This window comes from Bolinopsis microptera, chromosome 2, assembly GCF_026151205.1.
Source record: "Bolinopsis microptera isolate Bmic1 chromosome 2, MBARI_Bmic_1.0, whole genome shotgun sequence".
Lineage (NCBI taxonomy): Eukaryota > Metazoa > Ctenophora > Tentaculata > Lobata > Bolinopsidae > Bolinopsis > Bolinopsis microptera.
In genome coordinates this window covers 6,349,991-6,638,348 of record NC_087073.1, presented here as the reverse complement: position 1 = coordinate 6,638,348, position 288,358 = coordinate 6,349,991, and the positions used below count along the sequence as shown (strand labels likewise).

Genomic DNA, 288,358 nt, shown 5'->3' with positions numbered 1-288,358 from the left:
GTTCAGCATTGACGGGTCTGCTAGCTTCAGTTGCCGTTGTCATGCTAAAAGGAGTTCAATTTTGTTAAATATTTAAGAAACATTATTGCAATTGCAATTAATACAACGACATGGTCTCACCTAATGGACCTAATAAACTACAGTCAGATCTCTCTATACCAGGCCCCTTAAGAAAATGAAAAATGCGTGGAATACAAAGAAAAACCTTGCAAAAAGATGAAAGGCAATATGAGGTATGATAATCCATATTTTAAACGGGAAAAGTTCATTAAATCAAAAATTGCCATCAAATTGGCAGAGCATAATACAAAAGTAATGGAAATGGTTCATTGTTACCAATATTTTTTGAACTTTAAACAATCAAATATGATAATCGTGCTCAAAACAAGCTAATTAACTTAAAGTTTGCAGGAAAAGAAGAGGTCTGGTATAGCAAGGTAACCGGTGTAGAAAACAGCCCTACAATAACAAGTGCAGTCACATTATCGTAGGAGTTTCAGTTTTCACATACATCCCTGTCCAAAGATTCTGCGAAAGGTGAGATTCCCTCGACGAAACAAAAAAGGTCTATGTCTTTGAAACAGCAATAGTGTCTACAGCTAGAAAACAAACAGGACAAGAATAAGTTTTCAAACCATTACCCAAGGCACAGGAGAACTTTGAGGGGAACATATGTCATGTGGAGGGCCATGATACATGATCCCTTACCTCCACCACAGGATAACTCTCGAACTTAACTAGTATGCCATACCAGTACAGGACATAATAAGCAGCCTGTTAAAAGAAACATGACCTCTGAAATCCAAAGGTCAGTTGCTTTTTTAATTGATCTTGAGTTTGTACAACTAATTAAAATTCACAAAACTTCTATACTAAGCCATTCAACACAGTATTCATTGTGTTAAAAATCGCCTCCAGCTCCGGTTTGAGTTTCCTAATATAAGGTCAACCAGTGCTTTATATAGGTGCAGGGATGAGTGGTTGTAAGAGACTTCTGATAGATGAGTTTCATATTTTTGTCCTTTTTCCATAGCCTCGTAGTAGGTGATGCGACATTGTATCGACATTACTGGGCAGCGCTCAGCCTGTCATTCCGCCGAATCATTATTCGGCGGATTTATTATGTTTATGAACATAATAGCCTGGGGTCCCCAGGTAATATCGACAGTGAGCCGCGCGTGCCGACAGTAGGTAATTAAGGTTAGTTTTTTAGCGCTAACTTCGGCCAGCACAAAATTTTTGAAACAAATTTATATTTGGTAACCTTCCCTCAATCCGATCTTAACAAAAATTGGTAAGCTGATTTATAAAATTTTACGGATGTTACTCGTTTAAATTTTTTCGAAATAGCGCTTTTTTATTTTATTGCCCGAAACTTGACATACGTTGCACGCCACTTTTCGCGAGCGAAGCGCGCGCCGCCGAAGGCTTGAGAGTTAAGTAGTGAGCTAAGTAGTGAGCTAATTAGTGATTCACTCCCGACGCGAGAACAAAGCGCCAGGAAAATAAAACTATTTTTGCGCGAACTTCTAATTTTACTGACGCCGCGCAGAGATGATCCTGATATCTCTGATATTTGTGATACGTAACATGTATCAACCCGAGACAAGTGCTACGAATTAGCGCACGCCGGGCTAGTCAATTAACAATGGACAGTATAGACTTACAAAAAAAGTTGGCGCATACCCAACGCGAGCTGACTACTCAGAATGCGCGAGCACGTCAACATAAAATTTTTCGCGCCCTACAAACTTCGGTAGACCTTATAATTTGCAACTGAACGCTTGCGTATGTCGTAGTTCAAGCTGCGCGCGCGGTATGAGTATTTTCATTGCATCATACAACATAAATTATCGGATTATAAGTATAAGCTATTTGTACTGGGATTTTCTCATCGATACTTTAAATGACTAATCTTTAAAAACAAGGTCGATTCTTATACAATTACAATATATTTTGCATATGCGCGTTAAATCAATTCGTTATCATGTAATAATGTGTGTCATACTTAAAGCTAGGAATATTTGTGTAATATGGATTTTCATTCTAAAACATGGAAAGATTTCATCAATTAATGTAACTTGGTACCATATGGTTTATTTGATCTTATATGTTATCGATTTATATAGTTTTACGTTATCGTGTATCATGTATTGATAGTTATACATTATTATTATACAACGAGTCCAACCCAGCGCGCGTTTTGGTAGTTTATAAACCTACAAATAATTTTATCCCCTGATAAACTCCAAGATATTATACATCAACGGATTATAATCTCATTGTATAGTCACATAACATGATACCATGACCTAAATTTTGACAAATGGCTAAGCTCTTGACAAAAATTATAACCTGTAAAAGTCATAAAAATGATAACTTCACATAATCGGGTGGAAATCATGCTTTTTAAAATTTTTCACGAAAGTTTTTAACAGCATATTGTTTATCACATTTTTTTACACAAGATTTGAATCATGTTGTAATTTTGTTTTCCAATATTTTGATCAAAAATAATTTTTATTTGGATTTCAAAGTACGCACTACGCCGCGCAGTTAGAAATCGTAATTGTTCTGAACAAGTGAGATTTGAGATTTAATCATTATTTTCACAAGTGAGTCGATATATTGCAATCCCATCTCTTTTCGTTGCTGCTCACAGCATAGAGCTTCAATGCTCAAACCGTATATCTAGTTGATAGTAAAGTAGTATAGAAGTAGTAAAGTAGTATAGAAGCTGTTTCGTTGCACATTGAAATACAGATATTACTAAATGATCTTGAGAGGTTATTTAATGTAATCGATTTAGTGTTACTGCCTTTAAGCTGTGATGTGCTGGAGACTACTAAAACTTGTTCTAGTATAGAAAAGCACAGCGGATTTTGCTATCATGTTACACTTTTGTAGATCAGGATCGAATTTGAACGTATTACTCCTAAACAGATTATTTCAATCCTGCATTATATGGAAATATCGATAACCCATTCGAGCCTTTTTTAAATGTGTTTATGTTTTTGAAAAAGTATATTATTGTGATACTTCCATGTATTAAATCGTTTAAATGGTATGGTAAAGAACAGTACACAGATACTTATTCTTTGATGCCCCGAAACACATTCCTAGCTCTAGATCTGCCTTACATTTCAATAATGGCTCTTTCATCACATTTGCTTGACAACTGCTGATTTGTAATGCTTAAAATTGATCCCACTCAGTTTGACTATCTTAGGTTAGCTGTAATATCGAACTCGACAGTAGCTTCCTCTGTCATGTCGGAGATCTCAGGAGACGACTGGGTATTTTGTGTCAAGAAGAGGTTAACCTCCCACTTAACAAGATAAACATCAAATTCATAGGTTTGTCTCTATTTTGATGGTTACTGATACAGCAGTTCATGTGTTTAAAATGTATGGGTTAAATTCTAATTAAATTCGGTAATAAATATTACTGCAAATGTTGTAAACGGTAAAACCATTGTGTATAAGACAGTCAATTATCTCAGGAGTGCCAAAAAGGTACCGTTTAATCGAGAGGACTTCACTGATGACAGAGATGTGGAAAAGACTACGTCCTTCTCTGGAAAACTACAAGGATAAAATACCCACCTTCTTCGGGAAAAAGTCCATCATATGCGAAAGGTAAATCGTTTATTTTTGAAAACCCGATCACGATCAAAGCATATACAATTTGGGCATGTCCCAGCCAACTTAAGCCGAAAATCTGGCTTTGAAATCTTTAATTTGAAAACACCCAAAAATGTAGTTAATATACCCCTCCACCATACCAGATCGATTTTAAGTCAGCCAAGGCATAATTACTGCCCAAAAAGCCTGTTCCAAATTTGTCTCAATTCTGTTCCAGAATCCCAACTTCTCTGAAACCAAAATGGAACATTGCCCACAAAGCCTTTTCTGAGGATGCTAGGGCCACCAAACTTTTCAAGGACACTCCTGGTATCGATACCAATCGATTCTGATCGCCTTCAACTCAGTTTAGGCGATTTTAGGGTAAAGTTCATTTTTGTTCATTTCATGAACCAGGGGATCATTTTGCACTAAAAAGGTTTTTTAAAAGTTGAACAAAAAATGTCACAATTTGATGTGTGAAAATAGTGCTTTCGATGTGAAACTGGATGATTCTTGACGCACCCTATCCCTTCGGTGGAGTATTAAATTTCAAAGAAAAAAACTTCTGAGTTGCTGAACATGTTAGTAAACAATATGCCCCTCTACCATACCATATCGATTCCATGCCAGTCCAGGCATAATTACCGCTAAAAAGCATGTTTCTAAATTTGTGTCAATTGTTTCCACCATCTCAACTACTCTGAAACCAAAATAGAAACATTGCCCCAGAGCCCTTTTTGAACATGCTAGGCACACCAAACTTCTCAGGGACACTCCTGGTATCAATACCGACCGATTCCAATTGGTTTTAGCCCAATTCAGGGGATTCTAGGAAAATGTTCATTTTGTGTTCATTTCATTCATTCCATGAACCAGGGGAGTATTTTGCAAGTCTAAGTGGCTGGAAATGTTAGTACATGTGTCCTTCTACCATACCAGATAGATTCCAAGTGGACACGTTCAAAAAAAGGTGGCACTAGAGATTGATTTTTTTTAAATGAGTTTTAAAAATGGTCATTGCTCTTTGTTGGTTGATATATCTATCTATACCTTTAGAAATTCGATTAAATTTCGTGATCCTGAAATCACGGAGTCTGTAGTGCTTATATCACAGGAGTTATCGTTATTTGTGTGCCAATGATTCAAAAATCACACAATTAGAAATGCAAGATGAATCAACACTAGATAATCTGAAAAGTACTATTCACAAAGACGCCAAAATTGATATGGTGACTATAATGCATGTAAGGAATAAAATGTCTTATCTGAAATTGTTATTGGTGCCAAAATGATTCAAAAATCACAACTTAAACATTGGAAATGAGCCTATTTTGAGCAGTGATTATTGAATCATCTTACGTTTTTATTGGCTTTCTATCATTTGTTAGGGTACAAAATAGTATTAAATAGTATTAAAACCAGTTAATATGATTCAAAAATCACATTTTCGTTATTGGTGCGCTATTAAGTCTCACTATAGTAAGCCTTAAATTAAGTGCACAATATGACAACATATATCTATTCTATGGTTCTTATTATGTGATTTTTGAATCCATGTCTAAGCTTATACCATATTGAAGGCCTTTGAGCGATAATTTTTGATCTGGGTGGTTAAATGATTCAAAAATCACACAAATCTGGCTACCAACTATGTAATTTTCTTTAAAGTATGACAATTGAATCATATGTAATGTTCAAGTTGTAATGACATTTTGAAAAGAAAGGTAATGAATCGATAATCACATTTCAAAAATCCAATTAAGTATTATACGTAACTGATTGATTCATTTGTCACAGTATGGAGACAAAATTATCATGGCTTGAGTAGTAAAAGTACTTGCCTAGTTTAATCAGTTTAAAATCAGTGTTTTTTGATTATTGATTCCACTATTACTCTAATAACGAACTTCTCCATGACCATAAACAAGTGCAGTGTCACAACAAATTACTGCAGATTTACTATGAATACCAACCTGATATAGAGCCAAAAAGTGATGTTGTTGTTGTGAAACCAGTATTTCTGGTACCCATAGGGGATTTGAAATCAACTTATAAATCAAATGTCATTCCTCAAAGTATCATAATCAAACCCCGGGCGAGTCCAAAATTAGAAACCTGAGTATTGATTCATATGAAATATGAATATCTCTTAAACGATAAAATTTCCTGAACCAGATCTGACTCGCTATGCCTGTTCAGACATGTTTGTCTGCCAGATCGTGGTACCTGAGTCCCTTCATTGCCGTGCATTGAAATCACACAATAACACACAAAGCTAGAATCACGGCAAATCGACATTCATCGCTTTTTCATCGGAGTACTAATGGACAGTGTTCAAATGGACAGTGTACATTCCCCTGATACAGCATCATTTCAATACATGCTCATTTATGTGATTTTTGACTCATTATGGCACTTTTAACCATCTAAATTCTCTAAATATTAGTTAGCATGATATAATTGACATTGATAGAGTTCATTGTTACAATCATTCCGTTGATATTCATATCACATTCATCATTCTAAAATACTTAGTCAGAATTAACCCTGTATGTGATAATTGCATCGTAACTCTACATTTAACCGGTGATTCTTTGCACTTTTAACACTCAGCTATCTCAAAAAGGTTCAATAATCACATTGAGAAGCAGGACACACTCACAGAATGTAAATTCATGATTAGAGGTGCAAGAAATGAATATTTTGTGATTTCTGGCTCATATCTGCACAATTAACAGATATAAAGAGATGAATGACTTTATTATGTGACATTTGAATCTTTTTGGACCACATTAAAATTTTGTTAACTTTCATAGCATACTCCTTGAGATACAAGTATTTTAAAATGCTTCACACAATTTTGGCAGTGAAAAATCAATCTCTAGTGCCACCTTTTTATGAACATGTCCAAGTCAGTACAAGCATAAATACGGCTGTAAAAGCATGTTTCCAAAATTGTATCAAATGTTTCCACCATCTCAACTACTATTTTCATTTTTGTTCATTTTCCATACATTCCATGAACCTGGGTAATGTTATTTGAGTTTTGATGGCTCTTAGGCCTAGTTTTTACCTACATCCATCTTAGAAAACCGAATTGAGGCTTCCCAGCACTTAAATACAGCCAATACTTCGATGTGCCCATGTTCCAAAAATCTGGATTCTCAGGAGGATTATTGTGCCAAAATTGGGACATTTTGGAACATTGGTAACATAGGTTCTAGACATGTAATGATTCTCAAACTTGGTTTGAGTGGTCCTAGGACTAATATAAACACTTTCCGACCCATTTTAAACCATTCTGAGCACTTTGAGAAGAATGTTCATTTTCGTTCATTTCTGGTCATTCCATGGGTAGTTTTATACGACTTTTTATGGTTCCTAGGCCTAGCTTACGGCTATATCCATCTTAGAAATCCGAACTGAGCCTTCCCAGCACTCAAATACGGCCAATACTGTGATGATGGCGGCTGGCGCGAATTCGATTTTCGGTAAAAACCACATCAGTTTTCAAATTTGAGATATTTTTAGCGCGCACTGCGTGTTAAATTTTAAATTTACGCCAGCTAGCAGGTGTCAGATTTACTGGTTATAATTGTGGGAAGTCCATCTATGTTTAGTATTAATAATTTTTGGTTGACTATTTATTTTCCCCAGGAAACTTACTCACGTGCGAAAGACGAACTCTAAGAATTGGAGAATAACGGCAGTAGACAGCAGCTAACTTCCCCTGTACTCAACGACATTGAACAATAGACACGAAATGACTCGCTGACCCCCTACAAAGTACTTGTGCTCGGAGGCAGAATTTGGCATCGTTTGGGTCGAGAGATTTCCAAGGGTAATGATACAGTTAAACTGTATAAAAATACCTCTCAAAAACAACCTTCTCCTGGTCGGCCATGTCCCTCATCCTGCACTTGACCCCTGCAGAGGTCACAAGAACATCGGAGCACAAATGAGCGAGAAACGGGGAAGCCTTAGCTTCCGGGTCAAGGACTGCATCACTAGCACCTACCTATTGAACCTATTGATAGGTTTAAAAGTAGGCATCTTCACGCAATCTGCGGACCACCTCCTAGCAGCGAAATACGGATATACCCTCCCTATTACATGCGTTCAACCGGCACCCGAACCACACGCTGTTTCTTAGACACAACTTCCCACTTAAATCAGTGTCCTGTCGCATCAACTGGCATCGGCAAGTGGCGACACTGTGTAGACTCAACCCTGAGCTTGATCAGAATCTTCAGTCACAAACCTGACACCGTTTCGGGGCTTGCAATACGGTTTTCTGTCAGGCTCCCAGCAGTTTCTTTTGGACCACCATCTGATCTGACAATCACCCGAGGATACCTGCCAGAGCTCGCAATTTACGACGAGTTAGCTTATGGCACCTCTGGCTGTTAAGTGAAGTCATAAAGCTCAAACAGCTCTCATCTCCCATTCTCTCTTCCTAGACAGCAGACCTGGGAGAAACTCCTTCTAGCCGGACGTCACGCGTGATGTACGAGAAACTACGGACAGGTGTGTACCTATACTTTTTAAAATTACACATTTCGTCTGGATTGTGATTCACTGCAAAACAAGTCGCAGGTTCCAATTGTAGAACTATAAAATTTTAATAATTCATGGTTGATTATACGGCCTAAGCGGTATACAAATAAAGCGTTATTATTATTATTGCCTCTAATCCTCAGGGTACTCCTACTTGCGTGCGAAAGACAAAGGCAGCAAGAATCGAAGAACAGAACCCCGACCACACTGCTTGTGAGAAATGAGCAGCTCTTGATCTAGGACAAAAAACTTTCTTCTGTTTAATATCTAAAACGTGTTACGTGTGATATTACACCAACTTTTGATTAATAATACGAAACTTTATACCTTATAAAGTATGATATTTAAACACGAAAATTTACATTCTGAAATTGGTATAGTGTTCCTTTAACTGTTCCTTCAACTTTCATCGTAGCTTTTTTCAAAATATTCTTCAGTGCCATCAACAAACAGATTTTTTCATTTGACTGAACTGTGCCATATTTGATATTGCCTCTGTATTTTATAGGGAAAATTTTTTAAATCTTGCAAGTTGATGTAATTAAGTTTTAAGTTAACGTATTATAGATATGTTAACACTAGTTTATGTTTCAGTATTTAAATTGTTTCCATTTATAGTTTAACCGCTCCCTGTTGTAGAGTTATCAGATCTTTACTTAGGATAAACAATATAATATGAAGTTCGATAATAATATTAATAAACATTAATTGTATTCACTGTTTTCTAGTCATCAAACTTCAGATCAGGAGGTGACCGGGACATGATTTTAGGCCTGACCGGGACCGGGATACAAAATGTGACTTGACCGGGACCGGGACTGAGATTATCAATTTACCGTGACCGGGACCGGGACCAATAATTTCTGGGATTTCTATCTTACCGGGACCGGGACCAGGACCGGGACCAACAATACAATTTTTTCGGGATGACCGGGATTTTACCGGGATGACCGGGACCAAAACTGGTATTCTCATATTGAAAGCTGCAACTTTCATTTACATTATAATTGAACAATTTGAATAAGTAATAACTAGAATATTAAATTCAATATGGGGCATGGGCCTAATGTACTACACCAATAATGTTCATGTACTGATTACTCAAGTTCACCCTCATTCCTCAGTCAATGATCCCTCATTATTCAACAGTTTCATTCTCCAATTGACAATTGGGCGTAGCCCGAGTTGAAAACTTGATGTTAGTTTGCACTTATGAGTTATGTAACGATATTAGTTACCTAAACTTGTTTAGCAATTTTAAACATTGTTTTGTTTGGCTCAGAGGTTGTTTTAAGATGAAATTCACAATGAATGAAAGTAAAAACTTAAAATCACAGTGAATGAAATTATGTAAAAGATCCCGGTCAAAATCCCGGCAAATTTGAGTGATTGACCGGGACCGGGACCAAGAATCCTGAATTGACCGGGATCATAAATCAGCATTTGACCGCGACCGGGATGAAAAATGTGACTTGACCCGGTTGACCGGGACCGGGATAACTCAAAATTGCCAATCCCGGTCACCTCCTGCTTCAGATCGGGGTAATATATTTATAATGTACAAAATGATACGCTCTCGAATGCACGCTTCCTTTTCCTCACCTTCGCATCTTTGATCTTGTTAAGTAAAACACATAGTAAGGTTCCCCAGAAATGTCCTGTAAACTTGACTTTTTATTTAGGCCGGTAAAAACCCACAACTGACTGAGGTTTCGAAATACAGCCAAGAACTCAGATATGACACAATCAATTTTATGTGTATGAAACAAATTTTCAACTGTCTGGCGGCGATCAGCATGTCATACTGACTAAACTCTAATCGGTTTATGAAAATTACATCCCGGTTACAGGTTAATGAAAAGCGTAGCCTGGAGTTCCCGCTCCCAGGTAAAATACATACATAAATGAGGACCGCCAAGCAAGGAATGAAGAACGAAATTAAATATTATCTAATCGATTACAAATCTTGCAGATTCCTGAAATTAAATGTAAAATGCAGCTAAACTCGTGCATCTAATAATAATATGACAATATGATAGAATTGTAATAATGCTACATGCTACGCGCGCTAAAACGATGAATCTAATCTAAATCTAGTAACCATATCAACGCGCAGTAACCATAGTAACGCGCTCGATTCGATTCCAGTATATTGCGACGAGTGTTTACATCACTAAATTAGCTGTAACTTTGTGTGATTATGGACGATCGTGCTAAATTTAAGGCGCTGTGGCTAAAATCGTCCACTGAACCAACAGGTAAAATTTCAGAAAGATCGTCCCCAGCGCTCATTTTCACCTCGCGAATGATCAGCTCGCAGTGGGTATTACACTATTTTTAAGTTTAAGATATTATATTACAGCTTAAACTATAATACTCAAAGTTAAAATATAACCTTTAATTGTTCAATTTTCATTAATAAATCAATTTTGATATCCATTAACTTTTTCGAAAAGTTTCTGAAGTCCAATATCAATGAATAAAAAGTCCTTTTCAGAATGTATACCGGAACTGAAAATAAAACGGAATGCGCGGAATAGTACGAGAAAAATAAAAGAATTTCGTAAAATTACTTGACTTTAACGCTCCAAAAGCCGCGCGTCATTAAATATGGCACCAAGGCGAAACTCACTAATCATTTCAAAAAAGTATAACAAATTTGGTATGGTAAAAAAGCTCACATTCTCAAAAAAACAATGAAATGAAATGAAATGAGGTATTTATTGTTTATACCCCGCTCATATGATTAACCAACAACACAAGGAAGTTGGTTAACCATGTCAAAGAAGCTGACTGTGAGTGATGTGAGCAAATGTGTAAAAGTGAACAAAAGTATAACTCATCATAATGCAAAGACAAAATTAAAATATCTTTTATTGTGACCACTCTAAACTAAGCAGAAACCATGATACAATTATACATGTAGGTATAATGTTACGGGGCCGCGCTCAGCCTGTCATTCCGCCAAATCTTTATGTTAATGAACATAATAGCCTGGGGTCCTCAGGTAAGTATAATGAAGGTAAGTACAGTAACATATTCAATTAAGAATTTTATATATATTATTACAAAGGGTTTTATTTTTACCTCAGTTTTTAAATTTGTACTATTTTTACAGAATTTTTATATTATAGGGTCATTGCTATATTATGTGTATATTGTTTGAATAATTTCGTCTGTTTAGGGATCAAATGTTTTTTTTTTTAAATTAAGAAAGGAACAAAAAAAATGGAGTGCGGTAAGAGAAGTAAAACAAAATTTAGTAAAACAAAATTTTAATTTTATTGCCATTACAATGAATAATGATATCATAATAAATATAAGTAGACATCCGATGATAAACTTGTTAGGTCCAGTACAACCCAAGACATGTTGGCCGACTAACAAAATAAAAATAAAAAAGAAGCTTGCTTAGTTTCTCAAACGAGCATACTTATGTTATATCATTATTTATAACAATGCTCTTATTTAGGACAGGATGTCAAGTTTCGTTTCCACCTAGTGGTGAGTTTGTATGTTTTCGAGTACTATGTTTTAAAGTACTATTAGCCGTTTTATAAATCCCGTTTTATGATGTATTCTTGACTATTGAGCAATGAATATTGGATTATGTATTTCTAATACGTTTTCTATTTCAGATTGTTATAACTGTCATTTGGTCGTTTTATTGCATTAAACATTGGTAGCAGTGTGCAATATACGAAACGACAATGACGAGGAAAGCCAACACACCTAAGTTCTGTGGTGAGAACTACAAGCAATACAAGAAACTCGTCCAACTGTGGGAGAAAGTCACCGACATCGAAGAAGATGATAGAGGAGCCGCCCTTGTTCTTAACATGTCCGGAAGTGCCTTAGACATTGCATTGGCAATTGATAGCACCAAAACAAAGGTTAGCGACCTGATCGCCATTCTTGACGGAGTGTATGTTGAAGAGAACAATCTATCGTTGAAATTCGACGAATTTGATCAGATGAAGAGGGAAAAAGACAAGAATATAAAGGAATTCATCCATGTGTATGAGCAAAAGCTCAATGAGCTGAAGGCCGAGAAACTTGTACTCCCTGATCTCGTTGTGGCGAATAAGCTTTTAAGAGCAGCTAACCTATCCCCCAATCGGTATCTTCTGGCTAGATCGACATGTCAGACTATGACCCTTGCAGAAGCAAAAGCTGCCTTATTAAGAGTATCTGATAACGGACCAAGCCAAGCTCAAGCAACCAATAACCTCATCAAGGTAAAGCAAGAAGTTCTGGAAAGTGATGATGCAATTTTCTATAATGGAGAGAATAGTAGTTATGAAGAAGATGAGATTTATTTTCAAAGTGGGAACCGCTTTAGGCGCAATCCTTATAATACCAAAAACCAGGGAAATAAAAGACCTCAGTGTTATGGCTGCGGTGATACATCCCATTGGCTAAGAGACTGCCCAAAGAACAAACAAAGGTATCAGAACTCCAACAGAAATGATGTTAACAGACAGTGTTACGGGTGTGGAGACAGAACACACTGGATAAAAGATTGTCCATTTATCCGTGATATCCAAAGTCTTATCAGAAACCGCAACAAGGAATACAAGGAATACAAGGAATACAAGGAATACAAATTTAAAATCTTGAGCTACAATAGTAACTGTTAAGATAATAACAATATCATAAGATTTGAATTTATTATATTAATATAACTTAACTAAAGTGAAAAATAAAGATTTGACATAAAATATTTTGTTTTCAGTCGCCTTGGTAATGCTGTAATGCTTGAGCCAGGTCACTTTGCAGTTTGCACTCGTTGTTGCGCGAAAAGAAACAAAAGCGGGTACAGTGATTTTCAGTGTTCACTGTTCATGTACTGGCCAGAGAGTCAACAAATTTCTTGCGGTTGTTAAAACACGTAGTGGCAAACCTAGCAACGACTCTCGTGAGGTGGACTTGACTTTCGTTCGTGATAAGTTCAATGATTTCACTGTTGTTGCTGATGAATTTGAGGACGTTTGCTCCAGGGATGACATTGTGAACAGAATAAGATGTCGCAGACGGTTTGATTGGATTTGATATGAGTGACTGGATCTTGTCTAGGACTTTTCGCCTCGATGCAGCGTTAAGATCACAATGGTTAAGGAAGTGGTCTTCATTCTCAATAATACCAGAACCTAAGACTATATTGCACCAGGAGCATATTCGCTCGTCACGTGGAGTTTGATTATATCGGCCAAGTTCAATTTCGAGTCGATGTGCACTGATCCGCAGTTTTGTGATATTAGCACGGTCTGCATATTTAATGACACTATCTAGGTAATACTCTTTGTTAAATTTGGATTTTAGGTCACGATAGAATTCTAATTTCCGAGAAGTGTTGATACAGGACCCCCAATATTCTCTAAAGTTACATTTCAAAGTTTTAGTAATGACGTGTGGTGTGAATATTTTACTCCCGATGGGTTGTGTTGATTGAGGAGGAATTCGTTTCTTGAAACCGTTGTGAATAAGAAAGTCCTCTTTTGGTGGTTTTGCGATACTCGGGTTTCTTTCGAAAAGTAACTTGGAGTGATTGTTTTTGAGTGTGCGGTAGGCTGTGACATGATCGGTAGAGAAACATGGGTCTAGCGCGAGGACAGGCTCCAAACCCCTGTACCAGTCCAATTTCATGTTCATCTGTTCTTTGAAAGCTAAGGAGACAAGGGAGTTATCTTTGAGATTTTTCAAACGTTGGCTATATTTGAGAGTGAGGTTAATACATTCATAGATTAATGGGTAGCGGCCTGACTCACCCCAGACGCCTGCGTTGCTGGCTTTACGATTTACCCCCAGTGACCATTTAAGAAAGTGAAGGTGAACTTTTTCGCTGTTCAGAAGGCTAATTTTCTTGAGGATACTAGTTTGAAATTTTGTTTTTGTGTCGGCATCCATATTGAGATCGACTTGTTTTGTTATGTGTTTTATGATAGCCATGTTAGGTGTGTAAATAGGCGCTCCGTAAAGAACGATAGGTTTAATAAGACCATCAAAGAGTGTTGTTAGAGAGCGGAATGATAATTTGGATTTGTTTACTGAGCTTTTCATGGCATAAAGTGCACGCATGGCTTTCTTTTTGAGCTCAGTTCGGGCATTTGTGAATGTGCCGGATTTGTGTATTTCGATTCCTAGATAGCAGTATGACTCGACTTCTTCTAACAAGTGATCACCAATTTTGAGGGGAACCGGCTGATAAGTATCAAAACGGGCATTAAATTTCATGAGTTTAGTTTTATCTGCATTAATTTCGACGCCCCATTCCAAGCAGAAATTGTTCAAAGCATCGAGTTGCTTTTGGAGGGTTTTGGGGTCCAGTGCCAAGAGTATCAGATCATCTGCCCATAGTAAGTGACTGATAAGTTGGTTCATTAGTTTCGGACAGTTATCATATTCTAGTCGAGGGGAAAGATCTCTGATGTATATCTTAAATAGATCAGGGGAAAGTGGATGACCCTGTTCAGTTCCTTTATTGATATCAAATTTTTCGCTGACAAATCCAGATAGTTTTATTTGGCCAGTGGAATTTTTATACATATGTTTAAGAACATTAAATGTTTTGCCAGTGATACCTAGTTTAGCTAATTTTAAGAAAAGAACATGATCCCCAATCAGCAGGGTAGACAGACATACTTTTCAGAAGAAAATGATGAACAAGGATCGCATTTTAACGATTCAGACAAGCAAAATCATGACCTCCCTGAAAAACCCATATTTTTCCAATCTAATGTTGGCAATGAGCTAGAAGAAATATGGCTAGTTGGAGAAACGGTCAACAAGGCCGTCCTAGACTCAGGTGTTTGCAAAACTGTATGCGGAAAAGAATGGTTCACATGTTATGTTGATAGTCTAAATCAGAAAGTTCGTGATGAAATGAAAGAATTCCATTCACAGACTATATAATTCAAATTCGGAGTTGGAAAACTCAAGGCAATGAAAATGGTTCATCTGCCAGTAGAGATGTGCGGAGAAAAGATAATCCTTGAAGTTCATGTTGTTGACACCGATATTCCACTGCTTCTTTCATTGAAGACTATGAAAAACCTAGGACTAAGGATCAACTTTGAAAAAGATCAAGCAGAAATCAATGGTAAATTATTTGAACTTGAAATGACTTCTACAGGACACTATACACTACCACTGATTAAGAGTTTCACATTCTGCTCTGAAGCATGCGTTATCAATACTGTTGATTCATGTAACATGTCCCCACCAGAAGAAACTAAGAAGAAGGCCCTTAAACTACACAGGAGATTTGCCCATGCTAGAAGTGAGAGAATCATCAACTTGTTGGATCATGCTGGTAAAAGAGATACAGCTTTGGAAACTGAACTAAGGCTTCTTGATAAATCGTGTGAATTTTGCTTAAAACATAGGCGCGCTGCCCCAAAACCAGTGGTTTCTTTACCCCTTGCAACTGAATTCAATGAACTTGTCTCAATGGATCTTAAGCTGATTCGAGGTATTTGGGTTTTACACTGTGTTGATTACCTTACTAGATTTTCAGCAGTACACCCACTCAAATCAAAAACTGCAAAAGAAGTTATTGAAAAGTTCATGTTGATTTGGATCTCCGTTTTTGGACCACCAAAAAAGATACTGAGCGACAACGGAGGTGAGTTTAACAGCCATAGCTGGGATGCTTTCTGTGAGGCATTCAATGTGTTACACAAAACTACAGCTGCTGAAGCTCCATTCTCAAATGGTATTTGTGAGCGTCACAACGCACTAGTAGGAGAAATGACTGAAAAGATCATTGATGATGTTAAATGCTCGATTCATATTGCCTTGATGTGGGCAGTTCATGCAAAAAACTCTTTGATCAACATCTTCGGATTCTCACCATACCAACTCGTATTAGGTCGAAATCCTAATATACCAGGGAACTCTGCCAACAAACTTCCAGCCTTAACAGACCAATCAGCATCTCAACTTGTAGCTGATCATCTTAACAGCCTTCGAATTTCAAGACAGGCATATATTGAAGCAGAGTATTCTAATCGGGTTGCAAGAGCCCTGAGAGGCAAAGTTTTTACCGGAACCCACCAAAAGTTTTGTGTTGGGGACACAGTTTACTACAAACGCCTTGACCAAAAATCATGGCATGGTCCAGGTAAAGTGATCACCCAAGATGGAACTCAGGTTTTGATCAAAACTGGCTCAGGAACACTCATCAAAGTACACCCATGTAAGGTTATCCTTAAAGAAGACGGGGAAACCCAAATTAACTCTAAACCAATGACTCAAACGAAACCAGAAAGTCATGTTAGTAAAAGGAGTAATTTATCAGAATCAGAGAGTGATGATGACGATTCAGAGGAGGAAAGCAATGACCCTGTTGCTACCACACAATACAACAATGAAGCAGCAGACAATTCTACTGTAGGCTCAGAACTTCTAACAGTAGAAGAAAACGACAGAGAAGAGCATATTCCCCAACAAAAACCACAAGTTGTTCGACCTGGTGATAGGATCTATGTCTGCCAAGGATCAAATGTCGACCAAAACAAGTGGAATGCCATGACTGTTGTTAGCAGAGGAGGAAAATCAACCGGAAAGTTCTCTAATTACTGGAACATGGTAGATGTGAGTACTGGGGAAACAAAAGGTGTTGATCTCGATATGATGAATTGGATTAAAGAAGACAAAGCAGGAGCTGAATCACGGTGTTTTTCTGAGCAGATATATTATGAAGTGTATGTGCAGCACAATGAAACCAACTCAGATCTTTATTTAGATGCAAAAAGTGAAGAACTAGAGAAATGGAAGGAATTCAAAGTCTTTGATGAAGTAAGAAGAATAGACTTTCCTGAGGAAGATGTATTGTCCAGTCGTTGGGTCACGGAAACAAAAAACAAAAATGGCAATCAGATCTATAAAGCACGGCTTGTTATCCGCGGCTTTGAAGAACACAATGCACCCCCATCAGACTCACCAACCGCTCAAAAGAGTCTAGCCAGGATGTGTCTTTCTATATGCAACTGGAAGAAATGGGACATCCAATCAATTGATGTGCGAGCAGCGTTTCTTCAATCAAATGACTTAGAAAGAACAGTGCTAATGAAACCACCCAAGGAATTTAGGGTGAGTGATGACGTAGTATGGAAAATCAAAAAGCCTGTTTATGGACTGAACGATGGAGCTAGACAGTGGTTCATCACAATGAAGACTAAACTAGCAAGTTATGGTTGCAAATCCTTAAAACTTGATCCTTCTGTATATGTTTACCACCATAATAGAGAAATCAGTGGCTTCCTTGTGATTCATGTCGATGATATCCTAGTGGGAGGAAATGCAGATTTTCATCAGAATGTGGTAAAAGCCCTATGCTCTGACTTTCAACTTAGTACAAAGAAGAGCAAAGAGTTTAGATATATAGGTTGGGATATCAGTCAGAAAGAAGACCAAATACAAGTCGACCAAATATCATACCAAGAAGGTATTGTTCCTATCGAGTTAAACTCTGCCCGAAGAACTCAGTCGGATCATGAATTGAATGAATCAGAGAAGAAAAAATATCAAAAATTATTAGGGAAACTGCAATGGATTTCGTCTCAATCCAGACCTGATATCCGATATTTGGTATTGGAATGCAGCCTAATGGCAAGTAAACCCGTTGTCAGTGATGTTATCCAGTTAAACAATGTTGTAAAAAGACTAAAAAAGCACACTCTAAGAGTATCTTTTTCGATCCCACCCTGTAACGTTGAAGATCTCAGGATAGTAGCATTTTCAGATGCTGCATTAAGCAACCTTCCTGACAAAACTTCGAGTACACGGAGCTATATCATCTTTATCAACTGTGGTGATGCATATTCTCCGCTATCATGGTGTAGTAAAAACTGGAGAGAGTTGCAAAGACCATCATATACGCTGAGGGTATTGCCTTAGGAAAATGCCTGGATGAAGCTGTCAATCTAAGAGAAACTATGATGGATGTCTTAAATCTAAGGAATAACGAAAACAAGGACAATATGTTACCAATCATTGGAGTAACTGATAGCAAATCACTCTGGGATAATATTCAATCATCGTCTTTGGCTGCAGATCTCAAACTAAGACGAGAGGTAGCATCGATAAAAGAACAAATGACCCTTAGAGAAGTTTATGGAATTGTCTGGACACGCACAGAACTACAGCTAGCGGACTGCTTGACCAAAAAGACAGCTTCCCCCGAAACTTTACTGCACGTTCTAAGGACTGGATCTTACAGTTTTGACCTAAAAAGCAATTGCGTTGTGTCATCAGACCTCATTGGTTGTCAAAGCACAAGCAGATAGTGTGTTCATTTATTGTCTAGCCGGCTGAAGTGGTGGGGTTTATTCTTGTGCCCTAAGGACTGGACTGTTATGGGCAATGAAATACCTTTATTTCGACTTCTTATTGGTGTCATTACTCGAGGACTTGTTGTATTGAGGTGGGAAGAGTGATTAAGGCTATCTGAGGATGAGGTGTACCTGGTATGACATCAGTTTTCCCTTGAGATATAGTTGTTTATTGCTCTGAATATTCTGGTGTTTGGGCATATGTTTTAACCCCTTCCGATTTCACGTCTGTGTGAGCTATATCTATGTACCGTTTCTCTTTATCATTTTATACTTTTATACTTGAGTGTGCATGTCAGTTATATTTCACTTGATCTTATAACTTAAGATATTTGCCAGATGTTATGGGCTGGTTTTTATATACTTTTAAAGATTTTTAATTTTAACAATCACTAATCCTCTGGGTTAAACTTTTACATCCTTCTTAAATTATAAGTTTGTTTGGCGGGAGATTGTTATATCATTATTTATAACAATGCTCTTATTTAGGACAGGATGTCAAGTTTCGTTTCCACCTAGTGGTGAGTTTGTATGTTTTCGAGTACTATGTTTTAAAGTACTATTAGCCGTTTTATAAATCCCGTTTTATGATGTATTCTTGACTATTGAGCAATGAATATTGGATTATGTATTTCTAATACGTTTTCTATTTCAGATTGTTATAACTGTCATTTGGTCGTTTTATTGCATTAAACACTTAGGCTTAGGCTGTACGGAATTAGCTTTAATTCTACCTCATATTAAAAACTTAACATCATTTTTGAGATACAAAAATAAAGAATATCAAATTTAAAGAATATCAACAGTCAGAACTGATTGCCAGAACATGACAGAGTATGTTAAAAGAATTTATTTCTTGTAGGTTTATAATCTACCAGGACGCGCGCCGAGTTGGACTCGTCGACTGAACAAATATTTTACGAGTATCACCCGTTAAATTTATTTATAACTCTTTATTGCAATGTGTCTTGCAAAGTGAAGACAATGGGAAGAAAAAACATCAGAACTGATTATATAAATGATTCTTTAACATTCGCTTGAAACAGTTGTTATTAGTAATATATCTCAACATCAGTGAAAGAGAGTTCCATGTAACCGGTGCATGCAGCTTGAGAAACGTCTGTCATCAACTTTGGACTCTTTATTCTTTGGTATCTTGAGCATGAGAAGGTCATCCGGTCTCTTCGACCTGGTCATGGTATATGAGAGTTCTGTATCCACTACATCCACATCTAGTAATGCTTTGATGTAAGCAGGTGCAGTACCATGAACTGATTTTTGGGTTAATAGACAAACTTTGAAGAAGATTCGCTGGTCTATAGGGAGTATGTGAGCCTTCTTGTAGAAAATTCGACAACCATACTACACATTGAATTAGGATTCCTTTAAATATCAAATTGATTTATTGTAAACTTGTTTACTCTGTAATAAATTGCATGAAATTGAAATTTTTGTTTAACTGAAATTTATGTTTAACTGAAATCGTTGTTTGAATGTGGGACAATTTTGAAAAACTTAACTACGGTACTACCAAAACTGCGCGTTATGCTCTAGAAACACACTTTTTAGATATTTTACCGGCCTATCCTTTCAAATCATCTAATTTGTTCAATTTTAGGGAGGGGCGCCAAAAGAGGAGGGGGCGCCAACAGGGGCGCTCTTTCAGCGAATGGGGCGGCAATAGGCAACGTTAAACCACTGGACATGCCTCCAGAGTCCAGATGTCATCACATATTACTCCCTCTAAAATCATTTAGATTCTGTCTGAACAATCAATAATTTAATGATGTGTTATCCTTACAGTAACTTTGGCAAACTTCCTGAACTCAGGCAGCTTGAATGACTAAATTTGTAAAAAAAGTAAAACTTCTTGTCTGAATGAACTATTAGAACCACAAGAGGCTGATCCGCATGTCTTCGCTACTAAAATGTTTATTGAGCCCAATCACTCATCACTTAACAGTCTAATCTTCAAAGTGAGTTGTACAATCTAGGTTGTTTTACGTAGCTTAGGCATCATGTAGCCGGTGGGCCCGACATGATACGACATATCTTGACACGTCGGGGTTTGTCGGGATTTGTCAGGGTTTGTCGGGGTTTGTCGGGGTTTGTCGGGGTTTGTCAGGGTTTGACGGGGTTTGACGGGGTTTGACGGGGTTTCTGGTTTGTCGAGCCCCTGGAGGCTTTTTTTTTTTTTTTTTTTTTTTTTTTTTTTTTGAGTCTCCCAACAAAAAGCCGAGACGGAGTCATCAAGCTTTACGTGGAAAAACACTATGCAAGAAGGCCTCATGTAGCCGTCGGGCCCGAAGCAAAACCCCTCGGCAAACCCCGACAAACCCCGTTTGTCGGGGTTTGTCGGGATATGTCGGGGTTTGTCGGGGTTTGTCGAGCCTGGAGGCTACATGATGCCTTAGCTTTTGATAGTGTAAAACAGGAGAGACCTGATCGTTTGCATAACTTCGATTTACAACTTCTACCATAATAAAACTAGCACTGCCATGGGGTTCAAAAAGGTTCAAAAATTCAGCAAAGAAATGTGTATGTGTTAGCGACAACTACATTCATCATTCATTGATATTTAAACGGCGGGGAGGATATGTTTCACTTCACCACAGCACAAGTCTTTAAAAGATTTGCTAGCAAACCGCTGGTCGCAAAGATGTCTCCACTGAGCCTATTAGTCTTCCTGTCAACGGTACACAACATCCTGCAGGGGACAACAAAACGAATGCAGCTAAGTTAGATTGTAACTGCTAGGAGTATGATATATGAGATCCATGGAAAATGGTATTTTTAGATGTAAGAGTATATTGTTTATGCTGGGGGTAAGAGTCCATAGCACATGACGTGCTCTAACATTGATGTTACTGGTTTCCCCAATCATACAGTCAATTTCTGATTACTAGTCTGAGCATTTTTTCAGCCTACAAATTCTTTGTCACCATCTCTTTCGAGGCAAAATAAAAATGAGTACAACGAAAAGATTATTAAAGTTGGAGTGGAAAATTTGCACCAATAGTTCTATCAACGACAAGTGGAATGGGAATAGACGCCAACATTTTTAGGAAGCTAGCTGATAAGCTGTCTAGAAAATCAGGCCATCAATATAGTGAGACAATGACAGAAAAAGGTGAGGCTTGACCTCTTGAGAACCACAATCATCGCTCAGTGGCATAACTTGCATGTTGGCACCCGTGCCCAGAGTGCCCCCCTTGAAGCGCTCCCTCAAAAAAAGTTTGTTTCTAGATCAAAATGCAATATTTTGCTAGTACTTCAGTTAAGATTCTCAAAATTGTCTCACATTCAAACGACGATTTGGAAATCCCCCCCCTCAGTGGTGTCCTTCATTACGACAATGCCTTCTTGCCAGACAAACATCAGTCCACTTTAGCATTACTGGTATGCAATCCATGGGATAGGAACTGAATTCTTGTCCATACGATTAAATAACAAGTTTATTATTTTAGGGCTAGGGAAATGCAGAGTAAGAGGAAGCTGTTACACTTATCATAGCATATGTGATCAAAAAGGGATACACATGGTGCAGATGGTTTGATTCAGATGATAAAATGAGTCCAGTATCCACTCTTCTGCTATTTGCTCTCAGCAGTGTCTTTGGTAAGCTTATAAGACTTTTGGTTTCTTTTTGTGCTCAAGTTATAACTTCACTAATATTTTCTATTCCTTTCAGGGGCTATCATGGTCAAAGTGACCACTGAAAGATTGGAGCCCTAAGCTTACCCGGCTACAAATTGATATGTGGATCGAAATATTAGTATCTAGTGATCTTTTCCACAATTGTTGTTGGTTGTTTCGTGATGTTTAAGTAGCTGATGATTTTCACTTTTAACATCTGATGACACTAAGTGCAGGAAGGTTTTCGTACAATTCAAATATTTTTTGTCTAAATCATGCACTTTGTTCAGGCAATAAGTTAAATGACCGCATATCAGAATGGTGGCCAGTTAAGCAGACACTTAAAACTCATCTTTCTTCTGAAACTGTCTCTGTTACTCTTCTTGGAAATCTCAGGTTAGTTATTGGCGAGTTCTTTCATTATCGCTTATTTTTTGGTTTGGGTTTGGTTTATACAGCCGAAAAGGGAAATGCCTGAGACCACCTATTTAAGAACAATAGGAGTATCGATATCACATTTTACAGACATTCTGTACACACATAGTGCCCAAATTATTAAAATATCTAAAAGCGATTTTTTGTCACCTGCTAGGCTCTGACTATTTGATCCTCGTCCACCCATATAGATACATTTAAATATAATAGCCTTGTTTATAGATTTTCGATTTTTTTGTATGAAAAATCGAGAATATTATAATGAATGGTATTAATTGGCCAGTTTAATGGTATTAGCGCTATCTTATGTATAATAATGATCTATACAACTCTTGAGCGTTGTGATGAGCCATTTCCTGCTAAATATTTTACGGTTTTTAACTCAGAAATTACCAATTAATTATCCAAATCATTTTTGCTGTTGTGTTAAGACACCTCCGATTGTTATGTACTGTGTTGCAAACTAACAACTTTTGCGGTATTTTTGTTCTGACCTTAAAAGAGGAAATGAATAATGTATAGAGATTAAAATTGCGGCCGAGAAATACATAGGCCAGGAAATACATGATCGGGGACTATCAATATTTTTCAGTGTAAACTTTACAGTGGTGTTTAATTCATAGTTAATCGCATACCTAGAATTTTGTTTCAACTTTTAACATCCACTTTTACTAGTATATGGTTTGTTTCGTTCTGATGATCATCCAACACTAGTATAGAATAACATAAGATGGTTTTATTTTAGGCCTTTGAGTTCGTTTTAGTTTTCTGTAAGATTTCTAAATAATCACATTTGTATGGTACCAAATATTAAACTTAATCCTGAATACACACGAAGAAATGTTTCTTCCGGTAATGGTAGAAAACGCAGTGCCAGTAGATCCAGCTCGCATCCCGTATCCAGCTTTTAACAACGCAGCCGTAACTGAGACCACATTTGCTCCAGCGTATCAAGATAGCGTAGATATCAAGAAACAAAACGAGACGTATGTCCGGAAGATGTTAGGACAGACTGAAATATTGGATTTTATTCGTTTACCCTCGAAAGATGACAGTTTGCTCAAGAAAGCTACCGGTGAAGATTTTAATGTTGCCCATTTCCAAAGCTGTGTCCGCTGTCGATGTCTTCATATCAACGGAATATTTTCGTTGAAGGGCCTCGATGATTTTGACAGTTGCCCCAATGAAGTGGAGCAGGAGAAGGCCATTAATGTATCTAATCGGATACTGAGCGGCGAGAAATTAAAAGACATTCCGCAGTTGGATAACACTAACAGGATGTCACCTGAAGGTATGATATCAAATACCAGCTCTCCTGAAAGTTGGGCACGGCCTTTGTATACAAGTGATGTGTTTTCTCGCAAACAACGCCAAAACACTAAACTCAGATTTCATCAGGATCCTGCACCCTTGATCAGACCATCTAATCAGAATCCGTGGAAACCGGTCCATATCCGGAACAAGGAAAACCACCCAACCCTCTCTCTTCTTCTATACAACAAACTGCATCACGACAACCAACAGCACTACAAATGCCACATTTGTGGTCATGAGTTCAACCAAAGGGGCAATCTCTACACCCACATGAGGATCCACGAGGACAAACGTCCCTTTCAGTGTGGGGAATGTGGATATGCGGCCAAGCGGATGGTTCACCTGGAGAGACATGCCAAGCACCATAACTTCCGGTTCCAATTCAAGTGCCGGTTTTGCTCGTATTCTTCTAAGATGAAAAGCACGATCACGAAACATTGTATGCAAGTTCATGGTGACCTTTTAAAGGCGTTCAATTTGGAGGAATACGTTTGAACTATATAGGAAATACTACTAAATAACATAAATTCTAATACTAAATAATATGAACTATAGGAATGCATTCGAAATGAGCCGTTTAAACATGTTATTTCACAGGCAGGTTTTTTAGCTGACAGTTGTTAAGTGTTGATTGTTTTTTAGTCACGTGTTATCACTTATTAGTTAGTGAACAATTTGGGATTGATCTTTTAAAATATGCTTTTATTTTGGTTTTTGGGGATTTTTGATGACATATTGCTATTTTCAATTATTTTCGGGGATATTTTATTGCATTATATACAGCTGGTCCCAATATACTTTTAGTAATTTTCATGATTTAAATATAATCTTCAGCAAACTTTTTTCGTTGTTTTGAAATTCATGGCGCACAGCGTGCACTGTGCAATTTAAAAACTTTAAGATCTTGCCCCCCCCCCCCCCGACCCCTCCGATTTGGGCTGAAACTGGCACATTAACTGGATATACAGCAATCTGGCCAGGGATAACATGTTTCAGAGTTACACCGTATGTCTTGTTTCAGGCTAATAACCCTTGACCTCCATAATACAGCAGATGTTGGTTGGGGCGAAACGTTGCTATCTGGTCAGGTGAAAGGTTTGTTCAATCATACTCACTGATTGTTTTTACAGGTTCCTAATATTTGATTGGTATGCCAGGTAAAAAATGTTGCGCTTTCAACACTTTAAGCCAACTTTTTGATTGTGTTAAATTATCAAAAAATAAACCGAAACTTTCAGGGGATAAAACGTCTTCAGCTACAGGCTACCTTGACGAAGATGATAAGTTTGTTGGTCGAGTGCACCTGAAAGGGATATTGTATCACGTGGAGCCAGCACTGCGCCACAATTTACCAGGCTCTGAGTATGATAGTGTCATGTATAGAGGTAGCCAGGAGCCCATTCTACACTCACAGCTTGTTAGAACCCTGCAGCCGCCTCGCTCTGGAGGTATTATTATTATTATAATAATTCTACGTATAAACGCGTTAATCTGTAATGTATATCGCTCTCCAAATGGGGACTTGAATGGTTTCCTTGAACAATTGAAAATTTTCCTCCGTAACTTAGCAAGACATCGAAACAAAAATATCATACTGGCCGGTGATACTAACATAGACCTACTAGATTACGGGAGAATAGACTCTGTTACTATGTGGACACTTTAGCAGAGCACGGATTCGCTCCTGTGATATCAAGACCAACTAGAGTCACAGATCACAGTGCGACTATCATTGACCATATTTTTGTCAATAATTGCCACGCTGTTACAAAATCGGGAGTAATTTCTGAATCAATCTCTGACCACTTGGCAACTTTTGTCACAATTATGGTTGATCAGAATAGGCTCAGTTGTAAACTTCAAGAAGATACAACAGAAACATCTTCTCGAGTAATAAACGATGACAGCATCAAAAAGTTCGAGAACGACATTTCTGCCGTAGACTGGAACTTGGTTAATAACTATGATTCTGCAGATGAAAAATTTGAGGCTTTCGAGAAAAAATATAGTGAACTTTACGACCGAAATTTCCCAATGAAGGCAAAAAAGAGTAAACCAGGCCGCCGTAAAAACACAAAGCCGTGGATCCAAGAATGGTTACGGTGCGCATGTGATCGCAAAAATAAATTTTATGAAGATTTTGTCACAAACCCGACCACAGAAAATGATATTAGGTACAAGAAAATGAAGAAATTTGTGAATAAACACGTGGATAAGGCCAAAAACAAATATTACAACGCATACTTTACAAAATATTCTAGCGACAGCAGAAAACTATGGCAAATGGTTAATAACTTGTTAAACAGAAAGAAAAAAGGCAAAATCAAGATAAACAAAATTAACTATAATGGGAGCGAGATAACAGATTCTCAGCAAATTGCGAATAGCTTCAATGACTATTTCTGCAATATAGCTGAGACTCTTAAGAGAGAAAATGGTCTCGTATGCTCCGAGGGCCGGACTATCGTAACAGAAACTCAAGATAGCAAATGCCAGCGGAGCATGAATCTAGAAGATTCGTCCGCATCAGAAATAATTGAAATAGTTAAGGGTCTGAAGATTAAGTCGACTTCTGATATGAGTATACTTCCCCTGAAAAAAGTGAGCAATATACTTGCGCCAGTGCTTAGCTGCCTAGTCTCTGCGTCTCTACATCAGGGGAAGTTTCCACATCAATTGAAAATCGCGAAAGTAATTCCACTTCACAAAGGTGGGTCACGTGCTGAAGTTTCAAACTATCGACCTATCTCACTACTTTCGTGTTTCTCAAAAATTTTTGAAAAAATTATGCAAGCGCGACTATTAGATCACTTAAAGACAGAGAAAATCCTATTTGACTCTCAATACGGATTTCGAGCTGGGCATAGCTGTGAACATGCTTTACTAGAAGCCCAAAACCATATCCACAGGGCACTAGAAAAAAAGCAGGTCACAGCACTGCTTCTATTGGACTACAGCAAGGCCTTCGACATGGTTGACAGCAGTATTCTTCTGAGAAAACTTGAGCACTATGGAGTTCGGGGATTGGCTTTATCTTGGTTTCACTCATATCTTACCGATAGAGAGCAATACGTGAGCGTCAACAACTGCAAGTCCTCTCACCTCAAACTTAACTACGGAGTACCACAGGGCTCCATTCTCGGACCAATTCTTTTCATAATTTACATCAACGACCTTCCTCAGATTAGTAATTTAGCTAAACATATTTATTTCGCTGACGACGCAAACCTAATAATAAGTACAGATACATTTGAACAACTTAATGCAATGGTGAATGAGATTCTGACTTTGATAATTGATTGGGCTACTAATAACGGGCTTAAATTAAATGCTAGCAAAACTAAATATATGATCTTTACAAATAAGAAAACTGAGGATATAGAAATTTACATGGGAGGTGAACGATTAAAGCAAAGTGATCACGAAAGGTTTCTTGGCGTGATCATTGATACCAAGCTAAATTGGGCCCACCACATTAGACATTTAGCCACTAAAGTATCTAGAAATGCGGGCATACTCTACAAACTCAAAGGCTCTGTACCTAACAAAGCACTCAAGTTGATATACAACAGCTTTGTTCAGTCTCACTTGTACTACTGCTGCACAGTTTGGGGAACAAGATCGCTAAACTCCGTTAAAAGAGTCTCCTCGGCCCAGAAAAAGGGCATTCGCGCTGCAGATAACCAATACCACCGCTATTTTTATGACAAAGATCTGAACAGTACACCTTCACACACAAAGGAAATTTTCAATAAACTAGAAGTATTAGCTTTACCGAACGTGATAGCTAAATGTATATTATGCTTAATGCACAAAGTTTATTCTAACACTGCACCACCAAATATTATAAGAATGTTCACTGTTTTAAACTTAAACGCACCTAGAAGAGAACCTGAGTTCTTTGCAGTACCATTTAACCGTTTATGTAATTCAGACAAGAGCATTTCTTACATTGGGCCTAAGTTATATAACAAAACAGTCAACATTATTAACAAGGACATAAAATATGTCACGACTTGCCTACAAGACAAATTCCTAAATTCATTCAAGTCTACAGTCAGCAAGCATGTGCTTACTGCACAAGCACTTAACCCGGATGACAAGGACTGGAACAACTCAAATTTCGTACTTTTAGAAATTTAAATAATTTGGTACAACATACGTTGATAATAACGAGCAACAAAATTTTAACCTCATAACGAAATATGACTATCTTCGAGCATTTTCTACAATGCTATCGCTACCGCGCAATTTCACTGTCATTTTGATTTACAAGACAAAAATATCACCGCGCATTCTTCAGACCCTGTGTCGCTGTTCTAAATTTATGTCAAGAGATAAGAGTTATTTAGAAATTCTTAATAGTAGTACTATTCAAATTTGCTAATAGCGTAATCATATTTTAATTTGTATACATTATTCATATTTTATACATTGTGTGCATATTGATATATTTATATTTGATTGTAATTAAAGATTTTAAGGCGTTAGTGCCGAGTAATGCCTCTGGGTAGTGCTCCTCAATCAATCAAGTACCCAGTATAAAACTGTAGCTGTGTTAGTAGTGTAGTAGTGTAGTAGTGTTAGTAGCAGTGTCGTTAGTCTCGCCAGTAACACTCTTGGGTTTCTAGTTCGATGTTCTGCATATGTACTAATAATAAATTAAGGCCAACGTATGGGTACTGACTTTTGGCCCCCCTGTATAATACAGGAATTTCACTATGCGATTAGGAAACAAACCAAACTCACTTCGTCAACCTCGCTCGTTTAATTACATACGATAATCTCACGGTCTTATAGCGCGATTCAGTAAATAATAACACCGAAGTTGATATTAGTTACAAGGTTATAGAATCGCGCTACAAGGTTGTGAGATTATCGTATCAACAACACGTCCGTCTAGCTCTTGACGTTTTATTTCATCTCGCATTGTCGATCTTCTGACCAAATTCTGATATAACATCTTCATAATCTGTCTACCATATTTTATCGTCATTATAAAACAGGAGCCAATGAAATTTAAGAAAATACTGAGCACTGGTTATATAAACGTCACGACCATCATAACACAGCTCAAATAAAACACTCATCTTTAGACTTTTATAAGACAACCACAATGACCTGGTTGTTAATGACATTTTATAATTTCACGAGTGAATTTTACTCATGTAACATGTTCCTGGAACATGTTACATGAGTAAAATTCACATGATGTTCCTGTTATTATTCCTAATTTGGTTAACTTCGGTGACAGACCAGTCACCAAATGAATGCTATCAGGTTTTTAATTTTGGGTTTATAACTTGTGCTTGATTTTAAAATCTGAATTAATAGTCTGTTACTTTTTGCAACATAACTTATGCTGAGGTATTTTTGATTCACTGATTGTTTACTTAACCTCAATAGTCTAAATAAATAAATGAATGACCATGATTCAAGACTGAACTTCGTCTCAAGACGGGTCGGAAATTCTTTAACAATACCAGGTAGAGCCGGAAGGTTTCCAATACCACGTCAGCCGGTCAGCTGTAACTGATATTTAACTTATTGTGTAACCTGCCTACATAATTATGGTTTAACTTTATTAGTTCATACTGTTGTTAACGCTACTTCCAGTAGCATCTTAATGATACTTCCGCGTTCATCATTATTGTTAAGGTCCTCATTCAAATGTTAAAAGCCAGAATGTATGCTGAGTAGTGGGTTCCGAAGAATTAAGGCAATCTGATATTTAAGAAAAGAATGGGTGCTTAATAAAACTTCAAATACAAGGAGATTTCTTCCAAAGTTTTCACCAATAATTCGGAAGTGCGGAGACGACTTAGACCTCTCACTTCTCTTTTGAAAAGGTATTGAAGCTGTAAAACTATCTAACAGACGTATTTAGAACGTTAAGTCCCATTCTATATTTCTCTCTGAGGATCCCAATATCTGTGGTTAATTTCAAACACAACTAATTTCTTTGATACCCCCTCCTTGTAATTCTCTTTATTGGTCCTACTACGGTGGTTGGTGCAGATCTGCAATTACTAAGATTCAGAACCCGGCAACGGTAAATGTCCTCAATCTAATCAAACTCTAATGGGTTTCTTTACGTGCCCCCGAAAGGGAGCCGATGCACATTAACTCTGCACTGATGATAGAGATCTGTTGAGTTGGATAGAACACTAATTGTAGGTTTACAAGGTTGTGATATTGTCTAACTCGACTTCTTTTGTCTATTTCAACATTTCATCTTGCTATTGCAAGTATTAACTTATTCTACATATTTTCATGCAGGCTGGAGCTTCATAGTACCACGTAGCCTAAAGGCTAGATACATATTATTCGACCACGAAGATTTTTGCCATAAAATGTAGGTTATGAACAGCTCAAATATTTCTGCAAATACAGTAGTACCTCGCTATAAATATATCGCGCATCGAAGGAGGGAAGAATTTAGACCAAATAACCGCGTTATAACGAGGTCCGCTTTATAACGAAGTCCGCGTTACAGGACGGTTTGATCGTGAAAGTGCATTATCACATACCTCTTGTCCTGTAGAGGGGGGAGTATTTTTGAGAGTCCCGACGAAAATGCCAAATTCTCATTCTCAAAAATTATTTTTGAGTATTTTTGAGAAAGATTCCAGGAGAGGCGAAAAACTCATTCTCAAAAATTGATTTTGAGTATTTTTGGACCACATTTGCACTGATATGAAGAATAATTTGGTATATGTGAGTGGACAATTTTTGAGAAAATGAGAAATCCATGCTGAATTTCTCAGGTTAAAAAATGATGTTTGAGTGGACAATTTTTGCGAAAATGAGAAATCCATGCTGAATTTCTCAAATTCAAAAATAATTTTTATTTTTTATTTTTATTTTTCATTTGTAAAGTTACATTTTTTTCACTGTTAAAATGGATAGGTCTTTAAATAATCTGATCGTTTGATCTGATCATGGTTCTTTCTCGATGACTTCTTGGGCAGCTCTTTTAAGAGAATAAAGTCTAAAGAATACTGACCAACCTTAAGCTAGCTTTTTACCTAACTTTATGCTACGATTGCGTAAGTGATATTACCCGGCTGCCCTTACTGTCAATCTCCTGCAGTCTGCAGATGTTGGAGACCATGCAAAACTACAAGAATTAGGAGTAGCCACAACTATAATCAATGTTTGATGACTAGACACTAGACAGGGGTATTGTGACGAAAAACAATGAATAATGGTGTCTGAACTTGGGAACTTAGGAACAAGTCGCGGTACATCATAATAATTCCCTTTCAATAAACGATCAGGCTAGCTCAAATTATTTTTTTTGTGTGTACACAAAGATATTATCGTGCGACGTGACAAGTTCGGAAGGATTAATGACCTCCTTTGTAAAACGGTCAGCATTAACAGTAAGGCTTCGCTATAAGTGCACCTTCATGCACTATGATATTTGAGCTTATTAAGATTTATCCCGCTGATGGTATACGACTCGTTGTGGACCTTACTTCATCAAGTGGGGGTTGAAGTGAACTGTTGTTAGAATTACAGACGGTGTAGCTGAAGGACAATATTTTTTAAAGTAGTACAGACAGTGGAGGTTAAAATAAAGCGCACTAGAATAGACGGTGAAAGTTTGCAAGTGAACTATCGTCCAGAAAGGACTAGTGCAATACAACTGTATATTTAAAATGCTCGGAGTGAAAGAGGGAAAGTTAAGTGTAGTTCAGAGTGGAATTTGAAAGTGAAAGTGAAAGTGAAAGTGAAAGTGAACTGTATCCCAGACGCTGGCAGGGAAATGAAAGTGTTGTTATAATCGCACTGAGTGTGTTGTTAGTAGCTCTCAAAACAGTGAGATTATAAACTAATCACTAATCGCACTGTTTTGTTGAGAAATGAAATGACGTCATCCGCTGACTCTCTCTCGGGGTTGATTTGTACAATCTACCATCTCAACAGATAAGAAAGTCAAATACAGATAAGAAAAGTAAACATAGGATAACAGTCCGATGCTCCTGTTACGTGATTGGTCGGATCTGGATCACGTGACGTAACGATTGCTATTGGCCGCTAGGGAGGGACGGACAAGAATCGGCCCGCTCATAATATAATCCAGTAATTGTGATAACTGTTTGAACGTTTTGCTTGCCTGCTGTGTGTTCCCTTAATTGATTCTGTTTTCGTACTCCGGCCTGCAATTAAGGTTAGCACAATTGACGGAGCTTTGTTATAATCTACCGGGTTATATGATCTTATGATGAACCCTTTACAGTTGCACATCTCAGGTTTTAACTGTTTTTAAGGCTTTGCCTATTGATGTCCATTTGACCCAAAATTTAGGAATAATTGGGCTATGGGCATAGTTGGTTCGTGCGTTACTTTTCCAGGAAAAATGCATTTAGTTCGTGAAGATTTTTCGTGCGTTTAAGTGCGGTAAAGTGCGTTACCGCACAATTGACCCCCCGACAATTGACCCCTCGACAATACAATTTAATACAATTAACCCTGACCCTGACCCTGACCCTGACCCTGACGCTAACCCTTACACCTAACCCTAACCCTAACCCTAACCCTAACCCTAACCCTAACCCTAACCCTAACCCTAACCCTAACCCTAACCCTAACCCTAACCCTAACCCTAACCCTATCAATTGACCCTAGTGTAATTACATCAATTGTGGGGTGGTCAATTGTCGGGGGTCAATTGTCGGGGGGTCGATTGTCGTACTAATCCCTAGATATCGCGACAATTGACCCCAGTGTAAATACATAGGGGGTCAATTGTCGGGGGTCAATTGTCGCGGTACCCTTTTCAGATGCACTGATATTGCGCAGATTACCGTGGATATATACAAGTTTCTCCACTTTTTCCGTGCCCACGCACTGACTTGTTAAAAACAGATCTAAAAGTGCGTTTAAAAAAATTCGTGCGTAAAGTGCGTTCGGTTTTAAAAGTGCGTTTAGTGCGCACGAACCAACTATGGTTACATAGTCAAATTGACTACTCATTTAGCATTTAGCTTAACTTCCTATTGTACATTCTTGAGCCAATCTATTGTAATTTCGATATCAGTCAAAACAATTCAAACCCAATAATAAGACAACCGGAAATTAGCCCCAATTACTCAAACTTAGTTTTTAACTATTTTCACTCACGTTCAAGTCGTACTCAAGGTTGGGTATAGTCGGAGTATGAGTTGGGCGGCTCGACGTTTATGAATACTAAATCTGAGACTCAGGAAAACCTAAGTTCATTTATTAGTGAGTATTTACTCAACAACTCCTTAGTTTTTATGCATGACCCCTAATATAAGATTCATCACTCGGAGGAAGGTGCTAATGTCACTTCTAATAGCTGGATGTTTAAGTGAAACAAGATATCTCCGCTTCCCCACACGGCTCACCGTCCTAAACCAACAGCTAATATCATCAGAAATATCTTCGCACTTACTGACGAGATAGTTATCACTCTATAGTTATCACTCTCTTTGCTGACTAATGACATTCCAGGACCACAATTTCCACCCTGCACCTGCCCAAGATTGGGATCCGGGCACTTTCTTAAATCCTTCGGTAATAACTAATATATATATAATAACTAATAAGAGTCGTCTCGTGTCTTTATAATCCCTCTCGTCTCGTGTCTTTATAATCCCTCTCGACGGAGTTGGTTTTGCTGTCTGTTTTGCAACGTTCCGTTTCATTTGTGCGTTTTTATACAGACTAATTCTTCCAACTCTGTATCAACAAGAATCGTTTTAATTTCATACTCCTGCACTGCTTTTCAATTAAACACGCGGCTAAACGCATCCGTCAATGCTTATCTGTCAATGTTCGGGAAAATTAGTTATATTGCATCTCAACACGTTCAATATTTAACAAACTAATCCATGTTTGAAGTTAACTTGTTAAGTGTTAACTTGATACAGTTGGAAAGTATTAATTGGAATGTGGCTGTCTTGGTCTGACCAGCTCCTAACAGCATGCCGGACATATTTTAGTTTGATTTACATTAAAAATATAGTAGTTCATTTGTCACGTTATATTGAAGATTATCTCCTAGTTCTAGTCGAGGGAACATGTTGTTTCATTCAACAAATAAGTGGACATAAGGTGACCTAGAATTTATAGTTATCAAACATCCCTTGCTTCTTTCCGCCAACTCTGTAATATTTCACTCGATCTATTTAATTGCATATTTAAGTTAATTCTTGCAGACTTTGCCTTGTAAATTTCAGGTACACAATATGAACCGATATTTACCAAATTCAAATTACAGTACTTAGATTTAGCTAGCTAAGTGCGGGCAGGTGAGTGAAGTTTGATATAGGCCGACATGTTGTTTCATTCAACAAATAAGTGGACATAAGGTGACCTAGAATTTATAGTTATCAAACATCCCTTGCTTTTTTCCGCCAACTCTGTAACATTTCACTCGATCTATTTAATTGCATATTTAAGTTAATTCTTGCAGACTTTGCCTTGTAAATTTCAGGTACACAATATGAACCGATATTTACCAAATTCAAATTACAGTACTTAGATTTAGCTAGCTAAGTGCGGGCAGGTGAGTGAAGTTTGATATAGGCCGCGCTAATGTTCAAATGTTACGGGAACAGTATTTTACATAATGACCCTAAAATACAGCCCGGCAGCTGGGAAGGCGTATTTTAAAGTCTGGTACTGCCTAGTGTGTGCCCTTTATGTATCTGTGGTGGGATGTTGAGATGGTGCTTAACTAAAGTGTGCATAATCTGTCATCAGAGGGCAGTGAATTTGTTTCTTTAAATTGTAGACATTTTAAGTTCAACTGCTGTTAAATAAGAGTTGCGTCTGAGGGTTAAATCAAAATATTCTTGAATATTATTTTGCTACGTCTGAAACGTCCGTAGATAAACGTTTACTTGTTATGTTCGTACGAACCTACGTACGAACCTACGTAGGTTAATTTAAACGTTTCGAATTTATTAGCGTTGAAACATATCCATCACTCTCCAAATCTGTGAACTCAAAATTGTAAGTACCATGAGTCATGACGTTGTTAATTGTTTTAGGACTCCGCGGTTTCTGATATTGAATCTTCTCCTCTGTAGGGGCTGATAAGACTGCACGTGCTGATAAGTCTGCACGTGCTGATAAGACTGCACGTGCAAAGCGCGCAGTCTACAATTACAAGAGGAAGAGTCTGGACAGTTTGAAGAACAGAACGTGTGCTGTCCTGCTCGCTGCAGATCACCTCTTCTTCGAACATATAGGTATGTAATTCTTCTCCTCTTCTTGTAATTGTTTTTGCTTGATGATAAGTTTAAACCTTTTAATGTAAAGTCTACCATTTTCTATGCTGTTTCATTATTTAAAGTTATGGAAATATTGTTATCTATTTATTTTTGATTTGTCTTTTACTACTTAAACTACTACTAGTTGTCTTTAACTTCTACTTCAAATTTTGTTGCTTTTAATTTATTGGCGAGTAATAATGTAATACTAAGGAGAGAAACTCGGATAATTTATATTCTATACCTTAAATGGTGAGAATTGTTGATAAGAATTTACTTTTTTGTACATAGCATTAATTAATATGCACCTGAGATAAATGCAAGTATCAGCCGACATTAACAAAACCTCCTGCTCAAAGTCTTTAAATTAATTGCATTTATTGCAGACTTATTAACTATTAAATTAATTAAATTTGATATTTATATCGGTAACTCCTCTGTGAGCGGAGTGGAATCTTGCCATTGAATTTTTTATTGTTCTATTTGTTAACCCGAAGATTTTCATTTCAAGATCTGATCAAAATTCAAAATGAGATTTTGTTTAAATCCCCACAATATTCTTCTTCCTCCGCATAACGTAGCATAGGTAGGTACTGTAGCTGTTATCACGATAATATTATGGTCTCTGTGAATTACAGTACTTGCCACAATTCTTTTGAAGTGCTAATTTATACGTTGACATCTTCATACCGACAAAATGAACTAATGAAATTGCAACATTTGCTGTGAAAGTGAAAAGGATTATGTGAGAACAAAGAAAAGTGCATTATTGTAAAGTGTGAATTGTTATATAATGTGCTTGAAGAGGACACGTAATCAAATATCCAGAGAAGACGTATATAATTTATAGAATCTGTATTAAACCTAACTTAACTTACAAATACTCATGAATAATAATTTACAATAGTCTATAATTCACTGACTTCTGAATTCAATTTAAGGTATCCCAATTAAGCCCAAGTGCTTTATATATTCTTAATATTCCTAGTGTTTCCTAATACAGTAAAACCTAACTTAACAGATACAAATATTCATGAATGATAATTCACAATAATCTATAAATATAATTTACTAACTTTAAATAAAGGTATCCCAATTAAAGCTAGAGGGGGGGGGGGGGGGTGGGGTAAACACATATTTTCCAGTTTTCACATATTCGAGCTTTTATTTTAAAGAATTAAAGCAAGTCCTTCATATTATTATGGAGCCAGGGTGTGGACTGGCTACACCTGGTTAAAGAACTTCCATCCCAGGACCTGAGACTTGGCACAGGTGTTCCTTGGATGAATACCCAAATAACTTATGTAACAGAATTTTGAATTTTACCTTTGTTCTTGAAAGATGGGTGTGGCCAGTCTTTTCCAAAAGTTGGGGTTTACGCTATAATGTTCAGGAGAGCAATAATTATAAGTCTAAGTTTTACTAGTAATAACAGGTAAACCTCAAACTTTGGCGGGCTATTGAATGCAGTTTTTTTTCTACATGTTCTTTTCAATGCATTGGACTTTATTGACTTCTTTTTTTATCAAGTCAATAAAGTCCACTGCATTGACCGGAGTCAACCCATATCTTAACGTAAAAGAAGGGTGAGAAGCGGCTTCCCTCCTCTTCGGGTGCTAAACAATTTGGAATCTGAGGAATAACTGCTCGAGACATCTAGAAGAAATCACCAGACCTGGACAGAGTATGTCTTCAGGGCGAGCCTGCAATACCGATTCCGACGATTTTGATAGCATAAGACGTATCAACTTTAGGGGAGACGTGAAGACTGAGGAATCTGGTTTCATATCCTGAGAGTACAATTCATAGAATCTGTATTTTTCTTAGGACGACAAAAAACTAAAATTGTCGAAAAATATTCGAAAGATCTGTCAGGAAAAAAAAGAAAATTTTCGGGGAGAAAATTTAGTGAATTTCGGGAGAAAGGAATTACCCGCAGTAAATCGGGGTTTGCGGTAAATCGGGGTTTTACTGTATTCTTAGTGTTTCCTAATACTTAACCCTTATGTTTCCACTTCCAGGTAAAGGAAGTCGAGCAACCACAACTAAAGAGCTCCTGCTGCATCTTTACGAAGCGAACAAGATATACCGTTCTACTGACTTTGATTTTGACGGCCGAAGTGACAACATTGGCTTCGCAGTGGGAAATGTCACCATCTTCCAACACGAAAACATGGCTGAAAACAAATTCTTCGGTGAGTTTATAGTTTCTTAGCTTATAGTTTCTTAGCTTATAGTTTATAGTTTCTTAGTAGCGCTTTTCAGTTCGATGAACTGTTGGAATTTGTAGTGATGCGTCAGTTTCCCAGGGCACACTTTGCGAGTTCACATATTCCTATGCTATTCTAGAACGAATTAAAAAAATTCTTATATTATAGATATGTGACTTCTCAGTAATTATGAACCTACCTTATTACTGCTGAAAACAACATGTAACCCAACTTTTTAATATCGAACTTAACTTTATAGCTTTAAATTTCATCAGCTTTGTTCGGTTTATTTTCAACGTGACGAATGTCTAAAAAATGACAAATCAGTCGATTATTGGTGAAATACTATCATGCCGTCCTGGATAAATAGCCTAATGATATCTTGTCAACATTTGATAAGCTTACAGCTACAGTAATGTCAGGCTGTGCACTGAGCATCAAAGGACAGCTCCTAAATTCCTCAGACTGTCGCTCAATTCCTGCATTTATAATAACATGTCTTCACCGACTACACCTGTGGCAGATTCTTCCAGTGCATCTGTTCGAGAAAATTGTGAATATTATTGTTGATTATTTCGCTTGCCCAAAAATTGTCACGTGACTTGATTTTTTACGGTTTTGCAGCCGAACAAAACGGCTTTACATAAACCCTAACCCAAACCATGACCCTAACCATAACCCCGAAGCTAACTATAACCCTAACCACAACCCTAACCACAATCCTAACCCTAAATAATCGAATTTGCGTTTTATTAACCTGTCACGTGGCCAAAACAGTTTTTTGTCCATAACTCCTCAGGGAAGCGTTTTTACCATACGTCGTAGGTGTGATTTGGATCAGCGTCCAAAATACATCGAACTATGTTACTTTCGTACCCTTAGGGCTTTTTCACAACAATTTGGGTGATCGCGAGCGATTTAGTGGATCGGTTATATTATATTATTGTTAGTCAATAGTCACGTCCAACTCGCCACTATATTGACTTGGCAACGTCTCGATTTCCACGGATATTCTTATCCTCCATCTCCCAATGCTAAAGCTTCATTCCATATCTGGTATTTTCACAGTTTTATAATATTATCAGTCACATTTTTGTGTTAAGTTATTTATAAATGGTTGATATGAGTCATGTCTTCATGTATATGACCGAACTTGCAACTTTAATAGAGTACTAATGGAGTACATGATTAGTTCGTCGGGATTTTTCTCAATCCTTAGATGCGTTCAATTTAAAGTTGTACGCTAGGAATCTTTAAATCTTGAGTGAGAGCCGGTTCTTCAAGGCAAGTGAGTGAGAGCCGGTTCCTCAAGGCAAGTGAGTGAGAGCCGGTTCCAAACGAGTTTAACTGAAAATGAGTGATTCTTTGAGTCTTTGTTCTTTATGATGCAGAGTTTTGCTCTCTTGTCAAATTTGTCAGATGTTAGTAACTTTAAATTAAAGTTCACTATCACACTTCCTCTGCTACTCTGCATGTAATAGTCAGTACGACCAAACTTTCTGTCACAAAAAATGTTTAATAATTTAATGTTAGAGTGCAGACGTCCGTAGGATTTGACAAGTAAAGCCACTGCTGCGATTCTATCTTCTTTCAACCCAGAGTAAAAATATGTATAGAATTTCTTTAAATTTTCAAAAAAAGAAAAGATTTAAAGAATTTCTTAACATATTTTTACTTTGGGTTGGAAGAAGATAACATAGCAGCAGTGGCTTCTCAAATTCACTCTTAGTTACCATAGTAACTCAAACATTATACTTTAAGTAGTTTTCCGGATTACATGATTACGCTAGGAATCTCATCGTGAGAATCCTGTAAGACATACGTTATTTCCCATAAAATCTATCAAAGTTTCATCATCAGTACTTGTCCATCCAACTTACTGTATACAGTAAGTAAGATGGACAAGTACTGATTCGTCAAATTTTTGTTAGATTATTTCAAAGTCATAAAAATATAAATGTTCAAAGAGAAAAAGATAAAAGGCGTATTATATGGAATCGCAGCTAATGTTAAGCTGTCCTCAAACCCTGTGAATTCAAACCAAATTTTCATCACCTGGAATATAGTAAATATACAGTAAAACCCTGATTTATTGCGCCCCGATTTACCACGGCTTTTTCCTTTCTCCCAAACTCCGCGTTAAATCGGAGCAATACTGTACCACCTTGATGTATTAAACAGAGCTTCCGCACGATCTGCAGCAAATCGTTTCCTGCTTTGTCAGCTTTAACAGTTTTAGTTTCCCTGCCAGGACAAATCTACTGTCCCTCTTTAATGAGCGGACAAGCTGTTTAAAGATTGCAACAGTAGCACAATATTGTGGTTATATCACCCAAGGTGTTCCATTAAAAGGAAATCTTTAGATATAAATAACTTGTCTCCTTGGCCCCACCCTGACACTCCCACACAAGCTTGCTTTCTTCGCTGTTGTCTGTTACGGTAATTTCACATATTATCATCATATCATGTAAAGTTTCGATTCTGGGGAAAATGCTTTAAGGAATATGAGGATTGTTTGCACCTAATAAGGCCTAAGCTACTGCCTTAGTGCTTTGAAAGCAACGATCCTTAAAATCGAATTGATTCGAAATTAGTGCCGGGACAAATTTTCGCTCAATGCACTCCAGCTGCGATAAAATATTATATTTTGAAATTTTGTTTCCGGTTTGTCCTGATATTGCACCCACTATATATTCAATTGCACTCAAATTGCAAGAAAAGCAGTTTCAAGTGCATTTAGATTTAAATTATTTCATAAATCCGATCGAGCATCTTCATATTCTAGCGATCGTGAAGTAGAACTGAGCATCACTGACTGAGACGATATAGATTAACTAGGTGTAATTATTTGTAATCCACAGCTCATTTTAAAGCTGAGAACGAGAAATTAGAAACTATTTGCCGTGATATTACAAGAGCGCGTTTGTGATTGTAGAATGAAGTAGTAATATGCAGCGAAGAGAATGCACCTCACTGGTTAGTCTCACTAATAAATTGTAAACAAGATCTCATTTTATTTAATGTATTTACAAAATGCAACCTCTTACTAGGGGCCTCTTACAACCTCTTGCTAAGGGGGCCCTGGTTATGTTCAATATTGAATTAGACTGGTACTATGTTCTGTGTTGTGGGTTTGTGTGTTTGAGTGTTGCTGTTAGCCAAGGGTTTATTGACTTGAAATCAGGTGGGGCAGGAGAAAAAATAGTGGTTATCGAGTTGTGACTCCGACGTGATTCTCTGTTCGCCTCGTCTGTTTTCTGTTTCTCTACTTCTCTGTAAATTTGCTAGTATAATAGACGGGCCAATCTACACTAATTCTATAAATTACTATCTGCAGCTTTTCAACTCACCTTGCCTAATCGTCCGGTATTCGTAGAGTTACATCTTATCTTCACACCGCCTTTCATGCTGATTTATAGATTACTCCTTTGTCGTTTTTTAATTTAGAGGAATGAATGTTACGAAGGAAATTTATTTCTATAATAATTTGCAGCCAATCCCAGTTTTCCTCATGGCCAAGACCCAAGTGACACCAAGCTCATTAAGTATACCGATTCATAACGATACTGAAAACTTCTGGGGTTTCAAGTTATCATTAAGTATTGCCATTGGAAAATGAAGACCTTCAGTCTTCCGTAAGGGCTGCGATCACCTTCGGATTGCAGGTTGCATGCCTATGTTTTTCACCATTTCGAGCAAAGCAAGACACCGTTTCGGTTAATAGGTAAAAGAAGTCGGTGCTGACTACTGAGTCCAATGTGGTTTTTGCCCTTCCTTTGTAAAAATATTGTAATATCGCAAAGTTAAAAGAAGTACATGAAAATATTATTTCATGTGTGTGAAAGTTAGATTCAGCGCAGTGATTATTAATTACAACTCCAGATTACTGTACCAGATGTTGCCTGTAAAGCTGTGTTAACTGCGAACAGTGAAGCTTTTTATCCCAGCCCCCCATTTAGCAGTCTCCAATATCAGTAGACACTAGGGTACTTGTTTGTACCACTTTAGTCTTTAATGTTGTCGTTGTTTCTGTTATAGTTTCTAAACATTTATTAACATTTATTAACATTAATTATTAATTAACATTTTTTGATTTGCAATAATTTCGCATTTTTACGTTTAACAGTTCAGCAGTGTCGTAATATGCATAATCCCAGAACTGTTGATTGGTCTGTACCATCCATACAGCCCCACCCTCAACATCCTCAGTAGTTCGCTTCTAGAGTCGTGATTTTGAGCTAGGAGATGGATTACTGAGTAATATATTTAACGGAGGAATGAGTCCCAATATGTCACGTGACACGTCTTCCTTTGTCATCATGCCCTTCCTCGGGTTCATTTCATTACAATAACCAGCAGCCACATTGTGTAATACATAATATAATTAGTGATGGGGGAATACGACTAATATGGTTATGCCGTATTATAGTTTTTAATTAGGATTTGCTTGTCAGACATTATTTGTTCAAGAAGATGGTTTATCGGTAAAATATCCTTCTTACATTGCAACGCAGCATAAACTTGACCCAAGAATCTGCCTACGCCCTACATGCAACAGTTGTCGCTCATTTGAATGTTTGTGATTGCATTTGTTTAGTAGATACTTCTGGGTTGAAAAGACACTTCTTACGTCAATCGCTCGTGTGATTTATTATTGTTCGATCATTTTGCTAATGAATCATTGCTGTAACGTATTCGATCAAACCAGTATTCTTACTTAACGCTGATTGGTTGAAAGTATTTTCTGGAATTAAAGAGTTCTTCATTTTTTTAAACTTCCAATCAATGTTTTATCGATTTGAACCGACTAATACTGAGTTGGCACCCTTATATTACTCTCGCACACCATTGATATAAATTCACCATACTCTTTGACCTATTAAAATTCAATCACAGCTGTGATCACCTAAAACCAGAGACAGTTTATACAATTATTAAACCATTAAATCTTGCAGCTACATTAAATCTAGTAACTGCATTATGTCATTACACTCTCCTGTTTTTGTAATTGCTCTCTTCCCGAGTGGACCCCTCTCTACTTAGAAGATATGACACTATTCACTGACAAAGAAATATAATAACCTTTATCATTACTTTCTCTGGCACTACTATCTACTGAATCTTTCTAGTATTTACATCTTTGGCACTCTTTGGTGAGCCAACCCTTTTATGTACGTTCTGGAACACTCGAATATTAATTGCATGGCGGTGAACGGGTTTTAGAAATTCATCACAGTTCAGTTTTATCGTGCTCATTATATTGCACCAATCTTTAACCATTTACGATGGTATTCCTTTGATAACTCTCTTGATTTTCAGAGCACCATCGCTATAGAGCTCTATCTCTCTATTTTGTAGTTTTTAGTGGGCACCCAATTTATAGTCGTGATCAGGTGCGCAAACATCAAATGGTTTTGACTTTTGTTGTGGCGGTCCGAATTCCTATTGTTTAACCTAACAGTGACCCGTAACCACAAACTATAACCCTGATGTAATTAACTACTTTCATGTCAAAGACATGAAGACGTTATCATGGCTCACCTAGTATGTTAGTAATGGTTTTATAAGTACGAATCTGCACAATAATTTAGAAAAGTGGCTCTGGTATCTTTCCGTGGTATTGAATCAACTATTGTTACAGAATAAACAATAGTTTAAAAGTGCGCATAATCTGCATTAGTGTACAATTGAGCCTTGGAGGGGGCCGGGCGGCACTCGAATTAGGTTATAGAATATATCCTACCTCCGTATGCTCCGTAGTTCTTTCTCCTGAGTGTCAAACGGAGAGCTGGTTTTTATTTGGGATTATGTATTTTGTTGCATAATAGAAACTTAGCACAGACACCCAGATAATATTGCAATTTCTTGTTTCTACACCTTGTCACCAGTTTATTACGCTCAGCCCTCTAAATTACAACATATTATAAGATTATACGTTAATAACACTTGACATGTTGTTATCCTGAAGGTGAAATAAAGTCTAGCAGCGACTACCTTGTGCGGTGGAGCGAATACGACCACTCCTCGTACTGTCTGGCCCTGTGTTTCACTTATCGGGACTTTGAGTCTGGCGTCCTGGGCCTAGCTTACGTCGGGGCCAAAGGTGAGAGTTGTAGTTATCTTAAATACTTTACTTCTGTGATGAGAAGCCTTACACATTTCGCGGTCGTTTATAATTTTTTGATGATTATGTCAACCTGTTTAGAGAGAGCGGTAGTATCATATATCTCACGTCTTACTGATAACAAATTGGTCTGACAGAAAGATTAGTACGCAGATGGTATCATGGAACGCGCGAGAAAACATTTTTATTGTTAAAACTGTTTTATCGTTAGCGCGAAGCGGTTACTCTTCGCGCACGCGCCGTTAATGGAAATACCGAATTATAATTTGAGGAAAAAACTCGAGACCGGGAATTTTGAGTGATAAAATTCCACGAATTCTCTTCTTTATATTATTTAACGCAGATAGAACTGGAGGAATCTGTGATCAGCGATACTCCATGAACGGACACAAAGCTAGTTTTAACACTGGAATTGTTAGCATGATGAACTTTGGAGCGTACGTGGGACACGATGTATCCTTCATAATACTATCTCACGAACTAGGGCACAACTTTGGAGCTAGTGTAAGAGCTTGTTCAATGTTGTAACTTGTTTTAACTGAATTGACTAATTAACAGTTCTTCCGTTTTTAGAGTTTACTTTGCTCAAATGTTTCCACATATTCTATCACGCGATTTACTTTTGTACTCATCTTAATCTGTAAGTGATCGGAAAATTCGATCGTTTTAACCGATATTTAATAAATGTGTGTCTAACTTTTTGCATTGCTCCTTAAAGTTATCAACACAAGTAATAATTAATGTTTTTCAGCATGATTCAGACACAAAACTTTGTACTCCTGGGTCTGAACATGGTGGTAACTACATCATGTACGACAAGGTGAGGGCAAATTTATTTATCACAAAACTCATAACGTACTGCAATCAACTGTTTATGATTCATCAATTGTTTGTGATTGATATTTTAATTTAGTTAGAGACAAAAAGGCTCTAAAAAAAGGGAAAAAAGTTAGGGAATTATGAAACTTGTCTGGGAAAAAATTGCGACAATTAGTTCTCTGCAGGAAATTGTTATCCATAGTCTCAGTAACCACCCTAAAGAGTTGTAAAGCTGTTAATAGCCCTACAAAAGCTGCAACCTTGGTAGTGCTACCAGGTTGCAAAATTCTTGGAATGAATCGTCTTCAATAGCAGAGCATTTAGAGTTCAAACGAAGAAAATATCGTGAACACAAGCATATGTGCTTTGACACGCGAAATCTGCTCGTACGGCATATCTTATTGGTGGAAACTGTAACTTATTAATTTTACTGGTTAGTAAATGCTAAATTGCTGTCATGTTCTAAAACAGCTACTTAACCCACAAACAATCAATTATTATATGCAGTGCAGTAGTAGCATGTTTTCGTGGGTAAATTTCGATTGATCACGTTTGATGCGACAAGGTAAAAGGCTCTTATCAGGAAAGAAATTATTCGACGTTTCAATGTGACAACATCGTATTCATGATCTAAAAATATTTCTATCAAAAATTCAAAACGTAAAAAACACAAAAAACATAAATCTGAGGCAAAATTAGTGTATAATTATTTACTTTTAATTCAATCAACTTTATAAAAAAATGCGATAAAAAATTCATAACAAAAATTAGTTCATACGACGACAAACTTTTATAGCAAAAAAACATACAATCCTGAAACTACTAGAAGACTAAATATACTACACATGATTATACATAAACATGGAATGCTACAACGGTAAACAAGGTAAATGATGTGAAGTGTGTAGGTATGTATCTAGTGTGAAGCAAGGGCCAATAATTCGAAAAGGAAGTATTTTATGATTTTATTGCATGAGTTCCTTCATAACTTCCATATAAACATACTAGTTGCGGTCGCGTGGCGCTATTCCAGAAGTCTCTACCACCTTCCTATCAAAAGTTAGCAAAATCGGGTAAGCATGTCAATAATTTTGTAATTTTCCGAACAACTTTTAATATCTCGATTTGTGATGATCAGAGCACTCTGAAGCCCTCATTCGTCTGCCACAATGTGATCCTTGCGGCCACCTTGCACTTTATGCAATGCTCCTGAGTGTCTTTCTAACTAGACGGTGGTTACGAGTTTTCAAATGTGTTGGTTTGGCACATAGAGATAATCTGCTCTAACCAATTTCCCCCTCAGAACTTTCCAAACTATAATTTGTGATTTGTGGGTTAAATATCTGTTTTCAAAGATGCCAACAATTTGTTTACCAGTATATACGAGCGGATATCACGTGTCAAAGCACGTGTGTTTTTTGAGCTCTAAATGCTATTTTAAGATGATTCTTGAGCTATTTCCAAGAATTTTGCAAGAACCTGTCAGTACTACCAGAACTTTCAGCTTACGTAGAGTTATTGAAACCACTAAGAATTCGGTCATTACGAGACGTCTGGGACGGTGGTTAATAAAACCTTAAAGGTTATGATATTAAAAAAAATAAAACCTTATCCTCAATTTTCAATATTTCATGGCTCTTTAAAATTTTGAAAATACTTGAATCGCTATGGTAAACATGTGAGTTAATTTACAAGACTCTTTCTTTGAAGCCAATTTGCCCGGTAAATGGAGATTTCATCAAAACCGTTAGTTTAGTGTCCAGACAAAGCATCTGACGTGTCGAACATTTTGTTTTATTATTGCAAAGCAAATAGATTCCTAATCTACATGCTTTAAGTTATTTCGAAGATGAGTTACATTAGTAGATATTACAAATCTCAGTGCCATCACATTTACACACAATCCTGATATGCGCACAATTTCTTGTACGGATAACGAGGGCATGAGTTGATGTGTTCCCACACGTGCCATGGGTATTGTCCTGCTGATACCCGCCCGAGCTTCACCGGCACTCCTGCACGTTCGAGCACAGGCTTCTTGAGGTTTGAGTTTTTTTTTTCAGAGTTATTTTTAGAATAAATATGTTTAATGCCAAGTTGTAGTTGATAGAACATCCGTGATGTGATTAGGTACACACAGTTATCGTTCATTGTGTCAACATGAGTAGAAGAATTACAGTACGTTTGTGATTTGTTATAAGTCTGTGCGCATTTGCTGTCTTATATTTGATAGGTTCCACTTTATCAATACACTTTCCAAATTACATAATCATTAATTATGTCGTAGTCATTGTTCTTATTTACTTTATTTCAGATTTTAATCAATGCATACGGGTAATACGTGACTTTGAATTCTTGATCATCAGTATTCTGCTTAGTTCTTAGTCAGTATTCATCTTTACTTGCAAATATTTGCCATTATCTGCTTCGAGCTAAAAATTATCTGAACTGGAAATTATCAGAACATTTGTAATATTCAAATGTATCTCTTCAACATTTTAGAACGCAGTACTCCACCAGCCTATAACCATCCTGGTCATGGCCAGGTAGTTCACCCGTACTGTTACCAATATTGAATTGGTCTAATGAATGGCAGCACATTAATCATCGGACCTGTTTGCCCCAGTGCCCAGACTAATTTATAACCAGATTAGCTGATTAAGTTACGTCATTCGTCCCTTGATATATTTATATAAATAATATATTTTATAGGATGTTTTTATTGCACTTATTTGCACTAACTAAAATTCAGTTAAAACTAGTCCTGGGATAGAATTTCCGCTCTTTATTGTACAGAATCTACATACAGAATCTCTTTATCAGTCTGTTTATAGATCAGCCACGAATTTCTCAAGCTAATCTAGGCGAAACCGGTTTGGAAAAGCCAAGTATAATTTCTGCACAATTTCTATATGGAATATGGATCACAGAAGGGATCAGATGGGGTTAAAAGTGAGGTCTGAGATGGCTGAAATGTGGCTAAATTAATATGCGAATGATCCCATATCGTAATGTATCACAATTTATTACGTTATGATTTGCTGACCAGCCCTTTATCAATTCTTGACAATAATTTTCTTTCAAATATAACTACTTGACACCAAGATTCTTGTTTTGTGTGTTTTCTTCGTTCGAATTAATCAAACATCGTTTAGTGTTTACTATTTTTTGTGAGGGCGACTGTAGTTTGTTCTGACATTTCCTTTTTAATTTCAAGTAAGTGATTAGGGAAATTAATTAGCCTGATTGATTGTATCGCTGACAAGTACCAAAACTTTGTGCAACTTTCAAGTCTGCTCGTAAACTTTGATCTCGTTTTCAGTAATCTTAAGTCACTTAAAGCTCGTACAAGCCAGGGAGTTTTTACTTTGTTTCATCATTCGAAGCTTAATTAGGCTTTGAAATATGAAGTGCAGTAAAAAAGCAACAGCTTGAAAAAGTTTTACAACAAAAATTTTTATTTCGCTTAACAGATCTCAAACGCAAGGAAATATTTTTAAAATCATCGATAAATATACATTTTTCCTAATTGTGGAAAGTTCATCTGATCATTGCATTTACGGTCATAGACTACTTCAGGTTGTTGATTTAAATCTTTATTTAAATCAGTACCTCACAGTAGTAGAACAGTTGTTGATAGTGGGCTCCTTGTTCCTATGGGAATATCGGGCTCTCTCTGAGCAACTGATTGATATTTCATGCCCCCGGGTGAGAGCCAGTGCTCCCCATCGGGGCATGCAATATCAATTCTGCTTTCCTGCCAAATTTGGCTCGAAAGTGTGATAATAATATTTACCTGTTAACGGTATGTAAAATCAGCATTACTGCCAAATTGCCGCGTCTTGTGACTTGTGCACTCCGCAAAACTGCCAAATATTCCACAACTTTTAGAATCTGTCGAGACTGGCTGGAAGTAGCTAGCATACCCCTCAACTATTTCAACTATTTCATGGTTTCTCCTTTAAAATTCATGGCATCTAAATACTCCTAACTCCTAAGCTAATGGTAACAATTCTAAGAGGTTAACTCCCCTGCCACCCAAGAAGGCTGTCATGTTTCCCTTTAAAAGCAGATTTCCCCAGGCTACCAATGGAGATCTTCCTCACAACAACCTGCTCAGTTTGTGTTCCAGACAAGCCATCCTGGACGTGCTTCTTACCCGCTCTAAAACATCCTGTTTTCGAGGTTTCAGCCTCGACAAAAATGACAAAAATGACGATTCCCCTTAAAATTACATGCTTTAAGTTCGATTTCGAAAGTATGCACCTGTTACATTATTGTAGATATTACAAAATGACTAGTTACCACACACAACACAAACCTCAGAAGCAGACAGTTACTGTGGTAACGGGATAAAAGAATGGGACGAGGAGTGCGACTGTGGACACAACAGTACGTGCCAGGATATAGACCCCTGCTGTACCCCCGCCGACTCCACCACCGGCACTCCCTGCACTGTTCGGAGGCACCAGGGCTTCCTCTGCAGGTTTGAGTTTTTTTTTCAGAGTTACCCTTTTTAGAAAATTTATGTTTTAATGCCAAGTTTTGGTCAGTCTGAGTGACCACGAGGCCAGGGATTAGGTAGCAAACAAATATCGGGCATTGGGTCAATATGATCGTACCCCCGAACGACATACAGTAACGTTTGTGCGACTTGTTATAAGGTTCTGCTGCAGCATTTTGCTGTCAGATTCAATATTTTGATAGGATTCCACTGTATTGCGGGAAAAACTTTCAAAAATAATAATCTATTAAATTATTGTTCGTAGTCATTGTTTTTATTTACTTTGTTCTCAGCATTTCAAATTAATGCTACGGGAAATACGGGAATTCTGTTCTTGATCACTGCACTGCTGAGTTCCGAGACATCATGCCTGCATCGTAATCTGTTTTGAAAATTACTCAACTACACGTCTAGTTCTGTTTGGCAACAATATGTGTGATCTCTACTCGAAGTCTCGCGAAGCACTTAATAAGTATTTAAGCTAAGTTAAACTTCAAAATTTCAATTTCCCCGACAGCTTATTGTCGTTATTCGTTAAGTGTCTGGGCCTTAAATATCCAAAAAACTTACCGAATCTTCCAGATTGATCCTCAGTATTTAAACTAGTACTACTGCAGAGGGAGTGGTTAATTTTATATTCAATAAATAATGATGGTAAATTCGCGTTTGGTGTAATAACACAAAATTAAAATTAAATTGTGATTTATATTTTTCTTTCAAAAACTATCGATACGAGAGCTTATGATTATAAATATATTATTTCATTGCAAATGAAGGATAGACTCGTTTTAAAAACGGGGGGAAAAGTAGTACTAGTTATCATCGACGAATATTCGAGATTTTCGTCTTATTTGGCAATGAAATGCATATTTTTGTTCCTGAACAACATTTGATCCAGACTTCCAACTGGAACTGCGTGAAAATTTGATGTTTTTATTTAAAATCTCACTTTTTCGATTCTATTTTGTTGGTCGAACAAATTGTTTAACATTGTGCGTTATAGGTCATTGGGGTAAAAATTAAATCTTGATGCTGGGAAACAAATTACAAGTTAACAGCGAATCCATTTAATGCTGGTTAGTTTGCACTGGTCAGTATTCTTTGAACCCAACCACTTCTATATTAGCAACAAGAGAAACGCCATTGTCGGACGTGAGGAGAGTACAGAGGACTCCACAAACTACATTAAATATATTCCTTGTGTAACATCCTCAATAAATGTAATAGATTTGTAGTGTTGTAATTAGTTTAAATAACAGAGCCGTTTTAGTAGGTATCCTATACTGCTCTCGTGAAATTAACCAGCATGCGTCAGAGTCTAAGTGCCCTGAAGTGATTCGACAAAAATAGTGAGGTTAAATAGGTCAGGAAGTAAACTGAATGGTCCAATTCAGGTGAAATTTTAAGGTGATCTCTAGAAAAATATCACCTTAAAGTTAAATCACTACTGCTGCTAAATGGTATGCTGCAAGTCCGGCTAATAGTCGGGTTCCGGAGAGTGAATGGTGTATAATTATGTCTCGCAGGTATGCAATAACCGCTTTTATAATATTCTGCACAATGGGACTCTCCCACATAACTCTTCATCATTTCAGTCCAGTGGACGGGGATTGTTGCACGAGTAGCTGCAGTTTCTCCTCTAATAAAACTGTCTGCAAGGAGGATGGGGAGTGTTCGGAGCTAGTACTCTGTAGATATCCTTTTGATAACTGATATAATGTGTGACACTGATAGTGATGTTTGCAATTTGTTTAGGTTGTGATTTATGTAGGAAGGGAATTTAACGCAAGAGGGAAGAGCGTCTTCGTGAAAATTACCTCGAAATAAACTTTTTAATCGTTTCTAATAGAAGTCATATCTATCAGCTGCTTTTGGTCCCATCGTTTCAGGGTGAAATCGCTGAAAAGCTGTAGGAGAGGATCGATTTTTAGACTCGATTTTCAAATTCAATACGCGCGATCAAAATTCGCTAGCGCAATACAATTTTATACACAAGTACTGACCTTTGAGCAGCGATAATTTCGGCTAGGAACAATATTTGTTTAAATACCAGACACCCCAAAATCTAAGATATTTCATCGTCTCCGTAAATGTGGACTGGCAAGATTTGGTTTAAGTAACATAAACTAAGTACTATAATTACTAACGGTTAAAATTCACGTGCCACTTGTCAAATGTTTGACTCGGTAGTTCGATAACGTAAATGAAATTGACAAAATCTAGCAAGTGGCACGTGAATTTAACCGTTAGTGTTTTATAGTTTATACTTATGTTGAGCCCCACTAATCTTAATTTTACTATTTTTCTTTGAGACAAGCAATTCAGTTGAAATCGAATCTTTGGCGAATGATCGCTGCCTAACAGTTTTGTCAATCATTATTATCTTCGTATCAAGCAGCATAACTATCTCAGCGTTATAATTTCAGGACTCTTAACATTAACTTGTTCTACCACTACCATGCAGCTGCACGTGCTTGTCAGTCCACTTCTTCAATCATTTAGCCTATTTAATGGTAGTCGGTGCCTACTTAATCTGACCGTTTCTATGATTATTTTTAACGGGTGCCATATCTCAGGTTACTCTTACAGTACGTACAGTACTTAGACAACTACAATATTATAATATGCCCATGCTTACTATGCCGTTCGGAACCTTAATCTTAGCGTAGATTTAAACCTTAGAACACTGAGAGCTCGTTTCAATAACAGCGAATGATACTCCCTCGCCTCACCAGGTCATCTTTTCTAGTTTCTACGATTGAAGCTGATTAATCATACATGCGCCGGCGCCCTTACTTTAGCATCATGGCATGGTTCCCTAAAATTACGCTCACAAAGTACTGGCCAACCTTCCAATCTGCTCAGCACCATTTCTGGATCTAAGACATCATTTACAATTACCATTTTGCGTTTTTGGCTTCTACCCGTCCCAGCATACAGCACCCAGCGCCGTGATCCAATCATCAAGCTCCATCTGGAGCCGTAGCCAATAGGAAACCAGAACAGGATGACACGTGACATCCCTAAGAAGAGCAGAAGTTGGAGCAGGTGTGGTGTGTAAGCAACCTGCCAGATAAATGTTTCGCTCCACAAGACGCGCTCCTTCATCTGTACTTGATACACTTCTCCTCTCTCTCTCTCTCGCTCGTGAGATATTATCTAATTTGCAGGTTACTCAACTAAACGTATACTTCTTGCACCTCTTCAAATACCTTCTCCAAGTGGCCCCGAGTTAGCGAGTTTTATAATCCACCTCACCGTCTTTGTGGGTTGGTTTGCAGTTATTATAGGTTACAGCTGTTGTTGGGAAAGTTAAATGCTCCATCTTAAAGAATGCTATGTTACAGTTGTTGGGAAAGTTAAATGCTCCATCGTGAGGTTACCAGGTTACAGTTACCAGGTTACAGTTGCCAGGTTACAGTTTAATGTCCCATCTACAGGTTACAGTTATAATATGCTGGTCAATAGTTTCTCTCTCTCTCTCTCTCGTAGTTTAACATGCGTCATATTTGTAATTGTCGTGGTATGTTGAGATGCTGGCGCGGGAGTTCATGCTAATTGGCCCGGCTGGTGTCCCACTGTTAAAAACAGAGACTGCCTATCTTACTTCACCTCCGTCACAGTTTTAATGCTGCGTAGTTAACACCATGTTCTAGATTTGGTTACTAAGCAACAGTTGCTAGGTTACAGTCCAGCCTACTCAGCAATTAGTGGCTCAGCCTCAACATGTCCACACTCTAGTTAAACTGACACTCCGATGGTAACACCACTATAACAGGCACAGATAGCAGGTACTAGGTAGGTAACTTAGCAGGTTCTGCTATTTCCTAGATGAGGTACAATTAACCCCTGCTCGCTGCTCGTCTCCCGCGCCAACCTCCCCTTACCTCCGTCAGGCTTCCCTCATCTTATGAAGTTGGGTTCAAAATGTTGGTTCTGTCATCACGGTTCCTTTAGAATGCAAATACACGTTTTCTTAGGATAAATATGACTGTTTGGATGTAAATTTGCATGAAGGCGAACCCAAAATATTTCAAATATTTAGGTGCACCCAGAATATGTAGGATGGTTACCAGCTAACTATATAGTACCGGTGACGACCGTGGAGTTGTTCATCTCTTTCCGGGAATTTGTTGTTAAGGTTGTTAAGGATGCCTAATTCCTGGAAAGAAAAATTTGTTGTATATGTTGCTATTATATTTGTTACAGATTGGGTAGTAATTAGTGCCTGTATAGAACGTTCACCCCGCATCACTTTTTATTTGTCATATCCGCGAGTTATTCTTTTAATCGAAACATGTTTATTTGTCAGTAAATACTGACGTTCACTTTAAAGTTTAAAAGGGCTCCTAATATGTAAAGCTGCTTTAGGAAATAGGATCTCCAAATAAGCTGTCAAACTTTAAAGAGGCATACAAATTCAAGGGAATGGGGGTTACATATACCTAGGTTTTGTCCGACGTAAATTCTTATATATAAGATCAGACAAAATCTTCCAAATCTATTTTCCTTAACCGAAGCACACTGGTGAGAGTGGAGAATGTGGTGCCTCGCAAAGTAAAGGTCTGTTAACCCTGTGTAACCAGGACCAGAACACCTGTACACAGGACGGACGCTGCCAGGTTTGTCTCTTTGTTTGTTTGTTTATTAAATTAATAATCCTTGAGGTTGAGATATTTAACGTTAGGGTGCGCTATGATTATGAACTCTCCCTGAGGTTGAAATATTTAACGTTAGGGTGCGCTATGAACTCTCCCTGAAGTTGAGATATTTAACATTAGGGTGCACTATGAACTCTCCCTGAGGTTGAAATTTTATAAGAGGTCGTACAGCATGTGTTTTTAATATGTTTTCAACATACCCAAAGTCAAATTTATGGTTGATTTCGGGGAGAACCCCTCGCCCGGTTACACTGTTACAGGTCACTCCATTTCTTCAAACTAAGTCGCTTGCAATAAATAAAGTTACGACGGAGTTGTTTGAAACTAAATATTATACAATTAATGGCGTAATTACATTGTGACAGATGCAACCCTCCCTTGCGGGTTATTTAAATAAAAATTTAATACTTTCCAGAGAGCCGAAACCCATAAATTTCCGACCAGTGCAAGTGGGCGGTAAGATAGTGCCAAAGATATTTAACAAGGGTGATTTAACGAAAAATTTGAATTCATTTGAAACGTAAGTGGTCCGTACCGCTCTTTGTAGAACGATTTAAATTACGGCAATTGATTCATTTTAAGAAAGAGTTACAGGAGTACAGAGGAAAATTGTGCATTTAACGATTATAATTTGAATCATTTCAATCGTGCTCACTGCTCAATGAGAATTTCAATCAATAATTTTATCTGGCTAGCAAATTAAAAGATATAAAAACACCTGGCAGCACACGAATATAAAAGTAAGAAACAATGCCCATAAATCAGTTGCCAGAAAATATCGTTTTTCATCAAGTTGTGCACCAACTAATCTTTCCTCATCCTTTGATACCATCATGGCCACCAGCCAACTCCTAACCAGTAACCATATCAGGTAAACGTAAATTCATTATAAAGTCAAATGTTCGCAAAAAACCAACCCAAAATTTAGATTGTATCATGAACCTTTGCTATTGCTTAATTCTGACTTTATTTGTGCGATCTACGGGTATAGAGTAATGACTTGAGACGGGAATCTGACGCTGCCACGGAGCGTGGCAAAACCAACATGCGTCACCCTATTCATAGTCTCATGTTCAGTAGTAGTATGTCTACTTTTATTGCTGGTGATATTAGCAGAACGATTTTGGTCTGAATTGGGTGGATTTTAATATGATCTCTTTGATTAAAATTTCGACGAGATTCGATTTCCCTTGAATAGTAATGAACAAGTGTCGCGCAGGTTGAAACGCTATAACTATAAAACCGCTCCATCTGAAAGTCTGAAGTGTTAACTACTGAAATTCACGTGCCAGGCATTTAAACTTCTAGAGACAGTCTCATAATCTCATAGTGAACTCTGGCCGCTATCTCGTCCAATTTCAAGGTGTGGGAATATTAATGAGATCGTTCGGTAACCGGCGCTTCTGGCGCCTCTGAGCGCTACAACCAGGTCTAAAGTTTACGAATACAACAATTAATCAGAACATTATAGTGAGATGTGCTTTACTCCAGTTACCGTGATCTACCTGGCAACTTCCACATAGTTACCAACTGCTCGATACCTGATGAAATTGGAGTTGCTCTTAGTGGTTTTTAGTCGATTCATTTTCTCCCGAATAGAATTATCATAGCAATGAGTGCATGCTTAAAGAACATTATCATAATATTCAGCTCCAACCATCTCCAGCCTTTGGTTGGTTCTGGTGTGATTAAAATGTCAAATAATTGCAAGCGTTGTCATATTATGATAGTTCGAGATTATTTGTCAACTATCTTGGTGTTTATAAATACCATGTGACTGTGTTGCCATGTGACTGATTTGTGTTTCTATTTTTGGGTCTTGTACCTACTGCGGTTATAAATCTGTCAGCGTTTAGCGGTCAGTACCAATAAAGTTCCTTACTTAGGAGCACCTTTACGGCATGTTACCTTAAAGACAGTTTGACTTTGATGCTTAAGCTAAGCCTTTCAGCGGTTAAGTAGATTCCTCGAGAGATAGATTTATATTGGACATAACTCCCGGGAAATATGTCATAATATGTCATAAATATTAATAACTAACCACAAAAATGAATATAATATCATCGGTGTATAGCGTCCCATCCGTGCTACTATCTAGGGTTACCGAATAGTTTAGAAAATTCGGTACTTGGTGTTCGGCCGAATAGTATAAGTAAGCGATTCGGTTGACTGAATATATTCGCTATTCGGTGATTTGGTATTCGGTTTGATCGAATATTGGTTGATTCAGTATCCCTCGCACTGCTAACCCCCTCCTACTCCTACTCTTAACCCCTCTCCTCAGGGTAGCGTATGTCAGCTGGCAGGACTAGAAGGGTGTCAGTGTGAAGAGGAGGAACTCTCGTGTGATGTGTGCTGTGTTGTCATGGAGACGGGAGTGTGTACTTCTACCCGGTACCTTGACTACTTCAACCATACTCACCAGGTTCGTGACTTTACTGATTGGGCGTATTTAAAACAAGGCTGAACACTATATAACGGACTACGACCGAGAACTGTTCAGACCTGCATAACTCCTTAACGATCTTTATTATATCAATGCGACATCTTAAGTTAAGTTTCATAAGGAATTGATATTAAAATATAGTATTTTATTTTGATTTGACGGCAGTTCTTCTGTGATATGATAAATACCGTGCTAGCTTTGCACGAAATAAATTAAGTGTTCGAGTTGCAAGCCGCAAGGAGACTTTGGAGGGAATTCATAGTTTTGATCTTATTTCGACTTGAGCATTACTACTTCCCCTACTGGCGCCCACTCCCTAACTGACCGATACCCGCAGTTTCGCAGTTGTATTTTACCACCGATGGAATCTCCGGGACAGTTAACTTTGCAAGTTTGAATTGCCCATTACCACTCAATTTCACGGAATTAGCCCAGATTTGACAATATGGTGGCAGTTTAGTAACTTACCCATTAGCCACTGGACAACTTCTTGTCATTTAACGGCTGAACTCTCTAAAGGGACACGCCTTTTAAACGTCACTGTTCAGTAACCATTTTTTTCACTGGTTTAGCACTCCCTGGGAGGCGAACTTATATTTAGTAATAGTAAAAAATAGTCTATTTTTTATTAAATATAACTTCGCCTCCCGGTTTAGCGTCCTATCCCCTACCACTGCCCCCTTCCTCCTCCACTATTTGTAAGCATTTGTAAGCATAAATATCACCCTTCTCCCCCCTCAGGGAGCAGGACAAGCATGTCTAGAGTATTCGGGATATTGTAATGAGCAGCACAGGTGTGTCACCATCAACCTTAACGTGAGTATATCTTCTTTTTCTCCCAGTTTTGTATAGAACAGTCACTGTTCAGTGGAGTATTGAAGAGTTTTGCTTTTTGGATGTTTTATATCAAAAGAATTGGATCATTTTAGGGACACCTATAATTAAGAGCACTTTACACACTGCAGGCAGTTGTAGTCCACTAGGTTTTGAGTATAATAAAAGCAGGACATAGAGTTCCGACCTTGTTCCTTAGTTAACGTTTTAGCGGGGAAATAGTTGCCAGTATTACTACACTGATTTATATATAGCTACTAGATTGGAGCAGAGAGATCATGTCTGCTGTTTTTTGACAAAAGGGCCTAAGGACCACTCAAAAATCCGAGATTTTAAAGCACTTTTGACAAATTTTAGGTATTTTCAAAAAGTATTTCTGGGGGCCGGCGATTGGTTTTAATGGTTTCTGATGGTTTTCAGGGATAGTTCTTGGCCCAAAAAAGAAATTTGGGTTAAAGAATTCAGAATTTTAAAAATGGTCTTTAAGCACATTTGTCAGAAAACGGCAGATGTGCACGGCGCTGGTAATGTGTCGGGTAATGGGATTGGCAGTGTTTCGACGCGTGAACCCTGATTAACCACTTGTTCTACGGTTCATTGTCGAGATAGTTCGTGTTTGCGAACTCAATACCAACTCTATACTAGTTCTGGGATCATCCTTGTTCACTAATCTCAAGGATACCAATTGACAAGCGTTCGAGCTTATAGCTTATTATTAGTTGTAATCTAAGGCAATCCTTGCTAGCCCGACTGATAATCTATAGACTTCTTCGAGGGAGTCTATAATCGAGTCAAAAGGTTTTGCACAGAAAGTTTTATCTTTGTTGTAACTTTTTGTATTTCTTATTTCTTATTTCCATTTGATAATTTCTTCACCTTGGAACTCAGTTTTCTATAAGTATATAAGAGCTTTGTGTGATAATCGCCAGGCTACTAGTTGAAGTTACGTATTTCTTTTTAATGAGCCTCTTTTAATGGTACTATACTGAGTACCTATACTGAGTAACGCAATCTCGAGATTTGCAGTTTTAGAAAAAGGAACAATTAATTGCGTCTTTGTCAGTGTTAATACTGTGCAGTAAGTAGCTTTAACGTCAGAATAAACGCCAGCTCATTTGTCAACAAAACTTTCAATTTGTCGAAAAAATCAATCATTTCGAGTTTCGACTATTGATGTGTTAATTGTCAGAAATTCAACTAATACTCCTGTGAAGATTTGTAACTTTATACTTTTATACTTACTAGCAGGAACCCGTATAACCCTAAAATGGTGTCAAGACTCAAGAGACTAATATAATTATTACCTATTTAATTCGCGTTTTTGACACCACTTGGGGTACCAAATTTTGGGCTCTAAAACTACTATTTCTTGGCCAATTTTTTATTTTTTTATGCTGATTTGAAGGCCATTAAAGCATTTGACCCAGTCAAAAAAGTTTCAGTTGTATATCTTTTATGGTTTTTGCGGAAATTCGCGTTAAAGTTGATGCCGTGGTGTCAGTAAAATGGCACGGAAAACTATCGTCTCACTTTATATATAGTAAGATATACCGTCGTTTCTGCGTGGCACGTGCCACTTGAACGTGTGGGTTATAACTAAACTGTTTTGGTACCACTTCCAGTATTTTATTTACTGAATAATTTGGCATCTTTATGATACATATGATTATCAGTAACAGCAAGATGTTTGAGGTCTTCAGGCGAAGTAGGGAAACTGAGACGCCAATATTATTTGTTGTATTAGGTCGGTTTATCTTAAATAAAAATACTAAAACACGTGCGTGCAGAGACACGGTGCACTACTTTTACCATAATTATCCTGTCTCCGCGATCCATTTCAACTTTTCACAGCTTCGAATTTTTTTCTGGTTTGTTGTGCGGCTTTCTTAGCTCATAGGTAAAATACTGGCACTTTTATTCCATTTATATTTTTTGAGTCCCGATTGTTTGCCGGAACAGTGACGCTACAATCGCTACATTCAACATATAATAGTCAATTTTCGTCAATCTAATTGGTAGAATATTTTACGCGGAAATTTGCTCAATTTAGATTAAGTTAAGTAATGTGCTAGAATGTTAGTAAATTCTCTTCATTCCTGTTAGTAGTATGATAAAGTTACTTAGTTTCCTGCTCTTCGTTACTCAGTCTATTTTTTTCCTTCCCCGAGACGCCCTTAATAACGTGCTGATTTGTGTTCATTCTGATCTAACGGATTCATTTAGTTTTACTTCTATGATCTATTGTAAATATATTGTATGAGAAAACTCCACATCTTACTATATATAAAGCGAGACGATATATATATATATATGTGTATATATCCGTGCCATTTTACTGACACCACGGCATCAACTTTAACGCGACTTTCCGCAAAAACCGTAAAACATATACAACTGAAACTTTTTTGACTGGGTCAAATGCTTTAATGGCCTTCAAATCAGCATGAAAAAATAAAAAATTGGCCAAGGAATAATAATTTTAGTGCCCAAAATTTGGACTCTCAAGTGGTGTCAAAAACGCGAATTAAATAGGTAATAATTATTTTAGTCTCTCGAGTCTTGACACCACTTTAGGGTTAGACGGGTTCCTGCTAGTCTTAGGAATGCCTTAGATTCTTAATGCTTTAATGGACCATTAACTACCAACATTCTCGAATTTCACCATGGTGGAAATCAAATGGCGAAATTGAATTCGGTATTATCACCATTTCCTCCTACTCCAGTAGCAGGCAGGGGTTGAGTGTGCACTTCGCTGCATAGAGTTTTTTGCTACTGACTTAAATAGGTCATTGGTAACTTAAATCACCGAGGGGCACATTTTGTATCGCTAGTCCCAGTCCTACAGGGCGAAATTTCTAAATTGCCCTCAGTCGCAAATTTGGGATTTTTGTATCTCGGCTTCTAAAAGACTTAGAGACTTGAATATTGGCTTAAAATAACCGCAATAGCCTTATTTATATACAAGTTATGAAGCAATATAAGGTCTCAAGTGCCTAGTTTTAAAGATAGACGGGTTCCTGCTAGTCTTAGGAATGCCTTAGATTCTTAATGCTTTAATGGACCATTAACTACCAACATTCTCGAATTTCACCATGGTGGAAATCAAATGGCGAAATTGAATTCGGTATTATCACCATTTCCTCCTACTCCAGTAGCAGGCAGGGGTTGAGTGTGCACTTCGCTGCATAGAGTTTTTTGCTACTGACTTAAATAGGTCATTGGTAACTCAAATCACCGAGGGGCACATTTTGTATCGCTAGTCCCAGTCCTACAGGGCGAAATTTCTAAATTGCCCTCAGTCGCAAATTTGGGATTTTTGTATCTCGGCTTCTAAAAGACTTAGAGACTTGAATATTGGCTTAAAATAACCGCAATAGCCTTATTTATATACAAGTTATGAAGCAATATAAGGTCTCAAGTGCCTAGTTTTAAAGATATTCACGAAAAACTGTTTTTTGGCTCATCGCAGCCTGAATAACCGGATTATTTTTGTATCTCGAGCTATAAATGTCGTAGAAACTTCTCCGATACTGAAAAATATTCGCAATGAGCACATTTATATAAGACTTATGAATCATTATATTATGCTCTAAAATGCTTATTTGTAGAGATATTAGCAAAAATCGGTAATTTTGGCTACACCAATACAAATTTGGTAATTCGTTTTGTCTTTTTGTTGCAAATTTTCACGTTGCAATTTTCAAGATGCGGTTTCTGGCTATCGATAGGGCTTTATATGCTATTGTATGGTTTTGATACAATCCTTCAGCACCTGACATAGGCAATAGGGGTCACAAACCCTGAAATGGGGAAGACTGCTGAAAAAGGAACTTAAAAAAGAGCTATGTTATGCAAAGAATCAGCATTACCATATTGTGCAATGTGCATTACCAGTACTCCAGCATTATCAGTGATCTGGGGGCCAATATTTTGGGACAGTAGGACTGAAAACTTACAAACTTGCTTGCTGAACACCTTTACCTTAAAAGTAGCGAAACCAGATATTGCTAAATCTAGAGATATTGCTGGACTGTAGTCCCTTATTAAGCCTACAGTTAAACAGAAGCGAAATGACTGAACTTGAAGTAATAATGAATCTCAAAGAGACAGATGGACACTGAACAGGCAGATAATATAGAAGTTATAAACCTGATTGATGATACTAACGAAGAGCCAATTTAAGCCAAGAGTACGAATGCCCTTGTCTCTAAGGCCCAAAGTCATTGTGATTTGCGGCTTATGATCGATAAGGCCCACTGTCACTCAGGCGTGAGGTTCTGGGGCACATAACCTGAGCTACAAATGGATCAGAAGTTTTACTCAACGTTCAATACTGGTTTAAGATGTCCAACTAACCGTTAAAAAGATGTATGTGAGTCAAGAGTTCAAGTAATTATCAAATATTTATCTCGGCCACTGCACCCAGTTCCTGACATTTCAGGGTTTGTGACCCCTATTGCCTATGTCAGGTGCTGAAGGATTGTATCAAAACCATACAATAGAATATAAAGCCCTATCGATAGCCACAAACCGCATCTTGAAAATTGTAACGTGAAAATTTGCAACAAAAAGACAAAACGAATTACCAAATTTGTATTGGTGTAGCCAAAATTAAAAAACAGTTTTTCGTGAATATCTTTAAAACTAGGCACTTGAGACCTTATATTGCTTCATAACTTGTATATAAATAAGGCTATTGCGGTTATTTTAAGCCAATATTCAAGTCTCTAAGTCTTTTAGAAGCCGAGATACAAAAATCCCAAATTTGCGACTGAGGGCAATTTAGAAATTTCGCCCTGTAAGACTGGGACTAGCGATACAAAATGTGCCCCTCGGTGATTTGAGTTACCAATGACCTATTTAACCCGATTCAGTAGCAAAAAACTCTATGCAGCGAAGTGCACACTCAACCCCTGCCTGCTACTGGAGTATCCATTCAGGTGAGCGATTCTGATGATGCGAATTTTAGACATTTTACGTTTTGCTCTAAATTTCAATTTCACTTCGAATTTCTTTTCCACTTAAAACTAAATGTTCACATAAATTTGACTGTCACTTTATTGTGACCAGTTCACTCTCTCCCCAGGACCCTCTCTCCAGTCATTCACTGTCACTTTATTGTGACCAGTTCACTGTTACTTTATTGTGACCAGTTCACTGTCACTTTATTGTGACTAGTTTCCTCTCACTTAATTGTGACCAGTTCACTGTCACTTTATTGTGACCAGTTCACTGTCACTTTATTGTGACCAGTTCCCTCTCACTTTATTGTGACCAGTTCACTCTCTCCCCAGGACCCTCTCTCCAGTCTAGAAGAAGTGTTTAGTGAGAGGTCCCTCTCCAGCGCTATAAAGTGGATCAAGGAACACTGGTACTACAGTCTCAGTAGTCTAGCAGGGCTCATCGCTCTTATTGTCATGTTTAAGGTCAGTGTTTCATCAGGGATTTGATTAGTTAAAAGCTATTGAAAATTGAGTTGTTGGTTTGTTCATGTCCAGGTTTGACGACTGAATTTTCTCACAACATGCGTGGAATACTTTGTTAAGGTAGATGGATATAGATATGACGCACCGCTGGTTGATCGTATCGATAAGCCATGCTCACTTTAATAGCACAGACAATTCCTTTCCTCATAAGAGTCTTTTCCTTGTCGCATCAAACGGGATCAATAGAAATTTACCCAGAAAACATAGTCAAATTACGGTAAATTGAGATTTTAAATGACGTGATGTGAGATGTCGTAAAATCAAAGTTAAAGTTTTATTAACCCTTTAACTTAAATTGCATTGGATATTGTAAACGACAGCTCTAGACACATTTTAGCGCTATTAACACTTTAATATTTTCATGCAACAATTCTCAGTGGTTGTTTAAGAGTTTTGCTCGTAAAGAAATTTGATGGGTCGTCGAAAAATGTAACTTAAATTGCCTCGGATGTTGTAAACGACAGCTCTAGACACCTTTTAGCGCTATGAACAATTTAATATTGTCATATTGTAACAATTCTCAGTGGTTGTTTAAAAGTTATGCTCGTTAAAAAATTTGATGGGTCGTCGAAAAATGTCGCGCCTAACCAAAGCTCGGATTCTACTGGCCGGATATCGTAAACTCCACCCACATCAGTTGCAGGAACTACAAACCATTTAGTCCGAGGACCAATCTCAGGCAGGACAGTGACGGTATAAATACTTCCTCCTGTTTAGCGGTGCATCACTTTTCTCAACTCTGCTTCGACACTTATATCTCAATATTCTAGGAGAAGCGTGCCCGTGATTTGTTAGAATTGTTAGTAAATTGTAGATATGGAGTTGGGTACTTGCTTTCGAAGCCAGCTGATAATGTTATACCTAACTTTTACAGTATACATACGTCAGACGAGTGCCAATACGAAGAGCGTTAACAAGGGTAAAATCAACGTTCCTAAAGGAAGCTGATCAGATGGCATATGCCCAGTCAGATCTCCATATCAAACACCACAAACCCATACCTTTAGGTTTGTTATTAATATTTGTCAATGTTTTCATGGACATGATTCGTGGCCGGGATATAACTCCAATTAAACTTAAATAGGAATTTGAAAAACTTGTAAGATAGCAGAATCACAAGTTGTTATAACAAAAATGTAATTCTTACTTACAAAAACAAATGTATTTACCTTTTATCACTAATTCATCAATTAATATCATAATATTAATAAAACCCCTCTTACCAGTGTAATCATTGCAGATGTTGCGGTGCAGCGACTATCAATATTATTTCCTACTGCTGAGCTGAACGTCATCACAGACACGGCCTGCGTGGCTGCTACCGAGGAGGTCCGTGTTTTTTTGCTGTTGTTTTCAACTGAGATTTTAATTGGGCCACTGGCCATTGAATGAAAACTTCTTAATATTAATAGATGTTAGATTGCAACTGGTTTGCGAACTGTTTCTAATTCGTATGATGATCAGCGTTAGCTGACGTAGAGTATGAAATCGATAAATCAGTAATGATGGTAGTTTCACCAATTAGATAACTCAGTACTTATAATCCCTACTTCTGTGAGGAAGTAACAGGTTCCAGCATTGCTAGAGAATTTACCAGGTCTCAAAGCAGAATATATAATCATGCATTACAATATTTAATTATATATTACAACGGTTCTACTCCCTCATCTTTAAGATGTCTCAGAAATTTGAAGATTTGCTGATTCTGGTTACATAGTTAAAGCCATCCATCATTCACCAAGAAGTCAAATTAAATGGTTAATTGGACATGCGATTGCCTAATAAAAGTATTACCATGATCATAAGTAACGGCCACCACTTAAGAGTTCAGATTCTTAGCAGTCGAGCTGTCGAGCGGTGAAACTGAAAGATAAATGAGTTTTTACGTCAAATCTTTCATCGATACCAGAAGAATCACGCAAATATTTTCCTGATCTCAAAACAAAATACATAACTACCCCAATGGTTAAAATCACTCAAATTGGACATTGATTCGAATTCGGGTTAAAACGTTTAAGCCATCACCATGAAGAGGTCAAATTAAATGCTTAATGGGACATGAAATTGACGGTTATAATATCATTATACCTGTATTTTGACGCGACGCACGCGCGTGGCGGGCGTTGAAGGATTGCGTTACATAGTTCTGATATTGAATTTGGATATTCCGTCGCTTTAGATTGATTAAAAAGAGTCATGATTTCGCTGCTATTTCGGTGGAATGATATTTGAAAGTTTCAGTCAGGACGAGTAAGTACCAGTATCCAGCTCAGTAACTCTATGTCTTCCGAGAGATGTTTTAACAATCACATTCACACCAGTTTTCAGCCCTAATCTCCAGACCATGACATGATGACACGGCCACATTTCTAATGTATAATCTTTTGGGGGAAACTAGGCTTGTACTTCTTTTTGGGGAAACTAAGCTTGTACTTTTATACACTTAACTGCAAGTGCATGATAAAATGCAAAACTGTTATTTGAGAATTTAAGAGGCTCACTACAAGTTGGTTCCGTCTGCGAAAGTAATCCAGCTAATTCAATACTCCTTTCATTCTAATGACAGGACACTGGTAGTGCAATGCAACTGCTGATGGCTGGAAATTAGTAGTAGCATACTTCACTGTAGTTTGATTTCAGCTCTAAACTTCCCGTACCTGGCCGTTCTTAAGAGCACAATCATCAACTATCCAGTACTCGCCTGCCAGTAAGAGTTGCTACCAGCACATGTAGGAGAGGGGGGACCTCATTACGAATCACACTTTTACAATGTGAAACAATGTGTGGAAGAAACTTGTTGTTTTCAAAAGGATGAAATATCACAGGAGTGTCTGGATTGCTGGAACTGAGTGTCTGGATTGCTGGAACTGAGTTTTAACAGACTTTAAGAAAAGCTTTTTCTCCTGGTTTGAGTGTTTAGACAAATTTTGATCGAAAAATTTTGCAACCCCCTTCTCAGGAGTTCTCTTTCCAAGGTATGACAATTTTGATGACTGGTAGTGCACAGAAACCGACTGAACTTTGGTCGTGAAGCCCTGACCGCGACTCTGATGTTCGCTGTAAAGATCCCGTGCTTTGAACACGATCCTAGTATAGTCGTAGTAGCGGGTATACTGAAAGGGTTACTATAGTAACGACAGAGTTCCCTCATCTTCTTCTAAAGCTTCTTTACTCTCCCCCGAGTTCATGCGCCAGACATCGGGCATTTCTGACTGAGACTTTTGGGGCCACTGCTTTGGCTTCTTTTGTTTCTCTGTTATTGGATACAGAAGTACTGTCGTGTTATTATTGTCGCTTATTTATTTATTTGCAGAACTAGGGATTTGCTGTGAATGTTGTTGTGAGCGTGCGTTTATAGATCTCTCGCGTCTAGGGGTGTTATAGATCTTTGAACTTCATAATGACATTTGCTGACGACTGTCATTTGTGCTCAATATAACCATCGGTTAAATCATAAATATCTAAATGCTTACCTCAAACCTATTATCAGTGCTCAAATGTCTACATAACTCTCTGGTCTTATAATGATGTATGATTTTGCAGTGACTCAAGTATTAAACTCGACCCCTATTTCGCACTTATTGGGTCGTACCTATCTCACCTGCTTATCTAATCAAATGCGACCAGGTTACAAAGATTAGATTCTTCAAAATTTAAAAGACATGTTGTATGGTTACATATTCTTAAAATGGTGAAAGTCACGAAAGTCACGAATTTTCTCTAAATCTGCAACCGTTTAAAAGTTCACTCTAACTATGCTTTTAACAGTACTATTTAATTTCGTTGATTTTGAGTTTAGGGTCGAATCCAGGCGTTAGCTTGGTGACCATTCATCAAGCTGTACTGTTTCACGCGTTAGCGTGATTAGCACAGTCGAGTCGGGCTTTCAAAGATCATCTTAATGAGTGCCCAGGTAATGTGATAGATGGACCTAGAGCTTCTGAGTTCTGACAGAGAATGGAATATGATTCCTACCTTGTGAGGTGAACCCTTGGTTAAGTTCTGAGGTGCTAGCAGACAGACTGCAGTACGAAATGGAGTCATTGATCCTAGCTAGACGGCACGTAACGCATCTCGTAATCGATTACTCGACGCGTTACGTGCCGTCTAGTTAGGGTCATAAGGTTCACGTCCATAGTACGGTGCAGCACCACATGAAGTTTGATTCTGACAGTCACCTAACACCAGGACATCAGCACAGAGGATTGCAGCCACCCGAAGTTGTACCACTCAAACCGCTGCCCATATTGCATGGATGGGGCCTTTTGAACTTAGAGGCAAGTCAGTGAATGTGATAGTCAGATAAGCTGATAATCTAATAGGGTGATCAACAGCTTAAACTTAGCGCAGAGGTAAAGAAATAAAACCCGCGAATCAATCAGTGTCAACAGGAAAGCAAACATTTTAATATACCTTCTTGAGTCAGCTCAAACTTCGAGTTTAAGTTACGTCCGGCGCATAAATTAGGTTATTTTATGCCGTTGCGACTTATATAAAGCATATTTTAAAAAGGTTTTATAAAATCTTAGGTTAAATCCCTTTGATCAGTTAGATCATTTCACTACATCAAAGAATAAACTATAAGGGTTGGAACTATGTCGGCATACCATCATCGAGCAGCAATTTGGGTTAAGACTTAAGTGGCTCAGATTTAAAAGTCTCGAGTTAATCTGTTAAATAGTTGTCTTTACTTTCATGCTGTTCGTCACTTAGCTTCATAATTCTACGCACGGCATACCAAGGTTTTTATATAATCACAAAAGCTTTTTATTATTCAGGTTTTAATATACTGTAAAAGCATATCAAGAAACCATAAAATTTGTACTATTCTACTTAGCGCTGTACTACAAATATATAATATAACTATAATATTCCTCACTCTTTTAACTTCCTTTTTTTCCCCTGCAGATAGCAGTAAAAAGGTTGCTGGCGCTGGATTACCCTATGTCTAGACTTGCCGTTACTCTGCCCTCCGACCAAAACGGTCTCGAAGATTCTCAGGACGAATAACTGTGTAATTGTGTCGTGAAGCTAATTGGTGGCGTGTGATTTCAGGAGTCGCGGGACTTCTATATATAATAGTCTGTAGGAGACGATTCACAGATTGGGGGGTCACGGGAAGTAGGGATGTGATCTGTAAAATATGTTGCGAGGAGAACTCATTAATTAGTAATCATAGGGGAATGTAGGCATAACCAGGTTTGGAAATGTTGTGAGCGTTCTCTAGTTCGTGATTGTCCGTCTTATGGACAAAGAAAGAATGAATTGCTTGCCATTTTCAATATCGTCCGTGGCGATTATTGCAATGACATTATAGATTATAGACCCGAAGATTGTATTTTAATAATGCCTGTACCTACTTCTTTGGCCTTAGAGTTAAAGGATGCATTTTCACATTTTTTGCTGTCTCAATTTGGACAAAAAGGCCTCCACAAGTTTACAGTTGCACTCAAATTTAAACCCCCGATTCAACGTGGGAACTTAAATAAGCATGGGGTTCTTGCTTCCCTCAGTTCTGAGATTTGTTGTTTATCAAACCCGACTAACCAGGAAGCTTTGCTATTTTAAATCGTTTAACTTCAAGGCTTCCGGTAAATCATTGTCTACAATGTATAACTGTTTAAGTAAAATATAACTCTTAAATTACCAAACCCCTGCTTAAATTCCTGCCACAAAAAGAAAATCGTTATTCCTCACTACATATTCTGTCAGTTGCTATAGCATATTTTAGGTACTATCCCTCACCAATAATCTCCATAACACCTGACAGCCCCAACGTTCGATATCCACGTCATAATTACCAGCTACCTCTGAGGCGATATCCTCGTCACGACCACTGGTAATAATCACCAGGTACCTCTATTCCAGGGGCCCCATTCCGTAATGTCCTCATGACAACTGACATATTAATCTGGACATATGTAACCTAATATCAGTCAGCCCCCTTGCCCCACAAGTATAGGGGCCAAGTTTCAGTAAGTTGTAAAGACTAAGCACGTGAAAGGGCCGTATGATCTCGTCCTAACACGTGGTTAGTCACGTGATCAGCCCCTTATTGTACGTTCATATCAGTTCCCTTCGCTTTTAGTTTGAGTCCCGGTGTTCTGGGGCTCACTAGGGCACTTAGGATCTTGTGGGGAGGCGGCCCATATTTTCAAGTCATTACCAGCTGGCTAGGATCAGGGTCATGATCTGGGGTGATATCGTTTTGTGTGGATCCTTATCTTGTTTCTGTCATCTTGCCATGCTTTTACTGCTTCTTATAGTTGGGCTTTTAATCGGAAATGTTTCAGATTCTTACAATTTTTAAAAGTCGTCACGAAATTGCTTTTACTTAGCACGTTTCTGATGATTTAATTAATCTAACCGTTGTTTCATCTGCTAGATTGCACTACTTTCATTATTTTCTTTGACTATCTGAAATTACAAATCTTTACCAGCGTCATACGATAATCGTAGATATGACATGTATTTTATAATCAGTGGCTCTGAATTTTATAATTATTTGCTACATTTCAAATGTTTTACAATTTAATACCCCGGGGTTTTGTATTTGATTTGATCGTTTTTATTGTATGTTTGATGATTTTATTTGTTCTACTGATATTTTAATAGAGTTTCTTTTATTTTATTGCTTCTCAGGGCTCTGATAAGTTAAATTAACCCGATACGAAACTATAGCGTCTTATAAAGTTGATACTATATAGTTAAACCCGTATTCAAGAGAATAATACGTCATTCAATCAAGAAATGGTGCAGTCAGTGCTGATAATGAAGATTGAATTTCGCTTTGCATTGATTTCTAACATACATGACTTCCACCTAAAATCTACATTTATAATGCTCAGGTGGAAGCATTAAATGCTGGTGACAGTACAACTCATCTTCATTTAAACCTGTATGTATTTAATGAAATTGCTTGACTGTACTTTTAAACCTAATCGTGTTGGACTTCAAATGTTTCTATGTTAGACAAGATTGTGCGAATCTGCTCTTCAGTAAATTCCATCTACTTTTTAGTTACGTAATGTACTTGATTTTAAGTTTTAATATCGAATTTTTTGTTCAACTGTAACTGCAGTTAACACTTATTAACTTTCAATTTAGAATGTGACAAAAACATCGTATTAACGATTTACGACTGGAGTTCCTGGAATAGAAAAAGTAACATTACCAACGCCCTACTCACGCCTAATTACGCCTACTATTACAACCTACTTCTATAGATGGTGAGTCTCTAGAAAATAATATGTATAGAACGATATTTTTCGTTATTAATATTAAAAACATTTATAAAACTTCATAAAGAACAAGCTATAAAGTATATAAAACTGTCGAAGTGGTCATTAATAATTGTTTACATTCTAGCGAAAAAGATTAAATTTTAAAAATAAAGGTTTTAAAAATGGAGCTATTTCAAATTTTAAATTTGCATCTAATAATATGCCGAAATAATACCGAAAAACACTAAAGGTTTTCATCCTATGGCTGTAGTTAAACATTGACGATCTCGATATAAATCTTTGATGGAACTTTCTTTTTAGCGTGGAAACCCAAATAAAAATATAACCCAAATAAAAATATAATTTGAAGTTGGAACTCGTTCTCGGGTTTACGTTAAACGGAAAAAATTGTGATCTGTAGCCATAGTACATAAATTCTTCGATAAAAGCAGTGCCTATACAGCGGCACTAAAAAAGAAATCATTCATAATTTGATCGATTATCTAAGACATTTTCATACGTCCAGTATTTGAATTGCGCTCCTTCATATTATTCAGTCGCTCCTACATAAGAATTAGAAAGTGCAGACCATGCTTACTAAATTTTGATATAAGGACTGGGCAGTGGGCAGCCTGATATGCCATTTTAAGCACGGTGCAGGATAACTTAGTCAGTGTCCTAACTGGCACTATTATGAGCGCGCTATCAAGTACACCCAGTACCTATCCTATATTATAAACCCGCGCTAAAGTACCCCCAATATCGTCACTGCCACTAGATCTGAATAATAGTGGGGGTACTTATCACCTTCCTGCCAATAATCTGGACCTAATGGCCCCCAACAGGTGGTTCAGGATGCGAACTGTGCGCCAGGTGTGGTTCAGTACTACGGAGTACGGATAATAAAGAACATAATCCCTCTCCCGCGTGATGTTAAAGTACAAAAACCACAAAATAGCCACCCTAATCTTGTTTACGTACGTCTAGACGAGTAGTTGTGTTTAAGAACCGACCGGAAATCCGGTCCGGTCCGGTCCGGTCCGGTATCCGGCCGTTTTTGATCCGGTCCGGTCCGGTCCGGTTTTAATGCTGATTTTAGCCAGAACCGGATTTTAAACTCATTCCTATTTTTATCGAGTGAACTTATATTTTTTATAACTTAACTATTATCTTACTATCAAAATATCATCCCAGCTTAGCGATCCCCGGCTGACTGTCGCCCTACAGCAGTTTAGACGAGACACTAAGTCTCAGCAGATTAATTTAGATACTGGCGCAAAATGTTCACAAACGCCAGACAGTCTGAATCACTGTGCAGAGGTTGGAGACTCCAAGTCCGAGCTCATTGTATTGCTATATTTGTTGCACGTGCACGGCGCACAGGCGCCAGCTCGTCAGGGGGTATCTAGATACTATATTCGAAATTATCGTGCAGCAACTGTTTGAAATCCGGTAAAATCCGGCGAGCCTTTCAATAAGAGCCCGAATCCGGTATCCGGTCCGGTCCGGTCCGGCTTGCCGGATTTTTTATTGAGATCCGGTCCGGTCCGGTCCGGTCCGGCAGCAAAAAAGCCGTTCCGGTCGGTTCCTAGTTGTGTTCAAGCTAGCTCTGTGTGGTTCACTTTTACTTGACGACCATTAGTTTTGTTTTTGCTGTCTAGATTTTTTGCCCGAGATCTACCTCGAATCATACTTCCGAGGATTTGTTGTTCCAAGATAACGTATCAGTATTAATAGACACCATTTTAACAGATTGAATCAGGAGATGGGTTTGCAACAATGACCGCAATCTTTAACAGTTTCAAGATTTGTTGCAATTTTTAGAGTGTTTTCTCTTGGTGGCGGACAATTCGTCAATACTCTTCCCGATTTTATAATGATTGCACAACAATCTTCATCGTCTTCAGCTGTCGTCATTTAACCAGAGCCACTATTTTTATATCCGTCTCTTAATACGACATCGCATCCTCGGTGTTATATTATAGTACCTCTCTAAGAATTAGTACAGACTCCGAACTGCAATTTGATTGGAAAATGGGTACTACTAGGATTGCTATTCCCCAAAATAAATCAAACTTGTACTGCAGTCAGCAGTTTAGTACCCTTTAATGTCGAATAAAACCTCCTATCCCCACATGTAACCGCAGCCACGTGCTTCCTCTGGCTAGGTACTATTTTGGGAGTCTCCAACACCGTGAAATTATGCAGCACCGGGATCAGCTAACCTTGAAACTGGTATTGTAATTGCACGTGCAGTCGCAACAATTCGCAGCTGCAGAGACTTCATAGTTACTACCGCCCTATTTAGTAACTTGATGTCCTATTTTTACTTATCGTATAGAATATTGGTAGGTTGACGGTTCTCATCAGTTCCGCCTATTAACAAGTTAGATCTTGTTTTGGCCGTCTCTAACGAGCGCTGAATGTTTTTAAGACACTGTAACCCTACCCCTCATCAACCCATTTTACCACGTACTTCAAAGCCGGTGCTGGGTGCTGCACTTCAAAGCTTATTGTTAACCTCTCCACAATAAACAGTGCTCCCTCACGGATGAGTGGCTCCTTATAAATCTATCGTGTGCATCACTGCACCCATCCACCATGGCTAATGTGGTGACTTGTTATGTTAATCGGGGGTATTTATAATCCCATACCCCCTCGCTCCCTCGATCACTAATTTATATCCTATGACTATATTTTACCTGGTTAGGAACCTCCAGACTTCCTTTATTTTGCTGTCTGCTGTTGTGAATTTTAGTTTTCTCTCAACTCAGGGAGCATGTTTTCAGGCGATTCTCAAAAATTCGAGTTTCCATTTCTAAGAACCAAAGTTTTTGAGTCCTATGTAATTTTGTTAACATTCTTGTAGGAGTTATAGTTGCCACTATGCAGATTCTCATTAGAGAATAACCTGTGTGTTAAGAACATGATTCGGTGTTAATTACAAGTCATTAAAAACGTATTATACTCTAACATCTCGCACCTGTTTGTTATGATAATATCTGCTGTGGGCACTTAGAAAGATTATGGCTAATTTAAAAGCATACTACCTCCCCGCAAATCATAATCTGAGGTGCCAAGATTGAAGATAATAAAACAGTCCTTATAATTTTAACACTTCTTTACGTCTATATGCAAGGTAGAAACTCTCTTAAAAACTAGTCTTCTGAGTGAGTCGTACGTTTGCTGCTTCTTTCCGCAGCTTTAGATTCTCAGTAATAAATCCTGCAATTTTTATTTTGGGATTTATTGTGCCAGGAACAGTTCAATTTATATTTTGAACTGGGAATCCAATTTGCAAGAGGGTATCCAGACATTTAACATCATGGTTGTAATCACTTAAATAATATTTGAGCCATTTTCCAATTCTTTATGCTCATATAGCGATTTCATTGTCATATTGATAATGTAATTTGCCGATTCGACAAATGGATGCTCTGCCAATATTTTGAATTAAACCTAATTGTTCCCTCGAGATCCCACCATGGACAACTCCTATGACGAAGACAGAATCCTACCTGTGAGCGGATCTAGCGGAATCAACAACACACAAGATGGCTCAGGGTAAGTACGGTTTATACTGATATTTTCTACTAATTCAATCAGGTTAAGGTACTCATATCGGCTAGGAACGTCATGATTCCTTGGAAAGCTTCATTCTCACTCATCCCATAATTATCACTTCTCAATAAATCCTCAGTTTATATTATGGTGGCTGTATTATATGCGTTATTACGGTTGGCACGTTCCTCATGTTGGAATACAAATGCATTTTCCAACTTTTCATACTTTTTATTACTTACATTTTTAACCAACACCCAAAATGGGGTAGAGCGGACCGTCGTCAGTGTATCCTTTTTCCAAACAAAAGGAATTGATATCAATTCAAATTACTGTTACCGTACCCAAACGCAAAATACCGAGAATGAAATCGGTTGGTCGTTTTTTTTCCCATTCATTCACAGCCTGCAAATTTGAACGCATCGTTAGTGTAGTCGATTTGGTCAACGTCTAGACGCCCTGTAAAATTTCAGATCTCTAGTATAATTTTAACATGGTTTTCTTTATAGGCACCTGAATATGGCGATTTTGGGGTTTTTTACCGAATTTCGTATAGTAGTACTGGCATATATTTTGTGCAAATTTCTAATTTCGATTTTAAACCACTTTAATCAATTTCTGTCTGGTTTCCCTTGAAAATATTTGCTATTTCTATTAATATTCTACTCGATGATACTGATAGCAGTGTTGGACAATGGTACCTAGATCGATTCTGATAACTTCAATACTTCCATATAATTCTGGAGAAAGCTGATCTGCCTCATACGCGGCCTAAGTCACAACAATACTTTTGGCTTAAATCACAACTTTTGCATATTAATATTCTACTCGACAATTGTTGTGATAGCAGTGTTGGGCACTGTTAGATTAATGAAGAGAACAGAGTATGTTAGAATTCTTCATTCTACTACGTAATTCGTTCATCTAATTCTGGAGACAGCTGATCTGGTGATTACTTGACCTTAGTCCTGATTACTCGTCCCAATTATCCAGTGCAAGAAAAAACAGGTGGTTACTTCAACGATCAATCTGACTAGAATTATGAAGGATCTTAGTAAATGAGTACAGCTGCATTTTGATATATTAATGGAAAAATCTAATTTTGGTTGTGAGACAAATAAAACTCTTAACATCCTCGTATGATGAAGTCTTGGAGTATTTACTTATTTGCAGTTTGTAAGGAGCAGCAGTGTTTCTCTTCGTTCTGTAGCTCTGTTGTTCTCGTTGAAAATTCGCCGATATTTCCCAAGTGCAAGGCTCTTCAGAAGATTTCTGTTATTGTCATAACAGACACAAACCACGTACCAAGCTGTTCCTCCCCTAAACCTGGACCAGAAGTAACGAGACCATCTGGTTTACAATAGCTTTTACTTATTTAACTGTAACTTAACTTACATAATGATAAAGTAACTATTGCATTACACAAAGACACGGCTTACTACTCCTACTAGGACCCCCATAGAATGAACATGTGCTGGTGAGAGTAAGCGTGTATAGATTATTATATATAAGCCTCTTTAAAAACAGGACGGTCATCGTAGCCTACTCTCAACTATGCTTAGGACACTTTGTTATTTCACCTCATAGGAGTGGAACTGTTACGCTATTATACACGCTCGCTCAAAGAGATTAAGCGTAGTTAGAAATTAAGGGCTATTCATGGTTGATGAGTATTTGCTGATCAGGGGTTTGTATCGTGACATCGTCGGTTTGTTTGTCATAAATTAGTAGATGGTTAGATTGCTTATACTTTCTAGATTTATATCAGGAACCAACTACGAGGTCTTTTGTGATTCGTTACCTATTCAGATATTTCCATTATGATCGTAATCGTACGACGTACAATGTACATCAATAATATTCTTCTTAGAATTGAGACATTGAAGAATGAATGATCTGTGACACCGGACACTCTCTATTCTTCCAGATCCATTTATGCAAACAACTTGCCCCATTACATCATGCATGTCATAAGTAACCGTTTCTGACAATTATTACAGTTTCAGATTTTTAGCACATCGAAAATTTTCTATTTTCTACACTTTTGATAATGCTGGCACTTCAAACAACATGTATTACTATTAGTATAACCATAAAGTCTTATTCCCTCTTTTAAATTGTGCACTGTAAAAAGGTTAAATCGTACTCTGTAAGTGTAAAACTGGTAGGCCGTAGCTTAACGTCAGCGAAAACTCTCACGGTCAAAAACATAGAAATTTACTAAGGTTCGGTGATGATTGCCTCTGTCATGATTTGTTAGATATCTTCATTGCAAACGTTATTTGTAACGTTAGTGAATCAATATTGGTAAACTACTCTTTCTTTCTCGGTTACGGTCAACGGACGCTGGCCTCCTGCGGTGAGCGGGAAGCCTTCTCGCCGTACCCACAGAGTGCAACTCCTGCTAGCTACACTCCAGGACTCCCAAAGTATATACATAATCATAAAATATAAATATCACTGCAACAGACCTCTGGAGTCTTGCAGCTGTCATTACCTGGCTTATATAAACGGTAGTGAATAAATAATGGTAAATTACACTGCATGAACTACTGGTAACTACTTCCTTGAATTCGACTGCTCTGACACATGTTATTTAGTAGTATCGAACAGTGCCAAGTTTATGTGCCAAAAATTGTGTCAGCGTCACGATGCTTCATCAATACAATGTCTGATTTAGCTAATATTGCAACTCAAAAATATATGATCAACGTCTAGCATTGGCTATTAACATTGAACATTAAAACTATCATGAGTCGCAACTTTCAGACTAATGATGGTACTATTGCAGTAGACTTCACGTGTAGACTTGAATGAAGTTTCACCATCTGGTTCATGGCTGTGTCATCATGTAGTTTTAGTGATGCTTCTTCTTTATTCAACTGTAAGACAGTCTCCAACAACCGGCTGGAATTATAGACGTTTTACCACCTGATATTTACTGTGAACCCTTCTGATCCATCATAACAGCTAAACGGCCTGTTTAGAAATAAATTTTAAAGGTACAATGAAAATAAGAGTAAGTACATCTGTGACTTATGGGATGAAATTGTAACTTCAGATTCTTATAGTTTAATGGAATTTGGAACATTAATTATAATAATACAAAGTGTAAATACAAAAATAATAAACTTCATCAGTCTGATATCCGGCTTTAAGGGGGCCGGGGGGGTCTTCATCAAAATTCTCTCGAAATCGACTTTATAGTTGTTTCTGATAGAGGGGAGTGATATCTATCAGCTGCTTTTGGTCCCATGGAAAAATATTGTTCCTAGTCGAAATTATCGCCGGTCTAAGGTCAGCGCTTATGTGTAATTGTATTGCGCGAGCGATTTTCAATCGCAAATTCTGAAAATCGAGTCTAAAAATCTATCTTCTCCCACATTTTTTGAGCAATCACCCTGAAACGTTCAGGATATGTTCTAGGGACCATTTAAAAGAGATTGATCATACAAAATTTTGAGATAGGCCTTTAAACATTTTGTATTCAATTTTGAAAATCTTGGACCTCAAAAAATCGTAAAAAAACGAGGTCCAAGATTTTCAAAATTGAATAAAAAATTTTTAAAGGCCTATCTCAAAATTTTGTATGATCAATCTCTTCTAAATGGTCCTTAGAACATATCCTGAAAGTTTCAGGGTGATTGCTCAAAAAATGTGGGAGAAGATAGATTTTTAGACTCGATTTTCAGAATTTGCGATTGAAAATCGCTCGCGCAATACAATTACACATAAGCGCTGACCTTAGACCGGCGATAATTTCGGCTAGGAACAATATTTTTCCACGGGACCAAAAGCAGCTAATAGATATCACTCCCCTCTATCAGAAACAACTATAAAGTCGATTTCGAGAGAATTTTGATGAAGACCCCCCCGGCCCCCTTAATATCCGGTTCCGGGTCCGGTCCGGTTTCCAAGAATTTGGCCGGATATTCAACCGGAAATTTCTTTTTAAAATGTTCCTGAAATGTATATTTTTGTCTAAATTCTTGCTAAGGGGCATCCAGTCAGTGCTCTCAGTGACAAGTGAATTCACGGTAGCTTGTTATCTGTCAGCGTTCATGTGACATTTTATGTGACACAAGACCAATGACAAAACAATGCTTTATTCATGAGCATTGCAATCAGAGGGTTCCTTCTTAATTGTGGTAAGCAAAACCGTTGCTAACTCTCCTTATATTACCAAGGAATAAAACAAAGTCATTTTGCCATTTAAAAACTTTGGACATTATCTTCGGTTATATTGACGCCACGAACTTATGAGAGAGTGAGAGCTGGATTTTGGGCTTTTCTTCTAGAAACATTTCTACATTTGTGCTACGCAAAACGCAATGAATTCTTGCAATGTGCGTTTTGATTTTATTCTAAATCGTTTCTAGCTCTGCTCATACATCAGATCAATCAGTGACCTCTGCACTGCTCGCACAACATATCAACCAGTGACTGCTGCTCGCAGAGCAGAAAATTTGTTAAAATTTGAGATAGGGCATGAACACAGTTAGTCGGACTGTAAGTGTAAGCAATTTCTTATTGTGTCCACATGGCTTTTTATATTGTATTTGATAAAAAATCCACAATCAAGCATTAATCTCACTTTTCCGGCAATTTCCGGCAGCCTCAAATTTTCTCTTCTTATTACCCTGTTCCGGTCCGGCAAAATGCGGCAAACCGGTAAATAGATTGATATCCGGTCGTTTCCGGTCCGGCAGCCAAAAACCTAGACCGGTCGGTTCCTACTTCCTAGACTTTGAAACATCACTTGACATTAAATATTCAAAGTATCCAAAAACAGCATAAGAAATGGTTCTAATATTCAAATTTCAAAAGTTCAGATCCATCGGTTTTCTGAGATGCATGGCCGCTGGTAATCACAGTTTAATATTAACAGACAGTGGTGTTATAATTACGTCGACTCCTAAAAATTATTTGATTAGTGACATGCAGTTAAACATATTATTTAATTAGTGACATGCAGTTAAACATGTGTACGTGTTAAACACTAATTAATGTTTCAGTAAATCTTCCAACTCTTATTATAGCCGTGTTTCACAGTTAATTCACAGTCTAATGCGGGTTGTATTATATGTATATGTATAATATACGTATACATATAATACAACCCAACATTGTATATTTCTCGACCACTTCGGAGCTCCTACAAACATCACGAGGATGGAACATGAAGAAATTCGCACATCTTGTTTTTACATTTTTTTGTATTTTCTTGATGACGGAACTGAAGATTTTATCCAGTTTCAGTATTTTACAGTGTAACCTAGAATAAACGCGATGGTAAAAAGATGGTCTGGATTATTCTGGACGGATCACTTACTCACACTATAGTCTATATATAACAGTAGAACAGTGTTTGCTGAACATAACTACCTTGACTAATTTCGGGCCAACCTGCATTTATTCGTCTATATTCCATGGTATATGTACATAGAATAAAGATGATATGATTGTCAGCCTGTTGTGACTGGTCCAATCTTGACTTCATTAATATGCGATTATTATGAATCTTCTCTCACAAAACCACCACATGCCTTGGTAGGGTGGGTTCTGTAGATATCCCATTAGATTAGCCCCCATCGTCTTAGTAGACCATGTCTTAGAAGAAACCGTTACTGAATTAACTCTGTGTCCATTTCTAAAGGTGCGATTGTCCTGGGGCTCCCCGACTTCAGATCTCTGCTATTGTATATGTTTCAGGACTACCTGTTCATTGTTTAACTGTGCAGCAGACCACGGACTAAAGTACAGTTAAAACAGAACCAAGTGAGAATATACATGTGTAGACGGTAACTGTGCTACTTATTGCGCTGCTATAGACAACTTATTCATACCTTAGTGCGAGATAAACGTGGTATGACTGGACTTAATTATTGTTAAAGGACCAGTTAACTGAAAAAAAAGTTATCCTCATATTTTGACAGATTGTGACAAATAGCAAACTAAGCAACGAGTCGAAATTCCTAAATCTCTAACTGCTCTCTAACGCGTGTAAATAGCGTTTGTATTATTTTGGCGATGACGTCATAAAGTCCCTCTTGCGCGCAGAGTAGCTCGTGAGACTGTATTTTACAGGTAAAAAATGGACATAATACAATCTTTTCCCCCGAATAACTCGAAAAGTAAGTAATTTAGGGTACATGTTGCTTCATAAGTTGTATATAAACATGGCCATTCTGCACAATTTGCACACATTCAAAAACCTTTAGCGCCTTCATAGCCCCATTAACCAGATACCCATAGTTTTGCATGATTTCTGGAACCGAAAATCAGTTTTTCGCCAATAACTGAAAAAGTAAGCACTTTAAGGCATATGTTTGTTCGTAAGTCATATATTAATATGCTAATTGCGGTTCTTTTGCATCCTGTCTGAAGACTCCATCACGATCATATCGAAAATGGGCTTAGCACCACGCCCAAAATGGTTTTTGGCGAATTTATCGAAAAGTAAGGATTTTAGGCCATGTGTTGCTCAATAACTCCTATATAAACATGCATATGCGGCTTCGTTCAAGCCTATTTTGAAGTCTCTACGACCTTCAGAAGCAAGGGGTCGGTTACGTTATTGGGTCAATATGGGCGTGGCCCTCCTGGGTTTTCTCCACGGTCAAAAAATGTCTCCAAACGAAAATCGTTTAATCATAACTTCGGGAAGGTCTGTGCAAAGTTTCGTGAGTATTAGAACATTTGCAGGTTCATTTCCATAAATGTCCATAAATGACTGGACTACACAACTTTAGAGTTAACTTTAGAGAAACTCATAAGTCATTTATCTCAAATTAAGCTGTTAGTGTCCATGATCAACCTCTGGCGACAATGTTTTACGTGAAATGTAAAAATCAGGAGTAATATAAAAAAGGTATTTTAGATTAAAGTGCTAGCTCATAGTTTTAGAATTGTATAGATTAACGTTGGTCATTTAGCCATCTAACAATCGATCGTGCCGTAATACATCGCCAGAGAATAATAGGGTCTTGGAAATTCTATAGTTGTTCAGTGGGTCGATCGACTGAACACGTTTGCACTTGGTATTTAAACTTACCAGCAGTTTATTTATATTATGCACCGATGATAATGCAATTAGGATAACAACTAGGTAAGCCGGAAGTCTAATTCAAAACACACCTCACACCGTACACACCTCCAATCAGTAATTTTACTATTTGGTAGACCGGGTATTTTGGCGGGAATTCTGTTCCACGGCACTGTTCTGATAGAAGCTACTTCTACTAATGGTCCCAGAGGAACGGCCGTAAAGTAGCCAGACTTCTTGTCTCGTGTACTGGCAGACACTTGCAGATTAAAGTTAGAAATTTCGCTATGCTATAAATATAATTGCTCTCGGAATTGAACAAACTCCTACTTATCTGTATCCTTTCTAAATTCGTTAGAGTTTCATGGACTGGGGAAAAATAATCGGTACAGTCTCCCTGCTTGTGTAATTAAGCAATGAAAACAATCCAAAATTATCACATATGACATAAGTTGTAATAGCAGAAACTTTCTAACCGTACATTCACCCGCCACTGTTCAAGAACCTATATCACTGTTTAAAATCATGACGTGAGCACTGTACATCCAATCAGCTATTCCTTTAGTTAGGATGATAGCCAAAACTATAAGGATTTTGGAGAACTAGGGTTATAGTCACAATTCTAAAATTTGAGTGAGTTACACGTGTTTTATTGACGATGATAAACATTTGTAATGTTAATTACGCTATGCAAGCGCGCACTGAGGGACTTTATGACGTCACGAGGCCACAGCTTATTATTGCAATAACACGCGTTACACGTACGCTAGAGAGTTGGTTCTTTCGGCGATACGATTCTTTACCAGTTTGTCACAGCTGATTTAAATCTTAGCCAAATTGGAGACTACAAATTTTTCAGTTAACTGGTCCTTTAAGATAAAGAGTTTGGATTGTTTATACATGCATTCATTTATCTTTGACCATGTTATCAACTAGACAGGAATCACCGTATCAAACTATTGTTAGCTGTGATTCTACTGTTTCAGATCAAACTTTCAATTCCAGCAAAGTAGCTTATCTTCGTGGTCGCCATGCTTTAGAATGATCTTATTCCTAATGGATAGCTAAAGAGGGGTATGATCGTAATAACTTGACACGTTCTAATTAAAATGAACCGTAACTATTAAAGAGCTTGCCGGGCCGGTTAACATAGAACCTGAAATGGAGCAGAAGGGGACTTGATATCGACCGATCATGACGTCAAGCAGAGAAGATGAATTAAAGTTGCTGATCTGCTATCACATCTTGCCAGAAAATTGCTTGCTTCCATTATGGGTGTTATCATTAGGAGGTTAGGGGATGTTCAAATATGTGCTCATATCTTTTGACAATTTTCAAACTTTCTCTCTCACCCCTTTTGCCCAAATGTCAACTTAAGCAAACGCTGATTTTCGCTTTTTTTTAATGAGAAAATATTCATCGACGACATCGAGAGTGGAAAACTTTCTTATAAGATTTCTTTCTAAAAGCTTCTCTCTAAAAGCTTCTTTCTAAAAGCCTCTTTCTAAAAGAATTCTAATAAGTCAATCGCCGCCTAATTTCTTGTATTATCCATTATTGGTACCGTTATGGGGCATTTGATGAACAATGTCATTTTTGGATCCATTAGACATGAGACCACATAATTTCATGCCGCTCTCTCCGCTCCCGAGCTTACTCTCAGCTCGGAATTGCCCAATGACCGTAATCTAAAAGTTTCCAATTGGTCCTTAGTTTTTGCTCTTGCTTTTCCAGGACTTGCTATGAAATATATTCCCTCTTTGATTCCTCGGTGATATGTTTCAAATTCCTATCAAGTCACAATGATATAAGTTTCACAGACCCACGAATATATAGAGAAACAGTGACACCTTGGGACCTTGCAGAGTGACACCTTGGGACCCTGCAGAGTGACACCTTGGGACCCTGCTTTCCATTAAGTTCTGATATAAGGTTTTAAGTGATTCTGTCGACCTGGTTCATGATGGTGTGCACGACTGGTATACATGCCCAAAAAGGGATGTAGGCAGAATCTTGCGCTTTAGCTGTTTTTTTTTTTTCAATCAAGTGCTACAAGTGAACCCAGCAGATATTACTGATGGGGTCCACTTGTAGCACTTGATTGCTCCACTACTTCTTTCACAAAGGAACTTAAAATAGAGCCCTGATAAAATGGTGCAACTTCCTCACAGCTCCATATATTCAAAGGAACATGGCTTAAGCTTCAATTCTGTGGACTTTCTGTAAGCTTTGTGAGCAAACAAATTTCTCAGCCTGCTCAGTTGCCATCAACAGTCCATTAAAATAAAAACAAAGGAACTTAAAATAGTTGCCATCAACAGTCCATTAAAATAAAAACAAAGGAACTTAAAATAGAGCCCTGATAAAATGGTGCGACTTCCTCACAGCGCCATATTTACAAAGGAACATGGCTTCAGCTTCACTTCTGTGGACTTTCTGTAAGCTTTGTGAGCAAACAAATTTCTCAGCCTGCTCAGTTGCCATCAACAGTCCATTAAAATAAATATTTTTGCGATGTTATTTAATTCTAGAATAAGTTTACAATGGGTTGTGTGAGACTAAAATACCTAGAATACCTAATTTTCATCGGAGTTTGCTGCAATTTATGTCTGCCCCTTACAATTAATCTGCAATAAACCATAGAATAAAACTGATGCCGTTAATGAAATATGCAGTGAAATTGAACACGATGCGATTATGTTATATTTTAAAACTTCATTTTGAATGAAAATAAAGCCAAAATTCATTGGTATTACAGTTTATTATACAATAGTCACAACGTACGTGTACACGTGTAATACATTTCCCATAGAGGATTTCGATAGCGTTGTTTGTGATTATAAGATATCATGATGAAATGTCCCCATAGTTGCAAAATGCAAAGCAATTTATTCGATGAGATTGCGAGTCAATGCCATAGAATAAATGGAGTATTATGTCCTAGCGTGTTAGATATAGTTTGGAACTGTATGTCGTTGTATCCTTTTTTTACGTTGCTCTTTGGAGTTTGGATTGTAAACAGTGATTAATTACAAGGGAGAGCCCAATTTGAACTTCCATTTTTAATATAAACGTAGTAAATCCCCAGTGGAAACTGTGATCGGGAGATTGCAAATATATTATTGTTCAAATTAATTCGGTAGAACAAGGTTCCCAATATATTTGCATCCCATGTCCATGATGCAGGGATTGTACCGCAATCTCTGATCATACAGTGACTTTAGTCTACTTTAGATATAGCCAGTTGCTCCCACCCATCTGGCCCTCTCGGCATGTCAGCAGCCCAAACATACTTTGCACCACGATTATATTATGCTTCAATGTTGTTGTCGTTCATTATTTGATGAAAGTTTCAAATCAAATCAGTAAAGGAAATCCCAATATAGGCTCTGCCTTAGAACAATATAGGTCTACCTAACCTTCCTCCCAGTATGACCGATACTTCCCCCGCTGCTTTTTCACACATGCTGTGACATCATCACACGTGATGTGACATCATCACACGTGATGTGACGTCATCACACATGCTGTGACGTCATCACACATGCTGTGCCTCAGAGCACTAACCTTCCTCCCAGTACCGTGTGACTGATACTTGTCTGTTTACAACCCAATTAGCAGTTAAGGACAGAAAGTCATACACCAAATGAGCTTTATATTTTCATTGTTATAAATTTGTTGATTCTGTAAAATGTGATACAATTAAATTTCTTGTTTCATTGATACTTCCCCCGCAGCTTTTTCACTTTTAAGCCTAATTGAAGAAGTAAGTTATTCTGTATCATTATTCTTTCACCCCTGTGCTGTGCAACGTGTCATACTTACCATTTTCGCTACCTAATCAAGCAAAAACTTGTCTGCCGGGTAACAGAACATCTCCAATGATCTTGCTGAACAAGCCAGTCCAGGAAAATGATTAATTATAACCATTGAATCCTTGAGCCCAAGTCTCACTTACACCCTAATTCAAGCCCTACTCCCTAGCTGTAACCATAACCGTAAAAGTAATTACACTGATAGTCAAGCTCTTCACAGGTGCCGGTTGTTGTCTGCTTCACAGGTGAATGACACATGCCGGTTGGTGTCTGCATTGTTTGGCCTTGATTAATGTGTAACGTGAATATCTATATAAACCTCAGAACCATCAATTAATGAACATCATCCTTGTTAATGAACATCATGTACCATCGTTGATTGTACTGTTGTAATGCCCCCAAAGGATGGAGACCGTCGTAGTTCCTTTATACTTTAATGTTGGGACGACCACAACATCTCAATTTTCACCACTGGACAGAAACATTGTTGTAGCGTACTTGAAGGTTTGTTTTGGTGCACGAATTAGACTTTAGAGGCAGAATTATAATCATATAGTTATAGTAGTACTAGTAGAGTTAAGAGTAGTAGATATTATTTGGCTTAATTCTTGGTGTACCTGCGAATTTCTCGAAAACTCCAAATGTTTCTCCGAAAATGTTCTCCATGTTCAAATTTTTAAGTTAAATTAATAATATTCTTAAAAGGCTCCTTTCGACTATGATCATCTGGAATGATATCCAGGTTGTCAAATTCTTTGTCATCACCTTTTACCCCTGTAAAATACAGCATTCTGGCTGAACCTGCCATGTATCCATCACTTACAACCTGAACAATAGATATGAGGGCGCTTACAAGAATAGAACCAGGCTACAAGGACATTAGCATCTATTCTCTATCTCCTCAAGTGAGTGCTACTTGTCGACATCCAAGGCATTTCATTGGCTGCCATCTCTTAAAACCTTGCACATGAGTTAGAACCTTGTACATTGAACGACAGATTCTCATTGGTTAGATTTCCCAAGATACAAGATCTGGGTTGGTAATGGTACGTCATGTGTGATATGACCATTGCTCCTATGTAATAATTTCGGCAGGTCTCTGAGCGAGGATTTCGTGGGGTTACTATACTTGCTCACTAAACGATATTCTGAAGGGGGAGGGGCCATGGGGGGCGCAGGGCTAAAAGTCAGTATACATACGTTGGGGCTTATTTCTCAGTCACCGTGAGTGCCCGATTGAAATAATTCCTTCGAGTATGACTTATGACTTGCTATTTATATCACTCATTCGAGGAATATATCAATCAAAAAAGAGCGATGTTAATTTTTTCTGAATAAACGTTCATTTTCGCACTTATAAGATATTTGAATGATTGGATCTAGTAGAATTGTAATGCATCGTGTTTGGCCTTTGAAAATACACTTGTCTTGAAAAAATGTGAGCAATAGTCACTCAGATGACCGAGATATCGAGCATAAAGAACTAATTCACTACGTGGGATCAGGTGATTAGAGTGACACTGGCACGCTGTCACATCAATTTTGGTGACAGGATAAACAAATTGCTTGGTTACCTCGTCATTTAAAGTTGTCTTTTCAGATCATATTCCACATTCGATGACCTATTGCAATATTTAGAATCTTCGCAAACACGAGTATAAGGAACTCAATGTTGATTGGGTGTGGTCGTCTCAAATTTTGGGACGGAAACCTCGAATGAGTAGTTAAAGTATACCATCCCAACGTAGGTACACTGAATTTTGCTTTGCACCCCTCCCCCCCTCCCACCTCCCCTGTGTATTATATATGTCCGGTATTCACTTGAAACGACTGAGTCTCTGACGTATTCTCTGTTCTTTGTCAGCCAACCACTCCCTTAGTGTCCATTGTCCAATTGTATCCGATCCCATGCACCTCAAACTGTAAACCTCATGGAATCTGGTCTACTATTTCATTTTGTACACATAATGTCACGTTTCCTGAAATTCACAAGATTGGAGCCACTGTAGTTGTTCCCATAGCAACTGTAGTTGTTCCCATAACAACTGTAGTTGTTCCCATAGCAACTGTAGTTGTTCCCATAGCAACTGTAGTTGTTCCCATAGCAACTGTAGTTGTTCCCATGATATGATGTTTAGTTTTCGGATTGAAGTGGTCACCTGAACTGAATGTTCACTTGTCGTTCTTATTCCTCCATTGATAATTTGGCACCAGTTGTTCAGTGTTTAAAATTAATGGTTCTGTGCAAGTTTAGCCGAAAAATGGTGACCAAAACGGTCGACTAAATTTATAGGTCACAGCAAATTTGGGCCAGAGTGCCGCCCAAATATTTCGTCTTACAAATTTTCGGACATTGGGGAGCTCCAACATAGGAATATATCCCAAGTTCAACTATAAAGTTCAACTATAAAGTTCAACTATAAAGTTCAACTATAAAGTTCAACTATAAAGTTCAACTATAAAGTAATAAAGTTCAACTATAAAGTACAACTATAAAGTGCAACTATAAAGTTCAACTATAAAGTTCAACTATAAAGTTCAACTATAAAGTTCAACTATAAAGTTCAACTATAAAGTTCAGCTATAAAGTTCAACTATAAAGTTCAACTATAAAGTTCAACTATAAATTTCAACTATAAAGTTCAACTATAAAGTTCAACTATAAAGTTCAACTATAAAGTTCAACTATAAAGTTCAAGAATATGTGTTTTTTTTTCAATTGCACGTTAAAACAGTTTAACAACAGTTCTTTCTTTGTTCGACTTCATGTTTCTTTGAGGGATTGACTAAGCGATGAATCATTTTGAGGTGAAATTTCGATACAGTTTTGAAAATTTTAACGCTACTTTATAGTATACTACTAGTATATGCTACTTTATATAATACAAAACAATTTGAGATGATTATAGACAACAGACTAGACGTGTCATTCGGGAAATTGCTATATTAACGTTTAACCTAACAAAGAATCATCACTTAATTGAACCGACAAAGAAAATCATAGAACAGTTCATATATGCCGACATATACAGTTTTATTTTTAAATCATAGGATATACCGTCTTATCACACACTTTATATTCTTATTTCCGGGCAGATAGTTGCTTAATACATCATATTTATTATTCCCCGTCTCATGACGTCTGTATCCTTGTTAATTATCACAGAACTTTAATATTATGTAAGTTATACAAATAATATAATGCTGCGATTGGACGATTGTCTACGCTTAATAATAATAATATCGATCCTCTTTGGCTTCATGCTTTTATGCAGACGTTTATTGTTGTGCAATTCGTCTCGTGGCCACGTTTCGATCGACCAGTGTTTTATTGCCCCTTGTTGAATTATTAAGCTTGGATTATTGTAATGGGATATTAATCGATTGATTTATTGAGCTATTACAATTAAGCCTGGAGAATTATTGTATTTGTGGTGAGATATTTGTTAGTCTCCACCCATATCATTATCAAGGTGTTATTAGTTATATCTTAACGACAAGCGTGCATATCATGCATATCTAACGTAATTAACACCTATAAGGCAAATATTATTAGCATCAACATCAATACTAATTATCTCAAGATGTGTTTCTGTCTGTCTGTCTGTCTGTGGGTAATTTCCGAACGGCTTAATCAAGAAAACGGTAAGAGTTACGGGGCTGGTTTTTTCGGTATAGTGCCGACAAAACTCTGACCAAGCCAAATGATTAAGTTTTTTCACCCTCTCTCACACACTCTCTCTCTCACTCTCTCTCCCCATTGACAGCTCCCCTAATTACTGCTTTGTACATAATTAGGTTATTTGGCAGTGGGACCTATTACGTGTCACGTGATGGGCGCTCAGAATTAAATTTACTCTAATGCGGTTTCAACTGATATGAGCGAGTTTATACTTTTACACAATTTTAACTTTTGCAATTCAACTGCGATAGTGAAGTCCCGGCCGCAGGCACGGGTTACACTAGTAATTAATATTTTCATTGCATATTCCTTCTCATTAGGTTTATCATTACCCTTATTGCCCCATTGCAATTGGGTTGTTCGTCTGGCTGAGACCGTGTTGTGGTTATTTACCGTCTTGCTTTCAGCCACTTGGCTGTAACTCAAATACTATCTTAATCTTGTCCATATTCGGGTTTAAACACAAGACGTTAACCCTAAGGAAAATATTAGCTTAGATTACCGCTAACGCCAGGGACATAAATAAATCATGATTTTTCTCAATTTGTATCTGAATTGTGAGTATCCCAGTTTTCCGTGACGAATTGCAAATTGGCAGAGTCGGCCTTATTTATAGACTGCTCAGTGATATTTTTTTGAATGACTTATATCAAAATATTTATGCGATACGTATGATATCACCAAAATATTTCTTATCAATTCACTAGACATCAATTTTAATACTACACAATGTTCCCAAAATGTACCAACATTTTTCTTGAGTAGTTTCTCCCCTCAAGCAAGAATTAACATTCTAGAATAGGGAGCGGCCTCCGACGTAACTGAAACATGGATATAAAAGTGACCGATCTGCGTCGTTATTCATTATTGATATTCGCGGAAAACTCGGTCACATAAAACATCATCAGTGCTTTGCTTAATAGATAAGAATTCGCTTATTGCTGTACATTTATTTAGAATTAGATGGTTTGCTTGTCGAAGTGCCACGGGTTTTGGATAACGCTAAGCCGTACCTAAACTTCTTTTGATTGGTCGGCGTCGACAGTAAGCCTTCCTTACGGTGGCTTTCATGACGCGTCCCCATTCTCCAACTCCTGCTGCTAGAGAGAGACTAACTAAACATTGCGAACAGTTTGTCCTCCTCATAAATTTTCGCTTCTAGACGCTTCTGCAATTTGATATCACCAAGTAGACAACACATTTTAAAATTTTAAGCATCACATGGCCAAAATGAACAACTCTTTAGCATAATTATTTTCAAAAACGTTAACAATAAAACAGCAGGTAGTTTATTCTTCTAATTCCTTGCAGCAAAGTTTTGGGAATGGACAATTGTTCAATGATTAAGACTATGGTATTGAGCAATGCAGATTGCAGCTACATGTATAAGCTGTGGTAATATTATAAAACAAATATAGGATTTAACTAACGTAATTTAACGGGTGCTGACAATTACCGGAGACAACAGTTATTGTTCACATGATCAATATTGTCTTTGAAGTGTCCTCTCTTATCTACTATTTATAAGCAGTATAAGATCTTTGTCCACTTCTTTATCAATCATCGCCCATGTTCCTTTATTATTCATTTGTTAACCTATCTAGTGACTAACGCAGACTCAGTTGTTCAACTTTACAATCGCTCCACTTTCAATTATTTACCATCTAGCCGGGATGGTGCTGGTCAACTAGTGATATCTGTAATCTTCCGCGCCTACAAGGGTAGTGATGATCTTGAACCATTCATTTTGACGATGAGATTAGTTTCTCTCTGTATACAAATTTCATAGCTTCTTTAAGCTATACTCATTTTGGTTTTTTTTCCTTTTTATAGGTGATTGTCATCTTATTTAACGCAGAATGTAACGATTCCAATTTTCATTGAGATGTTCGTGGATTCGATTAAAAAGTTTAAGCAATCATCTTTATTATGGATATCAGTTTTTCTCTTGCAAAAAAAACAATCGCTTCGCTTGCGGTTCTGTACCATCAGGCATTAAGATGGGTTTGTTTTTATTTCTAATCTTCCCGCGCCCACAAGGGTAGTATAGATCTTGAACCTTTCATTTTGACAATGAGATTGGTTGGCTCCATTTGTGTTATTAGGTGTCTTCGCAACAACTTTTAGCAATACTCATTTGTGGTTTATTTCAGAGTCGTGGCCCTTGGCCAGACGATGTTTTCTGTATCTAAGAAAAATATAATCCACAGAGATAGAATCAGGGCAACATGTAGGCGCGGAGATATTTTGTAAATAGTGCGATTCCGCACCTGCCCAAGTATAACACCTTTTTGACAGAAACTTGGGAATAAAGAACACCGCAGTTAAGCGGAACAATTCTCCAAATTTGCAGCCCTTAAGAACTGTCAGGTTGAATTATTCAACTGCATAGTAGATAAAGTTGCATTACACGATTATTCGATTAACTTACATGGTGTCTTACGTAATGTCAAGATGTATAAACGTATTTTTTCATCGAATATTATAACTTTTTAATGTTACTATATTGCTGCCTTGCGCAAACGGTTTGAAATCTTTGTCGACAAGTATTTTAACATTTGGGGAAACTTTGGGATTAATCTTACTTCGGAATATGTATTTTAGCATGACGTGTCATTCTTTTTTTTAGTTCAGCTCGTTTTCAATTTTTAATCTTAATTTTAATTTTCAGTACGTTTTACCTAACAATATCATTTTTAGCTAGCAGAATGGTTTTCAGAGGGCATTAATGAAATGTACTATGAGCTGGTCCCAAGTCCAGACGCCATTTTATTCTTTGTAATTTTCAATAACCCTGTCTAGTCATTGACTACTGATATAATAATAACATTCCAACACATTGTGTGTATACTGTATACTGTATAGGCGACTAAAGTGCCTCCATTTCAATCTGTCGAGGGATTGTGATCCAGCTTGACAAGTTATTCATTTGCCAAGATTCACCCTCTTTTGTCCTTTATTAGATATTAGCAATAATCTTAAATTTGATCCTTCGAACAGCTGTTGAGCAATGAAACGCAAACATAATCTTAGCAAACATAATTATTAGCAATAATAGTATTAAAATTCGATGAATCGTCAACTTGCCATCTGATAATAATAATACAAATCTTTCTGGGAATTTGTTTAAGAATAAGGAATAAGGATTGTTCTATATATGTGCTATAATTCACACATAATCTTGAATCTTACGAGCACCTTCATGATATAAGAAGTAAGTTAGTGAGAGTGGTTGTCAGAATTGTTAGCATAATTCATTCATCGATTCCGTCCGTCCAACCAGATTTTGCAATTCTCATACAAATGAATACATGATTTAGGTCTCCCGAATAAAAGATGCCTTCCTTCTGACCAGTGGGCATTGAGCAGTGACTGAGTTTCCTTAGCTTTGTATGATCATGAATTATTTATTACTCATTTATGTTCTATATGCAGTTTAACTTCAGTTCAGAATTGCCTTTACTTGATATGGCGTGTTATACATCCATTTTTATGTTGCAACTTACACCTTGTTAATGTTTTACTCGAGTGTACTGTATTTAGCTGAGTTTCAGTAACCTTCTATTGAACCTCATTAATTCCACATCGATTGCTAAGTTTTGTATAATTGTGTACCATTAACCAAGTCACAACACACCTCATCATATCACTAATTCTATACAGTCAATTTAATCCTTGAAGATACAAAGATGATATTCCTGGACCCAGAGCACAGTGAGGAGACTCCAATATGGTAAGTTAATTAATATCGATATGGTTAATGGTAAGTTTTGTGAATACTTTTATACCTGCACTCATACCATGTTGCACACAGTCATCAGGAAGTTAATGATTAACTAAGAGGTAAGGTTTATTACAATTTCGAACCATGATATTTGGTCCCGACATGGAAACGAACGACGAACGCGGGAACTCATGTACTATAATAGACACTAGTGACTAGACAGGCGTGTCAATGTATTGACTCATCTGTACATTTTTGGATGAGGTGAAGCGTATCTCCAAGCTTCCAGCCTTACCTATCGGCTATCTTAGACTTCAGCAATACTCCCGCACAAAGAACCGTTACCAAGTGTTGTGGAACTTAATCCGCTACCAACGACCAATTAACCCTCCTGCGAGCAGTTTTCGACATGTCACCGGGCCAATGTCACTAATGACATGTCACTAATGTTCTGTACTTACAACAGCTGTTCTGGATGGTTATGGTGGGCTTTCTAGGAAAATACTTCGTTCAAGGTATCGTGTTTCGACCATGAACTTTCGTCTTACTTCATGCTTCATGTTTCTTAGTCCCCACCCTTCAACTCTTATTAAGTTTTCGCCCATCTCACGTACATAGTCTGATGAGTTAATTCGGGGAGCATATTCGCTTCCACCACTTGAACATGCTCTCAGAAGGATGCGGAGGAAAATAACGATTGATTTAATGCATTCAAGTGGGGTTGTAATTTGAATCATCGATTATTGTTCAAATCATTCATGACTCTTTGGTGTTTGGTTGAATGATTTTAAGAATAAATACTAATTACTAGCTAGTCAATAAACTCTAGCTAGCTTCCCAAAAATTAAGTGGTATCTACGTGTATGATGGCAATGCACAGATTGGAATTCTAGTTATGTTCATTAAAATTCCATTATCAAGACCTCATCCAAGTATTGCAACATCTAGTTTCCAGCATCAACCTTCACTAACATGTATTATGTTTCAATTGATTGTTCACAACAGCCTCAATTCCGTTATTGTTATCGTTTTATCGGATAATCACCATTGACGACTGGGCTCCATGCTGTGAAAATTAAAATTTACAAGGTATCGTTCATCGTGAGGCGGTGATTCACTGATTTCATATATTATTGTGAAGATCGCTACATCATTCAAACTCAGAAGTTTTCAAATGCTATTTTCTTAGATTTGCATCATTGATGTTTCGTTTTAATGACGTTTCCTATCAAATATTTCATAATATAAGTTATCTACCGGCCTTCCTAATCTACAAATATTTTGTTTCTTAAATGTTATCATATGATGACCATGACATCAGACTTGTTGATAATGATAAAATGTCTCAAGTCATACTATGACAAAGTGTGACAACTCTGCATAATCATGACCTCCCTTGAAGCCTGCCAGGGCCAAACCCAGCATTAGTCTGTAGATCAAGTTGCTACCAAGGCAGGTTGCGTTATTGGCACAATGCAGGACGCAGGTGGCATCTGGCATACTTATGACAAGAAAATTAACCTGCAAAACTTATTGGTGATTACACGAAATTGAATCTACGCGACAGTAAAACTACTTTTCGGGCTTGGTTGGTGGAAAGTTGCTGGTGGCGGTCATAATTCATCTAATGTGCTCTCAATTACAGATTTGGTTTATTAGCCCTTGCTGTATAACCGTGAGTCATCAGCCATGACCTAACAGGTTTCAAAATTCATTTATTTTCCGGGATCTGTTCTTATATTACCTCCACGCCTAATTTTGTTCCCCCTTATCGAACAGACGCATTCTTTTCTGTTAATGTTTCCACACTCCGGATGATTGGCTCTCAAATAATGATTCACCCCTTTCTAAAATGGTACGTTATATTTAAGTTATATCGTTACTTTTCTGGAACTGTCTGCTTCCTCTTAGAAGTATGATATAATTTCTTGGAACTGGGTCGGGAGTGATGTTCTTATCCCATTCATCCACTTTTTTCTATAGCATTCGACTTACATTTAATTGAATAACTGTGTCATCCAAAACAGACCTTGTCATCATTTGAATAGTATGAATTACTAAAGTTAAGAGTTGTGAGCCCAGTGGACTTATGTTAGGCCTTGCTTTACTGCGCAGTTCTGCTTATATAAGTCAATTATAGGCTTACTTTTATCTTTATTATTGCTGCATTTTATCAATGTCTTACCTCACAACTCTAGTTATTAAAATTATCATAAACCTGACTTATAAATCTGTTTTAATTTAGCCTAGTCCTAACTCTATTCTAACTCTGTTCTAACTCTATTCTAACTCTGTTCTAACTCTGTTCTAACTCTAATCTAACTCTGTTCTAACTCTGTTCTAACTCTGTTCTAACTCTGTTCTAACCCTGTTCTAACTCTGCTCTAACTCTGTTCTTACTCTGTTCTAACTCTGTTCTAAATCTGTTCTAAATCTGTTCTAACCCTGTTCTAACTCTATTCTAACTCTGTTCTAAATCTGTTCTAACCCTGTTCTAACTCTGTTCTAACTCTGTTCTAACTCTGTGCTAACTCTGTTCTAACCCTGTTCTAACTCTGCTCTAACTCTGTTCTAACTCTGTTCTAACTCTTTTCTAACCCTGTTCTAACTCTATTCTAACTCTGTTCTAACTCTGTTCTAACTCTGTTCTAACTCTGTTCTAACTCTGTTCTAACTCTGTTCTAACTCTGTGCTAACTCTGTTCTAACCCTGTTCTAACTCTGCTCTAACTCTGTTCTAACTCTGTTCTAACTCTTTTCTAACCCTGTTCTAACTCTATTCTAACTCTGTTCTAACTCTGTTCTAACTCTGTTCTAACTCTGTTCTAACCCTGTTCCAACTCTATTCTAACTCTGTTTTAACTCTGTTCTAACTCTGTTCTAACTCTGCTCTCTCAGGATGAGTACGACTAGTTACGCCCTCCTCGGTACCTTCTCCTTCGTCTCGATCGTTGGTAACGGGTTTGTGTTCTGGGCCATGACAGTGGATAAACGACTTCGAACCAACTCTAATCTCTTCATATTGTCTCTCGCCTTATCTGACTTTCTGATGGGCTGCATTTCGGTTAGTAAATAGACCTGATCGTAAGTTTACTTTTAGACAGTAAACCCGTAACTAAATTTGTTCGTTTCTTTTCGGTTCTAAGTCTTACCCCTGTTTTGAGTGTTTTGTATTATCGATTATTTTATTTTTACCTTATCTCATTTCAGATCCCAATATACCTGCTGTTACACATATCAGAAGAGAACGTGCTAGGAGATGTTATGTGCAGTATAACTGCATTCCTTGATAACACTCTAGTGATCGTCAGTATGTGGACTCTTCTGCTCACATCTCTTGATAGGTCCGCCCTAACTGTCACTTTGCTTTGTAAAATTGATTTTTAAACTGACTGTTCGGGTTGCTCTGCTTAGAATCCTCGTCTAGAAATCATGATTGATTTAACTGCTTTACAAAGCTACCTCCTCAGGTTTCTACTGATAGTGTACCAGAAGATTTACCACGACGTCCTTAACAGGAGGAACACCATCCTCATGATTTTAGCAGTGTGGAGTTACGCTGTTGTTATAGCAGGTCTACCTCTCGTTGGCTGGAACCGCTACGAATATACCGGGAACACCTGCTCAATTGCTGACCAGAATCATCCTTACTTCAGAACTTTCTTCTTTCTGGTTAGTAAATACTTAAGAACTTTCTTCTTCTGGTTAGTTTCAGAATCATTTTACAGCGATCCATTAAATAAATGATTAATTTATTCGCAACCTCATTATCTAACATTTCAGACATTCCCCATCCCCCTGATAATCACAGCTACCTGCTACATCTGGATAGCCGTGAAAACAAACAAAGTTCACCACAAAGCGCAGTCCCACAACAAGAAGAAATTCCAATTCTCCCAGTCCGCCAACCAACTCCGCAGGACTGGCACCACAGACAAGGTGGCCCGGGTCACTACCATGGTCCTGGTCCTGGTGCTAGCTCATGTTGTGCTCACTTTACCTGCTTTTACTATCAACCTCATCACTACATTTCAGATTGCCCACATCAACGAACACTTTGAAGGGGTTGCTAACGATGTTGTTATCCTCATGTTTTTTGCTAATGCAGCTGTGAACCCCATCCTCTACGGGGTCTTCAACACCAACTTTCAAGCGGCGTTTGAATTCTGTCCTTGTAAGAAACTCACTTCCCCTGGTATCACCCCTTCTCCTCACTCGATTAAAAACTCTTCCGTTCGCTCTCCTTCTCCCAACTCTGTTGTCATATCCCAAATAATGCCCTCTCCTTCTCCTAATGTCCAGAGGAAAGAGCTCACGGTGGAAACCAGCCTTAATACACATGAAAGATTATCAAGGAATTGTACAAAGTGTAATGATGCAGAGATCCACAGTAATAACCTTAATGTTCCTGTTGTTTAACAATTATTTGACATCTCAACCACGTAACCCACGGTGGAGCATGTTGAACATTTTGAACATGTTGATTGTTCAACATGTTGATTGTTGCCTGTGTTTTAATATCTTGGGAGTGTGATATTCCTTATTTGTGTATATTTTGTTATTTAAGTTTTGTCAGTTTTGTATAAATTGTGAATATGATTTGTTGATGGTGGAACATTTATATTAGTGATCCTTGAGTCTGCGTTTTCTTTCTTGAGAAAATTTTCAATTTTTGGTACAAATTTTGAATAGAGACTAATGTTTGCTAGACTGTTCAGTTGGACATGCATAATTAAATATAATTTAAATGTGGATTAATCGATGATTTAAAATCATAATTACTAATAATACTACTTGTGAATAGAAATACACCATTTACCAAGCAACTCCGTTACGGTAATGGCATTACCTAAGTCATGACATTGACTTAGGTCAAAATCAGAATATAGAAAAAGAACCTAGAAATAACCAAATAATAAAACTGTTTTGGATTGTACTCAGTCTATTATCAGACCTAGGAAATGCTATCTTTATCAACAGAAATTGAACCAAAATTGAACTTTAACTAAATTAAACTAAAGTTGAACTAAATTAGACTTAAGTTGAACTAAATTGAAACCTGTATTCACCACCAGAGTTCGCACATCCACCACACACTGGAAGAGCTAGTCCTGATCGTAGCGCTGGCTATTGTAGCCGTGGTGACGATATTCGCCAACCTCCTCGTCATCGCTGCCTTCTGTATCGACAAGAGACTGAGGAAAACTAACAACTATTTTGTCATATCCCTCACCATCGCAGGTTACTCTTTTTAATTGAACGCAAATTAAGTAGCAAGTCAATCCACTGACCTCTCAATTGTCAGACTAAAAGCTCATCTGATTTAGTTATTGCAGTATTCATAAGCATTTCGATTACAACTTTTCCACACAATGACAATGAAAGATTATCAATTCCCAATCAATTTTTAAGACCATATATTATTTAATTGTTCATCAGTTCATCACAGAAAACAACTACCCAGGTTTTCTAACGGGAGGGTACTCCATTCCATTGTACTGCATCACCAAGTGGACTAAAACCGAACCCCTCCCCTCCATCTGCCAGCTGTGCGGGTTCCTAGACAATGCTCTCGCTACAATCTCCGTGTGGACCCTCGCTATGACGTCACTAGATCGCTACTACATGGTCATCAACTACAAGAGGTGACATTTGTTGCCGTTTTGGCAGTGTTGAAGTATATGGTGACAGCTTTTTGCGGCGCTGCCATCAGACGATTTTTACATTTATTTACAGCCGCACATCGGTTCTATCGAATTTTTTCAAAAAAACAATGAACACCTCCCGACCGCTTGCTATTACGTAGCAATATATATCCTTGTGTTTAAATAGGGATATATCGCTAACCTGACCCCTCTTCAGGTACAAGCAAGTAGTGACGAGTGGTCGAGCTAAGTTAGTGCTGGTGTTAGTGTGGGTTTACGGAGGTTTGGTGTGTGCTCCTCCTCTACTCGGCTGGAACGAGTACCACTTCTCCAAGTAAGGGACTGTAGCTCCTCGTATTACTTGTTGTTTGTGCATTAATTGCGAATCTAAGTAATTGCCTATAAGTTGAAGTTCGATCAAGAGTTGGTCTGAGTCTGATTCAAAATAGAGCCAAATTACCTTCAATTTGAACAAAAGATGGATAATATCCGAATCTCAATTTTCAACAATAGACTTGAGTTCTTACTCCTCAAGTCTATGATAATGCTCACCGTGCTCTGACTAACACTGTTGCTCATTACAGTTCATCCACATGCGGTGTAAAGAACTTTGTAGGTAACGAGCCTGACAAAGAATACTTCCTATTCTACTTCTTCACCTCCTTCCCTTTTCCTCTTCTCATTGTCACTTTCTCCTACACTCGTATCTTCATCCAGGTTATTTTCTTTTAACTCTATTAGTATTCGGTTGATGATGGGTGGAATTTATTAAATGTTTGGTAGGTGAAATACAAAATTATCAACCAGTTATTAAACAGAAAGTTTATTGACATAATTGATTGAAATAACTATCACGTTCTTTTTATGTACTTATAGTTATAACGATGTTTGGAAATGATTTAAATAGATAAAAATAGAATAGTCTCGTGGGAAACTTACTCACAGGAAGATTGTTGTAAATATAAGCTGAACTAATAAGAATTGCGATACTGAGGCTACTATTTAAACAGTTTGTTCGTTATTATATTATATGTTATACTATTATAGGCATGGGGAGTGTACAGGAGAAGAGAACGGAGGTTGTCAGCCGCGCAGAACCGTTCTCTCCGGAACAAGAAACTCTCCTCCTCCAGCAACAACATATCTCCTCCCAAGAAGAACGGGTCTTTCCTCCTAGCTCACACCACCTGTAACGGTAATTACTAATTATTAATTACTAATTATTAATTATTAATTATTAATTATTAATTATTAATTATTAATTATTAATTATTAATTATTAATTATTAATTATTAATTATTAATTATTAATTATTAATTGTTAATTATTAATTATTAATTAATAATTATTAATTATTAATTACTAATTGTTCATTACTAATTATTAATTATTAATTATTAATTATTAATTATTAATTATTAATTATTAATTACTAATTAATAATTATTAATTATTAATTACTAATTGTTCATTACTAATTATTAATTATTAATTATTAATTACTACTTATTAATTACCAATTATTAATTACTAATTATTAATTATTAACTACTAATTGTTAATGAGATAATTATATGATAGTGTAATAAGGTTAGCGGATATATTGCAATATAATAGATTAAGTTGATATCGAAGGGTTGTGGAACCGAAGTAAAACAAAAATAAAGTAGTAATGTGCTGGCACTTCGAATTATTCTTTACAATACTTCCAGCAACTCGCGGAAACGTTTAATCCCTATCAATCCCTTGGTATTATGATCTTAATGTTCAGATCGCATATTAACTAATTTGTTGATAATTGTTCTTGATTTGTCGAATCGTCGAACCGTCGCTTTGAAAGTATTTCTTTTGTTAATTGGTACTAAAGCATCAATAAGTTGATTACACACATTCAACATGAGGCTGTGGTGGTTGGAATTCCCGGAGACAAAATGAAGTTATTTGTTCTGTTAATTGGCATATGTTTTACTCAAGTATGTTCTTTGTTTAACTTAACTTTCTTTGTTTAGCACTGCTGATAGCTTAGTGAGAGGTTGAATGTCGCGCTTTTAAAACTTACTTACTTTATTATTGTTATAATAGAAAAGACATGTTCAGAAAATCGTAACTTAATTGTTGAGGCACTACTGACTTTTTCAGTAGTTTTTCAGACTTGCTGCGCACATCCCAAACATATTTCAAATAATAGGCGATTTTATGATTATTTTCGTTCCATGAATAGATAAAACTACTCAGCTGCTTTTAAAAACCATCGCTTGTTATGCACTATATTCATTCCCAACTTTCTTGCAATAGCAGAAACTGCAGAGCCATGAATTCTCAAACCTAACGATAAATCTGAACCGGAAACTCAAATAGATCCGACAGAACCTGCTGTTCTCGGCCTAATTAAAACCTGGCGGTGGAGATCAGGGACGACTTGGTCGCCAGACCCTATCCTTCCTACCATTCCTCCTCTCGTCCTCCTCTTCAACTAGCAAGTAAACCTATTGCTAGGAAGTGGTCCTTGTCGAAATGGTCCTTACAAGAATCAAACTTGGGAGTTGCTGTAGACATCCAAGAACGTCTCAACACCAAGGACACGGGATGGAAGTATTCAGTTGGCCACTTCGTATTTGACCCTTTTTCTTATATATACTACTTTTGGTTGTCACACATCGCATTGGCGCTTATGTACAACTTTATAGCAATCCCTGCGAGGGTCTCTTTTAGTGATCTTGAAGAAGGGAGCTTCTTTTCAACCTGGATAGTTCTTGACATCTTGGCTGATGGCCTTTACGTGCTAGATTTCTTTGCTTCATTTCGAATTAGTTTTTGGCAGAGGGGAATTCAAGTGAAGGACACAACAAAACTTTCAGAGAAATATGTCAAGACCATGGCTTTCTACTTCGACTTATTCAGTATTATTCCTACGCAGATCGTATACGTCTTCTCAACAAGAAACATGGCACTGCTGGCCCGGTTTAGCAAGTTCTGTAAAGTTCACCGCCTGGTGAAGTGGCATGAACGAACCGAGTGCAGAACCAACTTTACGACCCTTTGGCGAGTGATAACACTTTTAACTATCATGCTATTGCTCATTCACTGGAACGCTTGCCTTTACTTCTACATCTCGACTAATGCCATCACACAAGATCCCCGGACCAATCGTTACCGCAGCAGCTTCTTATTTCCGATTGACACGGACATTAATGGAGCTAAGAACAAGTACGGGAGCACTGCAATGAAGTACGCTATGACACTCTACTGGTCCACTCAGACTATGACAACTATTGGTTCGGTGAACCCGCCTGAAGAATTCTGGGAGTACATTTATCTGACAGTTGTACTCCTGGTTGGGTTCCTGATTTTTGCTTCAATTGTTGGTAGCATTGGTAGTATTCTGGCCAACTTAAGAGCTAATCGAAAAGTCTTTCAAGATAAAGTTGATAGTCTCAAGGAATATATGGGGTACAGTAAAGTTGACAAGAAGTTTCAAAATAGAGTCATTCGGTTGTTTGACTTTTTATGGGCACAGAACCGCGCTTTTGAAGAGAAGGATGTATTGAAATATTTGCCAGATACGACCCAAGCTTTACTCGCTCTGGATGTACATTTAAAGATCCTACAGCAAGTGGAGCTGTTCAAAAATTGTGAGTTTGGCTTCCTTACCCAGCTGGTGAAGAAACTGAAACATCAAATGGTCTCACCCGGAGATTACATCTGTAGAAAGGGAGACATTGGCAGAGAAATGTACATAGTAAAACAAGGATTGCTTTATGTTTCCACAGATAACGGTCAGCTCTTAAGTGTACTCACAGGCGGCTCATACTTCGGAGAGATAAGTCTGATGAACGTGGGGGAAAACAACAACAGACGAACTGCCCACGTTCGGAGCGTTGGGTTTTCTGACCTGTTTTGTTTGAAAAAGGAGGATCTGTTGCACGTCCTAAATGACTACCCTGAGATGAAGGAGGTTCTCAAGAGTGCTGCAATAAAACGGCTGGCTCTGAACGATTATCCTGAAAGAAAACGCCTAACTCGGAACGGTTATCCACAGCAAAGCAAAGAGATCGAGGACCATGAAAAAAGGGTCACTTTTAAGGATACTGTTGAACAGACAGACACCTGGAATCGGAAGAAGAAGTTAGAGGATCTGGAGAAGCTTGTGCTCGTTCTTACTAAAGAGACAAAGAAAACCAACAAGAGGGTGGTGAGACTGCAGAAACAGCTGGCTAAATGCACGCTGGCCCTAACTCCCGCAGTGACTGTGACCCACGTGACATGACCCATGGGTCATGTGACCCACGACCTGATTTACAGATCATGAGTCCAACTGAGGAACCAACTGAGAAGTTGCTGAAATAATTGTATTTACTGTGAAGTTAGTTCCTGTTACTGGTAACGTTTTCCAGTAGCATTTTACATTGACAAGGCTCACCAGGACAAGAACCAGGACAAATAAATTACGTAACGATATGAGACTTAATTAATAATTAATAATTATAATTAATTAATAATTAATAATAATAATAATTTCAAGGCGATTTACACTTTTCCTCCGGATTTGTTCAACTGATGAATTCTTTTTTCCTTCTTTCAATAGAAAATTTTAACGTAGAAGCGAATTTCAGACCTATTGTGATAATTTTTTAAAAGCCTCAAAAACAATTAGGTGGGCAAATCAAGCGAACTTACTTACTATGCAAATGTTGCAAGCTAAAATATATCCAATTTTATTGGTTTTTAGCAGTTTTAATCTTAAATTACAAACTTTTATCACTATAATAAGGAGCTTATTTACGAGGCGATTAAGACTTTGCCTCCAGATTTATCAAACATTTTTGTTTGCTGTTTTCAGATGGTAAATACTTAAATCTTCATTTCATTACTTCTCATAGTCATTATTTTTATTGTCTCTCCTGATTAATCTCACTTTGAAGATGTTGAAACTACAGCTCGATTTAGTTTAGCCATCGTAAACTGCTCTATCTCAAGTCTCTAAAATAAAAGAAGAGTGCGCTATTTTACTATTTTAGTTACCACAGTGAAGAGTCTTTAAAAGTAAGAGTCTTTAAAAGACCTCTTTTTCAGGTTCCAGTGTCTCTAGTGGAAACAGTCCGACTCCTAACTCCACGGCAAATACGAACACCAAGTTCAAGTTCAGCAGGCAGAGCAGTTGTGTGGGGGGCATGACCATTGACAAAACAGTTAGTTATTTATATTACCAAGATCATCATCATGTAACCGTTATCTGATAAAAATAATTTGAACGTCGCATTTGAGATGTTATTCTTTATTAACACGGTCACTCATACGTAATCGATGACAACATTTCTTATACTGAACACTTAAATCTATTGCTTTTGTCAATGTTAAGATAGAAGTTATTAACAGACATCCTCAGGTCCGAGCTACAATGATGGTATTTGTACTGGTGCTAACCAACATAGCCTGTACATTCCCAATATTCGTTTTCTCTCTGGTAGTCTATTGGGACAACAGTCTGGGCGCTGACTTGCCAACTCTTCTTCTTACTTTCTTCATCTTCCTCTTCTTCCTTAACAGCGCACTTAACCCTATCATGTACGGAGTCTTCAATACAAACTTTAGAGGAACGTTTAACAGGTAAGAACATTTCCTGAGTTGGTTATTTAAGCAGCCGTAAAGAAACATTCCCTGTAGCAAACCAACAAACATTCCCTGTAGCAAACCAACAAACATTCCCTGAAGCAAACCAACAAACATTTTGTTTAGTTCTATTTAATTCTATTTAAGCGGATCTTGATACTTGTCACAGTTTGAGTGCTAATGTAGCAAACATCACAGGATGATACGCTGAAAATGCTACATTGATACCCCGCAGCTGTTGATAAGTCTATTACCCACTACCCCTCTAGGTTGATAAGATGTGAGTGTTACGTAGCATTCAGACAGAACACCTCGCGTTACACCCGGTTAGTGAGCCGGCTGTCCCGCTGTAACTCCAACCTCACAACCATCTCTAATAACAGGGGGGACACCAACGAGGGGGTCTTCAAAAATAATAACGGTGAGTTGACCCGTCAGATCTTATAACCTCTCCCCTGTCTCTCTGTTTATTTACCTCAGTTTGGTGAAATTGATTTGGTGATCTGATTTCGTATAAATTGAACCGACTAAAATCTACCCCTGGGTTCCTTGCTGGGTCAGTTCTACGCTGTAGACCTTTCAAATACTATCCGATGAAAATCCGAACTGATTTCTTTCTGGTAGACCAAACTATTGTAAACTCTGTTTAATTTAAAGGAGACGTTTAATTAAAGACAATATTCTGATTATGTGAGTATGGGCTCTGTTCCTGATTAGCTGATAAATCTTCCCTCTTCCATGATCTTTATATGATTTCTTATAAGCTATGATGACTTCTTGCATGAAATCCGCTCACTTTCTCTTCTAAATTCTTTTGGATGAACTGATCATTCTTAATCAATTCAAAGATCTGATTAATTCATGTTTGTCGACCATGTAACCAAGATTTGACACAATATTTGGGAAAAGCCTCAATGCGCAAATTGAGCTATACATTCTGGAAGCTTTTTGGGATCGTTCACATCTTTCACTACCTTCATTTCGTTCATTGGCTTCCTTAATATTATTAGTATGTAAACGATTAATTTCTAGTCTTGAGCTACAGTAATCGATAAGCCCATCTTGGTAATGCAGTGAGATTTGATTGTTTCATTTCTTTGCCCTAAATTTACAGAAGTGCATGCTTTGTTATTTTCCATAACCTCAATTAAGAAGTGTGCACTCTTTAGCCTTTTTTCTTCAGGGCAGAAAATTGCGCACGGCCGTAGTTTCGGCGAAGAATTTTTGTTTAATCGTGAAATTATTCACTTATTCTGCTAGCCACCCAGCATTACTCCAGTATTCAGTTAATTATACTTTCACAGTCGCAGTACAAACGCCAGTACGAGAAGTCCCGAGAAACAGCACTATTCCCCCTAACCCTGTTCACAAAGCCTCCCATCATCCGGATACACATCATCAACAGTAATACGGGGAGTCTCTCTTCTAACAGCAGTCCTCCTTCTTGTCTTACCTCCATTCACGGCTGAACAGCTCGTTTGGGTGTAGTACCTACTAACTTACTCAACAACTAACCCTGTAACTCCACTGAGCAGCTGGTTTTGTCCACCAGTACCCTACTACCATAACATCATTAGGGACGTTCAGAGAGTAGCACAAAATCAGGACCAAACAGCTTGTTGTATTGCTAAAGATCAGTTAACTGTGATAGTATGTGCTAGTGTGCACTTTACTTCTTTTACCCTCTAAGGTACAGATGGTCGGGTCCCAGAAAAGGAGCACCAAGCAAAATCGCCTAAATATCTAGTGTTCAATCATCAATGAGTACTAGTATTATTATTACAATTTACAATATTTATAGACACGGCACTCAAACGTATCTATTTTAGATAGACATCCGCGGAGCGGGATCTATCTCAAGACAGTATTTAGTGCCCCCGGGGCACGAGGTGTCTGTCTTTGTGTAAACACGAAGCGCAGCGAATGTTTACAGTTAAATAGATGGTTTGAAGGAAGTGTCTATGAAATATAGATTAGGGCGGGTTTTGAGTGCAGGGACAATGTGCGGAATCGCGATTTTTCCCATTATTTGCGACAAATTTTATGTATAGTCTTATGTATAGTCTCGCTCCAGTGAACAGTGAACAGTTTTCCTGTGACAACGGAATACAATTCAATTGTGTTTGATAATAATTAAGTGGTGTCAGACGTGGTGTAAGCCGCAATATATAGTTTCAAAATATCTATCAAATGGCGGAATATTGCCAGCAGGTCTATCAGTTTACTTAAAAACCCGAACCATTTCGCTAATTCTTACTCAAATACCTGGACGAATCTATAAAAATGTACTATTACGAGCACTTTAAGTTTAATTTTAGTTTATCAATATTTATTTTAATTCAAATTAAAATGTATTTAGTTTTATGAGAACATCATTTGTTATTATTAATATTATCCCTTTTTGTCGTATTACTATTACACTTCTGTTGTCATAAAAATTTAATATTGCCATGCATGCAGTTTCCAATTGGTTAAAAACTGCATATACATATATCAGTAATAAGAGCTGTTTTAGAACTTGCATATAGTTGTTTAGTAAGCGTTTAAAATTAAAAGAAACTCTACAGTATACACCGCCTAATTGTCATTCTTTGCACGTATCATTACATTTATGTAATTGTACATATTACTATTAGTATTAGCGCAACTGCTTAATTGTCATTTCTTGCACACTTTATTACTTACTTTACTGAACTTGAAAGACATTGAACTTGAAAGACACTGAACTTGAAAGACACCAAGTTATCATTAAGTTATTTTGATTTAAATTATTTCACGAATTTACAATCTTCATGACTAGGATGCATTCTTCATTTCACATATGACCGCTATTATATTTGCATGTATTATTATTTGGGGACCGGCTTTTGGTACACGGGCCAACAAATTTCTATATGTTCAGTAGTACGTTTCATTGTTCATGCATCATGGCTACAGATAAAACTGCGCATATACTTTATACTTCTAAGTATTACTGATAGTTTGTATGTTCAATGTTGTAGCCGTAGGTAATAACATATGAAATAATTTCACAAATTTTACAAAATTGACAGTAAACCTTCTCCTGCACTATATAGTTTATCTTTTGCATTACGGTCGGATTGATATAATGAATAATGAAATTTATTTTTGTATTTGTGACTTGCCAATTTCGGTTTACGTTGAATTTGATGATAATATCAGCAAAAATAAAAAAGTGTTTTAGTTTTACTTCGTATGAATGATATGCTAGGTATCGCGCGAAAGTTTAACGGGTACCAATACCTGTTACCTGGGGACCCCAGGCCATCATTTTCATAAACATATATATACACGAATAGAGATTCGGCGGAATATAATGACAGGCTGAGCGCCGTCCAATAAGTGATACTCTTAAAATATTTTGTTTCAAGACCGTCGACGAGTCCAATAACAAATTATCGGCGCACGTTATAAACCTACAAAGACTAAGAGAATCAAGCAATAACAACTAGACTAACAAGCTAGGTCAGCGACGCAGCCGTGAAAAAATCGATGTTTCTCATCCTTTATATTTGGCGACCCAACCATCTTACTATATATAAAGCGAGACGATATATTAATATAACTATATCAGGAACCCGTATAATATAACTCTAAATGGTGTCAAGACTCAAGAGACTAAAATAATTATTACCTATTTAATTCGCGTTTTTGACACCACTTGGGGGTCCAAATTTTGGGCTCTGAAATCACTATTCCTTGGCCAATTTTTTATTTTTTCATGCTGATTTGGAGGCCATTAAAGCATTGCAATTTGACCCAGCCAAAAAAGTTTCAGTTGTATATCTTTTACAGTTTTTTCGGAAAGTCGCGTTAAAGTTGATGCCGTGGTGTCAGTAAAATGGCACGGATATATATCGTCTGATCGTTTTATATATAGTAAGATAATGAATTGCATTGAACACAGTATAAAGCTAAAGTCTAAGAAATGTATTTTAAAATCTGCTATAAAAATGTATGCTAAGCTAAACTTTGAATACCTTATCGGACCTTATTTGGACGGACATTAAATGAACGGACATAATTATGAACGGACATTAATATATGAACGCTAGAATTAAAACTAAAAGGTATTCAAACATTAAAACCATCAAAAATCCGAATTTTTTTCATTTTTTTGACATTTTTTTATTTCAGCAAATGATTTTTAAATCCATTTTTATACAGTAATTTGACCAAAACCCATAATCATGGGTAGAGTGGAGCGCTGCCAGTGTCTTTCTTTCCCGAACAAAAGGCAATGATATCAATTTGAATGACCGTTATCAAATGCAAAATTATACCGAGAATGAAATCGGTCGCTCGCTTTTCCCACTCATTCATGGCTTACGAATTGTAATAAGTTTCGATTTATAACATGTAATCTATTTCAATTGTAAATGAATGGGAAAAGCGAGCGACCGATTTCATTCTCGGTATAATTTTGCATTTGATAACGGTCATTCAAATTGATATCATTGCCTTTTGTTCGGGAAAGAAAGACACTGGCAGCGCTCCACTCTACCCATGATTATGGGTTTTGGTCAAATATAATCTCTTTTTGATTATAATGTCAGGGTACTTTACAAAGCCGAAATGTAAACTCATAATTTCATTAATATTAATAGGGAGGTGATTTCAACAATTTCGAAATTTTTCCTTTAAAAAGGTTTTTAGGTAGGCTTTTGTTTAGGTAAGCATATCGGTCGATCGGATCACTGACTGAATATGCCACTTTATACTCATTCAAGTTGGCATTAAATTCATATATAATGACATTAAACTGTCGTGGCAAAGCAGAATTTGTTCAAAATCACGAATGAGCAAAATTTTTACCTTTCGCACGTGCAAACCTTGAGCGGACGTTGCGTCCGCATCTAATATTGAATCACCGTCAATTTTTGCGTGATGGTATTTTATATATAGTTTGATAAGTATAAAAAGTTTCAAAGTATTTCAAGAAGAACTGTTATCACAACGGCACTCCAAAGTTGACAGAAATTGGTGAAAACAGCAATTTTCAGTGATTTTAGCAATTTTCTATCAATTTGGGCGTGGCCCCACGTGTGCAACTTTTCGATTTTTAACTTTAAAACTAGCCTATGACACAATTTAGACCTTTAGGAAGCAACATTGAGCTCCACAACCCAAGGGATGGTGTAACACCAGAGAATACTAGAACGTAAAATTAGCGTTTTTATAAAATTATTCTTTAAAAAAGCACTAACTTCAATAGCGAATATCTTTATGAAGGAGCAAGCTAGAAACACTTTCCGGTAGATTTTGAGAATGCTTAAACAATTATCTAGGATGAAAATTTCCTCAAATTTTGAATAAAATTACTCCTCAATGGCGTAAAATCGATTTGAAAAATGACTACTTTGTGAAAAATCAAGTTTTAAAAATGGTTAACTTGATGACGTCATCAAGTGGTGATGATGACGTTGAATTACTTTTTAACATAATCTAAACTGAAGTCTAAACAATTATCTTCAAGACCTGTGGTTCGAAATGGCTGTATCTTTTATACTTCAGAATTTACGGACACTTAAATACAGGCTATAATTCACTGGCATATATGTATGTATATATCACGACAATCTGTCGTAAAACAGGGGTTCTAGAAAACCCATTTTCCGATGCTCCTGAAACTTGAAACTTTTTTTGCAGTCGATTTGGTCAACGTCTAGACGCCCTAAAAAATTTCAGATCTCTAACTCAATTTTAACATGGTTTTTAAGGCACCTGAATATGGCGATTTTGGGTTTTTTACCGAATTTCGTATAACAGTGCTGGCGAGTATTTTATGCAAATTTCTTAAAAATCTTGGCATAACTATTTTTTATTCCTGTCATCTTTGACATCAAATTAGAATGTTTTCAACTAAAAATATATCTGCTGAGCGACTTCCGATGAGTCTTAATGCCTGAAAAACTCCTGTCGGAGGCGGCGGCCTTCGGCCGCCGCCTCCGGCCGGAGTGCACGCTTCGCGTGCACGAAAGAGGCTTCCGACGTGTACCAAAGGGGGTGTAAAGGGGGTATAATAGTAAAGGGGGTACAATAGTAAAGGGGGTACATAGTATAACCCCAATAAAGACACCGCTCGTGCTTGCCAGCACTGTGATTGATTCACGATGTCAATCCTTCGCAGCTCGGTGAGGCACAGTGGTGCATCTCGCCGATCTACCGAAGAAGCATTATTTGATGCGCGCGCGACCCAGTAGTGCATCGCGCTACAAATACAGTAAGTATGAAAAACAATCGTTAAGGCTAAGCAGTAAAAATGTTAAAATATATGTACATGATCAGTGTCTAATATAGCACATATCATCTTTTATTCATATCAAATGGGTTATCGTGCATGAAATAGTCGGCTTTTACTAATTCGCTCGCCCAAAAATTTCACGTTATTTTGGTTTTTATGGTTTTGCAGCAGTACAAAACGGTTTTACATAAACCCTAATACCAACCCTAACCCTAACCATAACACCGAAGCTATAATTATAACCCGTACCACAACCCTAACCCTAACCCGAGCCCTAAACAATCGAATTCATGTTTTACTAGCCTGTCACGTGACCAGAACGGTTTTTTGCTCATAACTCTCCAGGGAAGCATTTTTACCCTACGTCACGTCATGGGCAATGGGGGGTGATTCGGAATCAGCGTCCAAAAATACACCGATTTACATCAACTTCATACCTAAAGGGTTTACATAGCCATGTGTATACGCGTACTGCGTGACTGGTGACGCGCTTGTTTCACAACGCTACTGCAAGCGAAAGGGCTCTGGTTTAATTAAAGCAACCTAAAGGGCCTTTTCACAATAATTTTCTTAAAATTTGGGCGAGCGATTTAGTAGGAGCGGAAATAGCCCAGGCTTAAAGCATCAGTGATTTCTAGCTTTATGGAAACTTTTTTATCAAACTACCCTGGTATGGTCGCGGTCCTGCATTTCAGTGTTAACTTTTATAAGCCAATCGGCGTGACGTGGTTTTATCTTACTCTTACACAACTTCAGCTGTACATATGTTAACCTTAACATCACGTGGAGCTTTCCTAGGCCTAGCACTGTTTCATTACCTCCCCTGAGTAATATGAACTATAACAACATCGGACGATGTCCTTGGCAACACGATTTACCGTAATATCTAGCGTCTGGAATAAGTTTGTCATGTTGGCAGGGACTACCTTGTGAACTATGTTGTTGAGTGCCATAATTTCGTTGACTTTTTCCACCAAGTGACCGTGACCGGACCATGACCCTTTACTTGAAAACATCATATACTAGTAAAGTTTTCTGTGCCTCCGGCAGACCAATAGGGGAACCTTTGCGTCGTTAACTTACGGCACAATAAATTTCTTTGCTCTAACCAGAGCCCTCTGATCTCGCTTGCAGTAGCGCGCGACCGCCGAAGGCGGCAAAGTAGTATATTCTACTTGTCACTTGTGAAACAAGCGCGTCACGCAGTACGCGTATATACATGGCTATGTGAATTAAGTTCTCATACTCATAGTTGTCATACTCATATTTTGGACAAAGTTCGAAGTGGAAAATTTTTGAAAAAATTCAACGGACTTTAACTTGTATTGGACGGACCTTATAAAATGAACGGACTTTATTTGAACAGACATTAAAATGAACGTTAGGGCCTCCAGCGTTCAATAACTGTCCCTCCAAATAAGGTCCGATGAGTTATGTCTTACGGTGTACTTACTGGTAGGACAAACTCAAAATTTTGATTGCATCAAAGATTTTTAGGCCGGATATAACAAGTTCTTGTAGCGCGCTGCGTTACTGGGCAACACTTGCTCTAACCAGAGCCCTCTCGCTTGCAGTAGCGCGCGACCGCCGTAGGCCATAGGCGGCAAAGGATAAATATTCAACTTGTGAAACAAGCGCGTCACGCAGTACGCGTATACACATGGCTATCTGAAGGGCAACACTGCGAATCCAATAATTGAAAATGCTTCTCGCTTCTTCGTTAGATCGGCGAGATGCGCTACTGGGCCTCGCCGAGCTGCGAAAAATTGACATCGTCATTCGTCAAATAAAATGTTTATTGTTAATGGACAAGCTCGGCGCGCGCTATTTCGTATCACTTGCCTCGAGCTAAAATTTCGAGAGGAAAGCGGCGCGCGCTACTTCCAACTTCGAAGAAATTTAGACGAGTAACATTGAACATCCGTCAAGTCTTGTGCAATCCTCAGTGACATGGGTAAGTGGTCATTTTAAAAAATTCAGTCAAATATTTTGTGATTTTTCGTTTTTCAATTTTTTATTTGGAGAAGATCCTTTGAGACATTGATAAATAGTAACCCAGGAAAAATTCAGTCAGAATAGTGAAATTTGGGTCACGGAAAGTTAAATTTGAATATGTCCTGGTACGTAGGACATATTCAATATTTTAATTGCATTTTACTCCGGGTATACTGGTTCCAGTACCTTGATGGTAACTTGCGTTACTCTTACCGACCTCACTGATTGGTCACTGGTAAAAATTCAGTCAAAACCGCCAATTTTGGTCATGGGGATGGCAGAAAAGCTTCTTTTCACAAATCTTTTAAAACCTCTTTTTATATTTTGATGATTTCACGTTTCAAAGCTTTATTTGAGAATAGCACTTTCAGAACCACAGTCGTGTCTTGTGCCATCCTCAGTGACATTCTTCTTCGTAGGGGCTGTGGCCATTATCACTATAGGATAGATCATTACCACTGTTATACTAAGATAGAGCTTTGGAGCCCTTACCTGTGCTTACCCGGTAAAATTTTATTTCTCCACATTTAGTGAATCGTTTTGTTGCTTGTATGAAGCCGATGATCGTTGGTAGTGAGAACTTGTCCACTATGTCTGTCACACTGAGGTAGAAGGAGTCCAAGTAAGGAATTGTGTCGTTGTAAGGAATTTTGTCGCTGTAAGGAATTGTGTCGCTGTTCTTGTGCTCTCTTTGCCAAGTTTCGGGATTGATCTGGTAAACTAGTGTCTCCATGCTCGTTTAAAATGAGTGTTGGGCAACGTTCTCCATGTTCCCCTCATTTTCCGATGACTTATACTCCGCAGAGCTCCCTTCCATAATACTTTTGGTATTGGTAGTAGCACTTGGGCAGAGTCCAAGTCATCAGAGCCTTGTTTGGCAATAGAGTTACCATCATAGCTTAGTGAGCTGGTATCCATTGTAGAAACTTGATTGTAGGACTTTGGTATTGCTCATTGCCACACTGGCCGACATCCCTGGAGACATGAAGTTTGATAAAATTAAGATAAAGGGCAGAGTAGACAGCCTCAAGTTAGTTAAAGAATTATGCTTGAAGAAGGAGCTTGTTGAGATCAGTGGCGTAACGTTGCCTGTTGGCCCCCCCGCCGAAAAAGCGCCCCCCTGTTGGCGCCCCCTCCCCTTTTGGTGCCCCTCCCTAAAATTGAACAAATTAGGTGATTTTAGAGAATACGCCGGTAAAATCTCTAAAAAAGTGTGTATCTATAGCAAAACGCGCAGTTTTGCTAGTTTTAAACTAATTACAACACTACAAATCTATTACATTTATTGAGGACCCCTAGTGGGAATTAACACCTCAATCAAATGTAGCAACCATTACAGGTTGTATGTCGATTTAAATGATTGTTGCACGATAGTTTATTTAAAGACATCCTAAAGACTATCAGACATCGTTTTTAAGAGCTGTTAACTCCCATCTATCACCTATCACCCATCTATCACCTAAAGAATATCAGACACCACTCATTCCCATCTTCTGAATTGCTGCAAAGGTACTGTAATCAACAACTAAATAACTAAACAGTAGCATCGGTTTTAGACTCTATCCTGAATTCTTTGCATTATTGTGTTTATTTGAACTATGTCCGGTATCCCAATCAGAAATTACAGCCTTCGTGACAGACCTAACAGTGCAAAAGCAAAATGTTCTACCTGTGTATCACTAAGTCTTGAAAACGACAATTTGAGGAGACAAATTGCTCGTCTAACCAAACTTACCCAAGGCTCAGGCCATGACAAAATTGCGGTTCCATTCTCTTGCGGGGACAATGTTCTTATCTCTGAACATGAATCAGAAACTCAAAACTGTGAAGTTAGCAGTGTGACTGAACTTAATAGCAACCCATCTCTTGTGAACTCTTCTGATGTTAACAAACAATCTTCAACCAGTGTTAACGTTGTGGGTAAGTCCATCAATCCATATCATGATTTGAGTCGAGGTGTATTCAGGTTTGTTGACACTCTCAAGTTGGATATGGAAACACAATACACACAAACGTTTAACAATAGGGCTGTAGCATACTATGGGGATTTCCCATATGCCTACAATGGAGGCTTCCATAACACAAGGCCGTTAAATGACAATCCCTTATTAAAGTCTATTTTAGAACGTTTACGCTCACAGTTCCCAAGTCTGATATTTAACAGCGCCATGATCACTAAGTATGAAAATGGCAAGCAAGGAATACCATTCCATTCAGATGATGAGAGGTCCATATCACCAGGCTCCATGATTTCCACCATATCGTTAGGAGCAACAAGAGTCCTCAGTTTTAGGTCTAAAAGCAAAGTCCACGTTGCCAATCTTACTCTCTCCCATGGCGACATAATGATTATGACCAGAAAATCTCAGGACAGCTTTGAACACAGCCTTATTCAGGACCATACTGATGACATGAGAATTAGCATTACTCTGCGCCAGATTGATGGCAGTGCAACCTTGTCTGCTCCACCCGATACCTCAAGTAAGCCTTTCGTTACTGTAAGAGAAACTGAACCCTCAATCAAAGGGAAATCATCACCCAACAAAATCACTCATAAGAGCACCGTACCCCCTGCTTCAGTCAAAAGCAAATCCCTTGCTGTGTATGTTAGCTCAAGCATGTTCTCCAAGTTAGATGCTACAAAACTATCCTCTGCTCATCAAGAAGCACATGTATTTCACTATCCTGGTGGCATTGCAAACGGTATCAATGAACGCTTCCACTCAGATGAAAGAAAGAGGTCAATTGATGCAAATAATGTGAAGACCATCGTACTCATGTGTGGAACTAATGATGTGGACTTAATCCTAGAGAGTCCTCGACACATGAGGAATAGATTATTGTCACCCGATGAGTTCACAGGAAAAGCAAAGGCCCTTGATAACACCAATCGCTCTATTGATAATCTGATCCAGTCACTTCACTCGTGGGCTCCAGCTGCAAAAATTAAGATCATAAACATTTTACCAAGAGAAAGTTTTGCTAGAAATAAAGTGATAAATGACATCAATATCTTTTTATCTAAGATTCCTTCCAAATACTCGTTTGTTAGCTTTATACCCACAGAGATGAATCGATTTTTGTTTAGTGATAGATCTGGATTTAGGAAATCATCTTGTTTTAGTAGATTTGGGGAAGACAATGTGCATCTAAACAGCGATGGTATCTTTAAACTAGCAAAGCACATCAAGTACCATGCTCACCATTGAAATCGACATGACATTTCCACCTGAATATTTATTTTGATTTCAAGTTTAAAACTTTTCTATTGAAAATATTTACAGGCGGATAATTTTCACCTGATTTTAGTTTAATCAGACACAACGACTAACACGTTTTGTAAAATGACAAATATTCACAACTCAGCTGACAAATTTCATAACCTTTGTATTGGTCACTGTAACATTCAAGGTGGTCTCCTAAATTTAGCTAAAAGTAATGAACTTACTCAACTCATTCGAGATCATAAGCTAGACATACTTTCCCTAAATGAGATGAATCTTAATGATACTATTGACACAGACACCATAAATATTCCTTCCTCCTTCAACATTATGCGATGCGACAGGCCAAACAGTTCTAGGGGTGGTTGTGGCTTAATGATAAACAAAAAACTAGCTTACACAGAATTAGTTATGGATAGTAAGCTTGATAACATTGAAGCATTATGGGTGAAGCTTAAGAATAGCAAGATCAATGTTTGCTGCTTCTATCGCTCTGGAAATTATTGCAGTGTTGATAACTTTATTGAGTACATTCATTTTTGCATGAAAAAATTGAACGGGAAAAAGGTTATCTGGATTGGGGATATAAACATTGACCAGAATAATATCTCATCCACCCAGTACAAAAAATTAGATATGACCTTGAGATGTTACAATCTAGTTCAAACCATTCAAGGGATAACTAGAGTTGCTAAACGTGGAGACAATTTTACCCAGACTACTATTGATGTAATATTCACTAACTGTTATGCAGATTTTGTTCAATCTTCTGTTCTTGATGAACGTATTGGGGATCATCAAGCTATTATGTGTGAGATAGATTGTAAAGTACCTATAGCTCCTAAATTTGAAAAGGTTGAAATTAGAAATCATTGTAAACGTAATGTTAAACAATTCTTAGACTATCTAGATACCTGTTCTGATTACAGTCCACTATTGGAAAGTACAGATGTTGAAGCTATCACTGCTGGCCTTTGTCATCATATTGAACAGGCATATGCAACCTTCTTCCCTTGCAAGACCATAGAAAGGCATGAAAAGTTCATACATAAACCTTCTGCTGAACTTTTAAATGCCATTAATCATACACATTTTCTTCTAAAGAAATTCCGTAAAAAGAAGGATAAGAGAGACAATGGAAATTGCAATAAATGTGGTATATGTAGCAAATGTATAAAGTGTAATGAGGCTTGGGATTGCTACAAGATTCAGAGAAATATTAGAAATAAATTAGCTAAAACCTGCAAAAAGGCTAATGTAATCGATGATCTACAAGTTAAAAGTGCCAAGAATGATCTTAAAGGGGTATGGAAAACTATCAAACTGGCATCAAATATGACCCCTGGTACAACTAATTGTCAAACTATCAATGAGAATGATCCTGAGCTATTTAACTTTCATTTTGCAAATGTTGGATCAAGATTACAAAATCAGGCCCCCAATATTGAAAGAGTTAGTTTTACTGATTTTTTACCTCCTAGAACTTCTAACATCTCATTTGATAGATTCCAAGAAATAAATGAAACTGATATCCTAATGTATGTCGAAACGCTCAAGAATGACAAGGCCTCATATGACGATGTGCCTCTATTTTTACTTAAGCAAGCTGTACCACACATAGTTGAGCCACTGACCCATATTGTCAATTTGAGCCTTAATACAGGTGTTGTACCAACCCTTTGTAAAAAAGCTAGAGTAACTCCCATCCATAAGGCAGGAATGAAAGATGATCCTAATAATTACAGGCCAATATCCATCCTTCCACTTGTAGGAAAACTTATAGAATACTTTGTCGGCAAGCAACTCACTGATTACATGGAAGAGAACAAACTTTTCATCCGGCATCAATATGGCTTTCGGAAAAATCACTCCACAACTTATTTGATGTACGATCTGATGGACGAAATATATATGAGTAAATCTAAGTCTTATAAACCAGGAATTATCTTTCTTGATCTTAAGAAGGCCTTTGACACAGTGAATCATGAAATATTGCTTCAAAAATTGGCATATTATGGAATTGGTGGCATTGCTTTAACCTGGTTTAAGAACTTCTTATCTTGTAGATATCAATGCACTAGGATCAATGGCAAAATAAGTTCATTTTTAGAAGTTCTGAGTGGTGTACCACAAGGAAGCATCATTGGGCCTATATTATTTAGTATCTTCATAAATGACATCATTTATGCCTGTAACCTATCTAAGCCCTTTCTATTTGCAGATGATGGTGCACTATTCTTTGATCAAACCTGCAGAAGCACATTTATAAACATGAAAATAGAACTTATGACAATCTTTAAATGGCTCAGTGTAAATAAATTATCACTCAATGAAAAGAAGACTGAATTCCTATTGTTTGATTCTGTTGATCAACATGATGAATTAACCATTGAATGTAATGAGGTAACTTTCACAATCAAGGAGTGCAAAGAGACAAAATATCTTGGCCTCATTCTAGATAGTAAATTAAACTTCAAAAGCCATGTAGATTATATTATTAAGAAGGTCATGAAGAGAATTGGTGCCATGTATAGAAGTAAAGCACTGCTACCCATTAAATATAGGAAAATGTTTGCCAATGCACTCATGTTGCCACAATTCGATTATTTAGACACGATCTATTGTAGAGCTGGCAAGACAAAACTTGCTGAACTTGACACTCTGTACAAAAAGGTAGCCAAAATAGCTCTCAACGTTCCACAAACAGAGAGCAGCCTTAATGTTTATAGAGACATGAAATGGTTACCACTCCATCTTAGACGACAACTCCATCTGTCAAATTATATGTTTAGAATCATCCATGACAATTGTCCTACAAACTTTATGAACAAATTTAGTTACATATCAGGAGGTAGTAGGAGCGGCGAAAGCTGCAACCTATATGTTAATAGATCAACATCACATAAAAACTTTCAATACTTGGGGGCAAAATGTTGGAATAATGTTCCAACAGATCTACGAAATCTGCCCGATGTTAAAAGCCTTAGTGATTCGTATAAGAAACAGCTACTCTCATCTATAACAACAGACCCTAATTATACCGTCGACAATTCATATGACAAATTTTACACTGCAATCATAGTCGACGATAACTAAGTATCTTCTAATTCTTTTAAATCTGAGGCATATATAATTTATGTATCGAAAGGATTTTCCCTTTTTTACCACCTTACCATTTTGATTGATTCTGCACATGACTGACATGTTTTAACTGGAGAAAGGGTTCGCACAGTGGTAGTTTTATAAACCACTTTTAATTTATTGACCTATTATACCTAGTGGTAGTTTTATAGACCACATTTAATTTATTTACTTATTATACTTAGTATTTTATTTTTGGTGACTGTATCAACCAGTTTCAACATTTGTTAATTGTACAGTTTATTGACGACACACTGACTGAATGTTATTTTATATTCTAATTTATATTCTAGATATTTTATTTATTTTTCAACAGACGACAACTTCCTGTTTTTTCTTCTATATTAGTTACTCATATCTCTTTTACAGACTTTTTTACAAGGACATTGACAGATGATACTCACATTAGGCATTCATTATTGCATCTAAATTATTTCACTTGCATTAGGTTTAGAAATTTTTTCTCTGGTTAACAGATTTCAAATGTTTAATTAATTAGTAGTATGACAGTAAGGTATATAAGAAGTTACTTAATTTTGCTTGGGCTATTATATTGACTATTGAGGTTTAATGATGATATGGAATTTGAATTCTATATAAATTTACACTATGTGGTTGGGGCATTTTGCATAGTAAATATGGTTACTACTCCTATATATCATATTATTTGATTGGTATTCGATTTCTGATTATTTCTCTAGGAATATGATTATTATATCTCAATTTGGCTTTAGGTAGGGTGCCCCGCTAAAAGAACTGGATTCTTCCAGGAAGCATCCCGTGCACAGACCTTGGTCTACATATATATTAAATTATTAACCATTCATTCTGTATGTGCACGAAAATTTATTTCAATCAAAACTTAAGTTAAGTTTTCGAAATTGTCCCACATTCAAACAACGATTTGGCACCCCCCCTAACACGCCCCCCCCCCCCCCCCCCCCCCCCCCCCCCCCCGCACAGCAGGGTCAGCGGGCTCCTTCATTACGCCACTGGCTGAGATAATGAGTGAAGTGGATGAGAATATCAGGGAGTCACTGCAGCTGGTACAAGAGCATGGGTCAAGAGCTTGGCTAACATGTCTCCCTCTCCCCATTCAACAGCTAGGGTATGCTTACAGCAAGCAAGACTTCAGAGATGCTGTTCATTTCCGGTATGGTTGGGACATCCCTAACACCCCAAAATTCTGCGACCGTCATAACAACGTGAGAGACTCAGTTGCGGAATACCTTAGGCTGGTGACCAAGGATGTGAGGATCGAGCCCCTGTTAACACCTATAGAATCAGCCAACTTCCAACAAAAGGGCAACAATGCTGATAAGGCTAGGCTCGATATATCAGCAAGAGGAGTGTAGAGCACATTTGAGAGGACTTTCTCCTTCAATCCTAAATCGCTTACATATCAAGGAAAGACCATGCCACAGCTCTACACTCTGCACAAGAATGAGAAAAAGAACCATTGCTACAATTGGATAAAGGATCATTCGTCCCCCTTGTATTTACCACTACAGGAGAAATGGCACCTGAGGCCAAGCGTTTCATAAGGAGACTTGCTGTGTTGATAGCCAACAAGACCAAGGAGGACTACAGCCAGGTGATGTGTAACATCAGGACACACCTGAGCATGGATATAATGAGGAGTGTGCTAGTAGCAGTTAGAGGTGTACGTGGAAAGGCAACCTAATACCTGAGGAGAAGGGCTACGAGGGATAGATGATATCTGTTGCTCAGGATTTACGATTGTGCTCTGCCAATTGCATCACTTGATTTAATTTATTGTATATAATATATACTGTTTGACATTTTTCCTTGCCATTCTGGCCAGAGCATAATGCCATAGGACCTCAAAATAAGATTGAACTCTACAAATTCGATCTATTTAAAGATAATAGTATTATAAAACATTTCTATTTTATCCCTACACAATTGTAAATAACTAGAATTGTGTAACTTTAAATTATTTCAGAATTATAACTATTGTGGATTCAATAAAATAATTATCACTTTTGTATCCTTGTATCCTTGACATTATTGTCGCCTGGATATCACAGTTTATGATGATTTTTCTAGTTTTAGTTCCAGATTCCTGTAATATTTTTGCCGCTGTACCTACGGCAAAGGTCTAGGCCTGGAAGACGGTTGAGTTGGTTCCTAGGTGGTAGGACTCCTCATGTGGAGGGGTGTCGTTATCCACAATGTACACTGCTGCTCCAACTTGTTCATTAATTTTGGAGCCGTCTGTGTAGCATTGTATGGTGTTGGTATCGTTCTCAATTTCCTCATACTCTGAGAGTCGAGGAATTTCTGTAGTAAAACAAATGTCAGCATTCAGTGATGTAGTCTGTTGATCTTGCCCTTCACAATTGAGATTGATAGCCTTTAGTAATTGTTCGTTTAGTTTTGTGTGGGTGGCATGGTTAGGTTGCCCTTCTTGTTAAAACCATTGGCTTATGTATCCAGTGGTTGTTGGATTTGAGTCTAAGAGCTCCTTTTGCTGCTTCCTCTTCTATCACCAGGTCAATGGGGATAATTCCGGTGATGATGTCTAGAGCTGCTCCATGAGTTGATGGTAACCCTCCTGTTATGAGAATATTCCCTAGCTGCTGTACGCAGCTTAGGATTGTTAAGTTATGTTTTTTGGACACATCAGTGAGCCAGACTAGATTGTTGCAGTGATGTCAAGGAAGGTCTGATATATATCCATTTCATGGTCTTGGGGGTGAACCCCCATGTTGGTCCAATGGCTCTCCTGCAATCCATGAGTATGCCTTTGGCTTTTTTACACTGGTTTTTGATGTGGTCATTCCACGTGTGTTTGCTATCGAGTGTTACTCCTAGAAACTTAGTGGAATTTCGCATACTTATTTCAGTTCCGTTCATTGTTAGAGGTTCTAAGAATACCCATTTCCTCGTCCAAGTGAACATTACAGTATGTGTTTTTAGTGTACTTAGTTTCAGCACGTTATCAGTGCACCAGTTCATGATGGCTTCAAGACTTTGCTGTGTCATCTCTCTGAGATGATCAGCATCAAAGCCTTGGTTGCCACATGTTGCAGGTCCCTCCAACGTAGCTTATAATGCAATTTCGTCCGCAAACCCTTGAGGTCACATGAGATCATATCTCTATTCTCTGGTGTACGACATGAGACTGTCAACTACCAGGTTCCATAAGAATGGAGACAGGATCCCACCTTGCATCCGTTTAATTCCACGTTTTTAGTTCTATTGCAGAGTAGAAACATAATCCATTTGTTGAATGAGGACAACTCACATTTCCGGTTCAGGGCCTTCTCTATAGACTTGAAAGCTACATTGTCAAAGGCCCCTTCGACATATAAGAAAGTTCCTGTTGATCTTGTCTGTTGATCTTGCCCTTCACAATTGAGATTGATAGCCTTTAGTAATTGTTCGTTTAGTTTTGTGTGGGTGGCATGGTTAGGTTGCCCTTCTTGTTAAAACCATTGGCTTATGTATCCAGTGGTTGTTGGATTTGAGTCTAAGAGCTCCTTTTGCTGCTTCCTCTTCTATCACCAGGTCAATGGGGATAATTCCGGTGATGATGTCTAGAGCTGCTCCATGAGTTGATGGTAACCCTCCTGTTATGAGAATATTCCCTAGCTGCTGTACGCAGCTTAGGATTGTTAAGTTATGTTTTTTGGACACATCAGTGAGCCAGATTGTTGCAGTGATGTCAAGGAAGGTCTGATATATATCCATTTCATGGTCTTGGGGGTGAACCCCCATGTTGGTCCAATGGCTCTCCTGCAATCCATGAGTATGCCTTTGGCTTTTTTACACTGGTTTTTGATGTGGTCATTCCACGTGTGTTTGCTATCGAGTGTTACTCCTAGAAACTTAGTGGAATTTCGCATACTTATTTCAGTTCCGTTCATTGTTAGAGGTTCTAAGAATACCCATTTCCTCGTCCAAGTGAACATTACAGTATGTGTTTTTAGTGTACTTAGTTTCAGCACGTTATCAGTGCACCAGTTCATGATGGCTTCAAGACTTTGCTGTGTCATCTCTCTGAGATGATCAGCATCAAAGCCTTGGTTGCCACATGTTGCAGGTCCCTCCAACGTAGCTTATAATGCAATATCGTCCGCAAACCCTTGAGGTCACATGAGATCATATCTCTATTCTCTGGTGTACGACATGAGACTGTCAACTACCAGGTTCCATAAGAATGGAGACAGGATCCCACCTTGCATCCGTTTAATTCCACGTTTTTAGTTCTATTGCAGAGTAGAAACATAATCCATTTGTTGAATGAGGACAACTCACATTTCCGGTTCAGGGCCTTCTCTATAGACTTGAAAGCTACATTGTCAAAGGCCCCTTCGACATATAAGAAAGTTCCTGTTGATCTTGTCTGTTGATCTTGCCCTTCACAATTGAGATTGATAGCCTTTAGTAATTGTTCGTTTAGTTTTGTGTGGGTGGCATGGTTAGGTTGCCCTTCTTGTTAAAACCATTGGCTTATGTATCCAGTGGTTGTTGGATTTGAGTCTAAGAGCTCCTTTTGCTGCTTCCTCTTCTATCACCAGGTCAATGGGGATAATTCCGGTGATGATGTCTAGAGCTGCTCCATGAGTTGATGGTAACCCTCCTGTTATGAGAATATTCCCTAGCTGCTGTACGCAGCTTAGGATTGTTAAGTTATGTTTTTTGGACACATCAGTGAGCCAGATTGTTGCAGTGATGTCAAGGAAGGTCTGATATATATCCATTTCATGGTCTTGGGGGTGAACCCCCATGTTGGTCCAATGGCTCTCCTGCAATCCATGAGTATGCCTTTGGCTTTTTTACACTGGTTTTTGATGTGGTCATTCCACGTGTGTTTGCTATCGAGTGTTACTCCTAGAAACTTAGTGGAATTTCGCATACTTATTTCAGTTCCGTTCATTGTTAGAGGTTCTAAGAATACCCATTTCCTCGTCCAAGTGAACATTACAGTATGTGTTTTTAGTGTACTTAGTTTCAGCACGTTATCAGTGCACCAGTTCATGATGGCTTCAAGACTTTGCTGTGTCATCTCTCTGAGATGATCAGCATCAAAGCCTTGGTTGCCACATGTTGCAGGTCCCTCCAACGTAGCTTATAATGCAATATCGTCCGCAAACCCTTGAGGTCACATGAGATCATATCTCTATTCTCTGGTGTACGACATGAGACTGTCAACTACCAGGTTCCATAAGAATGGAGACAGGATCCCACCTTGCATCCGTTTAGTTCCACGTTTTTGGTTCTATTGCAGAGTAGAAACATAATCCATTTGTTGAATGAGGACAACTCACATTTCCGGTTCAGGGCCTTCTCTATAGACTTGAAAGCTACATTGTCAAAGGCCCCTTCGACATATAAGAAAGTTCCTAGAGCCATACCGGAGCTTATGATTGTCCATTCTATTTTGTGTACTATTTTGTGTAAAGCTGTCTCAGTTGAGGCACCTTTTACAAAACCGTATTGTTTTTTTAAAGCTTAGAGTATATCTTAAGGTCTTCCTCCATATGCCATAACTGATAACACTATTCGTTCCATCCACTTGAGTGGTATTGGAGCCAGAGTGATGGTTCAGTAGGATTTAGGGTTATATTAGTCAGTTTTCCCTGGTTTTGGTAGGAAAATGCCTGTCGAGTTGTGCCAGCTATCAGGAACATATCCACTTTGGAAACTTGCCTTTGTTAGTTTTGTGAAGACATCGCCTATGAGTGGTAGTCCCTTCTGTAGCATTATAGGGCGCAGACCGTCAGGTCCACTGGCTTTTAAGCCGTCAAATTCTAGTACTGCCTTCTCAACTCTACCTCTGCTCTGGAGAAGATCCTCTGTGACATTGGTAGATGGTCATTCAAGGAAAATTCAGTCAAAACAGTGAAATTTAGGTCACGGAAAACTAAAATTTGAATATGGACATATTCAAAATTTTGATTGCATCAACATTTTCTCCGGATATAGATATACTGGTTCGGGTACCTTGATGGCGACTGGTGTCACTCTTACCGACCTCACTGATTGGTCAACAACAACAAGATACAAGGGCAGGTCTCTCCCAAACGTTGGGATGGCCTGAGCTGCTTATCTTCTTTTCAGTAACCCTAAGCCACTCTGTGCCGAGGCACTATACTAGCTGTAGGGGGGGTTAGTTCTACGAGCCAGAGAGTGTGTATCACCAGCCGTAGCTGCACCAAATCACAGCTTGGTAACTGGCCGACTTGCATCCGACCAGATTTGAACCCGGGTTCGCTTGGGAGGCGATCGTGTTACCACTACACCACCCGGCCGTAATTAAATTTAAATTTAAAATGAATTTAAATTTCTATTAAACGGCAAAAGAGCTTGAACTATTCAAAAATCTTCCAAAATGTTTCCTACATTGGATCACAAGCATTACCAACTGGTTCTAGCAAATCCATTCAGAAGGTAGCATTTACACACTCTAACCTTCCATAGTGACACACAATGATAATTTCAGAAAATTAACATGATAATAGACTCAGTGATTTAATATGCCACAAATGTTTCTCTACAGGAATGTGTTGTTCATAGTCCCAGGATAGAATTAGGATAGGACCCAACCCATTAGGGTTTGGGAACATTCTGATGAAAGCCTGGCTGTAGCAGTGTAGCCACTTCATTAACTCCTTCAAGTCAGGAACCCTAATCTTTTACATTTTACTGAGTTCCATTTGGATTTACCTTTGTCATCTAGGAATATACCAGATCATTGCTAGTGGCAGGAACCATTTGGGAATAAGGGAAGGTGCTGCTTCTAAAATGGACAATCGATAGCAAGACATAAACCCTGGGAAATTTTTTAATAAATATACAAGGATTAATACACTGTATCTCTAGAACCATTGTGTACATTAAATGTTCTATTCTGAATAGTATGTTTACTTCAGTAATTTAAAGTAAATATTTGCAGGAGTAGCATGGTATGAATCGCCTTAGAAGCCTATCGTCTTGGTTTACTGTAAGTACAAAAAACGAGCTGTTCGTTATTATTGTAGTAACATTTTAATTGCTGTGGTGCCAGTAGTAACTACTTGTGATATTAGCATCACAAATTTTGTTTTAAAATCTTTGATTAGAAATAAGCTAGTTGCACGTTTTGATTTTGATTTGATACTCACATGACTGCAGCACTCTGCACTCATGACCCAGTTTCTTACAAATCAAAAAATAGATTAGCTTTATTTTTACCTCATTTTTATCCGGCATGTTTTGCTGCTGACAGACAACCTTCCACCTATCGTCCGTACTCTCAATAAGTAACTTACTTTGATCTACTCATTGAGTGTATAAACTCCACAAAGCACTCTATTTAGGTGGAACTAGGAAATTGCTCAATTAAAGCCTTATCAGCACAACACGCACAAGATCACATATCATCAACGTACTTGATCTCAACGCATCATAATAACAACCATGCGCACACACACCCACTTCCCACTACACAGTACCACACAGAGCCCGGCGATTCAAATAACGCCTAGCTGATTTTGATAGAAAAACATCGTGATCCAGCGTGATCAATTATTTTAATTTTAATTGAAGTTAAACGGCTGCACCCCTGCCTTTTTAACTAAAGATAAGAGACTTCTATATTAGGACATTTGTAGTCTGATAAAATTTAAAGTTTTGGTGTGTGAATTAAAGCTTGGTGTGAGAATTAGTGTGGAAATAAAAGAAATTTATTTTATTACATCATATATCTTAATTAAGTGACAGTAAGTATTATTATTTTAACTACAGATTGTATTATTTCAGTTAGTATTGACATGAATGTTACGATTTCAGTTTATTTATATATTATATTGTCAATAAACCGGTTTCAAAGCCCTTAAGGGTGGCCCTCGGGTCTTTAAACCAAACAAAATCTTCAAAACCCATCAACTTGTTAAAAAGTTCGTTTGCTGTGAACACTTGAAAAGTGTGGTTCACTCACTCACCTGAATCCAGATCTATTGGATATTCTCACAAAGATGACAGGTCGGCATCATTTTGATCACCATCCACATTTTGATTCCTTATCATTTGTTAACGTTTTATTTATGTTTTTATTGATGTCTTGTAACTTCATCTACACGTGAAAAGGGCATGCTTTTCTTTCTGTTTTAATCAAGTTTATCTCACAGAATAAATTATTTCTTAGACCAATGGCCTCAAATGGGAAACTTGGCAAAGTATGAACATGTCTGCAATTAGCTATACTATCCGAAGAATAGATGTAGTACGAGTGTATTGAAAATTCGTAGGAAATAACCTGTTATTCACAGCGGCATGGTGCTATTACCAACCACAAATTGCAACATCAAATTATCTAATTGACAAATATGGAAATATCAAAAGCGAAAGTTAAAATTCTGAGTAGTTGGCAGTTGCTTAGGTATGTGAGTACTCACTAGGTAGTAGGTATGTGCTTAGGTATGTGAGTACTCACTAGGTATGTGCTTAGGTATGTGAGTACTCACTAGAGCTGGTGATGTATTCTTTTAAACGTTTTGGGAGTTATTGTATTATATCAGTCTATAAGCATCCTTTACTTTTTATATAATTTTGTGGGTTGCTTAGAGGCAATGTAACGTGATAGGTGCGGTTTGGGCTTTTTGCTTACTTTCATAGGCGAACTTTATTGGTGATGATTTCGTGATTGATCAGGTTATCACGCAGACATTTAATATACCCTCATTATATCTAGATCTATTTATTCCTTAAAATGATTTTCCCGTTGTAATGTAACCCAGCATTCCATCCTAATAGTTCAACTATTATTAAACACAATCCCATTAATTTTCTTTGATATTTTGCTTTGAAATTGCTCAACCATACTATGCAGCTGCATATTGCATATTGTTTCAGCAAATTGCACACAAAACGAGTAATTCAATGTTGCAATAGTCACATACCAACTTAGTTTTAAACGAACAGCTCAATGATTGTAACAATCTTAATATTCATTATGCATCATATTTTTTGTAATGTTTACACTTGTTTTGTCGCGTGATGGCAATTACCCGAGCAGTTTAAAGGCATTATGTTGGTGGAGCTGTCACTTAATAACTTGGACAATCCTGTTAAAATCAATGTATTTGCGAAATTCCTGAGAATCTTTGACACACATGAATTTGTCGGATTTATCCGGGTTTGTTTTCAGACAAATGTTGATTTGCTTATATCAATTCTCTGAGATGTCCATTAGCCCAAGTTTCGAAATGCAGTCTTACAACCAACATGCTGGATCTTGTTACGCTGTTGACTGTGTTAAAATGATAACCCCGATTGAGTTCCAATAAAATGTTATTTAATCGTTCGTATTTTATGAATTGTGGCAGGCATTTTTACCTCAACGCTACCGGCTGCATCCTTCTTTCTTATTTGTTAACAGAAAGCTTGCTATGATATTGTGATCGCTATCAAACAACGTTATAAAATTTCAAGACATATGAATCGTGTTATGCCCACATGTGTAATTTAGTTTTCGAGTGACAGGCTACCGCTACAGCTTATCGCTTTTAAAACGCACCATTTTTACTTACTTCGCTTATCATAGATATCTGGAATGTCGATATAACTTTTCCCGCCCTGAGCTACTATCTATACATATCTCTGTTGAAAGCTGATACGTTGGTGAACTTAAACACTATAAGGTGTATGACTTGGCCAGGTATTATCCAGGGCTACATATTCCAGCAATTATCGTATCACATTACAGGCCACACACAGGGTTACAGTGCTGCGCGCAGTACGCGCCCAGATTTGAACCATGCTTTGGGCCATCACGGTAGACTTAACTCTTGGTACTAGCAAATTTTCAGGATTTGTTTTACAGAAAGTGCATTAATTAGCAGCCACTACAATAATTTGCGCGCGTGCGCCGCGCATAATGTTTTACTTTTTTGGCTTCTTTCCAAAATTAGTAATTAAATAGGTGAAATTACTAGTCTTAAATTTAATTATCCTTTTGGAAAACTTCCATACATAACAATTCATGAATAACATTACAATTCCATACAGTAGCTATGATATGAAATGCAGTCATGGTAAGTCTTCTACCGATGCATGTGCTAATCAATCACAGATAGAGCTTGCATTCGTGATTTCTTTGGAACTTGCTACTAAGTGTGAAATGTCTGCATCAAAATTTGTGTAACATCTTCGAATAAAGTGCTGTATTCATTCTGTCTGTGTGTGTCTCATCTACTAAATGTTTCATTCCGTCCTTAGTACATGAATATTTCGCCATTATCAATATGAATTTAAGGCAATAGTTTGGTAGAATGGTAGAACGGTCATGAATAGATCATTCCACGCACTTGTGAAATACAAGGAGCTTTAATTAAATGTTGAAAATATTGTTAGGATGTTGAAATAATTCGTGCGTGGATACTTGGGCGGGAGTTTTCAAATGTATTACGCTATAAGCCATGTCTTAATGTGACATCTGGTTTAAGGGCGCAAGTTTCAGCCACAATGAAAAGTGGAAAGCTTCAGGCCAGTCATTGAACATGGCAACCGAAAGGGAACCTGATTTGGACTTAGAATAAACTTAAATGACATATTTCCCGCGAAATATTTATGTTTTAAGGAATGGTTTGCTTTTATGACCTTATATCATTCAATATAAGTGGATTTCAGTGAGCTGCTTGCCAATAGAGTTCCACACGACCATCTAACACATCATTCCTCCAGACAGAGACAGAAGAAACCCCTAATAAGAAGATAAAGTTATCTAAGGATTATGATGCCAATCCTTGTGAGTTATTTATCAAACAGTCACACATCGCAAATTTCATTTTATGAAGGAGGAGACATTATTTGATTGAATGCCTAATCGGGATTTTTAGACATCAAAGAGCTGGTCTTCTTGACTGGTCCGTATTCTCTTAAGTATCACGCTATAATCAAGATTCGATGTGCATGACGACTCAACGTACTGCTTTGGCACTGGTCGAATATCCACTAAAATATCTACTGAAACTAACTTTCAGAGCGGACTGCTCTTGATGAATTTTTCATCTCAATAATATTATTGTTGTTTCAGTTATTACAAGCTCACCGCCCGCATCGCCATCAATTCCGAAGTAAGCCAATCAGTTTAGAATTCAGGACTTAGTATAGTACGTAGTAAGATTCATGAGTAATGACATGTTTTTGAGGCATTTTCAACACATTTTTGAGACGTATTTATGATACTTCGTTACATGCCGATATAGATGTTCTCGGGCACACGAAAAGCAATTATTTTAATTTCCACTCCAAAACGTCTACGACTATCTGGTGTGATGTAAGCAACCAATCTAAAATAATATAAATAATAATATTTCTGCAAATTTAAAGTTCCTAAAATCTTCTATCTTTCAGGCGGCACTCGCTATTAGGGTCGCTGCTCTCGCCAGTGCTGACCCTCTTTTCTAGGGACAGAGATGAAGATGATCAGAAGTCAACCTCTAGTGACACTAGTGACTCCCAGACTCAAATACGTGAGTACTATTTCCCTTTTCAAACCCCGGTGGTATTTGAACATAGCTACGTTCAGCCAAATTGCTTTTGGACTGAGGCCAAAATTTATCTGAGGAATTTTCTCTCCTTTCATTTATCTTTTGTAGTTTCCGGATAGGACCATTGTTTGCAAGTCGCATTTATTTATAATTATTATTATGATGATTATTCTTAGAAATTCCTGCTTAGTAAGTTTTAAGGTTAACAAGTATCAATAGTTAAAAAGCAATACGATATAACAAACATTCTTAGAATATGAATATCAGAATATTGTCTTAATAACACCTTCGTAGAATAAGCTTGTTTACCTTGTCTTCGACACGTTATAACAGGATTTCTAACAATAACCATAAATTACTCTTCGACGTGAAATCTTCCCATTTTCTGTGGTGACTAGAACCTTAATATCACTCCAGATATAGAAGAAGAGCTACCTCCAATCTTCCCAATGTGCGACACCTGTGCCGGATTAGCACGACAGTACAAATGTAAAAGCGACCTGGACCTCCTGCACGCGTACGACAACCCAGACGACTGCATGCCGGACTGGCAGGACCCGTACTATTTCATCAAACATGTCCCCCCACTGCCGGAGTACCTCAAGTTTAGGAAACCAGGTAAGATTTGTTTTTAAGTTGGGCTGCTCTAAGAGTATGTAAAGTCGAAACGAGAGGATAAATTTACAAATTGAAGTTTAATGTGAAATTACCGTGAAAGTGGGGAATCTGCCCCGAACTAGGTATTATCTTAAATTCAATTAATTGTGTAATTCTAAATGTTGGGAGCTTAGTGTATAATTTGCGGCCTCTACTTCCTCCGTCCAAAAATGTAATTAATGACCATGACATGTTGTGCAAGAAAGGTTAACTAAGCCTGAGTTTTTTCTGCTTATCCAGCTACCACTGCAGTGATTTCATGACTACTTTCTGTAACAGAGGTACGATTTGGCACAATCAAAACATCGAATTTAGCACACAGTCTGAAAGTTGGATAAGAATGCTCAAATCTAGACATGCAAGCGGTTGTGTGTCCTGTGGTAACATGTTCCGATCAATTAGTTCCACGCTAGCTCGGTTTTAAAATAGAAGTGAGATGTTGTTCACCGGCTTTACCGTTAATAAATCGTTTCCTTTAAGGGCCATATTTGTCAAAACAAACTATTTTGACCTTACGTTGACCAAGATGATCAAGGCCTCACCGCGATGGTACAATTTGGCAAATGTGATGTGCCCAGCCTGGTTGAACTAGTTTTGGGTATAATTTTATGCAGAAGAGAGTAATCTGATTAGCAGTGGGTTTGCGGATGTTATTCTCACGGTTTCTCGTCCAATCAGCGCACAGAGTCTCAGTCACGTGTTGAACAGTGAAGTTCTAGAAAGGAAACACTGGTTACTGGCCACAATTTTAAGCTTAACTCAGCTGGTAAATATTCCGTACTTTTATGAGGACCGGAGGCTGCGGCTGGTCTGTGAATATAGCTGCCTAAATACCTTTCGAGGACAAACCTAAACATTCATGATTATATAAATTATATGCTCCCACCATAACGCCGAATTTTCCCAAGCATACCTAAAACCACAGAAATATTTAACGCTAAAAGCATATAGCCGTGAAAGAACATGACAAAGAATTTAAGAGCTGTAACTCCACCATTACGATTTAATACCCCCGCTCCTATTTCAGTGCTCCCAATGAAATCCAGACAGACCCCTCGCAAGACGATTGTTCTAGATCTGGTAAGAAATGTTTGAATTTGAAAGCACGGCGAAAATGTTTATGTATTAATATGTCCATCTGAAATGGAAACTTTTGGTCTTTAAAATACCTCATCTTGATTTAATACTGTCGATTTGTCAGTAATGGTTTTGGGACAGATTCAATGGAATTCACTCCTGATTAAGTTAATTGTTACGACCCTTCTCTCTGTCTAGGACGAGACACTGGTTCATTGCAGTCTGGAGCTATTACACGATGCTACCCTCGTCTTCCCCGTCTACTTTCAACAGAACACCTACCAGGTATGTGGAATGTGTGGCAAATATCAAGACCTTAAATCACCTTAGTATCCCATCTTAAATCACCCTCACGGAGATGGGATTAAATATGTTTTTTGGTTAGGTTAGGTTGGGTTAAGAGGCGCGTTTAATGTTAGGTTTTTGCAATAAAGCTAAAGGTGGGAGACAACCGGGCAACTACAAATTTGGGCGAAGAATTTTGTGAAACTCTGTACAATGCTGTTATATAGTGTAGGAATGTCTGAAATTCTCGTGAGTATCTCAATAATAGATTTATCAACATTTCATCTGATTATTTTGAGAAACAAGGAGACTCAACCCTCAGTTTTTAGTAACACTAAAAACTCACACGACTCGGTGTCACCTCAGTTACACTTACATGTCTGTAAGTTAAATTAAGTTAAGTTAAAGTTATTTAGTTTATAGCTATAATTTACCTATGCTCACCAGGGACCAGACTGGCTGACAGGATGTCTGATTTTCATTTTTCATGGTGTCGTGATTAAAATAAAACTTTTAAGAAATTATGAGCTGTCGTTTCAAGTAAGACAAGCTTGTTAAAAACTTAGAATAAATTTCATTATAATTAATGTTATATTGAAGAAACTAAACCAGAATTAATCTGGTTAAATGAATTGAAATCGTATTTATCATCGCCAACAATCCCTTCATAGAAATTGATGATAAAACTTGCTGTATAAAGAGAGGTCATAGATTACAAATAAAGTTAAATATTATTAAAAAAGACACATAATATTATAATAATAACAACGTCAAATATTTTGTTATGGGTATAAATAATGAAATAGTTATTGTCTTCAGTTTCTGCTCAGTGCTCATCCTAGCATACAACTCTCATGTTTCAACATTTCAACTAGTTTCTGACAAACTGTGTGCAGTCTGGTTTCCAAGGAAACAGCTGAGTACTCCTGCTGAACTGTTTAGTACCGCGGTCTGGCTCAATTGTTATAGATAGCTGAGGGCTGGTCGTACTTAAAATGTACTTAAATGTTTGCCCACAATTGTCTTGAGTTCTCTTCTCGCCGTCTCTTCGCAGTGGACTCTTGAGTATGTCCCTGATACATGACAGTGACAAACCAATCAGAAAACGGTATTCTGGTCACGTGACACTTACCACGACAATAGCGCGACAGATCACTTCTAGACTCACAGATTGACGGTGCCCTGAATGGAGGAAAGTGTCTGGAAACTGATCTCCTTCTCGCTCTTACAACAGCACATCAGCTTGAAGGCTTGTCGGAATGGAGGATAAGATATTATCAGGACGTAGGGGGAGATAACAGGGGATACGTACACAACCCACTTACTGAACATCTGAGAAGTGTGGTCTGTTAACTATAAATGGTTTAACGACAAATATCTTGAACTTTTGGGTTATTACTCGTATTGATGATAGAAAGAATTAAACAAAAATTACTTGGTTTTTGTGATAATTCAATCTCGTATGATGTGATTTAATTTGGGTCACCCGAATTCTTACCACGACAAGAGTAGATAAATGCATAGCGTCAGATTGGAAAAACGTAAAACCGAATCGATGAATGATTTACAAGACACGCCCCGGAATAATTAACTAATTGAACCTCATTAGATTTACCATTCAACCCTAAGACTAAGAATATCTTATCTTTTGGCATATTAGAAAATTACAAGATTTCTTATTTTAGGTCATGATATGATTGCCGTACGTAAAACCATGATCCAAGACAATTCCCTAGGACCGTAGTAGATTTTCCGAATGTCTTCAAAAATAGAGTCATGCACATTGCACATTGCATAGACATTAGACGTAATACAACTGCTAGGGAAACACCAATATTATTTTCACGGCACTGGCTTTCTAAACTCAAATGATACAAATAAAACAGCCTTTCTCTAAAACACAAGAGTTCTCACCTCGAGCCTCCAGTCAGATAGCTGGTATCTGATATCAAACAGTTTTCTGAGAGTAAGCACAGAACACGGTATCCAGGAGATCAGGAATACTAGAGCCAGCAGCAGGAACACTTTGATATTGTACGAGATTATATCCTGATCTTGGTACCATTCTCCACCAGGAATCTGTCGTAGAACCTGTTTTGTTAGTACAATAGTTTAGTTTGTTTATTGTCCAGGAGTTAGTTTCTAATAATAGTATTTCCCGCTAGACTCTCAAACCCCTCCGGCCCCACCCCTTCAATTAGGTTACAATAGCCTGATTTGAGCTGCACATTTTAGTTGATGGCCGAGTCAGGCTGACCGCATAAAATTTTTAAAAGTTCGAGCTCATGTTCTACAGAAAGGTGCATTGCAAAGAGCCCCTAGCAGACATAGTTGGAGATATTATCACATTACTGCGGTTTCTTTGATCGAATTTTGGAAATGCGAACAGTGCACATATTGTGGGTATAACGGTTACATGATTGAATAAAGCCCAAACCAAGGTGTCATCAGACACAAGTTATGTTTGTCTGGCTGTGGGGAGCTGGGGCTGGTTGGTGGTTGGTGGTGGCAGTTTGGTTGTTAATAACTAATTAGTGGAGGTATAAATACTGGTTAATTAGATAATAAGCGAGGGATGCTATCTTTAGGCATGTTTATCACGACAATTAATATATCATGAAGGAGCTGCTAAGTCCAGCTACATTTAATCTCCTTTAATAGGCGCCACATTATAACACTAGAACTGTTGAGAGATTGGAATATTATTGAGCAAGGTAGCTGAAGTTGAACTTCCAGTTCCTCTATCTCAGGAACTAGCTGGAGCCAATGAATGAGCCGTATTCTAGTCAGATGACAGCAGCAAGCTAATCGTCTTGAGTTTTAAAATTTAGCTGGAAGAGTTTTATTTAATAAAAGGAGTATTTTTAATTCGTTAAGCAACTTATTTATTATTATAAGTAAACGTTCTAAACAAGGGATAGTTAAAAACAACGCCCAAGTCTAATCTTTCCCTTAAACAAATAACTAAATGTCAAAACTTCACTGTACAGTTTCTGTCAATATATCTTGTCATAAGCTAAATTACTCAACTTAACTTTATTTTAACTTTATTTTAGTTTAACTGACCTGATCTTGGGCGTAGAACCTCCGTAGTCTAGCGTAAATGTAGCAATAACACCCGAATATGACAAGTCCCGGTACGAACATGTAGCTTAGCACATACATCACATCATACACGTGAACGCGGTGGTAGATCTGAGAAGAACAAATGTCAAACACAAGGAAATGTTTTAGCGTTGAATCTGGTAGACTTATCAAAAATCCTTTTAGGATGTTTAACTTTAGAAGATGATGAATTCATGACTGTGACGGCAACCTTTCCGTATTATATTTCTCACTGGAATTCAGGAATTGTATCAACTCCTGGTCACTCCACACAGATGGAATTTCGGGAATTCGATTTCCACTATCGGGTAAATGGCTTCTGTAGTTAGATTAGACTGACACAATCACGTACCCGTGACCAGATCTTATTGTAGCGCTAGTGGCTGAAAGAAAATTGCACGAAATTGAAAAATTTACTCTCATCTTCATTCCTTAACTCTAGAATTCATGGCCACTTCGTGCCCGGTAAATAGTGGAGTTAACTGTTCGTCTGGGTATACATGATTTAAGGAACTTCAAAACTTCAAAAGGATTTAGTTTTAAATAATTTGAGTGATAAATCTTGATTGTCTGACCCGTATGCCAATGGTTATGACATGTTATTGTCACGTGTTACTCCACCCCACAGATGGTTGCTTGTATGAGGGGTACAATAGTTTACTCTTGCAAGGAGCAAGTTCGGATGGTAAATCAATTAATTAAGTTGCTGAGAGTGGTGTACGTTGATTAATTAGCCGCACCGTAGTCAGTTCAGACCGTAATAGTAGCTGCAGTTACGAGCTTGTCTGTGAAACTTAAACTTGAATATTGGGTATGAGTAAAAGATAAACCATCAGGGATTAGACTATACAATAATTTAGCCTATTTGTCCACCAAACATTCTATATTACGATAGATTAGTTGAACACTGCTCTAGATAGTAGTAGTACTAGTAGTAGTGCTCTAGATAAAAGTACCTGCTCTGGAGTGTACATCTCACAATGTGCGGTGGTGTTATTGTAACGAATAGAAGTCTCTGTTAGCAGCTCCATGGTTAAGTAGGGCACCTCCACCACAAACAGGGATACCATCACCGCTAACAGTACCATGAACATTCCAGATACCTGAAATATACCCACAATTAAGATCAAGTATTGTGTGTAGCTGTCATCGGTTGTTGTTTAATGTTAGCAATCCCGCCGCTTATTGTTGTATGTACTTGTACTATGTGGTTGTAAAGTAAATGTCGTGGAGTTCGCTGAAATTTGAGCTCCGGTTTAGATCCAGAATCTGTTCTATGAAGTTAAGTCGTCTCTCACGCACCTTATTTATAGACTCGACTAAATTTTATTGGACAGTATTGTTGTGAAATGCCTACAATTAAAGTTTAAAATTTTAAATAAGCACTTTAAATGTTGATAAAGGCGTTCAGTATCATATCAGGGCTGTTTTAGAGATCATGGAAATATTTGAATAATCTGAAGGAGAAATGCAGAACATACGATCATAAGATCAGTTTTTTCGTGAATCATAACACGATTATCATGCCTTAATAATGAATATCAGACGGTGCTACTGGTCGTTGATACTAGCAATTTATAGTATATATATTTTTAATCAAATGATAGAATCATTTATTGACTTCATAGAACACTCTAAACGTATAGTGAAGACATTGTCAGCTTCTATTTGTAGAATCAAGAACTGACCTGTTTCATACGGTAATTACTAAAGAAGCCCATTACAATGTGTCTCTGATCCACTGCTATCATAGTGTGTAGTAAGTAACAAATCATAAAGAGGAGGAACGGCAAACTCCCACTTATCTGAGGGATTGTGAGAAATGTGAGAAAGGTTCGCTTAAGAGATCGGTGTTGTTATTTAAAATCCGATTTCTTACAACAGTTGACTTGTAAAACAAAACACTCATTAATAAATAAAAGGATCCTAATTCCTACCTGACAGTGAGATGACATACCTTGCACCAGAGATCACCCCCAAACCAGACCCCCACAGCTCCGCTAACCCCCACAAGTTACCTGGTTACCTGGTTACCTGGTTACCTGGTTACCTGGTTACCTGACAGTGCAGTGAGATGACATACCTTGCACCAGAGATCACCCCCAAACCAGACCCCCACAGCTCCGCTAACCCCCACAAACACCATCACAAAGGTAGCTCGGAGGAAGTCAGCTGCTGCCAATGCTGCTAGGAGCCAGTGTGTCCTCGTCATCCGCAGAAACCGGTACTGGGCTACCTGGAGTTATAAATTGACATTGGGGTTTTATAGGTTGGTGTTCACAATTTTGAATGGATTTTTGGCAACGTTGGAATTATTCAATCACACCGCTCTTCGGGAAAGATGTGAAGGATTGACTTATCTATATGCTATGGATATTCTAAATTTCTAACTAGTATGATGCCCCTCCCCTCCCTTCCCCGGTCCCTCCCCCCCCCCCCCCCCAATCAGACTGCTTTCAGCGCTGAATAGTTTTGGAACAATGCACCAAAGCGAGGGAGGATTTAAAAGTCGAATATCTTCATATCGTTCGTCTTTTAAATTTCATTGGATAACTAATCTTTAGTGGTTCCATCAATTCACCATTTGTCCCACGGAGGATTTAAGTTTGCGGTCATAGTATCTGGGAGTGTTTTTAACATTGTATATTCATCTCATTGTTATCACTGTCCAGTCATTCGAGCAAACACGCATAAGTATCTTTAAACTTGATTTAAACTTTGATTATTCAAAAGTATTTGTATCGCGTAGGATGCAGCATTTTTGTGTCAATGGTCATTGTTCTCATCTATTTAATACAATTTTTCTACTAAATATGGTTAGACAGAGAAGAATTTAGGAGTGAAATTTCGGAAGGCCTAGACGGCGCAGGAATTCGGGTTTTAGTCTACCACTTCCTGTCGGGATTATCACCTCTAAAAGGCATATTGTCGGTGCTTTAAAACCGACAAGATAAAAAGCTCTGACAACCGACAAATAGTAACCACTGACAAAGTATTGAAAACTGACAAAGTATTGGAAACTGACAAAGTACTGACCATGACTATGACAGTGAGGTTGCCGGTGATGGCAAAAGCAGATAGACTCAGGAGAACGTAGGCCGGGGTGTAGGTGTCTCCATTCTCGTCCATTCCATCTAGCTGAAAAATACACATTTTAAGTTTCATCTCCGGTTTGATGCTGATTCTCGGTGAACGGTAAATGTTCAGCTATTCCGATAATTTAACGTCAGATCATAGGTACTCCTTATTGCTGACATGACATTCATATTCTATTTGATTATTACAAGGCATAACCAAGAGGTTAGCTGGAGTTCAAAGCCGTGACGTCGGGTCTGTAGACTTCTCCATTTTCGCAAGGTAAAGATAATTCTAGCCCCGGCTCTGACCTATATCAGTCATTTGAGTCCTAACATCTACCCAATACTTGCCCATGCCCTGCCTAAATTCTTGACTTCCCAGTTCCTATTAAGGTTAGAATTTACATCACGTCAGAGTGGTCTAGTCCTAACGATTGAGGTTGAAAATCTTGGGCACGTAGTATTTAGACAAAACTTTCTGGGCTCAAGTACATAATGAGGGGGCTATAATCGGAGGACTGAAATGGAGATTATATACTGATGACTTGGGATTGGGCTTGAAGATGTGGAGATCTAACTAAAGGGTCATCAAAAATTAAGAAAATTTAATAAAATATAAGTTGACAATGATTTATCCTTTCAATGGCTCGATTGGACGGTTACTAAATAAGATGATATATCTGGAAATACAAATGTCACAAGGAGATGAAAATGAAAGCAGCTGAAACAGAAAGTGTGAAGACAGCTGAAGAGGCAAACAATTTCAACTATGTGACCTGCCCTCCGACACGCAAACAATCAACAAAAACATGATTTTCACTGCAACAGATAGCCTCAATAACATGCACTGCTCACCGCACCATTGCTGGATAATTGGCCGCGAGGAGAAAACATGTTGCGATGGTGTGGTGGGGAGATGTGCAGGGGGGGTCTTACACTCGCTCTCTGCAGAGCTAGATACTATCACTCTATCATATCAAACGTGATTATTCCATACATGGTTATATTGACTTGTGGCGGGGTCAATACACTTCGGGCTGACCTCAATTATACTGCAAATCAAGTGATTTGAAGTGTATAAAATACAGCTGATTTTAAACAATACTAGCCACAAAGCTAGTATATTTAGTATAGCTAGTATATTTAGTATAGCTAGTATATTTGCCAACTCAAGCTATAGAAAGTAATGGCAGATAGAGGAAAGAGCTATTTCCTATCTCTCAACAAAATCAATTACTGATCCACTCTACACTGTACACGGTCATCAATCAACAAAGCTTATTAATATTTCATAGAACAAATCCATTTGCGCCGTTGAGTGAAATTGTTCTGAAAAGCTGCCAAATTCCAAACTATCGATTCAAGTATTCAAAATGACAAATTTTGTGCATGAAATCAGGAATTCAATGCTCAAATTTCAAAATCTGTGAAATATCTTGATATCAGGTGATATGTTGATTCACTGATGAACCAAAATGAACCTAGCTGAGTGGGTACAAATGGAGACCAAACCCAGTTTGTAACTAACTCTAATGAATACTTCCATGTTTAACCATGAGTGTAAATTTGCAAATGTAGAGACTAGAGAGTATCCGATACAAAGTCCGGGCTGAGATCCCCTGCCCCCAGAGATATCAGATAGCTTTCTTAATTGGGTCTAATTGGGCTGTCTTGTGTTACAATTTGCAACTAGAGGGAAGAGAGGGAGGTTATGGGGGATAAGTTGCTGACTGGTGATTAGGTGCGGAATTATTGGGGTTTCAATTAGCGGCACTGTTCTTGTGGTTAGGTAGTTGTATTTCCCTTTCGCAGTATGGGTGTGTATTAGAAACTACTAAATTCAAGCAAGCACTGATGAACACTTACTTTCACAGTATGGGTGTGTATTAGAAACTGCCCAATTCAAGCAAGCACTAATGAACACTAACTGAGTGCGGTTGATCAATGTTTGAGTTAAGATCAGATTACGCTGGAGGACAATACTTCATTCAAGTTTCTCTATTACCACAAACAACAAACTTCAATACTAAATTCAGAACTGCTTGAAGGTATGGGGTTGTAGAACGGAGGAATTTAAGAGCAGAATGTTTGGGACGGAAGGGAAGGGACAGCTGTGAAATATCCCGGTTTCCAAGCTAACAACTTGATGGAAACTGGATACGCTAATTCTATTAAATATTTCACAAATTCAAACCCTGTCGGGTGTTTGGGTGTGGGAGGGAACTTTACCAGACGTGAATTGAGAGTTAGGTAAACCAGACATTGAAAGTGAGGGTATCGTAAATAAAGAGTATTTGCTGATGATAGGGGCTCGATAGAAGCTGACTCTACCTTGCCTTATTTTTCGACATGTTTAAAAACGAGGCGATTTGAAACAAAGCAATGTCATTTTGGGGACATCCTGCAAGCTCAAACTGTTTGGGTACAAGGAATTATTTTAAATTTACAGAGTTGTACGGTTTTAAAGACTGGGAAAAGTTTGTCGGGTGAACCCAAAAAGAGGAGCGTAAAACATTCCGGAGACCCGAGGAGTCAGTTACTCAATATGGTAGTAAGTTGTTGTGTGAAGCAACTCTGGGTAAAATGAATATTGTGAGGTTCCTCTGCAAAAATTTGTCAGGTGCTGCCAATGTCAGGATATTTGTTTTCAATAATTTCAGCATAAAATATGACAATGTTTCCTAAAATATGACAATTTTCAACATGAAATATGAAAATGTTCCTAATAAGTTAGAGGGCGATATCTCCTTTAATCATTTTTCTCGGTTAAGTTTATGACGGCTTGCTGATTTAGTATAAAACCAGCTGTAAAAGATTGTAAAGTTTTCAAGAAGCAAAAGAGTCGAATGTGGTCAGAGTTAAAACTACTGTACTAGCTAGATATTATGTACTGGCTAGACATTATGCAATAACAAAGCGATATATAATAACTGCTACCTGGTCAATAATACTAGTCATGATGGCCAACTCACATTAAGTGACAATAGACCTACCAAAATGTGGACTAAAGCCAACACCTATACCACACCATAGGTCCCAGAGGTGCACAGATATTCTGGACATTTGCCAACACACCCTTAATCAAATATTTTTGAACTTACCCAAAATCTCTCCCACATCTTCAGCCCAGTTAAACTCAATATACTGAACGGTACACTGCTGTAAACGCAATAAAAAGGTATATGTTATGTACTACAAAGTAGAGAAATGGCAATAACATGCAGGAGTAGTTTAGACAGACGCTGCTCTCTGCTGTGGTACGCAGTTGGTCACAGCTAATTGCTATCAATTTAGAACCAGATTCCAATATATATATACGGGCGTCACTATATTATAATGTATTTGAGGAGAGAAGATTCTAAAATAAGACACAAGACAATTTGATATCCGATCTACTGTCGATTTAATTCCCGGAATTTGATCGTGCCAATAAATTTGTTAAGCATTAGTCAATTGAATGTCAGGCTTTATTCAGCCGATTTGTTTTGACTTTAGCATTGCTGGGCAATTAGATTAATAACATCAGTGCACAGCAACTATCTCTCAAAATGAATAATACAATGGAATACTAGAAATTTCGAAGAGCGGCTAAAAGCAACGATCTAGCCGAACAAATTAGGGACAAGTGCAGTACATATTTTAATACTTTTTACTTGGCTCTGGTATTTGGCTCCTCCTTTTTACTGTACAATACACGTATTCACTATTCACTATCCAGGGACCTATTTAAAGTGCCGTCGTGAAGAATTCTTTTGTAATTTTAGATCTGCCGATGCTCGGAACAATTTAGGAGGCATCATCTCAAAGTTGTTTCTTGACAAATGACGGCGTCTGTATGTGAACAACAACGGTGCATGCGATATTTTGGGAAGGGCCCTTTATCGGTATGCTTTCGGGCAGCTTCCTCGGAATGCAGGTTCTTCCGTTCAAATTTTTCTAAAAAACTAAGGTTATCACTTCAAATAAAACAGTACAGATCACAGAGGCCCAAGGATCAGTCGAAAAAAGTTGTTTCCAACGTTACATCTCTTAAATTAAGTTATCGGATTTTTTCATTATGTAGCAACAAAGATCAATTCTAAAAAGTTGAACAAAACGAATTCTAAGACGTACGATGTATAGAATAATGACAAATTTTTCATGATCTGATAATAACTCCATAACTGTGTGTCTCGACGTACGAGCCGGAGAAGGAATTACGCCAATATTTCTTGACTTTCTAACCATCACAAAATAGACAGAAATTTGGCGACAAAAATAACTCAAGGTTGGGTCTCTTCTGGAGAGCATTATTTGGCGAAGAAAAGAAAGATGCGGTGCGGAACAGGGGGTGAACTGCGGTGTGTAATGATCATGTACTTGTCCCACATGTCCCCGGCCCCGGTGTGATATCTAACCGGCGGTATCTAACCAATCCTTTGTAAAATGATATCCTTTTTTACACCAGCCCTCCCAATTCAAGCTTCAAACTCGGTTCTATTCATACACTCAAATGCATTCCATTGTTTCAGGGCCTCTAATTTCCCTAATTTAGTAATCAGAAGTTAAGCAGGAAACAGGGGTAGAGTTGTCTGAGTAGGGTGACATTGTCTGAGCCCTCTCTGTTGCGCTGTCCCAGATCTCCAATTTAATAATAAATGCCAGATAGCGGCATAGATGTGAAGTTCTTCTAGGTGGTTGCCAAGTGAACGTCAACAGATTTGGTGATTTTGTGTGTCCTTATTGTCGTTTGTTGGTAAATAAGGTCTAATTTTTGTTTTTAAGTCACATTTTAAATTAAATGATTGAGTAGGATGTGGGCAAATATGCATGAAAACTGATATCAAAAGGTACCAATATTTTGGAAACGATCCAAAAGTAAACTCAGTAGTAATAAGTAACGAGATTAACCTTTGTGTACTGAGACCCGACTGAGCAACACCAAACCGAGATCCAAGGACAGAGCACGGTCATTTCCTCTCTTCCTCTCTTCTTGTTCTCTTTATCTTTACACTTTGCTGAGCGGTTGGTTAAGTATGTATGAAATATTTTGAGGGGGTTTTAAACATCTGGTATCATGTGAAAGTATCAGAGCAGGTCGTTCATGTCAAAAGTTAGATGCAAAGTAACGAATGAAAGCGGCGAAACTTGCAGGCAGCAGCTACAGAAACGAATGGCAGACAATTTAAAATTCAAACAGACGGGTCAATTCGAAAATAGAGAGGAAAATATTTGGTATTTTAAAACGGGGAGTTTTTCGGTTATGAATTGCAGACGCAGACGAAAATATTTCACATATTATGCAAGTTCTAATTATTACATATAACGGGGAATGGCGTGTCACGTTTAAAAATTAAGTAAAATATCCGTTTTAGAGAAGCATATCATCCACAAATTCAATCAATTTAAACTCCCAAATACTTCAGGAAGCTTTAATATTTAATAAGTTAAAAGCATTTAAAAGCTCAGTATTATTTCAACCCCTCGCACAAGATTTAAAACAACTTAGATAATAAAATAATAACGCGGAGTAACATTACCACAGTTGCTCCTTTATAAATACTTATAACATTACCACAGGTATACGTGAGAATACGACCACACTTCAAGGAGTTCCTCCAAACGATCAGCGAGAAATACGAAGTAATCCTGTTCACCGCCAGCAAGAAAGTTTACGCAGGTATCGTTACCTTATTATGTGCCACGTGATAATGTCACGTGTCATGTGTTGTGATGTGCGTTAGCCATTAAATTTGATTTTAACGTGTCATCTTCTGCCGGAACTAGTTTAGCTGATGTAATTGGTCTCCGACTTTTAGATGACCGGACCGTGAGGCGTGAAGGGAAAATGGTTAACCACACTGCTGGAAAGTTGGTTGGAAACTGCTGGATGAAAATAAGAATCCCTGGTTCACTTCGTGGTATGGCGATCATGGGTTCGTTATGATAAGCTGGTGACGGATTTAATACGAAAATTGAATATAACAAAGCTTCGTTTCAGACAAACTACTTAATCTGCTGGATCCGGATAGATCGCTAGTAAAGCACAGGCTGTTCAGGGAACACTGTGTCCAGGTATGTTTTACTTGTACTTCTCTCAGTTTATTGGGCTTTATATGTTAACGTAGAACATTTCGATAACTTAATCAAAAATTATCTAATCACTGATTTGATAGGTGGCATACCTTCATACTTGTTTTCGTGATATATGTGTGACACTTTCCTGGTGCGAGTTTGAAAGAAAACCTCGTACTCATCAACATTTACATACCTTCATTAATTGGCAGAGATTTTCTTTGGTCACCGTCTTAGTGTCACAATCTTTCGGTAGACCATATATCCTGTAGTGAGGTAAATCTTGATCAGATGTATTTAAATGATTAATGTGGTCAATGAAATAACCGGAACATTATCTTCAGGTACACGGAAACTACGTAAAAGATCTGGAGGTTTTAGGACGAGATTTGTCTCATACAGTTATCATCGACAATTCCCCCCAGGCATTTGCATACCAGGTATATGGAAGGTGGTATTCTTTCTATTTATCTGGAAAATTGGAGAATATAGCATTGGCCTTCCCCCCCCCCCCTCCCCCCTCGCCAGCTTAATCTTGACAGAGCATAAGATGTAAGATTCTGAACGGACCATATCATAGTTACAGATGTGATAGTTGTAATCGTGATTAGTATGATATCTGACAATTTCTAGGACTCCTTGATCCGCCCGCTAATTTCCGTGGTTACTTTTAATTGTTGTAATTTGTTTTCGAATCTCTAATTTATCTAATGCATTTTTCGAATTCTTCAGTTATTCAACGGTATTCCGATAGAGTCCTGGTTCAAGGATCAGGATGACAAGGAGTTACTGAACCTCGTACCTTTCCTTGAACATCTCGCTTCACTCGTTAGTTCGTTACACCTTTTTTGCCATAATTATCGCTAGGTGCCTGTGATAATTTTATAGGTGCTGAATTTCAATCCAGCCACAGCTTTTATAAAGAATATAATATTAATACAAATAATAAAGTGTTACGAAAGTAAAGTGTCGACTCGCGGCAAAATAAATCTTAAAACTTTTAAAATTACAACTGAAAATTAAGAATATAGCAACGCTAATGCTAACTTCTAGAAAATACTTTAGTTAAATAACTGGGTGACCACTGACCTGGGTATTTACGCACACCTGTGCCGGCCTCATTAACATTTTCTAGACACGTTGGGGCCGTGCTAATTGACCTGCACCCTCATTTACAGATCATCAATATAATCAAATTTTTGTAGAATTTTGTTATTTAAAAAAATATCCTGTCCAATCAGATACAATAATGTTGGACGCTAAGACCTAAGTTATTTTTGTTTTGTTATTTCCTGAGTGCAATTATGTTAATCTGATCATGTATAATGCACATAAATTAATTCTAATAAGTTAAGAGAGGCATCTAGCAGTAGTAATTACAGCCTTGTCAGCTTTTCCAGTACTGTTGATAATTATGATTCATAATCATAGTTATAAATATAAACATAACGTAAAAGTTAACTGGATTCGATTAAAGTTAATGTTGATGATTTTATCAACTTAATATATTAACGGTAAAATGTTGGTAAAATGCATATTTTATTATTTAAAAAATAATCGTGCAAATGGTCCCTATTTTATGATACAGTGCAGTAAACAAATTTTACTGCGGGATATTCTATCAAATGTGTTACAATGAAAAGTTAGATTTAAAAAACTATCGATGAGGCGGCAAATAACAAATTTCACAAATTTCACAATCCAGTAAAATTTATGCACACATTGTTTTTGAAATACGATAAATTGTTAAATATTCCCATTATACGTGCCGTGGTGACCACTGCTTGTTGGCATTCGAGAATTCAGCGCCTGATATCTAAAAGGAAAACCACCCAGCCATCCCCCTCTTCAACACATGGGTAGAAAAAACCGTAACCTTTTATGATGTCTGTACGCTAAACTTTTCTCGATGCATGCCCTAACATGCACACTATTTTCAGGAGGAGGACGTGAGACCCCACATCAAACAAAGATTCAAACTGCACAAACTGTTACCCCCGGATTAACCACACTCTCTCTCTCTCTCATTAACATCTGTATTTAGTAATTTATTTTCCTACGTTTTGTAAGATAGACCTCCCGCGCGCTTGTCTTCTGTGTTTGGTTTGTGAAGCAAAGTAAGCCCCGGAGTTCTGTGAAGGATAGTAGGGTTACCATGGTAACAGGTGGGTGACACTTTGTGTCTTCTGTGAAGGAGCAGGATTACACAAATTTGGAGATAATAATAAAATAATGCAAATACAGACCATGCTAATTTCGACGTAAGATGGAAATGTCGTGCAACTTTTGAGATGATGCTCATATTGATCAATGATCATCCTAATTCAATTAGCAATTAGCAGCTAATTGCGAGATAATGCGAATTTTAATCATGCTAATTCTAAAATGATGGAAATTAGTTTGATCCTACTAATACCTGGGTAGTTTAATGGCTTTTGTATTTCTTGTTTGCGAGGTTCAAATGAAAATTCGGCTCACGGCGTACTTTGTTCCACAACATTCATACATGTTCACAACGCAGAATGTTAAATTATTATCACGTAAGTGTCATCGCATGTTGGGTTAAATATTGTAAAAACTAAGTTTCATTTTAAACTTTTAATACATATAATATTGTTTATTTTATCTTGTTCATAGTACTTTAAATATATTCGAAAGTTATGTATTTCGTGACTGAAAATCTTTTAATCTTGTTAAAATCATCTTTAACGGATATATGTATAGTTATACGGTGTTTTTATCCACTTACTAATGTACTGCAACCCAAATTACTGATATATCCGAATTAATATTTTACGTTTCGGAAAATATGATAATTTAAATTTAAAATATGTCACAACAGTATTAGGGCTGATCAACTGGTCTGTGTGCATTATTGGATATTGATGATTGTTCTCGTTGTTTGGAGTATCTAAAACCAAAACCCGTTGCAGTTACCGTGGACACTATATTCTATTTAAACCGTTTGCGCTGAAAATGTGTAGTGATATGTAAAAATGAGTTGTGTAATTATCATTGGATCAAAGTTCCTTAATCACGAAAATACGAAAATACGAAAATAAAGTTCAATTTCCAAAGTTGCGGCGAGAAGTATTGTTAAACTGGTGTTTTCTTTTTCGAAAGAAAGCTCCTTAAATTTGATTTTGACCTATTATAGTATTACAACTACAAGCACCACAACAATTCCAAATCGTATCGAGTTCAGAGTTGATCTAGGAACTTTGATCTTTAATGGCTACTGCTAATTCGTAAATGGATTTAGCATTTCGTTTACCCTATTCAACTGTTTTATTTATTATTTGGAATATTTAAGTGGCGCAAAATTCTCATATAGTCTAATATTTGAACCAATTATTTACGTGTTAACAGTTAACATGTCACGGGTATTATCATTACTTGCTCCACGCTGTGGCACCTGCCGTGCACGAGTGGACGGCCATTTCGGATCGCGGAAAATTGCCACAAAATATTGATTTAACATTAACAAAAACCAGGTATCGCGACGCACGACGATTGAAGGCTTGTAGGTTTACAACTTACCAGGACGCGCGCCGAGTTGGACTCAATATGGAACAAATATTTTATGAGTATCACCCGTTAATCGAAGGCAAGTCTGCATACCAAGCGCGCCCACTTTTTTAACGGTGGGTGATACTCGTAAAATATTTGTTCCAGGACCGTCGACGAGTCCAACTCGGCGTGCGTCCTGGTAGGTTATAATTATAAACTAACAACCACTTTTATGCGCGGCGTTCTTTTATTTTTGAGCTTCTTGCATAGAGAAAATCGATCAGCAATAGACTAGTACATAGTAAGCATGTGTAGCGCGATGCACTACCGGTTCGCGCAGCGCATCCAGTAACATGCTTCGTTAAATTGGTACGATGAACCACTAGGTCATGCCGAACTGCAAAGGATTGACATGCAATCGTCAATCAACGTATAACTATAAACGCAAGCTAGATAAAAAATGTAATGCGCGGTATTACGTTTACGGGTAAACGTTAAATAATAGTGGAGCCGCGGCAAAAATGCGCGGCTCCATCGAAATGCGCGGGCATTTCTGCAATTTATTATGCCGCTTATATGTTGTAGCGGCGCGATGCACTACTGGGCCGCACCGCGCATCAAATAATTCTTCTCGCAACCGGTAGATCGGCGAAATGCACCACTGGGACTCGCCGAGCTGCGAAGGATTGACATCGTGAATCAATTATGTCGCCCAATAAAATGTGACCTCCAGATCAGTAAAATTAGGTGCGCTGGGAGAGCTGCATAGAGTCCACTATTATTTAATATTAGCCTGTACTGGCTCAATAAAATGTTACCTCCAGATCAGTAAAATTAGGTGCGCTGGGGGAGCTGCATAGAGTCCACTACTATTTAATATTAGCCGCGGCCGGCCCATTGGCAGTTATGATCAACATGTATGATGTAACAGTAGTAATATAAATTATTGCAACCTCAAACCTTGACGGATGGTATGTGATAAGCTGATCGCGTCGTTTTATTTGGCACACCAATTCCAATGCGCGGTGATTTTCGAGCTTCTCGAATCGATTTTTTGTCTCACGTCGTGATCCTCATCCGGTCATCGTCATTTCATTTAATAATTCCGTGACAAAAGGGCCATGATACGGCCGCGCACTGTACTTGTGCGTGGCGGGCCTACAATTACGTGAGGCAACTACAAACTATTTTTGCTAATACGATTGAGAGTAGCACATAGCTTATATATTAATTGACGATGTCAATTCTTGTATCACGTGGTGACCCCCACGGTCGCTTCACTATAAAGTTTCACTGTAGGGTTTCGACGATACAGGGGGAGCACTCGTGCGCGGCGGGTCATACAACGTATGACAAGTCAATTCATTGCAGCTCGGCGAGGCACAGGAGCGCATCTCGCCGATCTAGCGAGAAGCATAATTGAGTGCGCGGCGCGGCACAGTAACGCTGAACGCATCGCGCTACAACACATAGCAAGCTAAATTATATTTGATCGTTTAAATTTTTTGCAAGTCACAAGTATAGCGCACCCGTTTTGCTTTTTTAAAACAGGTAATACTCGTAAAATAGTTGTTTCAAATATAATTATATTCAAGACCGTCGACGAGTCCAACTCGGCGCGCGTCTCGGTAGGTTATAAACCTACGATTTTCTTTTTCAAGATTGAAAATATATACATGGCTGAATTCAGATTTTCATAGAAAGCAAGCCTAATCGTTTTAGAACCAAATTAAAAAAGAATTAAGTATAAAAATGTTAAAACTTCAAAATTATCAATGGAATGAATTGGCAACGTCCAAATATGTGTAAAATAAGACGAAGGGAGGTCACAACACTGCGCGCAGGAGTGAGATTGTAAAACGCATGCGCGTGCGAGCAGCGAGCTTTACGTCACGCTCGACGACAAACACGCATGCTATTGAAAAATTTTATCAGTTATATCACCTCTAGCAAGCTCGCCAGGCAGTTTACAGTTTACCTGGGGACCCCAGGCTATTATGTTCATAAACATAATAAAGATTTGGCGGAATGACAGGCTGAGCGTCGCCCAGTAACAGGCAGTAAGGTTTTTTGGGTAGCGCGTGCCGGGTTAGTCCATTAACAATGGACAAAGCCTGTCCTTGGTCATGTCACGTCGTCATTTAATGATGATGGTTCAAATATCAAAACTATGTGTACGAGAATTAATCATTGACATGATTGAAAATAAAAAGTAAAATGAAAAAGTTCTAAAATTATTTCATATTTGCGGAAACTCAAAAATTATAACTCACTACTTAAGAACGTCAGGCCCAAATGTTAACACCAATTGAAAATGTAGTAATGGAATAAACTGGGACTTTCGATCTAGTACGAAAATTCAAAATTACAGACTTTATTTATAATTCATAGTTGATTTTGTAAATTAAAGCCGCGCACTCAGCGACATAACGCGTAAACCTCAACCCAAGAATGTTTATAAACTAATTTCGCGTTGGATTGCGATATTATAAAATCGAGCATGTGACGATTCGGTTCGCGTGTTACGGTCTCTTTGCTTCTGTTGCAACTCTAGTCTCTCCAAGACCGTAAACTGTTGCTGATTGCCATTCGTTTTAATAACATAGTCAGAAGCCATAATTATATCTCTCATTAACCTAATAAGTCTGTGTTCAGTATTCACATGACCAATATTCGTTGTATATTATTTTATCACTTTATATTGTTGGGTTCTATTTTTATCCCTTTTATTTCCTACTGGTTCAAGTATCTTTGTACTAGTGTTGAGTACTCTCCGTCAATTTTGACTTCTATATCCTTGATATACTGTAGACAGTAGACTGTGTGATGAGTACTGATCCAATGTCACCGACCTAGGAAAACTGAAATGCTTTGGTTGATAGAATCTGCACAGAGGATATTGGGGATGAGAGGACGGGATATGCCCGACAGAGAGGCCAGATGGGAAAGGGATGGGGCAGCTCATGGAAAGTTTTACAGAGATTACCTCCCAGAACAGAACAAGAGATATAGCTGCGTTCACTGCCAGGCACATCTCGCTTTTCATGATGATATTATATCTAAGGTGAGCTTTTAATAACCTAATCAGTGTTTATCCTGTTCATTTTTCATAAATTTTGAAAAAAACTTTGGTTAATTTGTCGTACTAATCCCTTTGCATCAGTATGATTTCATTGCGGATATAAATACTGATAAAATTGAAGAGGTTATCCTGAATCCTCAAAAAACGTACTTCTAAGGAATTCCGCTCTTAAAGTTTGAACCTAGAAAATAGTTGTTAAGTTTCAACAAAGCTCTGAATATAATGATAGCACTGTCTACTTATTGTTAAAGTTCGTGTCTCGCATACCGACCAGCCAACTGTGAACTGTTGTTTACCACGTCTCTTTCTGTACTGTCACATCACATGCTCACTACTCAGGTATAACACACAGTCACAATGACATCCATTACATGTTAATTGCTAAGATGTTGTCATGTGGCACTCTCCACATTCTCCGTCTTTATTTCACTGTGATATGAAGCGCTCAGACCGGAGCGTTGTAATGCATTATACTATTTGGCTAGCTGACAATAACCTGTCATACTGTTATTTTGGGTTGCAGGAAATAATGCATTTGTGCAGACTTTTAGATAACGCCTGTTTCGACTAAACCGGATTTAAAACCGGATTTAAACTGGTATGACCAAAGTATATGATATATTAAATTGTTATCTTTCAGTCGTTTCACGGAAGCCAAGGACGAGCCTATCTTTTCAATGAAGTGTAAGTTAATTTAGTCATAAGTCATACTTAAATTTGTCACGATTATGTAATTGTTCCTGTTTCTGTAATATAATGTTACGTGGACTCACAAATTATCACACCTTACTATTGTCATGTTGTAAACAAATTGGTTCATGACCTCACATTTCTATTACAAATCAGAGCCTTCAGGATCCCGTGACTAAGATTCGGATGATCTTCAGCAGAAATGGATAATTAACACATTATTAGTTCTAAATTGGCAATAATCCTCGATTCATTAAATTCCCCAGAAATATGCTTACGTCTAGAATAATCGAATATATCATATAAAATCTGGATGTCATAACGTTAATAAATAAATAATAATACTGTTGAAAAGTTACAGTTTGTATTTAAATACCCTAAATAGAATTAATAACTCGAACTTTACTAGTGACTAGCCTTCCAAAACAGTGTGTATACTTTAGTAATAGAATAATGTGTTACGACTTACAGCACAGTTTAGCTACAGCGGACCGTGTCTTTAGTGACGATAAATAGCAATTATCTGCAGTTGAAGCCCCACCGCCCGTCCAAATCAGTCCAGCCGGCACCAGGAAAGCATACTTCCACCCAGAGAGCGGGTCAGCTTAAGGGTTTCTAAACAGTCACAGTATGTACAAAGAGCGAAGGAGAGTGTATTTATAGCTTTATATCTGAACTCATTCTACTCTAGGTTAAGTTTATCAGGTGATCACCAGGTAATAATAACATAACAACACACTTATTGTGGGGAGACTGGTAATGACTACTTGTGTTTATTACCCGACCGTGTCGTGGTCATACCCTTGTCTGCTGTCTTCCGGTAGATAATGAAATAGGGAGGCTGTGAGCAGCGGTTCGTATCAGCTCCGGAGTGATTATGAGTGTTAAGTATCCACTGTCGTGGTAGTTCATTATCAGCCGCACGTGAGACATATTACACAATTACTGTGTCATGTGATGAGTGAACATGCTCACTACTCCCATCTCTTGTAGTAAACATGCTCACTACTCTCATCTCTTGTAGTAAACATGCTCACTACTCTCATCTCTTGTAGTAAATATGCTCACTACTCCCATCTCTTGTAGTAAACATGCTCACTACTCTCATCTCTTGTAGTAAACATGCTCACTACTCTCATCTCTTGTAGTAAACATGCTCACTACTCTCATCTCTTGTAGTAAACATGCTCACTACTCTCATCTCTTGTAGTAAACATGCTCACTACTCCCATCTCTTGTAGTAAACATGCTCACTACTCTCATCTCTTGTAGTAAACATGCTCACTACTCCCATCTCTTGTAGTAAACATGCTGACTACTCTCATCTCTAGTAGTAAACATGCTCACTACTCTCATCTCTTGTAGTAAACATGCTCACTACTCTTATCTCTTGTAGTAAACATGCTCACTACTCTCATCTCTTGTAGTAAACATGCTCACTACTCTCATCTCTTGTAGTAAACATGCTCACTACTCTTATCTCTTGTAGTAAACATGCTCACTACTCCCATCTCTTGTAGTAAACATGCTCACTACTCTAATCTCTTGTAGTAAACATGCTCACTACTCTCATCTCTTGTAGTAAACATGCTCACTACTCCCATCTCTTGTAGTAAACATGCTCACTACTCTCATCTCTTGTAGTAAACATGCTCACTACTCCCATCTCTTGTAGTAAATATGCTCACTACTCCCATCTCTTGTAGTAAATATGTTCACTACTCTCATCTCTTGTAATAAACATGCTCACTACTCTCATCTCTTGTAGTAAACATGCTCACTACTCTCATCTCTTGTAGTAAACATGCTCACTACTCCCATCTCTTGTAGTAAACATGCTCACTACTCTCATCTCTTGTAGTAAACATGCTCACTACTCTCATCTCTTGTAGTAAACATGCTCACTACTCCCATCTCTTGTAGTAAATATGCTCACTACTCCCATCTCTCGTAGTAAACATGCTCACTACTCTCATCTCTTGTAGTAAACATGCTCACTACTCTCATCTCTTGTAATAAACATGCTCACTACTCTCATCTCTTGTAGTAAACATGTTCACTACTCTCATCTCTTGTAGTAAACATGCTCACTACTCCCATCTCTTGTAGTAAACATGCTCACTACTCCCATCTCTTGTAGTAAACATGCTCACTACTCTCATCTCTTGTAGTAAACATGCTCACTACTCTCATCTCTCGAACAAAGAGCTCCGCCCTCTTATTATTTCATGTTAGAAGTTGGATGCACATTATACATATTACATAGTGTGCTGTGTGTATCACTATCATGTATACACTATACAATATTGTGTACTGGTACTAGCAGTTTATACTCAGTCTGCGCTCAGTTGGGTCGCTCTGAGATCCTTAGTAAAATCAGCCGTTATGATTCCAGACCTCTAATGAACATTATCAGCGAATCTCTACCTCATCTAATGAATAAAGTATTAACTTATCACGAGGTCTAACGACAGCACTGTCGCCTAGATACTGATCTCTTTATTAAAACTAGTAGACTCTACATCGATCAGATGACCTCCCTTACACTGGAGACAATGTAACAGCTCCTTTGTCTCACTCATTTTGTATCACTCGGCACTATCCTGGCTGCCATCTGGCAGTATCCTGGCTGCCGGTATATTGGCAGCCATTATGTTGGTTGTCGCCAGATTGCCAGCGATCATGATGCCCTAATGAGTGTCCGTTTATGAATCGATCTTTTGTTGGATCATTAATCATTGATTTCGTGCGCGCGGTCATGTGCAGGGTAGATCGAGCAAATCTCGTGCGATATCGACAAAAAGCGAGAGAATATGAGTTACTGACAGGAAATGGATGGCATCTGTTAGATCTTGTAACTTTCTTGACAGTAATGAGGCCATTTATTTGTTGATACTGCCAGCAAATTGACAATTAACTTCATGATGATAATGTGTAAAAATTGAGCCCATTTACTTTGTAATGTTTTAGATTTTCCTGGAAGTACTAGAAGTTCTAAAAGTTCTAGAAGCGCTAGAACCATGCCGGGAGGTAATTCTTATCAGTTACTGAGAAATAGAATCACTAATCTATATTTAGACTTTAGGGGTATCTTCAAGGACATACAAATTTACCGTCACAAATTTAATTTTAAAATTTGAATTAATCAGCCGTACAGAATATGACATACCATATATTATATAATATCAAGCGGAACAAAGACATAAGTCTTCTACTGGAAACTTTCCAGCAAACTCACAACGTAACTTTTAAGTCTAAACGTTAGTCCATTGTCCGAGCAGCCGCACAAAAATGTAAGTTTGTCCGAGCTACAACATCAGCTAAACTCTCTCTGGTAGATATATGATATATATTATATGTCTTAACTAGTTAGATGTGCCAACTGAGAGCTTATGGTGTTTCCCTCTGTAAATAATATGTCAAGAATGTGTGATGCCTTACAGTGGCACACCTCGCTAAATTTGCAGAGTAAAATTTATACTTCTGGTCACAAGTTTCGTCCTTGTAGGGTAGCCCTTATCGGCCATCGGGTCCTGAAAACTTGGGGGACTTTATCAGCGGGCAGCGTACTTGAATATTGGACAATATATGGTCCCTTGTACAGATACACATCAAATATTATTGGATACACTATCATGTGCAGTGAGTAGTAAAAGGAATTACAAAGTACAGCTGGAACGTGTCAAATACCAAGTTCCTTATCGTATATATCATTACGTACTGGTCTAACTCTCAAGTCACAACTATGATATTGACAGTTGGAATACCTCTGAAAAACACTAGTATCCCCTATTCCGTCAACACTTGCAACACAGTTAAAAAAGAAATACTTCAATTATTGTATCTTCATCGAACCTATAAAGGTATCTGGGAGTTAACACGTGTTATTTGAAAGCCTCTAAAACAAACATCCTACATCCTACATCCTACATCCTACATCCTACATCCTACATCCTACATCCTACATCCTACATCATACATCCTACATCCTACATCCTACATCCTACATCCTACGCTACATCTTATCACTGTTTCCAGAACTCTCCTCCGGTTACAATAATGATAGAATTCCCGAGTTCCTGTGGCTATAGTGATTAGTCAATAAACTGTACCAATAGCAAAATGTAGGGCATCTCTGTCGGCAGGGTCAGCTTTCCGACAAACAACAATTTGGCCAATACTATTTTGGAGACAAAGTTTTCGAGTAATTGTTATTTCACCACCCTTACCAAAATATGATAAAACACTTTAGTTGAGCCTCATTTCAACATCAAACAGCTCGTGTTAACAGTGAATTAACCTCTTTTAAATGTCATATTAACAGTGAAGTAACCTCTTTTAAATGTCATATTAACAATGAATTAACCTCTTTTAAACGCCATATTAACAATGAATTAACCTCTTTTAAACGTCATATTAACAATGAATTAACCTCTTTTAAACGCCATATTAACAATGAATTAACCTCTTTTAAACGTCATATTAACAATGAATTAACCTCTTTTAAACGTCATATTAACAATAAATTAACCTCTTTTAAACGTCATATTAACAATGAATTAACCTCTTTTAAACGCCATATTAACAATAAATTAACCTCTTTTAAACGTCATATTAACAATGAGTTAACCTCTTTTAAACGTCATATTAACAATGAATTAACCTCTTTTAAACGTCATATTAACAATGAATTAACCTCTTGAATAAACCTCATGTTCACAATGAATTCACTTCAGGGTAAACGTAAGGACTGGACCTGCTGAAGAAAGGATACTGTTGACTGGACGACACAGTGTTGCTGACATTTTCTGCGCTTCTTGCAAAACCACTCTCGGCTGGAAATATGTAAGTCAGCTCTCAGTTTCTCTTTACAATGTTTTAAGTTGAAGATTTTAGATGTTTTCTGATCTGAGTAAAGGAGTAAAGAGTAAAAACAAACTATTTTTAGAACGTCATGAGTCCTAATTATCTTTTAAAAGTTAGCTACCTGCCGCTATAGCAGACTAAAGCTGATAACAAGGCATGCTTTAGCCGAGTTCGGCTTTGATGACAAATATTATCATTATCAGTCTTTATAGTTCTAGAATATTGTAGAACCTGGCCACTGGTGGGAGGTTTACTCAGGTTGAATCAGGACTTACTGGTTTAGTAAATCCGGTTTACCTTGTACGCAAGAGAAAGAGAGAGAGAGAGAGAGAGAGAGAGAGAGAGAGAGAGAGAGAGAGAGAGAGAGAGAGAGAGAGAGAGAGAGAGAGAGAGAGAGAGAGAGAGAGAGAGAGAGAGAGAGAGAGAGAGAGAGAGAGAGAGAGAGAGAGAGAGAGAGAGAGAGAGAGAGAGAGAGAGAGAGAGAGAGAGAGAGAATTGGCATAATTGATAAAGCTCGGGGGAGAATTAGAATTGTGTTGAGATCTTAATTATGGAGCCAACCGGGTCCATGCCACTACAACCGGGTCCATGCCACGCTCAACAGGAGTATAATAATTAGTGTTGAGATAATTGAAAATTAGGATCATTTGTCTAGGTGCCTGACAGAAAAATAATACATAAAGATGGCTTAATAATAATAACCCTAAGAGTGTAGATCTCATAATGACCCTAATGAGTCAGCTGAAGTGACCGTGCATACGTGCGTCATGTCTGATTTCTGAAGTAGATAATCTGATATTAGGTTACTATCATCGTAAGAGAAGACTGCCTAATAACCTTTAAAATCTTTAAAAGACAGCCTAAGTGCCTATATACTAAGTTAAGTAAGTAGTAAAGTGCCTAAGAGGACCACTTTATTATGTTAATAGTTTTATTGGGCTAATTTCACGTCTCCAACCTATCTCAGTTGGCTATATCTTTGTTTCCAGAAGACCTAACTCCTCAGTACCGAATCTGTTTTGGCCATGTAATTCTTTAAAACGGGGGGTTTGTCGACTTTTCCGGTTTTGGAACAGTTCACTGTTCAGCCACACGCAAACCGTAACCACGGGTAAGCAGAATCATGTCCGACAGTGTGTCTGCTGGGTCCCACTCTGCAAAGATCATAATAAATGATCATTTATCTCTGTTTACCACAGCAACAGAACAAAAGTAAAATGTTTCTATAATAATTCCTACTATCTTCTTATTAATGTGACTACGCCCTACCATTGTGCATGACGTTATAGTTGGATCTATAAAATTGCTCGATTTTTCTAAAAATAAATCATGTACCATTACTTACCGGCCATTTGATCTCAGTCTACTGTAAAACTGTCAAAACTCTGGCGGTGATATTACTTTCTATAGTTTCCTCCCCACACTGCTATGCATCAAGAATAATCTCTTCCATTATTATATTATACATTGTTATAGTGACACAGTGACACAGTGTGAAAGTTGGGATAATTTATCAGGAATTCGGCAAACCTGCATCACGCGGAAATCTAAGATCTGGCATACAATACCTAATCAATCTAATTATATCAAACGTAATTTTAATTATCATCAATATGCCATCAATTGTTGTGATGTAATGAATAATATAAGATATTGGTAAGGTGCCAGGAAACTAGTGCTCAGAGGAAGCACGTACTTACTTAGATGATATTATTTTTTACGAAATTGCGGAACCGTCAAAGTAATAATTGAGCCTAGTTTACCCAGATTTACACTTGTAGTTAGTCAGTGAGATTGCCTAAATTGTGGGCGGTATTTTTCGCGCATTTTCACACGCCATCCTCTCATTTATTGGCTTTCACGAACGTTGAGCTGAAGCACTGCCCACTTCTATTAAATCTGCTACAGAGAGAAACTGCTCGTTGCCATGTTAAGTTAAATGAAAGTGCCTCAAAGGACAAGTACAGTTTCAGTTTTAGGTGTAATTTGCATCTGTCTCTAACTATCCGTTGGTAGTAGACGTTGTTTACCGAAGAGTCTAATTAGACTAATTGACTAATTAGATCTTTTATGCTGTAAATCTTCAACAATCTGTCATGTAGTGGAAACATATTCGTTTTATACTGGAAAAACGTTCAAATTTAGCAACGTTCAACTAACACAATTCAGATTCTATGTTCTACTTATGTTTTTTGTTTTGTTGTACTTCACTTTTACGTTTCAGATAACTAAACTCAAATGCATCATTATATTCATGTTCTTATCACAGCGTAACAAACCGTATGTGTTACTAACTAAACCTACCAATGTGTTATTTGTCAGAAACCTCACTTCGAGTCAGTAGTACCTTCTGTTGTAACAAAGGACTCCCTGGGGGTTACGTTACTTGTTTGTTCCGTCTACAAAAGTAATTAAAGGCTTCCTCTATATTAAATACGTACGAGCCTGCTCAGGGGGGATTGTCAGCCCATTAGCAGCAATTGTCATACGCAGTGGTGAGCCCTCTTTCCCAAGGGGCGACAGTTGTGAATCTGCCTTAGTATAAGTATCTTCTCTAAAATAAACATTAAGCATTTGTCACTGAAGTATCGAAAAGTAGCTACATGGACCCAACTGCCTTGAATCAAGTACCAACTCTAATTACCTATTATAGTTATTCGTATGTGTTAAATTTACCAGACAATGCTAACATTGTTCTAATTGTTTAAAATACATTATTAAATTAAGATCGACTCTTCATCTATTATAAAATTAAAATTTTAATTAGTTGTTTTTAAACAGTTACAACAGTTTAAAGTAATGATATATATTTTTAAATCAGAATTCGAGTCATTACACTGATCACGCAATGTCACCGGCTGTCACATTTTTTGAAATTGTGAGATAATTGCAGAAAAGCAACAGACCACTAAAGACTATTCCCCCAGGAGTTTGCGTTTGAACGATCCCAGAAGTACAAGGAAGGGAAGTTTATAATTGAGACTATACACATGGTCAAGGACAACGGCTGGGACCTGATGGCTCAATAACGACTGCCTTCTCCTTTGACGGCTATTTGATGAATTGAAGTGCTATGTCCTACAAAGAGGTACAGGCGGTGTATCTTACATCTGAAGTAAGTGAGCTAGATCCGAGATCTGAGAAACTTTATTGGCGTTACAACGAACTGCTTGAGCTGTATCCACTGGCCCACTTGTCTATTATATCCTGGCAACAGAGAGCAAACTGTTCGTTGCCATGGTAAAAACTGAAACTGTGAACATTCAAATGACAAGTGGACCAGTTTTCAGTTTTCAGTGTTTTTATGCATGCTGGTTCTCTAACTAATCCACGTTCGTAGTAAGGACGTTGTATTAAGACTCCTGTTAATTGAGTCTAATTAGACTAATTGGACTAATTAGACTCCTTTTAATGTTAGAAACTTCAACAATCTGATCATGGTACGTGGAAATCATATTCAGATTTTCACTACTGGCAAAATATTCAAATTTGAACAACGTTCAATAAACAATTTCAGATTTCTGAGGTTTCTACTTATGTTTTTGTTTTTTGTTTTTACTTTTACTTTTACGTTCAGATAACTAAACTCAAAATGCAGGTATAATATTTCAAAACTGTTCCGTTATTACAGCGGTAAATTAAACCGTTGTGTAACCTAACAACACTCTACCAGAGTGTGTAATTTGTCAGAAAACCTGCACTTCGAGTTCAGGGTAGTACCTCTTCCTGGTTGTGAACAAATGGGGACTACCCTGGGGGTTCCTACTGTCTGACTTTTCATGCTTCCGTTACAAAAGTAATAAAGGCTTCCTCTACTGAGTCGAGCACATTGCCTCTAGGGGTGGAGGGGTTGGGTCAGCCACATTATTGCAGCAAATTGTCCAATACGGCAGTGGCTGAGCCCCTCTTCTTCCCCAAGGGGCGAGCAGTTGTGCAAATCATGGCCTTAGTATAAGTAAGGTTCCTTCTCTGAAAATATAACATTAAGCATTTGTCACTGAAGTATCGAAAAGTCAGCTACAAATGGACCCCTAACTGCCTTGAATCAAGGACCAACTCTAATGTACCTATTATATTTATTCGTATGTTGTTTAAAATGTGATGAGACGAGATCAGATGCTAACATTTTAAGTTTTAAAAAGATACGATCTATTAAAAAGATACGATCCTTCAATCTTATCGTATTAAAATTAAATTTTCAGAACTTTAGATGTCGTGACTCTTCTAAAAGTTAAAAGTATTCTAAAAGTAAAATATTTAAATATTTTGTTTTTGAAAAAGAAATTCGATGTTATCATTTACATATCTATACCCATGTAAATAAACTATTTAATTTATTTAAATTTTCTTGAAGATGTCAGAATATCTTTAAAAATTTGTATTTGATTTTCCTTTGTACGAGTAATTGTTGTTGTAAGCATATATTTATTTGATTGCTAAACCTGCAAGTTTATCGAAAAATAATGACCAGTTTTTCAGATATCCTAATATTTAAAAACTATTTTGTATATCAACCAAAGTCGATATACGACCATAACCTTTAATATTCGTTAATTTAATGTTTACGAATGTGACTCATATTGCTTAAAAGGTATTACCAGAATTCCAGTTCAGTTTTTTAATGAAAACTTTGGGCTGGCCCTGAATCTTGGGCTGTGTCCCAGAAAATTTCAACAACGTTGATCGGAAATTTCAAAAGCAGTGTTAACTGCAAAAAACTTATATTTCTTCTCTGTGTGAGTGTATTCTGTTACATGTCTTTAGGACAGTCTTAACATTTCATAAGTTAAAATTGAAACTAATATGTGTGTTTAATTTCTTTTTAGTAATGATAAGATTAATTATACTTTTAGTAGTAATCTTATCATTTAATAATAATAATATATTTATTATTTAACAAACCCGGTATTAAGAAAATGAACAACCACCATTTTTTGTGACGTTGATTTTCTTATCAGCGGTAAATACGTCGAATAACGAATTGATACTAATTACTCCGGACATACAAATTATCCTCTAATTGAGCCAGCATAATTGTTAATCATTGAATTATCACCTCGTAAAATGTAATCGATTGAATTATCTCTACTCTAAAAGTAGCAAAACCAGTCCACCTGCTTTTATCCTATCATCCATTATAGACCTAGAGCAAGCCAACCAGGCGCCGACACTTATCTTCAATTATTAAAACCTGATAAATGGTAGACGTCTTTCTTTAAAAGTTGTAAGACGATTGTGTGCTGATAATGCAAGGAGAAATGACCTATTATCGGTCTCATTGTCTGATTTTCGCTTGAGACACTACCTTTTCTTATTGTCTCTGGCTGTTTTCACAGAATCTGGTCTAAAAATAATGTAATATTTCCTAAAAGAATGGCCGGAGTGTGCTTGCTACGATCTTGGTGTAATTATCAAAACATAAATCTCCAGTTTGGATATTGTCCAGACAAACTCTGCAAGTCTGTACCAGTTTTATTAACTGCAGGCAGCTATAATAAAGTAAATTAATTCTCCTAGACTATTCCATATGTCAAGCAGCAGAGAGTGTATCCCAGCCCGCATAGAGTGACTAGCCGTGTAATAATATAGGTCTGTTAGGAGTGCAAATCTAGTAATCTACACAAGTGAAGGGAGGGTGTGGTTATATTAAAGTGGCAAGGTGGATTATTGTCCCTGTAGACACACCTGCGTTACCACAATACAACTCTAATAGTTTATTGTAGTGCATCACCGTCTGTAGAACGTAGGGTCGTAAGTACGAGAGTTGAGATGGGATCTATTTTTAGCGATGCTCAGAGAAAATGTAATTTCTCCGAGTGTCATGTGCGGTAACGGTCACGAGAGCTCGTTTTCAAACTCTCGATCTCTTTGAGCTCAAGTTTTACTCCGGCTGGAGGTCACCAGCACGAGGGTTTGGCTAGACCGTGATGGCTGCAGATAGCGTGACTAGTCAGCTGGCTGATCAGCTAGTCCAGCTCGTGGTACAATACGTCACCGATAATTCGGTCTAATGATGTGTGCTATAGAAGCAGCTGTTGTTGATTTGGCAAGGCTCCAAAACGAATGTTGTGACGTTGCCAAAGCTTCATCTGGTGACTGCTAAGTACAAGGAAAGCTTGCACCGGATGGTTTGATTTACCCGAAGTGCAGAATTATCCTCCAATTAAAATAACTAGCCGAACTGTCATATACGGCATACGCACAATACGTCAGGTCGCTTTGACGTAAGCTAACCCTAAAACCCTCGGTTACAACAACTAGTCAGTAGACATCTGTCATATCCTCTGTGGGAGTCAGTGTGAAATGCCCCTGTTATTGTAGTTCATACCAGATCTACTGGAGCCGTTCCAATTACACGCCAATTAACAGGGGAGCCGTTAGACTTGCTCAATTTACGAGTCATTATAAAATTACAGCTAATAACCTTAACAAAATATTCAATTTGCTTTGTGTCGGGAAGATTAATTGTGAAAGGCTGGGCCAGTTGTAGAAAATTGTAACTTCCTGTTATGAACCCGGATTAATTAAGTTAATTAGCGGCTTGGCACATGCTCATGTACTAACTATTTTGTCTGGACCGTATTTACCTATACTCTTGCCAATATTATTCTGTTTAAACTGGATAACATGCTATAGACAACAGTGAAATAAATTCGGAGTTTTTGAAAGAATTTTAACTATTCTATATAGTTGGCTTGATATGCACGAGTATCTTATACATTCTCCTTGTTAATACCGGCGATACATTTATATGCTCCTTGATAAACTAAAGTTCATCAAGCTAAACTGCGTGCTTTCATCCTTGAACAGTATCTGATAGTGTGACGGACAAGTCAATGAAAGTACTGCACTCCATATAAGGAATAATTGCAGCTGTTCGGTGGAGCTAGCAATACTGCAGGATACTATGAGTGTATTAGTTCCTGCTGTTATAGCACTGATATATTAGCAGTTTTCCTCCAGTGTAGGCCTGCAGCTGTGTAACGGTAAACACACAAGATGGATCGAGCTGTTTGTGTAACAATGGAAATACAATTTACCCGTATTGTGGTGGCTGTGTTAATAAGAAGGATAGAAACCCTATTGGTAAATAATACAAATAAATTAATTCTTGCCGGATATAAAGACTAGCGTAGTACTTCACTCTTTCCTTTTGGAAGCCCGGCATCGATTTTTGGAATCCAATCACATTTTATACAGCCCCGGTAGTTTTGCAGAATATTCATAACATTAGTGAGTGAGATGCACTGAAGTATTATGGATCGCAAATGACAACAACGCCCATTGCGTTTCGGCAACTAATGACGTGGATTTGTATTTGTCATAATATTGAAGTTGTGGACAGAAGTTTGTTTACTAGCAAAACTTCGAATATTCATTAGATAAGAGGATTAAATAAATCATAATAAATTTAAAATTCCATTGGTAATAATATGGTGAATATAGCCCACAAAGAAAAAAAAATTTAGACTACAGACTGTTTCTTAGTTTATGTACCACGAGTTGAGTAGGATTTTCCAGTTCCCTAGAAACAACAATGATATTCGATAAGTGCGTGATATTTGTCAAAACTCGATTCTCAGATTATTGGATGAAGTCCAATCGAACGATATAAACAAAGCTGAGGTCTACTCGGACCATTATATTTATGTAAAGTATTAAATTTACAACAGTTACTGCGTTGGAAATAAGCCGCGCGCGCGTGCAGCGCGCACTACAGAACCGCTATAACTTATCTAGCTGCTAGCGGACATTCGCTGTCAGGGAATCGCTGAAAGTGTTTTTGGTGCAGTGATCATGACTTCAGCCTCTGTGGACTGTGTTCTGTGATCAAACCTTCAGCCACTTTGATCAAGCCTCCACCCTTGGCAGTAAATAGCAATAAATTATATGACTGACATCTAATTACTCATTTAACCAGCCCTGTCACCTGTGATATATCAAGTTGACGAGAATACTTCCTTTATGTTGCATAGTACTGATCAGGACTGCCGATATTCACACCAAAATATCTATGTGTAGAAGAATGTTTCATCGTTAAATCATTCAAACCCAGTCTTTTACTACTGTCAATGAAAGGTGACGTATGACGTATGTATACAGGCATCGTAATACACCAAATAACGTGCAGTTGTCATGACAACATGCTATACCATGCACGTGGTAGCCCGAAAACTCCGATCATAATTCACTGACCAAATAAAATCCAATACATTGTTTTGATGATCTAAACGCTTTCACGATGTACTTCCTGCGTAGTACAGTCAACTACCTCCTCGGAATCAAAGATGAAGAAGATGATTTCCCGACAAGTTCCAATTCAAACAATCAACAGGTGAGAGGTGAAATACTATAAGTGTGAACCAGGACCCAAAATGCCAAATGTGTAGTCTTCTACACCATACACATCAATGCAACATACTTATTATTATTAAACTGATGTATTTTGCCAGACTGAGCAAAAAGATGTGAAAATCATCGAAAAGAACACCGATGATGGTGTCCTTGTGACAGCTGTAACTACAAAACGCAAGAGAAAAAATTGGAGTGAGTTTTATTGATGTTTGGCTAAACATTGCCAAATTATAATATTGTATTATATTATAATATTCACAGCAAACCATAATTCCTCTAATATCATTCTACACGGTTTACAAAATGTCTCCTCCTATCAGATAGCGCAAGTGGCAAGCATAAGGCTCATAAAGCAGCAGCCATGAGCCAACCTGCACCGAAGTTAACTACTAGCTCAAATCTAACGCTCCTGAATGCAGTAACAGAGTCACAAAGGTCGGAAAAACTAAAGAAGGGCCGAGAAAGATCCAAGAGAAGCCTCCAGAGACAGAACAAACTCCACAAAGCGCAACAAGAAAAGACCATTCGGCAAAATTTCAAGGCTGTGCAGTGAGTCTATCGATATGTGATGTGATGCAATGACCTGAAATGATTCTCATGAAAGAGGAAGAATATCTACTTTGTTTTAATAGAACTTGGTAATACACTATTAGGATCATTAGATTTTGGCACTTTCACTGACCACAGCGAACGTTTTACTAGCCCAATTCACCAGCTTTCGAGTTTCGTGCATGATCTCAGATCATAATAACACTAAAATTATGGAAATCCATGCATACAAAATACGTGCGCGACACCAGTAGATGAATCCATAAATTTGGAACATGGGCACATCACAGTATTGGCCGTATTTGAGTGCTGGGAAGGCTCAGTTCGGTTTTCCAAGATGGATATAGCCGTAAGCTAGGCCTAGGAGCCATCAAAAGTCGTATAAAATTACCCATGGAATGACCAGAAATGAACGAAAATGAACATTCTTCTCAAAGTGCTCCGAATGGTTTAAAATGGGTCGGAAAGTGTTCACATTGGTCCTAGGACCACTCAAACCAAGTTTGGGAATCACTGCATGTCTAGAACCGATGTTACCAATGTTCCAAAATGTTCCAATTTTGGGACAATAATCCTCCTGAGAATCCAGATTTTTGGAACATGGGCACATCGAAGTATTGGCTGTATTTAAGTGCTGGGAAGCCTCAATTCGGTTTTCTAAGATGGATATATGTAAAAAGTCGGCCTAAGAGCCATCAAAACTCAAATAACATTACCCATGTTCATGGAATGAACGAAAATGAACAAAAATGAATATTGTCCTAAAAATGCTCAGAACGGTTTAAAATTGGTCGGAAAGTGTTTATATTGGTTCTAGGACCACCCAAACCAAGTTTGGGAATCACTGCATGTCTAGAACCGATGTTACATATGTTCCAAAATGTTCCAATTTTGGGACAATAATCCTCCTGAGAATCCAGATTTTTGGAACATGGGCACATCGAAGTATTGGCTGTATTTAAGTGCTGGGAAGCCTCAATTCGGTTTTCTAAGATGGATATAGGTAAAAACTAGGCCTAAGAGCCATCAAAACTCAAATAACATTACCCAGGTTCATGGAATGAACGAAAATGAACAAAAATGAATATTGTCCTAAAAATGCTCAGAACGGTTTAAAATTGGTCGGAAAGTGTTTATATTGGTTCTAGGACCACCCAAACCAAGTTTGGGAATCACTGCATGTCTAGAACCGATGTTACATATGTTCCAAAATGTTCCAATTTTGGGACAATAATCCTCCTGAGAATCCAGATTTTTGGAACATGGGCACATCGAAGTATTGGCTGTATTTAAGTGCTGGGAAGCCTCAATTCGGTTTTCTAAGATGGATATAGGTAAAAACTAGGCCTAAGAGCCATCAAAACTCAAATAACATTACCCAGGTTCATGGAATGAACGAAAATGAACAAAAATGAATATTGTCCTAAAAATGCTCAGAACGGTTTAAAATTGGTCGGAAAGTGTTTATATTAGTCCTAGGACCACTCAAACCAAGTTTGGGAATCACTGCATGTCTAGAACCGATGTTACCAATGTTCCAAAATGTTCCAATTTTGGGACAATAATCCTTCTGAGAATCCAGATCTTTGGAACATGGGCACATCGAAGTATTGGCTGTATTTAAGTGCTGGGAAGCCTCAATTCGGTTTTTTAAGATGGATATAGGTAAAAACTAGGCCTAAGAGCCATCAAAACTCAAATAACATTACCCAGGTTCATGGAATGAACGAAAATGAACAAAAATGAATATTGTCCTAAAAATGCTCAGAACGGTTTAAAATTGACAAAAAGACGAAGACTGAACCCCGACACAACGACAAAATCCATTTTCATCTCCACCTGGTCCGTTAAAACGGTCTGAGTAAAGAAGTCCTACTGTAGAGTAATTGAGTAGTTTATTTTTATATACAGATTTTATAATATACAGTATTTTATAACATACAGTATTTTTACTAGATAATAAACGTAGAATTTAATTTGCTGTTTACTAAATGACTGTTATCTTTGTTTTCAAAATACAAAGCACACTCAAATACAGCTAGTGATGTCAAAAATTTATATCAAAATATTGGAGGATTATTAAAACCAAAATATTTGCCCAATAAAATAATTTCTGTCTAATTGTACATAATTCTGATTGCAACTTTAAGACCCTGTTGGATGAAAATATTGACTCTTTGCCACCATTTTTTAATCATTCTGAGCGCTTTGAGGAAAATTTTAATGTTCTATAAACTTGGGTAATATTCTTTGAATTTTGATGGCTCCTCTAGGCCTAGTTTTTTCCTATATCCATCTTAGAAAACCGAATTGAGGCTTCCCAGCACTTAAATACAGCCAATACTTCGATGTGCCCATGTTCCAAAAATCTGGATTTTCAGGAGGATTATTGTCCCAAAATTGGAACATTTTGGAACATTGGTAACATCGGTTCTAGACATGCAGTGATTCTCAAACTTGGTTTGAGTGGTCCTAGGACCAATATAAACACTTTCCGACCAATTTTAAACCGTTCTGAGCATTTTTAGGACAATATTCATTTTTGTTCATTTTCGTTCATTCCATGAACCTGGGTGATGTTATTTGAGTTTTGATGGCTCTTAGGCCTAGTTTTTACCTATATCCATCTTAGAAAACCGAATTGAGGCTTCCCAGCACTTAAATACAGCCAATACTTCGATGTGCCCATGTTCCAAAAATCTGGATTCTCAGGAGGATTATTGTCCCAAAATTGGAACATTTTGGAACATTGGTAACATCGGTTCTAGACATGCAGTGATTCCCAAACTTGGTTTGAGTGGTCCTAGGACTAATATAAACACTTTCCGACCAATTTTAAACCGTTCTGAGCATTTTTAGGACAATATTCATTTTTGTTCATTTTCGTTCATTCCATGAACCTGGGTAATTTTATGCTACTTTCGATGGCCCCTAGACCTAGCTTGCAACTATATCCATCATTTACAATTATTTTTGGCACTATTTAGAGCTTATTAGGGCAAATAAATGCATGGGACACTTTTGGGACAATTTTGGGACATGTTCCAAAAATGTTCCAAAAATGTTCCAAAAATCTGGATTCATCAACTCCGCGACACTGCCCAAAGTATGACGCGCGCTACGTAAAGTATCCAACAGATTCTCAGAATGTTCAGGTCCCGATCTGCGTGCTTGGAGACAAGGGCTTAAACAAACACAAACAAAACACTTCCTTAATTCTTCTATGATACACAATTGGACACATACCAGCACCAGCTGTCCTAGAGAATGAAACGTTGTAAAATTGCACATATCACAAATTTGTTCTATTAGAAATGTAGCTCGATCAAAGGCCAAAGTTAACTGTGTACACCAATTCGTATAAACCGCTAAATTGTCATCAAATGAAGCAAGCCAATCAACAAAGCGAATCAAAAGTACAAAAGAGGCCCCAGTAACTGCACTTTAAAGGGGAAGACTCACCCGCATCTGATCAATCGAGGGTTCAATAAAAACCACTTTGATAATTAGGAGGAAACATTTGGATTAAAATTACAATCCCCGATTAGAAAACAGCAGGAACACCACGCAAATTACACCTAGGAAACTATGTGGAAATGTACTTTTAATGTACATTATGTTACCAACCGCCTAGCTAGGAGGCTTTTTCCTTGACACTACCGCTTTATTTCATTGTACAGGTGTAAAACTGGTATCGTGTACTAGCCTGTGAGCGTGTGTGTGTATAATGTAACCAGGCTCCTGGCACATGGCATAATAGTAATGGTGTTGATACAAGTATTACTAGAACTTATTACTTGAAGACTTCTAAAATAAATACAAATAATAAAGTTAATTAAACTTCTTCCACTATCTAAATACTAATTAACACCAAGTATTCAGTGAGCGACTGGTTAGAATTCTGGAATTAATTCATAAATATTTTGAACACAGATCATTGGCCTAAAAGAATCTAAATCTTATTAAACTTTTAAAATTTCCTCCTTTTATCTCTTTTATAAATTAAATATTTGGTTATCAACTTTAGGCGTGCCTACATAAGGCATGTATTATAATAAATTGATAAATATTTGGGCACAATTTTGAGAAGTCAAGATTTTGTAAAGAAGTGATGCTCGAATGTGTCCGAAAATAGTGTATGTACGTGTTTGCAAATATTTAAAACTTCACTTGCACATATATAATAGGACTGTAAAAAGCGGTGTGCCTGATAAAAACTTAACAAGCAATACTCTTTAAAGAAAGCATGTTATTTGCGATGAGCGGTAACGGTGCAAACTGCGATGATGCTGTGCTATGGCGATACACAAAGTGGCTAATCAACTGAAATGCCAAACATAAAATACTGTTATAAAATCTAAAGCACTGTTAGTATAGATATATATAATAAGCGAACCCATACTGCGACCTATTGATTAGCCCAAAGTTGTTCAATCTTAGCGATATCATTTGATAAAGAAAAATCCAAAGTTAAATTTGATAAAGAAAGTATATTAAACCATACAAAAAAACATATCAACCATACAATATCACACAAATATGCATACAAGTAAATTAGTTAAGATATTTAGGAACTATCAACTATTCAATTGTCTTTGAATTAAATGTTTGTACTGATCAAAATACGCCTTGAACTTCGAAATCGACTTTAATAAACGTAAAACACTAAAAACACCCGCTATGGAAATATGTTATACATCCCTGCTAGGATGTGTATTGTTAATTAAACAACTCCTTGTACACTACACTCTTCATCCACAGCAGATCTCACGTTTAACACTCAAACAGTTCTCTAGGTATTTACACGCACAAAAACAAGATAATATCTCTACAGAAACAAGATAATATCTCTAAATATATATATCTTCTCAAACTCCAGTATCGTCAAGTTTCGGGTACAGATACTGAGGACTGCCCGACTTTGTAGTTGACAGGGACTTTCTTTCCTGTAGCAGCATTGTTCCTCTCGGCTCCTGCGAATACTGGTTTAGTACAGCCTCTAGTGTGATATTTAATCAATCTATTGTGTAACACGAAGAAGTCATAATTTACGACCTTAACAGCAACTGCAGACCATGCAAATATTGAATTAAATAGCATATTCTCAGGTCAGAGCATGCTCAGTAATATAATGTTTTATGTTCTAAAATATGTTAAAAAGTAGATTCTATTCGGGAGTAGTAATTGGGGGACTAAGTTTTAACATAGCATACCGTTTATATTTTTTCCCAAAATTAATGGTGTTGAAGAGCTCCATCTATATCTTCTATGTTACAACCAAACGCCTGTACGTAAATTACGATTCTACTACTAATATACAAGACGTAATATAACACGATTAATAAATCGCTATATTGAATCGTATCCGAATCTGAAAGTACATGTATGCTTGAAATTTGATATGTATTGCAGGTTGCTCTACGATCACGAGTGTGAATTTTTGGGTTTACATATAAGCATATATTGGCCCCAAATGCAAATTTGACAAATGTGAACAAAACTAAAGCTGGTGCGCAATGAAAGCCAATTGCCCGGTAAGCTACTCATGATATGTACACTATCTTGCAGGACTCACATTCCAGCACTGAAACACTAGATGAACCACCTAAAAGAAAAGTCAAGGATCGGAGTCGAAGGCGACAGTTTACTAAATATTAGAAACTCTTGAAATTTATATCTTTAGAAAAAAACGGATCTCTTAGAGTGTTCACTGATTGAAGATCTTACCAAATTACCAAAAACATACTTTCCAATTATTACACTGTAGTACCCTCCATAGATCCGGTATCTTCAACTTCACAATTATCAGACCCCTGAACGAATTATCAAATCTAGTGATTATTTTCAAAATAAGATGTGCTGTATCCTATCTCACAGCTATGCTCCAAACATCGTACGCGTAACAGGTTCGTGAAATAAAGTGAGCGACAAACCCAAAGCCAGTAGAACTGAAATTTTAGTCCATGATCTTGATGGCATGATGATGTACAAGTCATGAGTAGTTTCTGTACCACATAATTCAATGACGACGAGATTCGCAAATAAATTTATTAGATTAAAATTGTTCAAATTTTTAAAATGTACTGTTTCTTGCATTTGTACGTTTTCTATCAAATCTTTAAGACACCCATCACGGTACTATTGCGAAATTTAAAAGTATGTTAAAACTGAGGCTATGATTATTGTTTTATCAAAAAGAACCAAAACCAAAGTTATTTGGCCGTAATAATGTTGTCGGCATGTCCAGTTTGACTGAGTAATATATTTCGGTATTTTTGTATTTGATCAATTTAAAAACGCTCCTTTTTTTCTTACTTCGATGATGATTATTCCAATTACAACTTCCCGATCAACCTTTAAAAAATAGAGATATAAAATAATTGGGAACCATATGGAAATCCACTGGAAATCTCGATAGATCATGCGGATTTTTCGAAACTTTAAATGTCATGAAGTCCCTTTAATTAAGTTTACATTTAGAGAAATAGGACACAGTGAAAACAAGATCCGAGGTTAGCTGGATAATACTAATCCTAGGTTTAAAATGCTGAGACAAATAAAAAATAAACCACATGCACAGGAACATGTATACATACACAGGCACGCACAGCGGTGAGGGAGGCCGGGGGGTGATGGGGGGGGGGGGGGGGGGGTATTGATTTGTTTACCTTTTTCTCTGCCCCACTTGAACCCAAGACTTTGTCCAAGAATCCAAGATCGTGTTTATCGTCAAGCCAGTCCACAAATAAGGAGATAGGAATCCAAAATATGCTGAGGTATTAATAAATGTTACAATTTAACTAGAAATATGGTAATATTACTTTAGTTAACTATACAAATTAGGTTTAGGTGATAAGATTATAGTATCAGTTCTCAATTTTAATTACAACTTTGTGCCACAGATAACATAAAGATAGGTAGACTACAAATCCGATTTTTATAATAAGTTTTAAATGTTCAGAGCATGTAAATGATTTTATCTATTTGTGAATGACGTACCTGGTAAAGACGATAATAACGAAGACGATGTTATTTTTAAACCATCTAGCGAGCATGTTAGCGTCTAGCCTATCCATCACCTCCCAGAACTTCTCCTGCAAATCTTGAGCACCAATCTACCGGACAGAGTAAGATAAGGTTCAGAGATAAGGTTTAAATGTACAGGGGGGGGGGGGGGGGGGCAAAAGTCAGTACCCACACGTTGGGTCTTATACCACCGCCGTGTTTTATATTTGAGAGTTGTTGCTTTGCAGATGGCATACTGTACCTACTTGTTCAAGGATTCCGTCACCAAAATTTGAAAATTCGATTTTTGGGGGCCACACCCAATCAACATTGAATTGCTTTAATACTGGTGTTTGTGAACATATTAGAGACTCCATTGTAACACATTGCAATAGATCATTTAATCCGGAATATGATCTGAAAAGATGGTGCGGAACGGATTTAAAATGACGAAGTTATCAAGCAATTTGTCACCGTAATTGGGCTCTCTGCACGATTTGTCGATTCCCGTAATGCGGATCTAGCCTTAACCCGATGACACGTAATGAACAAACTCGTTATGCTTCATATATAATATCTCGGTCATCTGAGAAGCTAGAACTCTCAATTTTTTTTCAGGACAAACGTAATTCAAATAATAATAATAATAATAAGTAGGAATTTTGCCCGAATTTATACATCGCTTTATAGCCATAAAGAACTCAAAACCCAAAGATTCAGTTCAAACCATCTAAAGCGACTCATGAGTAACATGTACATAAGAACTTATTTTTATGAAGTATGGATTTTATGAGAAAGGTAATACATGATACTTATACAAATACGTTTTCAAAGAGATGAGTCTTTAGTTTCTTTTTAAATAAGACGATATCGGTTAGTGTTCTCAATTGATAAGGAAGCTGATTCCAAACAGAGGGTCCACAGTAGCCAAATACCATTCAAACTATCTAATAAATGCGAAAAAGCGAAAATGAACCTTCATATTTGAAGAAAATGAAGACAAATATTTTCGATTTGACAAATTCCTCGAACCAGTGGTGGTAGTAAGTCATACCAAAAAGAATTATTTCAATTGGGCACTCAGTGATTGAGCTATTAAGGCCAACGTATGGGTACTGACTTTTGCCCCCCCCTGTACATTCGTAAAAATTTCCCTAGCTCAGCTCAGGGGAAATGATAATTGATACATATCACAGAAAATGTATTAGCTGGATTGTTGTAAAAAGTGAAAGTTAATTTTCAGAATGTCAGACTTACGATGCATATACCGGCATTACAGTTTCCAAGACCACAGATTTTACCATCAGCAAGATTGTCAACTACCTGTGTGTCAGGGTTTGTGAACGGTTTGCACTCAGCTTCTTCATTGTCTTTACAACAGTGCTGACACTGAAATGAGCATTCGTTAATTAAAACAACAATAGCATGTAAATAGTTGTGTAGAATATTGATTGAATAATGTTGGGGACTATAATTCAATAGTTCAGACGAACATTGCTTAAACAACCGTGAGAAAAAAACAAGTTTCAGCTAGAAATAACTAAATAAGTTGATTATAAGCATGTAAATAAGATTTTAAAAACTCACAACATCATCTTCAGCACAAAGACACGGTATTTTACCGTAGTATTCGCACAGATTTTGACAGTCACCATCTCTACATCGACCATTGTCAAAACATATGTCCCCTTTTGATACCTCAGATCCGGGCATACACTCCCAATTAGTGCTGCAGGCTAAATTAATCATTTTTAAATAAAGAACTACTGCGCCTTTCAAAAATGTAAGTATATCCATCTATACGTCCCAGGACCTTTGAATAATCGTTTCTTATCAATATTTGATCTGACTATTATAACAGGCGTAATCAATAAATGGGCTCATTATTCATTATAATTCAAGGCTGCATCGATATAAACAAATACAGCCAAAAAATCTGGACATACGAAGTTGAGTTGACTTTGCAGGTGAAGTCCTTGTAGCAGTGAATGTTCTTATCAGTGCTCCACCCTGTCTCTAGACACACTTTGTTGAGCTGGTATTTGCAGTGTTTTGCAGTCCCCTCCTCTCCGCAGCACCCGTCGTTGATTGGCTGAGAAAGAAGTTTAATGTTATCGAAATGTTTGTGAAAAACGTGCAAAATGTCGAGAAAATTGTTACAATGACTCTCTACTTACTCCTGTAAGAGAATATAATGAAATTAGGAACCAGTTGTCTATCTAATACGAACCAGCTGCTGCTAATGGAAACATGATCCGGATGAGCTTCTAAATTCTTCACATCCTATTTAAACCATGATATTACACGAAATGTATTTGTGCTGAGGAAGTACAAGGTAGTTTCTACTCAAGTCTTACCTCACACTCGGATCCACTGGTGAATTTACAGTTTTTACAACAATCCGACGCCTTGTTACCCTGGTCGCATTCCTCTCCCTCTTCCACCGCTCCATTACCACATACCGATCCAACTGCTTTAGTGAAACAGTCGTCCCCTTTAGCGCGGAGTACCTAGGAATGTAGCGAATTAGTGACATAATGAAGTGAAATAGCTTGACAATATTAGCTGATCTTGAGTCAGGCAATACTTGAAACTTATACATTTTGAATGAATTTAAGATCTGTTTATTGATTAATTAATACTTACGTCATTAATAGCTCGCACACTGCAAGGAGAAAAGTAATAGTTGTTAGCCTGAGACCCGTCAACTGCAGCGGGGAACATCATGTATCTGTTACCACTTGGGGCGCACTCCGGCGAGCTGTCGCTGTCATGAGAACTGCCCCAGTTGTGCCCAAATTCGTGGCCTGCAAACAAAAAAATACATATTAAATACGTTGTATTGTTCATTATCCCTTTCGACCCTTGGCCTTATTTTTATCGACCAATAAAGACAAGATGCAAATAGCAAACATATCTCCAGTGCATAGTTACCTGTGACAAAGAGAAGTTCGGACGAGAGAACAGTTCTGCCATAATTGTTAGCAGTCGACAAACCAACATTCAAATACTTTGTTCTACCCGACCTTGGATCTCTGTATGTCTGTGTACAAACACCTCCAACACGATTACCAGAGGGGGTCCCAACGTAAGCCAATCCCAGCACTCCACCAGAGAAATCATAGTTCGTAAAAAGATGAGCTAAGCAATAATCCGGCCGCCATTCCTCAAAAGCAAAGTTCTTGAGTAGGATGGAGACTGATGCTCGACCGTTATCGACATATTTGTAGGAAGTTGTGTCTGTTTCCTCGTCATCCATTATTACTTCGACATACTTGACTGTGAAGCCGTAGTCTTTGTAATCTGCACTGTTGTCGGGGTCTAGCGTCTGTCTTTGGTAAAGCCCATCAACTTGCTGTACAAGGTTAATCATGTAGTTGATTGTAGTACCTTCATTCATCCCATGCAACTCGAAGAATTTGTAATCAGCGATGAGAGCTAGGGGACAGCGTTTCTTCTTTTCTGAGTCCCGTTTCTTTCTCGAGTATTCAAATCCCTCCTCCACGTTCACTGGTGTTTTTGGTATCATGAATTCAAAGTCTTTGTCAGAAAAACCAGTTTGGCCTGCATGAGACTCATGCCCACAAAAATGACCTCCATCCTCAGGCTTAGTCAGATTGAATTTGACATCAGAGAGTTTGTATGCAATCATGTGAAATCATGAGGCTCTTTGATGTGTTTATCAGATGGCTCGATGAAGTATTTCTCATGATCAGAAACTTGAACACTTCCATGGATGATATTATCTTTTATGTGGATAAGGACTCTGCTGCTAGGATCATCTACCAGGGACCCTTCCAGGTACTCTTCTACATTAATAGAGCTGACCTTTTCACCACCTTTAAACTTGTGTTTGATTACCAAGTCGGGATGGAACAGGCTTGTGTGAGGCTGCAATGAAGCGTGGAAAACTTTGTTTTGAAGCTCAATCCTCACATATATTTTCATTGCAGATACAACTGTGAAGTTAGTGACATGTTCCAAATAGACTTTGTCCTTGGCAAGCTCTTCAAAGTCATAGAGAAATTGGTTGAGGTGTTCTCGATAGCCTGTTGCGAGAGAAGCGCAAGCTAAAAGTAGTAATACCTCCTTCATGGGGTGTACCTATAGGCTGTAACGATTATAGTTATAAATCATTATATTCATAATTAACAATGTAGTACAACGTCGATTGTAAATCTTTCAAAATTTCACATTGCATTATTGCAGCATTCTCATAGCTCCAGCTAAGATCCTTGAAAAAATTCTAACAGAACTTTTGTAACTGATAAAATGACCACATGTTGCCTGTTAGACAGGTAAATTCCATGAGCCCGTCTTATATGCCCATAATATGTTACCCTTAAATTGGAAGTGGTGAAAGTGGTTTATGTGTGTCAATATTACCTTCTCTGATGTTCTAATTGCATTTACATTTAGATTTTTCTTACATTAGAGATAACCTTTGAACCATTTATCGTCGGATGACGTGCATTGTCCTTGTTTGGTGTAGAAAACGAAAGTGATACATCATTTCAACACAAATAGTTCAAACGCGATTAAAAAGTTTCCTGCGATACTCCAAAGATAAATACAAAATACAAAGTTCAACTCCTTCCACAGTCTAAATTCTAAATAATATTCAGTGTTGAGTGATTGTTTGGCTAAACTTTTAAATTTTGTATCAATTATGTGCACTTGCTAGAAGAACGTTAACAAACAAAGGTGGACAAATTCGAGATAAAATACGGGTCTAATTTTTGGTAAAATTCGAGATATAACACCTTCTCAATTCTATCAGCCAGTCAATCACCTTTATGTTTCAAGATAAAAAGTAAAGTGTCAAAAGCATTTACACATCTTAATAATGAATCAATATGTATAAACGCAACTAAATCTGAATTGTAATATAAACTCTCATATGTCATAATTTTCTACAGCTTCATTTGTTAGATTTTAAAAGTAAGCATTGTTAATCTTCTCATCGTCATAATGTATTTAAAAATCGATAAAAATCTTTGCAGCTAAACATTTTAAGAAATTGAAATTTGAGTAGGAAAGTTGAGTGTGGTTGATAACTACACTACGTTAAGACTGTACTAGTGTGTTTGATAAAAGTTAGCATGCATTAATAAAAGTAGCATGTTATGCATGACGTATGATGAAGTGTAAACGATATTACATTCGTGAAGGATTTGTCTATGAATTGCGAATATTGGATAACTATGGTGATCACACAGATAGGCAAAACTTTAGATCATCATAATATTTTGAAGTACCGAAAATAGAAGACGACTAGGTATTGCATGAATATACAGTATAAGAGCATGCAGAGTGAAAAACCCGAATAATTAGCGATTAAAAGCCATTAAAGTAATCAATTAGAATTAGCCCAAACTCAGTAAATATTAGCGACATCATTTGATAAAGAAATTTCAAAAATAACAACCATACAAAAGCGCAGAAAACATCACAAAATACATAATTGCACATATTATGTACATTTTATAAGCAAATCGATTTGGTCATTTTACGCGAAACTAAGTTAATATAAATCTATATTATATATATCCCTATTGAACATATTATACGTATACGTATGAAAAATTGGCCGTAGAAAGCCACACTAAATAGCAAAATCTCGGCTAACTAGAACGAGACATGATTTTTGTAAGAAGCATGATTATAAGCTTGATTATAATTTTTGGATGAAATCCCAAAATCATGATTTAAAGTTTGTGAAAAAGCCATAAAGTGAAATTAAATTTTTGTAGCTGCAGGCGAATTGTGTGATTATTCAAATGATTCAAACCAATGGGGATCGCCCTTTAATATTTAAAGAATGTTTAAACTTGTTCAACTTTCACAGTTGACTTGAAAAATTAGAAATAAAACGTAAAGCAGCTAAAATACCAGCGTTGAGTCATGGCATACAAACACAATATAATACATTCCAGCGTTATTAAAAAATGTGTATATTATTCAGTAACGTTTTATTCAGTGTATACTGTATAACAAAGTATATTACTAAATTTAACTCAACTTAAACAACACTCAACATTCAGCTTTATAATAACGGTAAACACTAAAATAATGTGTGACATGGGCAGGTAATGTAATTGTATCTACACACAACTTGATAGTATCTCTAAAGCTTGATAATATCTCTAAAACATGATAATATCTCTAGTAAAACATGATAATGTCTCTAAAACATGATAATATCTCTAAAATATCGCCTCAAACCCCCGTATCCTCCACATCCTCCAGGTTAGGGTAGAGATCTCTCTTCTCCTGGACCAGCAGCTGAGTTCCTCCTCCAGCTGACTTGTCAGCGTTAGGCTGAGGATACCATGTACTGGGTTAGTTGTAGACTTACGATGTGAAGGTCAAATATCAGAATATCGTCAAATGAAAAGAATTGTTGTACTACAGTTTATGAAATTCGATGTTTTTCAAAATTTTTTTCAAACATTATTATATATAACGATCAGCATTCAGCGTTAATTCGCAATTAAAACTCCAGCAGATGTTCAGCGAAAAAACAAATCAAGTTTTTATGATCAGAGAATTAACTCGATTAAAGTTATATTGTTATTTATCTTTTAAAATATTTATGTCAGCCCTTCCATGCGTCATTTTACAAGGTCGTTTCCCGTCTTTTTCTGTTTTCACTATAATATGAGTGTATGTAGCAACAATCAACATGCACATTGCATACTCGAACAGAAGCAGATAATGAAAATTTAAAAGAGTTGTTCAGTTTCACACTTCTAACAAAGCTGCAAAGCTCGTTAATAAAATAAAATTAATCAATAAAAATGTCCGTTGTGTCACCACGATCCATTAAGTACTGTAAGAGTGAGCTTTTAAGCCTGTATCATTTATAACTATACTACACAAGTGACGACACCACGGTTGTAAATCATACATATTGCAAAAGTCGCATCTTCTTGCTACAGAGTAGCTACAGAATTCATGAAAATAAAAAGACGTTATAAATAAATCTAAAATAAAGGTTACAACAGACACGTCATGCCAGATTAAAGTTGCGTAGTGACTAAAATAATTGTGCTGTAACGGTCTAAGAATTAGATTGAGATGCTTTAAAATGACCAAATCACAAGACTGAAAATACTCAAAGAAATGTCAGGCAGAATAAGAAAATAAGGTTTCATGGTATCATAGCAAGAATTAGAGACCAAACCAAAAAGAAACACAAACAAACCACGGCCACCCATGCAGAAATAATGCAGGAGAAGATCACAAACACACATACTTATTATATCCTAAACACAGAAGTTGGGCTAAATAGTGCTGCTACACTGCTGACGATTCCTGGATCTCGCGAGTTTTTTCGTCGCTCTAGATGTGGTGAATTAAGTGCTGTGACATTTAATATTCCACCTCCCCCTACTGTGTATCTGCTGCCTCATGGCCTGACAGCTTGGAGGAGGCGATACGCTTTGTATTGACACGATAAAAGGATAAACCAGCTGTAATATAGCAGTCAGATCTGTACATTATACATTATACATTGTACATTATACATTGTACATTATACATTGTACATTATACATTGTACATTATACATTGTACATTATACATTGTACAACTGTCGCGCGTCAGTACATACGTGCGTCGCCTCCTCCTCGGGTCGTCAGTCACAGGAGGCAGAGACACTGATATAATGTCAGTTTGCAACACTGTACCTGTCAGTTGGTAGGTCTGTCAGTCTGTCAGTTTGTTAATCATACAGTCGATTGAACGTCGGTTATTTGTTCAGCTCGGCGTTTTAACAGCGGGTCTTTCTGTACAAACTGCTACAATTATGCGGAATATTATGCGGAATATTATATATAATACATGATGCACATTGTACATTGTACATTTTACATAGAATGCTAAAAAGTTAGGGAGCTTAAACTAGTCAGGGTATTGTCATTATGATCTTAACTTTCAGGTCCATTTCAAATAAATATAGTATTTTCTTGTGTTATGATTCCTCAATCCTCATTGCATTGGTAACTTACCTTCCTTTCCTTATCACTCGAACCCAAGACCTTGTCAAAGTACCCAAGATCATACTTATTGTCCAGCCAGTCGACGAAGAAAGAGATTGGAATCCAAAATATACTGACGGGATGATACTTTCAGTAAACTAGAAATAAAAACAATATATATAAATTACAAACCACCCGGCACCCTGTTACAGGTAAATGTAAACCAAATACCCTTTGAATTGAACTAATAAAGAAGTGATGGTTGTGGTACTGTTTCCAGTGCTAGCAACTATAATCCTACCTGGTTAAGATGATAATAGCAAAGACGATGTTGTTCTTGAACCATCTAGCGAGCATGTTAACGTCTAGCCTATCCATCACCTCCCAGAATTTCTCCTGAACATCTTGAGCGCCGATCTACCGGAGAGTTTACAAACTTTAATAGTACTTAAATGAAATGGAGCACACTCTAATACTAAGGTATTAGTAATACATTTGTAATACAAAGGTGTTAGTAATACATTTGTAACGCAAAGGTCTGGAAACATTATGAAACTTTTAAAATAAAAATTAAATACGAGTTTCAAACTTCCTAATATTTAACTGAAATCAGGTTAAAATAGTAAACTTTAAATCTGCGTTTATATTTGTTATTAGAGAGTTTTAGCTTTTGTATCAAGTACATTATTTGGCGATCTTTGGTAACATGTGCTAATGTTAACCCCGGATTTAAATTTAATAATAACTCCACTTTAAAATGAACATTACCTTGCAAACTCCTTCGTCACAATTACCATTGCCATCGCCACATACTTTACCATTAGAAAGATTATCAACCATAGTTGTGTTAGGGTTCGGGAATGGTTCACACAGCCCTGTGTCACTATTTTTACAACACTGCTTGCACTGCGAGACAATAGAGGGTTTATTAAGAGGATTGCAACTTTAATGTATGATATAAATAGATAATAGTCTATTGTGTATATACATACGTATATATCTGTATATTATATACGTATAATTAATGTATGAACAAGTAATAGAATAAAATGCAAAGTAAGCTGAATGGTATATGCTATACCAACAAGGTACAGGTAAGTTACCAGTTGGAACTCTCTGTGTAATCATTATAGTATATGCTATACCAACAAGGTACTACTCATACTCTGGTAACTCAGTATAACCTGTGTAGTGTCATCACACGTGCACTTGCCCACACTTCCAATTAGATTGAGTACTGATTTTCATAATCACCGAAATAACCTGCTACTTATTACAACATAAATCCGTTCTAATAAGACTTACAACATTGCTTGGTAATAATTTATCTGGAAAGTCCGGGTCTGGCACAGGGGGAGAACAACGACAAGGATCACGGCCGTAAAACGCGCACATTCCCTGACATATACCATCGTTACATCGCCCATTGTCAAAACATACGTCCTCATTTTTAACTTTGTCCCCGGGCATACATTCCCACTTTGTACTGCAGGATACATTTATCATTGTATGTACATTAAATTATTCAAATTGACTTTCGTAAAATAACATTTTTCTTGCAATCGAGTGAAAAATTACGAAGGCCAGTATTTTGTCAGGAGAACCCATGAAAAATGTAAACTTATCAATAAACAAACCTAGTAGAGTTGACCCCACATGTGAATTCCTCGAAACAATGAATGTTGTGCTCTTCCTCCCATCCTGTTTCTAGACACAACTTGTTCGCATGGAACTTGCAATGCTGAGGTGTGCCTACTTCTCCACAGCACTCTTCGTTCAACGGCTGTTAGAGTCGTTATTGTTAAATTACATCAAAATGTTATTGAAATGGAACTTTTAGAAGAAAATTAAATACCCACGAGTTTTAAACATTTATTTCTCATATTTAACTGAAATCGCGTTATTGAATTGCAGGCCTGTTTCTGCTTAGGTAGTTAAAGAAATAGCTTAATGGGATTTACCTCGCATTCGGAGCCTCTGGTCAGTTGACATTTTGTACAGCAAGAAGTTTCCTCCATTCCCGGGTCACACTCTTCGCCATCTTCTACCACACCATTACCACAGATAGCTGCGTTTGGTTTGGTGAAACAAACATCTGCTTTTGAGCGTAGTACCTAGATATGGAGTCTATCAGGTAAGATATATTAATACCTATGGCTATACATAAAATAATATGCTAACTTTTGAACCCCATCTCTCTCCAATTTGTAGTATGATATGTCTCATTTTGTGGTCTGACCTGCCCCTTTTTAAGTTGTTATAAAATTATGTATTTGAAGTACTTACATCATTAATGGCTCGTTTACTGCAAGGAGAAAAGTAATAGTTGTTAGCCTGAGACCCATCAACTGCAGCTGGGTACATCATGTATCTGTTACCACTTGGAGCACAATCTGTCGATGTGTCTGAATCATGTGAACTTCCCCAGTTGTGCCCAAACTCGTGGCCTGCAGGAACAAATACCAAGCTTTAAAGAACAGAACTAAGTTTATGATTGGCACAAATTATACTGCCAACCAATTGGTGTGTTCAAGTTTTATTACAGAGAATCATACAATGGATAAAAAAGGTACAACACCAAAACAGTGGCGTAACGTTGCCTGTTGGCGCCCCCGCTGAAAAAGTACCCCCCCCCCCCTGTTGGCACCCCTCCCCTTTTGACGCCCCTCCCTAAATTTGAACAAATTATATGATTTTAGAGAATATGCCGGTAAAATCTCTAAAAAAGTGTGTTTCTAGATCAAAACGAGCAGTTTTGCTAGTACCGTAGTTAAGTTTTTCGAAATTGTCCAACATTCAAACGACAATTTGGTGCTAAGATGGTGCCCCCACACAGCTGGGTCGGCAAGGCCCTTCGTTACGCCACTGCACCAAAAGTCAATTACCTGTAACAAACACAAGCTCAGAACTCAACAGAGTCCGGCCATAATTAGTAGCTGTTGTTAGCCCAACATTCAAACTCTTTTTCTGTCCTGATACGTAATATGTCTTTGTGCAGATACCACCAACACGTGACTGAGATGGACTGGCAACGTAAGCCAATCCAAGCACTCCACCATCAAAGTCATAGTTTGTGAAAAGATGGGCCAAGCAATAATCCGGCCGCCAGGGTCCATATGCAAAGTTTTTGAGCAAGTCTGAGACACCTCTTTTATCTCCATTAAACTTGTAGGATGATGAGTCTTGTTCAGAAGTATCCATAACTACCTCAATGTATTTGACAGTGAAGCCGTAGTCAGAAAAATCTTCATCATCAGATGCATCCATGATTTGTCTTTTGTAGAGAGGATCAATCTGCTGGATAAGACCAATCATGTAGTTGATAGCACTAGCTTCATCCTCCTTATGTAATAAGTAAAATTTGTAATCAGCAATGAGAGCTAAGGGGCAACGTGTCTTCCTGTCAGAGTTTCTTTTCTTTCTAGAGTATTCAAATCCATCTTGTCCATTCACTGGTGTTTTTGGTATCATGAATTCAAAGTCTTTGTCAGAAAATTCAGTCTGCCCAGCATGAGACTCATGCCCACAAAAGTGACCTCCATCCTCAGGCTTGGTCAGATTGAATTTGACATCAGAGAGTTTGTATGCAATCATGTGAAAATCATGAGGCTCTTTGATGTGTTTATCAGATGGCTCAAAAAAGTATTTCTCTTGGTCAGAAACTTGAACACTTCCAGTGATAATGTTATCTTTGATGTGGATAAGGACTCTGCTGCTAGGCTCATCAACTAGAGATCCCTCCAAGTACTCTTCTATATTAATTGATCCAAGTTTATCACCATCTTTAAACTTATGTTTGACCACCAAGTCAGGATGGAACAAGCTTGTATGAGGCTGCAATGAAGCATGGAAAACTTTGCTTTGTAGCTCAATCCTCACATATATTTTCATTCCAGTTAGAACTGTAAAGTTAGTGACATGTTCCAAGTATACTTTCTCTTTGGCTAATTCTTCGAATTCATGAAGAAATTGGTTGAGGTGTTCTCGATAGCTGGCTGCTGCAAGAGAAGCACAAGCAAAAAGTAGTAAAAATTCCTTCATGGCTTGCACCTGTAGAGATGGTGAGGCATTATTAATACAATTGTATTTTTCAAATAATATATAATATAATATATAATAATATCTTGATTTAAGTATAATTATTGGAATTTATGGATAATGGATATACACCATTTTTCAGGATCTTATGACCTTTACTTTGTCAATTATAAAGTTAAGAGCAATATGAATATGAAATAATAAAGCCAAAATATCCCATAGCCAAGGCTATGATGTAATTTGCAATTTGCATGAAATCTTTACTAGTACCAAGGAACCAGGTGGGTAGACAAGGTGTCAGAAAAAGGCCAAATTAAACATTGTATAGATTTGGCTTTGATTAGATATAGTAAAATTCATAAGCTTCTATGTTCACAGACGTAAACAGACGACTGGTGTGGTTTAACCGTTTGGTATGGTTCAACTGTCGAATTAAAACCTCTAAATTTGGTTTAAGCTGAACCAATTACTTATGAGTAAAAATGCTCTTCCTGGATTGTCGATTGTCCGGGGACCTCAGGTTCAAGAATTCAATCAAAACAATTTATGCAGATAAAGTCAGCATGGGTAATTGAACAGGCTCTGAGTTTATGTCTAAGTCAGCTATTTTTACAGCACTTTCAACTTTTACTCTTCAATCCTCTTTCTACCGAGGAAAGATGAAAGAAGGTGGACTCCAAGTGTAGTTACTTTTCATACTAGATCAAGATATTAGTTACTTTTCATACTAGAAAGATATCTTTAAACACTATTGTGTGAACTGCAATCGAGTTGAGTGACAGAATAAAAGATGTAAAACAATTCATAAAATATAATGCCCATTTGGTGTATGACTTTTTGTCCTTGACTGCTTGTTTGGTTTTGGAAGGACAGGTTACTAACGGGGCAAGGAATGCGCGTGCCTGGGAGCTTTTGCACACACCAAAACGCTAGTTCAGTTAAGTTTTTAGAGACAAGGCTCAAATTAGGACTATAAGAAAAATTGTTAGCAGACATTAGGGGTTCTGTTTAAAGTTTTTACTATCTAGGTTGCAGTCTTGTTGTGACAAAAAGTCTACACTAAAACATGTTTGATTTTATATTGTGTAGTTCAAGGATTAAAAATGCACCTTCAAGGTGGATATTGGAGAGCAGGCGAAAGATTATGGCTTAAATTTATCAATGGTTATAATAAGCTATAAATATTTTAAACTATACAATGCTAATTAAAAATTTCTTTATACTTCATTCTTAAATTAAAATTTAAAAATTCAAAAATATACATTCATTTTATTAAAACTTTCTCACACATACTTTACTCACAGGACAAGACTTGGAAAACAGTAGCCTAGGGTAATTTAATTTAGATGTGTGTGACCAGCCAGTTATAATGTTTGGAAAATAATATTTGTGCAGTCAAAGTCTTTTACGGTCCAATCAAGCAGGGCGTGGTTATGTTGATTAGCTAGTAGCGCACGTTTTAGCTTTCGTGCAGTTGGGTTGAGTCTTGTAGAGATGGCTATGTGGCAATAATCTTTATTATTATTATTATTACCAAACACGAGACCCATCTATCAAAAGTCTCATGCAACCTCATCCCTACCCCTATAATGGAGTAGATCATGTGTGTTGAACTCGACTTACTCGACTTAGGGCGGCTTCAACGTCCGAACAGAGATAGTTTTTTTCCAAATCTGTCTATCCAGCATGAGTTTGTTAATCTCCTTGCTGTCGTCAAGCCCCGTGTCCTTCCGAAGAATGTCAATATATGTGAGGTGTGGTCTTCCCCTTCGACGATGTCCTTGAAGGTGTTCCCAGAAGAGAAGTTGATGACTCAGAAGTTCTTCATGTCTGGCTAAATGACTTACCTGGGGACCTCAGGCTATCATGTTCATAAAAATATGAATAGAGATTAGGCGGAATGACAGGCTGAGCGCGGCCCAGTAAGCTTAATGACCTGCGAGTCTCATCCTCCGTGCAGCTATCTTATCAGATAGGTGTCCATACACCTTGGCGTTAGTCTGCCCAGGAAACCTTACCGCTAGGGGCCTAACTTCGGAAGTAAAAGAGATAGAAACGTTTGGTTTTCAAAAAAATGTTCGCCTTGTAAAAATAACGTTTCCTCCCCAGGGGGAAAATTCAAAACAATGTAGATTTTGAATTATCGCGAAAAGTCATATTTTAGGCCTTATAAAACTGCGCAGCTTTAACTTTGCGGATTCTTGTTCTCTGATTGGCTGAATCGTATCACGTGGTACGTGGTACAATTGCATTCTTGGAATAATTGAAGCGTGCAAATGCAATGAACTAACGAGCGCGCGCGGAGTTCAACAAACTGTGAAAAGGCGATCACCCTGTAGTAATATTGCCAGCCGGGAAGGTCTCCTGGGTGCTGCTCTTTCTAGTCAATGTTAAGTGCCATCCTCAGCATTCTCGTATAACATCTATCAATACGTTTCGCGAGGGTCTGGCTGACATGACAGTCCATGTTTCAGAGCCATATATAGAAGGATGTTGAAACTTGTATATATTTGATTGTTAAAGTTTACAAATATTGGTAGCAATGTACTGACGTATTGTGCTCTGCCAATTGCAACACTTGATTTAATTGAATGTACACAGTTGTAGCGTTTCTCACGTAAAAGCCAAATTGTGAGGCGAAAATATAGTTATGTCAGCGAACGCGCAAGGCTTACCTGGGGACCCCAGGCTATTATGTTCATAAACAATAAACATAGCCTGGCGTAATTGAACCCTCTAAAACGCGCAAATAGGCGCGTTTATGCGATTTTACAATCAAATAATCAGATTTTCAATTTTACAATCTAACTCAGCGCGCTGCTCTTGTAGCGCATACGTCACTTATTTTTTATTGGAAGTTGGCGTGCACGTGATCTTTTGCGCGGCTGTAATTGGTTATGAACGATCACGTGAATGCGAGTCACGTGCGCTCTAATATCCAATGAGCATTCGCACTTTTTTCAGGGCGATGGAGGTCGTAATTCACTCAGCTTGCTACAAGTTGTATACCTCTTGTGCACGCGAAGTGTGCACGCCGACCGGCCGCTTCGCGCGCGCTCGAAAGGGGTTACAGCGTGTGTCAAGAAATGATTTGATTAACGATGTCAATCTTTCAAGTTGTAGCACGATGCACTACTGGGCTGCGCCGCGCATCAAATAATTCTTCTCGCAGATTCCGAGCTTCTCGCAGATTCCGAACTGGAAAGGATTAACATCGTGAATCAAGTTGCTCTGCCATCAATTAACAAAGCAACGATCTATTCAACGATGCGAAGCAAGAATGCTAGTTTGTGCGGCGCTTCGGAGCGGCGAAGTCCTCGAATGAAATATTATATTGTATAAATAAAAAGCTAGTTCATTGTGCAGCCTTTTTAAAAATTTTGACGGATGTTACTCGTCTAAATTTCTTCGAAGTAGCGCGCGCCACTTTCTTCTCGAGCTACGAAGTAGCGCGCGCCGGGCCAAATCATTAACAATGGTCAAAAAAATTCATTGATTAAAATTGTTGATTTCGCCACAGTAGTAAGCAATTTAAGTTTATCCAATTGGCTTTTATTAAAGTGCAAGGAATTAAAATAATGTCACAAAGCTGAGCGGGCCCAAATACCTCAATATTTTGAATTTTCGTAGCCAGCTTAGATATTAAAGAGTTTTAAAACATAATTGTTTGATGATACCAGATAATTCCAATTAAGCAATCGTCAGACACCACTGTACATCACCAAATACTATTTGAGTGGACAGACACAATGCTTCGCAGTATCATATTACAAATCACTATTATGGCTGGATATTTTTATTAAATTAGAATTTATGTTTAAGTAAGTTGTTTATTCGCTTCGTATGAACCCCATCCAGGAAATTTATGAGAACTTCTAACAACTACTGACAACTACTAAAATACAGTAGTGTTTGCCACTCTCAGTGAGGTTCGATGCTGTGTTGTGCTGGGTGCTTTTCTTTGTTGTTTTTGCTCCTTCCTTGTTTTTGACAATAATTGGTGCATAGCTTCAATTGAACACCTTCTACTGGCTAAGATTGGACGATGAGCTAAAACGATAAGTGGAGTGTCTTGATATACGGCTCTGTACCCTTATGCTAGAAATGACACTCAAAATTTTATACCGAGAATTCTATGCAGTAGTTTACAGACATATTAAATATTCTTACCACATGTATGGTTAAGAATTTTATGACATTGAACGAATCTATTTATTATGAGTATTAAGCACTCCTAGTATTTTTTTATTCATTTGTTTTCACTTCTGCACGTTAAGGCAGTTGCTCTTATGACTAGAGTTCTAGATTTAAATACATAGGAGTGTTTTTAAGGATAATCATGTTTTTCGGTATCAAATCAAAATTATGAAATCATCATCATAGGAGTTATGCAATGAAGATTACTTTTTAGAGCTGGCTATACTTATTTGACTGATGGTGTGCTATTTGACTTCAAAAAGGATCACATATTTCCTCATTGTAAGGTCAGTTGTTCATATTTATACTTTTTTTGTTATCTTTATATATTTCTTTACTGATAGACAAGTAAAAGCTTGCATGTCAATTACAGAAGCTTGGATATTTTGAAAATTATTTCAAACATCCCACCTTTCTGCTGGCCAAGTTGGTATAATTCATTTCTCCCATTGACGTGTTCTGAGTGTTTTATTATAAAAGCTTGAATGTAAAATATTTAAGAAATTAAACCTACTGTCGTTTTACAGGCAACTACGATTCGATAAATATGATTTTGTGGCCTCGGAGTTGGAGAGGATGTTTTTCAACAGCCTAGGAAACCTTGATCTTTCTAATCTTCTGCCATCAGACGAGTTAGAACGCATAATCAGATCAAACTGTATAAGTACAGAACAACTGTCGAATGCTCAATCCACTTTGGACCTTTTGTCAAGTAAGTTTGCATTGAATCTTTTAAAAAAAAATTTTTCATTGTATAATGTTTATTTATCTATATTTCACATCATCATACTTCTGATGAAAGCAATTTAATATTCAAATATCTTTGATCGATGACTAATGAAATAGCTTTTTATTCTGACTTGTAAACATTTTATCATTCTCAGAAGATGTAGCTGAAAAAGAAAGTTTTTTACGACGACCCAAGTCCAGTCTATCAATAGATGATGATCCATTTATTGTTTCTCAAGTCAATGTCTTATCCCCAATTTCGCTTCCTGCTGATTCCAGTGTTGAAGGAGACACAGTACAAGCTTGTCAATCAAGCGTCATTCAGACTATAGAAGAAAGCTCTGTCCAAACACTGAGAAGGGGAAGAGCTGTACAAAATAGTTCATCATCTTCAGTATGTACACAAGATGAAAATAAATCTGAGACGTCTCAAACAGAAGAACTTGTAAGTGAACTGAAAAAGATATCACTTGAACTGAACAATGTGGATCAAATTAAACAATTACCTAATTCCTTTCTTTCACTCAAATCCAGTACAGTTGAGTCCCCTCAATGTGACACCATATTGCCCCCAAAAACTTCTTCAACTTGCGTTGATGATCTCGTAATATTACCTGATCTCGAAATATTGCCTGGTCTCGAAATAATGCCTGATCCTGTGGAATCAGATGAGACAAAACCATCGCAAGATTTACCCGAGCCTGACCTTCCTGGTAACTACACTAAGTACAAAATCGTGAAGATTACCGATGATGAGGATTTGGATACCATCCAGCCTGAATCTCAAGCTTCTGAGAGAATTGATCCCCCTTTGAGTGGTCCTAGCTTGACTAGTAGTTTGTATCTAAATGAGCAGGCTGTGACTGATGAACTCAAAAAACGTGAATATCCATACTTATTAACTAACATGTGATTTAATTTTAAGAAATTATTTAGCATGTCCAGCTGAGTCAGTTGAATTTGCTGTTTCAACCAAACATAGTGGTATTTCAATATTATAGAACATTTAATTAATTTTGGTATGACTATGATGTTGATATTTCTGAACATGATGTCAAAGTGATTTTATTATACATTATAACCAATCTATTTTTGTTTCAGCAGCACGCTACAAATTTAGTGACTACGGTAAACCAGAGGACTTTGCTAATGCTCCTGCGGCTGAGAGAACATCAATCTCATCTGAGAAAAGGGTGACAAAAAACTCTGGTCCTAAGAGACCATCTGCAAGTGGATACACCCAGCCAATTCAGAGTACTAAGCCTCCAATTCAGAGTACTAAGCCAATTCAGAGTACTAAGCCAATTCAGAGTAATAAGCCAATTCAGAGTACTAAGCCGCCAATTCAAAGTAACTCTGCAGATTCTTGTTCAGTAAAAAGTACACCAGCACACAGGCTAAATGATAATCCAGAATTGTTAAATCTAAACGATGATGACAAGATCAAGGTTCTCAATATCCTAGCTGAGGGTTGGATAGTTCATGTTGTATTTGAGAAAAGAGTGAGAAAAGAAGTCCCTGGTACTCCAAAAAAGTGTGCCTTGCAAGAGATTCTGTACGCTGTATTTGGATGTGATGCTAGCAGTTTTGTTGAGTTTCAAACTAACGGGAACAAGATTAGTATAAGACTGATCCCATCTTATAAAGCCGAACATTTTGAAACAATTCTTGCTATGATAGAATAGAGAGATGAAATGAAAGTACATCGACCATTGCAGATTGGGTTTAGAAAATCCTGGTTTTGCAATTTGGACTTAATAATTGCATTTGTCACTGGACAAAATTGATAGTTTATTTGAGTATGCAAGTACTATTTTTTATGACTGTAAGTTTGATTGTTTTGATTTTTGATAATGTAAAGTTGTAAGACCACTTTGTTTTTTCATAATAAATTGGGTTTTTTTCTTTTTAGTAAGTGAATGACGGGTTATGTCACAATTTTACCTGTCATTTGATTTCGCAGTTTTTCAAAAAGATCGTTTAGTAGATTAAATGAATCTCGTTGAGAGCAAATGTATATCTATTTTTTAATCACTTATTTGCTTTACTATATTTCGATCAATTCCCCAACACCCTGCATCGGTTTAGGTGATGTTCTCTACTCGAGTTGCTTTCATACATTAAACTTCAAGAATTGTCATGTACTTGCAGGTTTTAGCACCCAACTTATTGCTAAAGCATTCTTGCAATTTATGGCTTTATGGTGGATGGGACTGAGGCCTAGGACTTCATGTTTTTAGTTAGTTTTCTAATATTTACACAATTCAGCATGAGCAATGGTATGAGAAAATACCACGTTCGTGAATATATTGAATATATACCAACTGACCTTGAACGACAGCGTTACGGCTTGGAACAAAGTAAGTTAATTAAACAATGAGAAATCACTTCATGGTATTTATATTTGGAATTCTTCAAGCATATGCTGGACTTAACAGATAATTTTCAATTTCTGTAAGCTCAATGAAATAAACGCATAACATCAGATGTCAGCTCTTTAGCACGAGTATGATACTTGAAGGCAAATTTGTTCAATGTCTTATTGCTTAGACTAAGCCAATTTAACTAACCCTATATAGTTGCTTAGACTAACCCAATCGGTTTTATAATTGAAGATAATTTTAAAATTTCAGACGTGTTCTATGGTGAGATAGAAGAGATAGATTTTGATAATGGAATTCTTTCCCTTGAATCTGTCACTTCAACTGGGATCCCTGACAAAGTAGAATGCTTCAAAAGAAAGGTTATAATATAGCAAGTTTTCTGTAGTCAGAGAAAGATTAATACAAGCTCATGTCTAACATTTTTGATTAATTATAATGTTCACTTACTTAATCGTTTATTTTAAAATACTTGTTATTTTCAGATGACTATCCTTGAAGCTCACAGGGTCAACAAATTATCCTTTGAAGTACCTGCTAGCTTACAGAAAGCTTTCCAAGAGCAGCTTGACAAAGAATCGGTATGTTTTGGCCATATAAATTTAAATTGTGTATTGTGTAATAAAGCCTTTGAAATGTTTATGAACCACATTAACGTTGGGGACGTCAAAATGATGATGTATTTGAGAGTGTATCCGTTTAGATCTTGCAATCACTCTACCATGCTTAAATCCTATATAATGAGTAAGTTTTTTATTCCTGTATGTAGACGGTACAGAATTTGTTTACACCAGTTGTAGTAGTTGTGTCAATTTATCAATTTCAGAGGAATGAGACCGAATTTATGAAAAAAGAAGCTATAGATTATGGGAGAACACAGGTAAAATTTTATCACTATTCAAATTCTCCATTTGAGCATGCTTTTTTGAATAAATAGGGTTTTGTTGCATGTCAAATTTTAAGTGTTCATGCTTTACCAACATTTCAGCTGACTATGAACTTGTGACCGGTACTAGGTTTTGCCTTAAATTAAGTTCAAAGAAATTTAATAAGACTTAATATGTGATATGTCGCTCTTAAGGTACCTAACACCTCAATTATTGTCATAGACTACATCGTTAGAGGATAAAGAAAACGACCCCAATCCAAACCAAGATGATGAGGAGCTACTAACTGACGGGGAGCCAATTTCAGATTCTTCTGAGGTCCTTACTCAGAAGGAACAATCGTTTGAACCAGCTCATCAGATTCCTTCCGAGAATGACCAAATTCTTGCTGAGAATGGGAAAAAACTTGTCGAGTTTGAAGATAGTACTTCAGAAAATGACGAAAGTCCTGCTATAAATCACGAAAGTCCGGTCGAAAATAGTCAAGTTTCTGTCAAAAATGACCAATTTGTTGGTGACAGCGAAGCAATCTTTGATGAAAGTATGCCTATTTGTGATGAGAATGAGCAGGAAACTGATCAGAATGTGCCTTCTTCTACAGAAGGTGAGGCAGTCCCCGTTCAAGATGATAAATTAAATGATGGAAGTGAGTCTGATGACAATCTGGAACCTCCCGCTATAGATGAACCACATGTTACTGGCGACAATCAACCAGAAAAACAGCAGAAAAAAGATAGCGGAAAGGTAAAAGAGAAAAAAGCTCCACGAGAACGAATGCACAATAATATCACAATAAACAACAATCACACGGTAAGCACACTGGACATTGGACAGTAACTAATTTGTGGTTTAATATTCAATTCTAGGTCAGTTTTCCCTGTTTTTTTCATGACATCGACTATCGAGATCACAAAAATATATTGTATTATATTTTGCATTTTCTTTGTAAACATTTCACTAATTATCAGAATTTGCGAAGAACTGCAAGACAGCATAAACCAGTGTATAAAAATGTAAGGTACGAGTATGATGACACTGGAGCCTACGTTCAAATAGTGGTGAGCAACATTCCTAGATACATTCCTATTTCCTGTCATAACTATTAACTATACTATATATGGACACGTTCATTTGAGTTTGAGGATATTGGTAAATATAAGTGATCCTATTAAAAGGCACAGTGTAGTTGACTTTGTCACACTATGAAATTACTTAAACCCTTGATGGTTAGGATAATCGTCTCATCCTCTAGGCTAACTTTGTCACATAAGGATATCTTAATCAGGTGATAAGATATCGCTTAAATACGGCCGGCACGGAAATGGTTACATTGTCACACTATAAACATGTGACGGAGAAAATATGGACCCCTTGCTGCCGTTTTTGACCAAATTTTTGAGTGTCCAGTTGATTGGATGGGTACATATGACCATTACCTACATATTTGACGACTTTTTTCGTTAGATGGTGCATTCAGGTTTACTCTGTCACACATTAAAGAAAATATGTGATGAATGTTTAGGGCACCCTGATAAGCAATGCTGAGAAGTGTAAGTTTATTTGATGGCCTGGAAGTGCTGGGAATTGTTATTATATCATATAGTCGCAAGGAATTAAAACACAGAAGGCACAACCAAGCTTACTTTGTCACACAATCTTGATAATATCTGAACATGTGTGAAATTGAACAAATAATGATATACCAGCTTAAACCCCTTATATTATACGTACTATGGATCAAACAACACTGCTAGTACCATGCACCAGTCACATAAATCATTATCAGGTGGTAATATGTTAACAGTGTCACAATTAAACTACCGCTACATGGTCAAAAATAGGGTAATTTCGTCACAAAAAATTATTATAACTCTGTTAGCTCCTTGCTGGCAAAATAACTAGTTTATCGAAATTTTGTTGATGATAAAGTTACATAGTATTCTAATAGAGGTATAGATCTTCAAAATAGGGTCAAGACATGTTTACTTTGTCACATTAGTTATTATAAGAGTTAGGTAATCGTCATCAGATTAAAAGATATTTTTCGTAGTTTGGATCGATTAATACTTTAATATACCTGTAATAAATCCTATGCCAATTTTAACACACTGTCTTGATACTGTTGGGGCAGGGAAAGTTAATTTTGTCACATTTTCAATGTCTTTGACAAATTAATCTAAATTTTAAAAATTGAGTTCTTATGTTCTGGACAATATTCTTCCAATCGTTTCTGAAAGATTGTTGAATTCTAATAGAGTTATAGATCTTCAAAATAGGGGCAAGACATGTTTACTTTGTCACATCAGTTATTATAAGAGTTAGGTAATCACATTAACATATATTTTTTGTGATTGTAGGACTGAATCCCTACCGGACGGAATCACTACCACCCAAATATCACTACTGGTAGTGATTCAGTCCGGTAGTGATTCAGTCCTGAAATATACCTCAATCCCTACCAGTTGATCTTAATTCACTAGTCTAATATCATGACGTGATCTGAGCCGGGGCTCTCATGGAGTGCTTACTATGGGGCCTGGCAGACATGTGATCCACAGACTTACGTACGCAACGAGGAGCCCTAACGAGAACTAGTTCGAACTCTCCCCTTCGTTCCAGTCAGTGATGTGGACCAGGCGTGGCGGCTTCTCAAACCTTCTCTTCCTGCTGAGATGACTGCCTTCGCAAGGTACTTTGAGTCCCAGTGGAATAAATTTTAAATATGACTAGGAATCCATTTTGGGAAGAAAAAAAGGCTATATATTTTTCGGCCGCTTTGCGGCCGACTTGTCACTGGTCAGCTCTTCTCCCAGGTCAAGATTAGTTTGAAATGCTTAGCGTATCCATTAGAATAATTACCGGATGAATATGCAATTGCAAATTTTGAAATTAAATAAAAAATTTCTGAGAATTCTTTAATTTATTTGAAACGCAAGGAAATATTTTTTAAAAGAAATATAGAGCCTAGCCCACAGGCATCTCCATACTATTCTTCATACTAACTCGGTAGATCGAGTGCAAAGATTTGACTCTCATCAGCATGATGAACGATTCGCTACTCTGAAAGTGGCATCGACCTTGTGTCGATATTTATGGCCTGACTTTGGATCTGAAGCTTGCTTCTGCCAGGTTAGATACAATATTGGACAATAAACAATGATAAACTCGGACTTAAAGCGGGATAGGGATGTATAATGGAGGGGGTTGTCTGCACTGTACTCTAGATGATCTAGGATGTGAAGCTTGCTTAAGCCTAGAACACACGAGTTCCCCTGATATAGTAGCAATGGCTAGATTCACTTCCTTCCCACTTGCACTGTTGTTGACTTGTAGCTACAATATTAAATTGATTCGTGGAAATCGGTCTCGGATGTGAAGCTTCCTTAAGCGCCAAACCCTGAGAATACTGTATTACTCGAACTTCGAGAATTTTCTAAATGAATCTAGACTAAAGGAGCCAACTTGAATCCATAAAATTTTGAATGCTACATTTTAAAATACCGCTCTATATTTACACCGTTCACCAGTTAATATGGCTGGGAGGATTGGGAGGATTCATATTAGATTGTCGATTGTTTAAGATTAACTTGATATTTTAGCGTATCAGAGCTGAAATTTTGCATGACTATTTCAAATGACTATTTTACATGACTATTTTTTCATATTCCGGGATGTTGAGGAAGGAGGAATGGATAGCTCGCGTTTTCTGCGCGTTTTTTGGTGTCTGAATGCGCAAAAAATAGTCAAGCAATCTTATAGGTAAGAAATAGTCATGGAATCTAGGAATGCGCTCGATTCGAACTTCGAGTCGATAAAATGATGTAACATCGCGTTAGCCCTGAGAGCGACCAATTTTGATTTAATTTTAAATTAATGTGAATATTTTTTCCACAAGAATCTTTTTTTACCGGTTATCAACAAATTTTGACTAGGTGTTAAATTCCTGGACGCCTGACTATTTGCCACTGGGCTTTGAGTCGACATGGATCGGAACCACCTCCACCCCTCCTCTCTTCAGGCACGACTCCTGGAATCACCACGAAGCGGCCCAGATGTTACTACCTCGCTCCAGCAACATCGCAGAGGGTTGGAACAGCGGCTTCGCCTCCTTGGTCAACTGTCACAACCCTTCTATCTGGAAGTTCTTAGAGTGCATCAAGAGGGAGCAGGCTTTGACAGACGTGAAGATCACCAACATCCTCACCAGAAAACCCTTCAAGAGAGCAGCAAAGTGGGAGAAGTTTGACCTGGCTAGATGCAACGTATGGTTGATGAATATGATAACTTTGGGGATGTTACCGAGTTTCTGAAAGCTGTTGGATCTAAGATTTTGGGTTAATGCTTTAATGTTTACTTATTATTGTGTGATTTAAATTACTGTATCAGTATATTATCTATTATTCTTTGACCAAATTTCTGCTTAGTCAATTATCACGAAAAATGTAATAATAATTAACAAAAAATAAAATAATTAACTAATGAAATACGAATAATTATGCCTTTATTGCAAAGTTCAGTAGGGATCACATCAAAGTGGTTAGGTCTAGATATTAGCGGTAGTGATTTAGTCCGGTAGAGATTCAGTCCGAAAGTATACCTTAATCCCTACCAATAGTGATTGGTAGTGATTCAGTCCGTTAGGGATTCAGTCATGTAGTGATTCGGTCCGTTCACCATTTTTTGTAGTTTGGATTGATTTATATAGGTAATAAAGCAGCCTATGCTAATTTTTACACACTATCTTGAAATTGTTGGGGCATGAAAAGTTAATTTTGTCACATTTTTAGTGACTTTGACAAATTTAACCTAAAATTGTTAAACTTAAGCTCTGATGTTCTGGACAATAGTCTAATAGAGGTATAGAATATAGATCTTCAAAATAGGGGCAAGACATGTTTACTTTGTCACGTCAGTTATTATAAGAGTTATTATAAGAGACTATTTCATTCTATAATCATTGTTTTTAATCTATTTACGATTTCGTATAATTTTTTGTGACAATGTAAACATCAACTGATCTTAACTTGCATCAACTACATTGTCATCATATAAAATTTTCCCGCCTTTCAAACCAAAATCAGATATAAATTATTCGCCCAAAATTTTAAATTTCATATATTGTGACAGAATTAACCTCATTTCCCAATAACCAAGTGCCTGTATTAGCTAACTATTCAAAACAACATATTTTAGGGCTATGCTTGGTAGAGCAACCATAAAATAATGAGTTGAAAGGGTTTTTAGGACACCTCACAGTAGAATAGAGGTATGGTATCATGAGTGTGACAAAGTTACCCAAATATTGCCTTGTAACCGTTCGATCCGTGCCCATTAACCAATGTTGTATCATAATTGTTAGATAGACCTAATTTACTATATTTCAGACCAAGGAATGATAATTAGACAACTGCAGTTAACTAAGTCACACAAAATGTGACATTTGAAACATTATAGTGCCTAACAACAATAGATTTTCTTTCTGAGCGGTGCATATGGGAGTATGGGTTACGTGGCTAATGTTCAGAACTTCTGAACGTGCTAGGTTAATAGATGTCAAAATTAAGCCACTATCGTCAAAAACGCTATTATTTTTGTTTACCAATATCCTCAAACTCAAATGAACGTGTCCATATAGATTGTATACTCTATCTTTGCTGCCAGTTACTTTCATGATCAGTGTATCGCTGATGATTTAGGTTATGTTAGATAAGATTACTTACTATGATAACATATAAATCTCAACTTAAACTGATATAAATCTTAGCAATAAGGACAAATGATTTAAAATGTGAAGATTCCCACAGCCTTAACAGCCATCGCTGGTCTGGAATCATGTAATTAAAGTAACCTTCCCACTATCGTCAAGTCTATTGTCAGGTTTTTATTCAGCAACTTTTTAAAGGAAGATTACTTCCTTTGACTTCTCTTTATATTTCAGGACCCTGTCACCTTTATGACGCAGGAGCAGAGCTACAGGTGGTTTAAAAGAAACTTTCCAACTAAAAAACAGGCGAAGTCCGTAGGTATTCAGTACTACAAGAAATTTCGTGCCAACAAGAGAATGACCAAGATATACAGCGACTCTGATTCAAGCGGAGATGAAGATAACAACGAAACGAGGGAAGAAGTAAGTAATTGGGAGTTAATTTGACAACAAATTTGACGACCATCTGACCACACGCCCCAGACCCAAAATTGTCCCTCAAGACGACCATGATTACAAAATTTTCGCTGAATTAAAGGGCACTCATTTCTGTAAAAACCTTTATAAAAACTGCGGTATATCAATTCTTGAGAACGTTCTTGACGTTTGCGTGTTTTAAAAAAAAATAGCAACTTATACTACAGTTTATAATAGCCCCAGCTCCTGAAACCCAAACAAATTATACCCATTTCAACTGATGACCTCTGACATGATCATTATTCTTCAGAGTGATGCTGAACCCACCAGGGTAGGGGATCAGTCTGAGAGTGAGAGTGAGAGTGACGAGTCTTTTAAGCCTGATGAAGACGTTACTGACGCTTTTTCTACTGACGACGACTCGTTTCGTAAGTTGTTCTCACAAATTTTCCATACTCGAAAAATGCTGAAAAACGATAGACGAATTTTCTAAATCATTATTCTTTGATTCCTGCTGAATTTAAGTATGGTATATATATAATATACCTGTTTGTAATTGTTAGTGTTAATTCATTGATATATTATTCCTAGGATTGACAAATAGCTCAAAGAATGAGACAGCAAATAGCTCAAAGAATGAGACAGCAAATAGTTCAAATAATGAGACAGGAATCAGCTTGAAAAACATTTCGAAAATATATCCCAAGAAGAAAGCTAACAAAGGTAATTGTGATATTGAATTTGTATTTGATTGCTTCCATTAAATATTATCTTCTGAATCTCTTGTATCTCGTAAGTTTTTAAGCGAATCTAAAATTTCTATCTGTCCACTGAGAAAAAAAACTCTGTCTGCAGTCATATTTAAGTAAAAATATGTCTATACTTTCAGGAGATAGAAAGTCGTTAGAAAAACGGATGCATCAGAAGAACGTTATATTAAACCCGAATAACTCAAAAGGTCGAGCCAATGTGAAAAAAAGAAGAGAAAAGGGTTCTATATATACCTCTTCAGAAGATTCGGACAGCGAAGTTGAGGTATCACGGTCATCACAATTAAAATCAAAGAATCTGACCGTGAAGAAGGGAGGTCGTGGTCGGCCTAAAAAGCAAAGAAGCGAATCTGAACAGTTTAGTTCAGAGGATGATAGACGAAGCAAAAAACCTATCCTTGAAAAGTCAGACAAGTCAGTAAAGATCAAAAAGGAATCAAAAGCGAAGGAACATAAGAAAAGACAGATAAGTCATGTATCTAGCTCGGATGATGATAGACAAATCAAAAACCGAAATCAAAAAAAGTCAGAAAAGGAAGCAAAGAAAAAGCGCCAGACGTTGAGTGACTCAAAATCTAATAAGAAACTAAGAAGATCAAGTCAACCTTCTGAATCAGAAGATTCCTCATATAAAGAAAACGTCATAAAGATCCGGAACCAATCAAAGAAAGCTAAATCTGGTAAACCTTTGAAAAGCGATCACAAAAGCAAAAAGAAGGTTAAGTCTCCAGACACAGTTGATTATGAGGAGGACTTCAAGCGTTTCGGTAGGAACATTTATACTTTCAGCCAATAGTTTCTTTTTAGCTGGTAATTTTTTGCACAGTGATAGTGATACAGCTTATCTGGATTCTGGACAGCATGTAACGAGGTTGGCATATATAGTACAGTGGTCTGTATAGTACAGTGTACCTGGATCAAAAAGTGTATTTCGCTGCTGAGCTCAAATAGTCATCACTCTGGTATGGAGTTCGATAATTTGTCATTACAATTCGCTAAAAACACTGAAATTTAGAGCTAATCAGCTAGTGGAAACTGTGAACAATAATTTGACAACACAGCTGAGTAGTTGCCCCAAGTTTTAAATTTTCATTTAACATTTTGTCAGGCAAAACTTTGAAGGGCGATCAAAAAGGCAAAAAGAAGGCAAACTCTCCGGTCTCTTTTGAAGAGGAGCTTCCTCTACCTTTCCGAGAAATCGGTAAATTATAGAGAACTTCGAGTTTCGACCAGTTACTCATTCCTTTATTATTGACTGGTACTTTTTGTCTAAAATCATAAAAATGCTAACATTCTGGACCCTAAAATAGCAACATTCAGGACATCCCCGGACTGCAAGACAGCCTGTTGACACACCTCTCACCACTAAAAACGCATCAAAGAACCACCCCACTGCTGCAAACACTTCCCTGCTCAAAATGTTCAGCCCAGTGTCCTCCCCCAAACAAGCGAAACAGGATGTACTCAATAGATGTCTTCGTAAATTAGGTATTAAGTCCATTTAAGAATTTGATAGGCTGTCACTCTTGTAGTGCTGCAAAAAACGTACTCCCACTGTACTGAAACATTCTGCATACATGAGTACCTACATGAGTTGATATTTTCGAGCCTATAATGACCTAGGCATATTTGAGTCCTCGATAATTGTTAATATAATAAATGGCACTAACCCCTTGAATTATACTAGTTTACACTTTACTTCAGGTGACTACAGCAAGACAGATGATGCAGAATATCCCGGTTCTGTGGTTTACGTAGAGAACCCAGATCTAGACACGGTTACTATCCATGGAATATTCGATCTTGAGAAAGGTGCTAGTTCTTTCAACTTATTAAGATTGATATAACATGGGAAATTTATCTTCTACTTCTAGATCTCCCGATAGATTGTAATCTTGACAGCTGTAGTTGTTATTTTGTTAATTTGACGCCCCAATTTCAGAAGCGGAGCGTGGACCAATGGTTGTTGACGGTGACTCCATGGTGTTAAAGTTAACATGGGGTTCAGCTAATCTTACATACGAAGGAGAGGATGCTCATGGAAGATCTGTAAGTCAAATCTGGTAGAACAAATTTAAGATACTTTGTTTATGATCCCCTATTTAAGGAACAAATGAGCAGAAAGCATGGTAAAAACCTGTTGAACCTTGCGTTTTCATTTTATTGAAATTACTTGCGGTAGTGATTGTCATGGTGATTATAAATGCGGTAGCATTCAACTAACCGCTAAATATAAGTATCGTCAATCGTCAGTGATATTTAATGTTTACTGTGCAGGAGACAGTGCATATGAAAGTGAACAAAGATTTTCATCTAAAGGACGGTTCTAGCTACACAATGACAACAATGCGGGGAGCACTCATAAATTTTAAGTGCTCTATCCCACCAGATGAGTCATTTATGGAGTGATGATGAGAAAGAGACTCATGTCTGTTATGAAAAATGGGTTTTCAAAAACCATTGTATTTTTAACATTGTGATTAAATATGTATGCGAATCTGCACATTATTAACGTTATAATTATGATGACGTTCATAACCATTAACCGTACTATGCTTAATAAATTTGTATTTCATAATATAGTATATAAGTTATTGTATTGTTCTAGCAACGGGCATAGATTATTAAATATATTGTACAATAATAGGCAGGTTCATTATTTCAAAATGTTACTGAAAAATTTCGGGGAGTGCTTATCCGTTGCTCCTTAAGTTCATTCATCACCAAAAAATTACAAAGTAACGTTTTTTTAATAACTTGCCTTGCAACTAAAGAATTTCTTAGATAACGATTTGGGTCATTAACTATGGTGCTTTAAAATCTGTGTTTAAATTTCATATCAGGGCAAAACTCCATCTTCGTTTTAAAAAAGAGTAGCTTTTGGAGCTGCTGTCACCGTTTTGCATTTTGATTTGGAATTTCGAATCAGTGTTCTAGAGTAATCAACAATTATTGCACAACCTGCACTTACCTTGGGTCATGGTCATAAGTCACATAATAATAATAATAATGACTAGAAATTTATACATCGCTTAATAGCCAAAAAGAATTAAAAATCCAAGGATTCAGTTCAAACCATTGCATCTAAAGCGACTCATGAACAATGAACATGTACATAAGAACTTAGCATTTTATGAAATATGGGTTTTTATGAGGAAGTTATTTTATGAAACTTATATGAATACTTTTAATACATGTTTGTTGTTGGTTGAATAAATGTTTCCTGTAACAGTATTATATTTTGAATTCAAATTTAATATGATAACGACGTTTCATTGGCATTTTCATCTAGTTTATCTGAAAGTTAAAAGTCTGATTTTTGATAATTATATGTTCAAGCAATTTATATCTAAAACGATTTTGCTAGCCAGTTATTCAATTTTGCTAGAAAGGCCATTCCATTCTTTAAGAAGATAAAACTTGCACTTTTTGGTTCTATTTCACCCTTCAGTAAAAAGGTGTAATTTCTATTTTTGATGATGTTGTCCTGTTTGCGACCGAGTGTCATTTTGGTGTGTCTGGGACCATCAGTTATCCATGTTTCCTAATTCAGTCTTGTGAAATTTGTTGTCGATCAGATGTTTAATGGAAGATTGTGGAATTGGACACTTCAAGTTCAAAGTGGATTCGCTGGTTGTGCCAAGCTTGGCCAACTCATCTGCTTTTTCTTTCCCCCACAATCCGATGTGTGCTGCAATTCATCGGATCTCTAGAGTGTTAGTGGATCCGAGTGCGTTGACAGTCTCTAGTAGTTCCACTCCTCGTTGAAAGCGAGTAGATAGCTTGTATAGAGGAAGGTGTAATTTCTAGACTGCTGCAGTTTGTAAGGCTTATGATTTGCTACCCTCTACAATCTGAGTGCTGTGGGGATACAATCTCCTACGAAAATTTTGTGAAGTTTTATTTAGCTGGTTAGTGGGTAACTTTACTCAAGACATAGAAAAGTAATAGGTCTGAGTTAAAGAATCTTTCTCAAATCTCGCAGCATCATTAGGTACTCTACGGGATGGTTCCACTTACAGCTCAAACAGTTTTGTCACTTGGTCCACTTTATTGGAGGAATAAGTTTCTGGTTTATTTAATTAGAGTTTCAGAAAGAGGGCGGCCACAGCTCCATCAAGTTTCTAGAAAAACATTTGTACAAGAGAAGATTTTGTTGAAAATTTCATGTAGGCCTTTTCTTAGTAGTGCGACTGGAACCACCTTACATTTTTGAGCATGAGATTTCATTTGTTCTTCTTTAAGTGACCTCTCCTGTCATATAGGGCAATGATCCTAAGATATTCATGATACACCATGGTCCGTTTCGTTACATCGAAGAGAATAACTTACTTCCTTATAATAAGGTCAGTTGGGGAATGCAGTTTTTTAGAATTACTCCACCAATTTTAATAAATGATAATCTATTCCATATTGTTTAAAATTATCGGTAGGATGATGACGAATGCAATTTACAACTCTTTAATCTGATAATTTTACAGGCAACTGCGATTTGATAAACATGATTTTGTGGCCGCGGAGCTGGAGAAGTTGTTTCTTAATAGCTTGGGTAACCTCGATTTGTTCAACCTCCCTCCCTCTGATGAGTTAGAAAGAATCATACACTCCTTTTCAATCAGCTCCGAACTCTTATCGAATGCCCGATCTACTCTGAATTATGCATCATGTAGGTGCCTTTCATCTTTTGAAACTAAACATTTTTCAAATTAAATTTTCCAATGTTAAACAGTTTATCGTGTCTTGTTTGCTTTACAGGTTCAAAATTAAAAATCAATTACAACATTTTCTCTTGTGTTCTTACTTCTTTTGTAATCTTAACTTCCGATTTTTCAGACAATACAGCTCCATACGGAAATCCACAACTACGAAAACCCAACAACCATTCGTCAGTAAGCGAGTCAGGTGTTTTTGTTGTTTCTCAAAATAATGCTTCCACTCCTGTAATACCTCGAGCTGATCCCAGAACTGACCTTGCTGGATCATCAATCACCAATCAGACCACATCAGAAAGTCCTGTCCAAGTGTTTAAAAGAGGGAGGACTGTTTTTAATTCATCATCATCATCAGTAAGTACACATGACCAAGTTCCATCCACCGCTCCTCAAACTGAAGAATTTGTGAATGAACTGAAAAAGATATCACAGGAACTAAGAAATGTGGATGAAGTTTCAGAGAAACAATCACCTAATTCATTTCTTTCATTTAAATCCAGTAAAGCTGAGTCACCTCAATGTGGCACCACATTGCCCCAAAAGACTTCTTCAAGTTATCGTAGTGTTGATGATCTCGAAATAGTGGCTGATCAGGCTGTGGAATCAGAGGAGAAAATCTTGAAAATAACTAAAGATGAAGCTTTCACAGTCCGACTCTCACCGAAACTGATGAACACAGTTTCTCAAAAACCTCTGGAGCAAGTTCCACCTAATTCGTTTATTTCGATTAAAAATAATTTGGAATCAGCAAAATCAGACCATATTGAATCTTTACAGCCCTCTGAAGTTACTAAAGAAATATCCGAGAATGCAGATAAAAATGTGAATTCTTGTCCTAATCTTCCTTTAAACAATATCAAATCACCTGAAAGTGACTTAATCACATCACAAAATCAGTCTGAAAAACTTCCTCAAGCTTGCTGTGATAACGAAACTGTTAAAATACCTGAGGATGGAGATGAAAGTGTGGATACTAGTCCTAATCATCCTTCAGACACTATCAACTCACCTAGAAATGGTCCTAGCTTTACCAATGATTTAAACCAGAATGAGAAGCACACTTATGAATGTAAAATGCGTGAGTATACTATTTACTTCTGTTTGCCATCGGTTTACTAAATTTGTAGATCATGCTATGAATGATTTGGGCCTAAGCAATGATTTGCCCTGATTTTCAAAGCACCAGTTCATTTTCTAGAGCATCGCAATTACGGCCGGGACTTCACTATCGCAGTTGGAATGCAAAAGTACAAACCCGCCTATTATCCCTATTATTTTATTCGAAAACACGCATTACATTTTCGTAGTTAAAACGGTGCGAAAGTATGAACTCGCTCAGTCTAAACAGACCGCAATTTAATTCTGAGTGCCCCTCTGAATGTATCTAATAGTAATACTTGACAGGCAATCTTGAGGTCAAGTTTCCACTGCCAAATTACCTAATTATATAGCAACTCTGTTATGAGGGGAGAGAGAGCGAGAGAGAGAGGGAGAGAACGTGAGACACTTTAGTGTCACATTTGGATACAAAAATGATCAATTAAACCACTTACCACCGACCGATTTTAAAAAACTCAAATCATTTTTTCGACACTATACCTCTATAGTCTATACCGAAAATAACCAGTCCCATATCTCTTTTCGCATACCGTTTTCTTGATTTAACCATTCGTAAATTGCAGACACACGACACACACAAATTTATTGAGATTATTAGTATAGATAATGTGGAATTTCATATCAATAATCTGTTTTCATTTCAGCAAGATACATCCGATTTAGTGACTTTGGTAGACCAGAAGAATTTGCAAACTGTCTAGAAGCACCATCTGCCTCTTCGAAGAAGAATCTGGAACCAAAGATAAAAGCAAAAGAGGCCGACTTTAGTGAAGCGTCTGCTAGTGGATCTGAAAAACCAATAATTATTCAGAGTGATGACATAGATTCTTGTTCCCCTAACAATTCACCTTCAACCAGTCTCAGTGCGAGTCTTGACATCCTGAATCACAGTAAGATTATAACATTCCTCAATGATAAGAAAGTTATTGTCATTGATGATGAACACAGTATTGAAGTTAGAGACAATCCTGATCTACATAGTATGGGGTATGATGACAAGCTTGAAGTGATCAAACTACTCGCCAAAGGATGGAACGACAAACTTCTTTTCGAAAAAAGAGTGATTAAAAAATGCTTGTGTTCAGAAAAATGTGTCCTTGGAGAGATTCTTCATGCTGTTTTTGGCATTAAGATCTGTACCTTTTTACTGTTCAAAGTAATTCCCAAAGAGAAAAGTATTCAAATAAGACTTCATCCAAGCTTCTACACTGATGATCATTTTGAAGTGATTATGTCTAGGCTCCATTGTAAAAAGAATCTGCAACCTAAGATAGAGACAAACACTGGTCTTAATAAAGCATCTGCTAGTGGATGTGATAGACCAAGTCAGAGTAATTCCATCGATTCATGTTCCTCAATACCTTTACCTCCACGCAGTCTCAATGCTAGTCCCAACGTTCTTAATTTAGACTGCGACTACGATAGAAGATTAACAATCCTCGATGATAAGAAAGTTATTGTCATAAATTCCACACACACTATAAATGTTGAGGACAATCCTTCTCTACACAAAATGGAATATGATGAGAAGGTTGCTGTGATCAAAATTCTCGCTGAGGGATGGAAACGGAGGCATACTTTCATAAAGAGGGTTAAACAACAAATTCATGTGTAGGGGATGGAACTGGCATAGGAGATATGCTTTATGCTGTTTTCGGTGATGATATCTGTACTTTTGTAATATTTAGAATTAAAAAGAATGACAATTATCAAGTAAGATTGAAACCTAGCTACAGTGAAGATCATTTAGAGAGGATTCTGTCCACGCTCCAAGATCAAGTTAAACCGTAGTGACAGGAAATGGGTAAATGTTTTATTTTGTTTATTGGCGAGTTATGATTAGCTCCATTAGATGATTGACTTCTTGATTGTAGGTCTTTTTAATGATAGGGTTTTATAGTTTTAATTTTAATGTATTGATTGGTAGAAGCTTAATTCTTATTATAACGAAAATTGTATTGTATTTATTTGTGCATCGATTTAACGATTATGGGACCATTTATACTTTTTAAGATTTCGATGTGTTTTACTTTCTTCTAATACTATAATTTTCTTAACAGTAAAGTGTTTACTCAAGCTAAATTAGCCAATCAACATATTCACACCAAATACCAATGAGATAAAAGAATAAGTTGGTCAGCCGAGTTTATGTAAAACTCTTGCATTGGTAGATAGCGTGGTTCTTTTGCAATAGTGTAAACGCGACATCCAGCGCTGGATGGCGCTAGCTATCGCGTTTACACTATCGCAAAAGAACCGATAGTGTTTTAGACAGGACATTGAAAAGTTTTCAATCTTAAGTTTTCCGCTGATTTTGAAACGATGTTCAAGCTTTTACATTATAAAGTTATAATACCAGTCACTGGCAAACTCTTTCGCCTTCTCAAGAGTCAAGGTTACAGCGATACAATACTTTTCCTATTAAAATTAACTATAGTCTATACCCGATGAATTAGCATTATTAAAATTCGATAATAATAACATACGTTTTAGGCCCAAGTTACAATTAAAGCTGACAAAAGTTGTTCTTTAACAGATACATGACAGAGGTACTAGATGCTATGGAGGTTGTAGAAGATGTGGTCGACTATAATAAGCCGGATTCCCAGGAATTTGAGGTCAGTAGTCATTCGAGACTTTTCTATTAGATTTATTTTGTGGAATTCTAAGTCATTCAGTCACTAAGACGTAATAATTGAGCTTGGGAGTTGGGTCAGGTATTTTGCACGATTGTTGCATGTGAACAGAGGACTTCATAAACGTTGATAAAATTTTATAATAAAGTAATAAAATATTTGGATGAAAGGCGTACATCACAATCTAGTCTTTTAAATGAACATTAGGTAAGGAACCATCTACTGTAACGTGCAGTACCAAAAAATAACTGTATTTTAGTATTTGGTATTTAAGTTCCAACCAGGCGAGATATTTCTTACTTTCTGGTTTGAGCTGGTAAAGAGGTTTGATTTTAAAGTAAATCAGAGAACGACCAATTCTCCTATATCAAAATTTCCGGTCATGATAAAATTCTAACTTCGTTCTCCGTCTGCAGGTATTGAAAATCACGTCCAGAAAAGAAGCCCCAGATGGGTTAGAACACCTTTACGAAGTGCACTGGAAAGACGGAGACATTACCCAGGAACCTGTTGCCAACCTGAGTGGAGCTTCTGACGCACTCAGACTCTTCCTCGAGGAGAACTACCCAAACGACGCCCTCCTCAAAGTGCTCTCCTCCCTTGCACAATCTGACGACGAGGAGAACAGAGAGAACGGAGCAGACAAGGCTAACGGAGGAGTGGAGAAGGTGGCTAGTAGCTGGCTGGCCAGGTGGCACCAGAAGACAACTAGAGGGAGTACCCAGTACTGGCTGAGGAAGGGTGATTCTAGAGAGAGCACCCCGGATCCTTTGTCCAGGACTGGTACCCCTCCTGTACCAGCGAGCAGAGACGATACTCCGGAGAGAGAAGGTTTGTCCAGTGCAGTGGGCTTATGTTTGTTCTATAATTAATTTTATTAATGTTAATTCTTTATATTGAGTCTTTGCCTACATGCTTTGTTTGTACAATGTTTTTACGTCACTGCCGATGTATTACTCCACTTCCTCCTATGTACTTTTACTTTCTAACACAGTAAAATCTCCAGTTTCCGCCCCTCTCGCACCCCTGAATGTCCCGAATACTCCTGAAGTGCAGTCTGTTCTCTTCTCTGAGGTAAATAATAATATACTTCTTTCAGATTCTGAAAATACTTTTCTGCTGACTGGATAATTTAAAAATTGTAATCATTTTGATCTGCCATGCTTCTTAGGCATAAGTTAAATTGCATCCTCTCAGATCTAGTTTACATCGATCACACAAAAGATCCTACATTGTTTAACTTGATTTAGTCGTGTCATGTTATCAATGATCATGTTACCATTACACTTCACCGTTCACGAGGTTTACGGTAATTCAAGTTCACTTAACTTGAGCTATCTCGATGCCAGTGAAAATATGCCACGCTCATCGGTCAGGTTGTCATAGTGATCGGATAGCTTATCAGTTGATTATAAATTATTAAGTGTTTGATGAGCCATGCGGATTTGGTGTAAAGCACAACTCACAAGGCCCACAAAAATCGTTTTTTAAAGAATAGGATCTATCAAAAAAAGCTAGCACTTGAAGCTTTGAAGCGAACTGCGCAGAAACTTTGTTTGCATATTAAGAAAAATTTAAGTAAAACTGCACACGTACGAGAAAGCGACTAGAGAATAACACGTACGAGAGAATCACCTAGTTCTTAACAAGATTGTAACACTGAATAATGAATATTCACCACTTTATGACGGTGCTATGTCAACAAAAATAACTCATTAACTCATTAACTCATTAACTCATTAACTCATTAACTCATTAACTCAGTAACTCATTAACTCATTAACTTATTAACTCAGTAACTTATTAACTCAGTAACTCATAACTCATAACTCATTATTGTCTCGTGTGTCAGGAAGAGGACACTCTAGGAGGTACCCCCAAACGGGTGAGAAAGAGGATACGAATTGTAGAGGAGACGGTAAAGATGTTTCCTCACCAGGAACTGTACGATGTGGAGCTGGAGAAAACAGCAGAACAAGTAAACTTACACGTCTTGTTGTTCAGTTTTAAGGCTGAAATAAAATTACGAAATCATCCGTGCTGGTTTAACTCCTCAAATCTATTGTAAACTAGAAATTAGGAATTATAAATTAACTCCACATAACCCTGCAGAATCATAGCGATGTGGAAAGAGATCCTGAAATTCATCCTACTGACACTACCCGTTGGAATATTCGTGTTCCTGTACTATTCCAAACAGCAGGCTGCAGAATCTGCATCTTCGACGTAAACTCCAGCTCCGAATCTCTACGAGTTTTGTCACTTCTGCCCCTGTCACTACTGGACAGATATCCCACCAGTTTATTACTTTATTTTTGTTTCTGTTTATTTTAATTTTAATTCATTCCCGGCGCTCTGATATCACAAGACACGATGGAAAGTGAACTGATGGCAAATGTATTTCAAATACATTTCGTTACCACTATGTACCATCAAATAGACATTCCGTTAATGTGAAACAGTATTAGAAACTTGCATACCTCAACCATGATCTCTTATTTAACTAACTGTTTCAATCTAATTATCTGATTTAGTTTGTCGTCATTAACTCCGCATTGTGTTACATTAAGTTGTTGTAAATACCTCTGTTGGTTTGGTTTGGCTGGTGAGGCTCTGTTCACGTCCTCTTACAGTTCACGTCCTCATACAAGTTCAGATACAATTAGATGTGTGGCTAGTTAACCGCAGTTAATGATCTATAATTTGTATCCATTCTGAAGTAACTTTTGTTGTGCCATCAGCAATTTCATAAATCTAAAAGCTTGAAATAAATAGTTTGTGCTTACTTTTAACGGATCCATGCCCGAGAAGAAGGTGATGGCTTAGGAAATTTATGATTTATTTTCTTACTTCTTTAAGTTAAGATATTTTAAAAATATTATGGTTTTAATATGAAAATTATGCAGTATTCAGAATATTTTTGGACGAAAAACTGACTTTTGAACGTAAAAATTTCGCTACAGCTGTACCTTAAAGTTTTTGTCACAAATGTCATGGGATCTTACGTAAAACATTCGAAATACAGTATGATTGCAATTAAATTCTAATCAAGTTCATAGTATCAACTGAACGCGGAGATCTTTCGAGCTCTGATGTTCATTTCCCCCACACCCTGCAAGTCGAATATCCTCATATTTGTGCTTTTTATATTTATAATGTTACTTCTTTCTTTATATTCAAAATTGTGCGCATAACACAATAGTATCGTATGATTAAGTTTTAATTTAGGATAATGTTATAGATGTAATGTGTTATTTATCAATATCAAATTATATAATTAATACCTAATATAATGAAACATGAATTATGAAGGCCGAAAGGTAATATATCTGGTAGCTATGTTTATAATCTGATAGCTATAGATCATATTATTGAAACTATAATTCCAATTCTATATTTTTTGTTTCATTGTCTACTTCACATTCCATACAATGCCAATTACCACGAATTACAATACTAATTGTTCGTTCCGAATACTAACGTCGAAAATTCACCAGAATTTACCATTAGTTGGGAGGTTAAATATTTTTTCCCGAAATATTGAGCTAAGAACTCTGCTGAAACCTTTAAAGGGTAGTGGTTATAATTGATGTTATATTATTATCGTGCCTAATCGCTCACCTGACATCAGATCATGACGTGTCACATCCGACACAACATCCTGAGGTTAAAAGTAGAGTTGGTCCCCGCTGTCATTCAATTCTACACCAAAATCTGTGGCATGGACTACGTTTGTCAGCCTGTTTCCACTGAAAACTACCCTTACTGTACAGATGGTAAACTCCACATATTTTCCTACAAACAGAAACATCCCTCCTATACCCCCACTGGAGTATGCTTCGTGGGTGACGAGGACAAGTTCAGTGCTGGAGACTACCAGGATCCAGGGTACTGGAAGATAGGTATAGTGCTCCAGGACGTTAACAGAGCAGTTCAGTGTTTCAAGGAACATGGAATACATGTTAAAACAGGTGGTCAGTTTGTTGATGTTGGTTTTCTAACCTCGCTCCGAGACCCACAAGGTTATGGTATAGAGCTCCTCCAGGAGACGTTCGAGGACAACTTTAAACCGATGAGAGGTGAGAAGGTTGCTCCTTTGAAGCAGCCGTACCACCCGGCTGTAGGACAAATAACCATCAGATGCACTGACGCTGAGAAAACGTGTCATTTTTACACAGAAGTGTTGGGCATGAAGCTAGTTTGTACTGAAGTACCAGGTAACAAGTATCCGTTTACTCTGTACTTCTTTGCGTACACAACGGAACACCCGCCCAACAAAGACGTGTCAGCAGTGGAGAACAGAGAGTGGCTCTATCAGAGACCCTTCTGTCAGATTGAGATCCAACACAGGCACAACCTACCTTCAACCTTCTCCTATCAAACTGGGGATGATCAGGGGGAGGAGAGTCTTAGACTTGGTCACGTGGGTATTAGTCTGCAGGTAAGTCGGCAGAGGTTTGAGGAGATATCCAAGGGTAAGGGAGTGAGTGTGACCAAGGATGGAAATGTGGCACATCTTAACGATCCTGATGGTTATTTTATTGAACTTTCTTGTGAGGAGTTTTAGCTTTATTGTTGATAGTTAGCTCATAGTCTAGTGAAATTTTTATGATAGTTCCGTATTTTAGCTTTGCATCAACTGCGTTTTGTTTTCAAATTAAGCAGCTAAGTTTTTGATTGATTTTTAATTCGTTAATATCGATTTTGTGAAGTTGAATCTTGTCTCGATGTTTTGCTGAGAAGATTTTGAACAATAATTTAACTGTCAATTTTGTATAGGACTATAATATTATATGCTTACATTAAATAATTAAAGCTCCTCTGCAAGATCTCATAACGCAAAAGTATACCAAAATAATATATTGATGCTATTTTATTCGCAAAGTTGGCACACGTCTTGTTCCACATGGTTTAAGATTCCAGATAAAGCTACATAACAGATAATGCCCCAGATATTGCAACAGCAGATTTCTAGACAAATAGAAATCTGCTGTTTTCCCACTTTCTTATTTTGGCCATATTTTTAGACCAATAATTTGTAACTGAATTTTGCTGCTGTATCTGTTTTAAAATATAATTGTGAAGCTCCTCGAAGGTCACATACATCAAGGAAGGATCTTATTTGGCCGCTTTTCAAATTCAATTTTGTTTTTAGTTGAAGATTATGAATAATTTCATATCTGATTTAAATATAATATATGATGACATTTTTATATTTTTACTTGTTCAATGCTAAAATAATATTTGATAATTTTTTTCCTTTATGAATATTCTTTCATCCCTGAATTTTGTTTTATTCGTGAATCATAAAAGCTATTTACGACTCTGCTCTTATTATCCAGAACAATTTTTCGAAATTGGGGGTTTCGTCGATTCATAATCGCAAAAGATTTTAACATTTTACAAATAAATTGAATTACAATTATTAACTAATTGTTCTCGCTATAAATGATAGAAATGGAGGTGGAAGATAATACAGTACATTACACGAGTCCTTATCCGGAGTGGTTTATAGACAAGTCACGTGATCAGGAACAATCGGCTGTACAACAACAGGTCTGTAGGGGGGGGGGGGGGGTACAACAACAGGTCTGTATGGGGGGGGGGGGGACAACAACAGGTCTGTAGGGGGGGGGGGGGCAACAACAGGTCTGTAGGGGGGGGGGGGGTACAACACTTCTGTAGGGGGGGGGGGGGGGGAGGACAACAGGTCTGTAGGGGGGGGTGGGTGGGGGGGTACAACAACAGGTCTGTAGGGGGGGTACAACAACAGGTCTGTAGGGAGGGGGGGACAACAACAGGTCTGTAGGGGGGGGGGGACAACAACAGGTCTGTAGGGGGGGGGGGGGGTACAACAACAGGTCTGTAGGGAGGGGGGGACAACAACAGGTCTGTAGGGGGGGGGACAACAACAGGTCTGTAGGGGGGGGGTACAACAACAGGTCTGTAGGGGGGGGGACAACAACAGGTCTGTAGGGGGGGGGGGACAACAACAGGTCTGTAGGGGGGGGACAACAACAGGTCTGTAGGGGGGGGGGGTACAACAACAGGTCTGTAGGGGGGGGGGGGGGGGGTACAACAACAGGTCTGTAGGGGGGGGGGTACAACAACAGGTCTGTAGGGGGGGGGGACAACAACAGGTCTGTAGGGGGGGGGGGGACAACAACAGGTCTGTAGGGGGGGGGGGGGGACAACAACAGGTCTGTAGGGGGGGGGGGTACAACAACAGGTCTGTAGGGGGGGGGGTATAACAACAGGTCTGTAGGGGGGGACAACAACAGGTCTGTAGGGGGGGGGGGTACAACAACAGGTCTGGAGCAATTTGTAATCTTTATTTGGGACTTACTGACTACAGCTGAAAATTGGACACTAAATAAATCTAACTAACCATATTTTAATCAAGCAATTATATCTCCTTTAAACTTATCTTAATATTACCCTCAGATGTGGTTGCTGACAGGTTTAGTTGTTCACTCTAAAAACTGCGCCCTGCATCTAGCGCTTTATCAGTGGCACCTTAACAACTCTCTGGTACCGGTTGCGGCTGGTGCGTCAGTTTAACTTGATAATGGCTCATATACACATACATAATAACTCATAATATATTAGAACTTATAATTCACTTCTTCCTCCTAAATAATGTTGTAGTTACAGCTCTTCTTCGGAAGGATGGTTCATTTACCGATCAACTAATTAACTATTCCAAACTATAAGACGAGTTGAGCAAGATCCTGAAAGAGTTTCCAGATGATCCCGAGTTAGTGAGACATCTTACTGACCTTCTGGCCCTTGTTAACAGCGATAGTAATTCTGTCGAGGTACTTTGATTATACTACTCGTGCAAGATTATTCTCAATTTTCTTGTTGTGTTCCACAACTATACCTTTTTTTGTAGATCTTAGACTGGGCCATACATTTTGTCAGATCTTTTAGGTCGCTATAACTTAACAACTATTAGACGTTCTGTTACCATCCTTTCCACATGTTAAAATATGCAAATATATATTATGACAATTTATGCTGCATAATTCATAATTATTAATCGCTTTTCGACAACTGTACAGTGTACATATTCTTGCTTACAGATATTGAAGTTATACAGAAAAGGCTCAATTTCTAAATGATTACTGAAAATCTACTACTTCAGGTGGACGTCTTGAAGTCACTAACTCTTGCAGAACAACAGGGGATTTACCTTACTATAGCAACCTCTCAGAGCCACGATAAACTAGCGTGTACATCCACCGTGCTCCAGGTCAGTATTTCTGAAGTCTCTTTATCAACCCCCGTGATGAGTCATCTGTTACAGATCGAAATTACGGAACAATCGGTCTGTTTGGCCATTAGCTTTTACATCAATATTGTTTTGTTCGAAGTTAATCGCACGTAATGACGCCAAGTGAGTCACCGCCGAACGGTTTTTAGGTAGACGTTATCGCGCGCAAAAATCAATTATTTTATTTCACGCGCGTTTAATTTTGCGTTATTGCCGATTTAACGAAGTTTGATCAGCATTGGCAACGCGGGAAACGAAAATTTAGAATGTCGCACGGTTTTCAGTAAGATTATTATCCATTACCCTTACTCTTATTACAGATGATGCGAGCCTATCCCTCCGCCATCGCACAACATGCTATATCAGCCGCTAAAGTCCTGATTAAGTACGAGCAGCAACAAGGATCCGAACTGGGATCCATCAATCCTCTTCGTAAAATGTTGATACTCGAGCTTATGCCTCTTATACTCAGCAAGGGTAATTACTGTTGTATTGAGTCTACATATCATGGAGATTTTAAATTCATTTAATGAAAGACGGCTCATGGTACTGCCTACTTGAAAACACTATTATTTCATGTCCACTAAAGCTTTTAAGATGTTTAAATGCATTTTCCTCCAGGAACAGAGTTTCTTGATACTCTAACTGAGACAGTGGTGACGTTATTTGTACAGTTAGTGGCTCATTACTACATTGAGTGTGCCAATGTTACTGATCCTGCTGTCAAGGAGGTTTGGAAATAATCCATTTCTTGAAGACACGGTAATTTGAGATCACATCTAAAGTCGGTTTATATTAAAGTATTTAAAAGATACAAGATGAAGTTACAAGATTAAAGACAGAAAAATGATTAGTTCTCAATTGCTGATAACTTGAGTTTTAATCATTTTCCTCCAACTTCTCAGGAGTACAGGATTACAGATCCTTGGTCAGACTTGAAAGAAAATTTGGTGAAATTCGCCAAGTTACATAGCTGGCAGATTTTACCTGACTTTCAGTCAGTTAACGTCCCGGTAAGAATGTAGATAAACGAATAAAAAGAAAGTGAGGTATTTCAGTTTTTAAAGTTTAAAGTTCTTCTGCTGTCCCAAAACTTAATATTTTAACGTCTTTTTTATTTCTTACAGTCCTCTCTGTCTGGTAACAAATTGTCCGGGCCTAAATTGCTTTCAGTTTCCTCCTTAGTTTCCTCCTCGCTGTCTTCCGTTTCACACTCTGTAATCTCAGGAAACAACGAAGGTAAACTATTTTTCACGCGTAGGTTCGACCTTTGTTTCCTAGTATTACTTATTGTTTGAGCGTTGCTTTCAGTTGTCACATCGTACTCCTCTGTTGTGCATTTTTTAGTCTCAGAAAACATAATAGGTAAATTCTTTTTCTCGTTTAACCTTCTTTTCCAAGGATTACTTATCGTTTGATCGTTTCTTTCAGTTTTCACATCGCACTCCTCTGTTGTCAATTCTTCAGTCTCAGAACACAATTGATATGGTTTCCCTCTGTCATTTAGCTTCAACTTTTGTGTCCAAGGTTGACTTGCAGTTTTATCTTGGCACGTTGTTAGAGATGCGCCATTATTTTCATCGCACTCTATAACGTAATTCTGTTTCTCGAACCGTTTTCTGCTAACGCTGCGCAAAGCCGCAGTAGCCGCATCCTTTTCGTCTTTTTCTTCTCTCTTCTTCTTAGCTGCACGTTCCTTTAATAACTTAGCAGCTTTCTCTTCCAGCTTGTCCTCATATTTCTTAGCTTTGTAGAGCTGAGTAAACTTGTTCATGATGAGAGGAAGTGGGATGGCTATGAGAGGTATGCCAGTCAGGGCCAGTGTTGCACTAATCAGTTTGCCCCACGTTGTTCGGGGTGCCAGATCACCGTATCCAACTGAAAATGGTGTATTCAGTACAAATTAACTCGATAAATTAACCATGATCTTATGATAATAAAGATATTGTAGAGTAAGTTAGTAAAGCTACTTTGTGAGCGCTCTGTACCTGTTGTGATTGTGATGAAGCCCCACCAGAGTGATGCTGGAATGCTAACAAATCGTGAATTTATCTCCACGGTGACATTCCACGACGTTAGATTCATTACAATGTAATCTTCTATAATCAACATCTGTAGTGTCATATTATATATGATTGGTACAAAATTCATGTATTCTTTGAAGTTGTCGTCCTCTATATACTGGGAGAATGATTTATTAGAAATATAACTTTCATTCTCGTGAAAATGTAAGCTGGCCCGACAATCATCAGGTTTTGCAGGTTTTCCAAGTTTGCTTTTTGTTAAGTCTGTAAAATTCATTTCCCAATTTATTACTGATGTAAAGCTCCGATGATTGTCCGCATAATTCGAATTATTCTCGTTTCTAATGATATATGGACCTTCCAATTCTACTTTAGATTCGTTATCCTCATTTACTATACTCGCAAGCTCTTTAAACACCGATTCATTTGCTCCGATCTCGAAAGATTGTTGAACTTTGTGCCAAAGAACTTCCTCGTCGACAATGTGAAGACCGCTTTCAGTTTCGAAAAAGAATGCAGCACTGGAAAATACCAAAATCACAATCATTAATATGTAGAGTATATGGAGGAGGTCCTTGCCACTTTTCACGAGAGCAGTTCCTAGACAGTAGAGCAATGTGGAGTACCGTGCAAGACAAAGCTGCCGGGCTACTCCTATCAATATCCTCACATTCGTTATAGTATCCTTAATTTTCTGATCTACATTTGCGTGCTTACTGCAAATATCAACGATAAAGGAACTGACTACAAGGAAATCTATGAGGCTGAGCAAACCAAGACAGTACCCTTTTTTGTCGTTAGTGCTCAGGATGTTTATGCTGTAGTGAATGACAAACCACAAGACACATATTGTGGATAGGTACGACAAAACATTGGTTGCAATCTTATCTCTTTCAACGTGATGATCCTTTACTCCGTTTGGGTCTGAATAATGCGTCATGAGCATGAGCATCATGACGAAAACAACTGTAGCGACCATGTCAATCCCGCCCAAGAGTTTTTTCCGGAACCCTCCCGGTGCCATTACTTTCTTCCTCCATTTTGTGAAGAGACTTGTTGGTTGAGTCTCTTGCTCCATTTCTAAGACCATGTCTAGAACCACACCATGTTCGCACCTGTCTAAACATTCCTGAGGGATCTTGAAAAATCTGCATTCTTCCTTAAATCTGTCCATGCTAATATTTGGAGGACAGGCAAGCAGTCCTCTACTTTGGTAGAAGTACAGGATATTATCAAAAGAGAGCCTGCACTGGTTCGGGAACACTAAAGCCTTCCTCTCCTCATCCCAGTACTCCTTATTATCCTTACTACTTAACAGAGTTTGGGGGTACTGGTTCACCGTTGCCCGGGTTGTTTTGAATCTCTCGCCAGCCACTATGATGTGAACATACGCACGCGCCCTCGCCAACATGGGGTTGAATATTGAGGACACGGCATTTTCCAATATGTTTTGTCCCTTGGCTTTGCTTCCAGCCGTCTTCCAGCGATTACGTTTGCCATCCGTCGTTCCGGCATCCCCTGTCCCCCTACTGACGAAAAGTTCTTGTTGATGTTCCTTGTTTGCTTGGTTACCTTGTCTTGACTCTTTAGCCGTGGGTGGAGCTGAACTGTAAGGGTTCCGTCTTGGTTTGTCATCTCGCAACTTTATTGTCGTCCTTTTGCGCGTTAAGTTCGAACCTCTCATCTCTTAGGTTCTCTAGGTACAAAGTTAACGTATTAGTTATATCCTGCTATTAACCATCCCGGTAAATGTATATGTAGTTTATCTGCAAGACCGTAACAAAATCTAGGAGTACTACCGATATACCCCAAGTCATATAAATTACAACAAATTACAATAGAAGAAAAGCTTTTGCTTTGTCGTACAAAATATGAACGGTCAATCTTAAGATCTGAGGAGAATACGATATATTCGTGATCTAAACACCAGTACACACGATACTGTCAAATAAATAAGTAGCAAAAACAAAGGAAACAAAACCAATGGTCTCCTGTTAAACAATATATCCTAAAATATAAAGAGTAGCCCGATACCACCCGATGTATGTGGTATAATCGATGACCGTGTAGACACTAGGCGCGTCGACAAAGTAATATCACCACACAAAATTAATTTCTATATTCATCGTTTCAACTGCAGACCAAGACGACGGTGGAAGTTTCGCTGAACTAGAACGGATATGGAAGATATATGTGAACATATGATAGGCCGGAGAGTGAGAATTAGAGCGAACAGTGCTCATTACACTCGTCACCGTCATTTTGGTTGACCGTGGCTTCAATACATATAAACCTGCTATTTAGGAGAGATGCAATGTTCACTGTATACCAGACTAATAGGCATATTTGCAACAGCCTGATCATTTCCTGCGGGGATATCACATACGAGCAATTTACAGCTGGTCAATCAATTAGAATTGCATGGTTGCGGAATGCGGCTAAGTAGTTACGCCTTTTCGATTATATCAAACCTATTATTCAAGAAACGAAACGAAACACGAAACTTTGGAAAATTTGTACCATGACCATTGACCATCTTATTTATTGTTAAAAATATCTAGTTGGTTTGGCACAAATAGTTTCGATACACCTCTACAGGAAAGGAATAATAGATCAGAAAAGTGATTTGAAGTTGCAGGTCTATGGTATACGTATCTGGACTATACAATATTATATAACTTAATTCAGCAGTCATACTCATTGTCCATTTTTCAGCTCTAAGATATCATTATCAAGATACTCAAAGACTAACTGAGACATATTGTGAAAGCAGCACGTCTCAGTCAGTCTTTAAATAGCTAATCGTCATGTCTTAATTAAACATACAGGGTGGGCCAAAAGTCAGTGGACATACGTTGGCCTTAATAGCTCAGTTACTGAGTGCCCAATTGAAATAATTCTTTCTGGTATGACTTACTACCACCACTGGTTCGAGGAATTTTTCAAATCGAAAAATATTCGAGTTCATATTTTTCGAATGAAGGTTCATTTTTGCATTTATTTGATAGTTTAGATAGTCGGATCGAGCTAAATTTTTTGAATTGTTTTTGGCCATTCGAATTACGTTTGTCCTGAAAAATTTAGAATTGTAGCCATTCAGATGACCGAGATATGAAGCATAACAAGTTTATTCATTACGTGTGATCAGGTGATTGGTTTACCTAATCACATGATTAGGTGACCCCGTTAACCACCCCGTTAAACATTATGGGAATTGTTAAGGGTGCTCAATTAAGGTGTCGTGTCACGGTGTCACATAATCACCCAGTTAATTTTGTTAACGAGGTACAGAAAATGCTTGATAACTTCGTCATTTCTAATCCGTTTTGCCTCATTTTTTTCAGATAATATGCAACATTAAATAATCTACCGTCTCTGAAAAATTAGGCGTTCAGCATGTTCAGAGAAAACAGTATAGGTGTTTTAATATTGAATGGGCGTGGTCTAAAATATTCGAATTTTCTAATTTTGACGACGGAATCCTCGAACCAGTAAATACAGTATGCCATCTGCAAAGCAACAGCTCTCAAATATAAAACACGGCGGAGCTATTAAGGCCAACGTATGTCCACTGACTTTTGGCCCACCCTGCTCTTTTTTATTCTACGATGCATGTTGGAAAAGCAAATATATGCTTATTACATCAAACATTTCTTCGGCTGCACGACAAAGGGGGGGCCCCGATTATTAGGGCTGTAGACGGCTGTAGGACTATTGAGCGGAGGACTGTTGAGCGTAGGACTGTAGGTCGGTGAAGGTCGGAAGTAGGACTGTAGAGCGGTGTCAAATCGCCAGGGTAGGACTCTAGAGCGGCCGCCCTTATAGATCTCACAACATGAGGACTTTAGAGCGGTACGATCCTAAAATGAGGACTGTAGAGCGGTGGACTGTTGAGCGGTGGACTGTAGGCCGGTGAAGGTCGGAAGTAGGACTGTAGAGCGGCCCTCCCTTATAGATCCCATAACACGAGGACTCTAGAGCGGTACCCTCCTATAACATGAGGACTCTATAGCGGTTGAAAATTTGAAGATTGAACACTCAACGAAGCTAAGTTATACATTGTAACTCGTGATTGATTATGGTCATGACATTCTAGGATGATAATTTTATTAAAGAGTCATGGAGTTAATGAACATTTTCATTTACTTATTATAAATATTTCATTACTAATATTATAGTGTAACTTAATTTAAGATTATTGGTCGGTCTAAACGTCTTCCAAATGATTGAAATATTCCCCTGCTACTCAAAAATGTAAAACGTGTATTCGGTATTTTAGTGAACTGTTCGTATCAATGTGATTTCGCTAAGCTGAGTACCGATCAAGTTCGTGCAGATCATTTAGGAATGAGGATCGCATCGCGTGACGCTTTAGCGCCTACTAAGGATATCTCATGTTCATCAATCTGGTGACGGGACTGATTCAGATCAGATCCCATCGCAGTGCGATATCTTGTTAGGATTTCGAAGGTATGGTATAAATATCACGGAGTATCCAGTTTTCTTATATCAAATTCGATTCCTACTCCTCTTCTACAACTACCTACATATGCAGAGTGTTAACAGTCTTTTTTGAAGACGTTGAGACCGACCAATAATCTTAAATAAAGATAAACTATAATATTAGTAATGAAATATTTATAATGAAAATGTTCATTAACTCTTTAATCAAGTTATCATCCTAGAATGTCATGACCATAATCAATCACGAGTTACAATGTATAACTTAGCTTCGTTGAGTGTTCAATCTTCAAATTTTCAACCGCTATAGAGTCATCATGTTATAGGAGGGTACCGCTCTAGAGTCCTCGTGTTATGGGATCTATAAGGGAGGGCCGCTCTACAGTCCTACTTCCGACCTTCACCGGCCTACAGTCCACCGCTCAACAGTCCACCGCTCAATAGTCCTGCTCCCGATCATATGACGTATAATTATTAATTAGTGATGTGACGTATAATTAGTGATGTGATCAACCAGCAGCCAGCTATGATTTACAGACCATGTGAACTCTACCCTATATATAGCCCAGTTTAACTCCATACTTTTGATTTAAATGGGGGGGGGGGGGGGGGGGGGGGGGGGGGGGGGGGGGGTACAACGGTCATTAATGGCAGTATTATAGAATTTTGCTGAAATATACATATACATTAATGCACATTAATGCCCATTTATGCCCATTTATGCCCATTAATGCACATTAATGACCGTTGTATGCCCCCATTTAAATTAACAAGTCAATAGACATTTTTTCGTAGGATAATTAATCAAATTTACTGAATACTGAATACTGAATACTGAATACAAATTATAATTTACTACATATCGTGCCCAAACACTGAGGCTACAGAAAACAAATACTCGATCTTGCTAGAGTATGTGGAGTAAAATGAAGGGCAATGAACAGATATCGTGGAGTTGGGTATGACAATTCCTTCCCCCTTCTTCTTCCGACAGTAGATGAATCCATCAGAGTCAAGTAGCTGTTGAGATTGATTGATTTACAGAATTGACATGTGAACTCTACCCTATATCTAGCTCATTTCTGGGTCAATTAAATTCTACTGATGGATCACATCACTAATCTGTAATAATATTTATATTGGTGAGACGTGCAGGAGGGCACATGATAGGCTCGGAGAGCACCTAAGATATGCTAAATTTCCTTTAACTCCTTCTAACACAAGTCAAGCTTTTGCTATTCATTATAACAGTTTACATAGGGGGTCAGAACCCAATTTAGAATTTGAGATTTTAAAAACAGAAAGCAACACAGCTAGAAGAAAGATTGCAGAAGCAATGCTTATTTTGAAGTTCAAACCTAACATTAACAAGAGAGATGAGTTAGAAACCATCAAACGTTTTTTAGTAACAAGTACATAATAAACAGGGTGTAACATATTTTATACTTTGCAGACAGGGGATTGTCTACACATATGTAGTGATATTTAGTGATATTTATAGGTTTCGTTTACTTTCTGAGTACAGAGACCACATCTCACACACACACACTTCCGCCTCCTACACACTAACCCTTATAACATCAATCAAACCATATTAGGCTCCCACGTTTCACACTCCTCATTGGTCAGTACGATTCCCGCCATTTTCACTCCACACTAGATACATACCTACACACTTCACATCATGCACCTGTTCACCGTTGTAGCACTCCATGCTTCTGTATCATGTGTAGTATATCTAGTAGTAGTTTTAGGAATGTACAGTATTTACTATAAAAGTTTGTCGTCGTATAAACTAATTTTGTTATGAATTTTGTTATGACTTTTTTGTATCGAATTTTTGGATAAAGTTGATTGAAAATAAATTAATGTACACAAATTTTGCCTCAGATATATGTTTTTTACGTTTTGAATTTTTAACACTTGTTTTTAGATCATGAATACGATGTAGTTACATTGAAACGTCGAGTAATCTCCTTTCCCTAATAAGAGCATTTTTACTTGTCGCAACAACCGGGATAAAGATAATTTTACCCAGAATACATTACAACAATGCGACTCATAAATAATACTCCAATCCGGATTTTACACTAATTATACGTCACATCACTAATTATACGTCATATGATCTGACCCCTAATAATCGAGGGCCCCCCTTTGTCGGCCTCCCATTTCTTCGCTATCAAATGCTCAAATCTTTAGGGAACTGTATTAATTTAGGTACGTTAGGAGCTACTTATGTAAATTATATTCCTCATACTAAATAGCCAGCACTTTAAATTGGCGGTTTTATCCGCGTACATAGATAACATTTCTATTGATAATACCAAATCAGGCAATACAGAAACATGTGGAGGAGGTTACAGCAACAGATTCTACTGACCCAGGACTCTTCTACTGCCTCCTCTTCCTCATGTTCGAGTACAGCTTCAAGTACATAAAAGCTGTTGACTCTTTCTCTCTCATACTCGTTAAATCGAATGACAAGCTTGAGCCACCTAAAGTGAGTATTCTTGGTACAAAATATTTAAAAATATCTAATTGTAGTAAGGTTTTTTTTTTACAAATGTCTCAGACCCATAGCTAGATCTGTGAATTTTAGGCAGACCCACTCGACAGCGGCCAAATTTTGCGCATTATGAGCCCCAAGCCCGATACCCACTTTGCCTCCCAATTATATTATCATCTCGTAACTTCATAATGAAGGTTCCGTTATTCATTTAAAGATTAAGTTTTTTCGATTCTGGGCACGTAGCCCGACACGACACGTAGCCGGGGCGAAGCTCCTTTGGTTGGCTAGGGAGGGGGGGAGGCGCAGCCCCCCAGAAAATTTTTGAGAAATTATGTGTTTTAGACGACATTTGGCATTAAAGAAATTTGTAGGACAGTAATAATCAGACATCACAATAATACAAAGTTGGGGGGGGGGGGGGGGGGGGGGCTAGGGGGGCGCAGCCCTGGCCTTCGGAAAATTTTTGAGAAATAGGGTGTTCCAGACGACATTTGTAGGACAGCAATAATCAGACATTACAATAATACAAGGTTGGTGGGCTGGGGGGCGCAACCCCCGGAAAATCAGAAAATTGTTGAGAAATTATGTGTTTTAGACGACATTTGGCATTAAAGAAATTTGTAGGACAGTAATTATAATCAGACATCACAATAATACAAAGTTGGAGGGCTAGGCAGGCGCAGCCCTGGCCTTCGGGAACTTTTTGAGAAATAGGGTGTTCCAGACGACATTTGTGGGACAGCAATAATCAGACATTACAATAATACAAGGTTGGTGGGCTGGGGGGGGGGCGCAGTAATAATCAGACATCACAATAATATAAAGTTGGGGGACTGGGGGGGGGGGGGGCGCAGCCCCCGAGAAAATTTTTAGAAATTATTTGTTTTAGACGACATTAGGCATTAAAGAAATTTGTAGGACGGCGATAATACAAAGTTGGGGGTGCAGCCCCCGGAAAACTTTTTTGAGAAATAGGGTGTTTCAGACGACATTTGGCATTAGAAATTTGTAATTTCAGACATCACAATAATACAAAGTTGGGGGCTAGGGGGGAACTCAGTACTTGTCACATTGAATGGAATAAGTACATATTGTATAGTGGGATTTGGGAATAATTTACGAAATGCTAAAGTCGATTGCCTGTCGTGTCGTTTAATCAAACAGTCATAAACACAGCCCACTTACCAGGCGACCATGGGGACTAGGGGGCTTATTTTTTTTGGGTTCAATTTTTTTCCGGGGGTCTTCCCCTTGGCTACGTGTCTGCATTCTAGTTGCCAGACCCACTCTATTAGAGTGCAGACTCAACATTTTGGTTGCCAGACCCACTATTCTAGAGTCCAGACCCACAATTCTGGTTGTCATATCTCCTATATTCTAGTTCATAGACCCCCAATTCTGGTTGACAGAGTGAAGAATTACCATTCTGGTTGCCAGATTCACTCTTCTAGAGAGGAGACCCACTCTTCTAGTAGGTATAGAGTCAAGACCCACTATTCTAAAATGCAGACCCACCATTCTGGTTGCCAGACCCACTCTTCTAAGGCGAAGACCTACCATTCTGGTTGCCAGCCCCACTCTTCTAGAGTGTAGACGCACCATTCCGATTGCCAGACCCACTATTCTTGAGTGAAGACCCACCTTTCGGGTTGCCGGACCCACTATTCTAGACTCTAGACTCCAGACGCACAATTCTGGTTGCCATATATCCTATATTCTAGTTTAGACCCCCAATTCTGGTTGACACTTGACAAAGTGTAGACTTACCATTCTGGTTGCCAGATCCACTCTTTTAGAGTGAAGACCCACTATTCTAGAATTCTTACCCGCCATTCTTGTTGCCAGACCCACTTTTAGCTAGAGTGAAGACCCACTATTCAAGAATTCTGACCCACCATTCTTGTTTCTAGACCCACTACCCTAAGGTGCAGACCCACCATTCTGATTGCCAGACTCACTCATCTTGATTCCCTTGATTGCAGACCCACTATTCTGGTTGCCAGACCCACTCTTATAGATTGCAGACACACCAATCTAGTTGCCAGACCCACTCTTCTAAAGTGTAGACCCACCAGACCTATTATTCTAGAGTGAAGACCCACCATTCGGGTTGTCCAAACCCACAATTCAGGTATCCATATCTCCTATATTCTAGTTTATAGACCCCCAAATCTGGTTGACAGAGTGTAGACTTACCATTCTGGTTGCCAGGCCCACTCTTCTAGAGTGAAGATCCACTATTCTAGAATGCAGACCCGCAATTCTGGTTGCCAGACCCACTATTCCAGATTGTAGACCCACCTTTCTGGTTTCCAGACTCACCCTTCTAGGCCGAAAATCCACCATTCTGGTTGCCAGACCCACTCTTCTAGAGTGTAGACGTACCATTCTGATTGCCAGACCCACTCTTCAAGGGTGCAGACCCACATTCATGTTGCAAGACCCACTTCTAGATTTCAGACCCACTATTCTAGCTGCCAGACTCACTTATAGATTGCAGACCCACCATTCCAGCTGACAGACCCACTCTTCTCAAGTGCAGATCCACCATTCTGGCTGCAAGACCCACTCTTGAAGCCTGAAGGGTGCAGACCCACCATTCTGGTTGCCAGACCAACTTCTAGATTGCAGACCCACCATTCTAACTGCCAGACCCACTTCTAGATTGCAGACCCACCATTCTAGCTGCCAGGCCCACTCTTTTCAAGTGCAGACCCACCACACTGGTTGTCAGACCCACTCTTCTAGAGTGAAGACTCATTATTCTCGAATGCAGATCCACAATTCTGGTTGCTAGACCAACTTCTAGATTGCAGACCCACCATTCCAGCCGCAAGAACCACTCTTCTCAAGTGCAGACCCACCATTCTGGTTGTCAGACCCACTCTTCAAGGGTGTAGACCCACAATTCTGGTTAACAGACCCACTTCTAGATTGCATACCCACCATTCTAGCTGCCAGACCCACTATTCTCAAGTGCACACCCACCACTCTGGTTGTCAGACCACTCTTTAAGGGTACAGACCCATCATTCTGGTTGCCAGACCCACTTCTAGATTGCAGACCCACCATTCTGGTTGCCAGACCCACTTCTAGATTGCAGACCCACCATTCTAGCGGCCAAACCCACTCTTCTCAAGTGCAGACCCACCACTCTAGGCAACAGGGGTGAATAATATCAACAAATAAAGATTGTTTAATTTTTGCAAAAAATTTCTCGTCATGTGACCACCCTTCCCAACCCCCCTCAACCCCCTACCCCTCCCCCCTAAAAAACTCATCGGATTTTTGCTTCCCGCGAACATGATTTTTTCTGAAAATTTTTGTCAAGCCAGATCTGTAAATCTATCAAATATGTAAAAAAAAAACCTTAAATTGTAGTGTGTGTAGTCAGTGTAGCTTTCTAATTGTAGACGCTTTTTTTTTCTTCAACAATACTTCCCCACTGTCTCTGTCTCAGATTGCTGCAGTTCCTGTCGACGAAGAACCAGCTCGGAAACGGCGAAGAACACTAAGTATAACGGAGTCGAGTAGTAACATTCTCTCCTGCTTTTCTATAGCCCGCATGTCTCACAGGTGATCGTTATTTCAGTCTTCAGAGTAAAGTTACCTTAGTAACCTTAGTTACTATAGTAACCTTACTTACCTTAGTTACCTTAGTAACCTTAGTTACCATAGTGACCTTAGTAAACTTAGTTACCTTAGTAACCTTAGTTACCTTAATTACCTTAGTTACCTTAGTAACCTTAGTTACATTGGTAACCTTGGTAACCTTAGTAACCCTAGTTACCTTAGAATTACCTTAGTTACCTTAGTTACCTTAGTTACCTTAGTTACCTTAGTTACCTTAGTTACCTTAGTAAATAGTAACCTTAGTTACCTTAGTTACCTTAGTTACCTTAGCAACCTTAGTTACCTTAGTAACCTTAGTTACCTAAGTTACCTTCATAACTGGGCCCTCTAAAGGTCATACAATTACATAAAAACAGTAGGCGGTTAGGTTCCTCTGATCACTTACAGTCATACCTTAAAAGGCTAAAACTGGGTCTCATTTAAGGTATAATTTAAATTATAACGTAATCAGTGAAACCCGACTGTTCATTAATTAAGACACACATTTCCCGATCCATGACTCCCCACCCACGTACTGCACATTTCTCGATCCATGACTCTTGTGCCGGCACAAAAGAGTCAAAGACTACTGTTAGCTAACGAGATGTTTTTTTTCTATATGCTATGGTAGCTTGTGTCCGCATGCAGAAACAAGAATAATGAATCTGCAGGTATCTACAACAGAAAATGGGTAAGCAGTACAACTCAGTCGGAGAGGAACTGAACGCTCAGTCATGGAGGTGGTATTCCCTATTTCTTGCGGACGTAGCCGTCTTCAACAACGACACAGATCTCGCTGCTACTCAACAGAATCATTGCAAGGAAAATCCAATGGGTTCGTTTAAAGTTAGGTCTTTTTTATGGTGAATAATCTTGTCGTGAAATCCGAAGATGTACGAATAAAGACAAAATTGTGTGTGCTGTGTATTTTGGTAAATATTGGTTTATTGAACAGTTATCACCAGATCAATTTCATGGTAAGACAATTTGATCATTACTAAATATTACTGATGCATTAATATAAATATTGATAACAATTATCAAGTCGAATTTTCTCCGAATGATACCTTATGTGTCCTTCCATGCAAATTGTTCGAAAATGATGGGTCTAATTTGAATGAGTTATGGGGGTTTTGAATCGGGTCTAACCTCTTAGAAATATGGGGTTGGATATGCGGTGGGGAAGACTCGAAAGAAGTGTCGAGTTCTCCGTATTGTAATGGCAGAGATCGGCTTCTTTCTGCGTCATACGACTCTTCTAATGCTCTTCTTAGTCGATCTATCTCCTGTTCCATTTTAACCTTTTCAATATAATCAGGATTTTGCAGTTGATTCCTCCATGGTCCTAGTTCCAACCAACGTCGACCAACAGCCTCTTTAACATGCATACCTTGTCTCCTTGCGGTAACTGCCGAATTTTTTAACCATTTACTGAGTTTACTTCTTGTTGCAGGTGTTTTTATTCCATAAAAAGGCGTCCCTTTCTTTGACCTACACTTCAGGTCAACGTTGAACCGAGCTCTAATGACTCTAGCGAAGTACGGGGTCCAGTATATGTCACAACAACCGCACTGCACTAGTGGATGCTCATAATCAGGCTTGTTCAGATTTGGGAGTATATCAATCAAAGAAGAATTCTGTGTAGTGGTATCGGTGCTTTCCACTGTCCTGAGTTCAACCCCGTCTTTGTTCGGTACCTTGAAACTCGTTTCTTTGTGTTTTCTCTTATCTCCTTGTCCACTGCTAGGTCTGTTGTAAGTGTTCGAAGATAAATTGATTTGAGAAGAGCGTGCAGAGTGCACTTTTGATATTGGACAATCTGTTTCATTGGTTGGGATTGCAGCAAATACGTTCCCCTGCATTATTAAGATGAAAGTAATCAATAGAACACAAATACTGTAATGAGTTACTGTAGGCTGCCTCAAAGTAAATACTCCTTCATAAAGAAGTTTATATTTGATACAAGAGAAACGCCATTTTCGGACGTAAGAAGAGTAAGGACTCCATCAACTACATTAAATTAATAGCTTCTGTAACGTCCTCAATAAATGTAATAGATTTGTAGTGTTGTAATTAGTTTAAATGACACCTTTTATTTTTCAGACGAGTTGAGGATCCTCACGCAGCAAGCGCTCGGAAGCAATGGTCCAAGTAACACCTTCAAATCATTGTGGTCTCTCTTGGACAACCTTCCAACCCACTCCGAAACGGCCCCTCAATCCGTCCCTGACATTGGCCTCTCAAACCCCGACACCAACGAGAACTTTTCATTCGTAGTAAACACACGGTCAAAGCTTTGTCTCCACATATGTAGAACACTTATAAACATGGTCCAGGGTAGGGTGTCTAAGACAAAACAATCGGACATCCTAGCCCTGCTCCTTATCATCTATCAATTCGATGTTGATACTTTTGAGACGGAGCTCGAGCGAACTGTAGAGGCAGTGAAATCTGTCAAAACTTTCAAATACAAGGGTCTTCTGGGTCAAGTTACTGAGGTTGGTTTGTTAGAGGAGTTGTTGCACCTAGCCGTTCACACGGACATTAGGCTGGATATTTCTAGCGATGCCAAAAAACGGTACAATAAGGAGGATGTGATAAAATGTATAAAACAGCACGTGGAACACTGCAAAGATTCAAGCGAGGAGGATGTTATACGGTTTATTTTAGATCACAAGGAGCTCATTGAGACGAAGTTTAGCCAGTTTGCGTTTGCTTCTAGTTAGTGAAGGTTTATCTATTGTAGGACCTGCGTGATGATGAACTGTGTGTTAAATTATTGACTATAAATTACAAAAGAGAATTAGTGAAATTGTGTTTTATTTCAGTTGTGATACACTAGAAGCAATAGAGTTAGTGCGATCATGTTAAAAATTTTTAATCGTTTACATTTTTTTCAATTCAGCTCAATTCAGCTCATCCTTCTACTTCATAAAACGTTTACTGAATTACTCGTTGAATCAATCTCATTGATTCGCTCTAAAATGTCATTAGTTTTAGCAAAGAATCCAATCATGCCTGGGATGGAAGAAGAATATGATCCTGATAGGTCTGGACTGAATTACTTTTTCTATTGTATTGCTATGAAATACAACCTGTGGACCGGTGAGTGCGAAGTGCTGTTTTTTGTAAAATTATTGAGTATTTATTTCATGGCCGCATTTGTTAATTTTGTGTAACTCATATGTTACTTAAATCGCTATAAATTTCAATAGCCTTATATCTGCTCCACAGGTCTCTACTGCTTGGAGCCATGGGAACGAAATACCTTCAACTTCTTTCTAATAATCATCCTAAGTCTGAGTATTTACACATCGTACCTCTTCATGCCTGGTTACATCGCCAGCTCCGTCTCGATGTCATGTTCTGCGCTGGAGAAGGTTTCCTCCTCTCTTATTGAGATCAACCTGGCATCTAAACTACCTTTCTGTTGAGGTGAGAGTAGACACTAGATCATCAGATAGACTTCCTAATAAGGTATTTAAGGTAGATTAGATAGGATTAATACAGTTATACACAGACAAACATAAAATATGTAGGGGATGCAACGACTTATTTTGTCTACGAAATATAAATTTCCGTTAGTCACATTAATTGAATGACAACAATTTGATGGTAAATAAACAGTAACAGTACATCGAAAGGTTTGAGGATCAAAAATAAAAAAGGAGGAAAAACGTTCAACGATGAGCCTTTGCATCCCCGGCCCACCATAGCTATTTAGTGGCTGTTGAATGAGTTGTGTTTCAATTGTAGTGCAGTGATGTGTATAAGTTTATATTTACAATTTTCAGTTCAATTTTATCTGACCCTCGTTCCGGTGAATCTTTTGTAATATACTTAAGGTTTGTTTTTTTTTTCAAAATACTCTAAAGAAAAGTAATTTCAAGATTAACTTTCCATAATTCCACACTTTTTGTATATATAGGTTTATTTTATTGATATCTTATTTGACAAAAACTCAGAATTGGGTAGAGAGGACCGCTGCCAGTGTCTCTCTTTCCCAAACAAAGTTAAATGATATTAATTTGTATGACCGTCCGTAAATGCAAAATGACATTGATACCGAGAATGAAATTGGTCGCCCGCTTTTCCCATTCATTTACGGCTTACAAATTGTTTCGATTATTGTTTCGATTAATTACATCAATCACATGCTGTAAAAATCTCTTTGGGTTGCTTTCGGGTCGATACCTAGTATTTCGGGATAAGGCCAACGGCGGTATAGTTAGTATCCAATTAGCTGATGCTATCGAATCTTTATTGCCGAGTACAGCTGCCTTCGGGTAGTTCTTCTTAATCTTAATCTATTGCAATTGTAAATGAATTGGAAAAGCGAGCCACCGATTTCATTCTCGGTATCATTCTGTATTTACGGACGGTCATTCAAATTAATATCATTTACTTTCGTTTGGGAAAGAGAGACACTGGTAGCGGTCCTCTCTACCCAAATCTGGGCTTCGGTCAAATATCATCTCTTTTTGACAAAGTCGAAATGTTAAACTGATAACTTCATTAATAAGGAGGTAATTTCAACGATTTCGTAATTTTACCTTTGAAAACATTTACTTGTGTTTAGGTAAGCATATCTGTCGATCACTGACTGAATATGCCACTTTTTACTCATTCAAGTTGCATTAAATTCATATATAATGCCATTTAACTGTCGCGGGAAAGCAGAATCTAATCGAAATCACGAATGAGCAAAATTCTCACCTTTCGCACGTGCAAACTTTGAGCGGACGTTGCATGCGCATCCAATATTGAATCACCGTAAATTTTTGCATATTAGTATTTTTTATATAGTTTGATAAGCATGCAAAGTTTCAAAAGATTTCAAAAAGAACTTGTATTACAACGGTACTCCAAAGTTGATAAAAATGGTGAAAATAGCAATTTTCAGTGATTTTAGCAAATTTCTGGATCAATTTGGGCGTGTCCCCACGTGTGCAACTATTTGATTTTCAACTTTTAAACTAGCCTAACGCACAATATATACCTATAGGAAGCATAACTGAGCTTACTTTAATCTTTGACATTGAATTAGAATGTTTTGTTCAACTTAAAGTTAAAATATGCCTGCTGAACGACTTTCGATGAGTCTTGATACTTGGAAAAACAGTATAGGGGTATAATACTAATAGTATAGGGGGTAAATAGTATAGTGAGTATAACTATAATGACGGCGGTCGTGCTTGCCAGCACTGTGATTAGCTATTCTGATGAGTGGTTTATAAGAAGGGATATTTATTTTAGAAAACTAAAATTTAAAATTAGTTTCTTGAGATTTTTTCCAAGCGTTTAATATTTAGGGCTAGTGTGTATGTAATATTTTTTGTTGATGGATTGTTTTATTCATGTACTTGTTATATACCAATGGCAATATTGTTCATTTATATCGTCAAATTATGCTTCTTTAATTTAGACCGCGTGAATGCATTCTCTCGTTAAATTTATAAATCTTCCAACAATTTATTCATCTGTTATCTGTTATCGCCATGGGAATGGGATGCCAGAACCGTTAACGGGTGATACTCGTAAAATATCTGACCGTCGACGAGTCCAACTCGGCGCGCGTCCTGGTAGGTTGTAAACCTACAACAGAACCGTTAAGATATTGGAATATTATTGGAAAATTTTGCATAGACTAGAGAAATACTTGGTAAGGCGATACAGTTTTAAAAGCCGAGCTCCGTACTTGACCAGCCGAACCTTGTATCACGTTGTGACCCCTATTGTCGTTTCACTAGCTTTTCTAATTTCTACGCGTACGATACAGGGCCACGATACACCCAGCAAACCCTACCGGCCGGGGAATATCTCCAAAAGTAAAATAGATAGAACCTTCCGGTTTTCAACAAAATGTCCGTCTCGTAAATTTAAAGGAGGCTCCCCAAAAAAAAGCAAGCCCAGCTGGCGGTAAGGTTTTCTGGGCAGGGCAGGGGCCGGGGAGCCGCGCACTCGTGCGCGGCGGGTCATACAACGTATGACAAGCCGAACCCTGGCCGGTTCAGTGCGGAAAGCTGGGCATTCAATTCTTTTAGACAGTCTGATATATTTGTTTTGGTCAATTAAAGGGGAAAATTGCCCTTAAAGAGACAGAAGCAGAGGCAGAGGGACGACAGTTTTCACGACACGACTCTCTTGTTTTATTTGATGCATTTAATTTAAAGTGAAATTTAAGTTGAAGGAACAATCGAAATCGTCCTTAATAAGTACTAGTATTTATTCGTTACCTATGGCCTATGCATATGGTTTCAATGCACGATAATTTTGATGACAGCTCTTCGAGTTGCGTCTAAGTTCAAGGTTAAGGTATATGCTAAACTTTGCTACAAAGTGAAAACTACATTTAAAAATCTAACGAATCATCCCTAAAACCAAGACTACTACATCATAACTGTTCCATCTCCAAACTTCTGGTGTATCCAATCAATACTAATTTGAAATGAAATGAATAATCTAAGAGTAATTTACGCTCTACTAAACACTTTTAGTTTTACAACATTATTTAAATCGTCCTAGTACGAATTTGAATACCAATTGCCACCACACTGGAAGTGTTTAATAAATCATTATATAATTATAATTATATAATTATATAATTATATAGCATGCAGGGCAAGGCTTCTCAAGATTCTTTCTTAATACTATTTGATAGTCTTAATAAAGCAAATATGATTAATGATTATTTAATAATGCGTGCGTATGTCCTTGTCTTATGCGTATCATGCTTTAGGTCCCTAACATTATTACACTCAATAGAAAATCTAAAAGAATGCAGCCATCAGAAGAGCAGTTACAATCACTGAACTGCGAGAGAGCAAGGTAGTTCCACTGTAAGAACCATTGTCGTCACCATGAATGTCGTCACCACTGTCGTCATTATTTTCTGAAAACAGACCTTTAAGCATTTCTGTTTGTACAATTATATGACTTATAGTGAAAAGGTTACCCTTGTATGTTATTTATTTATTTTAGGCTAAAGTTTGCTGTAGCTGTTAGGCACACCGTGGCCCTCGGGTGCTAGTATTTATTTAGAAGAGATTAAATCAAGTGCATTATGTCAAATTTAGAGCGAAATTCTTTAAGTTTAACAATGAAATTAAATTTCTTATTTTATGAAATATGACACATTTGGTGAATACTCAACAGCGCCTTTTACAAATACCCATTCTTACCTGGTTCTGCGTCCATAGGAATTGGGATAAATCTGTATCCATCAAATTGTTCATTAGCATTCCAACCCATGAAGGTTACACTTTTTAATTCTGCAACCCAATATGGTTCCCATTGTACTTTCCCGTCTGGAAACTCAGTCGGATTTTCACAATCGAATTCCTCACTAACACCAGGATACCCATCTCTCAAAAAATCTTCTCCATTATAAAGAACGTTCAGCTTTCCATTGTCCTTCCACACTGTCCAAATCACCTCTTCCTCAGTAAAGACAAAATTCTCTGGCATAGGAAGCCTTCTCTCTGACCCGATGCACGGCGCTACAGCCCAAGTTGGAGGTAATGGATTTCCGGACAGGGGGCCATCTTGATATGTATATCCCGGATTTGAAAAACCAAATCCAACCTTCGCTTCTTCATCGTTTCCGTTGAGATTTATGATGTACCAATAATACCCATTATTGGCGATACCCCATTTTACTTTTAATTCCACTGCTTGTGTAGCCTCATCGAATGGTATTTTAGTTTTGGTTGGTACTTCGTTGATCCACGGAATTTGAATTTCCTCATCGGCTGTTGTTGTACCCAGTATTGCAGCTACCACTAGTGCAGTTAGCAAGACCAGCATCTTTGTTTCTACTTTGCTTCGTTGGAATACTCCTACTAAAGTCAGGTAAAGTTAATAACAAATTCACAATAAATAACTGCGTTTTTACGAAACTCTGAGAACGAGCGTGCTAAATCACTTTACAGTCAATCTTCGAGATTTTTCTAAAAGGGCCCCCGACAGTTGAAATTAACTTGAATCGCTGTATTTTTGGACGCTGATTTCGAATCATCCCCATGACATAGGGTTAAAATGCTCCCCTGGTGAGCTAGATATTGACGAAAAGCTGTCTCGATCACGTAATATGAGTATGAGTCATGACCATATAAGGAATTTGATATAATTTCTCGTTAGGGTCAGGGTTTCAGCATATGCTTTTGTTAGATATTGGGTTAGGGTAAGGGTTGGGATCACTATCAGGTTAGAGTAAGAGGGCTAGGATTTCGAATAGTCATTCAGGGCCACCAAGAGAACGTGTTTAAAAAGTCACATGACAGTCAAACTATAATCTATAAACTGTCTTATCAGCCCTATAATTCACCCGGCCCTAATATTTGGCAAAATTCGGCTCCTGTGACCATATATTTAATATGATATATTGTAAGGGCTAGACAGACTTCTTGGCCAGCTAAATTAGGAGAGCAAAATGATTCGACACGTAACGAACTGTTAGAAATCAGGAATAAATGCGCTGTGAGACCAAGTTCGTGATATTTATACTTATAGTATATCTTGTACTCTGTATCTTTGCCACGTAATCGTTCACAAATTCCAAGCAAATTTAATCATCACGACTCGGACTAATCTTACTGGGCGGCGCTCAGCGGCCAGCGGCCTGTCATTCCGCCCAATCTCTCTGAACATGATAGCCTTGGTCCTATCCCCAGGTAAGGGCTAATCTAATTCCCAATCACGCAGGTCAGTTACACTTGCTGGCATTTTTGGGAATGTTAGATCGGAATGTTTTCCATGGGTAAAATCCAATATCGAGTATAGTTGAGAAACAGTTAATAAACTGCGGAGTGACTAAAATGCTATACAGGAAAACAGAGGGCTCCAACCAAACATTCCACCTACTAGTGCTGATCCTAACAACTCTCTATCTCTCTCTCTCTCTCTCTCTCTCTGTCTCTCTTGAAACCTCCTTCCCTCACTCCTCGTGGTGCACAAAACCATTCCAACCTATGTATGCCCCCCCCCCCTACGGGTTCCACAAGCCCAACGGCAGATAGTTAGACGAAGCCTTGATTGCCAGATCACATATCAAGGACTGCATCAGTAGCAGCGAAATACGGATATACCAGATACCTCCTCCCTTACAGTCAGCAAACTGACAACAACCTGACTGTGTCTTTTAGGCATTACCACGCCACCTTCGCTATTGCATCCGCTCGCCCGTATTCACTGACTCATGGCCATGCCACACCTGGGTTTAGTATGAAGATGTACGTATATTCACCCAAGATGCGGAGTTGAGATACGTACAGCAGCAAACTCACAGGAGCATGGATCACTAGAATCATCAGTTACAAACCTGACACCGTTTCGGGGCTTTAATCACAATATGGTTTTCTGTCAGGCGCCCCAGCAGTCCACTCTTCGACTACCATCTGATCTGAGAGACACTTATTAAAAAATAACCAAAAATGTTCACAATTTTTTGGGCGGTCATGAGCGTGAATAATTATGTCCGTAAAAAATTTGAGCCGTGAAAAACTTGTCAGTGACAATTATGTCCTACAAGGTAGTAAGATAATGAGCTATCCCGAGTTGTGTTTTTTAAATACAGCTATATACACTGCATTCTGATTTCTGGTTGATAGCGATTCAGAGGAAGCTTCGCGGTTGTCGGTTGATCATCTCTCAACGGATTCTGGGTATTAGGTTAGCAGCAGGTATGATGTTATTTATGATGGAATTTGGTTATTTTTACTTTATTCCGAGATCGAGTTTGTATATGCTTCATTGTATTAGTTTCTATGTTTTCTGCATCCTGCACAGTCATTAAAATCTGTATGGGCTGTCTAACAAATATCTTGCTCCTAATCGCAGAGTGAGCCTCCTCAGTCGTTGATCTTGATCATAACCTGATTAACTAGATCACATAATTAACTGAAAGTTTCTTACTGATTAGATCCCAACTGACTCTAACTCTAAACAAGCGACCCAGAGGGAAGAGGAACATTTATATCGTTGGTGATCTTAAGTTTGGCTTCCTGGAACACTTTAAAACCTTAGGCCTGTAACATAAGTCACTAAAAATGTGACAGAGTTAACATTTTGTGCCCCAACAATATAAATTTAATGCGGAAAACTGGTATTGGCTGCTAGTGCTATATTTGAATTTCTTGTATTAATCAATTTGAACCATAATAAGAACTGTCGATGTAAACGAAAAATTATTAAACATTTACAACAAATTATGATTTCAATATTCTTTCAGAAATAATCGTACTTACTTTGAGTACTTTGATAAAAAGATTCCACAGCTGTGCCGCTTTCACTCCAAATGAGTTTTCATAGTGAGTTGCCACACAGCGCTGTGATTTTTTATACAGTGTCGGTACGCAGTGGCTTTTATTTCATGTCGGGGGTTGTTTTTGAACAGCATGCCAATATCATTTGGGGCCAGGCCATTGACAATTTTCCATGTGTGGATCAAGATGTACCTTTCTCGACGTCTCTGAAATGATCATGATATGATATTGAGTTCTGAGAGACATTCCCAGTAGTATAAACCACTGATCACCATTTTAGGATGACTTGATTTCTTTTAGGGGTTTTGAATATTTTAATGGTGTAAACAGTTTCTTAATAATAAACCACTGCACCCGTTAACGGCTAATGCGTTATATATCCTCAATTATATGTCCATGCAGTCTTGGCTAGGAAAACAGAGCAGATGGAATTTTAGAACGTTGCTTTTCATAAAGCAGAGGTATCGGGACAATTATAGGAACTATTATTATCATTATACTAGTATATCTTCAGGTCTGTCTTCTATAAGTGTATAACCACGATGAAAATAAAAGCTGGGCGAAAACATTTGAGACTGCAGAACTGGAACTCTCTTTATTTGAAGACAGTGGCTGCTGAGTGCTGAGCTGCATCAAATCTATCAGCATCATTGCAACTTCGATCAGGAACAGAAACAATTTCATCTCCGACAACTAAAGCTCGTGTTTTCCCTAGACTTACTAAATAACTGCATTAAGGTTAAATTAAAGGCCCTACTTCGAGATAGTCTACCATTTAAAACTAAAATGCAAGAGTGCGCAATTTATCACTAAATACCTTCCTCTTTTAATTCTAATCAACACACGGTTTCGTCCTTGTTTCACCCAATCGTGCTAATAATCAGTAATCATGCGCTCTGCACTCTAACTTCGAGATGTTTCAAAAAGGGCTCCCGACGCACATAAGCTTCAGATTCTTTGCTATGATGCTATCAAATGCTTACTGGCGGGCGGCGCTCAGCCTGTCATTCCGCCGAATCTTTATTCGGTTATTGGTTATGAACATAATAGCCTGGGGTCCCCAGGTAATCAAAATCAAATACCACTACCAGCTGTGTCGATTTGAAGATCAATATTTTCTTTTGATACATATATACTGATTGGGAGGTTTATCATACTATTCTTGTCACATGGTGACATAACACTAACGATTAACGATTAGCTGATCAGATTCCAGCATCGTCGGCATCATCATATTTTAATTTAAAGTTACAATTGAACGGTGTTAAGAAAGATAATTTAAGAGAAATGTTTTGAAAGTACCTGATTCCAAGTATAAGATCTGTACTGATATATTAATTCTAATGCGTAAATTTTGATTGGGAAAATTTCAGTTTAATGTGGTTACCGTCTCTAAAGTTGGCACGAAAGTTAATAAGCCCTTACTCTTCGTCTTAGTCTTTAATCTATATTTGACTTATATTCTAGGTAAAACGATACTCCTTTTTTAGTGATTTATACTTGTGTTTTCTCCTTTTGATTTTCAGACTATTAGTATTACCGGTCACGCTGAATAATAATGACATCAGTGAATTTTAAGCTATCGTTGACATCATTCAGAAACTGCGCGTCTTTGGCGCGTGTCTTCTTGAATTACTTTGTAATTTGATTCACGATGTCAATCCTTCGCAGCTCGGTGAGGCACAGTGGTGCATCTCGCCGATCTACTTACTGTGCTGCTTACTGCGCTACTTAACTGTGCATGCTGCGCCGAGCTGCGATGAATTGATATCGTTAATTAACACTAACAGCACTAGCAGCAAACTCACAGGAGCATGGATCACTAGAATCATCAGTTACAAACCTGACACCGTTTCGGGGCTTTAATCACAATATGGTTTTCTGTCAGGCGCCCCAGCACCCAGCAGTCCACCCTTGGACTACCATCTGATCCGAGAGACACTTAATTTTATTTTAAAAATAACCAAAAATGTTCACAATTTTTTGGGCGGTCATGAGCGTGAATAATTATGTCCGTAAAAAAATTTGAGCCGTGAAAAACTTGTCAGTGACAATTATGTCCTATAAGGTAGTAAGATAATGAGCTATCTCGAGTTGTGTTTTTAAATACAGCTAATTACACTGCATTCTGATTTCTGGTTGATAGCGACTCGACAGAGGAAGCTTCGCGGTTGTCGGTTGATCATCTCTCAACGGATTCTGGGTATTAGGTTAGCAGCAGGTATGATGTTACCATCCCTCGAGCTATTTCGTTTTATTTTACGCATTTCCTTCTTCCTGGAATTTGGTTATTTTTACTTTATTCCGAGATCGAGTTTGTAGATGCTTCATTGTATTAGTTGCTTTGTTCTCTGTATCCTGCACAGTCATTAGAATCTGTATGGGGTGTCTAACAAATATCTTGGCATTGCTCCTAATCGCAGCGTTGAACGCAGAGTGAGCTCACTGAGCCTCCTCAGTCGTTGATCTTGATCATAACCTAATTAACTAGATCACACAATTAACTGAAAATTCCTTACTGATTAGTGATTACCTTATACTCGGGAATATTATAACCGGGATAAAGTGGTGGGTTTTGGAAGATTCCGCCATATTTTTCCCGGTCAACAATTTTACCAGTCATAAAAAAACCCGCCGACTCAGATTATAGGGTTCCAAGGGGGTGGTGATCATCGTATTTTACCTGAAGTCTCATATGTGCTAGAAAAGACTTTTGAAGCAGTGGATGGAGGGCTGTAACTTTATTGGCGTTTGCTACCATAATTTCGTTATAAAAATCACAATTTGGTTATATAAATCAGATTTCAGGGTGGACCGTGATTCTCACATCTCTTGCCCATGAATCAGTGAATCGTAGAGAAGAAAACAATTTATATGTTATAGAAGAAAACGAAAATAATAATAATATATAATATATATATATATTAATATATATATATATATATATATCTTAAGCTCCGGCTGACCTTCAGAGCAGTAGCCCCATTAGCGGACAAAATTAAAGTCTTGTTAAGACAACAATACAACTTCGAATTTGACGGTCAGCAGCAGGGGGATATCAATAATGATAATGGAGGGGACATTAGCGATAATGAGAATGAGAAAACGCTTTAATGAAGATTTGACTTATTATTGCTTAGATTTATTTTCCTTTAAATAGACGTGTCTTTTTTTTCTATTTCTGAGTAATATCAATAACTGTAAATTGAAATAACTTCTTTAACAAGTAACAAAAACAGAAATTTCGGTTGAAAATTTGTATACCTCTGAAAAAAAACGTGAAAGGTCGGCCACCGGTAAATACATGACCGGGATAATTTGGCGGGTTTTGGGAAAGTCCGCCATATTTTTCCCGGTCATTAATATTCCCAGTCATAAATTAACCCGTTATAGTATTCCCGAGTAAGGTAGATCTCAACTGACTCTAAGTATAACTCTAAACAAGCGACTCAGAGGAAAGATGAAAGAGGAACATTTAAATCGTTGGTGATCTTAAGTTTGGCTTCCTGGAACACTTTAAAACCTTAGGCCTGTAACATAAGTCACTAAAAATGTGACAGAATTAATATTTTGTGCCCCAACATGATATAAATTTAATGCGGAAAACTGGTATTGGCTGCTAGTGCTATATTTGAATTTCTTGTATTAATCAATTTGAACCATAATAAGAACTGTCGATTTCAGTATTCTTTCAGAAATAATCGTACTTATTTTGAGTACTTTGATAAGAAGATTCCACAGTTGTGCCGCTTTCACTCCAAATGAGTTTTCATAGTGAGTTGCCACACAGCGCTGTGATTTTTTATTCAGTGTCGGTACGCAGTGGCTTTTATTTCATGTCGGGGGGTTGTTTTTGAACAGCATGCCAATATCATTTGGGGCCAGGCCATTGACAATTGAAAATTATCCATGTGTGGATCAAGATGTACCTTTCTCGACGTCTCTGAAATGATATGAATATGATACTGAGTTTTGAGAGACATTCCCAGTAACTGCTAAACCACTGCATCCGTTAACGGTTAATGCATCGGGTATATAATTTTCGTTGAACGTTTTATATAGCCTTTAAGTTTATGTCCATGGTCTTGGCTAGGAAAACAGAGCATATGGAATTTTAGAACTTTGCTTTTCGTAAAGCATGGAGGTAGCGGGACAATTATAGGAACTCCCTAGGACTATATTATACGGAGTATCTATTATTAGAAGATCCCATCAGGTACCCTCGGCAAAGCATTTATCGGAGAAATAACTCGACTGCTTGACCTTTGGATCAACAAAACATCGATGGAATCAATATCATTTCTAGCTCTTAACGTATTTACTGCAACAATGCTCCAAAAACCTTCGAAAACCTCAAAAAATCGAGATCATATCAAATACCTCGGAGAACGTTTGGAGAAATGGAAAGCAGGAAAGTTCAAAAAGCTCTTGTCGGAATGTGAGGCTATACAGAAGAGAATACCCCAAAACACACAGCAGAAGAACCAAACCCATGTTGCCAAAGTTTTCACACGACTGATGCTACAGGGCAAGGTTGCGGCAGCTCTGAGATGGATAACAAACAACAACTCACAACCCCTGGAAATCAGTCCCGAAGTTGTCAAAAAACTGAAAACCAAACATCCTGACGCAGCCCCACTAGCAACTGGAGTACTCAAAAAGGATAAGGTGCCCATCGTCGAACCTGTCATCTTCGAAAACATCGACGCCGAACTGGTCTACAAAGCCGCAAAAATCACGAAAGGAGCGTGCGGGCCCAGTGGCCTTGACAGCGACACCTGGAGGAGGATATTGTGCTCAAAGTCGTTCGGAAAATCCTCCTCAGACGCTTGTGATTCAATAGCCAGGGCATGTAGGAGGCTCTGCACCGAGAACGTTGACCCGCAGCCAATCGCACCCTTGCTAAACTGTAGACTTATACCTCTCGATAAGAACCCAGGCATTCGTCCTATAGGTATTGGTGAGGTCTTGCGACGAATAATGGGAAAAACGGTGGTCATGTTCCTGAAGCCCGAAATCATCAACTCCGTCGGGCCACTACAGCTTTCTGCGGGTCAAGAGGGAGGATACGAAGCCGCCTGTCATGCAATGTCCGACATATTTGCTGAAGACGACTGCCAGGGAGTCCTACTGGTGGACGCAACGAACGCGTTTAACAGCCTCAATCGCCAGACAGCACTGCACAACATCAGACACACCTGCCCCGAATTCGCCACGTACCTAATTAACACCTACAGAAACCCATCGAAACTATTCCTCCCCGATGGCAATCACTTATTATCTAAAGAAGGAACAACACAAGGTGACAACTGTGCATCCGGTTTTTATTCCATTTCCACTCTCATGCTTCTACAAGAGTTGTCACTCATCGTCGGCTGTAAGAATATCTGGTACGCCGACGACGGAGGAGCTGGCGGCTACTTGGAGTCACTCAAAGCCTGGTGGGACAAACTTCTGATAATTGGACCTCCCATAGGATACTTCCCAAATGCCACAAAGACATGGTTAGTTGTCAAACAAGAACACCTAGACAAGGCACGAGAGCTATTTGATGGGACAGGAATCCAGATTACTCAGGAGGGAACTGGGGATAAATCAGGAGGGCAGAGATACCTCGGCGCTGCCATAGGGACACAGTCATTTATCAAGCAATATGTACAAGGTAAGGTGGCAAAATGGGTCACAGAGCTTGAGGAGTTATGCAAGATCGCACTAACCGAACCCCAGCTGGCGTACTCAGCGTATATCACTGGACTCAGCAAGAGGTGGACATACGTGATGAGGACAATACCAAATATAGCCGACCTGTTCGCCCCACTGGAGGCATGTATTCGCTCAAGTTTTCTACCAATAATAGTTGGAAACCATGCTTTCACGGACACAGATAGGGACATTTACAGCCTACCCACAAGATTCGGAGGCCTAGCTGTATCCAATCCCGTGGAAATGTGCCCATTAGAATATAGCCTCTCCAGGAAAGCCACACAACCTCTCACTGAGGCTATCTTAAACCAGAAACTCACACTCTCCCCTGAGGAAACCCATGAAATGAACCAAAAGATCAAACATGCGAAAAATGGCATTTCTAGTGAGAAAACCCTCTACAATAAGTACAAGTTGGCCTCTATTAAAGCAAAATGTACTGACGACACCAGCAGAAACCTGGACATTCTCTGCCAGAAAGGAGCATCGTCATGGCTTACCGCTTTACCGCTGGAGGAATTCCACTATACGTTATCAAAGCAGGAATTTTCCGACGCCGTCCTGATGAGATATAAACACCCAATCAGAGACAGACCGCAGATATGTGCATGCTCTAAAGCGAACACCATAGACCATGCACTATCCTGTGCTATGGGAGGTTACAGGGATATGCGGCACAACCAGATCCGCGACCTAGAAGCCAGTCTCCTGGAAGAGGTATGCAAAGACGTTCGGACAGAACCAAAATTGCTACCTCTTACAGGAGAAACCTTCAAACTCAAAACGACTAACACCCGACCAGATGCAAGGCTGGACATCACGGCAAGGGGGGTCTGGAACACCGTGGACAAGACGTTTTTCGACGTTCGAGTCTTTCATGACGGGAATAAAAGCAACAGTGGGCCCATTGACAAAGTGTTTCAGAAACACGAGGCTGAAAAGAAACGAACATATAACAGCCGGGTCCTGGAAGTGGAGAAAAGCACATTTACACCCCTCGTTTTCTCCACTAGCGGAAGCATGGGGAAAGAGGCTGAAGCTTTCCATAAGAGAATCGCAACACTCATATCAAACAAAAGGGGAACACCCTATAGTGATACGATTTCTCACATACGCCGAAAACTCCGCTTCTCAATCCTCCGCACAACCCTCGCCGCCATCCGAGGACACAGAGGAAGAGCAGTCCAATGGTGCGACGACACGAACAGCGACATCAACCTCATACCAGGATGGACTAGTAATATGTGTTGATATTATCTTTATATTTTCAAATTGTATTGTATATAATAATTTTACACTTTGACCGTTGGGAGCGGTACCTTCAAAAAAAATCTATTATTAGAACCATCTAACCAGCTCCTATAATACTTTTTAATCAGATCTCTCCTGACATTCCAATAAAAAGGACAGTAGCTGTACTAATTGTAGATAGAAATTCAGGAACTTGAAGTTAAACGATTCCGGAATTTCCGGTCGTGTTTTATGGACCAGTGTCACATTCCTAAACTTGATAATGATATCGAGCATAATCCTAGTTCTAAACGTGGAAATGATAATGGTATAGAGCATCATTCCACTCCTAACTCACTGTGTTCCTGAGATTGAGCAAGTTCCTGTTCCTTACAGTAAATGATATAGCGCATGTTTCCATTCGTAACTGCATGAAACTATAACAAGTAGCTGTACGATGTTCTTTTCAAATTCTAAATTAATGTTAATTTTAAATTTATTCGGATTTCGATGCCCATTCAATATTCATTTATGATGGTGGCTCAGACCCGCCATTGTTTTAAAATTGGGCTCCCAACAGTTGAAACCAACCTGAATCGATGTATTTTCGGACACTGATTCCGAATCATCTACCATGACATTGACATAGGGTTAAAATGCTCCCCTGGCGAGATATTGGCAAAAAAACTGTCTCGATATTTACGCGATATGACCATGATATAAGGAAGTTGGTCTAATTTCTCGTTAAGGTTATATTAGGGTTCCAACAAATGATTTTGTTAGGTATTGGGTTATAAAATTTCTAAACGTGGAAATGATAATGGTATAGAGCATCATTCCACTCCTAACTCACTGCTGTTCCTGAGATTGAGCAAGTTCCTGTTCCTTACAGTAAATGATATACTTATAGTTATAGCGCATGTTTCCATTCGTAACTGCATGAAACTATAACAAGTAGCTGTACGATGTTCTTTTCAAATTCTAAATTAATGTTAATTTTAAATTTATTTGGATTCCGATGCCCAGTGGCGTAACTTTGCCTGTTGGCGCCCCCCCGCTCAGTGACGAAAAGCGCCCCCCAAAATTTTTTGTGTCCCTAAAAAAAAAAAAAAAAGGTCGGGTACTTTTTTTCTCGCCCCCCCCCCCCCCCCCTACAACTTTTTGCGCCCCTGAAGCAAAATAGGGTACCCCAAATATTTTTTTCACGTCGACCGAACGCTAAATTGGACAGGGAAATACACAAACAAGGCGTTTTTTCAGTGAAAGGGCCTAAAATTCAGGAAAATTGCGCCCCCCTTATACGGCGCCCCCCGCACAGCGGGGTCTGCGGGGCCCTAAGTTACGCCACTGCGGCGATGCCCATTAAATATTCATTTATGATGGTGGCTCAGACCCGCCATTGTTTTAAAATTGGGCTCCCGACAGTTGAAACCAACCTGAATCGATGTATTTTCGGACGCTGATTCCGAATCATCTACCATGACATTGACATAATAGGGTTAAAATGCTCCCCTGGCGAGATATTGGCAAAAAAACTGTTTCGATATTCACGCGATATGACCATGATATAAGGAAGTTGGTCTAATTTCTCGTTAAGGTTAGGGTTCCAACGGGGGGGGGGGGGGGGGGGGGGGGGGGGGGTGTAATGACTACTTTTGGGGACTTTGGGAATTACGTCAACGATTTTACCCCGAGTCCCCATGATTTTTAGTCCCCATTAGTCCCCAAAAGTCTCCATTAGTCCCCATTTAGATTTCAAAAAATCTGGCTTTTCCAGACCAGATCGTAAACTTCTCAAGACTGAAGTCTAAAATATTTATAAATGGTCACTGGACATTCCTGACTTCTTGGGAGCTACTTGAGGGCTGTTAGAGTACCTCAGGTAAATTAAGGGAGGGGGCGGGGGCGACTACCAATGACAACATTGAGGAGAACATTGCATATATACGCTTATTTTATCAGATTGATCTAGTAACACGAGTTGTAGCGCAAGGAAAATAAACGCATTATCAATTTTTCTTATTACTTTTGTATTGATTTGTCTGAAATGATATGCTCAGTAATTTGAAATTGGCGTTGGTTTCTTTTGTTTTTTGACGATCATTTATGGAAATATTCACAAAAAGGATATTGGAAAGCCCTGTCAGGTGGTGCAGTACCGTTACTCTAGAGACCTGTGCATCGTGCAAGGAGGGGGGGGGGTCCAACCCGATTTCCGATATGAGGGTTGATGAGGCCAAAATCGGAATCGGAAAAATCGGAAAATTGAGAAATTTACAGAATCGATCTCCCGACTACCATAAGCCCTAAAACCTCTCAGAAGTGTTATAATTCAACCAGAACCCCTACATATGCTATGTTGTTATGTTTTATGTGTTTTTCCACTGCAGAGGCTAGTATGCTCACTACTAGTCGGAGTTGTCATGTACTCCCAGACCCGATTGCTTCGGCCTCTTGCAGAGGCTAGTATGCTCACTACTAGTCGGAGTTGTCATGTACTCCCAGACCCGATTGCTTCGGCCTCTTGACGTGAGATCGATTGTTTCTGCTCATTAATTTTATCCCTGTTACTGTTATTATGTATTAGTACAACACTAGGTACCGGGTTATATTTTGTGGTCCGGTCTTTAAACATACCATAATATCACTAGTACAGGGGAGGGGGGTGGAGCCAAGCCGGATATTTGTAGATATTTGGATAATGTCATCCACTTTTTTCGTGAATTATCCATTACAATAATCTACAATATATCTACATTTTATCTACAAAAAATGTATATCTCAAATATGTGCCCAGAAATTCTACTGAATTTTTGGAAATAAATGTATAAATTTGTAGAATTTGTAGAATTTTCGTGAATCATCCATTGACAATAATCTACAAATATCTACATTATTTTATCTACAAAAAATGTAATATCAAATATGTGCCCAGAAATTCTACTGAATTGTTGGAGATAAATGTCTAAATTTGTAGAATGTCATCCACTTTTTTCGTGGATTATCCATTCTACATTAATCTACAAATATCTACTAATATCCACTGGCTCCCCCCCCCCCTAGTACACTGCACCTTAAATGTATAGTCAATTACATTTGTATTGTAACACATGCTTGGCTGGGGGATCATGTTTTGTGTCCGTTCGGTACCCTTTATTTTCAAAACGGACAAAAGGTAGGGCGGACAAAAACGGACAAAAACAGACAAAACATTTAGATGTCCTCCTCCTCCCTAGTCTTCCTCCTCCTTCTCATCAGTTCTCTTCCATCTCCTCCTAAGTTTTCCTCCTCCTGAGTCCTTCTCCTCCTGAGTCCTCTTCAGTCCTCTTCCTGGCTCTTCGTCCTCCTCCTCGTCCTTCTCCTCAGTCCTCCTCACCCTCCTCCTCAGTCCCCTCCTCCTCAGTCCTACTCCCAGTCCTTCTCCTCCTCCTCCTCCTCCTCATCCTCATTTCTCATCCTCCTCCTCCTTCTCCTCCCCATCAGTTCTCCTCAGTCCTCCTCATAGTCGTCCTCCTCCTGAGTCCTCCTCATCCTCCTCCTGAGTCATCCTCCCCAGTCCTCCTCCTCCTTCTCCTCCTCCTCATCAGTCCTCATCCTCTGTCCTCCTCATAATCGTCCTCGTCCTCATCCTCGTCCTTAGTCCTCCCCCAGTCCTCCTCCTCATTCTCCTTGTTCTCCTCCTCCTCCTCATCCTCTTCCTCCTTCTCCTCTTTCTTGTCCTCCTAATCATTCCTCCTCTTCAGTCGTCCTCCTCCTCGTCCTTAGTCCTCTTCCTCGTCCTCCTCAGTCTTCCTTCTCAGTCCTCCTCAGTCCTGATCCTCATCATCCTCCTCCTCCTCAACAGTCCTCCTCCTCCTCCTCAGTCTCCTCCTCCTCCTCAGTCTCCTCCTCCTCAGTCTCCTCCTCCTCATCCTCCTTCTCCTACTCCTAAGTCCTCCTCCTTCTCCTCCTCATCAGTCCTCATCCTCAGTCCTCCACTAGTCATGCTCGTCCTCGTCCTTAGTCCTCTTCCTCTTCCTTCACCTGAGTCCTCCTCCTCCTCCTCGTCAGTCCTCCTCCTCCTCTTCAGTCATCCTCCTGAGTTCTCCTCCTCATCCTCCTCCACCTCCTTAGTCCTCCTCCTGAGTCATACTCCTCTTCTTCCTCCTCAATCTCCTCCTTATCCTCCTCTTCCTTCTCCTCCTTCTCCTCTTCTTTCTCCTCCTGATCAGTCCTCTTCCTTAGTCCTCGTTATCATCCTCCTAATCCTCGTCCTTAATCCTCGTCCTCATCCTCTTCATTCTTCCTCCTCAGTCCTCCTCCTGATCCTCCTTCTCCTCCTCATCAGTCCTCCTCCTCCTCAGTCCCCCTCCTCCTCAGCCTCCTCCTCCTCCTCCTTAGTCCTCATCCTCAGTCCTCCTCCTCCTCATCCTCCCTAGTCCTCTTCCTCAGTCCTCATCCTCTTCCTCCTCAGTCCTCCTCCTCAGTCCCCAGTCCTCCTCCTACTCGTCAGTCCTCCTCCTCCTCATCCTCCTCCTCCTCCTCAGTCCTTCTCCTCCTCGTCAGTCCTCCTCCTCCTCCTCCTCCTCCTTCTCCTCCTTCTCCTCCTTCTCCTCCTTCTCCTCCTTCTCCTCCTTTTCCTCCTTCTACTCCGAAGTCCTCCTCCTCCTCAGTCCTCCCCCAGTTCTCCTCCTCATCTGCATCAGTCCTCCCCCAGTCCTCCTCCTCATCAGTCCTCCCCCAGTCCTCCTTCTCCTCATCCTCGGTCCTCCTCCTCATCATCCTCCTCCTCATCATCCTCCTCAGTCCTACCCCAGTCCTCCTCCTCAGTCCCTCCCCAAGTCCTCCTCTTCCCCAGTCCTCCTTCTCATTTTCCTCATCCTCAGTCTTCTTCCTCATTCCACCTCCTCCTCCTTCTCCTTCTTATCAGTCCTCTTCCTCAGTCCTCCTCCTCAGTCCTCCTCCTCCTCATCTTCGCTCTCGTCCTCCTCCTCAGTCCTCCTCGTCCTTAGTCCTCCTCCTCCTCCTCCCCGTCCTCAGTCCTCCTCCTCCTCCTGAGTCCTCCTCCTCCTCATCATTCCTCCTCCTCATCTTCAGTCCTCCTCCTCCTCCTCCTCCTCCTCCTTCTCCTCCTTCTCCTCCTTCTACTCCTTCTCCTCCTTTTCCTCCTTCTACTCCGAAGTCCTCCTCCTCCTCAGTCCTCCCCCAGTCCTCCCCCAGTCATCCTCCTCATCAGTCCTCCCCCAGTCCTCCTTCTCCTTCTCCTCATCCTCGGTCCTCCTTCTCATCATCCTCCTCAGTCCTACCCCAGTCCTCCTCCTCAGTCCTCCCCAAGTCCTCCTCTTCCCCAGTCCTCCTTCTCCTTTTCCTCATCCTCAGTCTTCCTCATTCCACCTCCTCCTCCTTCTCCTTCTTATCAGTCCTACTCCTCAGTCCTCCTCCTCCTCATCTTCGCTCTCGTCCTCCTCCTCCTCCCCGTCCTCAGTCCTCCTCCTCCTCCTGAGTCCTCCTCCTCCTCATCATTCCTCCTCCTCTTCAGTCCTCCTCCTGAGTCCTCCTCATCCTCCTCCACCTCCTGAGTCCTCCTCCTGAGTCTTCCTCCTCCTCCTCCTCATTCTCCTCCTTATCCTCCTCCTCCTCAGTCCTCCTCCTCCTCATCAGTCCTCATCCTCCTCCTCAGTCCTCCTCCTCCTTAGTCCTTCTCCTCCTCCTCCCGTCTCAGTCCTCCTCCTTCTCCTCCTTCTCGTTTTCCTCCTCCTTCCCACCAATCCTGCTCCTCTTCCTCAGTCCTCCCTCTCCTCTTCATTCCTCCTCCTCCTCAGTCCTCCTCGGTCCTTCTCCTCCTCCTCAGTCCTCCTCAGTCCTCCTCAGTCCTCCTCTTTCTCCTCAGTCTTCCTCCCTCTGGGAGGAGTAACTGTAAGATTCTAAGGAGGAGGTAACTGTAAGATTCTAATCGATCATCATTTTCCCGATAATGTCCATGCTGATGGGTCAAAAGATTCAAGAGTTCAGCGAGTCGGCTACTTCTACCTTCACGAGAGCTAAACTTCAATTTACCTCAATCTGAACTGACTTGTACAGTGGTAGAACACATTACAACCGGGCTTATCTTTTACTTTTAAGTCAGATTTATCCTACTCTTATCTTGGACAAAACATCTCGATCGTATCGTTATTAAACTAACTTGAAAACCATAAATAACTGTCAAAAATTCTGGGACTTATGGGACAAATGGTGAATTACGTCAACGAGTTGACCTCTAGTCCCCACGATTTTTAGTCCCATTAGTCCCCAAGAAGTCTCCATTGGTAGTCATTACTCCCCCCCCCCCCCCCCCCCCCCCCCCCCCCCCCCCCCCCCCCCCCCCGTTCCAACAAATGATTTTGTTAGGTATTGGGTTATAACCTAACCCTAACCCTTGTAGCGCGATGCACTACTGGGTCGCGCGCGCATCAAATAATGCTTCTCGCAACCACATAACCCTAACGTACCTATAGGGTTAGAGTTGGGATCGATCAGATTAGAGGGTTTTTTATAGTGTTGCGAATAGTCATTCAGGGCCACCTGGAGAACGGGTCACAGTCGAGTGTAGAGTGACTAAATATCATCATCCTACTGTGTACTGACTTACCAAAATGGCAATCCCCGAACTGAATTCCGAATGGTTTTGCAGCTGCATTCAACTTTGTCACGAATAAATCAAACTGTTTCTGTGTACCTTTCCAGAGGCCTAGAATATCATCTATTAATCTATTCCAAAAAATTACCCTCTCTTGCACATTGAGTTCTTGTTGATAATTTATAGCCGATGTTAGTTGCTCTATCCAGAGCCCTCTCGCTTGCATGTTGCAGTGCCAGTAGCGCGTTATGAAACAAGCGCGTCACACAGTACGAGTAGACTCATGGCTAGGTGAACCGTTGTAGTGGCAGTGCAGTAAAACTGAATTATGAAGCGAGGATCACATTCACACCATTCCATACATAGTTAAACTATGCATTCTTGCAGCAAAACTCGTCCTTTAACTGTTCTCTTGTCCTTCAAAATTTTATTAAATGGGTAAAATCCAATATCAAGTCTATATTATCGACTGAGCGATATTAGAAAATTAAGTTAACTCGGGCAACATTCTGATCGTGATCTTCGTTTAATAATTCAGTTTTCGTGTTCTATTCCAGCAATTCAAATGATTGTAAATGTAAATAGATAGTTGGATAATATCCGGTTGGAAGAGACAAGGACTTCCAACCGGATATTATATTCCAACTATCAGTATTTCAATCATGAGACTATTAAACAGCGAACTACTCCATCATTTGATTGTAAATAGAATGCAGCCATCTATCACTATGTACTACAAAATTCATTCTGACGGACGATTATTACTTACTATATAATATATATCTTAGTTCTTACTATACCTCAACAGAACTCCTCTGCGGATACGTGACGGTCAAGTCGAGCTTCATTTCATTTCATATCATGCTCCAAAATGATATGATATGGTGATCGATCACCATATCATATCATTTTGGAACATGTTCATGGTAGTTAAATTATTTTATTTGCACTTGTTTCTCTTTCAACAAAAGATGTGACGAAGTTAAAATTTTATGATTTTTAAATTTTTATTTTAAGAACACTCTTGCAGTACATTATTTATTTATTTATTTCTATTATATTGATGTATAGTCAAGACGTGAGCGGTGAGTGTTAGGGCTCTCATTGAGAAATTTATATTTAATCCTGTTTAATCCTGTTCACTATATATAAGTATAACACACATGACCCCGGCATGCGCAGGGCACAGGGATTATATTTCAATTTTTCCCGCGACGCGCGGGAAAAATGTATAATAATTTCGAGTGCGAAGCACGAGGGATTATTATGAAAATAACCCCGACGTGCTTTAGAATTAGCACGAGGGGTTATTCTAATATAAACCCCTCCGGGTTAGAATAAGATTCTGATAATCCCGGCTCCCGCTAAATAGATTCTGATAATCCCGGCTCCCGCTGTTAGTTTTTTCCCGCTGAATAAATAACCCCGGCACAGCTTCTATAATCCCACCCAGCTAATTTGGCTCAACAAGATTTGTTTTGTTTTGATATTCCATGATAATTTCAACCGCGCACTGTCACGCGTTTTGATGACGTGTATCACGTGACTAACTACTTCGACGCGCATTGGTAAAAAATGTCACGTAACCTATGGCTTAACGTAAGAACTGGCGGCAAGTTGTAAAACAAATAACACTGGCGTTCTATATATTAGACACTATATTGTATCATGCGCACGTATCGGATTACACCCCTTCCAATCGGAACCGGAAAATATTATAAAAAATAATACCTTGGCTGCTTCGGCATTCGGGCTTACCTGGGGACCCCAGGCTATTATGTTCACAACATATGAATAAAGATTCGGCGGAATGACAGGCTGAGCGCCGCCCAGTAACTTCGGGCCGCAAATTCCCTCCAGCAAGCTGTCGGGAATTATCACGAGCGGCCCGAAGCAGCCAAGGTATTATTGTATTACTATTATAACTTAAGCGTGCTGGTGTTATGTGTTATAACACACATAACCCGGCAAGCGCAGGGATTATATTTCAATTTTCCCGCGACGCGCGGGAAAAATTTATAATAATTTCGAGTGCGAAGCACGAGGGATTATTATGAAAATAACCCCGACGTGCTTTAACACGAGGGGTTATTTTAATATAACTTAAGCGTGCCGGTTTTATGTGTTATAAACCCCTCCGGGTTAGTGCTAGGACCAGCAATTTGACATTTTACTCTTAATTCTAGCTACATGAGATCAGTATGGAAAATATGAAATGGAATTGGGGACTACCAAATAAATACAACTAGGACCAATAAATTTCATAATTCTAGCTATATATGAGATCAGTATGGAAAATATGAAATGGAATTGGGGAGTAAAGTATATTATACTACCAAATAAATACAACTAAGGTACTATGACATTTGAAATTGGCGTTATATCTAAACAATATTCCTCAGTCAGAACCTTGAATGAATATCGATAAGGGGCCGGGATTATCAGAATCTTATTCTAACCCGGAGGGGTTTATAAAGCTCACACCACGAAATGTTAACGTGGTGTTAAAATCATTAAATATACAGGGGGAGGGGGGGGGGCAAAAGTCAGTACCCAATCAACATTGAATTGCCTATACTGGTGTTTATTAAAATGTTAGAGACTCCGTTGTAACATATTGCAATAGGTCATTCAATCCAGAATATAATCTGAAAAGATGGTGTGAAACAGATTTAAAATTACGAAGTTATCAAGCAATTTGTTTATCTCGTTAGCTGTAAACATATATTTATTATAGTGGTTGCAATTTTATTCTCATTCTCTTGTAATTGTATATACCTATACTTTTTGACTTTTGGGTAAATTTACTTTTTATATTGGGTCAGACATTACCATTGTAATTTGACTTTTGAGTCGTTTAATCCGTTTATTTAAAAAAACTAATTACAACTCTCACTTTGTCCCAAAACATCAATTAAAGAATTAAATGCAACATTCAGTTGAAATAGAGAAAAGTCCTCCGAAGTTCAAATTGGTGTTTAAGCTGAAATGTGACAGTCTGTAGGCTAATTTTCTAGAATCATTTCAAGCCATCGACAGGTATTTTTAGAGTATGCCTGGGGAAGCCATAAATCATGACGATGGGAGTAACTGCTTTGAATTCGAGTTATCTAACACCGGTCATTTCTTTTTCTAAGTTTAGAAAATTTATTAATACATTATGATTAAACATTTATTTGTCTCATGACAGACTCTCGGAAAATTTAAGACTTAATCCCTTTTCTCCTGGTAGCAAGTTATTAATTCAGATATTCGTAGGCGGTAAATGACCAACCTAACAGAAATAGAATGTTTCTGAAGAAAATTAGCCCACAAAGCTCAATACATTCGGAATCGAAAACAAAATTTCTAAATATTTCTGTAAATAGAAAGGAAAGGCATAATTGGAATGAGTTCATTGTCTAAGGTGGGGGAGACCAAGTCTTTTTTGGTAGTCTCTACAGTAGGAGTGGTGTAAAGTGCCCCATGGTGACCACATATTGTGTCGGAGGTACCACGTGGCACGTGGCACGTGGTACGTGGCACGTGGTACGTGGCACGTGGTACGTGGCACGTGGTACGTGGCACGTGGTACGTGGCACGTGGTACGTGGTACGTGGTACGTGGTACGTGGTACGTGGTACGTGGTACGTGGTACGTGGTACGTGGTACGTGGTACGTGGTACGTGGTACGTGGTACGTGGTACGTGGTACGTGGTACGTGGTACGTGGTACGTGGTACGTGGTACGTGGTACGTGGTACGTGGTACGTGGTACGTGGTACGTGGTACGTGGTACGTGGTACGTGGTACGTGGTACGTGGTACGTGGTACGTCACTGGTGCAGAAAACCGTCCTGGTGGAGAGAGTGGGGGTGACGACGGCAAATGGAATATTTTAAATTCAGGTCAAACTGAAAATTACAACCCAGAATTTACCGACTCAATTGCAAAGTTTACTGCTCTCATGGCTCATGCATACCACTTTTTGGGGTGACACTGGAAGATATCCGCTTGCTATCGAGCTTTCGTCCTATAGACTTAAAGTCTATAGCTACCTCGGGAGGTTGGAGGGATTGGACAAAAAGGGATGCTCTTCCTTAGTGAGGCACACTTACGCCGAGCAGAGGGATCTGAATTCTGAAACAGTTCTGGTTCTCCCGGCTGGAAATGGAATCCACCAGGAACACAGTGAAACAACTATCAGGAGGAAGCGATCTTTCAAACCCTCTCAAAATCAGCGAGGCAATGAAAACTTTTTTTGTTCAACAATGGAACAAAGAGCGAACACTCAACAAAAAATTGGGATTCTAGGCAAGCTTCGGTTGCGAAACATACCTGTCGATCAACCTACAGCCACAGCAGACTAGGAGACTTGCGCAACTCAGAACAAGCTCGCATCAATACAACATCGAAAAAGGAAGACACGACATGGATCGCCACAAACTTTCGAATAGGGTATGCAAACACTGTTCTACTACAAATGTGGAGTCACTCGACCTTCTAATTCTAGAGCTTCCTTTCCCTGATCCAATCATCGAAGATGAGCTTCATGTATTGCACACTTGCCCTCTCTATGAAGATTTCCGTCACTGTTTGTCCCAACAAAGTAAAACATTACTCTTCTCTGATATTGGACAGATCTTCGGCGAAAATTCTTCGCTCACCCTACAACCATCGGAGACCTAGGAAAGTTCCTTACCAAAGCTCATGAACGAAGATTCCCTAAAACATCCTCTAATAAAATTCCTAGCAATAACAATATTGCCTAATATAATGTAACTGTAAGACTCGGAACACTTTTATAAGAGTTAATTTAAATTATTAGAAAAATAAATCCCATTCTGAAGATTTTGAGTCGTTTAATCCGTTTAATCTGTCTATTAAAAAACTAATTACAACTCTCACTTTGTCCTATTTTTATAAATATAAGATATAATAAATCTCATTCTGAAGATTTGCGGGGATTATTTTTTGTTTATTATAGTGGTTGCAATTTTATTCTCATTCTCTTGTAATAACTTGTATATATAATTTTTGCTTTTGGGTTAATTTACTTTTTATATTGGGTCAGACATTACCATCTTAATTTGACTTTTGAATCCTTTCATCCGTTTAATCCGTTTAATCCGTTTAATTCATTTAATACCAATCAGCCGATAATATCAGTCCGTATTTCCACAAACATTATTTTCGCGAGGTCATCACCTTTAACCATGATGTATCACCGAGAGCGGTGTACATTTTGGCTATTTCTACGTTTTACATGTTTTACTAATACCAATAGTTCATCAAATTCTAAAAATGGCCAAGACTCCCGTCTCTCCCTCAGTTTCAATTTTTAAACATGAACGGTAAACCACAATTGGTACAACAAGATGTATATTTCATAATTAATACAAAGCACCCCAAGTCTTCTAAAACTATAGCTAGCAGTAGCAGTCTGTATTGATAAGTTAATATTACTGTTCGTGTACCATGCATATTGCATAATACTTAAGCTACAATATAGGAACAGGTCTCATCGCCCGAACTTTATCCTAAGCTTATAAATCTATATTTGTACTGTTGAATCGTTCTATGAATAATTGTGAAATTGCCGTTATTATTATCAAGGCCACTAGGGTTCTCTGAATAAGTGTCAATTTTTTAGCTTGTTAGCAAATAAGGTGTCGAAAGCCGTGAGAGCACTACTTCCTGTATATTTCATAAGTGGAATCCTTAAAACAGTTCAACTTCATAAACACTCTTTATTAAACGGGTCAACTTTTTTCTGTCAAGCACAAAAGTGATGCTAAAATTTGAGTGGTTACGCAATGCTGACGATACAGTTTAATTTGTCTATAATTGTTTTCGATAGGGGGGGATCCGGATTATGATTCAAATTTATATAACAGACATTAGTTACGACTTACGATTTAAAAAAAGCTCGGCTCTTATGTTAGACCATGACTAGAAATCACGCAGCAATGATTTCGACTGGTGAGAAGTGAAGCCAAGTTGGATGGAGAGGCGGTTTAAGTCTATTTTCAAACGTGACATTGATTCTGAGATTTGAGTGGAGGCTTCTAACTGTTACAAACTTGGGTAACTTTCACATTTGATTTAAAATTTAATTAAGTCATATTTAAATTTATTTTAAATTCTCATAGACAGGTTCGTTTTATAGTTATACCTTGCTAAAGATTATTTCCTTGGATTTATATTACATAATATTGAAATAAATTGGATAGGCAGTAAAACACCACAATTCGGATGAAATCTTCGTAGTTCTTCTACATAATATTAAATTTCAAACTTTTTAAGTAATGTAACAAAATAAATTATCACTAGGGACAACTGGGGAATGATCCCAGTTCTGGGATCATTCCCCAGTTGTCCCTAGTTTTTCAGAATTAATCATCACATATAGACAGCATGAGAGTAGGCCTGGCCATCTCGAAGTGATAATAATAATTAAATGTTTCGCAGATTGGCAATTGATCGGTGTAGTTGGTGTTGTACACACTGCACTGATAATGATATCACGTTGAACGTGTAATGTAAATATACTGTGGATACATGCGAATATATATTCTAAATAACTAACAAAATAAAATATAATGAGTATTTATCAACTGAAATTTATATTTTAATTGAAATCAACCACCACTTTCTATCATCATTACACTTACAGGACACACAATTGAAACAAGATGGGGATTGAAATGATTTTAGGCCATTTAAATATCATCTTTTCTGTTAATTTTGTTTATACAACATGTTGTATAAACACAATGAATGTAAACGTTTTAGTGAAAAGGCGCCGGAAAAAGGGCGGATTCCGTACTAGCATAAATATAAGTGAACCATGTTGATATGAATATACCGTCATATAATAGATTATGTATATATAATACGGTAATCGAAAATTCCGCCTTTTTGAAAATTATGCAAACAAATCATGACAATTTGCAGTACGTCGAAAATTCCGATAGAATATTTTAACTTAGGCATTTCCGCTCACACTGCGTGTCATTCGAGTTAGGATTATTATCCAAGAATTTCCACTGTTCATGTTGGGTATTCGTATAGGACCTCTGCCTCCATATTGAAAATATGCCAACTGCAGTTCCTCAGGATAACGTGTTAACGTGATTAATTTGTCGACAATATAAATATAACCATATTTATATACTTATAGTTCGGTTTGTTTTATCATTTTCCCCCGATTCCATCCTGCCGAAAAATTCAAAGAGAAATGTCCAATATTTTAGTCAACCATACTTCATAAGCATTATTAGAAGGGAAAAAACGTAATGGGTGTGTCGAGTATTCACAACGATTGACAGAATACCTCCCTCCGAGTCTGCTGGCAAGCACGACCGTCGCCATTACATTTACACTCACCATACTACAAAATACAGCACTGTTATACGAAATTGGGTAAAAACCCAAAATTGCCATATTCGGGTGCCGTAAAACCATGTTAAAATTGAGTTAAAGATCTGAAATCTAAAATTGCCGAAACAGCCCCTGATCCCTCCGAGTCTGTAATTTTCTTAATACTCTACTGAATATAAATAATAATAATAATAATAAGAATATAATAATAATATAAATATACAGATACTTGATATGTTTTTTTGCACAGTGGCACTTAAATTAGTGAACAGTGCATGTTCTGCTCGTGACTAAGTGAGCAAGTCCACGTGGTATTACTAGGTTAAAACGCGAACGCTGTTGTCACGTGGGCAACGTGTCACGTGAGCGCTGTTACGTGTCACGTGGGCACTGTTACGTGTCACGTGGGCACTGTTACAATGTCACGTGAGCGCTGTTATGTGTCACGTTGGCACTGTTATAGTGTTACGTGGGTACTGTTACAGTGTCACGTGTGCACTGTTACGTGTCACGTGGGTACTGTTACATGATAAGCGTGGAATTAGTATTTCATCTGTTATATTAATTAAAATTAATCATCTGATATAATAATTAATATGATGGCCTCCTCCTGAGAATTCTCAAATTTATGACATGAAGTGGGGAAACATTACATTATTATTATTATAGACATGTTGAATTCCTGAGTTTAAAATATCGTGTTGTAAAATCTATCACGATTCGTGGAATTTGTGCTATATGGGACCCCGAATAGCTGCCGATGTTCAGCGGCTTGCTGATTTTTTCAATAATACGAAAATAGCAGCTGTTAAAAGTGTCAAAAGAGCATCGAAGCGCCTCATTATAACGACCGTCTGGATACTTCACCAACGCCTTACTCCCCGCGAGACGCGTCAATCATCACCGGGTGTCCCTTTAATTTATTATAAGGAAACTTACCTGCAAAACTTTATATTACTGAGTTAATATCAAGGTTATTGTAACTATGTTTACTGAAGTATGAACTCAGACTCATTTTTATTTGGTTAATTTTTATTGCAGCTTATTTGATTAAGACGTCGCGACATATGCAATAGAATTGTGATATTTAGAAGGCTTGTAACTCAAACTGTCAAGCACATACTTGAGAACTCAATTATGCCGGTTTAGTTCACGCAGACACTGCATTGCCAGTCCTGAAGAAAATTAACGTATTAATACCTCTAACTGAAACGCCACTCTTCTTATTCCAGAAAAAAGAAGCTTTTAGAAAAGGCTATTGGATCCATTGAACTGTACCAATTACTCTGCTACAGATGCCAACAATGGAGATATCGATACCATTACCAAAGGATTGGGATCATTGGTTCCTCTGAACGTCTTCAATGATACCTAAATCTCGGCAAAATTTCGAAATAAACTCCGATCTCATGTTCATTGGACTTATACTTTTAGTTTTAACGATCTATAGTTTTCCAGGCAGAGGTAGCAGCATAACCATTATATAGCTGTAACAGCTGTTAGCAGCATTGCCTTTATATAATAGCTGTAACAGCTGTTTGATTTTCAAGTCAATATCAGCATTGCCATTATATAGCTGTAACACATTGCCATTATATATAGCTGTAACACATTGCCATTATATAGCTGTAACACATTGCCATTATATAGCTATAACAGCTGTTTGATTTTCAAGTCAATATCGCCCTCTTTGAGTTCTCAGTATTTTGAGTCCCCATTATTTTCAATTTGGAGTTCTCTTGAATCTCTGATAATTTCCGTACCACCATTTCTGATACTCAAGAAGGGTTACTTGACGTTTGCCATAACGTCTTATGACATCTACCTAGTATACTATATTGATTTCAAAAGGCATTGTCCTTTCACGGGACAACTGCCAAGATTGCTCGACTAGAAGTACAGGTAATATATTGCAGCAACTCGGTAATCTGCCCTTATTTGCCAAAAATCCGATTGAGTGGTTCACACCTAGACGTCTCCTGCATCATATGGGACCTCTCAGTCCCAGAAAAAAACAAAAATAGTTGTATTATTGCTGTCTGTGATCAATCATCATGGTATCTCTCAATCACGAATGGATAGAAGTAGATTTTAGATAGAAATAGATTTACTTATTGGTATAGTTTCGTTAATGGTATTTTTATTGAAATCTGTTGACGTTCACAGATCGAAAAATAGCTGGCACAATGTTATCTATGTCAAAAAAATAGCCATCACATCATGTAAATATTATGTAAATATTTTTGATTAATAAATTTTATGAGACAGTTTTCTCACATATTTACCAATTTTTTCAGCATGAATACGAAGTTATTACTTTGAAACGTCGTTTATCCTAACAGTGCAGTATCATTTGTCGCAAGAAATCAGAATAATCAGAAATTATTTGGAACTCCCAAAAACTGTCATGTAAATATACTACGTGCTGAAACTCCAGAAACAAACTCAGATCTGATAACGGGGACAGCGAGTCGTGACTAAAACTATCCCTGTCCTCCCCAAACTATCCCTGTCCTCCGCACTAACTGCTGATCATGTACCCTCCTTACACAGTTCCCCCTGATCAGTGCTTCACTGTGTTTATTGAACGTTTTTAGTCGGACTAACGTAAAAGCCGTTTAGTGTTGTGTGACTCAGAAGAACGGAGTCTCCGTTTTGTGAGACCGGTAGTAGGAAGCCCTATCCTCCAACACTCCCCTACATGTCGGACAATTGCCACTCAGCTATCATACGGCCACTAGCTATTTTGGGGGGGTGCTTATCCGATTTTGTCGGAAATCTAGTTCAGAAAGAATGACGCACCCCGGCCGTCTAGGTCTACTTTTCAAGTTCAACACTAGTTTTCCCCAAATAATTGAGATGCGTTTGGTTAACACTAACAGTTCGATTGCTTCACTAATGCAAACTCTAGCACTTCAGTTAATTTGGTAAAATGGCGCCAAAACGTCACTTTGTTAGACGTGCCAAGAATGTGATCCTACCGAGTCCCTCTAAACCATTAGATGACCTGTTAAACGCCCCCTCTGATGAGTCAATAGACGCTTTATATTTAGGATGATGCGAGGTTGTGCTATCATCGCTCCGGTATTCTCAAGGTTGGTGCTGGGTGCTGAGAAAAGTTAAACAAGAGAGAGGGGGTAAGGAAACCTTACTGCCATATAGACACAGTGTCTCCCCCGGCACACTAACAGGGTAAACTGGCCCGCACCAGGATGTACAGATGATCGCACTGTGGACCTCCTCCCCACACCGCACTCGGTGGTCGATGATCTGTTTGTGTATCCCGGGACTCTGTGTATCGCGTTGGTGGTCGGGGAGGTCAGCTGGGGGAGCTGCGTTACTCACCAACTGTCATATGACGTCACGTGACCCTTACTCAACAGCTTCTCTTCGCACGTGACCGCCAGACAGGGACCACGTGATCTCAAGACAGCAGTCACGTGGTCAACTCAGCTCTCCCTCTCACTGCTTGCAACTCGACACCTTCATAACCTTCATTTGCAATACGTTTCTACCTCAGCTGATCATTCAATTTTGTTGATCATGTTGTTGCTTTGGTCTCTAATTTTTCTGGTTTTGAAAACAACAGAAGGTGCACCTTGTGGTTCGAAATACCCACTGCACTGCAAATGTGATTTTGACAGTCACGAGAAAGTCAGATCTGTCAATTGTACCGACGCTGGGTTGACGGAGTTTCCGGACGTAGACATCTCAGTGAGAACTCTGTGAGTTGTGAATTTTCTCTTTGATCATGGATTTACTTTGCATGTATTTGAGAGATGTACTTCCTGTTGTTCCCGAAAATCTTGTCAGTTATGAAAATCTCAAGTGCCTTCAATCTTTCGAAAGTGCAAGGGTTCGTATTGCTGCTTTTAAATGGAGGTATCATTTTGTCATCAGATCTGACGTATATGAGTTATATCTCAGCTACCTCGGTCAGTAGAGCTAGCTTTCTCTGGCGGCTGTTATTTTTGTCAAGATTTGTTTGTAGAGCGGAGAAAGAGGCCAGAGGGGTTGAGGGCAGGGAGTCGTGAGGAGCCGAGAAGCAAGCTTTTAACTGAATCATTTTAAGGCAATAAAATCAAAGGAAACAGAAGTATGCATAGTGTTTCTATGTATTTCGTTCTTGAATATGAATATTCGTGTTTTCACCGTGGAGGTCAAACATTACATGGGCCGATTCCGTCTAAGCTGCATCAATGCACCCTGCACCGGGTTGATCTGGCTAATAGTAAATAGCTGATCAATCAATATCGGATATATGGTATTTAAGGTAAGGTTTGCATATTAATGTACATGTCGAAATAACTGCATGCAGTAGAAACTCCTGTCTGTCTCCAGACCCGAATTCTTGCCTCTACTCCTTCCCATGAAAATGCTAATCAGCCCACCTTTGATCAAAAGAACCTCGGGATACCGTTGATTGTTACGGGAGAGTTCCTTGGACTAATTCGATTGTCAAGCGGCAAAATGTTTACTAGTGTCAGTATTGTGTTCTGTGAAGATACCGAATGTTAATACTTTAATAGAGGGTGGAGTCAGGATTTAACGTAAAAACTACAACATGCAAGGGTTCAGGCTGTTAATATCTAAAAGAGGCCCCTGGAATCCAGTTCCAGGAAATTCTAGTTCTACAGTATATTGCGTGAACTTGAAGTTCCACTGGAATGTTTCATCGTGAATGGTGTCTGATTGACTGGAGGGTTATGAACTTAAGAGCGCCCACTTTTCACCCTGTAAACACCAAACCAGGCCACAGTTTCTACATCTGCTCCATTTCTCACTTACTTAGTATTGATGGTCAGACAGGTCGTTTGTCCAAGAATTTCCCCAGTTTTCAGCACGTACTGGGTACGTTTTTTCCTGGAAAGAAAGTGACCGTAAGTTAAACTCCGAGCTAGAACCCTAGAATGTCCAACTACAGATGTCTTCTGACACTTACCCGGCTACTGCGAGGTTAAAAGCCTGGTCGAGCGGGCGTTCCTGCTGTTCAGTCGACAGTTAGGGTACAGTTAAAACCCTCAATTAGTGAGCTGTGTTTCATGGCTCGTGTCGGGAAGGAATGCCGTGTGAAATTATGTTGACTTTAATTAAAAGTTTTCGCCAAAGAATGACAGAATTCTGTTAAAGGTGACATGTGAAATTATGTTGACTACAAGTTACAGGAATTTAGAAATTAGTGGGGGTCAATTTCGAAAAGTGGTACGAACTCAATACTGTGCACAGTGTTCTAGTTTAATTATGAATAATTTCAAATCCATTGCTCAGTAGCGAGCACTCATTCTATGTTATCTATCATCAATATGGTTGTGAGAACATCTGGTCTCGTATTTACAATCTTTCAGCAAGAAAGTATTTCGTTGGTAGTGCTTACAGTGCCTCCAGAATTTGTAGGTTGGAATTTTAACAAGATATTTCGTGCGTGTAATGTCTATAATTCTATACCGGAAACACCGTTGAACAAAAGTGATCTCACCGTCAAAAAATGTTATCCCTTTTCATTAAGATGATATACAATTATTATTTCATGAGTCATGACCGTTATACTAATTTCAATACATTTTATTGGGGCCTTATGACTAATCATTTGAGGCGCCGTATTTTTCATATTCCTCTCCCGTGATTCATCCAAAAAAGACGCAAAATACCTTCCGATTGTTAAGATATCATTAGTACCCGAAAGTGATCTTAGTACTTAGTAGGATTATTAATTATTTCATTTAGACGCAGTTTCTAAAGTATGATTTGGGCCGGAATCCATCTACTTTCTCATAATCAAAATGATCATGTTTCCTCGCCAAAGCCTTTTGTAAATATTAATAGAAGATCTTCAGGCCTTGCAGAAAAAAAAGTCAGACCTCAGTTCATTTAATGGGTCAAAAACACAGTATTATTGTTTACAATTGACAACTTTTGACGGCACAATTACTGTCCATTACTGAAGACAATAGGCGTGAGGGGTGAAGAAGAAGAAGAAGTACAACGCTAATCAATCAATGAGACTGGTGACCTGCTTCATTTTAAAAGTCAAATTAATTTCAACTTTAAAAGTCAAATGAATAGTAACTGGATTTGTCCGCTTTTTCATGCCCGAAAATGGAAATGTACGAGGAAGCCCCGGTGTCAGTGGGCTGTAATTTGTGTCTGCACTTGTGTGGGGGTGAGGTCTAGTATTCCCCTTTATTCCCCCTATTTGTCACTTGTCAGTCAGTCATGGTCTTCATCTCGTCAGGATCGCTATTTTAAGCTGTAAGCGGTAATATATTTGATTCAGTGGAAGCCTAGTCTGGTAGTGCAACCCCGTACCTGTCTTTTGAACTTGCCCTCAATATGGGGTGGTCCTTTAAAAATAGATATTTACAAAAGATGCATCTGTCATCGATCTCCTGTGTATCACCTTGCTGATTTCAAAGAACTAATTTAATAATTGCAGACTAGACCCCCATGACCGGTCATCGGGCTGGTCTTTGAAGGGATTTTCGGATTTTTAGGGTGACTCTAGTTTATAATCACGAGAAATTTACACTACCCAAGCCATGATGGTTTCCTCTTTATGCAACAGCTAGGCATCCATTCTGAAAATTATGTAACAACTGTTTAAGTACCAATGATGAATAATCTGGATTTTCATCGGCCATCAAAGTTGTCTAACGCATTTTAGGCGCAAACAATCTAAATCGATTTCTACATAGCAAAGTTCAGTAAACATGTTTACCCTTCAGTTCTTACAGAACGTGTCATTTATTTACCACAATTTGTGGTATATACAGAAAATCCTAATTTTTCAAGAACTTGCCTCCATATGTTTTAAAAAATTAACCAGGGAACTAGCTGCGACACATGATATGGCTACAGAGAGTTTAAAATTTTTCTGTCGCGGTCAAGACTTATTTAAACTTTGATGCTATGGTGTAGGGTAAAGGGTTTACTGTTAATGTCTAGCTTTGCCGGAATTATATCTGTGCAGAATTTTTCGCTGTACTTATATCATGGGGTCAAAAATCTAAGATATGCCCCCAGCTTACAGCATATCGGTTGAAAGTTAATTGTAAAAGTCTCCAGCATTGGAATAAGTGCACAAGGTGCACATTTTGTCCCATAATCTTTTGAAAGTAATTAAAATTCGCTGAGTTTTTTACTGTATTGAGCAATATTATAGTCTAAAATAAATCTCACCGGCAACTTTCTCACATGATCGCAGCAAGATGTTCTTATTGATGATTACCTTTTTACACCATTAATAGGGGAATGAATTTTCGAAGCCGCTAAAACATATACTAGTTTTAAATCACAATTCAGAAGATATGAAGGTCGTACCCTTGGATTTCATGCTTATTTCCATTACGTCAAAAAGGAGTGGCTGCATGCACGGAGGCAATCTGGTGTTCTTGATCGAACTGGTCAGGTGACCTTTATGAGAACTGAGGAATCATTACCCCGCAGGATCCTTCTAAATTCTCCAACCAGCAAAAACTTATATTGTACCCTGTATAGAGTTCAGTTAAAACTGCACACCCTCTAATATGGTACATACACTGCACTTGTCAGGTAGTAATTCAGCAGGTAATTACTCTGAATACCCTTCTGTCCGCCAATTTATCACAAATTAACCTTCGCCAACATTTCTATTTTTAGAAACAGGTACTAAGAGCTGTTACAGCAATTTTAGCGATATGCTATGATAAACGGAAAAAAGAATGGGAGCAAAGTTTCAGGATATTATCCTTCGATCCAGGACCCGAGTCCCCTGAATTTAACTCCCAATATCTTGCTGAATAAATAACAACCATAAATTGAGTCTAACAGTTGAAATACTGTAAATACTCTGTCCTCAAATCGTCTGTATTCTGGTCTCCATTGTTTGTACACGTGCGCTGTTCCCGCCTCTCCCACCTCGCTCCCCGGCCCCCACAACTTGTCATCACACCACTGATAAGAACTTGTTTCAGGCCCTGTGGGTCTTCTCGGCTCGTGTCATTCTCATGGCCACATTGTTTCTTATCTCTCTTAAGAGGGCAGCCCACTGTTTGAAGTTGTGGAGAGTTATAGAGAGTGTTAACAGTAGAGTAGGAGGGCGCCTCCCGGACGCCCCGTGTGTATTGTGTACTTGTTGTACTGTGTACCTCTACAGTGGTTCTAGGGGAGCGGAACTGGTTGATGAAGACCGTCATGAACTGATGAAGACCTAAATTATGGGAATTTCGGCTTCTTGTTTGTTGGTAGCAAGTGGTTAGAGTCCGTTTGTCTGATTGTTTGAAACTTTTAAGGTCCATCTTAGGGAATTTCTTAGGCTGATCTCCCTCAAAGGGATATTTCAAAGCAAATGCAACTCTTTATTGTACCGGTTAAAGGCCTTGGACATAGTTCAAGGTTAAAACAGCTTGGCCTTGGTAGTCTTTGGGAAGTTTTGACCATGCTAAATATCTCAATCGGGGATTCTTAAGGTGATGTCACTTAGTTGTTCATGTTTACATCTTATTGTTCAAGTGCTAGTTAAGGCCGGGTGGCCTCATGGCCTGAGTTAAAACATCTTTCTAATATTTGTGAGAAATTCTGGCCCCGCTATATATTATAGTGATGTTTAATAACTGGACGCATAAGGTGATGTCAGTTAGTTGTTCATGTTTACATCTTATATCGTTCTAAACAATATAATATTTCAGGGATTTATCTGGAAACCGAATCACCCACCTGAAACAAAAAGATGGCGGGAAAATATACAAAGATCTTTTATCCTTGTAAGTTTCTGCGAAGAGTTTGAATCTCGTGCTGTGTCAAATAATGAAGTGGCGAATGATAACAATACAACACGATAGCCATCGTTCTTCGGAGCTGGCAGCTATCGTGAGATATCCCAGTTATCAAGTCAAGTTTTCCTAGTTCCGGGTAACTGGCAGCTGTGCCAGTGATTACACCCCTTAGTCTCACAATACCACTCCTCACCAGGACTCTCAACGATTGTCAAACCGAGCTCATCGCCGAGGGATTCTTCGACCAGTTTCCGTCAGTAAACATCGTGAAGCTCAAGGGAAACAAACTGACGAACTTACCCAACATATCCAGCTCCTCATCTGTTATCCTGGACATGACTTACAACCAAGTCTCCCGAGTTAACAACTTTTCTAACCCTACCCTCAGCAGCCTGTTAGTACTTTATTATGATATTTCTGTTACACTAATTCTCTGTTGATAACTTTCTGTCCTTGTTTAGAGGGACTCGGTGCCAAGTTTTCAGCAAAACTCTTTGTTTGCTGCGGATGTTTTGCTGCTACTTGTAAACACAAAACCCTTTGTTTGTAGTGACAGTCCCTAAATCCCCACCCTCTCTCATTAAGTGAAGTAACACAGTTAAAAAGTACGGGGATCTAAAAATAACCTCTCCACAACAACTAAGGACTCTACCTAGGATGACCTGAGTTTAGCTAGCAGAGCTTCCATGTCCTTAGTCGTCACTCTGTCTGTGTGACCGAGGTCTTACTGCTCCTTTTGACGCGCGCATTTCAACAGAGCGCCCTTAAACATGTTTAAATTGAAGTTTAACTTTTCTTTAACCATCTTATAATTTTAGTTTTTATAGACTGGATGGGTTGTAGGGGTTACTAACTGGGTGAAACAACTGTCTACAGTAATATCTCAAGAATAGAGGGTAACTGGAGTTTAAAACAGTGGCCCAAGCTCAAAGGATTTACCTCAATAACCGCTCCTCTGCTTCAGGTACTTGGACTTCAATCAGCTAACAGTTCTGCACCAGCAAGATCTCAACAACTTACCAGATCTCAAAGTACTGTAAGTTTCCGGGACAGTTCTGTCTCTTTGGAAGTATTGGAAGAATTTCAATTTGTCATGGTACTATAAACACATTCGCGTTCGCCACACACAAAGTTGAAGGTTCCTACCAGCAGACGGTGACAGCTTAACAGGTTAATCGTTATAATCCCGACACTATTTTCTCTAAACTTGGTAGCTGAACCCCTATTCAGTCCCTCCTCGTTGTAAGAATATGTGATAAAACCTAGCTGATCTCATTGATTACCTCACCTGGACATGCTAACGTTTGCGTGCGTTTTTTCTAACATGAGAGTGCGAGATATTACTGCTACCCTCACGAGTTATATTTAGCCTGGAATGGCACGCAAATCAGCCGGAGGATTAAGCAGCCTTCAGAGAGGTGTTCGTTTTAGCAAGCTTGTAGTTCATTAGTTCAGAGTTTCCACCAGGTAGATCATCGTCGACACGGTACTTAAGCAATCCTAAATTAGATGGCACCACGAACGCAATCACTCACTCGATTTGAAAGTCCACACCTTAATTGTATAAATATTGTTGGAATAGTGATATTCTACTCATCTGCAATTAATTTGTGGTAAAGTCGCTGCGTTAGATCAAATATTTCATTTTTATACCACTTCACTTATATTGGATCAATAGCTATCAACCACAAACCACAGTAAATAAAAAGTTATCACCGATAGAAAATATTTAAACTTTGAAATTCATAACAACGCACAGATTTGGCGGGACTTTGTGACAACATTTTAATATCCATCTGCAGTAGAAATCTTATATACAACAAACCAGAACAATCATGGAATTTCACGGGACAATTCTCAATGTCTGGAATTCTCCGAAATTTTAGAACTTAGATTTCTGTGACCAATCACCAATATACTGCACTGATTTTAGTATTCTTTTGAACACAACAAGACCAGACATGCTATGGTACTAATATGATTCCAACTAAAAACCTGCTCAATGTGTAATGATTTGTTCAACATGACTTGATTTGACAGAAATCCCTTTTTCAGGACCCTGATGTACAATTCCATAGAGAAGATTCATGAAGATGCTCTGTCCCCCTCCATCTCTCATTTGTAAGTTTTATCACTACTCTGTTACTATAATAGTTGATTTAGTCTAAATCTTCTCCTTTCCCACGCTCACAAACTGGCCACTTAGGCCTAAATTTACAAACCCAACGGCGGTTTCGAAAGTTAATGCATGAACAAATAATCCGTTTCCTATCCTGGGTATGACATAAACAAGCTAAGCTGAACTCACAAGGTCTTAACTGTTTAAACTTTTTTCTCAGAAGTTCCACCACTTTATTTAAAAGGTTAATTTATTAAACTGAAGACCGCGCACTAGGCGATTGGGTGTCGCACAGGCCTATAACCTGTTATCTACACTAAGTTTATCTGACATTTCTCTTGGCAGTAATAAAACATCCGGTATTTCAGATCACTTGGAAGTAACAAGTTGACGGAAGTGCCCGAACTCAACAACCTCAAAACCTCTCTTCTCTCCCTGTAAGTGTGTAACTCCCCGTTTTAGCGATTCCATAATAATTTTTTTCTGCGCTGCTCAGTTTAATACGATCTTAGTCACGTCATACTTTACTATTAACAATAATATTTATAGTTAAACAAATCCAAATGCATATCAACACCTGCAAATGGAAAGTTCTTTCTAACCCGAATGACAACCCCCCAACCAGGTCTATCGAGAAGAATAGACTGCAGAATTTCGACAATGTTTTACAGTATGAAAACTTGGAGAACTGGTGAGTTATATGTTCTGCTTGGTAGTTGTATGTTTTGTGCTCATTGAAGCCACAAATCATAAATGCATGTGTTGAAATAATTGAATAGGTCTATTGATTTTCAGAGGAATCCTCAGTAAAGTGCAACTTAGTTACCGCTAAAAACAACGAAAAAGTAACGAGTCTAGTCACTAGCTCAACCTATAAGAGCGTTTTCCAACGTCTATTTCGTACGGATGGTAAAATGATGATCCTTTATTTTCAGTACGATGGCTTCCAACGTGATCGGACATTTCCCCCAAAACCAGCCCCCAAACACCCGCTCTGCAATACGGGTTCTGTGAGTATAGATCATACATTTACTTTTTCTGGCACATATTTTCTTCAAGTATGTATTTAATTACACATGTGCCTGGATCAGGAATTTAGCGTGAACGCCAAAATCGCACTGCATACTTTCGCGCTTACTTCATTTCCAGCATCCACTTGCCACACTCTGCTTAAGGAATGGAATCTTTGCTCGTCAAAAGTGATAACGTGCTTACAAGAAGCCTGTGTCTGTGTGTGCAGAGTACAGAGGTGTCTCACTGTAAGACTACCTGGCCACCATCGCTAGTTTGGCGGATTTTCTTAGTGAGTTACACTGACCAAATACGTTGGTCCCGTGGTCTGGGATTACGAAGGTTACATTTATTACAAGGGGATATTACTGGCCGCGGATCAGTATTTTCTTCACCTTATTCGTTGCATACGAAAATAATTTGAATTGGGAAACATAGAACGAGCTCATGTCTGATGACAGAGCTCCAAGTAGACGGATTAAATTGTAACTGTGGCAGGGCCTGTTCTTCCCCGATAAAGTGGTTTAGAGTTGCACAGCTGCCCACACAGTGCCCAGACAGTGCACACACAGTGCCCACACAGTGCCCACACAGTGCTCACACCGATTGTCCGCAACTACCTACGTTTCTCTAACTCCAGGGGTTCTTCGACTTTAGTCACGCACTATTCTCCCCTATATATCCCTCTAATATTTAAATAGAATGCATGTTAAAAGAATTCTCCCACATACACAAATGTTTCAGACTCTGACCGGGTCGGTCATGAATTCGCTGCATAAACAGAAGCTTGGTGATAATTGTTGGAGATAACACGGCAGCAGTGTTCCACAATCCACATATTATTAAGTTTGAGACCGAACTTCCAAACTCATTACCAATAGGAAAACTACTCCCACATTGTCCGACTCAAGGGGCCTCCGGCCATGCTCAGCACAGGGGTCTTATCTCCCTTTTTCACTTGTTCACTTATACAGTCTAATACCTGGTCCTGAATGATTAGAGACTATGATGAAAGTTTCGGGTTCTAAGTATGAACTCTAATTTTGATTATCTTTCAGGGTCCTGGCCCAAAACTCGATTGACACCATCTGTAAGGAAGATTTTGAGATGTTTCCCCAACTTAATTATCTGTGAGTAATCATGAGTATTGATCGTAATTGTTGGGATAGAATAAATCTTTTAATCGTTCGAATACTCACACCTTCAAGGAGGTAATACAAATTGAAACTAATGCGGTAATACAGACGTCTCAAAACCTCTTTAATATCTTATCCGAACTGTTCCACTATAACAATGCTTTTCCCACCAGGCAACTGTCCGAGAATTCTATTTCATATGTACCGGATCACTGTTTCTCTGATCTACCTCTACTTCGAAAATTGTAAGTATAAAAATGAAAATTAAAATTGTAAGTCTTTCAGTGTTGTAACTTGAAAGTATGGCTGTTAGATTGAAGCAGAATCTAATTTAAACCAGGAGCTGAATTAGTATAGTGAGCTTGTTCCCCGAATATAAAGATAAAATGTTGCACCCACAAAAACGACCCATCTTTAAATCTCTAGAAATTATTACATAATAACATTGATAATTCACCTTTAAAAAGTTCTTAAAATAAATCTTTTAATCATTCAAATACTCAAACCACGCTGTAAAATCTTGTAATAATTCGACACCTTTCTTTGCAGAGATCTAAGCGGGAACTCTATCAAGAATCTAACTGAAACAAGTTTGAGAAAAACGGAACAGCTGGAGACGTTATATCTACAACATAACTCACTTCACCATTTAGTCCTACCGTCCAGGCATCTTCCGAACCTTCACGAACTGTAAGTTTAGTCGGGCAGACCCTTATTTCTTTCTATTTCCTGTTCCTTCTAACGATTTCCCGAAATATTTTGCAGAGAAAACTGATCGACTACTGAAGGCTGGTATAACTTGTGACAGGCTATATTTCTGCGTTAAATGAATTTAAGGACTTGTTTTAACAACAAATACCCTACAACTTTAATAAGTTAAAAAGCAAAATTTCTTAGATTTAACGAATCGCATACGAGTGACTAAAAATTTCCTCTGTTTCATCCAAACTGTAGCTTCAAATATTTTTCCAGAGAATAAAATACTAATAGATTTCATGACAAGCGAGAAATATTCGTAAATGACCGTCAACTTATCGCGACTTTTTTGCCACGTCAAGTTTATTTGTCTCCGATTAACTGGAAAGATCCGAAGCTTTGGGTGAAACTTCAAAATATTTCGAAGTGACATATTCGAATTCATTCACCGAAAACAAAAATCGTTAATAATAAATCGTTGCGAAATTCCATAACATTAAACTAACGCTTATAATTTCGAAATAAAGTTTCACTAACCGCGAAATCAGAGACAATTTCAATATCAAATCTTAATAACTGAACAGAAACCTTATCGAAATATCAACATGAACCTCTGGTACACTAGGGACGTTAGTGGAAACAAGCTGACTGAACCACCCCACTGTTCGACATCTCTTCTCCTTCTCTACGTCTCTGATAACGAAATATCCAGGCTCCCTGCTAAACACTTCAAGTCTGCTGGTCGTCTGAAAGATCTGTAAGTGTCGTGCTACTGTTTACTCTTTGTACTACGTCATATGGTTTAAGTTTCACATTTTACCAGGGCCTGTTTAAATGGACAATTGTTTGGTAATTAATTATGAATTAATTATGAATTAATTACGAATTCACTTTTCTCACAGAAACTCACAATTTCCTCTTTTCCAGAGACTTGAGTCATAACAAAATTGAATGGATTGAGAAAGGACTTCTGAAACTGATGCCCGAAATTGACCGACTCCATCTTGAGGGAAACAAGATATCATCCTTAGAAGAGCTGGAATTATCTGAGAACTCGTTTCTCACCATGCTAGACTTAGGGAGTAACGGCATAAGCCACGTCCCTGATAACTTCTTCGATCAGACAGCACTGACAACTCTCATCCTCTCCAACAACAAGCTCACCATCTTCAACAACAAAACCCTCGCCGGACTGGCTGGGACCCTGAGGTTCCTGGACCTCAGTTTTAACGTTGATCTCGAGGAGCTGTCTCATGTTGGGCTCTCTGCCGTGGATACTCTTAAACTGGAGGGTAGGTAATTCTTCTTATTTTGGGATAGACTTGTCAGTATACATGGCAGTATGAATTCCGTAAAGAGACACGAAAATGTGATTTTGGTCACGCTAAGCTGACTATTTGCAGTCCGGCTGTCCTGATTTCCACTCTTAACTTCTACTTTCTCATTATTTCTGATTAGATGACAATAATTTCTGGACTATGCCTGTCAAAAAGGCTTCACTTTTCGGGCACAGGAATTGATGACACGATAATTTTTAACGGCAATAAAAATTGTAATTCACTGATTGGATATTTAATCAACACGTGTAAATTTACAAAAATATTTGTTAATAATATCTCCTTCTAAGCACTTACTTAGCTTAACTATCACCTGAGTCAGTGTATAGAAAGGAATTACGATTAAGCGCAAAAATTTCTACCAAGCACATTGTGAGGAAAATATTTCATAGACTAAATCTCACCGGCCGTTCTATAATCTCTTTAATTTCTGCAGGTAACGTTAAATTGGTTTCCAAACTGCCGCGTCAGGGTCTTGATGCTCTGAGAAGAGCCACCGTTCCCTTTCCTGTCATGTGCTGCTGGTTCAAGAAAATCAAGTGAGCTGTTTTAACTTATACTTTAAAATTCCGTGATCAAAGTCACCTGTCCATTTAATTAAGAGGGTGGGCCAGGGTTTCGTTCCTGTGGCATCTAGTGACGTCGAATCTGGTTTTTAAAACTTGTCATCGGTTGAAACCATATTCTGTGGTTACGTAACAGTAACAAGTAAACGATCCCCCGATTTTTCGAGAGAGAGCTTTGTATCATTTCCAAGTGACGCTTATTCTGATAATGACATCATTATCTTCGTCAAGAAGGAATTCCCAAAAGAAAGAAGATAAAACAACTACCGGGAAATTTGTGTCTGGACACTGGAAGGATGAAGCTCCAATCGATTATAAAGCAACCTTTATTACAGCCATCAAACAACCCAGTAAGCATTTTCATTCATTTATTACAAAGATATTGAATTTGTCGCTGATTTGCGTAAACAAATTCTCAGTTTATTTGTTTTTGGTCAAAATTTCCCTTCATCACAAGTAATCTGTATTTCCACTTATTTGTGCTCTTCGATGAGAAATGAGACGCAACCTTAATAGGATTATGTATCTACATTCTACATAAGTTAATCTTAGTTAGTTTTAATCACAGAGAAGGGAGGAGAGGATGGTACGAGCTCCTACATAACCCCCACCTACATAACCGGAACAACTGATTTCCAGTTCTACAGCGACAGATTACTAGAACTAAAGAGCAGTGCCAGCTGGTCGACTCACACTGCAATGACCATGACAACGTCTCCTTTACCCTCCGCCACCACCACCCAGCCACCCCGGCCCAAGAGGGACGCTGCTGATTTGACCTGGACCCCCACACCAAGTAATATTGTGTTCTGTATTCCTCACTAAACGTGACTTTGTAGGCGGGGAGTTTACTTCAAAGTGATGACTGGGAAGACCGGTAGGAGAGGTCACGTGTTTTATAGTCTGTAATAACCCACGTAATAGAGTTTTACCCTGCAGCGTATTTGAAGTTCGGGGATGTAACAGTTATCAACTTCGAGGAGCTGGATAAAGAAGGTGATAACGGCACTATACTAAAACTAGCTCCAATTACTGACGAGGTTTCTTTCTCTTGCTTTGTATTCTATTTTTTGTACAATATTTGCAGCTTATTTTGGCTTCCTTTTGCGCACCAGAGCCTTGAAGCTTAATTATGAATCCTTTTTGGGCCCCTGCTCAGCAAAGAGGCAGTAGGAATTGGCAGGTACCGGAAAATTACAAAGTCTGTGTTTCAGCTACATTGCACTCCGCAACCCGACGAGTTTAATCCCTGTGAAGACCTAATTGGGAACTGGGTACTAAGGATGGGTGTTTGGATCGTCTGCACTTTGGCTGTGCTGGGCAACTTGACTCTTTTTACTATCACCATCTTATCCACTAAAAAGTAAATATAATTTTAAATCGGATTTTCAAGTACCTATGTATTTTTTTGGCGAACAAAATGGGAAATGTGATACTGGTTTGCGACAGAATCACGATCGATAGAATTTTCGCGATTATCAATTTATTAAATCAGCGTTAAAATAGCTGGGAGCATTTTACGCAAGCAGATTTGGGTCTCACCATCGGTAACCTAACCTTCTTGTTTATCTTAGTTCCTGAATTTCTTATTCTAGAACAATTAATCTTTTAACCACCCTTTTGATGTTTAAATCAAAGTAAATTAACGAGTAATATATGACAAGGAGATTGTTTTGATCATATGCTGCATGCTATAACCTCGGTTTCTGTCACGTGTCTAAGCATGATTTAGTTTACAAGCTATAACCTCCCTTCCTCAGGTTTACCCCAACCCGGTTCCTAATAATGAACCTTTCCTTCTCGGACCTCTTCACTGGTATTTACCTTATGATGCTCGCTATTGTGGACGCTAAAACCTATGGTCTCTACGAAGACTTTGCTATGGACTGGCAGAATGGAGCCGGCTGCAAGGTAAACTTTAACGTTTTGTTGGTTGTAGTTGAGTTATGAAGTTGTCCGGTAGTGGTAGTTAATGTGGTAACTCAGCACCTGTCCTTAATGCTAAAACTGATGATATATGAACACTGAAAACCCTGAATAGTGGCCAGGTAATGTTTGTCCTCTGGGAATCACCCCTCCCTCTGTTTGGAGTGGCGAGACAGAGGTATTACGCAGTGCCACTAGACACAAGGTGGAGCCAGTAATCAGAACTTTGCAATTAGGCCATACTAAAGGGCCCCTGATTCTCTGGTTCTGTAGAATTTGTAGCTAAGGTGTGTCGGCTTTTTGAGGTTAAAGCAACTCCCTTCTGAATAAGTGACGTATTTGGCAAGTTGCTCGACAAGAAAAGAAAACTTATGTAAATGTTTTGAAACACAGGGTGATCAGTTTATTAATCCTGCCCTGTAACCATGGTTACTGCAGTACTGCAGTACTTTGCAATGCACAAGCCACAATGTCCATAGTCAAATTTTTAGTAACCAGTATTATATCCCCACTAACCAGTGTCCCAATCTCAATATCCCCACTAACCAGTGTCCCAATCTCAATATCCCCACTAACCAGTGTCCCAATCTCCAGATTGCAGGATTAGATCCCCACTAACCAGTGTCCCAATCTCCATATCCCCACTAACCAGTGTCCCAATCTCCGGATTGCAGGATTAGATACCCACTAACCAGTGTCCCAATCTCCATATCCCCACTAACCAGTGTCCCAATCTCCATATCCCCACTAACCAGTGTCCCAATCTCCAGATTGCAGGATTATATCCCCACTAACCAGTGTCCCAATCTCCATATCCCCACTAACCAGTGTCCCAATCTCAAGAATGCAGGATTATATACCCACTAACCAGTGTCCCAATCTCCATATCCCCACTAACCAGTGTCCCAATCTCCGGATTGCAGGATTAGATACCCACTAACCAGTGTCCCAATCTCCATATCCCCACTAACCAGTGTCCCAATCTCCATATCCCCACTAACCAGTGTCCCAATCTCCAGATTGCAGGATTATATCCCCACTAACCAGTGTCCCAATCTCCATATCCCCACTAACCAGTGTCCCAATCTCAAGAATGCAGGATTATATACCCACTAACCAGTGTCCCAATCTCCATATCCCCACTAACCAGTGTCCCAATCTCCAGATTGCAGGATTATATCCCCACTAACCAGTGTCCCAATCTCCACATCGCCACTAACCAGTGTCCCAATCTCCGGATTGCAGGATTAGATCCCCACTAACCAGTGTCCCAATCTCAATATCCCCACTAACCAGTGTCCCAATCTCAATATCCCCACTAACCAGTGTCCCAATCTTAATATCCCCACTAACCAGTGTCCCAATCTCCAGATTGCAGGATTATATCCCCACTAACCAGTGTCCCAATCTCCAGATTGCAGGATTATATCCCCACTAACCAGTGTCCCAATCTCCAGATTGCAGGATTATATCCCCACTAACCAGTGTCCCTATCTCAATATCCCCACTAACCAGTGTCCCTATCTCAATATCCCCACTAACCAGTGTCCCAATCTCAATATCCCCACTAACCAGTGTCCCAATCTTAATATCCCCACTAACCAGTGTCCCAATCTCCAGATTGCAGGATTATATCCCCACTAACCAGTGTCCCAATCTCCAGATTGCAGGATTATATCCCCACTAACCAGTGTCCCAATCTCCAGATTGCAGGATTAGATCCCCACTAACCAGTGTCCCAATCTCAATATCCCCACTAACCAGTGTCCCAATCTCAATATCCCCACTAACCAGTGTCCCAATCTTAATATCCCCACTAACCAGTGTCCCAATCTCCAGATTGCAGGATTATATCCCCACTAACCAGTGTCCCAATCTCCAGATTGCAGGATTATATCCCCACTAACCAGTGTCCCAATCTCCAGATTGCAGGATTATATCCCCACTAACCAGTGTCCCACCTCCAGATTGCAGGATTATATCCCCACTAACCAGTGTCCCACCTCCAGATTGCAGGATTATATCCCCACTAACCAGTGTCCCAATCTCCAGATTGCAGGATTATATCCCCACTAACCAGTGTCCCTATCTCAATATCCCCACTAACCAGTGTCCCAATTTCCATATCCCCACTAACCAGTGTCCCAATCTCCAGATTGCAGGGTTCATGGTGACGTTTAGCAGCGAGTTGTCAGTCTTCACACTAACAGTGATCAGCGTGGAGAGGATGGTCACGATTATCCACTATTCCAACCCCTACAAACACCTTAAAACCCGCCACATTGCATTTGCTATGGTTAGTAACGGAATAGTAACCCTAGTAACATGGTTATTTTGAGGAGTGCTCACCGGTAGGATGCCTGGTGCCGTGGGTATGCGGGGGACAAATAACGCATGCTAATTTTACGAAAATATATCATAGATTTATTCGATTATTCATTTATCATGGTATGATAAATAGAATTTAGGGTTCAGGCAAAGGAATTTAGCAAGTTTTCCTCGTGAGCTCAGTAAAAATACTAGTGGGAAGTTTTCGGGCTGCTTTCTACCGAGAATTTGTGGAACTTAGTGATTTTAAAAATCATGTCCCGCTTTTTTTCAATGCCACCCCATTCTAAAAACGATCCTCATCGGTGTTGAAATTGCAAACGTGATTTTGCTGCAGAACTTCTGTAAAATTGGCATCCACTCAAAAAAACCTTTGCCAAATACCACGGAACCGGCAACCGTGAAAAAGTTAGTAAGGTGGTCCATAACTTCATGACTAATTGTCTGGGGTGGCGAGACTTTCGAAATATTATCACGAACAGAGAATCTAACTATTGTCAGTTCTTTGTTCGCTGCACAAAGCTTCTATGTCTTCAGACTCGTTATATTTTCCCTATTTACCTTCAATAAACAAACACTTTTTGACTGTTGACTACACAGTACACGGTGTTTAAGAATATCAGGCTTTAAACGTTCGGTTCCAAACTTTAGGCTGGACCTGATTTTTCCGCGCAACGATTAGTTTCCCGCTGTAACATTTGCCATGTTCTCTAACTTGCTGCCATGGTGGGGTAACTGCAAGCTGGGTGAACGAAGCCGTGAAACTGGCAGATTTAAACAGACTGCACCATTGTCTGGAGTCAAGTCGTAGAAATTTCACCACTCGAAACATTTAAACTGGGGGTGTTGACACTCTGCATTCTTAACATGTCACGTGGTTACCATAGCAACAGTCAACACATTGTAACCACTCACACTTCAGCTGTCTGTTTGGAGCAGAGTAGAGCCAGAACCCCTTTTTCTCTCTTTCTGTGACGACTAACTGTTGACATAGCTACAGTTTAACAACATCCTCCCCGCCACCTTGATAAACCACTCTCCAGACATCAAACTAACACCACTAACAGAATACACTAATAACACCACTAACACTACTAACACCACTAACACTACTAACATCACTAACACTACTAACATCACTAACACCACTAACACCACTAACACCACTAACACCACTAACACCACTAACACCACTAAGAGAACACACCACAAAGCACACTGTCTTATACCACATCAATCCTCAACAGACCACACAAGAGTGCGCCATTTTACACTTGTGTGTAGGACCACACCTCAACTAGGACCATTACAAACTGATCTGATTCGACAACCAAAACATCTCCACTATTGTCAATTTCGCAAACCGCACCAAACGCTTAATTGTGCCAGAGGAGCTGGACCAGACCGGCGTGACAGAGAGACTACTCACACGTTGTCTTAGCCCATTTTTCTTTTCCACACCCAGCTGGCACTAAAGCGTTCCTTTATGACTCATCTCCCCTCATAACACCATCCTTCACTATTCACTTTGATTTCTCCGGCAATCTCCACCAGGATTGCCATGTCCCAGAGGCAGACAGAGCATCCCCATGCTATCCTCTCGTGGGCCACCAGGTTACTGTTGCTAGGTTACCTAGGTTAGGCCTAGCCTCTCTTTTTTTAACTGATCATCCCACGTGTTCTCTAACCAAGCTCTCTTTCAGCTGATTGGATGGATTATCTCTGCTACAGCCGGCGCTCTTCCACTTCTCGGATTTTCTGACTACAGCCTCGTGGCATTCTGCCTTCCTTCACAGGTATTGAAAATAAACTTTGGTCGACAAATGCATAAAATGTCTTTGATATCTACAAATTACAAATGCATAAAATGTCTTTGATATTCTCAAATTTAAGTACTTTAAAACTCAGTGCATCATCAAAATGGCCTCGTGCTTTCCATCCAGACCGATGTTACAAAGCGAGGGCGCCATTTTGACCACTAGTTTTCAGTATTAGGTACGCACATACCAGTATTGGTTGAGGCCGAAAGGTCACCCTCCCTTAGATGAGCACCAAAAACTGCAACTGTGGCTAATGACAAAGTTGCAGGATAGTACAACTTTACACTGTCCGATTTTGCCGATGGAAAAACTATATTTGTCATGTAAAGATATGTAAGGATAGCCTAAAATACTGGCCAGCTCCTGAATAAACTATTGAATAAATTATAAACTGGCCCGTTGGTATTTTAAAGTTTTAAAAGACATGTAAAGAACGCGTTCCTGGGTCTATATTTCGGTCATGAATACCTCCAGCTTGACCTTCATTGTTCGTTTTCTGTGTACAAAAACTTGGCAATAGCTTAGAAATGTAGTCGTGGTGCCGACTACCTTATCGGACATAATTGTCACGGACAAGTTTTTCACGGCCCAAATTTTTCACGGACATAATTATTCACACTCATGACCGCCCAAAAATGTCCAAAAATTGTGAAAATTTGTGGTGATTTTTAATACGTGGTTTACCCTTTTTCTGTACCCTAGAATGTGACTGAGGAGTGATTATATTTGATATTAGTCCTAGCATACTAATAAACTAATATGGTAATCGGCTACACACATATGTACGCAATACGCATATATAGGGACTCACACACACTAAAATTAATGGAAATAACTACCGGACTTTATTATTCACGGACCTTAATGCCACAGACATTATTTTCACGGACTTAATTATTCACGCTAAGGTCTTCAGCGTTAAAGTAATGTCCGTGATAATTATGACCGATAAGGTAGTTGTACTTTGGCTAATAGTAATACAGCATCGAAATTGTTGCTGCCCGCGTTTATTTAAATTCTAACTAGCCATACAAGGTTGCGAATCTCTTTGTACAGCTCAAACTAATCACGACCTTTTTCAGACTGGTGATGGAAAGAGTCTGGCTCTGATACTGTCCCTGATGGTGATAAACACAATCGCTGTCACTATTATCATCTACTGCTATCTCACGGTACGTTTTCTTATTTTCACCTTTGTATCCTTGTTAACCCTTTCTTCGGCCAAAATGTCAGCAAAATTAGCTCCCCAATTTGCAAGCATGTCAACAATCAACACTCCGTACTGTTCCGCGACAAAACACTTTTGTTCCGCCCGTTTGAAGGAGTTCATTGTGCGTGACGGAACTGTGTCTCCTTGCTGTCTACGACTCGAGGTCACACTTGCGAAGTTACTTTTAAACACGTACCGAACAGACGTGAACTTCTAATTGTCTCAGCTTTATATTTTGTTCTTGTTTCAACGTGTTGAAAAGTAAGGGAGACTTTTAATCGTATGTCGACCGTTCTTTGTCAGACGTTTCCATAACGGCCTCTGTGCAGACCATTTCACTGCAATGTCGTGAATAGCGGAAGTACAGATACAATATACATAAGCACAGAATATGATGAAGCACAAATTGTGCGCTAATCAACATAATCTCAACATAATCTCACTTTTAAAGTTTTAATCTTATCGAAGATTAGTGATGTAAATTGTTGACACAAACGTGTATACATATTTATCATGGCCTATCATTTCCAGATATTCTGCAACGTGAGGCACCTCCAAAAGCCGCTGGATAACGCAGATTTCCGTGAAACTCTGAGGATGGCACTGATTATCCTAACAGACGTGTTGTGTTGGTTGCCTATCGTGGTTTGTGGAGTCAGCGCCGCCCTAGAGAAGCCACTGATAACGACCTCTAACGCTAAGATCCTTGTCGTTTTCTTCCTGCCTCTGAACGCCTGCGCTAACCCATTCCTATACTCACTCTCTCGAGCTGGATTCAAGAAGGACTTCCTCTTTGTCCTGGATAAGATGGGTCTCTGCAAGCAGGCTTACTACATCGCAAGCAGAAGAAAGAGTGGCATGGACCTTGACCTGAAGAAGAAGTTGCAAGCCGAAACGAAGGAACTGAGGAAACCATCTCAAGACAGCACGAGCACAACGAGAAGTAGTTCGGGCTACTCCTCCGACAGCAGCTACATCAAGCAACTCGTCAACCAGTTCAAATCCAACATAGGATCTGTAGAGGAAACAAGGATCTGGACACTTGAAAAAGGAAGAGATGTGTTAAACTATAAACTAGTTTTGTAGTTTAACGACGAAATGAAGGACTGTTCGAAAAAGAGTTACACAGATTATTGAGGTGTTGCAGATGATGATGTGAAGATGAGACACGACGATATGATAGGAAATGAGTTTCAGGAGGTCACTCATGGACAGTGAACTAGACGAGCAAATGACTGCGAGAGCTTTATAGTAGCACTATGAAATGACAGTAGGTAGCGTAGGACTGCTTTTCAATTTTTATTATTCCCATTGTTTTATGCTAAATTTCACTTTTAGTTTTACGTTTTAATTTATTCATATTGAAGATCGCTAAATGATTAGCTTGTGAGATCGTGCATGCAGTATTAAAAACACGAAACCAATTTTGCTAATGATAATGATGGTTATGTACTTACATACATTCATCATGTGTTTTATTCAACCTTTATAATTATAGTAGCATTCACATTGATTTAACTTTAAATAACGAGTTTTATTTCCGATTGTTTGAAATACTATTAATTTACCTAGCTTGCTAAGTAGTAGTAGTAGTAGTTTACCTAGCTTGCTATAGTTAATTGCTCGCTCCTCTCACGTATATGTATGCAGGGTCTCGAAAAGAGCGCCACCCATAGAGACAGACACGCCTGGTAAACTATAAGTATAACTATTTTAATCACGAAATTGAATATAGCTATAATAGTTAAATTTGACCAAAACTCATAGTTGGGTAGAGTGGACCGCTACCAGTGTCTCTCTTTCCCAAACAAAAGTAAATGATATAAATTTGAATGACCGTCAACAAATGCAAAATGATACTGAGAATGAAATCGATCGCTCGCTTTTCCCATTCATTCACGGCTTACGAATTGTAATAAGTTTCGATTAATTACATCAATCAGATGCAGTCAAAATCTTTTTGAGTTGAGTTCGGGTCGATACCTATGACCTAGTATTTCGGGATACGGGCGCGTTATAGTTATATTAGACTTAGAGTCCAATTAGGCTATCATGTTCATAAACATAGAGATTAGGCGGAATGACAGGCTGAGCGCGGCCCAGTAACCAATTAGCTGATGTTTATTAAATCGTTATTGACGAGTACAGCTGCCTTCGGGTAGTTTTTTTTAATCTTTTACAATTGTAATTGTATTTTACACATGACATCTTGAACTTTTGGAGAATAAAAGGTTCCAGTCTGTTTGATGCAGATGGACATTTGATCTTCGCCTCCCAAGTCTAGCATAGACCTTGTTATATATTAGATTTGTGCGTCTCTAGTCCCAGCCACTGCTTTCCAAACGTCTGGATTAACTCCAGGAATACGGCCGGAGTATGTAAACGTTCTAAGTCTGTAACACTAGCATATTACTTTTTTTTCCAAAATACATTTCAAAATTGCTGCAATCACAATACCGAACCTCAATCACACACTAGTAACCTACATCTGCAAGAATTCAAATTTAATACCTGTTGTGGTTGACCATTGTTATTAATTCACGATGTCAATCCTTCGCATTTCGCCGATCTGCGAGAAGAATTATTTGATGCGCGGCGCGACCCAGTAGTGCATCGCGCTACAACCATGGTTGTGATTTGGCCCGGCGCGCGCTACTTCGTAGCACTTGCCATCGGGCATTTCGAAAAGAAAGCGGCGCGCTACTTCGAAGAAATTTAGACGAGTAACATCCGTCAATCAGCATGGCAGCTGTCATTCTCCATTCATTTAACATAATAGACTTGGTCCACAAGTAAATAAAATTGTGTGCAAACCGAAAAAATATTTTTTAGTGTGAGCCGTGAGGTGCAAATTTAAATAATGTTCGCGCGGCGCGTGTGCGCGGCACTTTTTCACGTCACATGAATATCAAATCTGGGCTAACGTGATCTGAGAACGGGCGAGGGAAATAGGAATAAAGTTAGGTAAATGGTATAATATGTAATAACAATTTACATGTAACAAATCACATTATACTAATTTGTATGAATTTGAGCCGCGCGTCACCGATTCCAAAATTAGAACTGACAAAAATATCAAAAACGTATAATTTATTTTAATTTTTAAAAATATAGTATTCCATTAACAATAATCAACCCGGCGATTTGTTATATTTGTTAAATAATCATAATGTAGTCCAATTAACATTTTTTATTTTAAATTAAATTAAATGCGATCACGGTTATTTGAAGTGGTTTGTTCAAGCAGGACAAAAATTCTAAGACATTTCAATGATTTCATCCAATCAATAACTCATTTCAGTCAATATAAGTATGACAATCACTGTTGTCAACATGCACAACAGTTAAGTTAAGGAACCATCTACGCTCAATTTACAAAAGCCAAATATCATAAATAACATACGGCAGTATGACACACAATAAACAGCAAAGAATAGAATGTACACGTACAAACACAAGACGCTAAAATACTTTCAGTGCAGCTACCACAGATGATGCTGAAAAATTGCATATTACAAGCCGGACTCATGGGCTTCCTGAAACATCGTATGAATGCAACTCGCCAACTCACTGTTATAGTTGTAATATGTATACTGGTAGAGGTCAAATCCTATCATAATTCAGTTATTGGAAGAAAAAACAAGCGAGAAAGGGATGGGATTATGTTCACAGTTCAATTACATAATAATTGAAGGTTATTGTCTATAAAGTATTATATGGCATGTAGCATTAAGTTATATAACATTTAACCAAGTTTGATGTCTTTCGTTGTTCATCAAGAAGCATACTTAAGTCTGATCAAGCTGTATTTCCCGTTGCCAGTCGTTGCCTGCAGTTGACTTCAATAGTTCAATGTTGATCTCAAACTTCTAGAGCTTGTCTTAGTTTTTTTATCAATACTTTACTCGATAATATTATGGGGTGTCTAATTTGGTCCTTTTTGGGCCAAAGAACCATATTCATAACAGTCCATATTTTTACCCCCCCCCCCCCCCCCCCCCCCATAATTTAACCCCCGAGTCAAATTTTGGTGTTCCTTTTGGTATACCAGTCATAATATGCTTTTAACTTTTCTTTCATTCACGTCTAGAAGTATGCTTACGCTATTGTTTGCTGAATTGAAGCTAGTTCTGGTTCAAAAAGTCTGATTTGTCTACTATTCCCCCCATCCTTTCAATTTGAGGGGTTAACTAGGAACAATTTCAATTGGATATCTAATGAAAAAAATATTAAATTTGGTGTGAAAGCGGCAATGTGGTTATAATTGTGAAAAAAATTTGATCAATATTTTTGATTTGAGATTTTTTCATGAAAGGAAAGTTGCAGTTAAAATTGTGGGGGTCGAATTTCGGGCCAAAGAACCATATTTATAACAGTCCATATTTTTAACACCCATAAGTTTCCCCCCATAATATTACCGACTAAGGTAGTATGTGTGTTTTTTATCTCTGCTTCGCATCGCTGTTATAAGTGTGGGCAACACCTTTCAATGTACAGGGGGGGCAAAAGTCAGTACCCATACGTTGGGTCTTTTACCACCGCCCTGTTTTATATTTGAGAGTTGTTGCTTTCCAGATGGCATACTGTACCTACTTGTTCGAGGATTCCGTCACCAAAATTTGAAAATTCGATTTTTGGGGGCCACACCCAATGAACATTGAATTGCTTATACTCGTGTTTGTGAACATGTTAGAGACTCCGTTGTAACATATTGCAATAGGTCATTTAATCTGAAATATAATATGAAAAGATGGTGCGAAACGGATTTAAAATGACGAAGTTATCAAGCAATTTGTTTATCTCGTTAGCAAAATTGATAGGGTACTCAATGATTACCCAATTACAACACCGTAATTGGCTCTCTGCACAATTCCAATAATGCGGATCTAGCCTCAATAGCCTTAATATGTACATGCGGTATCTAAAAGTTAAGTATATAGCGAGCATATTTAACAATTTTATAAGCAATAATGTATTGCGAGCAGCTGTGACTTAAATATCGCATGACAATCATATAACTCAAAACTTAAATTTTACTGGAATATAAGAAAAACTAATGCAAAATTAATGTCAGACCTGTCGCCACTCTCAGCAGTCAACCAGGGCTCATAAAAGCTTTTAATAGCGCCTGGGTCCTTTCACCAGCTGTGCTAATGTGAGTGGCGGTGTGGTTGGTGGTCAGACCCTTTTTAACAGCGTGTATATTGATTAAATACAAGCACGCTAGCTGCTAGCATACTTGTATCATTTTCTTTTAAATCAAGTTTATTCGGATCAGTGGCGAAACTTTGCTTGTTGGCGCCCCCCGCTCAGTGACGAAAAGCGCCCCCCTAAAATTTTTTGTCCCTAAAAAAAAAAAAAAAAAAAAAAAAAGGTCGGGTACTTTTTTTCTCACCCCCCTACAGCTTTTTGCGCCCCCTGAAGCAAAAAAAGGGTACCCCAAATATTTTTTTCGCGTCGGCCGAACGCTAAATTGGACAGGGAAATACACAAACAAAGCGTTTTTTCAGTGAAAGGGCCTAAAATTCAGGAAAATTGCGCCCCCCTTATACGGCGCCCCCCCGCACAGCGGGGTCTGCGGGGCCCTAAGTTACGCCACTGATTCGGATGTATATTTATTGATCGTGTATTGAACTGGTGATAGATAATAAAATTGTCTTTTCTCAAAACAAAAAAAACTGTCTTTTCTCAACCTAATCACCTGATCACATGTAATGAACAAACTCGTTATGCTTCATATCTCAGTCATCTGAAAAGCTAGAACTCTCTTTTTTTCAGGACAAATGTAATTTAAATGACCAAACACCATTCAATAATATTTGGCTTGATTCGACTATCCAAACTTTCAAATAAATGCGAAAATGAACCTTCATTTGAAAAAAATTAACAGGAATATTTTTCGATTTGACAAATTCCTCGAACCAGTGGTGGTAATAAGTCATACCAGAAAGAATTATTTCAATTGGGCACTCAGTGACCGAGCTATTAATGCCAACGTATGGGTACTGACTTTTGGCCCCCCCCCTGTACATATTAATGGTCCGGTTAAATTGTGGACATTTCGCTGCAGCTTACTGCCTAGTTTCTTACAGTTATGACTTACTAGTGATACTGGTAGTGATTTTATTGTCCAATTAAACCTCTAAAACAGCTTACTATTTATTTTATTTACATATTCCTGAATGACTGTTTGACTTTTTGTTACAATGCCATTTACAGGTGTTCTCCGAGTCTAGAGTTAACATAAAATCCTGAACATTTTAAGCATTATTTCTGGTATAAGTTATACCAATATAACTGTTAGACCTGGCTACATTTCATTGCAGTTATATGGAAAAGTGTGATACCATTGATTCTTCTCATGTGGCTGATGGAGAAAATCTGTTGTACAAATTGTATCTGAGTATGATCGAAAAAGGATGGACCAATACCAACAAAGAAGTGCAATCAATCGAATCTTATATCTCTGAAAGAGGGCTTTATTTTTCTGTGATCTATGGAATTATTAAAGAGGGGACAATCAATAGAATATCTGTTCACTGTGATAGTAGGGCAATTTCGGTAGAAATAAGCACATTTGTTGACTTAGTATTCAGACAGGAAATTGTCGATCAATTGAGGAAAGCAAACATTTCTAGGATAATTCTACATTTACAACCCGAAATATTATATATGCCTGTTATGGAAAAGTTTAATAAAGTCACTGACCATGGTTATAACAGTGGAGAAAGATACCAGTTGTATTTTCTGCCTAAAAATCTTAGCTTTAGGTTAATACCTGGATTACCTGTTGGTTACAGCTTTGGGTCGATTTCTGACAGTCAAGTTGAGTTTGTGGCAGGTATTTGGTGTCAAGATATAGGGGCAGATCAATCACTCAGCAAAATAAAAGAAGATTATGTAAAACTGAATATCAAACGGCCCCATGTTGCTCTCTATTATGAAAGAGAAAAGTTACCAGTGGGGTGGATAATGATTTATTCAGATGGACAGATGGGGCAATTGCATGTTGTACAGAATCATCGGGGTAAAGGACTAGCCAGAATCATTATCAGAAAACTGACACAACTTGTGAAAGACTCTCATAGCATTTGGCCAACAGTGAGCATTGATGTCAGTAATGATATTTCAATCAAATTGTTCCAGTCGGAAGGATGGACTAGGGTCCCGAGGCCTTACAAAGTAATTGCATGTAAGAGGTGAGAGGTTGTGTTGTTGTTTTTCTTGAAAAGTTTAGAAAAACTGAATGATGTACATTCTACTCGGGAGGTGCATATTGTTTTGACACTTGACAGAAATTAACCAATCAGCTTCAACTATTGACCAATCAAACAAAATATATACCTACCCATCGGAATCCACATCTATTGGGACATTTGTTAAGACTTCACTTGTGAGGGCACTTCTGTTTATTGATTGGAACCCCTTACATTAACAAGTGATTGTGAATTTCTTATCTTCCTTACTCCTAGATGACGAGTCACAAGCCTAATTTTTATTTTATAACAGCAGCATTACAGATCCATTTAACTTCACATTCTATGTGAATCTCTACAATCACATTTTTTAATCATAATCTGCAGAATAATATTCAGTTTAATTTAAGTAATTCAAGAAAGATAAAAATCTATAAAGGATGTATTAATTTTACTGATGTTTTTTGCTTATTTTGCATTTTTTAAATAATAACGATCGGGTTTTTGTTTTATTTTAAAATTGAATTTGTGTGCAAGGTAATTAATGTAGATTCTCGTTTCTGTTTACCTACATGTATTGTATGGTTTCTGCTTCTACTTATAAGCTACTACTATTAGTTTAGTGTGGTTTACAATAAAAGATGTTTTAATTTTGTCTTTGCCTTATATAATGAG

At 38.2% G+C, this 288,358-nt stretch overlaps 18 protein-coding genes and 2 long non-coding RNA genes across 26 annotated transcripts in view; 15 read left to right on the top strand and 5 right to left on the bottom strand.

The window, feature by feature from the left end:
• LOC134811050 (fatty acid hydroxylase domain-containing protein 2-like) overlaps positions 1–50,042 on the bottom strand; it is a 52,892-nt gene extending 2,850 nt beyond the window's left edge. The window contains exons 1-2 of one of the 2 annotated variants that reach the window (XM_063817757.1): positions 50,021–50,042; positions 1–46 (exon numbers count right to left, since the gene is read on the bottom strand). The exon at positions 1–46 is cut by the window's left edge and continues 17 nt beyond it. In XM_063817757.1, the coding sequence (XP_063673827.1) occupies positions 1–43 (43 nt within the window). In that variant the 5' untranslated portion in view covers positions 44–46; positions 50,021–50,042. Of the gene's footprint in view, positions 47–31,189; positions 31,194–50,020 lie in introns of those variants that run through there. The other variant, XM_063817758.1, reaches the window with a different exon arrangement.
• Positions 3,228–8,779, top strand: LOC134826667 (uncharacterized). The gene is made up of 4 exons (XR_010161732.1): positions 3,228–3,356; positions 3,503–3,638; positions 7,284–8,153; positions 8,327–8,779. It is a non-coding gene; the product is annotated as an uncharacterized LOC134826667 (long non-coding RNA).
• LOC134826729 (disintegrin and metalloproteinase domain-containing protein 10-like) lies at positions 21,981–50,521 on the top strand. The gene is made up of 12 exons (XM_063839218.1): positions 21,981–22,135; positions 22,444–22,549; positions 24,924–24,997; positions 25,141–25,350; positions 34,969–35,130; positions 37,173–37,346; positions 43,330–43,464; positions 43,829–43,989; positions 44,237–44,305; positions 48,387–48,489; positions 48,631–48,790; positions 50,404–50,521. The coding sequence occupies exons 1-12, from the start codon at positions 22,087–22,089 to the stop codon at positions 50,519–50,521; spliced, it is 1,521 nt and encodes a 506-aa protein (XP_063695288.1). The 5' UTR covers positions 21,981–22,086.
• Positions 50,522–53,339: 2,818 nt separating this feature from the next.
• LOC134811051 (uncharacterized) lies at positions 53,340–69,000 on the top strand. The gene is made up of 7 exons (XM_063817759.1): positions 53,340–53,430; positions 55,754–55,894; positions 56,657–56,731; positions 62,044–62,175; positions 63,110–63,242; positions 63,476–63,564; positions 67,144–69,000. Exons 2-7 carry the CDS (start codon positions 55,835–55,837, stop codon positions 67,243–67,245), a joined length of 591 nt encoding a protein of 196 aa, XP_063673829.1. The 5' UTR covers positions 53,340–53,430; positions 55,754–55,834; the 3' UTR covers positions 67,246–69,000.
• Positions 69,001–69,335: 335 nt separating this feature from the next.
• LOC134811152 (probable G-protein coupled receptor No18) lies at positions 69,336–105,724 on the top strand. Its single transcript, XM_063817888.1, has 10 exons — positions 69,336–69,464; positions 96,360–96,525; positions 96,749–96,929; positions 97,147–97,263; positions 97,514–97,646; positions 97,977–98,124; positions 102,004–102,119; positions 102,317–102,537; positions 102,810–102,961; positions 103,845–105,724. Exons 1-10 carry the CDS (start codon positions 69,462–69,464, stop codon positions 103,946–103,948), a joined length of 1,341 nt encoding a protein of 446 aa, XP_063673958.1. The 5' UTR covers positions 69,336–69,461; the 3' UTR covers positions 103,949–105,724.
• LOC134811453 (rhodopsin-like) lies at positions 91,235–95,887 on the top strand. Of its 2 annotated transcripts, none has more exons than XM_063818286.1 (5): positions 91,235–91,294; positions 94,183–94,348; positions 94,495–94,628; positions 94,755–94,956; positions 95,068–95,887. In XM_063818286.1, exons 1-5 carry the CDS (start codon positions 91,251–91,253, stop codon positions 95,701–95,703), a joined length of 1,182 nt encoding a protein of 393 aa, XP_063674356.1. In that variant the 5' UTR covers positions 91,235–91,250; the 3' UTR covers positions 95,704–95,887. The 2 variants fall into 2 exon arrangements, with proteins under 2 accessions (XP_063674356.1, XP_063674357.1); XM_063818287.1 differs by lacking the exon at positions 91,235–91,294 and adding an exon at positions 93,056–93,140.
• On the top strand, positions 99,759–101,385 carry LOC134811451 (cyclic nucleotide-gated cation channel alpha-3-like). The gene has a single exon (XM_063818284.1). The coding sequence runs from the start codon at positions 99,806–99,808 to the stop codon at positions 101,195–101,197; it is 1,392 nt and encodes a 463-aa protein (XP_063674354.1). The 5' UTR covers positions 99,759–99,805; the 3' UTR covers positions 101,198–101,385.
• Positions 105,725–124,064: 18,340 nt separating the features above from the next.
• LOC134811320 (CTD small phosphatase-like protein 2) lies at positions 124,065–146,199 on the top strand. Of its 2 annotated transcripts, none has more exons than XM_063818094.1 (12): positions 124,065–124,138; positions 127,858–127,921; positions 128,210–128,249; positions 128,530–128,648; positions 129,084–129,284; positions 130,351–130,403; positions 130,599–130,685; positions 142,427–142,526; positions 142,848–142,921; positions 143,266–143,361; positions 143,654–143,749; positions 144,862–146,199. In XM_063818094.1, exons 1-12 carry the CDS (start codon positions 124,103–124,105, stop codon positions 144,925–144,927), a joined length of 1,032 nt encoding a protein of 343 aa, XP_063674164.1. In that variant the 5' UTR covers positions 124,065–124,102; the 3' UTR covers positions 144,928–146,199. The 2 variants fall into 2 exon arrangements, with proteins under 2 accessions (XP_063674164.1, XP_063674165.1); XM_063818095.1 differs by lacking the exon at positions 124,065–124,138 and adding an exon at positions 127,166–127,208 and having other exon boundaries at positions 144,862–145,015.
• Positions 131,243–140,050, bottom strand: LOC134811319 (trace amine-associated receptor 4-like). The gene is made up of 8 exons (XM_063818093.1): positions 139,969–140,050; positions 136,827–136,928; positions 135,874–136,026; positions 135,479–135,595; positions 134,747–134,893; positions 133,752–133,880; positions 132,600–132,776; positions 131,243–132,017 (listed from the first exon to the last, which is right to left on the bottom strand). The coding sequence occupies exons 1-8, from the start codon at positions 139,984–139,986 to the stop codon at positions 131,850–131,852; spliced, it is 1,011 nt and encodes a 336-aa protein (XP_063674163.1). The 5' UTR covers positions 139,987–140,050; the 3' UTR covers positions 131,243–131,849.
• Positions 146,200–149,291: 3,092 nt separating the features above from the next.
• LOC134826505 (protein yippee-like 2) lies at positions 149,292–159,871 on the top strand. Its single transcript, XM_063838888.1, has 4 exons — positions 149,292–149,495; positions 150,154–150,197; positions 154,940–155,048; positions 157,997–159,871. The coding sequence occupies exons 1-4, from the start codon at positions 149,298–149,300 to the stop codon at positions 158,096–158,098; spliced, it is 453 nt and encodes a 150-aa protein (XP_063694958.1). The 5' UTR covers positions 149,292–149,297; the 3' UTR covers positions 158,099–159,871.
• Positions 159,872–163,230: 3,359 nt separating this feature from the next.
• LOC134811514 (uncharacterized) lies at positions 163,231–164,110 on the top strand. Its single transcript, XR_010159822.1, has 3 exons — positions 163,231–163,404; positions 163,523–163,616; positions 163,745–164,110. It is a non-coding gene; the product is annotated as an uncharacterized LOC134811514 (long non-coding RNA).
• Positions 164,111–167,763: 3,653 nt separating this feature from the next.
• LOC134826402 (ADAM 17-like protease) lies at positions 167,764–175,506 on the bottom strand. 3 transcript variants are annotated; one of them, XM_063838760.1, is made up of 10 exons: positions 173,913–175,091; positions 173,625–173,785; positions 173,336–173,488; positions 172,925–173,070; positions 172,566–172,707; positions 172,236–172,367; positions 170,973–171,088; positions 170,642–170,744; positions 169,720–169,786; positions 167,764–168,946 (listed from the first exon to the last, which is right to left on the bottom strand). In XM_063838760.1, exons 1-9 carry the CDS (start codon positions 174,628–174,630, stop codon positions 169,730–169,732), a joined length of 1,728 nt encoding a protein of 575 aa, XP_063694830.1. In that variant the 5' UTR covers positions 174,631–175,091; the 3' UTR covers positions 167,764–168,946; positions 169,720–169,729. The 3 variants fall into 3 exon arrangements, with proteins under 3 accessions (XP_063694830.1, XP_063694828.1, XP_063694829.1); XM_063838758.1 differs by lacking the exon at positions 169,720–169,786 and having other exon boundaries at positions 173,913–175,506; XM_063838759.1 differs by lacking the exon at positions 169,720–169,786 and having other exon boundaries at positions 168,452–168,955.
• LOC134826401 (ADAM 17-like protease) lies at positions 175,491–184,655 on the bottom strand. Its single transcript, XM_063838757.1, has 10 exons — positions 184,622–184,655; positions 181,846–183,010; positions 181,247–181,407; positions 180,922–181,074; positions 180,598–180,743; positions 180,266–180,446; positions 179,729–179,866; positions 179,262–179,377; positions 178,991–179,093; positions 175,491–177,299 (listed from the first exon to the last, which is right to left on the bottom strand). Exons 2-10 carry the CDS (start codon positions 182,999–183,001, stop codon positions 177,198–177,200), a joined length of 2,256 nt encoding a protein of 751 aa, XP_063694827.1. The 5' UTR covers positions 183,002–183,010; positions 184,622–184,655; the 3' UTR covers positions 175,491–177,197.
• A 2,724-nt stretch (positions 184,656–187,379) lies between these two features.
• Positions 187,380–201,348, top strand: LOC134811934 (dentin sialophosphoprotein-like). The gene is made up of 18 exons (XM_063819101.1): positions 187,380–187,482; positions 187,723–187,907; positions 188,080–188,805; positions 189,026–190,284; positions 190,558–190,667; positions 190,791–190,886; positions 191,132–191,185; positions 191,415–192,002; positions 192,161–192,250; positions 197,131–197,319; positions 197,624–197,741; positions 197,905–198,036; positions 198,203–198,850; positions 199,192–199,284; positions 199,404–199,571; positions 199,788–199,895; positions 200,026–200,132; positions 200,361–201,348. The coding sequence occupies exons 4-18, from the start codon at positions 190,155–190,157 to the stop codon at positions 200,490–200,492; spliced, it is 2,763 nt and encodes a 920-aa protein (XP_063675171.1). The 5' UTR covers positions 187,380–187,482; positions 187,723–187,907; positions 188,080–188,805; positions 189,026–190,154; the 3' UTR covers positions 200,493–201,348.
• A 974-nt stretch (positions 201,349–202,322) lies between these two features.
• On the top strand, positions 202,323–205,928 carry LOC134811933 (uncharacterized). Its single transcript, XM_063819100.1, has 4 exons — positions 202,323–202,429; positions 202,565–202,749; positions 202,917–203,873; positions 204,559–205,928. The coding sequence occupies exons 1-4, from the start codon at positions 202,380–202,382 to the stop codon at positions 205,527–205,529; spliced, it is 2,163 nt and encodes a 720-aa protein (XP_063675170.1). The 5' UTR covers positions 202,323–202,379; the 3' UTR covers positions 205,530–205,928.
• Positions 205,929–206,440: 512 nt separating this feature from the next.
• On the top strand, positions 206,441–209,944 carry LOC134826561 (uncharacterized). Its single transcript, XM_063838973.1, has 5 exons — positions 206,441–206,532; positions 206,967–207,381; positions 207,557–207,624; positions 208,403–208,528; positions 208,663–209,944. Exons 1-5 carry the CDS (start codon positions 206,455–206,457, stop codon positions 208,882–208,884), a joined length of 909 nt encoding a protein of 302 aa, XP_063695043.1. The 5' UTR covers positions 206,441–206,454; the 3' UTR covers positions 208,885–209,944.
• Positions 209,945–210,185: 241 nt separating this feature from the next.
• LOC134811128 (uncharacterized) lies at positions 210,186–211,828 on the top strand. Its single transcript, XM_063817866.1, has one exon. It carries the CDS (start codon positions 210,272–210,274, stop codon positions 211,115–211,117), a length of 846 nt encoding a protein of 281 aa, XP_063673936.1. The 5' UTR covers positions 210,186–210,271; the 3' UTR covers positions 211,118–211,828.
• A 179-nt stretch (positions 211,829–212,007) lies between these two features.
• Positions 212,008–229,343, top strand: LOC134811109 (uncharacterized). Its single transcript, XM_063817835.1, has 11 exons — positions 212,008–212,106; positions 212,995–213,097; positions 213,265–213,368; positions 213,698–213,805; positions 214,147–214,303; positions 214,448–214,557; positions 214,732–214,839; positions 222,647–222,814; positions 226,284–226,399; positions 227,107–227,270; positions 228,539–229,343. The coding sequence occupies exons 1-11, from the start codon at positions 212,008–212,010 to the stop codon at positions 229,159–229,161; spliced, it is 1,860 nt and encodes a 619-aa protein (XP_063673905.1). The 3' UTR covers positions 229,162–229,343.
• Positions 214,865–217,548, bottom strand: LOC134811108 (potassium voltage-gated channel subfamily A member 5-like). The gene is made up of 2 exons (XM_063817834.1): positions 215,815–217,548; positions 214,865–215,704 (listed from the first exon to the last, which is right to left on the bottom strand). The coding sequence occupies exons 1-2, from the start codon at positions 217,532–217,534 to the stop codon at positions 214,941–214,943; spliced, it is 2,484 nt and encodes an 827-aa protein (XP_063673904.1). The 5' UTR covers positions 217,535–217,548; the 3' UTR covers positions 214,865–214,940.
• Positions 229,344–260,834: 31,491 nt separating the features above from the next.
• Positions 260,835–282,012, top strand: LOC134811156 (lutropin-choriogonadotropic hormone receptor-like). Of its 2 annotated transcripts, none has more exons than XM_063817895.1 (23): positions 260,835–261,313; positions 266,252–266,326; positions 266,535–266,732; positions 267,303–267,374; positions 268,394–268,459; positions 268,826–268,894; positions 269,083–269,148; positions 269,393–269,467; positions 270,527–270,598; positions 270,778–270,849; positions 271,154–271,294; positions 271,926–272,057; positions 272,228–272,592; positions 273,074–273,176; positions 273,438–273,553; positions 273,772–273,999; positions 274,143–274,243; positions 274,418–274,566; positions 274,964–275,114; positions 277,285–277,425; positions 279,161–279,253; positions 280,360–280,449; positions 281,019–282,012. In XM_063817895.1, the coding sequence occupies exons 1-23, from the start codon at positions 261,132–261,134 to the stop codon at positions 281,571–281,573; spliced, it is 3,312 nt and encodes a 1,103-aa protein (XP_063673965.1). In that variant the 5' UTR covers positions 260,835–261,131; the 3' UTR covers positions 281,574–282,012. The 2 variants fall into 2 exon arrangements, with proteins under 2 accessions (XP_063673965.1, XP_063673964.1); XM_063817894.1 differs by having other exon boundaries at positions 273,435–273,553.
• The last annotated feature ends 6,346 nt before the right edge of the window (positions 282,013–288,358 follow it).

Coding starts and splice junctions, on each gene's coding strand:
- LOC134826561 (XM_063838973.1), top strand. CDS start 206,455: ATGACAGAGGTACTAGATGCTATGGAGGTTGTAGAAGATGTGGTCGAC. Junction 207,625..208,402: donor AGTCTGTTCTCTTCTCTGAG/GTAAATAATAAT, acceptor CTCGTGTGTCAG/GAAGAGGACACTCTAGGAGG. Junction 208,529..208,662: donor TGGAGAAAACAGCAGAACAA/GTAAACTTACAC, acceptor ATAACCCTGCAG/AATCATAGCGATGTGGAAAG.
- LOC134826505 (XM_063838888.1), top strand. CDS start 149,298: ATGCTTTGGTTGATAGAATCTGCACAGAGGATATTGGGGATGAGAGGA. Junction 150,198..154,939: donor GCCTATCTTTTCAATGAAGT/GTAAGTTAATTT, acceptor AATTCACTTCAG/GGTAAACGTAAGGACTGGAC. Junction 155,049..157,996: donor CCACTCTCGGCTGGAAATAT/GTAAGTCAGCTC, acceptor CTATTCCCCCAG/GAGTTTGCGTTTGAACGATC.
- LOC134811109 (XM_063817835.1), top strand. CDS start 212,008: ATGGAGGTGGAAGATAATACAGTACATTACACGAGTCCTTATCCGGAG. Junction 212,107..212,994: donor AATCGGCTGTACAACAACAG/GTCTGTAGGGGG, acceptor TATTACCCTCAG/ATGTGGTTGCTGACAGGTTT. Junction 214,304..214,447: donor GCCTCTTATACTCAGCAAGG/GTAATTACTGTT, acceptor ATTTTCCTCCAG/GAACAGAGTTTCTTGATACT.
- LOC134826729 (XM_063839218.1), top strand. CDS start 22,087: ATGAGTCCAGTATCCACTCTTCTGCTATTTGCTCTCAGCAGTGTCTTT. Junction 43,990..44,236: donor GGCACAACTTTGGAGCTAGT/GTAAGAGCTTGT, acceptor AATGTTTTTCAG/CATGATTCAGACACAAAACT. Junction 44,306..48,386: donor ACTACATCATGTACGACAAG/GTGAGGGCAAAT, acceptor AGATTTCCCCAG/GCTACCAATGGAGATCTTCC.
- LOC134811934 (XM_063819101.1), top strand. CDS start 190,155: ATGTTTTTAGTTAGTTTTCTAATATTTACACAATTCAGCATGAGCAAT. Junction 190,887..191,131: donor AGCAGCTTGACAAAGAATCG/GTATGTTTTGGC, acceptor TATCAATTTCAG/AGGAATGAGACCGAATTTAT. Junction 197,320..197,623: donor ACAACGAAACGAGGGAAGAA/GTAAGTAATTGG, acceptor ATTATTCTTCAG/AGTGATGCTGAACCCACCAG.
- LOC134826401 (XM_063838757.1), bottom strand. CDS start 183,001: ATGAAGGAATTTTTACTACTTTTTGCTTGTGCTTCTCTTGCAGCAGCC. Junction 179,867..180,265: donor AATTATTACCAAGCAATGTT/GTAAGTCTTATT, acceptor ATTGTCTCGCAG/TGCAAGCAGTGTTGTAAAAA. Junction 177,300..178,990: donor CGAGTGATAAGGAAAGGAAG/GTAAGTTACCAA, acceptor TGGTATCCTCAG/CCTAACGCTGACAAGTCAGC.
- LOC134811152 (XM_063817888.1), top strand. Junction 96,526..96,748: donor CATATCCCTCACCATCGCAG/GTTACTCTTTTT, acceptor ACAACTACCCAG/GTTTTCTAACGGGAGGGTAC. Junction 98,125..102,003: donor AGCTCACACCACCTGTAACG/GTAATTACTAAT, acceptor CCTCTTTTTCAG/GTTCCAGTGTCTCTAGTGGA.
- LOC134811156 (XM_063817894.1), top strand. CDS start 261,132: ATGTTGTTGCTTTGGTCTCTAATTTTTCTGGTTTTGAAAACAACAGAA. Junction 270,850..271,153: donor CTACCTCTACTTCGAAAATT/GTAAGTATAAAA, acceptor CTTTCTTTGCAG/AGATCTAAGCGGGAACTCTA. Junction 274,244..274,417: donor TAGCTCCAATTACTGACGAG/GTTTCTTTCTCT, acceptor TCTGTGTTTCAG/CTACATTGCACTCCGCAACC.
- LOC134811933 (XM_063819100.1), top strand. CDS start 202,380: ATGGTCCGTTTCGTTACATCGAAGAGAATAACTTACTTCCTTATAATA. Junction 202,750..202,916: donor TACTCTGAATTATGCATCAT/GTAGGTGCCTTT, acceptor CCGATTTTTCAG/ACAATACAGCTCCATACGGA. Junction 203,874..204,558: donor CACTTATGAATGTAAAATGC/GTGAGTATACTA, acceptor TTTTCATTTCAG/CAAGATACATCCGATTTAGT.
- LOC134811051 (XM_063817759.1), top strand. CDS start 55,835: ATGGAGACGGGAGTGTGTACTTCTACCCGGTACCTTGACTACTTCAAC. Junction 56,732..62,043: donor GTGTCACCATCAACCTTAAC/GTGAGTATATCT, acceptor CTCTCTCCCCAG/GACCCTCTCTCCAGTCTAGA. Junction 63,243..63,475: donor CCACAAACCCATACCTTTAG/GTTTGTTATTAA, acceptor TAATCATTGCAG/ATGTTGCGGTGCAGCGACTA.
- LOC134826402 (XM_063838759.1), bottom strand. CDS start 174,630: ATGATTGCATACAAACTCTCTGATGTCAAATTCAATCTGACTAAGCCT. Junction 173,489..173,624: donor GTGTGCGAGCTATTAATGAC/GTAAGTATTAAT, acceptor CTACATTCCTAG/GTACTCCGCGCTAAAGGGGA. Junction 172,368..172,565: donor TTTGTGCTGAAGATGATGTT/GTGAGTTTTTAA, acceptor TGCTCATTTCAG/TGTCAGCACTGTTGTAAAGA.
- LOC134811453 (XM_063818286.1), top strand. CDS start 91,251: ATGATATTCCTGGACCCAGAGCACAGTGAGGAGACTCCAATATG. Junction 91,295..94,182: donor AGTGAGGAGACTCCAATATG/GTAAGTTAATTA, acceptor CTGCTCTCTCAG/GATGAGTACGACTAGTTACG. Junction 94,957..95,067: donor TCAGAACTTTCTTCTTTCTG/GTTAGTAAATAC, acceptor CTAACATTTCAG/ACATTCCCCATCCCCCTGAT.
- LOC134811320 (XM_063818094.1), top strand. CDS start 124,103: ATGAATCGCCTTAGAAGCCTATCGTCTTGGTTTACT. Junction 128,250..128,529: donor GCATCGCCATCAATTCCGAA/GTAAGCCAATCA, acceptor TCTATCTTTCAG/GCGGCACTCGCTATTAGGGT. Junction 143,750..144,861: donor TTGAACATCTCGCTTCACTC/GTTAGTTCGTTA, acceptor CACTATTTTCAG/GAGGAGGACGTGAGACCCCA.
- LOC134811319 (XM_063818093.1), bottom strand. Junction 133,881..134,746: donor AGATGTACACTCCAGAGCAG/GTACTTTTATCT, acceptor TGTTCTTCTCAG/ATCTACCACCGCGTTCACGT. Junction 132,018..132,599: donor TATCTGACTGGAGGCTCGAG/GTGAGAACTCTT, acceptor CACACTTCTCAG/ATGTTCAGTAAGTGGGTTGT.
- LOC134811451 (XM_063818284.1), top strand. CDS start 99,806: ATGGCTTTCTACTTCGACTTATTCAGTATTATTCCTACGCAGATCGTA.
- LOC134811128 (XM_063817866.1), top strand. CDS start 210,272: ATGGACTACGTTTGTCAGCCTGTTTCCACTGAAAACTACCCTTACTGT.
- LOC134811108 (XM_063817834.1), bottom strand. CDS start 217,534: ATGAGAGGTTCGAACTTAACGCGCAAAAGGACGACAATAAAGTTGCGA. Junction 215,705..215,814: donor CTTCATCACAATCACAACAG/GTACAGAGCGCT, acceptor CACCATTTTCAG/TTGGATACGGTGATCTGGCA.